Genomic DNA, 288,358 nt, shown 5'->3' with positions numbered 1-288,358 from the left:
TCTGGTGGCATACTTTTGTGTCAAATGGAATAGTCTCAGATGGAATTTTTGTGAATCTGAGTGCTTTTGAGTTCATTTAGTTCATTTGTATTCTTTGAATCCATAGCGTCAAGTTATAAATTTAATTATGTACTGTGTGAAAAAGTACTTTTTCTTGGTTTTTTGTTTTTTTTTTTGCTTTAAACCTATTCTTTTATTTTATGCCTTATTTTACTTTATTGTGAGAAATAATTTTCTCACTGATCACATAGCTTTCTGTTGAAGAATTGTGCTTCCCTTACTCGAAAACTGTTCTATCTGAAAAACAGTTCCATTTTGTTTTCCTTCTCTGTCTGATATGGTTCTCCTGTTTTCCTTTTATTTCAAAGGAAACAAACCAAACTGTTGACAGTTATGGTATACTGCAAATTGATGTAGTTGTATTTATTTTCTTCACTTCCTAATAATTTCTAACATTCTCTTACTTTTTGACTGGCTGAATTAAAGCCAACATTTTTCATAGAGCTATTCACAATGACTTTAAGACCTTTCTAATGTCCTAAGAGGTCATTTACTACACTACAGTGTATATATAGTTGGCTGTAACCTCCAACTGTGTCGCTATTATTTTGTATGTGTTCACATTGAATGCTATCTATCATTTTGCTTCCAATCACTTAGTATTAATGAATTTCCCATCTTTATCTTGTATTTTTCCTATCTTTTTTTAGCTATCTTAAGTAGTGAGTACTATCTTGCATTCCCTTTTCTGGGGCTATTGTGATCAAGGTATACAGCAGAGGACAATGGACACATCTTGAAGGGAATTTGAAAAGTTATTTTGTATTCTTGAATCTTTTTACTGTCATTTACCATTTTTTTCTTTATCTCATGATAGCTTAATTTGATTTGTTTATTAATTTTTAAATAACTTAGGAACTCCTGAAAATTTAACTGCATTTTAACCCTTTTCAACGTTTTTGACACTTTCAAAGTATAATATATTTGGGAAGAATTCGTATTATCTATGTATTTCAGTATTGTTTTTTAACTTATCCTATGAAATTGTCCCAACAGAAATCAGTTTTTTGGTCTGCAGTTTCTCAGGATCTGCTAGAAGCTTTCTAAAATACTAACACCCATGTGCTGTTTTTTGTTGCTGTGGTAATGAGGCCATTTTAAAAGAGAGAGTGTACCACACAGTAATTAAGAAGTTTCATGATCAAGTTTTTCCAGATTCTTCAAGGATATTGTCTGCTCCTGGCAATTTGATACTGTCAATATTTTCATTTTCAGCTAATGTTTAAGTCTCGTATGTGTCCTCTACCTCATCTTCTGTTTCTTTCTCTGTATAGAAGAATTCTGGTGAGAGATCCTGCGTAAGCTCATCTGTAGGGAACAGTAGTGCAACAAGTTCTGTTAACTCCTCTGCAGTGACCTTATGACTGCGTGTTAGATCATTTCTTCCTAGACCTCTTCCTTGAATGCTGAGAGAGTTTTTTGGGTTGTCAACATTATGACTTAAATAGAAAAAAAAATATTTCTTGAGGTTATGATGAACAGTTTGTTATGAAAATGCATGGCAGACGTGTGCTGTATATTTGTTTGTCTGGATTGTTTCCTAGTAAAGAAAGGAGTAAGGAAAATTTTCTTTTTGCTATGCATATGGATTTAACAGCACTGGAAAGAGAGCAAAGAGGGATGACGTTTCCCTGCTGCCTTTCTAAAGCACCCAAACAGTACATAGCAGAATGTTGTGTGAATCATTATGCTTTCAACATTTCCCACCCTGGGCCATTGACACCAGCGTGGCCTTCACACCATATATGCACTTGGAGCACATCTGTATGGAAGAGATACTTGAGCTAGTACTGAAAACTGCAGCTGACTGCTGCTGGCAGTGTTCAGTCTGACCAGATCAGGGAGCTGCTGTGGCTCTGATGTTCTGTGGCTGCTCAGGTGTCCCTCCTTGTTCCTCTCCTGTGTTGGAGCTGCCTGTGCCTGCCCAGCCCCCCTTGGCAAAGACCTGTCCTTTAAGGCAAAAATGGGAACCATTGTGCTTTGTCATATACTTGTCAATGGTTTGTTGTGGATTGATGTGGAAGGGTTCCCTTATTCTCTGTTATTCAGTTCAGGTAGAAAGGGATTTATTGCATATTAATAAATTCTTAGTAGATTGTAAAGTCTTAGTAATATTTGAAAAAATTGTTTTAGGCACCATAACCTACCTAAACTCTTGATCTTTTTTTTGGTTTTGTAAGCATTCTTTGTTTGTCATGGATTGAAATTGGAAAACCTCTCCCCCCCCCCCCAATAATTTAATTGGTAACATTGCACCTTAATAAAAGTGAACCTATTAATGAAAACTTAGATTTGTTTTTCATGATCATTGCAATCAACACTTTAAAAATAGTCATTATTATTTGGATAGTGGAAGTTGTTAGTTCCTTTGTATTCCAAACAGTTATACTTTGCAAAATAAGAGGACCCACCAAGGATAAAACTTAAAAAGTAATTTTGATTAATGAGTTTAGAATGCATTCTATTTTAAACCATTTTTTTAGTATTCATTCCTTGATTTCATCCGTGTTTTTCCAAACAAAGGAGTAAGTCAAATAGCTCATGCAAAATCCTCATTTCATGCCTGTGGAATTTGCTGTACTTAAAAGTGTTTGGGTTCCCAGCTTGACAGATAGCAGAACATTTCAACCTGCTATTTCTTGGCACAGAGCCACTCACTGCATTTTGTAATTACTATAATTGGACAACATCAGTATCCTCTAGGGATATTATCCTCTGCTTATTTAATTATTTCTAGTCTTCTGGGAAGATTCTTCAGATAAATACATTGCAAAACCCATGTCTTGCTTCTATAAAGTTTTATTTTGGAAACCTTGTGAAGAAAATATAGTCTTCTATGGGTGCTTTAAAAAAAATTCAGATTAGAATATTTATTTGGTTCATAGAGTGGAAAAGTATATATTTATTCTTTTTGTTGGTATAATATCTCTGAAGGTGTTAGTTTCAAAACCTTGATAGTGATGTGTTGAATATAATTCCTTTCAAAACCATGACTGCCTTGTGACTTCTATGGGACTTTATATTTTGGAAAGCTTAAAGATTTGCCACTCCATTTCAGTAAGTTCAGGAACACTTCAGAAGAAGAAAATTAAGTAATTTGAGACCGTAAATATTTCTCATTTAGATTTTTTATAATTTTTCTGCTGGCAAATTCCTGCTATATTGAAATAGAAACCATTAAACTTTGGATCATTTGAACCCGCTAGTGGATAGAGCTCTAGAATGGATGATAGTACAATGTTATTTATTGCATTGTAGTGACTCAGTAGGGAGTAAAATAATTTTTTTTGCTATTTTGCGATGCTTTTAGATTCTATGATTTGTTTTAAGTCTGGAAGTAGCAGTTTCTCTATATGTCTCTATCAGCTCCCAGCTGAGATTTTTTTGTCATATCCATTGTTCTTAGGAAAATTGAAACAGCATTAGGAAATGTGAAGGAAGACCTTTTAGTGGATGCACAAGTTTTGGTGAATTTTTATGTTCTGAAGCGCCCTGTTAAATTTCCTAGACCTTTCTGACAAAATTTTGATCTCTCCATTTAGTGTGTCTTATCCATCTTGCCAAAACTCTTCAGGGATGCTTGGTTAAAAACAATTCCTGTTCCTTCTTGAGCAGAGGACTTTGGTTTGTGGAATTCCTTAAGTGGCTGAAGAGCGCGTTGGGTGCCAAGAACAGAGCAGCTCTATTCAGAGTGAACCTGCCTGCTTTCCCTCTAGTTTTCCACTTTTCTGCTCCACTTCAAAGATTGGTGGAAGTGCTTCAGCTCCTTTGCCTCTGCTCAAAGGCTACTGACACTGCATCAAAGAACACAGTGACGTTGACTTATCCTCTTATTCTCTCTGGCAGTTTTAGCAAAGGATTGTGCAGTGTGAAGTGGCCAAGAAAAGAAGTGGATAAGTCCATGGTATGACTTTTATTGATGTAATGCCAACAACAACTAGGCAACTCCAAGTAAAGAAACTGAAAGTGGAAAGTAGCAGAAAGGCTCACTGTCTCAAAGTTTAAGGAAGCCTTCCCAAAATAAAATAATTAGCAACACAGGACAGACACTGTTCATCTTTTATTTTTGCTGTCAGAGAATTTCTTCAACCCCCATATCAAAAAAGCTCATGGAATATTAATCGGTAACAGCAGAATCAAAGCTTAAATACAAAATGTAAACTGAACACAGAAATCGTCAATGAGATTTATAAAAGTAACTCCACGTAGTCTGTCATCTTCATGACATCTGCCTTGGAATCTCCCTTAACTTCTCACTTTATTGAAATGCTACATATGAATTTATGCTGTTATCTGTAAATATAATCATCAACCTTAATTTTGGCATAAGTAGAATGACTATCATAGAAAAAAGTGTGATTCATTAAGAAGACTATTTTCCGTCCTTATAGAGAAGGACAAATTTCACTTTATTATGAAACAAGAAAAGTTTCTTAAAATGAGGTTGTTAAATTCAGAATTTGGCTGCCTGATAGATATTACAATATATTTGTCCTGAATTCCCTGTTAGATTTTCAAATGATCAGGTATTCCTTTAATACATTTTCAACTCTCTTTTTTATATTTTATTTGAACATATTTCTGGCAGTAGTGCCAAGTCACATATGATCAATGGATGCTCTCTGGCAGCAAGTTCAATTCACTAATGTCAAATCACAGTGGTCATCTTTTAAAAGCATTTACTGTGACACATATTTGAGATACCGCAGCTAATTCCTGTTCAAAGCCCAGGAAATTCTGTAGCATCTCTAAACTGCTGTATGAAAGCAATCGGTTACAGCGAGTTTATCCTGGTAATCACTACCAGAATTTGAGGTAAGGACTTGTTCTCTGGTCAGTTTGTGATTAGCTATAAATATTTATGAATACTATTTGTGATGAATGTGTGTAATTCATAATTTGACAATGGATAAACTAGAGAAATCAAGATCAGCTTTTATGCTGTCGATTCTCTTCCATTCCTTTTAGAATATAGAAGTGAATAGATGATTTTTAGTCATGTTGTAATAGAAAGTCTTAATGCATTGCTTTTAAGAAGTAGCAAAGTAAATGCACTGTTTCAGAACACCTTGGAAAGCTGAATATTCCAGCAAGGTTTTTTTAACATGCTTAGAGTACACACAGAATTAAATGTGATTAGTCATGTCTGCTGGTTCCTATTCCTGGTTTTACTTTTTGAACACAAAAAGCTCAAACACATGAAGCTGTAATAGGGACATAGTTCTAAATATTGGTGCAATTTTTTCAGTGTTTGGGAACAATATTTTTGGCCTTCTACTGCTTTCCTGTTTCCAGGCAAAAGCCACAGTTTTCCTGCTTTTTACTCTTTTCCAAAAGAGTAGCTGAAACCTCAAGGTCTATTCAGGGATCTCTGCCCGGTTTAAAGCTTTATAAACTCCAGTCTGCCACATGGTAGCATGGAGGTTCCTTACCATTTCTTTTCTACATAGGAAGTAGTTCTGCAGCAGAAAATGGATGTCTAACTTTATTGGCAGAGAAAAGTTGGGCAATTTTAGCTATTCTCTTTCTTTGTCCTTAAAGGATATATCAGTACTAGTTAGTATTGTTGGTTTTGTATTTTCAAGGGGAGTTTCCTGGTGTTTCCATGCTCCTGAGTTTTTATGGTTGCTGCTGTATATGGGACCTCAGTCTAGAGGGAGGACACATTCTTTTTTCAAACTCAAATGACTGAAAAAGGTAAACATCTCAGTTGAGTGCAAGTTACTTACTTTTCAGATGTGTTCATTATCACTAGTTTCCATGGACTTCTTCAGCAGCTTCGTACTGATGAAAATGCCTCACCTAAGCATGACTGAAAGACCAGCAGATGAAAACTGCCAATGTCTGTTTATTAAGAAGAGATCATGTTAAACCAATCTATTTTACTTTTTTAATGACCCAATAATTAACCAGAATAGTGTATCAGAAGGAATTAGTATCAATTAGTAATTAAATGTCATGTTTTGACTCTGGAAAGTTCTTGACACTCTCTTCCCCTGACATTTTTGTGACAGAAATTGAGCAGAAGCTCCCTATTAAATAGGCAGAAGATTGAAGGTGTTGATGCTGTTGGAGCCCATTCATTTTTGGTTAAGCACTTGGGTTTTGACATGAAACACATGAAAACTGCAATATATCTGCATACATAATATATATAATGTGGGCACAGCATGGTGTTGTTTCAGGGAACATGATCAAAATTAGAACCTGAAAAATAGAAGTCATGACCTGGAATCAACATGGTGAAGTTTAACTGCAAGATATGGAATAAGGAAGAAATCAAACAGGTAACATAAAAGGGATAAAATGTAGAGATAAAACTACAATTAGAAGAGTTGCACTGAATTTAAAAATAATATGAGGAAGGAATCTTTGAAAGGAGACTTCTGTGTGTGAAACTGATGAGACCTTGCCTGAAATGCAATGTCTATTTATGGTAATTTTTTAAGAATGGTGTAGCCATTCTAGAGAGAATGAAAGAGATTAATGAGATTGATTATAAAGACAGAATATGTGCTTTATGAAATGATTGAAGGAATGAAGCAGCTGAATTTCATTAATCTTGGAAATAAATAAAGGTTGTTAGAGGAAAGAGAGTGATTTCCTTTTTCTTGGCAATAAAACATCAGCTAGCATTGTAGGGCAGGAGATTTACATTGCATACCAAGGAAATCCTCTTTACTCTTACAGTGATAAAACTCCAGAAGAAAATTACACTAAATATTATTCTGAAAATACTGTTACTAATTTTAATTTATAAAAATGTGGATAATACACGTATATTTGGCTCAGTGGAAGAGTCTAGACAGACTACAGTCAGGATCAGTCTCCTGAAGTCATTTTCAACTGTACCTCTGTCATTCTGTGCTGATGCCATGCAGGTGATTTCTAGTTCTTAACTGTATTTCTGGCATATTTGCTCATGGCATTTCTGATTCTATGTTTCATTTTTCCTTTTTTTCCTTCTCAGTGTCATTAGTCTTAAAGAATACAGTGGATTCTTTTAAAGAGTAAATAAATACCCATACTGTACTGTGGTATTTACTTTCCCACTCTTTCCCTATATTTAGAATGTATACAGCAATGAGGTATTTATCCTATGCCATGGTAAATGTTTACTTTCAGTGGTGCCCACTGTACTTACTTTTCCATCTTTACTGAGCTTAAATTTTAGCACTTCTTTAATTTCAGTATAGTCCAATTCCATATGATTATTTCTGCCTTCCAACATATGTGAACATCTCTCTCCAATTAAAACGTTATCACTGGGGGTTTTTTATTAATATTATTTTTAATGGAAAATGGTTTTTGAGCTCCTGGACTTTGCAGTTCTGTTGCAACACCATTTGGTGTAATTGGTGGACTCGTATGCTGGTGCAGCTTGGGTGAGAATGCGCTCTTTTGATTTAACACTTGCACAACACAAATGGTGGTATTCATCTCAACAAGCTTTTGCTGTCTGTGCTGTAAATGTCTGCGTTTGAGCCGGTCTCCTTATAATTAGTAGAGAAAAATGAGAATTGTCAACACACAGTTTATCTCGGTTAAAGGTGGGTAGCTAAAGTTATCTCCCTCTATAGATGCTTATTGGTCTGTGTAACTGCAAAGATAATTTGGATGATTATCTCAGATGTAGGTATCTGATTTAAGACTGTTTAAATTCAGGGGAGGTTAATCCCACCCCATGTAATTCATTTGGCTCTTGATGAATTTTAGTTTAAGCTTTGGTAACCTTAACAAAACATCGGTTCCGGACTCCATAAGCAAGCAGAACGTTGGTTTCAGTCTACGTGCTACTTGAACCCCGTGTTTACAGTTTAAATACCCCAATTTTTAGTCCAGTCTGTGAAGTTAAACTAGCAGTAGTTGTGGCTTATTTTAATGTCATCTGTTGTAAACTAGAAGCAGTCAGAAGATCCATATTGTATGTAACATCATATCACTGCTGCAAAACGTAACCTCCTGGGGTAGAGATACAGTTGGCAGCTGGAGGCAGTAACTGCTTCTATGGTTCAGTTTAACCTGCCACCTGAGTTTTAGCTTCAGCCAGTGTGGTGTATTAGAACATTTGTGAAACGCTGATAGTGGCATATCTGTGTGAGTGTCTTTGATTGTGCACTAGGTTTTAACAGGATTCTGATGAAAGTAATGGTTGTGTTGGCGAGTGTTGTGGTGCAATTGGAACACATTTGTAGAGTAAAAGAATTGATGCTGAGAACCTGACATTCTTGGTGTCTGCATTTCAGGGGTGCTTGTTTTGAGCTAGTTCTTTCTGTGTGGACTGAATACCCATGAACAGCTGCAAAGTGCGCTCCTGGAGCACAACTACTGGCATTTTATTTGGAAAGAATCCAGTTTGTACTTCAGGAGTGCTCTGTTGTACACAATAATTTGGAATGATCAGGATTTTAATTTCAAAAGCACATGGCTCATCCAAATTTTAAAAAAGAAAACCTGCAAAACTAATCCACTTTGAATTCAGTCATGGTGATATTGCAACCCAGCCTAAATGATCAGGTTCATTTTCTGAATGCTGGTGTCACGAAAAAGAATATTTTAGATAGTAGATCTGTGTGAACTCTAAGAAATGCAGTAAAAATAGCATTAATAATCATGATAATCAGATGATACAAAAGTTGTTTTCCAAAGCTGAAACAGGAAGACACTGAAAAAGTATACGACCCTTGTGAGACTGTAAGGCTACAGTATGCAGAGCTGAAAGTTTTCTTCTCTTACTGTAAAATAGATACTTACAGGAGCTGGTAAGTTTAGTTCCTGCTCTACATAGTGGGTCAAATATAAGTTTGAAATAAATAGGAGTTTTATTGTGTAGGTATAATGCTTTGGATAGCAGAAGCATCTGAGATATGGACCACACAATCTTGTCAGTGGTAGGCTCTTCAGAGTAGATGATGAAATCAAGCCTAGAGCAGTAGTGAGCCTTGAACTGAGTGGTTTTGTGTGTGAATGAATTATACCATCACAACAATGATACATTAAAAGTTAATGTAGACCATATTTGTCACACAGGAGTAGACAAGTATAAAAGGGAAGTGGTTATGTCAGTAACTTTCTACAGAGAAAGATAAGTCTCTTTGGATCTTTAAAGAGGTAAGATAATGGGATCAAGTTTTCACAGACTGAAATTTCACATTTTGATGGGTGATTACTTGTTATTTCCTGTAGCTTTGGTGAACAATTATTTATGTATGCAGATGGCTAGAAAGCACTGAAGTAAAGGCTATCTTGAAAGTTTTACTCAGGGAAAATGTAGTTTATGAGCCAGAAAGCTGTATTTGTCATGATAACTCAGTATTCAATAGTACCATGAAAGAAACTATGGCCCGGACAGATTGAGGAGCACAAAATGATACAGCATATACCATTTTCTTAGACTTTTCTTGTATTGATTTGCAACTGTCTTGCTCTCTTTTTTCATCAAAGCAGAGAAGTACAACATGAATTTCTTAAGTTAGGTGCTATTGTGAGCTTGCTCTACATGAGAGGGAGGGAAAGAGAGGTACATAGCTTGGTAGCTACAACCACTTTGACATCATGATCACTGATGAACAAGGGGAAAAAAACCCTCTGTAGTTCCTTCCTGTTTCTGCAATAGCGGGGTGTCTTCCCATTGCTAGGTAACATCTTTTGGTCTTTATAATTGACATCAGTGAGTGGTCTTCTCTTGAAAGTAAAAGCGAGATTTGGAAAGTGGAAGGACATTTTTCAATTTAAGACATACTAGCAACTCCTTTTAGCAATAGCTTCAAGCAGGTTTATGTTGCTGAACAGTTTGTGATATTTTCAGTGTCTGCCTATTTCAGCGTAGAAAGCCAACCCTGATGAGGATTCCTTATATAAGAGGTAGAGCTCATGTAGTTTTCCAACTACATGAGGAGCACTTTTTCTTGATAAACAGGTTGAATTACCTTGCATGTAGTACCAAACAATTGCCAGTCAAAATGCTTGTCAGACCTGGGAATCAACTGCCTAGTTGCACTTCCATCTTCTTGTGCTGCCATTACTACCCTGTATTTACCAAAGGAATCTGATAGTGCAAAGACATTGAAACCTGGTCATGTACAGACCTACATTTCAAAAGATCATAGTAACCCTTTTTATGAAAACAAGCAGCTTTCTGTATTTTTAAGTAACGGTTTTTGAAGATTTAATTCATCCTTTATCAAACAGAAGGATCCTTGCCTATAGCTATGCAGAGATTTCTTTTAAACTTTACTATTTGTTTCAAAGAGTTGTTTTAGAAGTGCCTGTGGTATAAATCTGTGAAGTACCAACTGCTGCTGAGTATTGTGGAAGAACCTTCTGAATTAAGCTTAAAGCTTTGCAATTAGGTCAGCTCAGTATATAGTAGCCAGACTTGAATATCACTATTAACATTGTGATTAAAGTATGAGAAATGCTTACTTTTGGTAGGATGTAAAATAGCTGTGTTGCTGTGACTCTTCATATTCTTCCATTTTTATTCTAGCTTCTTTTAAAGTGCCAAGCATTTTGACATTTTAAAGTTCACTAATTAATTTTTATATTTGTTTAAAGTTCTTCATTGTGTAACTTGCTCTGAATGAAGATTTTTACATGTTTTTTGTAAACCTTTCCTTATACATTTGCTTTCCTCCATTTATCTCTTTTCTTCCCTGCTTTAAGGAGGAAGGAAACACTGGGAGAACAAAAACCTTTTGAATTTTATGAAATGACACATAGGTGTTTAATCTTTCTTTGTATATGGAGATGCTTTCATTGTTTGAAGCCAAAAGCCATCATGTAAGTGAAACAAGGGAATGCTATTAAAAACACAAGAATAACACTTTTATTCCAGTAAAGAGATATGTTTTAAATACTTGTGCAGATTATTTTACATGTTTGTTTCTTTTAGCCTGCTATGTGAGCAAGCACAGAATGAAAATGTAAATGCATTACATTTAATGCTCATCTGACAGGATTGGTATGAAAAACCTTAAAATAAACAGTCTCTTAATCCTTAGAATTAAGATACGCAGTTTTTCTTCATATAACTTCAATTAGAATAATAAATTTAGGGGGGAAATTTACATCTCCTGTTTTAATTACTGAAAGAGAAGGACAAAATTCAAGGTGGCATCACTAATATAAAGCAGCTTCTTCCTGTTCTTGATCCCATCCCTGAAGCAATGATTAGGGCACGTTAACAAAGAAGTAGAAAATCTTTCAAATTGTTTAAGTTCCAACTACATGTAACTGTAGAAGTGACCTTGAAAAATACCTTTAAGCTATTCTTCTCTACATTAGCTGTGATATGAGATTTCAGGCTGACACATTTCTTGTACAAGTTTTTAATTTGTTTTCAGAAATTTCGTACATGTTCATAATGTTATTAACACCCGTGTACAATTTTTGCATCACTGGACTAGTCAGATATAAATTTAAGATAAAGTTTTTCGAGTAATTGCTTCAGGGATTAGGATATCAGTTACAGAATCAGAAAACTGGTAAAGTTGGAAGGGACCGCAGAGTGTCATTTGGTTCAATCTCCCTGCTTAAGCAGGATCATCCCCACTGATAAATAAGTTAAACAATACTGGGCCCATTATTAATCCTTTGGAGGACACCACTAATGACAGAACTCCAACTAGACCCCGTACCACTGATTACAACTGTCTGGGATCTGCTGTTCAGCGAGTTCTCAATTCACCTCACTGTCCACTCATCCAACCCACACTTTTTGGGTTTGCATACAAGGATATTGTAAGAGACAGTGTTAAAAGCCTTGCTGAAATCAAGGCTTTTATCCAGGGCTGTGCCCTCAGCCATCCAGGTAGTTGTTTCATCACAGAAGGCAATCAAGTTGGTCAAGCGAGATTTACCTTTAGTGAATCCATGCTGACTACTCCTACTCACCACCTTGTCATCCATGTGGCTAGAGATGGCTTTGAGAATGGAGCACTCCATTGCCTTTCCAGCTATTGAGGTGAGGCTGACCATTCTGTAGTTCCTTGGGTCCTCCTTGCACTTTCGGAAGACTTGAGGTGACATTTGCTTTCTTCCAGTCCTCAGGCACCTCTCCTGGTCTCCATGACCTCTCAAAGATGATTGTGAGCAACCTCACTATGGTGTGTGCCAGGTCTCTCAGCACTTGTGGATGCATCCCATCAGGGCACATTGAGTTCTGGATGTCAGGTTTGCCTAGGTGTTCTCTAACTCAATCCTGCTTAACAAAGGGAAAGTCTTCCTTCCAACATTCCTGGATCAGAAATTCCTGAGGGCTGGTCTTGTCAGTGAAGTCCAATGCAAAGGCAGTATTCAGTAACTCTGCCTTCTCTGCATACTCTGTTACCAGGGTCCCCCTCCATTTAGTAATAGGCCTACATTATCCTTTGTTTTCCTTTTGCTACTGATGTATTTGAAGAAGCCCTTCTTGTTGTCCTTCACATCCTTGGCCAGATTCAATTGCAGACAGGCCTTGGCCTTGTCTCATTTCTGCTTACTCTGACAACATCTCTAAATTCATTCCAAGTGGCCTGACCCTGCTTCCATCTCCTGTGTATTTCTTGGCTATGCTTGAGTATTGACAGGAGTTCTTTGTTCATGAATGCAGGTCTCTTTCCCCTTTGCCTGATTTCTTGCTCGTTGGGATTCATCGGTCTTGAGCCTGAAGGAACTGATCCTTGAATATCAAGGATATTAAAAATCATTAGAGTGATCCTGGAGATTGAGAAGGTCCTGGACACCCAAGTAACTGTGACATCTAAACTCTTCTACCTTTTTTGTTTTCTGTGGCTGTAGGTGGTTAGCGATATTTTATTCCCACTTTTTCTTTAAAGGCTCTGGTAATCATGAAAGTGACTTGAATCTCTATCTAGAAAGTTCTTTTGAATTGGGACATTGTTCCAGAATGTTTCATAAATTTGATGTACCTTTGCAGAGGTTTTGTTTTAGTTCTAACTTCTGTGACAGACACTTCAGGAAGTGGTGGCTTTGATGACAAAATGAATACTGCACTTAAAGAGATGTTTCCTATGTGCAATTTACACTTGACAGATTTTTTATGTAATGCTTTTGATATTTACTCCATCACATCTCAAAACAATTCTGAAATGATTAAAATCAGAAAGAAATTAAGCTATATCTTGGTAATCATAAATGAGGCTGCTTCGAGGAAAGTGCGTTATGATGAGGCTCACCTCACCATAAATTGTAGGACAAATTTAAACTCTATAACCTAAGAAGAATTAGGGTGATTGCATTGTGATAAACCTTAAGCTATGACCTGAATTAAGCGTGCCAATTCCTACCTGAAATAATCTTGCATGTATAACCCCATTCATGAAGAAAGTGGAGTTGGTTCTTTGGCTCATACACCAACCTTTTCTGGAGTCGGGAATGACTGTGTAATGGACAGAAATATCCAAACACCTCAAACTCCTCATTGCTGATATTGTCTCCTGCACTATGCTTTCTGTGAAGAGCTTAAGACTGTCTGCTCAGGCGTGAATATTTCTTTGCTGCAGCTAAGATTGTGGCCTAGAAACTGGGAAGTCTGCTTATCTCTGGCTAGGCAAGCGGGGTAAAGGGAGTAAAGACAGTATTTTATACTGTGGATGAAGGCAGAGAAACAGTTAAAGAAGACGGAACTTTCTTTAAAGACCATATCCAATTTCAACAGCACTTGGAGCGTGGGTGTTCATCTGTCAGGAGGATTAACGGTGAATTTAAGTTTTTCATCAAAAAGCTATTCTTGCAGAGTTCTGGATGGCTCTGTCATGCATAGCTATCATCACTCTTTAAAAGAAAATTTTGTTAAAGATAACTACTTCAGTAACTTGAAGAATTGATTCAAGCAGCTCAAATTGATTGGCTAGCTCTAATCTTAAAAAAAAAATCATTATTTCAGTTAAAATAGCTGCATAAAATATTTTTAAACTTATGTGGTGAAAAAATGGAACAGTAGAGCTTCTAGCCATGGCTTCTGTTTTAAGAGTCAAAAATGTGAGGAAATGCTTTACAAGAGAATATATAGTGGTCTTCTGAAGCTCATCAGAGCTATAAGAAATTGTAGCTAGCCTTTGAAGTGGGAAGTTCTAAAATTGAGCAGGTGCCCAAATTTTGATCTACTGTAGTGGGTTGACCCCGGCCAGATACCAGGTACCCACTAAAGCCACTCTCTCACCCTCCCTCTGCAACTAGACATAGGAGAGAGAAAAAAAAACAGCTAAGGATTCATGAGTAAAGAGCTTGGAGAGGTCAGTGATTGATTACCCTCACGAGCAAAGCAAGACTCGAAATGGGGATAATACCTATATTTATTACTAACAGGATAAGAGCCAAAGAGTGAGAAATAAAACAGTCTTAAAAAACATCTTCCCCTCCCCTCCTTCCTTTCTTGTTCTCCCTCCTCCCCCCAATGGTGCAGGAGGACGGGGAATGGGGGTTGCGGTCAGTTGTTGTTTCTGCCACTGCTCAGGGAGAGGAGTCCTTCCCCTGCTCCCGTGGGGTCCCTCCCATGGGAGACAGTCCTTGATGGACCTCTCCAGTGTGAGTCCATCCCTCGGGCAGCAGTTCTTCCCAAACTGCTGTCCCATGGGTCACTCCTCCATGGAGTGCAGTCCTTCATGAATGAGCTGTACTGATGTGGGTCCCCCACAGGGGCCACAAGTCCTACCTGGGAAAAACCTGCTCCAGCGAGGGCTTCTGTCTCCATGGGCCGCAGGTCTCTGGCAGGACCCTGCTCTAAACTGGGCCTCCCACGGGTTCACAGCCTCGTTCATGCATCAACCTGCTCCAGCATGGGCTTCTCCATGGGCTGCAGTTGGGTCTCTGCACCCCGATGGTCCTCCATGGGCTGCAGGGGCACAGCTGCTCCACCATGGTCTGCACCACGGGCTGCAGGGCCTCAACTCTGGCGTCTGGAGCACCTCCTGCTCCTCCTTCTGCGCTGACCTTGGTGTCTACGTCGTTATTCCCATGTTCTCACTCCGCTCTTCCCTGGCTGGAATTTCTTCTATGCAACAGTCTTCTGTTCTTAAATATGTTATCACAGAGGTGTTACTGTTACTTCTAATTGGCTCGGCCCAATCCTGGAGCCAGCTGGCGTTGGCTCCACAGGACAGCTTCTAGCAGCTTCTAACAGAAGCCACCCCTGTAGCCCCCCTGCTACCAAAACCCAACCACAGAAACCCACTGCATTCCACTCCTCACCGCTGTGAATCACATATTTAAGAATTTTAAATTTCACATTCATCACACAGCCTTCCCTTACATAAACAAAAGAAATAACAACCTACCAAAACAGAATATAACGAAAATTCCCCCCGCCAAAAATTAAAATAACATCACCAATCATCAAACTTAAGTGAACAATTTACGCAAAATCCACCCCTTGAAAAATTCCCCACAATCATTTCATTCTCGAACAGTATTCAATACTTGTTTTGCTCGTTACCTCTCCCAATTACTATCCTTATCTCAAAATCCTCATGACTTCCCCGTACAGGCCACCAAAAAGCCTGTAGGTGTTACGATCTGAGTCCTTGTCTCAGCCAGAGTGTCCTCCATTACGGTTTGGGTTCCGGCTTCCACTACAGTCTTCTGAGAGTATTGAACTGTGGCTCGATAAGCACAGGCCAGGCCAGGGCAAGAAACTGTTGGTTTTGATTGGGGTAGGCAAGGCACCCTTCCATGAGGTGATGTGTCAGTTTGCTAGGGTTGAATACCCATCAGGTGTGAAGTCCCGGGTAATGGGAGGTGTCAAACACCCTAGGAATCCTTCCACACTCCCTGCCACCCAGGAACTGGGTCCCTCAGGACATATAGCAATATATTATCACCTAAAGTTTGTTTTCTCCTACACCAAGATAACACCACATTCCACAAACTCCATAATGTTCTGACAATATTGGTTAGTAGCAGTAACATTGCTAAACAGCTCACATAAGGATTAGCAAGGAGCATGGGTGACTTCATTATAAAGCCATTTGTATCAGTCAGGAAGGGGGGGAAGGTTGTATTCCTCCATCAGTCTCAAATAGTTCCCCAGAAGACAACTCCCCCAGCACAGAAAGGCCATTAGTACAAAAGCAAGGTGCAGAACCATTGTTTATATTAGTATGTTCCTGAAACTAGCAAAGTAAAGCTATAAGCCATGCAATGCAATGCAATGTGTATATATATATATATAAAACTGCCTTTGTCGTGCCCCACAACTGGGCACCAAAAAGGACTGTGGTGGGTTGACCTTGGCTGAACACCAGGTGCCTACCCAGCCGCTCTATCCCTCCCCTTCCCAGCCAGACAGGGTAGAGAGTAAGGTGGGAAAAGAAAACAACACAAATCGTGGGTTGCGATAAGGCAGTTTATGCAAAAAAGAAAGCAAAAGCAGCGTATACACACACAAAGCAGAAGCCAGCAGTTAATCTCTACTTCCCATAAACAGCGATGGTCGGCCGCTTCTCTGAGAAGCAGGGCTCCAGCACACGTAACGGTTGTCAGCAGGCAGCCATCAGAGACTGTGAGTGCCTCCAGTCCTGCTCCTTGCCTCAGGTTTTATATCTGGGTTGATGTCCTATGGTATGGAATATCCCCTTGGTCAGTGTGGGTCAGCTGGCCTACTTGTATCTCCTCCCAGGATCTCGCCCTCGATTGAAGAAGGAATGTTACAGTGCTGTGCTCAGCAGTAGCCAAAACATGGGTGTGTTATCAACACTCCTCTAGCTACCAATGCAGAGCACGGCACTGTGAGGGCTACTATGGGGAAATAAATTCCGGCTCAGCCAGACCCACCACATCTATCATAAGTCTAATTTACTCTAAATTTGCATTTCAGAGTCTAGTTGGTAAAACCATTCTTAACGGCAATTATTTGGGAAATATGTTAACTTTATGACTTGTTCATATTCAGAGCTAAATCTACATATTATAAGATTTTGAACTGACTTCATGTCATACAATATATGCGACAAAAACAAACTGTAGTGGCTTTTGTTTTAAAATTTTATGATCTTGTGATTTCATGATAGAATGATGAAGCAATGGTACTACAATCTATAAGAACAAAATATGTATATAGAGGAAGTATGTTAACCTTCCTGTTTTTTTACAATGGGTGCAGAAGGGAGAAGAACTATTTATGATAGTGTGACAACAAAAGGGAAGAGGAAAAGATTTATACAAACTGTCATATAAAATTTTGTGATTTAAGATTAGCATATTTCCTTATGAAGATTAAAGAATGCTGGAGTTTATGATATCAAAGTACTGGCCCAGAAGGGTGAATAGAAAATTCCTACTGTTTTCTAAAATTAATGGGCTTTGTATCCAAAGGTGGATTAAAAGATTTGTTCTGTCATTATTATACTGTTTGAGTAATTCTGTCAAAATAAATATTGCATTTTGGGAGTCAAAATGTACTCTGTAAATTTCTTACTTGCTGATGATTACCAGCTAGTTGAGGGAGGTGATTGTCCTGCTCTGCTCTGTGCTGTTGTGGCCTCACCTTGAATATTGAGTGCAGTTTTGGTCACTGCAATATAAGAAACATACTGAGCTATTGGAGAGTGTCCAAAGGAGGGCAACAAAGATGGGGAAGGGTCTCAAGGGGAAGATGTACGAGGAGCGACTGAGGTCACTTGGTCTGTTCATCCTGGAGAAGAGGAGACTGAGGGGAGACCTCATGGCAGCTACAACTTCCTCGAGAGGGGAAGAGGAGGGGCAGGCACTGATCTCTTCTCTGTGGTGACCCGTGACCGGATCTGAGGGAATGGCCTGAAGTTGTGTCAGGGGAGGTTTAGGTTGGATATTAGAAAAAGGTTCTTCAGCCAGAGGGTGGTTGAGTGCTGGAACAGGGAAGTGGTCACAGCACCAGGCCTGACAGAGTTCAAGAAGCATTTGGATGATACTCTGGGGCACCTGGTGTGACTCTTGGGGATGGTCCTGTGTAGGGCTGGGACTTGAACTCAGTGATCCTTGTGGATCTCTTCCAACTCGGCATATTCTGTGATTCTGTGTGATTGTATGATAATAATAAGACAGAATGGAATGCAATACATTGGAGACCTCTGAAGAAGAGAAGCAAGAACAGATATTCTACGATTAAATTGAGTGATATAATGATGGTCTTATATAACCAAGGACATATTTGTTTTTAATGGGTAATCTGATTAATAACATGAAAACTACATGTCAAAATCAATAGAAAACTAAATTTTAGCATGTGGAATTTGTCTGTTATATTTGTGTAATCTTTGGCTGTGTTAAGGAGCTTTCTGCCTTTCATCTGTGCCAAAAATTTGTAGACATGATCTCCAGTGGCTGCATGGGAATTTGGATCTGGAAATATTGAATTATTGTTATTTAGATAGCATAGTCTCAATCTATGAAACTTAATCTGAATTTATGATGAAATACTTGAGGTTCTTTCCCCAGGAAATACTATAGTTTCCTAACCTGAGCATTGGTATCAGAGAGACAGGTATCTGGAAACTGTTTCTGCAGGTCTCAGGAGATTCAAAAAGTCAAGCAGCATTATGGATACTTTGTGCAAGAGGGATGGATCACTTTGAGCAAACCCCAGATTAGTGCAGTAAAACTATGCATACAGAGTATGGTATGATTTTTTTGATTTGCCTTTCAGCTACAAGCCTATTCTTCCATGTCTCTTAAAGAATTAAAAATAAGGATAAACAATAGTGATACACAGTAATTCATGATCTTTTTTTTTGACTTGTCCTAAGCATGCCTCATGAATGTCTCCTTTTTTGCCAACCTAGTGATAAAATCAATGAATGACAACCTTACTCTAGTTTTCATAATTTGTGTTTGAATTGTGTATTATTTCAACAAAAGCTCGTTATAGAAAAGGAAGAGAAAATCGCATTCATTTCACATGAACTGTTGGTTTAGAGGAAATAAAGCTTTGTTTGAAAGCATGTTGGGTAATACCCTTTTGGCTAAGAAAAGTGCCCATAAGTAAAAAGAAATCTCAAGATAGAAAAAGCACTTAATTTAGCTTGGAAAGTTGAACTAAGCCTTTCAATTTCGTATTTGTGCTTTATTCACTGCAGCATGGCTGCACATGGTTTCTAAAGGGAATGCTGCAATGGGATTAAAACTTTTTTTTTCTCGTGGTGAAAACATTTTTCTTTCTTACGTAACACAAACGGAACATGTAATTTTCAAGTCTCACTTTTTTCTTCAGTCTTCTGCCTCAGTAAAAGAAACTTCAAAAATGGACAACCTTCTTTTTTTATTTTTTATGGAATGAGATACACACCAAGGATTTCTAAGAAGATTTCCCTTTCTTTTCTTTCAAATTTCAGACATGGGATACAGAACTGGAGAGATCTGCAGAGTCATGGGCTGAAACCTGTCTGTGGGAGCATGGACCAGCAAACCTTCTTCCATCAATTGGACAGAATTTGGGGGCACATTGGGGAAGGTAGTTTAAGATACTGTTTTATGCAATATATGAAGTTTTTTAAAATTTAACAAAATTGGATTATTACTTAAAGGAAAAATGATAGAAGCTACAACTTTTGAATGATCTAGTACGCTGCTACTGGCTTTCATAGGTACAGACCTCCAACATTTCATGTCCAAGCATGGTATGATGAAGTGAGAGATTTCACGTATCCCTATCCTCATGAATGCAATCCATATTGTCCATACAGATGCTCTGGTCCTGTTTGTACACATTACACACAGGTATGTAGATGTGTTTGTTTTTTATCATCTGTGGAAAAGAGTGGTTGAGACCTCCAGTTATGTTACTGTATGATACTTAGAGCATACTAAACTTTCAGTATATGCCATAACACAAAAGCCCTAAAAGGGCTTGTTTAGACTCCATGGTTAAAAGCACTGGGTATTAGTAACAGAGTAGGGTTGCCATACAAATCTTTAGACTTCATGCTCATAAATATCACTTCCTTATCAGGACTAAGGAAAAAGCTCACCAACACCAGTGTAGCACTGTGTTGCTGCTCACTGCACTTCGCATAATCCGGCCTCTGTGCTGGTATGCTGATAGTCCTTTCTGTAATAAGCTGAAGAAACAGCTAATTTAAGAAAAAAGAAATATTTTCTTAGGTGAGTTCCTCAGATCAAAGAATATATTTTAAGATATTACTTTAATTTCAGCATGTTTTTAAAATTGCATAAAACTAATTTATTGCTTACTTCTGAAATTTGTTTATCTAGCCTGAATTTTGGCAGAGGGGAGCCAGTCCTGTTTTCAGCGAATGGGAAATATATGATTTTCAGATTATACTACAGTCCACATAAAATTTGTGATACAATATTTGAAAACCTAAAAATGATTAATTTTTAAACATTTATTTTCTCTTTAGTAGCATAATTTACAATTGTATCTAATTTTAAAACAGAATTACCTCCATATTCTTATTTACCATTTCTCTAAATATAATTACACTTACGATTACATGTGAGATCAATACATATATAGTGTTTTTGTGGTATCCTGTTGGATCTACAGATTTGGCTTACCTTGAATTAATACAATTTCAACACCTGTCATATTTGTCTAATTTGAAGATTCCAGCCTTTGTCACTCTGATTATTTTGAGATCTGCAATGAAAGGTGAATAAGGAGCACAGCCACCTTTGACGGCAATGACATGAAAGCATATTCATTTAAAATCCATTACTTGGGTCTATTTGGTGTATGAGTTTTGGTTTTTTTAAGTTTTATCCTTTATCTTACTTCCTTTTACTGCTGAAAGATATCTGTTCTCTCAGTCCAACCAATCCAAACCCCTCTGGGTCTTTAGGTTGTACTGAGAACTCCAGGGCACAGGAGTATAACTTCTAACTCATAATCATCTATAAATTGTAATTCCAAGAACCAGTTCTTCAGATCATGTTTTGTAAATGTTTTGCTACACTTTCAAATATATGCTTAGACCATTTATATGTATAAAATGAGAGCTGCATTTTTTGTGTCAAGGTAAAGCTTTTCTTTCTATTAAGGGTATAACCAAATGGCCTTTGGACAGTTGTAATTAGGTCACTTCAACCCATTTATAACAGAGGGGAATATATCACTTCTGTTATTTGAGTTTTATATATTGAAGTTTGGAGATAGTTATGATTTTAAGTTTATCAGCTTTGGTTTCACGTTTTTCTCTTTCATTTTCCATAGGTTGTTTGGGCTACAAGTAGCAGAATTGGTTGTGCAATTAATTTGTGTCATAACATGAACATCTGGGGACAGATTTGGCCAAAAGCAGTCTATCTTGTATGCAATTATTCTCCTAAGTAAGTAGATTGATACCCAGAAATATCTTGGGGGGGCAAGATACTTTAAATAATCTGAAAGGAGATCAGTCTGGATTTTCTATCATTTGTACTGTTACTTTGTTCCCAAGGCAGGCTTTGGCTGCCCAAATACTCCTGTGATTTTTCTAAGTCCTTCAGTTTTCTGGTCCGTGTTTTAGTATACAGCATCAGAGATCTTTGTTGTAGTGTGATATTTGTATCTCCCCACTGTGACTTTAAGGAATGTGTAACAGGAAGCTCATGGTTAAGATCAACTTTTATAGGATATTCCATCTAGGAGAGTGGAGCCTGTTCTCATGTGATGGAGGAACTTAGTCTTACAGCGCTATGCCAATCTGAAAAGATCTTACAGCAATTTACATCAGTTCTTCAGCTTTTTTCTTCATGGACTTTTCAACTATGTCCTATGTATTTGGTATAGAATCATAGAATCATTTGGATTGGAAAAGACCTTTAAGGTCACTGACTCCAACTGTTAACCTAAAACTGCCAAGTTCACCTCTAAAAGATGTCCCTAAGTGCCACATCTACATGTCTTTTAAATACCTCCAGGGATGCTGATTCCACCACTTCCCTGGGCAGCCTGTTCCAGTCCTTGACAGCCCTTTCAGTGAAGAAATGTTTCCTAATATCCAGTATAAACCTCCCCTAGAGCAACTTGAGATCATTTCCTCTCATCCTATTGCTTTTTACTTGGGAATATCAGAACAAAGTTACAGTCTATGTATCTGCTGGTTTTCATTATTTATTTGTTGACATACTAAATGCTGTTTAATGTTAATACATTTATTTATTAAGGTATTTTTTGCTATTTTTTTTTCTTTTTGTGTAAAGGGGTAATTGGTGGGGTCATGCTCCTTATAAACCTGGTCGCCCTTGTTCTGCATGTCCCCCTAGTTTTGGAGGAGGTTGTAGAGAAAATCTTTGTTACAGAGGTAAGTACTATTTCAGCATTACAACTATAAATGGGAATAGAAATGTAACCTTTCCTTTTTGATTTCTTTCCTCATTATACCTTAACATAGTGGAATAGTATATATTATGCAAATACCCAAAGACCTGGTAGGGCCCTTCTTTACTATGATGAATGAGATCATGTAGTTATGGTATGTGAGGCTGAGCCTCATCAGAGTGGACTGTACTGAACTCCTGCTGATAAGTGCTGATTCAGGGCTTTTAGTGCCCAGGGATGGAGACTGTCACTGTGTGCTATTTATGCCTTTCTGTAATTACAGTGGAAGTCTATGCAGTCATTTGTTTATAGGGAAACATTATCTCAATGACATAGTCATGTGCTATATGAAAAATCAAGAACAAAACTAGAAGACATTAAAAATTAAAATGTAGGCTAGGATGATTATTAACTTCTTAAAATTTTTGGAATGCTATTCATATTTTATAGCATTGAAACACAACATATTATGAAACTGCTACTTCTTTTTGCTTTACTCTGTGTATGAGTAATTTAGCAATTTTTCTTAATAACTTTTGAGATCTCATATGGACCATGTGAAAGTGCATAAATGTGCCCAAATACCTTCCTTATAGTTCTTGTCTAAGTAAGAAATGTACATTCAGTTATAAGTATTTCAAAATTATTTTCATTGTGTAGGAATAGAAGGGCCTCATTTTCAGGCGTATTTTATTATGAAATAAGCTTCTTTAATTCCATATCATCTGTGAATTTGGTAAAACTCATGTATAACACAGATCATCTTTGTTCTATTGGTTTTCTGATGGCATAAAGGTACTAAAACAGGAGCATTTTCACGCTTAAATTGTCCTGCATGTGCTAGAAAAAAAAAATCTTTGCTCAGTATCACAAACATACTTGAGATGTTTTTATTAATCTTGTGTTCTTTATCTTATGAAATAGTGAGAAGTCTTTCTTGCTTTCATTTTTCCACCATTTTGTGAGAACAAAGTCATTTTACTGAAACACAGTGAGGGATTTACATTCCACACTGATTTTTTTTTTTCTGAGAGATTATTTTTTTTGCCCATTTTCTGAAACAGAGGATTCAGAAAGACCTTATTCTCCCCATGAACCAGAAGAGGAAACCAACGAGATTGAACGTCAACGATCCAAAGCCCAGGATGCAACAGTGCAAAGCCGGCCAAGAACGCATTCACCTTCGGCCTCCACAGGCACTGATGACAGTGAGAAAAATGAAGTAATAAGCACGCAGCAAATGTGTAAGGACTTTACCTGATTTGCAAGTGGTCAACAAAATTAAATTGTATAGTATGAAATTCACTGCAGTGAATTTGCTTTTTGCTTGTTTTAGCTCAGATTGTCTCATGTGAAGTAAGGCTAAGAGATCAGTGCAAAGGAACAACTTGCAATAGGTATGGTAAATTTTACGGTTGTCATTTTGAGATTATTCTGAAAGGCTGTATTTGTACATGAGCTGGAATATTTTCCCTTTTTGTAATCCCAGGATTTAAGACCAAGTTGTATTTTATTGTCTTAGGTATGAATGTCCTGCTGGCTGTTTGGATAGCAAAGCCAAAGTTATTGGAAGTGTACATTATGAAATGGTAAATAAATATTTTTAAATTAGATTTTGTACCAGTAGAGTGTTTAATGAAATGTCTTTTCTGTTGGAATACTAGTTAAAATCATATTAAGAATGCATTTTGAGTATATCAACATTCACCAGAAATAAAAGCTAACACCAAATGTTTAAGATAGCATCAGATGACCTAAATTTGCATCTGCTATTCTGCATGTACTGTCCAAATATGCTTCATACTTACACATACACAGAAGTAGAATTTTTATGTCCACTTGTTTGAATGTAAATATGTGAAGGTGCGATTAAAGGAAAAGTACAGCAATTTGTGGGTACACTTGTATAAATTGTTTCAATAAGGTAGGCCTACTTGTGAAACCTTAACGCTAGCTGAAAGTATAGCATTTACTCTGTAGGTCTGGAAAACAATATAAGAAATAACAACTACTGTGAACAAGTATAATGTAAATAAGAACAGTTTATCTCTGAGTAAGGCAAAGTGCTGTTTTATTTGTATGAAATAATACCTACATAGACCATGCCAAACCTAATAGACTCTCTACCAAGGTTTTAATGACACATTGTAATTGAAACCTTATTATTGTCTGACATGAAACTGCTTTTCTTGCTCTGTTTTTCAGCAATCCAGTATTTGTAAAGCTGCCATACATTATGGCATCCTAGACAATGAAGGTGGTTGGGTTGATGTCACTAGGCAAGGGAGGAAAAACTACTTTATCAAGTCTTATAGAAATGGCATTCAGTCAATTGGGTAAGTTTTCTTAAAATATATGGAAAGGTTTTCACATGTTTATTTGTAGTTCCTACAAGATATATCACAGTAAAATATTTTTCTCATACTTTTTGTCATAAAGAATATGAAAATGCTGTAGAAAGGCACATGGATATGGAGTTATTGTATCCATTCTGAAACTTTAGCCAGTGTTTAATGGTGGACAGAAAAGTGACACAATTATGATGTGAAAGAAGGCAGATTGTTTTACACATTTTGAACAAAGCTAGTATTATTTCCAAAGTTGGACCATGGACAGAGCAATCTATGACAGTTAAGAAAGCAATAGTCTTACAAGGTTTTTTCTGTAAGTGACCCTCTTGTATATATGAAGAATATGAACCAAGTAGAAAATACACCTCTTCCTATATGTTTGATGATTTCATCAGACTTCCACAATTTCTGAGAAATTTTCTGGGAAAATCCAGAAAAGCAGTGCACAGAAGGGGAGAATACTTGCTGTTTCTTATGTAATTATCCAGTGATAGGAAAACATCAGTATTAGCATATTTGAATCTAAGATACTATTAATATTTGCAAATTACACTTCAATATATATAGTAATGTATTCTTCAGAGCTGTACATTTCTGTCCTTATTTTTGTCTATAGTTAGTATATATGTAATAGTAGTATGTGTGGAACAGTTAATGTAGGAGTGACATTGAACTGAAAGAAAATAGAATTTTGCTGAGTGACGTATTTGGCTCAGGTGTAAACCCAAGGGTAAGGAGATAGGTGGTCATCAGAGACTGTACGTACACTCTGTGCTGTGCACCTGTGATAGTTTCTCTTTTCAACAGATAAGTCTAATCCGGCATAGAGAAGAACACTTACCTGTGTCATGGGTTTAACCTGTAGCTGGGTTTTAGTAGTGGGGGGAGCTATAGGGTGGCTTCTGTTAGAAGCTGCTAGAAGCTTTCACTGTCCTATGAGAAGCCAATGGTAGTCAGTCCTATGAGAAGCCAATAGTAGACTAAATTTAATGACCTATAATTTGGTCTACCTGGGTAGCACTTAAGGCATTGATATCAATCTGTTTCTTTGGATCATCTGATGACCTGACTGTGGTTTCAGTTACCCACCTAAAAATGAAGATACAGACAAATATTTCTTTTTTTACTTGCTTTGAGACAATGAGACAAGTAACTCTGGATTATACCAATCCTAACATATTAGGAGCAAGTCTAAGAGTAGATAAACTGTAAAACAATCTTTTAAACTAGAAGCAATTGATTTTCCATCAGTTGAAATCTCTGCGTTTCTATGCCATATGAGACAAAACTGTATGAGTGTCCAGCCTACCCGAGCGTATTTAGCACCTAACCTTTGAGAATCAGAACTCAGAGCAAGGTATTAACACTTGGTTTTGTTGGCTATGGGATAAATAAAGATTATTTACTAAAGTTTCAAACCTTCCAAAGGCCCATCGATAAGGCAGGGGATACCTTGCAGCTACCTGACTCTTACCAGTGTCTCTATATGGAGCCTTGCATAAACTACATATCCATTCAATGAATAGATGACATAAAGTGGATCTCACCTCTATTGTGTGTTGCAAACCAGAATAGGGAATACAGAAAAGGGACTGTCAGTGCAGCATACAGCAAACTTCCTAATCTTCAGCTCCTCTGATTTCTAGTCAGGATTGCTAATAACGATGTTTTTTCAGCTGTTGGATTTTCTTAGTATAGGATGCTGTTCTCAATATCTCAACAACAAATAATCAACAAAAGAGTACAGTGAACTATACCCCCATCAGTGTTTGCAATGCTAGGGCAACAGAAGTATGAACTACCTCAGTGAAAACAGTGTGAAATTGATGGGCCATACAACTAAATAAACCAATGCAGGCAAACAGTGGAGTCCCCAGGAGAAATTTGTTCCAAAGGGGAACAGGGAATCATTTCCTTGGTTTGTTTTTTTTAAATAATAAATAGCTTTATGGGTGCCAAAAGCATCATCAGTTTCTGTGTTACAGATGAAAAATATCAGAATCAAAGGTGTATCCAAGGAGTAAAAGAGGAAAACAGAATATAAGAGGAGTAAAATAGAAATGCTCATCAATTTGGAATGAAACAACATAATCTATATACCTGACTTTTTATAACAACAGGAAACGAATGCATCTGGGTACCATATAATTACTGAGAAAAAATGACTGTTACATTTTATACTGGGTTTTCAGTGATACTGTTGATAACAGATGACACAAGATCCAAAAATAAAATTTAATTAAATGTTTCAGAAAGTCTGTGAGGAGAAACTCTTTTCACAGTTGGAGTTGTTTATAGGAATGAATCTTGAGCAGAAAGTGAATGATCTCTTCTGGTAGATGAATGCTTCTGAGCAACCACATGCTACATTTTGAGGGACAAATATATTGCATGGTTTGTTCCTAGCAGACTACTCTCTTAGCAAATTAAACTACTGAAAGAGTTTAACATGCATTCTTTTTTTTTCAGATGGATTCAGTGGGAGTACAAAATAAATGTGTCATTGCAATAAATAGATTCACAACTGGGCGGGGGGGGGTGCAGTGAGTAAGAACTGATTTGGGACAGTGTCTTAATTTCTATATTCTCTAATAAAAATACTTCTGGCTAGAAGAAATCACTGAAATATATTATTTACTGACAATTTCTATTATTTCTTCTTCAGAAAATACCAGTCAGCTAATTCCTTCACTGTCTCTAAAGTAACAGGTTAGTATAAATTTCTTATAAACTCAGTACTACTTTATGATTTTTCTAAATAGCACATATTTATTTGTTTCTGTTTTACTTTCTTCAGTTCAGGCTATTACCTGTGAAACAACAGTGGAACAACTCTGTCCATTTCAAAAACCAGCCTCACACTGTCCAAGGTAAAATTATTAAAATTTTATTAGTTTAAAGTGCTGCCGATATTTCTGTCAGTTCCTAATTATCCTAAGTTGTCATTGATCAAAGATGTCAACAGTAGCTGTGAAAATGAAGTCAGAAATGTTTAACTGATATTTAAATTTTTGGTCTCAGTAGAAAGCCAGGTAAGTAAAGATGATCTGCAGATTTTTTCAATGAGAGAATCTCTTTTTCTTTTGCCCATGAGGATCCTGTTGCTAATCTTAGTGAAATTGTTAGGCTAAAGACTGTGAATAATTCTTCATTATCCAGTATTATTTCTATGCACCTTGGGCAAAGTACACTTTATTTCAATTTATTTTATCTGTAAAACAGATACAATAGAAGGATACAATACAGATATTTATTGCAGAACTTACCGATTTGTTTGGGAGTTCTGTAGGAAGAGGATTGAAAAAAAAAGTTGAAATATATATGGTTAAATTAAGGTATGGTCTGCAGGTCAGTAAACAGCTTTAAATATTTGTGCCATTTCTTTGAAGACCATGTTTTAACTCTTCGAAAGAAGCTGTGCTGCAATATTTTGATGAACGAATTTGGTAACAGTTCTTAAAACCATAGATGAGTCAAAGGTAAATACACTGTAGCATGATTTACCACAAACTAAGCTGGAGATATCCACAGGATTACTTTCATAGCAATCCTACAGCCAATTCAGGAAGCAAGTACAAAGCCAGAACTGCTAGAAAAACATCCCTTCATGTAGCACTTGGGTCCATGGACTTGTTTGGTGTTTGGCTATGGCTCCTGGCTCTCTAGCTGGAAGATGTGGAGAACTAAACTAAGGAGTGGAACACAGGAATGGATAGATACAATTTCATACTTGTATATTTTTCTTTTTTTATTCATTATTAAAAGCTAAAATTAGCTTCATTAAGAGAAAAATAGGGTCTGTCTTAAGGAAAATTAAAAAGTAAAAATAAGGTTAAAAATAGTTTAATTCTGATACATCAACTTAAGGAACTTCACAACAGCAGTGATTCATTCAAGATTCTGTGCATGCTCTTAATTTTGAAAATATAGTCTCAGGAAATACAAGCAGTAATCAGCTATGGCATTGATTACACAAGTTTACTTTTCCCTTTTGTACCCTAATCATAAATCATCAGCTCTTCAACAGCCCTCCTTTGAGATTTTGCTTCCTTCTAACAAAAGTAGCTTTCTTAACTGCTTTAATTACCCATCTGGTAAGACTCTAGCGTGCCTAGGTGATGTGACGTGCCAAACATCCATGGAACCTGGATAGCATCCTAGAGAAAAACACTTGCCCAGGGCTGCCCCGTGTAGAGGCCAAAGTGTTTAGGGCATGACCCATTTTTTAAATTAAATAGTTCAGAGTAGACATTGAGTTGACTGTCAGTTCTTGCTTGTAGCATATCACAATTAACAAATAAGATGCTTGACACCTTCTGTACTACAGTAAGCTTCCCATATGATTTTCATGTGCATTTTGAAACTATAGCAGCCATGAATCACTGAGAAAGTTTTCCTCAAAGGTCAACAAAATGCAGTTAATAAAGATGGTCTTTGTTTTTGTAGCCTTCTGATCTCCTAGAATCAGGTAGGAATCTCATTACTTTACGAAGTTTTTCATTTTAGCTATGGATGCCAGTGCTCACCTTCATTATAAGTTGCTAGATTGGCTTACATCACCAGGTCATCAGCATCAAAGCAGATCCTCACTCAGATCTGCCTCTTCTGTGAAGGTATTTGACTGTACAGTTTGTAAAGGATGCTGTAGAATCAGATAAATTATAGAAGAGTGAACAGTCTCTTCTCACTGGCTTTTCTACTAGCCTTACGTATGTTGGACAAGAACACCATCTGCTTATCAAAAGGGAAGAAGGCCAGACTTGTTAAAGTATAATTTTAAGCACTTCATTATGAACCTCAACTTACATCAGCAATGCTTTTCACCTGTATGGTCAAAGCCTCAAAAACTGACAGCATTTTAAGAGCAGTATAGACCCATATATACGCATTACAAACTTGATTTATACTCAATAATGCTGACAATGAACATGATATAGTAATCCTCTGATACTCATTCCTGACTGTGTGTGGTTTGTTTTTGATCTTTCAGGGTGTATTGTCCTCACAACTGTATGCAGGCAAATCCACACTACGCTCGTGTCATTGGTACACGAATTTATTGTGATGTAAGTATAGGGATTTACATTACATTATATAATGAAATATAAAATCCTATGAAAAGTTATAAGGTAAAGATAACAAGATAGAGCATAGATACAGTTTTCCTGCATATGCTTATTTTTCACACAGTCTTTTCTAAGTTCTTTTTCAGAGACTCCCATTTAAGTTAGCAGTACTCAGCTGCTGAAGATATGGAAAGTTATTTGAAAACCCATTATAGACTTCAGTAGTCTCTGGACCCAAATTTTCAGGTTTTTAATGAAAATTCCCATTGATTTGTTCAATATTAGCAGTGTATACTCATTTAAACCCCTGCACTTTAGATCCTGATGCACCCATAACTTCTGTCGGATAATACTAACAAAAAAAACTACTCTTAAAATAAATGTCCACGGTCTCATTATTTTGGATATTTCTTATTTGCATGGATAGCAAAATATTTGCAGCAGATTTTTAATATGTTTGTGTAAAGTATCTCACATTGTCATATTTTAACATTTTTTTGTCATTCTGTTTCCTAATCAAGTTTTTTTCCCTACAACATGTTGAGTTCTCAGGTGGGTAGAAAGAATGAAAAGAGGGCTCTATTTTATGCCCCTCCTTTGTCATCTCTCTATGGAGAACCCAGGATGTAGTGGCAGAGAAAGCAGATCACATTTTTACCACTTTTAACTAAAAATGTAGTCTCTGCAATTATATTTTAACTATCTTATAGCTGTCATAAGGAATAGTATGGCAACCAGCTGGGTCAGATTTTCACTACTTTCCAGTACTTTTAAATGTGTGAAAATAATGTGCGAATATTTGGTCATCATTATTTTGAAACTAAGTAATGTCCATTAGATTACCTGAGTATCTTGTCCTGAAAAACTCTTGTCCATAAGCAGCGTCACAGATGTGAGTAGTACTTCTAATTTAAGAAGGATTTGTGCACTGGATCCTTAATGTGTGTGAGAGAGGCAGTGAAAACAGATTCAATGCAAGTCCATTTTGTGGAAGATGATTTTCTTTCAGTTCTGTGGTTGCAATCAAAGGCTACAGCCAAAGTTTCCCAGTAAGTTAGAAAAGACTTTGTTGTAGGAGAAAGAAGACATACTTTTGTTTGACTTAGACAGGAGAACATCCCAGAATATGTATTTTCTTTGTCTGGAGAAGCCCCAGGTGACTTTAATTAGTCTTATAGAGTTATACTTTAAAATTTATTTTAGATGTACTATTTCATTATTCATCTCCATTGTATAGAAATGTGTGCAGCCATAGTGCTTTTAGGAAAAAATGGACATAAATACAGGTAAGAAACCAGAGATGGAAGTCTTCTTATCAACTTCAAATGCTGTCAGGGTAGATAATTACACTGAAGGTGCTATGTTAGATTATGTTTATAGTAGTTTCTAGTACATACAGTATAGTGGTAAAGGAGATAAATAGACATCTGCAGGACAGAGTTCATTTGACTTTTTTGGAATGTCTACCTTACTATGAGATGAATTGCCAAATAGAGATGTCTATTCTTCTCCATTTCCTACAGAAGGGTCCTGGGGCATCTAGCTCAAATGTAGAAGGATGTATTTGTACAGGTGTTCCCATTGATGATATCAGTATTATACGGTTTTCTACAATGTTCTTTTTTTGCTAACATTTATTTTAAAACTAAGATACTTTTTTATTGATATTTTCACTAATACAGTTGGGTATTATATGCATTACAATATATTACTGAACTAGCTTCAGGTGAAGTATTTCTAGAGAATAACCTGTTTAATAAGTGTGCCCTCTTTTACAGTTTTTCATGTATTCACAGAGAGATTTCTTCACAGATAGAGAGAATTCATTCGCCCACTTGTCATAGCAAATGTATTTGAAATTGCAGTCCATGATCTACTTGGTTGATTCCACAAAATAGATGGGGTTTTTGTGAAGTTCATGCAAATTCATAAATATGTATGTGGATGTATGCATATATGCACGACTGTTTATTTGCCTTACTGCTTAGACCTCTTGCATTGAATAAAGGAACAGGATTTTGCAAAGATAGTAAAAAAAAAAAGCAAATAACATTAATGGATGTCACTAATGCAAAAAGATACATTTACAAAATCATTTTTATAGTATTGAGAATCTAGTTAAACCTTTCCTTTTCTGGCTTTGGTCTGATCAGACATTTATTCTTAAACTCATTTCATACTTTATGGTGACTTCTTTTCCTCTCTATTCCTGAGAAGATTTGTTCTCTGGTTTATCAGTAGTGCCCCACAGAATTTTTACCCTTTTTTTTTTCTTTTTCATTTTAGCCTTTAGCCTCTTCGTCTGTAACTCCCACAGTATCAGTAAATAAGGGATGGCTATAGTAGTAACAGTAAGGCATGTGTTGGTGTTCAGGATATAACAAAAGTCTTGAAACCTTGGGAGGAGGAAAAGTACAAAGTAGTTTAATTGGCGTCCCTCATGGCATGTTCACAGCCAGCAGTGTGGAAAAAAACCCTAAAGCATCTTTGCAAAAGATAGTTTTCATAAACAATGTCAGATCTTTACTCCTTTAAATATTGTAACATTAAAAGACAAACTACATAACAGTGAAAACGGCGAGTCCTGTGCTTGGAATGAGAGTAGGAAAATCATTGCTATTTTAAATTCCTGATTTTATATACAATTGAGATTGCAAAATAGCTACGGTAAAGATTTAAATTACACTAGTTATAACTGGAAGAAATACAAGTTTTGTTTAAATAGTGGTTTGTTTGACCAGCTATTGATATTTATATTGGCTAAGTTTTTTAAGGTTGCTTGTGGAGAGATCTATTGCATTGAAGACTTTTTCCACAAAAAAACTTGTCTCTAAGTGGAGATTTACTGTAGCTGGACCTGCACTTTGCTGTGCTATGTGTTGAAGATTGGGGCCTACCATCTGGAGTATCTAAGAAGTTTCATTCTTCTAGCAATTTTTAAAATGCTGAAAGAGTATTAGAGGACTGCAAGTTTAAATCAATTATTTAAATTAACGTTATCAAGATTGTCACTGAGGAATCCTTCTGTGGGTATTATTTATGCTTCGTAGGTTCATGAGAGGAATGTGTGACCAGAGAATGTAGGTTTCAAGCAGATATAAGTGCTGGTAACTTCACAGAGAATTTTCATTGAGTCATAGAATACCAGGTTGGAAGAGACCCTAAGGATCATCTGCTCCAACCTTTCTTGACAAAACGTGGTTTAGACAAAGTGGCCTAGGATCTTGTCTTAAAAGTGTCCAATGCTGGGGAATCCACCAATTCCGTGGGAAGATTATTCCAAAGGTTGATTGTTGTCATTATGAAAAATTTTCATTTTGTGTGCAATTGAAATCTCCACAAGAGTAGCTTGTACCCATCACTCCTCATTTTTTCCATGTGACTTATGTAAAAAGGGAGCCACCCTTTAAATACTAAAACATGATGATGAGGTCTCCCCTAAGCCTTCTTTTCTCAAGGCTGAACAAACCCAGTTCTCACAGCTTTTCCTTATATGACAGCCTCCCCAGTCCTTTAGTTGTCTTTGTGGCTCTTCTCTGGACCTTTCCAACCTTTCCACATCTCTTTTATAGCAGGAACAACAACTGATGTGGCCTGACAAGCACTGAGTAGAGTGGGATAATGATTTCTTTATCTCTCCTGGTGGTGCCCTTGCTGATGCAACCCAGCATCCTGTTGGGTATCTCTTGTTTCTCTTTGCTGCAGTGGCACACTGTTTACTCATACTGAACTTGTGGTTCACCAGGACCCCCAGGTCCTTTTCCTCAGAGCTGCTCCCCAGCTGGGTTGATCCCTGCATGTGCTGCACTCCTGGATTATGTATATGCACTCCAGGTGCAAGACCTTGTCTTTGTTGAACTTCATAAGGTTCTTGTTAGTCCACTCTTCAAGCCTATCCAAGTCTTCTGCAGGGTTGCTCTATTCTCTGAAGTGTCCGCTTTCCCATTTAGTTTGGTATCATTGGCAAACTTCATCAGGTAGACTTGATCCTATCATTGAGTTCACTTATGAAGATATTAACAGCGTTTGGGCCAGTATCAATCCCCAGGGGCCCCACTTGTGACAGGTTACCACACTGAAAAGAAGCTATTTGCCACCACTCTGGGTGCCACCTGTCAGCCAGTTCCCCACCACTGCACAGACCCATTGCTAGACCATATCACTGTTTCTCCATGAGGAGGGTGGGAAACCATATCAAAAGTCTTGGAGGAATCAGCTAGACAATTCCCCCTCTGTTGTTGAATTGAAGGCTGATAGGTTCTTTCATTTTGAAAGACTGAAGAATTCAAACATGTTCCTGATCTTTGAACTGAAATAGCTTGAAAGAAATTATTTTGGCGTCATACTGAAGAGGATCTTTGAAGAGACAGTGTCTTTATTCCTATAAATTGACCTAATTCTTATGAAACTGATTTAAATACTGTAAGATCAATAAAATTAGTCATGCAATAATTATTTTATGTTTCCTAAACTTGGTTTAAATGTTATTTGTTTTCTTCTAAACAATTACAAAATAAAAGGATGAAAACTAATCTTTCCCGCATTGTTTCGTAGGTATCCAGTATCTGCAGAGCAGCACTACACGCTGGTGTGGTCCGCAACCAGGGCGGTTATGTTGATGTTATGCCAGTAGACAAAAGAAAGGTGTATGTTGCTTCCTTTCAAAATGGAATATATTCAGAAAGGTACAGAGCCCGTTTTTAAAGATTACACTTTACCTTTTGCCTCCATGAGATTTACAAAGTCTTGCATTGTGTCTGTTTGTATCTAGGGCAGTGCTAGAAACCAAGCAAATAGGCCAAAATTGGTGATTTACAGAGCTTGTGTAACAGCTGTGGTGACTTTGGAGAAGCTGTGGTGGCAGAGCTGCCTGCCTCCTCTAAGCTCTTAAAACATTACTCTGAAAAGCTGTGTATGAAATAAAACCTCTTATTTGCTTTGCTGGTTCTGTTGCAGCTAACACAATATTTGATAAGAAAATTGCCTTTACTTTCTTAGGGAGGTTTTAAAAATTAACATTGATGATGCAGGTTCATTGGTTCCTGATGAACTGTTCATTAGTGATTTACATGGTATTGAACCAGTGATCCTGAATCATAAATAATATTTACAAACATTAAAATTCATGACCATTGAAACATAGTTTTAATTTCTTTTTTTTTTAATAGTTTGTTGTTAACAGTGTTTTTCTGAAAGACCTGGAGAAGCTGTGAAAGTTCATTTGGTTGTATTCAGTGTATTTTTGCATTATATGATGATAACACATGGCTGCATGTTGCAGATTAATTTTAATCTCTGACAGAGTTCTCCAGGTTCTGAAGGAAGAAAGAGAAAGTACCTTAAAAAAAAATTGTACTACTCTTTTTGTCCTGTAAAGCCACTCTTTTATTCCTGTAAAGCTAAGAATGATTGTTTCCTAGACAGGCTATAGTCTTTCAAAAAACTTTTTGCAGGGAAAAGATCTCCAAAAGTTTCTGTAGAGAACTCGGAAATAGGGAGATACAGGGTATTTTTTTTCTTATTTTTAATTGAGGGTAGAGGAATGTCTTCTCTCTTTCCCTCAAACTTTTCAACAAATCAGGAAGTTTGTAAAATACAGATTTTCTTTGCTTAGTAGATGACTTATTTTACTCATTTTTTGACTTTCTCCATGACCATCTACTTCCTTTAGTAAGGGTGCTTCTATCTCACTGAGTAGAGATGCAACCAGGAAGAGTTTTGCAAAATTAATAATTGTTTATAATTTATATATAATATACATATTATATACTATGTATAAATGTAAATTTTAAAAGTATGTATAGATATACATATATTTATGCATAAACCATCTTGGTAAAGTTTGGAAGGTTAGCATTTTGGAAAACAGTCCCCTGCAAGTTTTCTGTGAAGCAGAAGATGATGGATTATAATGCTGTTGCAACCAGCCTGCTTGCTTGCTTTCACCTCCATTTCCCTTTCCTTCCCAAATATGCCTCAGACAGGGTTTGCTAAAGAGAAAACAGTGGGACCATTAAATATGATGTACTAGTTCAGTTTATAAGACAAAGATATTTATTCTAACAAAATTTCATTGCAGTTGGATATTTTTTGTTTAATTTCCTTTGAAGCCAGATATTTATCCATTCAGAAAGCATTGTCATTGGATTTGTTAGACATTAGTTCTTTATAGAAATCTATTCTTCATCATATAAGCTAGTAACAAATAAGGGAACTCCTGGGTCTGCAAATTCTCTCCAAGTGTAGTTGTTAGAAAAGTGAGTGTAAGATGGAGGCTTTCTCTTTCTTCTGAAAAATTTTTAGAATTTTGCTTCAGTAGAGCTTTATTCCTTAAACCAGGATCCCTCATCACAAAGGATTACTTGTTTTTTTTTAATGTTATTTTTGATATTTAGGTAGTTTTTATTTGTAGCAGTTTTAAAAAATCTTGGATAGTTAAAGTTAGGAGTTGTTACAAGAACTGCTGCAGGATCTTAGAATTAACAATTCACAATTCAAAAACGTTGTCATTGGAGTGTTGCAGTCTTAAAAATAACATAATTGATGTATTTATGTTTCAGTTTACAGAATCCTCCAGGAAGCAAGGCATTCAGAGTATTTGCTGTTGTTTGAATCTAGCAAGTAAAATGTAAAACAGGCAAGTGAAACCAGAGCACTTGGAAAAGAGTAATACAGGCCGTTTCTTATAATTCCTAGAATTTGTATAAAGCTGTAACATTATTGTACAGAAGATGTATACTGCTTTCCACCAAAAAGTTTAAATTACATATATATCTTAATGAAAAAAAATCTGTAAAAATAAACATGGGAGAAAAATTCATTTGAAAATCTATAATGATATATAACACTACTTTGAATCCTGTGTTAAATATTGCTATATTTTCTTAGCAGTTACTCTTATACAGTTAATTCAAAGCTCCTAAATGTTCTTTGTTTTCCTCATCTGAATATATTATTGTATGGTGCTTTATATATGCCACTAACAGTAACCTTTAAACTATATCATAGGGAGGCCTGAGTTTTTATTTTCAATGTACAGAAAAGAAGCCATCCCAATATTCTGATAAAATAAATCATACCTTAAAGTAAAATAAAAACATATATAACTTTTTGATGATTTACAGTAGCATTAGCCACGCAAGCATAGAAGAGCTAGATTGTTCTCAATTTCACACTACTCATAAGAAGTCCAAATACCTGTTTTGAAATAAAATGGAAGATATAAAATATGGGAAGCCCTGGGTCACATTAGCATGTTTTCCTCTAAAAAAATATTTCTAAGAGACATTCATCTCTATTATTTCTTAAATAGGTTGATAAAATATTTATTGGATGCTGCTAAGCTCTTTAATTCAAATAAGCAATTCATTATGGCCCAATCTTTCACAAATATTCCACTGTCTTGGGATGGTTGAGTGAGAGACAGACATATATAATATTGAAGGATCTGATAAAATTTTTATATTGAGAAGTGTAGTAACCTGAAATTAAGGAATAAGCCTGCAGTTCTGCATTGCAGTTCTGCACATCCACATATATATTTTTGCCATGTCACTCCTTCAATTTACTTAAATTGGTGTCAGAAAAAATGTAGACTTGTACACATACATAAAAATTTGCAAGCTTGAGGCCTTTAGTTTTACATGTTGTCAATATACTATACATTGATATGAGGGTAAATGTTCAAAAAAACCAAAGAAAATAGTAACAAAGGCTAACCTTGCTCCCCGTGACCTGGCAAATATTCCTGCAGGCCAGGAAGTATAGTGGTATGAAGCCCAATGACAATTATGTCATTTGTTGCTTCACCATTTAAAAAAATTCATTTATGGTGAACAGCTTGGTGGATTAATTTTACCATATTATGGTATATAAAGAACATGTAGTGGTGTTACTATGTTTCTTTCTATGAAAAGTGTATTGGTGCTTTAAGACTGAAAAGCTGTTAAACCTTATTTTTGGTGTATTTTGTTTCTGTTTTTGAATTTCACTGCAACTTGTAAACTTATTCATACTCTTCATATTTCAGAATACGATATTCTGCCTTCTCTTTTGCTACATGTACTACCTCATGTAGTTAGGCAAGCTTTGTTAGGTTTTTTAATCTGTTTTGAATAAAAATAATTTACATTTTAAGACTAACTTTGACAGCTTTTATTTTTTAATTGTTTGTCCTGAATCAAGAGAAAAAACAGCCACCCTAAATGTACTTATTTTTCTTTTTTTTTTTTCCTGACCTAAACATTGCAAGTGTAGGACCAAGCAGCAGACATAGTCTGAGGTTCTAAAAGATGTAAAGGCAATTTAGACACAAAACTTTCACTAATTGCATCAGAAGTTTTGCGGATAAATCTTCTGCTCATTTTTTCAAGTTTTGACAAGGGTCAAATTGATGAGGGAGACAAAGAGTCTTTTATGTATAACCCCTTTTTCTTTGTGCAAGTGGTGGCCATTGAAAGAAGCTTTTATATAAATTTTGCAATACTGGCATTAACCATTTTTCAGGATTGAAACCAAAGTGCAATTAGACTGTGACTGTGCTGGATCTCCAAGTCAGTCAAAAGCTTGAGACAGACTTGCACCATCTTTTCTTAAAAGCACCAAAGCAGTAACACAGAAAAGTCTTGCAGTTGGGGTTATCAGAACATAAAATGCAGTAAGGCCACCTCTGAAGTTGAGGACACACAGAACTACTGAGGGAGACATTAAAAACAAAATGTTTTGACTGCAAATAGTGTCCCTTTCCACACAGGTGGTACGTTTCCTTGCAACCTGGCCTTGCCAGTCAGCAGCTCTCCGTGTTCCCTGTCTGGCCTGTGATCCCCAGCAGTTGCCTCAGAACCCCATGGGCAGCCTGTGGGGTGCTGCAGAGCCTGGGCAGTGAGGTAGCTCCCTGCCCTGCGGAATAGGCAGCGGGGTCATCCCTTCCTGTGGGCAGTGCAGAGCCTGCGGTAAGGAAAAGAACAAGACAGTCACACCTTTAGCCATAACCACAACTTCTTCACTTTGGGTGGATGGGTGAATGGAGTCCTATGTGGAAACACTGTTGCCACTCCAAATTTCTGCCTTTTTCCTCCATTTGTTCCTTGTCCCTTTTTTTGTTCTATGTATCTTTGCTTCCTTTTCTCTCTTATCTGTAAAATCCAACCTACATTTGCTGTGCAAGGGGGCAGGGGTGGACCCTTGGGGCAATAACAGTAAAGTCAGAGCTTGGTGGGAGGAGAAGGGGGGCTACTTCTAGCATATGTGGATAGTTACACTGTGACCGGATCTACTAACCAATACAGTGACAAGAAGAAAGGGAGGTGAGTAACTCTTTCTCTTCACGTCTTCTGTGGCACAATTTTTTGGAGTTCTGTTGCTTTTCTACATGCGGTGACTATCCTAATGCAAATATTCCAGCTACTGCTGGCTTTTTGAGAAATTTTCTTCTGTATTTACTGTAAGTAATAAGTCAATGAGTAGTCATTTCCAGACAGTTGTAGAGTGGGAGCTGCAGACTGGTATTTCTGTCTGCACCAAAAGCAACTGTATGCTGGATGGTTACAGCTGATTCATAGAAAGCCCAAAGGAGTAACTTGCAGTATCAGAAAACTTCTTTAGCCTAATGAAAAAAACATAGAAGAAGATCAACTTTTAAATTCTGCAGAATTGTTTGGTTAATTGAGCAGTTACAAAATTGTGTTCTCAACTCGAAATTAAAGAAAGGGATAATCAATACAAGAGTAAAGCTTAATTAATACTATTCATAATATTTAGCTTGCCTCCCAGGAAAGACCTAGAAGTAGCTGACAAGAATTAATACAACTGATACATAATAAAAAGCTGTTTTATTACATTGCTATTTGCCAGTTATAATTTTGAAAGGGCTAAAATACCAAGGAGTTGCTTGTAATTATTTGGAGAGGAGTCAAAAGTTTGTCAAGCATAGATCACTTGCCTGGTGAGATTTTAAGTAAGGACCAATTGAGGCATTCCCCTGCTATGCTGCATCCCTTCCAGCTGAAGTAGCTAATTTCATAATTAAAGTGTTAGTGTTAGTGTGGAAGAAAGTGGTCAAACTCAGATAATCCTTTAACAGTTGTTCACTATTTTGATAGCTGTGTGAGGATACTTTAGTTTTAGGGAACTTGGGACCCACCTTCATGTCAACAGGCAGTTCATAGTACTAGCTGGACATAAACTAAGGAAACTAGGAAACATTTCCTAGACTTTGTGGATGCTGAGGAATTTTAAAGAGTTCACAGACGTCCTTGTGTCTGATTTCTCCATAGGGGACAGTCTGATCTAGAAATTATACATAAAGTACTTTTGGAACCAAGCCTGAAGCACGGATTGGGATAACCTGTTTGTGAGTTTACAGGATTTTAACTGAAGAAATAGTCAGTTTCAAGTTTTATGTAAATGTCAGTCAGCGGATTCTCGGGGGATTTGAAAAAGGGAAAGTAACATCAGCTTTTTTGTGTGTGTATTGATAAGTATGTTCAGGAAAATGCACAGGCCTTTATGGCAGAGATGTAACCAAGTTACTCGCATAAACAGTATCTTCTGTGTGGCAATTACTTTTGAAGTATGTTTTGAATTTGGCTTAAAAGTCAGATAACCCAGCTTCCTGTGAATACACAAGGGAAGGTTTATTTCCTGCAATTTCTGTAGTCATACAAAGGGTAAGATTTAGAAACATAAATATTTGGAAGTTACAAAGATTATTCATACAGTGCAATATTCTGTTTGGAAATGTATATAAATACTGTATGAAATACTGTACTGTCAGACTTCTATGACTTAAGGCTTTTTATAGCATCTGTGGAACTCTAGGGAGTTATACAAGGAATGAAAAGCCTGAAGATTTTTGTTTCATTCATTGTATAACATGTATCTTACAGAGCTTTAGATATACAAATGACAGCACACTTTAGTATTTAAAAAATTACATATGATTTTATAAAAATATACATTTTGCATATGGTAAAAGAAACCATCCTATCAGCCCTAGCCTATTTGCTGTCAGGAATAAATGATGGCAATAGTATTTTATGTATGGTCATTACTTATATTTTTATTGTTAATAAAGGAGAAGTCATTGTTGTGACTAGTGAAAATACAATAAAATGTGATTCCTGCTCCATGTTAACATAGGGTGATAATGTGATACCTGAAGTTTGCCATCAGCTGTTCAGTGATCTGTGTTAAATTTCTTGTTCCTCTTAGCCTGTTTGCTAAGAGACAGATGCCTATGTCGTAAGACCATCATACTGTTTTGGAAAAAATACTAATAATAAGTGTTAAATATTCAGAAGCCAGCAAAGCCCCCTGGTCAGACCAACTTGATATAATAAGGCACAGGAAAATATGAGAGACTGAAGGAGGAAAGTACAGAACGTGCAACTGAAACATTCAGTCAGGATGCTCCGTGTCTTACTATCTGCATTGATTCCTGCAATAATTACCCCAGTTATTCAATTCAGTATCTGTCCCCAGTGCTGAATCCAATACTGGTTTTGTCTTTACTGACAATGTCCAAAGGCTAGCAGCAAAGCTGTTGGTTAAGAACTGAGATACTCAGGCCAAACAACACTATGTCTTTTAATAGGCACACAAAAGACTTCAGTTGCCAATAGCAGTAACTCATGGGCTTTTAAATTTCCAAATTTCATTTAAAGTATAAGCATTATAACAATATTAGTAATAATCTCCTTGAACTTTATTTAACATGAAGTCTGCTTAATATGTTTAAAAAACTTTATTTGATGTGTTTTCAGTTATTTCTGAATTAATGATTTTATATGACAATATCCTTATTTGGAATATCATCTTAGAATACATATAAGAACTTGCATTAATTTTGCAAGCTCAGAGACTCATAGGACTTTGTAGTAATGCTGATTATTTTTAGGATGCTCAAGAGACAGAAATTGCTATGAGGTAGTAAGTCTTCCAAACTTAACCTACACAGCTTGAAAAACAAGTACTTCAGTTGCTTAATTATTCACTTAGGCTTGTTTATATGCAATGTAAATATCAAGCTGACTCTGACTTCTTATAAATTGCTGCTACTGTACGTCCCAAAGATAAATTGGAAACAGTTGCTAAATAAATCTCCCTGTAGTCAGTACAATCTTCATTCCATATTTATCTATTGAAATCCATCTGTTTCTTGTTGGTGGTGGATGGTTTTTTTTCCTACTGAAAGATCATGTCTTCTGAATAAGTATTTCTTTTATTGTGTCAGAACAACTCCCAAGACCTTTGGGGCTGCAGGCTTCACTAAGCACAGAAACAGAGCAATCATTTTATGCAAAAGGACTTAGTCTCAGATTTTGGATTTAGCTCAGTTCAGTACACAAAGAAGTGTATTGTATGAGTTGATTTAGTGCTTACTATACTGGAGGTGATAGTCCTACTCCAGCACAGCTATAAAACTGAGCCAGGGAATAGTTCTGTGAAATGCTCAGAACTCCTCTCTTTTAACCAGTAAAAATTATGGGATAAATTAGATCAGTTTACATTTTTAAATAAAAGGAATAGCTAGACAGATGTATTTGGTGGCTTATTGATTCAAATGTGCCCTTCTGCCACTGAGTGAGGGTTTATGCGTGTTATACCAAACATGTTCAATGATGTGCAGATTGTGCAGAAGCAGTGATTTTTTTTTGGGGTTGGCAGTGATGTTAAAAGGATTGGTATTTGGATGCTTCTGCTCCAGCATCTTTTAAAGCAGTTTTCAGTAAATTACAAGACAATTGTTTTGTAATATGTAAAGATCTGTCCTAGAAATAAGAAAGTCACACCTTGACTGAAATGCACGGTTGCATCTAATATACAATAAAAATACTGTTCTTTGATTTAGGACTTCTTTTCTGCTAATGCTTCAATTCAATTTGTAGTTTTCATTATAATTCCTGGAGAAGTACAATCCAATCAAAACACCTAAAGGTACTTGAGGAAAACAACCATCTCTACCATGATCTCTCAGAAGACATTCAGCTCTTATTTATCTCGCATCAATACAGCACCTAAACAGTAACTCAGTACCACTCCTATAATAATTGCAGTCTATGACTACCCAAAAGGCTGAGATTCCAGCCTAGCTTCTTATTTAACATTAGTCAGAAGCATAGACAAAGGAATTTAACAAGAAAGGTGAGACAAATTTGCAGGTAAAAGCTAGAATAGCTGAGTTCTCAGAGAATATGAAAAATGCCTCTTAAGGAAAGCAGGCCACTTTGATGTATTAGGACATGAACCTATGTGCCTGTATCACATGATTAATGAGTAGAACTGGTAAATGCTGCTACAAAACAAAGAATAAATCTTAATAAAGATTGATCTCAATACTTTTAAGATGTTTACTATCCCAAACATGTAACCTTTAAGTAACATTTCAAAGCTCATTGTTTTTCCTTGGTTTGTAAAATTAAGCAAATGCAGAGGTCAGTCGGGCTGAGAATGAGAATTTTTCTGTAGTTTAACTGGTAGGAGGGTAAGGTATACCGATACACAAAAATCTGATGCAAATTTTAACGTTCATTCACAAGCATCCAAACTCTCTGTAACAGTTTTCCAGTAGGTTTTAGTCGTTCTGCTAACAAATCACTTAAACAGATGTCCATTTGAGTTACATTTACCTGTTTTGTAGGACTTGGAGAAGAAACATGCAATTGATTTTAGAAAATGTGTGTCTGAAGTTATATAGTGACAGCTGTAAGGTGAAATAAGAAATATTCCTCATTGTATTTCAGAAACACATCTTTATGCTTTGAAACTGCTTATAACACAGTGCTACAGCTCTCAGCATTCTGTAGTGAAGTATGGTGGGATTTGTGCCTTTAAGAACTGCTCTGAGAATCTGGTCAATCTATTCGGAAGGTCAAATTAATCAGAAAAGTGTTCACTAAGACGGGATGAAGGGTGCTTCGTTTTATAATTTTGCTATAGCAAGTTTCCCAAATTGCTTAGATGAGTTAGCAAGAACATCTTAATGTCTTCTAAACTGAACAATCATCAAATTTTTCTTAATTTCTAAAGCTAGATATTTAAATTTGTACATATAAAGGTGCCAAGTCAGAATTTTATTTTGAATTATTTACAATAATGTAAAGCTGAATTTATATTCCTGTAGTCTGTTCAGCTCTAAGCTCTTCTCTTTGCTTGTTCTTCAAATCTGTAGTTCACTGTGTATCTCTATCAGTTCATTGGTCAGCAATACAGCAGTGTGTTAGGAGTGAAAAGCCAGAAAATATGCATTGGTAAAAAGTTACAAAAGGTGTAATAATTCATGGGTTATCCTCACAGTGCAAGGAAAGTAATCTACTCATGAGGAATGCAGTCTGTGTCTCCCAAAAACCAATGTAAAGGAAATAGCTTCTTTCAACCTACTGGTATGTAGGTTGAAAGACTTGTTATTCAGTAAAACTTCTGGGGTTGACCCTGGAGTTACAAAAAGTATCTGCACAGTTGAAGTTGCTATCTAACTCTCATAATTCATGGTTAGTGACAGAAGTGACTGTGAAATAGAGGCAGTGTCTCTCCTCCCACCTAACCCAGCTGCTTTGTGTCTCAGCAAGAGCATAAATGCTTCTTTTCCTTCCTAGTCAAAGGTGGGAGTTACAAAGGAAAAGAAAATCTTGAGAGGATATCTGTGGTGATACTGTTCTGCACAGCAGGGCTGGAGGGATGGCAGACTCCTTACAGGGCTCTGTCACTGGAAATGCTCATGGGAAATCACAGAGAGAGGAAGGAGAAAGGGAGGGAGTCCTACTGTACCATGAGCATGTACAAGGAAGCATGATAAAAAGGGCATCTTCGGTGCTGTAATAATGCTGCCAATAGACAGTTTTTGTGCACTAGGAAATTTAGCAAACAGTATTATGAAACAATCTAGTTGTTTGTTGCTAAATATAATGCTGCAAATTCGATAAATAAGATCTTGGGTTATCTTTTCAGTTAAACTGGTGTAAGTCATTTAACAGAATAATCACACCAATATCTGTGATGCTCCTAAAAAACTGGAGTAAGGATAACTTTTCCTAATTATATTAATACAGTTGTTAAAAATTTATGAAATGATTATAAAATTTTAGCCATGTCAGTGTTTCAAATATTCTTAGTGGAAGAAGAGCCAGCCTTGCCTGTTCTGAATAATGTTTTATGTTGATACTAGGTGCTTTAATATGAAAAGACCTTTAAAAAAAGGTAGCTAATCCATTTCACTGGGACATTCAAGTATAGTGTGATCATTGAATCACAGAATAGGTGGGGTGGGAGGGTAGTCCTGGATGTTGTATGGTTCAACACCCCCTGCACAAGCAGGGACACCTAGAGCTGATGGCCCAGAACCATGTCTAGACAGTTTTTGACAACCTCCAAGAATGGAGACACCACAACCTCTCTGGGCAACTTGTGCCAGTGCTCGGTCATCCTCACAGTAAAAATGTGGTTCCTGATATTCAGAGGGAACCTCCTGTGTTTCAGTGTGTGCCCATTGACTCTGATCCTGCCACTGTGCACCACTGAAAAGAACCTGTCCTATTTGCACCCTCCCTTCAGGTATTTATAGACATTGACAAGATCCTTCTGAACCTTCTCTTCTCCAGGCTGAACAGTCACAGCTTTCTTAGCCTTTCCTTATAGGAGAGATGCTTTAGTGCCTTAATCACCTTTATGGCCTCTTGTTGGACTCTCTAGTGTGTCTATGTCTCTCTATACTAAGGAGCCCAGAACTGAACTCAGCATTCCAAGTGGTCTCACCGGGGCTGAGTAGAGGGGCAGGATCACCTTCCTCTACCTGCTGGCAACACTCCTCCTGATGCAGCCCAGGACACCATTGATGATCTTTGCCACAAGGTCACATTGCTCGTTCATGTCCAACTTGGTGTTCACCAGGGCCCCCAGGTTCTTTTCTTCCAACTGGGTGTCCTTCAGCATATATTGGTGCACAGAGTTGTTCCACTTCAATTGCAGGACTTTGCACTCAACCTTGTTGAACTTGATGGGTTTCCTGTCAGCCCATTTCTCCAGTGTGTTGAGGCTGGATGAAAGCATGACCTTCTGGCACCTTAGCCACTCTTCCCAGTTGTGTGTCATTAGCAAACTTGCTGAGGGTGTGCTCTCCCCCTTCATCCAGGTAATTAATGAGGATGTTAAGCAGGCTTGAACCCAATACAAACACCTGGAGAACACTGCTAGTAACTGGGCTCCAAGTAGACTTTGTGCCACTGATCATAACTCTCTGGATGCCATTATTCTTCCAGTTTTTAATCTACCTCACTGTCTGCTCATCAAGGCCATAATTCACTAAGCTTATCTGTGAGGATCTTAAGGGAGACAGTGTTGATCTATTGACAGAAAATATCCTCTTTATGCCTTGCCTCTAGTGCTTTTTACTAGTCTGCAATTAATCTGCTCAAGTAGTGGCTGCGGGATCAGGAAATTTAATGCCAGTATTAGTAGGGATTAGTTGATGCTTTTCATTCTTTAGGTGGGGGCAGTCTACAGCCACTGACAAGCACTACTCTTGATGTTACATATACATATATGTATATTTATATATATGCATATTCTGTAATTCTCTAATATATATATTAATATATACATATTTTCATACTCTCCGTAAGAAAACTCCTTTCATTTGTCATATGACTCTTCAAGCTGAATGTATGTCTGTGGCCTTCAACTAGCTCCAAACAGTGTCCCAAATTTCCACTGTCAGGAGCCCAAAATAACCTCAGAACATGTCCTTTACAGAATGGGGCAGTCTGCTGAAAGTGATGGCCAGTTTTGCTATTTCAGATGGCTGTTACTCAGTCTTGTAGTTACTGGCAGACATGTTCAAACATTGTCTCAGAATGTTCATGCCTATTTGCATCAGCTAAAGGCTCAACTCAGAAAGTGGGAAGCATAAAAATATAATGAGATAAAACTCTGCAAAAAGCAAGTGCTTTTTCTACATTAGATCCATAAACTAAAGAGAGATATTTGAGTGTGATGAATGACTTGATGTAAGAAAAATGTTCTTTGATTTCTATGGAACAGCTCTATATGGAACAGAGGAAGTGAAGCACTCTCGGTTAGAAACATTTGAAGAAGTGGCATGAATTATAGAACATTCAAAACAATGCGAGATTATTTCAGAGGAAAAAAACACTAACCAAGAGGTGTACAGATTATTCAAAATACTTCTCTTGGCAGCAGATAATTTGCATCTCTGTCACATAAGAATTAGTGACTCTCATTTTACTTCACGCAGCCTGAGTAGAAGTGTTTATAATATCAGACCTTGCTCTTTTCCCTCCACTTCACACATTCTCTCAACAATCTTGTCCCCATATATCTTTTTGGGGTGCTGTGCTATGATCCGGTTGGGTATATCCCTCTGGATGCCACCTTTTTTACACAGCAAGCCAATTAATCTTGGTACCCTTCCTTCTCTGAATAACAATAGTAACTAAGACACAGGAAGATCTTCCAAGCAGTGTATGGCCAAAGGAATGGAACAGGCAGGAGAATGGTCTCATTGCAAGAAGCCTTTCTGCCCAAGATAAGCCTTGAGCTTGGCATTCCCTTCCTTCTCTTGTGTGGACTGGTCTCAAACTTGGCATGCCAAGTTTGGAGATAAGTTACAGTTTTTTTGGCTTTCAGACAATCTCTGTACTTGACACAGCTGACAGCTCCCTTGATCTCTCTCTGCCAGGGCATAAATGTCTTGGCATAATTAACAGGGTTTATTGGTTTAAAGGACACAGCTTTGTAAAAAAGATCTGTTTAATTTACTGTCATGTGGAAGAAGCAACTCCCTGTGATGGCCCATTGTCCCAGCTGCCTTTGAGATGCATAGCTGAAACTTTTCTAGCCCTGAAGCTTTTGCTTCATTTTCCACTTTGGCAAACAATATTACTCAAGAAAAATAACACCAACATTTTTTCACAGAGATTTTTAAAAGCTCAAGCCAGATTTTCAGCTGGTGTCGATCAGGCCAGCTATCTTGACTTCAAGAAAATTTGCTAATTTACACAGGCTGATGATATAATCTACATTCTTCAAAACCAAACAGATAATAAACATTGGCAAAGCTTCTTAAAAGGACATCTAAATTGGTTTCATAGTCTGTCACCTCCATAAACTTATACAACAGAGCATGCATGATTTCCCATTCCCCGGCTCATTTCCTGGTCAAGAACACAAAATGTTAATGCAGGAAGCAAACAAGACTCTCTTGAAGTTGATGGCATTTTAGAAAAATCTACTGCTGTTGAAATAAACGTTTCATAAATACCTGGTTATACAATGGAGCATATCTCTTCCATCATGAAGATTTCAGGAAATAAATCAGGGGAGAATTGGATTTGCTGCATGGATGGGACAGAAATTCTAGCTTGCAACGCAAAGTAATTTTACTGTCAATAATTTCCTTTGACTGAGAAGGAGAAGCTCTTTTGGCAACCCCTGCAGAGCCCCCAGCACACAAACTATTTATGCAAGCTGAACGCAGAGCCAGAATTAAACCTAAGCGCAGGAAAAGTAATGGGTAATGTGAAAAGCCAGCTGTTTACAGCAGTGTCATGCAAACTAATAGATACCTTTTTTTATAGACATAGGTGATTCATAGTGAGTCAGTTCTAGATTATGTTTTGCCTAGCCCCAGAAGTGTCCGAAATCCCATGGGAATGCTATCATTTTTTCCTCTGCATCTAGCGAATATTTATGGGGACTGAACAAGAACCTCTTTTAATAAGTTGTATGGATTTATTCTCTGCTATTATTTGGTGGAATATAGATTTAATCCTATGATTATGTATGCCATAGCAGAACTCAAACCTCTCCTTGTTAGCATTGCTTCAGGAACACTCAGGGGTCAAAATATAGACACCTCTTTTTTTTATTAATCAGGACAAAAATTCGGTGATGCAAAGGGTCCAAAGTGAACCTTAATTAAGTAACAATATTGGGTTTTTATGAAATAGCTATACGTGTAGGTACTCATATGTGTTTGTTGGTATATAACCTGTACATTTAGGGATAAATTTTCTGAAAAAATCTGATTTCTGGGCTTCTGAAAGTTAGAAACTTTCCTTTTTTTACCGCTAACTGAACCAAAACAGGCTGCACCAAGCAGGTATGGAAGCCATACAGCCGACATAAAGCAAGGTGAAAGCAAACCTTTCAAGTCTGAGAAGCAAACATGAAGTTTATGATACTTTTACCTAATTTATGACCCAGTTTCTCTGTATTTGGGGCATGGCCAAAAATTTGACTCATGCATTTTTTTATCTTGAAAAATCCCTGTACTTTGCTATTAACATAATCCTCCCCCCCATTGTCTAATGTTTTATTTCTTTTTTCATTTATTGTTCAAACTTTCACAATACTACCATAATGAAATTAAAGATCGCCTTTAATACCAAAAATATACATCCATATTAACCCACTGAACTCTTCTGATTCCACTGGTGGTAGTCTCTCCAGGAAATTGTCTCATGTTCCTTAGCTATGGCCTCCTTGCCCTTTAAAAAAGAGTCTAATTAAACTGATTTGGATTTCTTTTCTTGTTTATTTTGCTGGGGTTGTTTTGGGTTTGTTTGTTTGCTTTGATCTTGGTTTTCCCTCGAATGCTTTCCATCACATCCTTTTAAATAATTCCCGGGATTCTTCCTTCCAAAATTTAGTAAACTATATAGTTTCAATTTCCTGTGGATTGATTTACTGATGATAAAGTCCCTCAGTGGACATATGGAATAGGATAACGTTTTCTTTTTCTGACTACCTTTCCCTTACTGCATTTGAAGAGTGGTTAAAAACTTACCTTTTTGCTGACTACTGGGAAGAGAAATGGAAATTAGTATCAAGACTGCGAAATATCAAATATATCTCTTTTTATGCCTTTTTTTCCTCTCTTTTTGACTGGAGCAACTTGGGAGAATGAGTTAATTAAAGTAGTTTTCTTAAAGGGGTTTTGAGTTGAATAGTGGACTCAGTGAGATTGAAGTCTCCAACATAGTAGGAATATAAAGCAGAAAATCTAACACTACATTTACACTGAATTTCTTGTGGCTGGGTCAGCCAAGGCTTGTGATGAAATTTGCCAGTTGTCTATACTATTTACCTGCAAGGAACCCTTTTGAAACAGCTCTGGCTTGTATTTCCTGGGGCAATACTCAGCATGAATCTGGAAGCAGAATTCAAGACTCTTTCAGTTACTCTGGCTGGTCAGTCCTCCCCCATGTATCCCAGCCCTTTTTGTGTTGTTATCATAGGACTAATATCAGCCAGGCAAAATAGTCTGAGAAAAGGAAGGGAGTTGTTCTCATATTTCTGCCCTCTGTCATGTTGCCTGTTTCTACAAAATGCCCTGCAAAGACAAGTGGGATTTATAGGGAGCCTGAGCTTAGACTTTTAGACTGCCAAAAGACAATGCAGTTCTGAACAGACGGATGGGTACAGTGTGGATGCAGCCTATTGATGTATGTCATGAATCATAATGACGTAGATAACTGTGACGTGGCAGACTGGGAGTTAAGTTTCTTTCATGATGCTGATCCTATTTGTACAAGCAATACTCAAAACTGATTGTTTTCATTTAGCAGTTCTCACAAATTCCATCCTTTGATTGCTGTTACCTGGCAGTTACCTTAAAATTTTACTTCCTAGGGTCATATGAACTTTAAAAATTCAGAGGTCATTTAATTTAAAAAGTCCTGACAAGAAATTACAACTAAGATCTGCCCTTTTGTATATGTATAAAGGATAAAAATCTAACAGAAGTTAAAGATCAATCTGCCCATTGAGGGTCTAATTTTTCTTTTCTTACACTGATGTGTTTCAACAGAATGCTGATTTTCACAGGAGTGAATAGGGTAAATTAGGTTCCTAGACAATTATGATTTTTTTTTGGTTGACTTTCTTTTTCTTATTGATGATGGAAATAAGTATAAGAAACACCCCTATATTTCACATTGGTATGAGAGAAGTCTTGTGGGACCCTAGATAGAGCAGAGCCATAGTGCACATTTTGAGCAATAAGACAACTGACAGAAAGTTCGCAATCTAGGATTTTAAAATAAACTAGCTATATTAAAAAAAAAAAAAGGGCAACAACAAATAGGTGTGGAGCTTTCTAATAGATATAAGTATCCCTTTCAGGAATCCCTTTCAGTTTGCTTTTGGTGTGTAGCTGTGTGAACATTTCCAACATTGTCATGCAAGTATATATTTTAATAATTGTTCATCTCCTAGAGACAAAAATTGTCCCACCTGAGAAACAAATCACTTTTGAAATAGAATTTGCTTATTTTCTTTTCCGTTGCTGACTATATTGGCATGCCAACATTTGGTTTTTCTAAAATATCATCACTCACACAGTCTTTTGTCTGTGTCTTATTGTTTAACACCCTCAATATTTGGAGGCTCCTGAAGGGGTAGTTTAAATTGCATATGATTATTTCTATCCCCACAGGCAGAGTTTCCTTTTTATTTGAATGTATAAGCAATCCAATTTAATTTTGATTTTGTTGTTGCCAGACTCAGAGAAAATAAAATCTAAACTATAAAATTTGTATACATAGCAGAAGCAACCTTATTAATGTGGGAGGTAAAAGCAAATAGGCATATTTGAATGTAGGCAAAATCATTTGTCAAAACAGTAAGATGAATCACTAATAATGTTTAGGGAGCGGGAAGTATGCTTTCCTTTATAATAAACTCTATAAAAACATTAAATTTTATACAGAAGAAAAATAAATCTACAGTTGCTGTATAAACTACTAGTTGCTATTGAAAAAAAAAGTTATTGAAATCAAAATAGCCATTTGATTGGAACTTGTCTGGGCAAAGTTTTATGGGCTACAACAATACATTTATCTTAGTATATTTGAATTACTAATATCCTAATATAATTCTCCCACCCTTATCTGAGATAAGATTCCTGGTTTTGACATAATTCAAATTACCTTCAATAATTTTAAAAACAATACCTTTAAAGAAATTTGGACAGGAATTGTCCATCAGGTGTGCCATTTGAAGACATACCTTCTCTTATACGAGCATAACTCTTCCAGTTAGAAAAGATATCCTGCACTGGTGGTGGATCACACGTCTGTCACTGGTATTCACCAGCCCCTTCTATCAGATCAGGTGGAGTTTATCAACATCTGGACTTAGGCTTTTTGCCACCCTGTGACCCAGAATGCCCCTAGACCCAGGGGGCTGGGGACAGCAGGGCCTCCCTGGGGCAGCAGAGCAGGGCCTGGAAACTCAGTCAGGAGCAGGACAACTGGAAAACAGAGGGACAGCCCTACGCCCAGGCATTAGGCACCTCCCCAGGGATGGTGATGGACTGAGACCACTCCGGGACATGCAATTACTTATGGGAATGTAAAGATGTTAAGTATTCAACTGGGCTGTTCTTCAGGAGAAGAAGTTACTGTCAATGTCATGTTCAGCTAGCAGGAGAGATTTTATTTTTTAATGCTTGTTGAATCCTCCCTCAATGTAAAGTTTTTCTTTTTAGTGAAGTTGCTCAAAAAATTATTTGTCCTTTATGTTCTGGCCATTAAAACGAAATAAAACAATTCCCTCTAATAATGATGAAACTTCAGTAAATAAATAAAACGAACTATGAAATGACACTGAAGTAACTTGGAGACAGATTAAACACTATACTAGTAGTTTTTCTTTTCCCCCCTTTGGTGCTTTATCGCTATACACATCCAAGGTTGGAGAGCACACATTGCATAGGCATCCAGTTGTGTTCAGTTCTATTGCTCTGCACTTTTTAACAAGCCAGCTACTAAAAAATCATTGAAATTGCTGTCAGATCCATAGCCCTTTACAGACATGGGCCTGTACAATAAGCATTTAACATGATCTTTTGGAAAGAAAAGTCAATAATATTGTCACATACATTCATTTAGTTATAGTAGGGTTGGCTATCACTTGTGAAACACGTAATTAAGAACCATTTTTCAGTGGTAAGTTTCCTTGCAGCCTGGGAAATAGGAAGAATACTTACTGATTACTGTGTTTAGTGCCTGTTTCAGATAACTTTTAGAGACAAATGCCAAGCACACAATATCTGTTAGTAAGAGCTCTTTGTGATACAAGTAGTTGTGATGAACAGGTTTCTTATTTAATGGACAAGATCTTCAGAATTAGTTAACAGTATAGCAGTTACTGTATTTAGTTCAAATATGTTTGTGTGGTCTGGGGTGGCTAAATTGGGCCTTTAAACAGTGATGTGAATACTTGAGGTGGGGGCAGTTGTGGGGAGTTGATTCTCCTGAAAGGTTTTAGTGGTGAGTTCACACTGGTTAATGGAAATGCATCAGCTGAGAAGCTGATTCTTGCTTTTGAGCAAGACATTGACACCAGTTTTAACTCTTAAAAGCAAGATACAGAATCTTACATTTTCTAAAGGAAATTTTGAAAATTAGGTATTTGAATCCATACTTTGGCAACTGAATGACTAAACATTCACAGCTGTTGAGCACTGGGAGTTCTTTGTGTATATAAATTTTGATGAGAATCTGAATAAAGAGTAAGTAAATCTAAATAAACATTTATTTTTCTTTGAATTTTGTAATTTATTTTTTGTTTTGTGTTTGCCATGCTTAACCCCAATAGGCAGCTAACACAGCTGCTCACTCACTCCCCTCCAGTGGAATGAGAGACTCAGAGGGGCAAAAGTGAGACAACTCAAGGGTTGAGGTAAAGACAGTTTAATAGGGAAAGCAGAAGCTGCACACGCAAGCAAAGTGAAACAAAGAATTCATTTGTCACTTCCCAGGGGCAGGCAGGTGTTCAGTCGTTTCCAGGAAAGCAAGGTTCCATCATATGTAACAGTGGCTTGGGAAGGCAAATGCCAAAAGTCTGAATGTCTCCCCTTTCCTCTCTCTTCCTCCAGTTTTTATTGCTGAGTGTGATGTCATATGATATGGAATATACCTTTGGTCACTTGGGGTCAGCTGTCCTGGCTGCATTTCTCCCCAGATTTCTCTGCAACCCCAGCCTACTTGCAGAGGAGCAGACTGAGAGGCAGAAAAACCTGGATACTGTGTGAGAATTGCTCAGCAATAACTAAAACATCAGCAATAACTAAAACATCACTGTGTTATCAACACTATTTTCATCACAAATCTAAAATGTAAGTTGGTAGAAGCTACTATGAAGAAGTGTAGCTCTATCCCAGCCAAAACCAGTACATTCTCCATCCCTTATTCCATACTATTTACGTGATGTTTAGGTCCCAAGCTATCCAATACATCCTTATTTAATCACCTTCCCCCTTCTCATCCTTTGATATATATATACAGATATCATCCCCTAGTCAATGGATCACTGTGAAATGTCTGTAAAGTGTCCATAAAATGTCCATTGATAGTGTTTTTTTACTCCATGACTTTGGGCTCCATCAGGTGTGGGGATCACTCAGGACAGGAGAGGTGGTGTGCGGCACTGAAGTTATTGGGCAACAAAGCAAGCTCAGGTCAGGTCACTGCTACTCTTCCACTGCTTTTTGTGAGGCACATTCTCCATTGGTGCCTACTATATTCTGGCCACCCAACTAGTAGGCATTAAAATTTCACAAAACCAAAATTCCTGCCCAGGAGACAGTAATACTTGACCACAATAGATATCTCTATCCATGCAAAAAGGACAAGTATTTATTCTTAATCTCTAAGACCTCTTTTTCACAGTTAGTTATAGAGTTGATTGTAGAATTATGGCTCTCCAGAACCAGAATGAATTGTTTAGACAATGTATTATGATAATTTGAGTTTTTATAAAAGGAATGTGCACAAAGGACATACCTATATTGGTGACAGACTGCAGAGAAGGGTTATTTGTGAATTTGAATATAAATTTGCCTTATATCTCCCTTGGAGTCTTACTGTATACACTGAATTGTAGTACTGGTGCTCTGAACGCTCACCCTCTCACGGAACTAAAGTTGAAGCCATCTACCCAGGTCCTCTCTAGAATGCTCTGCTTGCAATGTGTACATAAAGTTTTTCAGCAATTTTCTCATTATTGACACATGATGTGAAATAGAACTAGCAACTGACATAAGCTTCCTTGCTGGAAAAAATGCGATGTAAGCATTTGGTCCTGAAACCATAGCAGATCACAGGAAATCAAACCTGTTGTCTTGCACCAGTTGGAAGGGGAGACATCCAAAGAGTACCAATGGGGAATTTCTCTTCTGTCATTCATCATTCATCATCATCATGGCTAGGCTTCGCGAACGAAGATTTGGGAAGGCTCTATCCACAGTTGCTACAGGCACACTGGTGGCTTATGAGGCCAATACGTGACAGACATATCCGATTGCAAAAGGCATAGCAGAAAGACTCCTTAGATGGTGTATTCTGCAATACACGGTTCTTTCTGTGTTGCCTTTTCTCCTCAAGAGTGATCCTGCGTGTGTTCTCAAAGGAGACAGCTGCGTTACAGATGGTGTGTCTCCAGGCCTCCCGATTTGAGGCCAGAGTAGACCAGTTATGGTGATCAATATGGCCAAGGCTGAGATGTTGTTTCAGGGAGTCCTTGTATCTCTCTTCGGGGCTCCTCTCATGCGGCAGCCGGTGGCAAGTTCACCGTAAAGCAAGATCTTAGGGAGGCGGTGGTCCTTCATCCTTGAGACGTGCCCTGCCCATCGCAGCTGTGTTCTCATCAACATGGCTTCTATACTTGTGACTGCTGCTTGCTCTAGAACAGATGTGTTGGTCACATAATCTGACCAGTGGATGTTTAGGATTGTGCGGAGGCAGCGTTGATGGAAGCGTTCTAGGAGACGCAGGTGGTGGCGGTAGATGACCCATGATTCGGAGCCATATAAGAGAGTCGACAACACTATGGCTCTGTAAACACTGATCTTGGTGCTTTTCTTCAAGTGTTTATTACGCCATACTCTTTTGTGGAGTTTTCCGAAAGCACTATATGCCTTTACTAACCTGTTGTCTGTCTCTCCGTCGATCTTACCATCTGAGGAGATGAGGCTACCGAGGTAATTAAACTGCTGGACTGATTTGAGCTCTGATTGGCCAATGGTGATGTGGGGATGATGGGGGACTTCCTGAGGTGCAGGTTGATAGAGAACTTCTGTCTTCTTTAAACTGACTTCCAGTCCAAAGAGCTCAGCAGTGTCTGCAAAGCAGGATGTTAAACACTGCAGAGCTGCTTCTGTGTGGGCGACAAGGGCGGCGTCATCAGCATAAAGCAGCTCCCGGACAAGATGGTTTAAGGTCTTGGTGTGGGCCTTCAGTCGCCTTAGATTAAATAGACTTCCATCAGTACGGTATCGAATGTAGATACCGTCCTGATCATCGAGGTCTGCCGTGGCCCTTTGCAGCATCATGCTAAAGAAGATGGTGAATAGGGTAGGAGCGAGAACGCAGCCTTGTTTCACACCATTCTTAATTAAAAAGGGCTCAGAAAGTGCATTGCCATATCTGACTTGGCCGTGCTGATCCTCATGGAGTGAGATGATCATTTTAAGGAACTTGGGGGGACAACCTAAACGTTCCAAAATCTGCCACAGACCTTTCCTGCTCACAGTATCAAAAGCCTTGGTGAGGTCAACAAAGGTTACATAGAGACCTTTGTTCTGTTCCCTACACTTCTCTTGCAGTTGTCTGAGGACAAATACCATGTCTGTGGTGCTCCTGTTGGCTCTGAAACCACACTGACTTTCAGGAAGGATTCCTTCTGCTATAGTGGGTATTAGTCTGTTCAAGAGTATTCTTGCCAGGATTTTGCCAGCAATGGGGAATTTCTCTTCTGTCATTCATCATTCATATTTGCATCCATATTTGCATTCCTTGCTTGAAGACTTTCAATAACTTTCAATAAGTTATATGTCCAAGGTTGAATTGATCATGGTAAAATGCTCCATCATATTGGCTTGCTATACTACAACCAAATGACCACTTGCAAAGATGAAATCAATTTCTAAATTACATTACCAACCAACAAGCAAGACAGAAATAAAGCTCAAGATCAAAGGAGAGTATGCTCAAATTATTTGTATTTCAGTGGGAAATTCTTTCTAACCTGGTAAAAGAGGACTCTGTCTCAGTTTCCCATTTCTGCATCTTTGCAAGGTAAAACAGAATCCAGAAAAGTCAATGTCAGGTATAAAGGCTTTAGGATTTGGAAAACTCCAGTTATTGTGAATGCTGCTACATATAAAGCATTGAAGAATACAGAAGGTACATTGCACTCATCCTCTGCTTCCTATACTTGTTGAAGTACTTTTAATCAGGTTTAAAGAACATCATATTTGCATGTTTGTCTGTAAATCTGACAAACTTTCTTTTAGAAAGGGAAAGACACTTCCAAAGCACACCAAAACAAAATGCTACTGCAAAAACTCCACCTCTCTCCCTGGGGAGAATCTCATAGAATCAACAAGGTTGGAAAAGATTTCTAAGATCATCGAGTCCAAACTTTAATGAAAGAACAAATTATACAAAACAGATGTTAGTCATAGCAGATGTTAATTGTATCACTTAATGCACAACTGGAAGTTACTCAGATACAGTGTGCAGGGCATCATAATAGCATCTACTTGAAACAGAATAAAAATAAAGGAATTAATAAGGTAGAATTCACATTTCTTAGATGCATGCAGGAGAAGACAGTAGAATTGTTTATTTTGGGGAGGTTGTGCAATTTTATTCAGAAACCACCCTTGAACACTAACCATCATTGTTTATGACTCACACTTTGCTAGGTAATTTTTAATAGCCTCGTTCTTGTCTTGTCAACAGCTTCATTTAGTAGCTGCCTCATTACTTTTCAAATTACAAGAGAAAGTAATTCAATTTAATGAAAACTAGTAGCACTTTGAAGTCAATATTGATGTAAAGCTGCGGGGGAAAAGTAACTAAATTAAATAAAAGCAGCAGTTTCTAAGTTAAGCTTTACAGCATCTATGCAGTTAAATTGTGTTATGCCTATGGTAAATGTAAAATCAAAGATGTTTTTCAAGTACACACCTGGATGCCAGATCTGAAATAGAAAAGTTCTTAACAAGGCACAGCAGTACTGGGTTTTCTGGGTGAAGATTCTAGATGGGATTTAGTTCATCTGTAAAATTCATATCTTATAATAATATAATTGTTAGTACTAAAGGCCAAAGTTGCCTCTGGGTGAAATTCACCCCTGTTTAGACACCAAGCGTAAAGACTGCATTGCTTGCACTACTGGACTTAATAAGCAATGCAATAATCTGTGGTCCTTTTATTGTCCCTTGAACAAAGATGAGCAGTGTTAGCAGAATTCACTTCATTGCAGTTATTGAACAATTTTATTGGAGAGGACAATCAAACTGTGAAACTTTGCCTCTTGCCCTTTTTATAATAATGAAGTATATACTAAAAGACCATTGAAATTTTATTCATTCTGTAAGAGGAATGAAAGGACTGTTATACAAATCTCCCTTCATGAAACTACTTTGCCCCTTCATGTGCTGTGGCTAAGGTTAAAAGGTATAACAAATATTATGATTCAATGCCCAACACTGGACAATTTTACAAAAGCAGTCTTCCATACTGTTTTATGTATTTGTTTGACTATGATCAAACTGATTCTAGTGTAGGAAAGAAAAGTTATAAGAAATGTATTTTTAAAACCTATTTATTTAAGCACCCTCTGTGAGTCATGTTAGTCTGCATACATCACAACATAAATCCTTACCTAGTTATTGCTTGCATGCCTGCTTATATGCTTTTATATAAACATTTCAAAACATTTTTTCTTATTTGGTGATGGGAGGCAGGAAGGAATCCTTCAGCTCATGTCATTATTTCATTTGCCTGTTTCTGGGATTTTTATACCATCTGTTCCCTTGGAGAGTGCCTTTGCCTCTTATTTTATACTGCTGGTAAAGACTGATAAGCTCTGTTCCTAAACCATAGAAGTTATTTTAAATGAGTGTGTGGCAAAATCCATTTATCTTTAGATTTTTGCATGAAATTCACCCTTATCTACAAAGGTGGGAGTATCCAAAGCCACTTACATTGTATTATCAGTTTTCAGATGGGGCTTAAGTATTTCTTTGCTCTTAGACTAATTTGGTACACTGATGAATGTTGATATAATTTTAAATAATCATTTCCTTTTGATTATCTACACCCTCATTTAAAATTCTCTCTAATGATGGATAATAATATTGACCTAAATTTCATTATTAAGTAGCTTTATGTGAGGGATATTTATATAGTGAACTGTTCACAGTTTTTACCATGTAATTAAAAAAATTCTCTAAATAAAAGAATGTGTTTAAGAATCTGATGTATGATGTGGATGTTGTTATTGTCATCTTAGAACTGTCTCCACATATACCTAATAGAGAATTAATTTGGAGAACTGCAGTTCATCATGAACTTTTTTTAACAAGTTCTAGTTTCTCTTTTAGTTACTTTAAAATAGGGGTTTTTTTATTAATCAGGGCACAAAATAATTAAAAACAAAACCCACAAGCCCAGCAGTTGTAGCAAACCATTCTGATATTATGTTTGTAAACATGCTCAATAACCCAGTAATAGAAATAATTATTACGCCTGTTTAGACTTTTGCATTCAGTTAGCCATATGGCAATTTATTCATCTTTACATAGCTGACCTGAGACTTGTATTCATTTGATTTAGCTTCACAGTTCCAAAAGTATGCAATTTCTGTTGTCCAAAAAGATGTATATTTTATTTCTTTAGATACTCAGAGAAAGTACATGGGGTAAAAACCAAACAACTTAATCTGGCGAAATCTAGATGCATTGAAGAATGTTGTACATGCATGGAAACAACTGATAAGGCAATTGAACCCTACAAACTGCACATGCACTTTCTTAGAACTCTTTACTAACTTATGAATATGAAACTTCAAGATACATATAGGTAAGATGTAGAGCTACGTTCAAATATTACAGGTTTATCTAGTGTTTAAAACCTCCTTTAAAATTGTCAGTTGCCAATTTCCTCTGACAGAAAATAGACATTTTCAGTCAATCAAATGATCTATATTAGTCACTTGCATATATCCTCATCCGTGGAAGCATTCAAGGCCAGGCTGGATGGGGCTTTGAACAGTCTGGTCTAGTAGAAGGTGTCCCTGCCCATGGCAGTGAGGGTTGGAGCTAGATGATCTTTTAGGTCCCTATGTCTCTAAATGCTTTCTAATATACCTAGCCCATACCTTTAAGAGCATCCTTTAGAAGAACTGTTTGGGTATTTTGCCTCTTATTCTTCTTTTCTACAGCCAGCAGAAGACAATGTCTATGTACTGCTCATCATTTATATAGGAAACATACCACACAGAATCAATAACTTCAAAAATTTAAAAACCCAATACTCATTAAGTGGAATTTAGCTTTTTTAAGAGTCAATTCGGCTGTGTGTTTGTGCTTAGGGTGGAAAGACACAACAGGAAGCAAAAAGAAGGAATATGTCAGTGACTTCACATGTGAAAAATTGCTCGGTGTTCCTAAATCTGAATTTCCTCAAAATGTCCCACATTACTTTGTGTGTGATACTTTTAAAAATATCTAGCAAGTATACTTCACTTAAGTATTTTAATAATCATACCTGAGAATATGAGTAATGCTACCCAGTCTTCTTTTGTTTTGACAACTTTAAGACATCTCAAAATATTCTGCAAATTAGATTATTAGCAAATTGTTCATATTACAGTGTGACACAGGAGGAAAGTAGTGCAATTAGAGCTAGAGCTACATTTCCTGACTCCCAGTCTTTTATGCTATTCTCCAAAGCTTGGCTACTTTTACATGCTAGTGTGAGGCTTGATACCTCTTGCTAGTCACATTTGATTGTCATATTGCCCACTCAGCAATACCAGAAAAGTGTCATGGTAGCAAAAGGTTTCCTTTCAATCCATCCTTTTCCTATATTTAATCCATCTGAAAATATTAAATTCTTTATTTGTAGCCAACGATGTTGGAGAATTCTGTTAAAATTTTTTAAAGAATTTTTTTCAAGTAATTCCTTTAAAAGTTATTTATGTTTTCCAGCATAAATTACCCTCTTTAACTTTTTTAATACCTCGGGTGCCATTTTTCTGTAGAGTTAAAGTAACTTAGCTGATTATTTTCAATGGATTTGCTTACTTAATTCCCCATGGAAGGTGTGGCAAAGGCACGTAATTGAGAGACACAAATTTCTCCCACTTCCTTGCTTGATCCAGCAGGAGAGTAGTTCAGGCAAAAATTTTCCTGAATGGGTGATCTGCCAAATGTTTCCTCTCTTCAGAAGAATGTGTTGGCAAATCTTAGCTTATTCCATCCAAATATGTTCCTGCTTGTTTTGCTTCATAGAAATATGTCCCATTTTTCATGAAAAGGTGTATGACATGTCCCACAAGACAGTGTTCTACACTCTACCCAGCGTGTTACCGATAAGAATTTTTTCTGGATTTTACATGAAAACATAGTAGTTGGAGTTTGTTCTCTGCTATGCTTTCAGAGGACAGTTACATACCACATTTCCCTCAGTCTGCCCACCAGCTCCCTTCCCCCAAAATACTGTCTTTTTGAAATCTGGCTCATTAAACAGTTTCTATTCATATCCCAGACCCACAAACAAGCTTTTCTGACATAAAGGTTAGTTGCATTTAATTCTGGTTGAAGGAACTGGAATCAAACAGATTTGAGAGGCATATAGGACAGGGACAGCTTCCTAAAGCTGACATACCTCTGTCAAAGACTTAGCATCTGATGCCATCTGGAATTACCCAGGAAAGTTAAGATATAAGCCTTAACCTTGTGCATTTATTCTCATACTAACAGAGGTGTCAGTTACTAACAAGCACCCTGTATGAGAGTTTAGTAAATTTCAGGACTAGAATACTCTGTATTATTCTCTAAATTTCAAATTCAAAATAGGAATCTTTGTTAGTTCTTTCTTACTTATTTTTACACATCCTAATGAAAACCGTTTCATAAGCAGCAGCAGAATCAAAAGCCAGTAAAATGAAAAAGGTTTTCATCAGTGAATCAAGCAGCATAGTTGTACAATAGAGCATTTAAAAGCTGTCCATTGACCCTTCTATTCAGTAAGGTCTTCGTTGGTAGAAGGAAAGTTAGTCTGGATGATATTTAAAATAATTTGAATTTTTACTTTTCTCTCAGCTGATCAGGTTTGGGAATTAGGTGACTTAACTGCAGACTGCCTCTGCTTTTCACATCTATATATTCAGGGAGAATAAATGATTGTGCCGTTTGAAAGCACTGTTTGTCTTCTTCAGTCATCTGGCAAATCCCCTTCTAAACTGAGCTGATATGGTGGCTTCAGTCTATCCCATTGTCTGCATTTTTCCATTCAGGATCTCCTCTAATTTATGACACAATTTAATAATCAGTCTCTGTTATGAACAATATCTTACTGTGTGCTGCCAACTGTACACAAGGTCTTATGCAAGCTGTGTGCTGTTATCGCTACACAACCAGATGCCTTCCACTAGTCATTCCATTCTCATTCAGGAAATAATCATCAATAGTAAAAACTTGCAATTTTTAGACCAGAAGACTACCAATGGCTTTTTCTGCTTAATTTCTTCATCACTTTATCTGGCCAGATATATGAAAGTGTTTAACTACACAACAATGGTGGACTAAAACAGCATACTCCATCAGGTTTAGGAGGGCATGATTCCTTACGCCACCAAGGATCTTGTGCTTATACTTAAAGTGTTTAGGACTTCCAACTTCGAAAAATAGGGTCAAACACAGCACTTCTACAATTTAAAGAAATTGCTAAATTTAGTAAAGTTATGACAGTTTACATCGTATGAATATATTGCCTAATTTGTCTCATTAGAAGGATCAGAGCACATCTAGGTCAGTGTTGCTTCCTGCCATATTGGGCCCCTAATTTTGCTAACCTGAGGTCAAAATATTGTACAAGATAATGGACTGAGGTTTTAAATAATTTTCAAGTAAATATTAATCAAAAAATTCCCAAAGCTGGGGACTAAGCCAAAGCTAGGAACTGAATTATACTTGTTGAAAAAAAAAAATATGGATGCTTTCTTCAGAAAAATGTATTTTGTGTTTAATGATTACAAATTGTTTTTATACCCAGACCTGTCCAGTTGGATTTGAGGAGCTAGAAGAAGCAGAGCATTTGCTATCTTCAGTAAAAAAGAAGCCATGAAGCTGCAATTGGATTCTGTATAATTTTGTTTGTCCTTACTTTGTGAAGAACTACCTCATCTCTGTCCTTATAATAATTATGTATCGGATTAAATTAAACTCACACAAACTTAGATGTCTATATGTAGACTTCTGCATATATGCCACGACCCACTACAGGAAATAGGGAACTCATCAATATGTTTAATAAAGCCACAAAAGGCATGTAGTTCACCCCAAGTGCACACTTGCTGGCTTGTTCCCAAGGAGTGAAATCTTTCACTTTTTTTTTCACAATTCTGTACTATTCTGTACTATTGCCAGCTTCTATGGAAAAACCTGCCTGGAGCTTTTAGATGATTTAGGCTTTCTGAAGTGGCATAAACAAACATAATAGGATAAGTTTCTAGCATAAAGTATCTGAATATTTATTTTTTAAAATACCAGAATAACAATATGTTAATATCACTGTTTGGTATCTTCTAGTTTTGAAAGCTCGAACCTAAGAAAATTTCGTCTAAGCCTTCCTTATGCTTTCTTTCACTGATTGATTCATTATTCTATATAACACAAAGAACTTACCTGGAGCTTTCACCAAGATACAATTCTACAGAGTGCCTGTTGAATTTGCATTTAACAAATCATCCTGACAGCAACCTAGTTAAGACATGATGCAATGACATACGCGCTTTAATTCAGATATTCTGTCATTTAGCTACTTCTCTGAAGATTGGATCTGCTGCTAATGCATCTAGGGCCCTCTGAAGATAGTCTAGGATTTATATTTAAAAAAAACCCAAACCCTAGTGGATTATAGTATTTCTAAACAAGATATCTGGCTAGGGACACCAGCATAGCTTTTCACCGAAATGATTTTAAACTTGCTCTTTGTAAAAAATTAAGACATTCAACAATTTTGACCAAGGATTTCTATCAATCTCAGCTTCACCCTTCATGCTCTATCGTTCAAACAATCCAAATTTTAGCTAAAAATACAATAAATAGAATGTGGATTTTGTATTAGTAATTTGGTAGTTGACTTGTGTCATACTGCCTTATATTAACCTTCACAGCCTTCATAGATTAACCATATAGATTAAGTATATGAAGAAGCTTTTCTGTTACCATTTTATAGGGATGGCATTCAGGGTGTTGTGATGTACTTCCACTAGAATATCCAGTTGGCATTTGGGAATATTTCATATTCTCATATTTGCTGAAAGCCAGGTTTGCTGGCTTTCAGCAAACCTACACTAATGTCTTTCCGGGACTATTATCTCTCTTCAATAAATGGGATGAAATGGTTATTTTCAATTGCGTTTGAGCAGTTATAGTGAAATATTACAATTCCTTGTAGCATGTCCCAAGTCTAGGTAGGTTTGCAAGAGAATAGGAATTAAGCTGAAACAGATACATTTTTAGTCAGTTCCTTTGAACTACCCAAAAAAGGCAGACATCCTGAATGAAATTCCAGCATTACAAATAGATAGCATCTAATCATTAATTCAATGAGTGAGTTAGGTGTGTTACTGTCTGGAGCTCATCTGTGAAAAGAGTTTGTGTGTTGCTGGAAGCTTTGTTTTGTAACCTGTGATGTAGTGCCAGGTCTTGGCAGGGAAGTGTGGCCCTGATGCAGGCATGCTAATGTGTTTGTATACCTATGAGAGCAGATAGTCCCAGACAGAGACAGCTCTAACTGTGAATACATTTTAATAAGGGTTTATTTCATATTAACTCTGGTCAGTGACTTCAGCAATGAGAAGTATGTGTGTAATTCAATGTCCATTCTTGATTGTTTTGTCTTCATTTAAATAAATAAATAAAATGCTTGCTGAAGTTTATAAATCTACTTAAATCAAAAAGACATAAATGTACTTTTTTCTGGTTTGTAAATAAAAAAGTAAACTAAATGAGAGAAACACACACACGATCTAAGTCTGAGCATCACAGTTTGTTTTCCATCACTTCAGAGAATAATCACTGTCCTTGGAAAGAAATAAGAGATCATATTAATATGCATTATATATTCTATTTCCAGTTCAGTTCCTCTAAATATTAATTATTGTTCACTGCGTATCAGGAAGCATTGCTAAGGAATTAAGTATTTCTACTGTAAGAAGCTGCTAAGGACTAGTTTCTTGAAAGTATTTTTATGAGTAGTTCTTAGATAAGTGTTTAACATCTATTGTTTCAGTTGGAAATAGGAACCGTATGTAGATATTAGACACCTAAACATCACTGAGATTGAATGCCTTGTCCAATTTATCTAGCAAGCTCATTGCAGATTCTGGACATGTATTTTATTCCTAGCATGTGAGTTAATCACTACAACTTCTTTCCACACCAAATACTGAAAAACAGCTGCATGTAAAAAAATCACATGCATCCCTAGAGTATATGATGTATATACATCATACTTTCTCATAGATATTTCAAGAGGATCGTTTTCAAATAGATTTTCCATTCCATTTAAAAATTTTTCTTACAGTCCAGATCCTGTCCCAGAAAACTGCTGCCAGAATGATTTTCTGGTATAAATAAATTAATGATAATTTACCAGAACACACAAGAAATTTCATTTTTCTAGAATCATTTAGGAGCAGAATTTGGGATGTGTTGTGTGTGTAGCAATGAAGAGCCCTGAGGCAATCAAGGGGGTGGGAACCCCAACACTGCAACTCTGAAAGAGAAAAAAGTGTCTTGCTTAGAGAAGACTTTGTGGACCCAGTAAGAACAGAGGGAGCTGAAGCAGAAACATTCCCTAAGCTGCAGAGACCAATTTTTAGTAGCTTGACACCCAACCACACTCTTTCAGTGTGGTGTTAATTAGCAACTCACTTAAGTAACAATGCACATGCTAGAAGCATTACATCATCTGAACTTGTCACTGGCTGTTGAGCAAATAGCTGTGAGGACCGGATACTATTGCATTACAATTTCTTTGAGTCTTTTCATAAAATCCCAAGCATGGATTTAACAGGGGAACTAATGTGGTTTTGCCCCTTCTCCCCTTCCACCTTACCTCCTTTCCTCATTAAGAACACTATTCTAGCATACATTGTGTATTAAGTGATGAGGGAAGTGGTAGCATCTAACTCTGCATACAAATATCAAATTCTTTCCCATTTTTCTTGAAACTAATTAAAGACTCCCACTGAAGCAAATGGGAGTTACATAAGAATTTTACACTCTGAAAGAGCAATTATTCTAGACAATGAGCAATCATAAAATTATCAGTTCAGCAGTGTTTATGCACATACTTGCCTTTAAGCAAGGGCATAAATACATTTCATTTTGTAATCCATTTAAGCATGTACTTTACTTTTAAGACACAGACTTCAGCATAACCTTTAGGTTCAAGGTGCTTTGCCACAAAGGACATAAATGAGTTTGTCTCCTGCAGACTTTCAAAAGTGTTCCTGCTTCAGAGAAAATCTATTGAAACAAAAATGTAAATGAAGCCTTTAGAATAGCTTTGTTTACTCTGTTAAATTGTTCATCATATGAACGTGATCTACTAGGTTTGATAGGAAGCTGAATATGATCTCAGGGTGGTGTAGCCTGCCTTTTTTATTTTCTTTGTTTTTTTTTGTTTAATCTCATGTGAAACTCTCCTTACATTTGTTCTATCAATAGAGAAGTTTCCAGCTTCATACTGAGAAATCAAGAAGGCTCATCTAGCATTTAACAGTGACAAAATTGGGAAAACTTTCTTTGAAAAGTACTATTTAAAAAGCTGTGAGAGAAAAAGCACCACACCTGATGTCTGTGAAACATAAAGTGCTATGATAGAGTTACTCAAAACTCTGCAAGGGAAAGCAATTTTCTGGGAAGTCTACAGTGTAATGATGATGATGTGAGGAGTCCATGGGCCTGCTTATGCTTTTTTTGTTCATTTGTGTTCAGAATTCCCATCTGTGTTGGTACTTGGTTAAGAAGTGAAATGTAACTCTGCAAAGAGATTCAGGTAAGTGTGCAAAAATAGTTAGGAAGTTGATAACAAACTGACTCTAGTATTGAATCAGGAATGCTTCAGTGTGGAACTTTCTCACAATAAAAAAGGTTTGAAATATGAGGTCTGCATTGGTAGACATCTAAGCCTGTAGACAAATAGACATCAGACCTGTAAAGAGAGGAAGATAGTCTCATAATTAATTGTCTTTTAGGACCTAATTTAGGACTTTTTTACTCTGAACTGACAGCTCTGACAAGATCAATGCAGTGAAGAAAAGACCTTGACTGTTAGAAAGTAACATTTTTATATTGATTCAGAAATATTTTTGCAAGAAGTTCGCAACTTAATTGCTTGAACCCCCAAAACTCTTTCGAATAACTACCCAAAAACTGTTTTAGAATTTTATAATTTTTGTTTGTTTCTTTCATTCATTTCCTCAAGCTATAAAAACTTAAATAATTTATTGTGTAAAAAAGCAGTCAAAATATGTTTTTTCTCTGTAATTCTTGGCTGATCTGAATAAAACTCAGAAACTTCAAATGAACCAGTCTACTGCTATGGCTCAGATGGTGTATTTTTTCCAAACAGCAATTTTCAAGCTCTTATAACTTTCTGAAAAGGTTATTCTTTGGGTTGAAATTCATCATGTTTATTTCAATATGAAGCCATTTCAGAAAGCATTCAGCATAATATCAGGTGGATGCATATTATCACATTTGAATCTCATATTGCACATTGGAACAATTTACTCCATGCATTTATATCAATTTGCAATCAAGCAAGTTATTTAGGTTTTTTTCGCCCGCCTTGCTGGATTTATCTCTTTTTTAACATTTTAATATTGCACACCCTCAAAAGAAAGACAGAACGTTTTTCCATTTTATGTGCAATTACTCACCACAATTTTTAACAGCAAAGGAATTTTGTGCAAATAATATGTTAATGCAACATTAGTCATGAGATTTGTTGAGAACTTAACAGCATAAGTCAGAAACTTATCAACCAAATTATGACTCCCAGAGCAATGTTAAGTTAGCATATTATGCATATATGTGAGACATAAATAAAAGAAGGTACAGTTTATAGAGATATGAAGTGCTACATATAAACAAGATGATTACTTATTTAAAATTAGAGATCCTGATGTGTCTATAACATCTTGCATTAGTTACAGCTTCTTTGGGAACTGTAACATTGAAATTTGTGCTTTCTGTCTGATTACTTTCTCATGGCAGTGCACATAATGCGGACTATCGCCAAGATAGATTATATACTACAAGCTTCTCTGAAAATACTTTTTGATGGTTTAATCAGTTCGTGGATGATAGAAAATAATTTTCTTTGGGAAATGTTCTGACTGATGTTTATGGATATATTACAATAATTAAAAATTCTGCAAGATTCAGAGAAGAAATTTGAACCTTCAATAATTCACTTCATTCCTAGGATCTCAGTTCCCACATATGCCTGCTCACTGTTTTTGATCAAAATCGTGATAACAACCACTGCTAGTTGTGAAAGAAAAGTAAATTGGCAAATTTCCTGACAGTCTAAAGCATTTCGGGCTCTATATGTCACAGTGAAGCTTGTGATTAACTCTGGAGCTCTCTCCATTGAGAAATGATCTTTCTTAAGTGCACTTTCAATTTACAGCTCAGTATAAGCCACATTGCTATGATGATGTCAAGAATTAAGTACTAAATATATTTTAAATAGTAATAGTAAAAATGTTCTTATTGTGCACAATTAAAGAAACCAACCAACAAAGGTAAAAAGATAGAAGCTTTTTATTTTTCTTCTATATCTACTATCTTACTTCTGAAATATTGTTGATTAAATTATCTTTCATAACATTGGTTTCTTGATTATTTATTTGTTGTGTAAGTAATTCCTAATCAAAAAATTAGAAGATATGAGACCTATAGTGGAGAGGACAATTTGTTCCAAAAAGTAGAAATAATTTATTTGCTTTAAATAAGTCTATAAATGCAGTGGTCTTTGGGGAATAATTGGGAAACTCTGTTTATCCAGGTGATACTTGGTTGCTTAGGACAATGTAGCAATAACACATAGAAGATGGACAGTTTTACTATTTCTTCCTTAGGTGGATTACTTGAATGGCACTGGACAGGACTCGTGCCTGTTTTTACTGCTGTTTTTTATTCTCATCATTCAGTTTAGCATCAAAAACAGGCCTGAAGGAAAAGTCATTTAACCCATCCAGTTTCTGTGTTTTAAATATTTAGTAAGTGTCCAACCAACATTTCTTGGCTCGCTCCAATAGCACGAAACATCCCCTAGAGCTTTTGATCCGTTTACTTAAGTAAATCTGGGTTTGACTGCTTAGCCACCATGGTTAGATAAAACACTTTAATTGTGTGACCATAGATTATTTTGAATGTAACTTCCATATAAAAAAAGTAAGTGGGACTCTGACTATGAAAACTATAAAAAATCAAATTGTAATAGAAAAAATACTTAGAGTAAGACTTTTTTTATGGTAATTTGTATTAACCAATAGTAAGGTTTAATAAAAATAAATTGTAACTGAATAAATTGTAACTGAAAACACACCTACAGGACATTTTCAGCCTATATTTCTCTTCACAGTTTTCTCAACCATTGTCTGCAGGAGATGACTTTTTAAATTATAGATGGGGCTTAAAATATGTTAGCTATGGATTTACAGTTTGATGACACGAAATTCTGAAGAGAAAGTGAAAACATGCTTACCGTCGTTCTGAATGTTAGTGAAGAAAAAGTGGAAAAAATAAGGTTATAAAAGAAAAAGCAGTATCAAGGGTGTATTTCTTCTGTCTTTGAAACCATGTAAATGGTTTTTTATAAATGTGTTTAATTTCTTTATCTTTACCTATGATTTACCCATTCATTCTTGTTTACATTATATATTTCCAATCATCGGTATGACTTTTTTTTCCCAGTTTTGTTCTATATTATCCTGTTTGTTGGTGACTACTTCCAAATAGTTAGTTATTTGAGCTAAACCTTTCAAAACCGTTGGAGAATTGCAATGTAATCCCTTTCTGTCTTAAACATAGCTGATCTAGGTAGAAAATAGAATTCAGATGCTCACTGCTGCGTAGTCAGGCTCAGATGCAACCATCAAGAGCTGAAGAGGTTAATTCTACACAGTGCACTTTTTTTTTTAAATTACATTATGGTTATGGTAGGGAGTTACTACTGATCCCTTAACCATCATTCACTTGCACAAGAAGTGCACCAGCAGCTTCAGTTAGGCTAAAGTTCAGAGTGGATTTTTTTATCCAAGCAAAAAACTTGATAGATTTTGTTGTTAGATTTTGGCCCACAGTGAGGAAGTTGCCATGAGATTGCTTTTAGTTATTATTTCCATTGCATATTTGCAATATAACATTAATCCCAAAATTTCAGCAATTTTGGGGATTTTGCTGATCTTTGGCAGTATTTTAAAAATGGACAGAACCCTCTAACAATAGCATGAGTCCTTGTCTAGTCCATATTCCATATTCTATAAGGTAGGATAGATTACTCAATCAGAAACATTATTTTCTGATAGAGATATGTCAATATTCCTAATATTCCTGACCCATTTTTTTCTGTGCTAGGTCTTCCCATCTCCTTGAGGTTTTGGGGTTTTTTTGTGTACTATCCAATCTCTCCTGTTAAATTATATCTATTACCTTTTATTTCCAATGAACATGGAAAATAATTACTTCCTTTCCTCTCTGTGGTGGCCACATTTTATTTATAGATATTTCTTATGTCTGTCCTATGCCTTTCACTATTTAGCTATATCTTTGTCAATTTATGGTATTTTCTAGACAACTTACCATTCTTTTAGATCTTCTCTGCTGGTACTTCAAACTGAACTCCACTTTGAGGCTCTTCTCTCTGGTGACTACTTCTTAAATTTAATCATGTAGATTAAATTTCTAAAATAAATTATTTTTTGTAGAGTTTAGATAATAAATTTGTCACAATGGCTATAGTACTGATGTCTCACATTCAGTGAGCAGTCCTTCCAAAACCCCTTCTGGGCACTGACTAGCTAGTTGTTTCTCATTGTACATTTATTCAGCTGATTATTCCAACATAGAGCATTGAACCGAATCCTGTTTTTTAAAAGCCACTTCTGCTGAGACAACTTTGAATTCAAATCCTGCCTTGCTAAATGTTTGTGGGTCGTTCCTCCATGGCATTTTTTGTAAATTGAACAAATATGCTCTCTATTTCATCATCTATGTCCCTAATGGAAAATAGACCACAGCTAGAACAGGCAACTGTGAAATGATTCTGAATAGATCCCTCTAGTTTGATAGTAAAGTAGCAATAAATGAGAAGCTCCAAATATAACACTGGTTGCTGACTTACAGGTACATTATAAACTAAAAGATTCAGATAAGCTTGAATTTGAACTTAACATGGTACCTCTTAAGAAACTGCTATTATAAAGTTTTTTATTTTCCTTTAACCGATTAATTTATACTTTAAGAAGAAAAAGGTTGCATGTCTGGAAATGCATTCCTAACGTAACACAAGTAAACTCATATCTGCTTTGCTCACAGTACTTGCACATTACTATCAGAAAAGTAGCATTTTATAGTTATTTTGCAATGAAGTAAATGAGTGTCAAATGGCACCATTCTGCAGACAGTGAAGTTCATGGAATACAACAGAGGGTTTTTGCTAATACCAATTTTATTTATGCTGGTCAACTTGCATGTAATCTCAAAATATTTTTGTTTATTTTTTGAGTCTTAAATGGCAAAATTTATGTTCCTAAACTACTTTATGCATATTTGCAAAATTTACTAATGAACTCTGCAAGGGTTATGTGTGTTTACAGTAAGGTCATTTTGTAGGTAAACATGCATAAACATAGAAGTAAAATAGTAAGTAGATGTCAAATGTGCCAAAATTTTGTTGTCTTATTTATATAGCAAGGTTATATGCTTCTAGGCATAGTCACTTTATAATAGAGCTTTAAACACTCTTTCACTTCTAAGTACAGGAAAATTATTTGAGTTTGGAAGGAAGATTAAAGCATGTAGTAATGAAGACTCTTGCTGCTTCATTTCTGGGCTATTCTTTCATATCTGTCCGAAAACATTCACAGCATTATTTCAAGTTGTTATTTAAGCTATATAGAAAACACTAAATGGTGACTTTTCAAGAGGCTCTAAGCCTATTTCTCTTTTCTTGATCAGTCATTTGTAAGTTGAGAAATTTATTACCTACTTATAGGTAAGAAATTATATAGGCTTAGCTGACTTTAATTTCTCTTTTCTGTATTGTCTGGCCTTCAATGAACAAATCATCACATTTTTAAAAACCTTCTGATGATGCTAACAGTCAATACTACTGGCTGAACTCAAAAGAATGTGATATTCTTAGGCCAAGGTTTTTGGTTTTGAGCCAGAAACTGTTTGAAAACATTCCAAGAAATCAGAAATATCAGACACTTAAAAATCCCATATCTCAAATAGGAAACAAGTTACAGCAGATCACATTAAAAAAACTTCTCAGAAACTGCCATTCTCTTAGAAAAACTAGAAGACTTTGAATATAAAAATCAGACATATAACGGGACAGTAGTATTAAATGTAGACAGGAAGACATTGATACCCTTCCATATGTAGATATTTTACTTGCTGCACTTCCGTTGAAAAAATAAAGCCCCCTGGATTCATACCACATACACATATTTTTTCCTTTATGAGTCCACATCCTGGGCTTGATAGGCCAAAACTGCCACTGAAATCAGAACTGGATCCAAGACCTTTCTTTCTTTTTGGCAAACACATACAAACCTACATATTCCCAGTTATGTATATATTCCTCTTTATTATAAGAATCCCCTATTCTCTTAAGTATGATGTCTTACTGATGTAAAGTGGGTTAATTGACATAAATAGATGGGACATGTCACCACATGATGCGTCACTGTGGACATAGGAACAGATGTGCTGTTCAAAAATCCATGGTTAAAATGTCTGTAATATATGATTAAAGAAATATTTATTTTTCAAAAGTAAAAGATTTACTCCCCACAAAAATGTTGCTCTGGTAAAGTTCATGCTTTTCAGTACTTTATGCTTTTAATAACTATGGTGAATATTGTACCACAAAGCTCCCATTAATTAAATTGTATTGGGATCAAGGCAGTAACTTTCAAAAAATTAAAGCCACCAAGATATATTTCAGACATCTATGTAATCATTTGAGCCTTGTAGCAGCCTTTATTTAGGAAAATCTGTCTTCAATGATAAGGCAAACTGAACAAAAGTCGTGGAATGGAGTTTAACTGGTACACTTAGATTTCCTAGGAAACTTTAGTGCTTTCTAAAATGAAAAAAATATCTGTGTGTTTTCAGCAAGTAAATCTTTTTGCAGGATCTAGAAAGTATAAAACAAAGGGGTTTTCACACCAATTTTCTTTAATACTCCAAAGCAATATTATTTCATCCATTGACTTTGCAATTGAAAAAAATTTTTACTGTTGAAGAGTGATGGAGTTATAGAGTCTAATCTTTTGAGTTAGTGATAATAAATGGATGACTGCCATGAATTTTATAGACAATGAAACTCATGCTTAGTAAGAAAAAATGCAATCCTTGTTTATAGATATGTATTTTCTTTATTACTCATAAGTAGTAGTGTTACTTAAATATGTTTAAAGATGGAGCAAATAGTGGCTTATCTAATTACAGTGTCTTTTGAAAGCAGGTGAAAGGATGAAGTTAGAAGAGGAAGGAAGCTGAAAAACAAAACCAGAGATTTCTTCTTCTTTTTTTTTTTTTTTTTTTTCAGGAAGAAGAATATTGAGCAGGCCCTAAGATCCCCAGGTGACTATCAAGAAAGTTATTGGTTTTTATTGAAGGCTATTAATATCTTACTTTCTGTTCTTGTTGCTGCTTTGCACATCAAAATATGGATACTTGGTTTCTGACAATAGGAGTGAAGAGATGTGACCAAGCAATGCTGGCAAATATTATGTTCCAAGTTTGACAAGATCCAATGTAAAAACTAGTTATTGAGATTTATGATTCAGAGTGCTATGCCCTAGCAATGCTGGAAACAAAAAGAGTTTTCATGTCCTTTGCCACAATGCTTGTTAAGTCCTGAACAATGGAATAGTCTTGCTTGGCAGACAGAATTAGACAATCTGAGTTGTCTTCGCTCAGGAATGAAATTGAATATTTCTTGCTGTGAAGAGTTTTCCATTTACTCCATTGTTCAGACTGCATTGATTCAGACAAATTGATTGTCTCTGTGGTAACAGATCCATGCCAAGGGATGACAAAAGTTAAGTCATCTGTGACTAGGATTCAGTCAGTTTTTAACACTGAAATTCTGGAGGCACTCAGATGAACTTCTGGACGCATCATAACTACTGAAGTAAAAAGGATATACACTGAATTTCTTTGTAGTACTGGCTACGAAATGGGATTAATATTCTTTTTGTAATTTAGAATTTTTGTCATATGGCTTTAATTTATGAGACCATATGCAGAATAATTCCTGGATATGGATTTTCTCTTCTAGATCTAAACTTTTTATTTACACATAGCAAGATATTAGTCAAATGACCGTAAACTTTGTACTTAGTCAAGATATTCTACAAAGGCCATCTTTGAAGTCATTACCTCCATAGATCTGCATTATAAAACATTGACCAGTGAGGCTCAATCCACTTTTAACCAAAAGTTTAATGTAATTTTCGTTCACAGTCTGTTTTGTTTGTTCTGTGTTTTCTTGAAAATATACTTTATTTAGTGATAGTTATGTGAATATATTGTAAAACAAACAATAAATGTGTTTCATAGCATAAGTTTGTTTACAAACAATTTAGGTTGCCTAGATGTGAATTTTGTTTATAAGCACACCCTATATATCTTTCCCTTGAGGAAGCAGGTCTGGGGTTAGTGAGTATAAGCTTTCAGTGGGCGTATTTTTCTTAGTCACCTTCTGTGGATCACTTGTGGGCCAGGGGATTTCCCCAGGAACCCTAAGTTATAGTTTTGACACCACTTATTTTAGAAACTAAGGGGTTGAGCCATCCAATTATTTTGAAAGAAGACTTTGAGAGGATGGCATTAGTTTTCTGGTCAAAGGACATCATATCTTTCCTTAGGAAGAAAGAGAACGAAGGACAGCACTGACTGGAAATTCTTGTTATGCACAGAAATATTGAACATTAACATAAAACTTTTATTATTTTTCTGAGCTTGAGCACTGATGATTTATCTTTAGATTTTCTTTTTTGTTTGTTTTATGTTTTAACCAATAGAATAATTCTTCCTTCTTTGACCAGACAAAAAGAAAATGTAACTCAAAATACAGAAAAACATGGAAATTATGTTAAATCTTGAAATCTAAAAGCAGAAAACAACTGGAGTTCCAAGAAAAAAACATAAAAATGGGAGAAAATCACACATGTAAACCTCAGGCCAATAATTTAAAATGTCGTTTTCCCCGCTACCCCCACGTAACATATTTTGCAGAATTGCCACTTTTTTCTTTTACAGCCAAAGTTACATTTTGGGTGTGTATAAAATGTTCTTTACATTATTGTGTTTGTTGACTTGCTAGCCTCCTGTGTGTAAATGTGTGATTTCTTTGTCATTTCCCAGACAACATTCTGACATATTGAGAACCAGAAGTTGTTTACAGACCATTTGAGAAAGAGTATGCTGGAAGAATTTTAAAAATAAAATTAGTTATCTGTTCCAATGACCCTTCTCTCTGTGTTGACACAGAGCTAAATAAAGAAACAAACAGTCCAGTATATTCTGGCAGTATCTCTTTTTCTGAGTTCGTTCTCGCTCCTGTAGAGGCTGAGCAGTAGATTTTGGGGAAGACAGCAATACAGGTTAACTAAAAACTTTTTCTGATCCTTTGTTAATTAAAATAATTACATTACGTGTGTGGAGAAAGTTAAGATTGTGCTAAGGATTAAATTGTTTCAGATGTAAAGGAGACTTCATCCATAAGCTTAAAAATACCATGCAAAGTGAATTGTTCAGAAGTCTACAGTTCCTTTATTTGATGTGAAAAAGAATAGAACTTGAAAGATGTTGTTTCTCTGCTGAACATTGAACAAAGATCACCTGCCAATATGGGTAATATTCTAAAAGTGCCTAGAAAATGATGGGGTTGAGCATGTGGCCACTTTTGCACCTTTTTCTGGTACTTCAGTTTATATGTTACTGAAACGGTTATAACAGATACAGAAAAGAGTAGCAGCTACCACATGACAATTTTGGTTACTCTACCAAGGTTCTGAACAACCTGTTTAACTTTCAGAAAAACAGATAACTTATCTAAAAGAAAACACCTCAGGTACAGATAGAAGTAAACATATAGCTGTAATCAGGTTACATAAAAGTTCATGTGCAATTCAGAAGTTAAGCTTCTAAGTTAAACAATCAAAAGATGACATTAGGAAATGAAACTGTTTTATAACCTTGACTTTGTGATATAATGTTTCAAAGCAGCCTTATACAGCCTTTGCTTTGCTTCAGAGAGAAATTTGACCCTGTTCAGTAAAAAAATGTTCTTTAACCCATCTGTTTCAAGGCCCATAGACATTACAATGCAAACTTGTGTGTGATTTTTTTTCCTTCAAGATGCCAGAATAAAATGGACCTGTCTCTTCCTATATGGACCATTAAGATAATGCTGTCAGCATCCTCAAGATGGAGTTTTTATCTTCAACTACTCCTTAAATGAATGCCTGTTCCTGGGCAACTCAAACTCTGCTGACCTCTTTAAGCCTTTGTTCAGATTATAATCAGTAAATTCATTCATTCAGCAAAAATAGCATGTGACATACCAGAATAATTACAATTAACCAATGCAGCATTAATTTGGATTATCTAAGACTAGAATGCTGATTGAAGGATCAATCTCTGGTGGGGGAATTATCATCGAATAAGTATGAAGCATAGTTGAATAATGAAAAAGTAAAGGAAATTACAGTTAACTAATGAACACTAGATGAACAGAAAAATACCTTCGGTATGTGAGAGAGTAAATAATTCACTTGGTAAAATGGATGTTTAGGAGTGTCTGAATATTTCTAAACGCAAATACTATCCTGCCTGGGCCTTGTTAGAATATCTTGTTTCTAAAGCAATTATTTACCTCATCCCTTCTTTAAAATATTTTTCAGTTTATTTATACTGCATTCTAGCTACTAATATCTGTTGTCTTTATTTAGTCTGACAATATTCTTTATTACCAAATCCCTGAAAGAATTGTGGAGAGGAAATTTATCATGGGAACAACTTTAATTTTGGCAATTTGATATTAAAATACTCTTTTCCTGTTAGAAGATTTGGTACAACAGGTACAAGATATTCTCCTGTGCTTGGTGAAGGTGGCAACTGTGGGATAGTAAGTTCATATTTTCCAACAGTCTATGGAAAAAAAGCCATTGTATACAATAATAATACTTGATCCTTTTTGCATATATTGAGTTGCTGACATTTCTGTCTGTGTAAATGCTCTCTTCTCAAGATCACAATTTAAAAAGTAAACCTCAACTTGTCTCAGAAGTTCATGTGGTTTCCACATTAAAAAAACATGCCACTTTGGCTTTAGGTCACTCCTCTGTTCAGCAATAGTTTATTTTACTTTTGAGTTTATAATGCTAAGAATTCATCATGGAAAAGAAATTTTGCTCAAGTCATTACCATCAGTTTTTTAATATAGTTAGTGCTGACTCCTGTTAACTGTGCTTTGCTTATTTATGCTTATGAACTGCCTGTAAGTATTCTTAGCAGTCCTTTGAGTTACAAAAACCAATTAAACCAAGTCACCTGAAGCTGCACTTAAAAGTTTTACTTAAAAGGGAGATTCATCTCTTCTCAAGCAAAGAAATACATCACAAATGATGCCGTTGCATTCTATGGGTCAAGACAAGGACAGCTATTGTGGGTGTAGGCAGATACATATCTTCTTTGAGACATAGAGATGTGCCCTCTGGGACTATTTCTTGTGATGGACAGAGATGGTGAATGACTAGTAGAGATTATCAGTTGTTGTCCCCACTGAAGCACAGCTACTAAGGTATGTATTTACCAGGCATCAGAGTACTACTTGAATGAGCTGTATTCAGGGTCAAATGTCTGGGGCAGATTGAAGACCATACCATGAAACATTCGTGTTTTGTGACCTAGTCTATAGAAGAAAACAAATCCATAAAGAATTTGCATGAGACAGAAAACTGTTGTATGTATGTATATAGTTCCAGGTACATAGCTTACACTTACTTAGCTGCCTAGCAGCCAAAAGCAGCAAGTTTGGAATTAAAGAGCAGGAGAAACTACAAGAGACTGACTACTTGAGAAATACTTTTCAAATTAAAGGTTCAAATAAGTTTGAATTATATAAACACTTGTAAAGGAGATTTTCTTCAATTTGACTGTTGAATGCTGCCAGGCCCTTGCTTGTGAAGTCCTAGTCCTGACTCCTTGTAGTAACCAAGGAAGGGTAGCACTTTCAGGAAAAAAAAAAGTAATTGACATTTACTTGATTACGGGTATCCATCTGGTACAGGCTATGTGCCCTCAACACTCAATCTCTGTTTTTTTATGGTTTCAAAGTGCTATAACCATGAACCAAGTTCTCACCAGTAGTGCTATCCCTTTGCAGGGGTGCAGTGCTGAGGAAGCTGGAGAATGCAGCAAGTCTATCTTTAGATTGACATCATAGGTGAGGGCCTCTTACTTTCAAAGCTGAATTATTTGAAATGCCATGAAAATAGGTAAAATTAAGATTGTTTAAGTCCTTGAAAGTAGTGCTTATTGACAGTTTAAATGAAGACAACATGTGTGGTGCACCTCTTCAGTGCTGAATCAGCTTTTATCAGTTTTTATTTAAAAAAACACACATGGTGCCAGTTACTTGAGACAGACGTCATTGGGGTCTTTAGTTTAGTAGGGTACAAATATATCATAAAATTAAAATTCAGTGCTCTGTTTATTTCTGCTGTTCATGAAGCTGTCAATAAACTCACAACAACATGGTCTCTCTAGTAATGTTCCAACGTCAGCTGCTCCTGTGGCCAACTTTAACCTACTGTGAATGGGTTTCATTTAGTTTCCCTATCCTCTGTATACAGTAGGCTGACTATCCAGGAACCATATTTTATTTTCAGCTTCAGTTTCTTTTCCACTGAAAATAAAAAACAAAAATGTATTCATTCCTCTGAGTTCTAGTCTTAGCATGCTTTAAAATAATATAACATTTTGCATTTATATAATATCAACCAGAGGGCTTTGCAGGATATAATACAGAGGTACCTCTTTACACCTCTCAGAAGAACAGCCAGTAAATTGAAAATGAAGAACTGTTTAACTGGGCACAGTAATCCTATACAATAGTTCCACTCATTGCATCTCACACTGAAGGGAATATGAAGTCTTAAAACAAATGAGTCGTATGGAAAAATACTGTATCCTAGGGGGGAGCTAAATCTACAGGGCTATGAATAAAGGGCAAGTGCTGTGGTGTCAACACACACAATATACTTCAGGCCCATACCTCAGTCCTTCCCTGTGACCCTCATTCCTGTTGGCTTCCTCCTTTAACTAAGTATCATTTAGGCATTTCTTTTTTTTTTTTTTTTTTTTTTTTTTTTTTCTGGGACTGTTTTTTTCAACTTTACACAGCCAGGTCTGTGTAGCCTGTTTTATGTAGGGGTGGTTCCTGCCTCCTAACTCTCCCTTTAAGCTAGTAAGAATTAATATTTACGTAATACATTCCCTTCCTTATAGTTTTAAGAGAGCTATGTTCTCATAGCAGATCTCGTGCCTCAGATTATGAAAAATAAATACTGAATTAGAACAATAGTTTGAGGGAGCTGAGGTACAAAATAGAGCAGAAACTTTTTCACTATAAAACCTGTCTCAAGTGGCAGCAACAAATAGCAGGCTCTGACGTATAAATATACATAATACATGGAAAATAACATCAATCTCTAGTATAGAGGTGTACAACTCCCATGTTTTGTCATGGATTTGCCTTAGTTCTTTCATGACTGTTATATCTTTTCAACACAAACAACTGTGAACTTCAGCTTGTGCCCACACCTTGCAATGCGATCCTAAACAGCAGAAGGTCTTCTTACTGTCGATGGGAATTGTTTTATAAAGGAAAGAAACAGTAAATACTCTGTGATCTCTAGTTTGCACAGACTCTGGTATCCACCTTTTCTTTTCCCTTTTCCCCAAATTTGACTACTAATTTAGACTGTGGGGAGGGACTTAAGATAAGGCTGGTACTCTATTATCCTAGGAGAAGAATGTATCCACAAGTGTGAAAAGACCGGAATGCTGATGACTCAGACAATCCAGGCATTGAGGGTGTGCATACCTACCACCTCGGGCTATGGGCTGGGTATTGGTTTTTTGTCCTTACACAAATGACTCATCTGTGATAACTCCCTTCAGGAGTTATTGTCCCATCAGGACAATTCACACACATGGCCTGAAGATATTTATCTCTGCTGATGGCCATAATGGATCCACCTGTGCTGACATAACAGGCATCCATAAACAACTTAGAAGGTGTCAAAGACTCTTGAAATGACTCGTGATCCAGTGTTAATCATCCAATGAAGAACTCCCTGCCCCAGAGGAGGTACCAGAGGCCTTCCCACCTACCCTGAGCATAATAAAAGACCACACTCGGACTTTACCCAACAGACTGAGGATCTCCTCCCCTCACTCCATGGGACTGCTACCACCACCTTGATGGATCAGGACTACAACCACCATTGGAGTTGCAGTGACCAGGTCTCATCTCTGGATCCAAGCTATATGCACATAATTGGGTATTGTCATTTGATTGTTTATTGTTTGATTGTTGATATGGTGGCTAAGAACTACAGCAAGATCCCATAGGCAAAACCCATCCTTATTTCCTATTGATGTGAGATAGATGACAACAATAATATGTGTTTCATTAAAATAAAGTTTGACATAAAGGGCTCAATTTAAAATTCCTTTCATTGCATTAAAAAGTCCTGTCTGGAGATTTTGTTCAAAACAAATAGGACTGGCTTCACATAGAAGCAAGGATTGTCTGCAGCAGTTTAGATCTATAAATATTTTTGGGTTCCTTCTGTTCAGTAAACATAATCTATTGATGTTACCTTTTATGAGAGGGAGGTGGAAGAAAAGTGCAGCATGTTTGGATGCAACCTAAAAAGTAAGCTGAGAAAAAGTTCTGTCAAAATCTCTGATGGAAACTGATAAACCAAAACAACATTAAAATATTTTCCCCAGTATTTTCATTAAAATTTGTATACCTAACTTTCAAAATGAAATTTATGTGGTAAAAATGTTGGAAATTTGATTTTTTAACCTTTGATTCCAGGAAGAAATCAAAGTGTATTCTACCACTCATTTTTCTGTGAAAAAGATCACTGTCCTTTCCAGACCCTTTCTATAGGATATTAAACAACAGCATATCATGGTGATAAACTGTGTTTACCAAGCCAGCTTGCAGGCATTTTTGGGAATGGCCATGGCTAAAAATATGAATGGCACATCAAGTATTCTGGGATGACAACATAAGGAATGTGTCTGAGTTCTTGCAGACTTTTCTTTTTGCTTTCTTCCAATTGACTCACTAAAAAAAATTTTATATGTAGAAATATTTGACATTTGGCAGCTGAATTTCCTCATGCCTTTTTCTTCTTTCACAAAATATTTTGTCCTTCATCTCTGATAGATAGTTTTCATTTTAATTCCTAGTGTTAACTTAATTCTTTACACCAGGAAATAGTAAATCAGTTTTGATGGCCTTTTTTCCTTTGTTCATTTTGAATGATTTTAGAACAGTGGCCTGGTAAGGACAAATGCCAGTTCTGTCACTTTGGTATATTTTCATTTTTATCTGACTCATTCTTCTGCATTTTTATTCAGTTATTTCTATTAATTTTATGGAAAAATAGGAAAAGGCAATTAAGTTTTATAATGTATTTATTTGTCTATATTTTAACTTTAAAAAACTTCTGTAAAATATCTCAGTTACGAAAATCTCATCTCATTATAGAAAGCTCCTTTATTTTGAGCTGCATTTCCATAATTTGTAATAAGAAATTCTTAGGTAGAAAGGCACTGAGAGAGCTTCAGCTGAGTCTTTGGAAACACATCTTGTGACTTCAGATTTGATTCTTTACAGGATGCCTAATGGCTGTTGCTGGAGATAAAGTTAAAAAAAAGAAGATAAAATTCTTTGTAACGCTTTGTAATACTTTGAAGGTTAATGCCAAAGTTCTGTTAAATTCTTTTCTGTATTTCCTATTGGCATATCTGAAATTAAATGTTCATGTATAGAAGGGAGGGATAAAGAAGTTTGCAACAGGAACAGTGGGTTGGACATGTGATATTGGGACAACAAAAACTTATGCAAAGTTCTGGAGTGCAGATAAATTGAAATACAAATGAAACTTAAAATTAGATTTATATATATATATATACTAGGATATATGTAAAAGATTGGCTATCCTGAAGTGTTGAGTATTTTAACTTCATCTATAAATTTAATTCTTGGAAAAGGTTGCCCACCCTTAAATTCTAGTCATAAATTAAAATTCAAAATCATTGCTTAGAAGAAGAAATGGACTCCATAGTCTTGCTTCTCAAATGAATGCCCCACTCACTATGGGACCAGGGTTATTTAATATCTTTGTTAATAACATAGACAAAGGGATTGAGTGCACTCTCAGCAAATTTGCAGATGACACCAAGCAGAGTGGGAATGTTGATCTCCTGAAGGGTAGGATGCCATCCAGAGGGACTTGAACACAGGATCTGAGGTGTGACCTCACCAGTGCCAAGTAGAAGGGATGTTCACTTCCCTAGTCCTGCTGGCCATACTATTTCTGATCCAATGGCCAGGATGCCATTGGCCTTCTTGGCCACACTGCAAGCTCCTGTTCAGCCAGCTGTTGACCAGCAACCCCAGGTCCTTTTTCACTGGGCAGCTTTTTAGTCACTCTTCCTCCAGCCCACAGCACTGCCTGGTAGTGAGTGTTGTAACCCATCAGCAGGGCTTGGCACTTGGCCTTTTTGTACCTCATACAATTGGCCTTGGCCCATCAATCCAGCCTGTCCAGATTCTTCTGCAGAGCTTTCCTACCCTCCAGCAGATTGACAGTCCCACTCAACTTGATGTCATCTGCAAACTGACTGAGGGTGCCCTCAATCCCCTTGTCCACACCATTGGGAAGACATTAAAGAGAACTGGCCTCAGTACTCCAGGGAACACCAGCTGTGACCAGCCAATTGGATGTAACTCATTTCAGTACCTCTTTTTGGGCTCCGTTGTCCAGACAACTTTTACCCAGTCAAAGATATATCTGGTTTACAGGAGTCCCTTAGAATTATTTGGAAATACTCACATAGAATGAAGTAATCAGAACACTGTGTCATAAAAATATCCCATGTAGGTTTCTGTTGCAAAATGAAAACTGAAAATAATGTCATGGATCTTTTATAATGAAGTTTAAGTCTATCTCTTTTAAAGATAAAGCCACCCCATTATTCTGCTAAAGCTTTCTGCTTTCTTTGGTGTCATGTCACCATTATCCTGTAGGAAAGTCTTCCATTGTCAGATGAGATTACAATATTCATATGTGCTGGCTATCACTGTAATAGTTGTGTCTGTAGCGCAGAAAATGAGAAAGGGAATATAAAGTACAAAAAAATTGATGAATCAATCAGTCCATAATTACAGAGAGCTCAATGCAGAAGCTTTGATCTTTTTAAGACCTCCTTGGCAGTCTTAATCATGTTCTCATCAACAAATTGAAAGTTCTTTGAAAGGGTGAATGTCATGGTGCTACATAATCAACATGACTTTAATTTTTCAATTTATATTACTCTACCTAGGTCCTACTTAACTGTGCAACAGCAGAAGGCTAATCAAGTAAACCCAACTCCGCAACAAAAGTCAACAGTAGCAGAAATGTCAAAAGAGATATCTGAAAAATAAAAATGAGAAAAGCATATACAAAAAGTTATAACAGCCAAATTTTTGTTTTCTGTTCTAGGTTCGTGAAGATTCCCAAAATCATAAACACTGAGACACGAAGGGTGTAAGCCAAGCAACTTTATTCTATTACTTGTTATAGCAATTAACACATGCTGACCCCCGGATTTCTGAAAAACCTCTGAGCAGGAGAATGATATGGAGCCCCTCCGTGGGAGGGGCAGGTAGGCAATGCACCTTCAGGGCATCCCCTGGGTCAAAGCAGTGTGCATCTCATCCTCCTCACCCAGCCAACCCAGAACATCCTCTTATATCCCCCTCACAGGAGTGGAATTTTCCAGTTGTGACATCGACTCATGTGTGGCCAGTGTATGAACCAAGACCACAATGGCTTATGATACCAACTCCGTGCCAACAATGGCTCTGTTGTTTCTTCTTCTAAAGGTCAAGTTCCCACCAGTTAACCTAATCTAGTGTTCATCTTTCCAAGGTTCAGTTCTTGTCCTAATCTAGTGTTCTTCTTTCCAAGGTTCAGTTCCCAACAGTGAAACTATACAATATTTTCCCATGCCACATCGACGAGCACAACCACAGACCAACAATGGCAGGGCCTCAGACACAGGTCAGGTCCCTAATGGGGGATACCTTTTCCAAATTATATTTTCTGATTCATCGTACTGCGGTGTTTTTTAATGCTGTAGTGATAATTATTGCTTCTGAATGTTGGGGTAGGGAGAAGAGAGATGTAAAAGATGGTGGAAAAATAGTCATGAGTCCTGATACTTGGGGAAAGATGGGGAAAGGAATTCAGGAAAATTATATCCCTTCCCTTTCACTCCCTTCCCCTTCCTTCCTATCCCTTCTCTTCCCTACCTTTCCCTGAAAATCATTTGTCTTTCCCTGCTGCTTCATAATGCCTTCCCCTAGTATCTTAATGCCAACTCCCAGTATTTTCTTTTTTTTTTTCCTATTCTAAAAGCTTTATATAGAAGAACAAAGATATTTCAAACAAAGGGAAGGATTTCATGCTCTAAGAGATAAGTCTTCTGTGATATGTGTATTTTTCAATCAATATTCAGCATTTTCTTACCCTCTGCCTGCCAGGTGGTCTTTCTTTTCTAACCTGTTTAATCATGTATGACAGTTTATTAGATGAATACTTTTGCCTTTCCAGTGAGGTGCTCTGACTTCATATTTCAATCTTCATCTCTCTTGTAAGCTCTCTCCAGTGATTGATTAAAACAGATATATATTTATGGCCTACATAAATGATAACTTATTATAACATTCTAAAGTATCTCAGGCATGAAAACCAAGGGTGAAATTCTGGCCTCACAACAGCAAAACTCTTATCATTTCTAAGGGGCTGACATTTCACCCCAAGGATGAAGAAAAATTATTTATGGTGGCACAGGGGAATATAACTATGAATAATTTTATGAAATTAAGATGGAATAAATTCCTATCAGTGAGATATATTATGTTGGGAATCAGTATATCAAGGGAAGTAATGGAAGATCTATAGATTCAGACATTTTAAACTAGCTTTGCAGAAGGACTAGATAGTAATGCAGTGAGAAGCTTACTTAATGAATTGCTTAATAAATTCAAACTCTCTTATAGTTCAAAAGAGCGCTTATTGCTGCCTGCTTATCCAATTTCTGTAATTTTTCTTATAAAATAAAACTCTTAGTCTGCCTGATACATTTTTGTACCCATCTGTTTGGAATTAAGAGATCAGGCTGAATCCTATTGAGAGAAAGGTTTAGGTGTTCAGATACTCAAGAGTTACTACAGATGTTGTGGAAAAAGGCAGCTAGATAGAATAAGACAGGTCCAATTAATAGCCATCATAAAAACTTAATAAAACCTGAGAGAATCCATACAGCAGAGAGATTCTGGTAGCCAAGTTTCGTTCATTCACAGTTTTGGGTTTTTTGTTGTTGGTTTTGTTGTTTTGTTTTTTTTTTTTATTCCTTTGTGTTGCTAAATGCCTTAAGGACATAGTAAAAAAAAAAAAGAAGCATTTCAAGAATACAAATTCAGGGTCATTCATTTAAGCTTGCAAACAAGAATTTTTGTTGTAAACCAGGGTCTTCTCCATTAGAAACATATAAGAGAAGAAAGGCTCAGATGGGTCAGATGATATGACTATGAAAGATCATTGGGGTGTAGAAGGATACATTATTTACCTTGGTTTTAGTAGATAAACTTCTACCCATCTCTTGTCATAAAATGCCAAAAAACTATCAAAGTTTTGTGGAGTCTGTGAAGGTCAGATCTCACTCAGACCTGTCAGAACTGAACAGCTCTTATGAATTATCAAAACCTACTTCCAGTCTGGTATTTTTTTTCCAGTGCTAGTCCTATACTAGACAGAGCAATTAAAACTAAATCTGCATTTTGCCATTACATTTTCAGTGGTTTAGTATCATATTGAATGGCTTTTGGGCAGTAAACATGGGGCTGAATAGAAGTAATTTCGTGTTTCAAATTAAATGCATTATTCTTCTGAAAATACCTCAGAAGAGCGAATTCTCCTTATATATCTCTCACAAAGGCTTTTGGCCTGCAGAAATTTAGGTTTGCTTTGTACTGCCAAATATGTATTTATATATCAGAGGAGTGTGGGGGTAAAATCAACCAAATGAATGAAAAGTGTAGAAAAATTTGCTAAGAAACAGGACGGTTTACTATTCACTTCTCCATGAAGTAAATGTGTCCTTTCATGGACAGAGGCCAGTAGCTGAAGCCATCTCTGTTTCTCATTTCTTTCCCTGATTTCTCAAGAAGTGGAATTCAGACTTATCTTTTCTGTATACTTACAGCCACTGATGAAACACTGCCATGAAAAGGTAAGTATTCTTGTATTATGTGAGATATTACCAGAAAAGACAGGCACACCACTGAAATTCCTTCAGTGAGTTTTTGATCTGGCTCCTAAAAAATAATAAATGAAATTTTTACAATTATCTCTTTGTAATTCTCATGAATCAGTGCTATTACCAGAAAAGAGCAGTCCTAGGGCTTAGTGTTAGGGCAGTTCTCTGCCTTACCTAGTAGCATAGCCTAGGAAGCAGGAAATGAAAGCAGAAAATGGAAGCTTCCCAAAAAAGAAAGGAATATTTTTTTCACATCTGTGGAACAATTTGTGACAGAATACTACTTTTAGATTTGTAAAGTGACTAGACAAATGTATGGAAGAGAAATCTGCTGATGCCTTCTACATTCCCAGATACCTCTTGGCTTCAAAAATATTACATTAAGGCTCAACAACATTCTGTGGCATCACTAGCTTCTCCTTGTCCTGCTCATACTCTCCTCTGGGCTTCTGTTACTGCTCTGTATCAGAGACAGGATGCCGAACTCAGTGTATGCATCTGACTTCTAACAATCCTTGCAAATGTATTTATGTTCTTCCTTTCCTCCTTTGTCATCTCCCCAGTAATACTGCTGAAGTTGTGCTTTATAATTATCTTAACATCTGCATGAACACATAATGAAACATTGTCCAAGAACACTGTAACACCTCTTCAGGAAAAAAAAAAGAATAAATAGAACATCAGACAACCGTTGCCCTCATTTTGGTTGGTTTGTTGCGTCTTGTAGTTTCTCCAGGTTGACCTTTTGGCATGTATGTTTGTCATGATCTTAATACTAAAAGTCAATGGAGTAGGTTCAACTTCCAGTCTGCAGTATGCCTGTTCTCCTTAATGACTCCCACTGTTTGAGCATATCTTTGAAGTGTAAGACTTGCACTATAGAATTTGCAGACTCAACATCAAGAACATACTGTGGAGTATTTCCTATTTCAATATTTCTTTGTTGAAAATTATGTCTGGCATGCATACAATCTAGACAAAGGCTGAGAATGGAAGAGGAGGAAGGAAATTATAAAGTAACCAATGCTTGAAAAATCTGCAGAAGTCTGGAATTTTTGTACCACACATAGAAAATATGAGATATGTGTTCCTTCACTTCATTGCTGTATTGGTACCTCTGACTGCAATAACCACAGAAACCTCAGAAAATAAATGGCAAGTCTAGAATTTCTATGAATAAACTTTGGAAAAAAAGAAAAACAAAACTGTGGAGATATGTGTGTGTGTGTGCGAGCATATAGTCATGTTGGAAAGATCTTTTGACCTTAAAGTAGGTTTTTTTTACTAGATTATGTGTCCCTTGCCATAGAGGTATGTAATTAAAACTTTAATTGAAAGACAATCTTTGTGAAAACTGATATTTCCCCTACAGAGTGACTATCCTGAGACTGCGGGCTTATTCAAGAGTTTTAAATTCCATATGAGGAATATTTTACTTTGACCTACTTGAGAATAATTTCCCTCTTTTACTATATTTCGCATAAAACAGGCACTACTATCAGTTTTTTTAAATTTGCAAAACTGATTTCAGAATTTCTGTTTTAATAAACTATCAATTCACTAAACCTTTATTATTATTACTACTACTACACTAGTGGCTATTGCCTTTGTCTTGCTTATCCCAAGGAAAATGTATGTGGGGAGGAAAGATTTCTGCTTGTTTGGGGACTGAAGGATTTTGCTTCTGTTATTAAAAAGTCCTTTATAGACAGCTGTAAATGTACACATCATTTTACAAATGTGGTATAAGATACATTCCTTGCTCTGAAGTGCTTATAGGCTCTAAGACAGGAAAAAGATAAATGGAGACCAGACCCAGGAAAACAATTTATTCAGTGTAATGTGAGGAATAAAAATGAGGTAAATAGGAAAGGAAATTTTTTAAAAGAACTGTTCCTTGTTGAAAGCCAGATCATACGGAAGAAGGAGATGATGATAAGGATTTGGAAACCAACTCAGTGCCCAATCTCAGTGACACGTACTTCCGTCTGAGCAAAAGGGAAAATAAAAATGGAAACAGGAAAAGGAGAGAGGAGTATAAAGCAAAAGGCCTTTAAAGAACACAGGTTCAGTTAGTGGGAATGGCCGACCTTGGGAGTTTGGTCATGGTCGTTTTATGTTGCCTTGTGTCCATGACAACAACACATAGGGTTGTTTTTTTCTTTTTTTTTTTTTTTTTTTTTTTTTTTTTTTTTTGATATTATCTAGGCAAGTGTGAAATTTTTTTCCAGATGGACAATTGAAATTAGGGTGAAAGTGTTCCTTAAAATGTCAGTATTGCTTATTGCTTTACTACCCAATTTATTTCAATCAGTGTGATTTAATTTTTCCAAAAGACACATAGTCATCACTTTAATCATGAATGTGTATGTTGTTGCTGGCTCTGCATTTAAAACCCACTTCTGGAACTACTCTTCAACAAGGCTGAAGCCAAAACATCAGGGTGCAACCTTTACCTCTTCAATCCAAAGACACATGCTAGCAGATCTTCTAATCCTTGTTCCTGTCAGTCGGTCTCTGTGTTTGGGTCCAGAATAATAATGAGCCCTAAAGGATGAAACATACCAAGAATAATTTATTTTCTCAGTGGAATTCTTTGGCTCAATTCTGGTGACATCTTACTCCAAAAATGCCTTGTGCTCTTTCTGGAGTCCCCACAGAGGGACTCCATGAGCTGTGTCCACATGTGGCACTCAGCTGTGACTGTGCTGCAGAGCTGTCTGTCCAACCCCAGCACCCAGCAGTACTCTGAGCATGCTGAGCTGTCTGCTATCATTGCTACCCAAGCGTTACTGAGCACATCACATATCAGATAGCTAAGAATGGGCCCCTTATATAGTCCACAAAGTAGCGCTGGCACTTTGTCAGGTGCTGAGAGTTGGCCTCTGGAGGAACACAGCTCCTTCCATGGAGTATGACTGGAGCAGAGGCTCCCTTGTCTAGGTACATATCTGAAATGCAGATAGCCTGTTGGCAGGAATATCCTGCTGCTGTGTGAAACAGTCAGACTTATTGTGGCTTTCTCTTCTGTCTGTTTCTAATAACTTGATGTGTAATTAATAAGATGTTATTACTACACTTATTAGTGCTATTACAGTTTCATGAACTTATGAATGAGATATTTACTGACAGTGTAGAAGATTTAACATTCCTACATGCCTAATCTGCTAGAAAATGTTAGATTTAAGCAGAAAAATGTGCTTATTCATGTAGCTGGAACATAAGAAGGGTATTTGAAATATAAGTCTAGACGTTTTTGCAAACTGTTAAAGAAATGTACAAGCAAAAATATTGACTTTGGAATGCAAATGGTCTTTGAAGAAAGCTAACCTGGAAATTATCTCAAGGAACAAAACTGCAATCTGCCACCACAAATACCAATTACTATTTTTTTAACCCATTCAAGTAATGCTTTTTAGCTGTGGTACAATGTTAAGAATGGTAATCAGGAAAGGAATGCTTATAACTTGCTTTCCTATTTAAACTGATATTCAAGAAACTCTGTTTTCCCTTTCATTTTTGGAAGTAATAGTTACACACAATGTCCAAAACCATATTCCAGTTTTATTTTTCTGACTCACAACTTATCATATAAAATAAGAACCTGAACAAAATCTATGAGCTTCCATCACTGATTTTGAATATTTAAGTCCCCTGAATTAAGCTTTTCTCATTTTGTAAAAATGCTACTGCAAAAGATAACAATATTCCCATTTACTTTCTTTCCCATATTCTTATTCTAGTTTAATTTTTCAGATATCAAAAGCAATTGTTTTTCTAAGCAGACAAACTGAGAAACACAGGTTGTTAATTTTATGGGAGTTAATAATAAAGTAATATACAATTTCCAAGTACAGAACCTCTGAGGTGTTTTCTTCCCTGGCGTTTGATTTGTGTTTTTAAATTATCTTTGCCCAGCAAAACTAAATTCTAAAATAAAGAGAAACAATTTTTTAAAATAGATAGACATGTACTGTTTAACCTGGATGTATTTCTCACTAGCAAGTAAATACTATTATAAATAATTACTGTTTACATAGCTGACTACAAAATGAAAACAAACCAACTCCTGCAAAACTGGCTGGGACATTAGTTACAGAGCGATCACCATGACTTGAAAACACATAGAGTCTGTTTTTTCTCAAAACAATTGGCTTTGAATTAACTTTTACTCTTTGTCTCCACTATCAGCTAATACAGCACGGAATTTCTGTAGGTTTTTTTTTTAGCTTTTAGCAAAACAAAATACCTTCAAAGACAGTATCTTAATGCTTGCAGCATTTGCAGGGTCTTCATACAAATTGCTGGGTTGCACAAACTAAGTCACAAACAAACTGGATTTTATTACTGGCAAATTGGTGGAACTATGTTCTCAGAAGTGACTGTAAAAATAAACATTGTAGCCATCCCATCAAGGATGCAGTAGACTTTCTTCAAATCTAATTCTGATGCCGAGACTATTCGAATTGTCTGAAAGATTCAGTTGCTAAAGAGTTACAGGCTGTGCTGCACTAGCATTATTCGATCTCTTATCCAGAGACCAATTCTGGGCACACCCAGGCCAAACTGCAGAACACAATGAAACACACGCCAGCGATTTGTATGCACATGTGTTTGCATTAAGGTAATCATTCCTGAGTAATAAACGGTACATTGAGGTTAAGACTAGCCCAGATGATGAATTTGCCTGCACACAGGGCCCTTCAATACATCCAGAAATCACCCTGGTATATATTCTAAGCACTGAAGGATCTGAGTCAAGTTTCACTTTTTGTATAACAGTCACAGGGGAGATAAATCTGCAAAGACCTGCCTCCTTACTGTCTGTGATAGGCATAAAAATCACACATCACTGATATTTTAACTTTGGAAGAAACTGGAGCAAAAGAGTGACTCTAAAGCAATCACAGTCACATTGAACTATATACACAGGAATAGGACAGTAGCTAGTTAGGCAACCCTTGGGAAAGAATATCCCTTTCCAGTATGTGTAGCTATCATCTGTAGCCATGATTGTAAAAGCTTATAAACACCAGTGATTTGATAAATTGTAACAGCAAATCAAATCATAGATGTTTTCAAATCATGTAGTTGAGTAGTGATTATTAGAAGAACAACATTATTTTGCCTACAGTATCCTGAGCTGCATTAGGAAGACCATTGAAAGCAAGTGGAGAGAAATGATCCCGGGATTCTTCTCTGAATTGGTGAGGCCACACCCAGAGTACTGTGTCCAGTTCTGGGCTCTGCAATACAAGGGAGACATGGACATACTGGAGAAAGTTCAGAGCTGAGGCACGAACATGACCAACGTGCTGGAGGTTCTTTTATAAAATGAGAGGCTGAGGGAACTGAGACTGTTTAGCTAGGAGAAAAGGCTGAGGGGGGATATTATCAGTGCATATACCTGACAGGAGGGTGAAAAGAAGGTGAAGTCAGTGATGCCCAGTATACCAGGACAAGAGGCAGTGGGCACACACTGAAACAGAAAATTCCACCCGAGTGTAGGAAAAAGCTTTTTACTCTAAAGTGGTTGAAAACTACCATAAGTTTCCCAGAGAGATTGTGGAATATCCATCCTTGGATGGATATCCTTGGAGATATAATCTGGGCATGGTTCTGTAGATTCTGGAACTGGAATCATCTGGATATATCTGTAGGAATAAATGGTAAGCTTCAGATAGCACTGCTTGGCACTATAGTTAATAAGTACAGGATGCTCTTTTTCTATTCTATTAAAATGTTAATATCTCTAGGAGACCAGTCACATTCAAACTACCCATTACTAATGGTCTTGACCCATACAGACCCTTACCTTTGTTGTAAATTGCTTAGGAGATTGCCAGTTGGCTTAGATCAGGAGTGGATATAAAGACATAACTGTTCTAATAATTTCACAACAGAGGCAATAGGAATAAAGGGCTCTACAAACAAAAAGAAGATGATTTTTTTAATAAATATTTTGATTGAGGAGTTTAAGTCCTTGAAGTCAATATAATATAAACGTTAAGCTCTCTGTTCCTATCTTTGTGAAGAAGTGCGTCAGAAGAAGTCCATTTCTTGCTTGTTGAATACCCAGAGATCCTTGGAATCAAGATACCCACAGGAGAACTTAAATGAGAGATTCATGCCTGCAGATATCATTGGTTAGCTTTAATGTTCTGTAAAGAATTTCTTCACTGGATTCACTAGTCTTTGGTGTCACCTTAATGTCTTCACTGAATCAGAACTGTCCCAGGATAAAAGAAAAAAATATCCTCTTTTAGTAGGAAAGTACTAAGATTGTCGTTGCTTTTTACATCAGACAAGCTTTTCTTTTTCATACAAAGACTCAATAGTTGCCATAGGAAGGAAGAAAATCTGGGAATAACTCCAACACACAAAATCTTTCAAGGATATAAAATGTGAACTGAGATACAGATACCATATCAAAGTGAAATACCTGCTGAAATAACAAAGCAGAATTTCCCCCCAGTTTTCTGAAGGCAGGCCCAGTAGAGTTTACAAAGGGTTTTCAGCTACGTACTAGAGACCCAAAGATGATCATGGAAAAATGTATATCAGAGAGTATAAAAAGTATGACTCTTGAATAACCAAAAGATTTAAATAATACAATATTTATCAGCAAATCTAGATCAATAATTCTTACATTTTCTGAAACTCAGTCCACAGTCAGCCCTCTACATCTGCTGTTGAATGTGCAGTGACACATGACTCTAATTAAGACCTAGTGGGAAAAACTACTTGTCTTTCTCCCATCCTAGAGAGGAAAGAAAATTCCTGCTCTCATTGTGATGAACACAGGGAGGAATGGCCTGTAGTTATGAAACATAATGGAAACATCAGAAACACAATGCTAAGATATTCGTGTGGGCTACCTCAGATGAACACAAGGCTACTGAGATCTGTGACTGTAGTTTGAGCCTTGGTGTCATATAGATTTGATAGGCTGCAAGAAATCCCCAGATATTGTTCCTACCCAGAATTAGCTCAAAATCAACTTCTAAGCTACCATTCTTCATCATACACTTTATATCCTCTGGGCTTCAAAGGAGGTTCATCAAAGTTTAGAAAGGGGAATGGGTCAAATACTCAGCAAATGTGAGTAATATGTGAGCTGCATATGACACTTAGAGCAGGGAATTCGAGCTTATTCCAAGTAAAATCTTAAATTAAAAAAAAGCTTTAAATTTGGTTCATGTAAAGCAGAAATGAAACATACTGAAGATGGAAATCATCATATTTTAGAGGCCTGTGCTGCAGGCGCTGTATTTCTAGCAGATTTTAAGTTTACAGTTTAGTTTTCATAGGCTTTTTAATAGCAACACAGAGAGTTTAACATTTAAATTAGCTTAAGCAGGAGGAAACCACAGTTGAATCTAAAACTGCATATTGAGCACTGCTGTAAGTATTGCATTTGAAATCTTTATGTGTGAATATATTCTGACAGTTCCTGTTCTAGATATAGAAGAAAAAAAATCTACATAAAGTGAAATTCAGTGGCTAAAATCTGTTTTTCAAATTATCCATATTAGTATAATACTTGTATTGATTGCATTTAAGATATATTTGTTCCGAATGAAAAGCCATATCCTCCAACAGATTTCTGTTACATTTCATGCTTTGTGATTTAAAATAATTTGTCAGCATAAAGTATAAGAGTATTTGTTCCATGCATTTTTTCTATTATTTATCCTTTATAAAAGAAAAAAAAAAATGGAAGGAAGCAAAACATTGCAGCATTGTCTCTTGTTCTAGGTGTAAGCAAGCCATTTTGCCATGTAAGTTCTATTTCGAAATTTTACAGTACTAAATTTTTTTCTCAAGTGATGACACACATCACACTACTTGATTAATCAAGCTTTCACTGATTCATATGCTCTGGTTTTAGTCTAACTGAAATAAGCAGTTACTCTAAGTTTTTACCAGGCAAGAATTGGATCCACTTTTTCCTAAGGATAAAGTCTCAGCAGTTCTTTTTCCATTGTTTTCCAGGCCAGTCACAGTCATTTGAAGGAAAACAAAACCCAAACAACTTCCCTCCCCACTTCCATGCAGATCACATCAGCTGGACCTGAGTTGTGAACTACAGAGTTGGTAATTCAGGGGTGTTTGGACTAAGTTAAGAGGATGCAAGGCTTTGCAATAAATAATGTCTTTGAAGAGTATGGGAAAACTGACACCTAATTTAAATCCTATTGGAAACAGTGAGACAGGTGAGATTTCGACAAAGTTTTTCTTTAAGTGGTAGAAATACTGGCATCCCCTGCTGTCTGAAGAAATGAAGACCATTATGAGAAAGCCCGAGCTTTGCTGTGCATTTTGTGTTTTGTTTAAGCACAGAGCCAGTTTTCCTTCTGTCATCCAGCATAATTTTTCCCAAGTTCTTTTGGAATTCAGATCTCCATTACTTTACTATATCCTTAGAAAACTCTGTGCTGAGGATTTTGCAAACACATCCAGGCTGTGTCTAGAAAGGCACCTAATGTGGATGGGAAATTGCCTTTGGAAAGGCAATTAACAGGAGGAGACTAATACTCTCCATTATAAAGACCACTTCTATTTTTCATTTAATTAATTTCTTTTAATAAATGATGTTTTTTAAAGAAAAATTCTTTTCCAGAAAATGGCCAAGGTGATGATGTAATATTTTCCTGGTATGGTTACTGGCTTAACAGAACCAGAGTTTAGGAAGTTGTGGGTAGTGAGAACTACTCTGCCATTGTTACGCAATGCTTGTCAAACATGAAAGATCTCCCTCTTTCTAAAACCTGCTATCTATTAACGAATGACATCAAATGAATGGCATAAAAAATGATGAATGATGTGATGTGCAGTAATCTGTTAAATCTGCTAAAACTGTGGGATTTTTAGTTATCTCATTAGTGTTGTGATTGAAGAGTTGAAAACACTAAACCTCAAAAAGCAAGTTTTCATGAACAGACTGACTTAGCTTACAGGAAATTCAGCCTGATTTTGAGGCAGCTTATAGAAGACATCTTTAGAATATTATTCTTCCAAACAAGCAGTAAGAGCATTTATCAGGTTCTTTTTGCGAATCTCAAAGTGTGCTTCCAAATACCCTGTGCAAAATTGGTTTTGAGAGACTATTTAAGAATTACTTGAAAATTATGTTCATCTAATAAGAGCTATCAGAGTATTGACTTACTGGGAATTGTCTGCATTAACTGTAATTTTTAGAGTTGTCTATTCACTGCTGGATGCAACACTCTATAAACTACAGTCAGTGCAGTTCCATATGAATTGCTTTATCTATCTGACACAATGCAATACTACACAGTAGTGAAGGCTCAGGTGCTAGAAGCACTGAGCACAGACTAATGAGTGTTCTGCCTTTGGTCCCTGGGGGCTTCCTTTGCTATCTTTTCATTTTCCTGAACAGACGTAAATTTGGTTCAAGTCTCCTACACACTCACGTAAAAAAAAGAAATTCAAAGAAATGGAGAACCACCACCTGTGTGCTACATATGATGTAGAGCCCCCAGACCACAGCCATGTTGTTTCAAATTGTTTGTGTGCACAAAAGTTTTTAAAGGAATCATGTACAGGACTGTGAAAAAAAAAAGAGTTGAAAAATGGGCACAGCATGGTCTTGATTTTAGACTGTGAATTAGTGAGAAATTAATAGGAGATTCATTCAATAATAGATTGTGATTTGTTTATGTTTGAAAACATTAACATTATTGTGACAATAACAGATCTTTCATAGGTATTGGATTATAATGAAAAGTCAATTATAATTTTGAAAAAAACCCCTACATTATAGGGCATATATCATAGACTGTGTTTATTTTGTAGTTTCACACTAGTTTTATAATTAATTTGGAGGGATGTATTTAATATCACCTTGCAAACAGATAAACAAAGAGGTAGCATAATAATGAATAATAAAATGTAGAGAAAAATTTATTCCAGTTCTGAATGGTGAGTCAAAAGTCAGGCATTAAAGTATCATAACCTTTTAAACTTAAATATATTTTAACAGGCTTTAACATGTTTGAGGATGCAAAGTCAACAATGAGGAATTATACATGAACTGAAAATTTAAGTTACAGATATTTTTGTGCTGATTTTGGTAGTCTTTTGTCTCTGGAGAGATCCTGAGGAACTGCACTCTGGCTCATATGGTGTCATTAGTTGAAAAAGAGCCTGGGGGTAGAGAAAAAATACAGACTGCTTAGTTGAGGAGAAAAATCTTTAAAATATTTCATTGTATTAAGTAGAAAAATACATCAGAGGAAACAATAAAGTCAAAATATTTAGTATGTAATAAACAGTGAAAGCAGTATTACAAAACTGAAATTCTATTTTTGCAATAGGCAAGGCAAATATTATTGACAAAACAGGCAACACTTAAATATACAGAAAGCACCTGATATAGTGTAGCACCAGAGATCAGTTTTAAAAAGCACTGTAAAAACAAAAGTTATCTCATTGAAAGGTAGATTGGTTAAAGGACAATAACCATAAGTGTTCAGCTTTTTTCCTAATATTGAACGATGCTAAGTCTTTTTTTTTTAAGACCTAGGACTTTAATATTAGGCAGACAGAAATAGAAAGACAGAACTTTAATAGAAAGAAATGATGGGATGGAAGTGGGACCAGACAGGTAAAGGTAATGCAGAAAGAGTCAAACATTTTTCAGATCACGACTGAAAATTAGAAATTACGATGATTGCCATTACTGTAATTTCAATAATAATTGTTCTATTCTTTAGTCAAGGTGGAGCTCTTTTCAAGACACGAGGTGATGTTAAAACATAGCAAACACTGGTAGTCCAGAGGCAGAATGGCTAAGGCTGCATGGAGAGCTCTGTGCATGCTATGAATTTACCTGTAACACTGGTGTAGCGGGGAAGGATGCTGAAACTGAAACCATACACAGTTGAAAGTTCGACACAAACAATATCTATTACCAAGAGGTGGCCAACAAAATGAAAAACCCGAGGAGAGGAAGGAGGAGAAAAATAAGCTCTCAGTACTCCTCCAGTCACCCAGGTGTTGCTTATGAAGTTATCTTACTGACCCAGAATGCCTAGAATTACCCATAGCAGAAGCTGCATTCTCAGTGTCGGCAGGCTCACAAGATAGCACGCGTCCCTGCAAAAGGCAGTGTTGTCCTTCGATGTGAAGGTTGCGTCCCCCAGCATGAGCTATCTGCTTTTTATACAATTTACCGGTGACATCTACCTGGGCAGGTGTGGCCAGTACCCCCCAGCTAGAGGCCTTCGGTCTCTCCCCCTGTTATGTAAGTGGTGCCCCTTCTGTGCATGTGTGTGTATACAGCGGATTAGTGGGATGGGGGAGACCTCCAGGCCTTAGGCTGCTAGCCCCATTACCTGCGAGGTGAATGCCCTTCCCCCTGCCCCCCCAGCACGTGGCCCGTGACCCTGCAAGGAGCACACAGACCACCAGGGAGGGACGGACAAAAGAGGAAGTTTATTGTGGGGAAGGGGTTTATAAAGCTTTTAGGAGGGTCAAAGGGGAACCAATCCCAAGTTCAGGGTCACAAAAAAAACCAATCAGGTAAGGGGTCAACAGCCAATAAGAAGGGGTTAACAAGGACCAGTGAGAAACACCTCAGGACACCTTCCCAGGACACCTTGTATGAGAGACAAGTCCCTCACAGGGGGTGTCGGGAAGAAGGAGCAACGACCTTGCAGAAAATGCAAAAAGCCATTTTGAAACATGTTTAAACCACATTAAAAACTTCTGTTTCTATAACATTTGAGCTGTTTTCTTCTTTTTCTTCACTAGTCCATCTCTGACAGGACTTTTTCCATCCTGCATATGGCAAATCCGTTGCCACATGTGTACCTTGCAATTTACCCGCGCTTGTGTGCTATAGCTCAGGGAGTATTTCCTAAATGAATCCGGGGGTGCATTTCATCACCCTCCTCTTCATTTTCTTCTTCAAATGCCCTTGGAGGGCCATCAGCCAATAGTAAGATACCAATTAAGTACAGTTTATACAAGATGCTCCCTTCAAGGACGAAGTTCTGGTTTATCAGTGCTTGTTTTCTCATAACTTGGCAGGAAAAGAATAAATTTTCACAAGTGGCTGGGCCAACCAAAGACCAAAAAAATAGCAGCATCTAATTAAGCATGAATACAACTGGGGAACAGCTGAACTAAAAGCCAGGTTCCACCTCTCATATTTCCCATACTTTTCTCCATCTAGAAGGAGATTCTTATGGTACATTTTTGACATTGTTGCCTTTGCCACATGCAATAAAAGGATCTTATGCTGCAGAGAGAAGGATTATTTTTTTAAGTTACAGTGTTATGAAAACGTGGATATTTAAATAGGGGGCAACAGTGCTAAAAGACTGAAGCAAATGTGCAGGAAAATTGAGGTGGATCAGAATATGTTCTTAACTACAAATATTTGGAGTAAATTACAACACACTCGAAATTACTCTGATTTATGCAGAAAGTTGCTTCAGACTCTGACATCCTAAAACCAAAACTACAGGTTGGTCCCTACCTCTTTTCAAGTGCACACTAGCTATTGTGAAGAAAATTAACCACCCCAGCCAAATCCAGTACAATTATTCTGAATGAACTCATTTGTCAGCTGGAGTGGTAATTGTCCATTCTCAAAAAATTAAAATACCACCTATTACAGTTGCATCTCATTTTAAAGGCAATTTCAAAATGGCTATGCCTGACCCTTCTACTCAGCCTAATGGAAATAAACTCCACTTTCAGTTACTTGTAATTTGGCATTCTCAACTGATGAATTTGCATAGGGAGTTTCTGGCAGGAGATTTTAATATCATAAATAGAAACACGTTTTGCTTCCATTAAAAGTTTGTTGGACATCTTTCCTCCTTGACCAGTTTTCTTTCATTTACTGTGAAAAGACCTTCCTCAATATGCTTTTAAGTGTTTCTTATCTCTGTAAAATATGATGCCTGGAACTTTTACTAAAATTACTGTTCCTATCAGAGCCCCTTTCTTTCCTGTTGCAGTTATGTTATAAAGTAGCCTTGGTTACAACAGTTTTTGTTGCCCACATGTCCTTCTCGGGTTAAGGGCAAAGCACATCGATAGCAAAACCCTAATTAATCTGATTAAAGAAGATGTTTTTCGTCCTCAATGGCATCAAACCAAAAAGACCTCAACACACTGAAGTATGAGGAATCAGATAATCTCTTTTTTGCAATACAGAAGGAAGAATATATCTTCTATATATAGCACACTATATCAGGTGCTTTCTGTATATTTAAGTATTGCCTGTTTCATCAATGATATTTTCCTTGCTTATTGCAAAAATAGAATTTCAATTTTCTAATATTGCTTTCACTTTTTATTACCTGCTAAATATTTTTACTTAAATGCTTCCTCTGATTTATTTGTCTCCTTGATACAATATTTCAAAGATTTAATACATAAAAAGCAGTTCTACTATGAGGGACTTTTAATTAATCTAATCTGTAAAAGGGCAGTAAATGTGAAATGGGAATAGGTGCAACACACATTTACCAAAAGTAGGCCATACCAAGTCAGCTGTATGGCTCTCTTTGATGAAAATCCAAGACAGTGTAGATAGCCTAAGCTATCTGGACTTCACATAAACTATTCAAAGGGAAACAATTAAATTAGAGAAATTTGGGATTAGTGAGAAAACTGTAAAAATTACTTTAAATCATCAATAAAGTGCATCTGAAAAGGTCGGATCTAGTACTAAGGTACTACCAAACTATTTTCAGTAGAGTGGGAGAATATGAATGTCAGTATACAACACATAAGATACAGACATCGAGAGTTCTGATCACTGACATTCAAAAAGACGAGCTTGAGTTTAAGTAGGTGCAGAGATGAAATGCATAATCAGGATTATGCAGTGCCTCTGCCTGCAGTAGGAAAGAAATAAACAAAGAAGTGGACAAAAAAAAACATTCCAGAAAATAACTTTTACCTATTCAGGTACAGTAAATTCAAAGACAGTATGTGGACAGTCACATAAAAAGATTCCATGTTTGAGAGAAATGGCAGCATGAGTGGATTCCCAGATCATTGCAAGAAACTTTGTCCTGTTGTCAGACCTTGTTGGGTTACTGATCCATAACCAAAAGAAACACATTCTGCATCAGAATGTAGAACAAGACCATCTCTTTAGCTGAAATATTTGGTGGCACTGGTAGGTGACACTGAGCTTCCCATGACAGAATCATACATCAAGTTTGGATGGCTCAAGTTGAAGCAATAAAGATAAATAGGCTCTCTGCTCCTAATGGTTGTTAGCTCCAGTCAGACTAAACTATACCTGTCACTGAATTATTACCATCTCTGCCCTGAAGCTGAAAGATAGACATTTAATGGTGATTATTGCAGGGAGACATATTATTATTAGGCTATTGAGCAGAATGCTAAATCTATCATTCAAAGTGTTTCTTAGCTATCAAAGACCCTTATGGAGTGAACTGTTGAATGTTATCTACCACTATGGGAGCTGTGAATAAACTTGTTATTAAAAAAAAAAGTAGAAACTTCCTATGTTCTGCACATTAACTTCAATATCTGTGGACATCAGTTTACTCTAGAGTAAAATGACATGATACTTGGAGGCATTATCAGAGAAGACCTCTGAAAACAGTAAGAGAAACTCTCTTGTAACTCAGATCTTACCTCACACCTTCATGTGCATTGGACATGGTTCTTAGTCCTGGTCCTTGAAGGAAGAACTTGTCATGTCTAAGGGTTCCTGATCAAGCACATGTTCTGTCAAGCAAAGTTTCTTCAATGCTTCCTACAGCAAACCTGAATACATTTTTCTATTTTAAACCTGAATATAGTCTATTCACTTATCATTTCAAGGGTAGCACAAGAGGCATTATTTTCTAGTACATTATTTTAAATTGCCAGAATAGCTACTACCACAGTATTTATCACTTTTCTCCTTCCAAAACATTATTAGCTCGTATTGCTTCTGAGGTTAAATTTAGAGGCTTTATATGCTGTATATATGTCCAGGAACATGGACATAGCACCATAAATAATTCTTGTTGTGTATTTTTACCTAAGATTGCCTCGTTTTCTTAACTATTCACTTACATTTGTATTTCCAGGACAAATAAAGCAAGTGAAATGGTTATAACATGAAGTAAGTACAAGATGGCTTTTTAAAGGTACTTAGATATTATTAGGTAAAATGGACTAAGGAGCTGAAGAAGGATTCATTAGAAGGCATTGAATAGCACTTGATAGCATGTGATGTGATCTATCCCCTAGATATTTGAGCCTTGAACAAATGTCTATTGAGCACAGCTTGCAGACTTCCAACCAGTCATTGGGCCTTAACACAGACAAGAGGACTTGAGAAGCACTTGTAGAATTTTTTTCACACATCTTCTCAATCCCCAGAAATGACAGATATATTGGTGTCGAATGGCTTGAGAATGAGCCTTCACCAGCTGAAGGGTGGGCCACCATAGCTTGACTTGAAAGAGTCCTGAACACTACAGGCTGTAGAGGCCTTTAGTTTTGTACATTTTCCTATTTTTCCACCTTTCACTTCTATTTTGATAAACAGTTATTTATTCTGAAGAAGAATAATAATTTTTTGTTAAGAGCCTCACAAAGCCCACTCCTGCTCTAGTTAGAGCAGAAGGGCTGCTGGCATTGATAGTAATTGTCAGCAATATTGGATAGCTCCATTACAATTTTTGTCCTGTCTTTTGTGATTATGGATATACTATTAGTTTTCTTTCAATAGTGTGATAGATATGTACATTTATAATAGTATTGGTTCAGCATTGAGTTCTTAATCAGTTTGTTTCTTTTGCATGCCTTCTAAGGGTACTTTTTATTTATTTGCCTCTATAGCTGTTCCTCAAGATGAGCTACAGTGCACGCATATCCAGAAGGAACCTTATTCACACAGCAGTTGTCTACTGCTTTGTATTAATGATGTTCCAACTATTGCTGCTAGCTGTAATGTTCAGCAAAATTCAAAATATCATCCAGAAGACATAAAAGATTAAAACTGGAAGCCTGTAGATCTTCTAAAAAATGGATTAATAGATACTGAATTTATTCACACCAGGCAGTATTAATTAAATAATTAAAATAATAGAAATAAACAGTTGTTGCCTGAGGAAGCTTTAGCAAAACCCACTATGCTTTAGAAAGCACTTAGGCATTCAGACCAGGCAGCTTACTGCCTCCAAAAGACCAAGTTTTGGAGGATAGCTGGCATTTAGATAGTTGACAGTGTAATTTACATTAGGAGTAAAGTGGAATTTTATGCACAATAAATCATCTTATAAAAAATTCGTAGGTGCAAGAAATCTGCATTAGATAGGGAGGGGAGGTGATTAAGGTTGCAGGCAAGCTGCCTGCAGGGTTTGCCATGAAAATAACAATTCATGATTGTTATTTTCATGAAAATAACAATCTCAGGAAGAGTCAGAAAACCACACAGCTCTAAGGTACAGTGCAGTCATATCTGCTAAATGTATACTTCCTCCTGTCACCAAGGAAGGTGGGCCATTGACTGTGGAAAAAAAAAGCCTGTGGCAGCTTTTATCCTGCTGTGTCCTCTCTCTCTCTCTGGAAACACATTAATCACATGTTTTATTCCTATGCTCTGGATTTCTAGTAGTGAAACAGTGGAAGAAAGAAGATGCAGAAGGAGAAAGAAAAAGCTGAGATCACCAGCTATGCTATATTGTGTAGAGCTGCAAAATGATTTTAGGATACTGATAATTCCTCAAGGGGGAAAAATACCCATTTCATTTAAGCTCTAAGGTCACTTTAAATCCAGAGGACTTGAATACTTTCTTTAGCAACAGAAGAAATTTAGGTTCTGTCTTACACAGTGTGTTATTGTCTGATGGGATAGTGGGTGTCTAAAATCTTGAATTCTTAGATTTATTGTCTTACAAAAGGATACTGAATATGAATTCAGAAAATGTAGGTGTGTTGGTATATATATGTGTACATATATTTTTATAATATATATCTTTCTCTTTTAATATATATTTATGGTTGTATCCAAAATCTTCATTTGCAAAGCCTAGCCATGAAAAAATATGACCCTCTGGCTTTGTTTTATGATTTATAGACTGCAAAGAAGCAAAACTAACTTTTTTTAAGAGGAGAACTGTATTATATAGAGTTTATGAGGTTGTAGCACTGTTTACAAAGTGAGGCCTCTGCTCTTGAGTGATTTGGTCCATAATGTGATGGATAAAAGAGGCTAGAATTTAGGTTGCAAGGTAAAAACAGGTTTATTAATGCTAACAAGCAAAAGCGGCTAGCCGGGCGACCGGGGGAAACCCTTGCTCCGCCACAGTCCGCAAAATGGGGAACCGAAACAGCAGCAATTATAACCCTCGTTGGTCCCACCCCCCTAAGTCATGTCCATAGTCCATTGGTGAGACTTTCGCGGGCTATCCTCTGTCTGGTTCCTCTTTCGCGGGCTAGTCTGAGGTTGGCTCCTCCGTTCGCGGGTCTTTGCCGTTGCTGAGGGGCTTCCACCAATAATATCAAAGTCTTTAGTCTTTATGTGGCCGTGGTCCTGGAATTTTCCATCGGTAGATGTCATCTAATCATAGGACTCCTCGTGGCTTGCCCTCCATATTAGTTCCTATTAATATGCTTATAACAAACATCTTTAAAATACCAAATCATTCTGCGTTGTGTTAACAAACTCGTGGTTAGAGATTTTGCAATTAGTTCACTTATGACTCTCAACAATGTGGTTAGTAGAATACAATAACATCATTAACCCTTTTGAACAGCAAATTTTCCTAGTTTTACTTATAACACATAAGAAGCACATTACTATGGCAGCAGATCAGTTTTGTGGTGTTTTATGTATTCATAGTGGGCAATGTTGTTTACAAATATGAAAAAGATCACCTAGACAGCTAAGAGGGTCAAGACACATAACTCAGAAAAGTATTTGTTGTCCCAGATATCTCCCATCCTGACAGATACTATATTTAAAATCAGGTAATCATTGTGCATTTCCTTTATCAACACTTTCTTTTCTTGAAAACCTAGCTATAGGTGGTTAAATCACAAATCAGAATGAATAAAGGAGTGATAAACACTTAAAAGAAAAATTCCTTTTGTCCCTTTCCACTTTCTCAGAGTTAGGCTACAAGGACAATGCAAGATTCAATAGCTGAATAGGATGTTAAAAGGATGCATAAAGAAAGGAAGGGTGAGAAACTATAGCCCTTAGGAGTCTGATCTCTGGAATTCTACAAAATTTCATATCTAGAAACAGATTTATACAAGCTAAGTCTCAGACATTGTTGGTAACCTGCTAACAACCACTGCACTTTGGAAGAGAATAAATGACCCAGCACATGTCTAAGTTATGGGAATTTTTTAATTCTGGTCTCTTAAGTTGAAAAAACTAATTTATGTGTTGAAGTTCTTTCAATTTTCATATCTATAAAATGAGAGTACTGGTTGGAACTGCGGGGCCCTATGTAAGTGTATATAAAGGCTAATGTGACACTGTTCAATGATGACCCCACTTCTCATCTTTCAACACCAGTAGCTAGTTATGGAAAAGCAGTACTGTGCTGCTGCATTAAAGCTGCAATGTACTGTATAAACATTAGGGGGATGTGAAGTCTTGAAACAAATTCTAACTGTTCTGCTGCTGAATTTTACTTGTAAAGGGACATGATTTTTTTCTTTCAAGGATCTTTTTTATGATGTTTACTGTGTGTAAGATATTGTGATGGTTTCACTCTAGACCTTCCTGGAGACCAGCTTGTAATCAGGAAGGAACTAGGAAAGTGATCACGGAAGTATTCCATGCTATTCCTTTACGTAACTTGAGGTATAAATAAAGCCAGCAGGAGGGACCTCGTGCTCTTCCTTTCCGGTGAGGTTCGAGAACGGTGGGTCCCTGTCTCGGTCTGGCTTATCTGGAGCTGAGGCCTACAGTGACTGCTGTTATCTGCCACACGTGAGGGGAGAGTGCTGGGCCGTGTCCAGCCGTCCTGCTTGTTCAAAGGGAAGTGGTGAGATTTTGCTACTTTACCTTCAGTTGGCTGGTTGACTTGTTTGGTCTTTGTCCCTTTTTGTCCTTTTCCCTTCTCCCTCCCCGTCTTCCCTTTTTGGGGAGCTGTTTGGGATTTCTGGAGTTGTGGTGTATAGTATTCTCATTGTATATATCTGTCTCATATGTAAAATATATATATATTTTTGCTATAGCTTTGGCTACTTAAGTCGTTTCTTTTTTTCCTCTTCCCTCTCTGGGAAGCAGGTCCTTGTTGTCGAGTTTCGGGGACTTGGCAGGAAGCCAGCTTGAAACTTGCACAGATATGCATGTTTTATTTGAGAAATGTAATTTTCAGTGTATTTTGGCATTCCTTTGAGAAAGTAGAATATTTTGAATTGGAAAAGTAGCAACAGATTATCTACCCACAAAGACCTTGGAACATTCAGCTGAGCATTGAGGGCACTATTTCATAAGGTGTTAAGTAGCACAAAGATTTTGGAAGATTTTTTTCTGCCAAGCAACCCATCTAACCATAATGAAGTCCCACTCTTTGGTGGGACAGAGTAAGTTTTGTAATGCTTGTGTAATACAGACTTACTGCATGCAAGAATATGCTTATATTTGGTAGTTACCTTAGTGCTGAGTCTTAGTGTCTTCTTTCCAATTCTCAGCAACTTGAAAAATTATAAAGTTGTTTCAAAGTATCTCTGCCTGAACTACATTTAGAAAATAATTCCACAAGATGCTGAGGAGGTAAATTTGCCCCCATAAATCTGAGTTCTGTGGATGCCCTGGATTCTAGCAGGCACTGAAAGGTATTGTCTAAATCCATAGGGGTGCTTCTAATCTCTGCCCAAAGGTAACACTGAAGGATTGGGATTTTTTTAACCTGTATTCAGCAACAAAGAATAAACCAGTGTACCTGTAAAATTTGTGTTGAAAATCTTACATGTCAGTATCTAGAAATAATTTTTTTTTGTGCTTCTTGAAAATAACCTTTTTTAATTCTTTCAACCTGACCTGTCAATCCTAACGTCAGTCATACTTCCTGCTTCTTAGTGCCAAAATCCACTGCTCTTGTGTTGTTTGGCTTGTGGTCAGCTTTCACAAGCAGAAATCTGATGTGAAGTAAATGATCAGTGTTTATTGTAAGAAGTCTCCTACTTTTATTCCAGATAGCTATAGCATTGCAGGGGGTTGACAGGCAAGTTCATTAATCCCAGAACCTTTGCAGTTTTTTCTTGCACATGATGCCACCTCTAAGTATAACACCAGATTTGGCATGAGAAATACAGGACTGTTCCAGTTTCAATACTTCTAAACTTCTCTGACCACTCAAATATCCAAGAAGTGCTGATGTATGACATATCCATCAACAACACCTACTATGTGAGAATTAAATGCATTGTACAAGAAAACATCAGCTGCAGCCTTGTGTGTCTTGTTTAACTGCAGCTCAGGTTGCTTTTATTCTGTAAATCTTGTTTCAAAACACACTTTTAAAGCCAAAGTATGCAAACAAATGTAGTTTAAGGGGCCTCACTCATGGATTTGGGGCTTTCTTTTTTTCTGACTTTATCTTTTCTGCGAGATACATGTTAAACCAGCATGAAATTAAATTAATGTTTTGTCCAATTTTGGCTTTCAAAAGTTTTTTTTTTGTTGTTTGTTTGGTTTTTTGTTTTGGTTTTTTGTTTTTGTAGTTTGTTTATTTGTTTGTTTTGCTTTGGGGGTTATTTTTGTGGGTATTTGTTTGGTTTTTTTCCTTCCTGAACTGTAACTGTCAAGTTACTCCCTCTTCAGAACAGAAAATTGTACGTGGCCAAACCTAAGTCTTCAGGATATAGCTTTAATTGACATAAATGTGCACAATAAAAACATTTTTAGTTAGTTTGAATAAATAAATACAATGTTATGTTCTTAACTGGATTTAGTTTGGGGTTTTTTTCATAAACATAAAAATTTTATTTTCTGATCTTCTAATAATTACTGTGGTAATATACCTGAACTATTTTGTGACATTTTTTTTTTTTTTTTTAATTTTCTAATAGTTTTTAAAGTAACCACAATACTTTCACTAGAATCTCTGTATGTTATATCTGAAGTCAAATTTCTGGAACTATGGTTAAACAGCTTGATTAAGCAAGCAACAAGTTTTCAGAAAACAAGTACGGAACTAATGTTCAGTGAAAGGTTTTGACAGCTCTGAAAATTTTAAATAGAGTGAATTGACTTTATAAACAGAGACTTTTTTGAATAAGGACATTGCGATATGACAAGCATATGCAATTTCTCCATATCTTTCATGTTTTGCATTAATTTATGAATACAATTAGAGAAAGTTTTGAAATGTTAAAGAATGTTGAAAACTTCACTTTGCTTTATTGAAAAAGGTTTTATTTTCATACTGACAACACTTCTCATTCCATCCTGTGCTGTTAATTACAATTAAGTTTTTAAAGGGTCTTCTAGGAATGAGCAGATAAATATCATGAACAATTCTTTCCTTGTATTCATCTTAAAATATGCTTTCCAGATGATTTATACTGTGCAACTGAGAACTTTGTTGAACTAAATTATTTTTCATTTAATATATATAAACTCTGTTATGAAGTTCTAAAAGGTGCCAGCAGCTCTACTGCTTCAAGAAACTCAAGTAGAGTAGATTTTAATCAGAGAAAGAGTCAGAAATGTTCTTCCAAAGTCATATACTAAGCAGTTCAGAAAGTAAAGCATTTATACAAGACAATCCTCCTAGTGCACAAGATATGATAGCAAACTATGCTTTCTGGAAATACAGACTTAGTTTTCACATTTAGTCATTGAAAAAGAATATTTTATGAGCTAAATATAAAGAAAAATAAAGAAATAGTGTCCTGTTGTATGTGGAGCACCGTTCTTGTAGTTTTTCTTTACATCCCTTCATTTATATTATGCTCTAAGGACCTTATTTTGAAAAATAGTATATTTTCATTTCAAAATGAATATGTTGAAAATGTGAATTAAATGACCACGTAAAATTATATTTCAAAGTGATTATTTCAGTTAAGCTGAACCTATTTTACTACCTTGTAAAAAATAAGTGAACTTAATAACCCTTCTCAGCCTGACAACTCACTATAAGAATTTTCTTCTTTAAACAGTGACGAAGAGGTGAAAAAAGATGTGCCTGCACTGTACAGCAAAAGAATGTCCTTTTATTTGGAAATTAGATCAAGTGAAAATCTATGCTACTATAACAATACTACTTTCAACACACAACCTTGGATATCTCAGAGCAGTTCTTCAGTGTCAACATGCACTCTATAGTCTCTACAGATACTGTCTATCTATTCCTAGTCTTTCAACATCTCCTAAGATGTCCTAACTCCATTAAATTCTGTAAGCAGGAAGATTAATTGACTACAGAGGATCCTACATCTCCTCTGTGAGTGTCATTCTGTTAAACAAAAACATTGAAAAACCTCACTCACCATTCTGACAAATCAATTAAAATGGGATCTCTGTCAGCCTGTGTTGACAGATTTATCCATGCAGATTAATGAACTTGGAATTCAGCAATTCAAAGTGATCAAGCTTTGTATAGTCATAAGGTCTCGATTCAGACAACTCAAATGTATTCCTGAAATTTATACTGAAATTTAATGATTACAGTGGAACATCGAACTGAATTCTCTAAGGGAAAAATATACTGCAAAAGACACAAGATATGCAAGACGATGAATGCTCTTGGTAAGTGTAGCTGATAATATATTTTCACTTGTAGGAAACATTTAATATAAAATTTACTATATATAATCAATGAAGTGAGAATTAAATAGGTTAGATAGTCAATTTCAAAAAATAATTTCCAATAATAAATCATCATTGTATGAGAACTGTTGTGAGTGGACTTCCACAGAGGTCTGATCCTGGTTTTTTTGCTATATCATGTAGTCTTACCAGTGACTTGTAAAATTTGAAAAGAATTCAAAACCTGTTACAACAATAAATAGGATAAAAAACAATTACAGGGAAGGATGTATCTCTGTATGGTGCTATCATATAGATAGCAGATGTATGTGTGATATATTACATACATCTCTCATATCTCATGTATCTGCTATGTATGCTGCATAAAGCTTGGGGTAAAGGCATTCCCTCCTTTGGTTTCTTCATATGTTAGAAAAACTGTTTATATGATCATCCTTTTAGTGCACAATTACTGGTGTCTGTGTACTGTCCTGAAATGGTATGGGTACCTAGGTACCTAGTTTGCCCCTAGTTGCATACACAGAAAGAGTAAACTAATACTGACAACATTCATATTCATGAAAGTAAGACTAAACTTGTAAGAACAATTCACACTCCTTGTAAAGTCATCCAGGGTGTATTTTAGGTTTGAAAAGTAGTGAAAGTACTCTTAGTAAATGTTGAATAATTGTTTGAATGTGAGTTTCCAGTCGTAAACTTGGAAGAATCAGATTATGAGTGTGTAAGTAGGGAAATGCTGAGTATCAGAAAATAGAGGTCATTATATACTATTTAAATTATCTCAGTTGTGTTGTATGGAAACCTTTTGTTCTGATGTTCAGACTTAGGGAACAATGGAGAAAAACTGACAAAGATTCAGGACAGTCAAAAAATATATAAAGGTCTAGAAGTTTTAGCTTACAGAAGAATTCTAAAGATTTGTGAATAAATGGAGGAGTATCTCAATTCTACCTGGAAGAACTGGCATTCTGATAATAGCACTTTAATATAGTGAATAAGCTGCTGGTTGGGACAAACTAGATAATCTGAGGTTACAATTAGTAGCACATATTTTACAGGAAAACAGTATCAGACATTAGGATAAGTTAGTGAAGAATACAAAAAATTGATGTCTTTAAACACCAAGGGTGTGATGCGTGAGCTACTGAAAATGTAGTTGGTTGTAAGTGGGATATCAGATTTTATAATCATGGTTTCTTCCTGTTCTAGAGTGAATGAACACCCCATATTTGTTTACATTTTGACCCTTGGCCTTCTACATAACATCCATGAGCATAAAAATCATAATGTTAAAGAACAGGTTGTCTTTCTTGAGGTGCACAGGTTGTTTTCCATTAATGCATCACATTTTATCTTTGGATTTTAAATTTCAAGTTATATTAATCTGTGGCAATTGTGAAAGAAACTTAACACCTGCCTTCATCTTTAAAAATTTGGTCTATATCTCAGAGGGACAATGATCAGTCAGAGAAACAGTCCAGGCAGCAGTTTGGAGATGAGGAAGAGGATTTTTTTTCCCAAGCATTACATGGAGCTCACAGGGAATAAACACCTGTGTGCATTACATTACAGTATATCAATTTTCAGTGGAAATTGTTCTGGGAAAGGGATAGAATAATATCTCAATGAGTACAAATATATCTCTAGATGCTTCCCAGTGCAGTTTTCTTTTTTCTGTAGAAGTACTTTCCATGACAACAGAATCTTCTATGACAAAATTTCAATTTTTAGCTAAAAATATTTGGAAAAAACGATTGTATTTCATGTAGTTTTGACTTGGATTTCATCGCATCACTTTTCCTGTGGAGGTACAAACAGTCAAACAAAAAGAAGCCTTGTGAGAAAAAGATTTGAATACCCCAACCTTATCTCAATCAATAAAGGTGCTCACAAATTATTAGAGGAAATCCGTCTCAAAAGTCTGTAGACATTTATCATGAAAGGTCTTAACACCAGCAAAAGAATCAGCAAAAGGAGTTAAAAGTGGCTTATGGTTATGTAACAGATATGTCACGGGTATTTTTTTCTGATTGGATGATTATTATGCTTCTGTTTAGGTTGTTGCTGGAGATAGTCTTGAAAGAAAAGTTCTAATTTTTTCTCTTAATAGTATTGTTTGCATAAAAGATCACAGAAAGCTGATAGACAATTGGAATTAACAAAAAGAGGAAAGAAAGAGAAACTGGATGTTTCTTTGAAAATTATTCCAAACATATTTTAAAAGAGAAGTTTACCTAAGATGTTCATTCATGGACCTTTATTTCCGTATTCATAATTCATATGAAGAGTAGTAGTAACAGAAAGGAAATAGCTGCTAGTCCAATAACAATCTGACAATTAAAACAATCCATAGAAACAATCAGATGAGTTTGATAGTTTCCAATAGATATATGCACTGATTAGAATATGGTGACAATTAGCATGAGACACAAAAAAACCCACATGCTTCACATTAGCAAGTCTATTCTTATTGACGACATTACAAAGAAGGGAATTAAGGGATGTCAAGCTATATGAGACATCCACAGCAGTATATCAGAGAATGCTACAGAGACCATCAGATTTATATCTTACCACTTAATGGGTCTTTTCACTGTGAAAGAGAAACTCTGCTCTTCTTTTGCAAATATTTTTAAGGGAAATACTAAGATTGGTAAGAATGAAATGTGAACAGAAATGCCTGTGTGTTTAAAGACTAGAGCAGTAGAAAAGAGTTAAAAGAAATGGCTTGCATTTATCACAGAAAACACCATCCCCGGGTCATTACTTCCAGGATATTCTTCCCAGTAGTAAAAGTGAGGAATGTGTAGCTTGCATGAAGGCAAAAACACCTACATGCTGATAAGACATGGATGACTTATCGATGGAAGTCCTGCATCCATACACAAGGAGCATGGCAACAAGACTGCAACGTATCACACAGAGCAATTCTTTTCCTGTTAGCCCACCAGAAAAGGAGATTGTGACATGCACAGCAAAAAAAGAAAAGAAAAATAGAGGCAGCAAAATGAATAGATTTTTTAGGGCTGAAATAGACAATAGTCAGAGGACCTCCCTGTTAAGTCTAAAATTGGTCTGTATTTGTTCATCAAAAAGGACCCCAGAAATGTGGTGAGGCCTGATAGCCAGTGTTCCTGGTCTCCTGTTTTGCACAAATCATCCTGTCCAGATCACTGGATACATGGCACCATGGTCCTAGTGAGTGTGTATGTGTGTGAGAGGGCATGAATTATATGAAAAAAAGACTGCAAGAGGGTAAAATCTTGGCAATTTGAGTCAGTAAAAATCTTGTCGATCTTGTAAATAAGTGTCACCTCCCCCTTTCATAATTTCTCTCACTTAATTTTGCTTGAACTGGATTGAGAATTTGTCTGGTGTTCTTTTCAACTACTCCAGGAGACAGCCTATGCCAGGAAATATGGGTAGTGTGATAACCTTAGTTGCACTTAAAATGAAAGGAAGAAGTTCATAGACATTGTTTTGTTGCTGTTTGAAGAATCCTACCAGATTCTGCTCAATAAGGGTTAAACAAGGCCCTTCTAAAATGGCAATTATGCAAAGTTCTGCCAAGAGTAATTTTGGATAACTTCTCTGAGACTGCAGTCGTCACATGGAGGAAGAAGATACTCCAGAATTCAAACCCCAAGAGCATTAGAGTTACAACCATGGTTGCACTGCACTAAATTAACACAAGTGTAGAGGAGACCTCAGAAAACTGAGACTTCAAGCTGGGGAAGTAGACAGAGAGATGAAAAATTAACTGAGAAAAACTGAAAACAGGAGACTGGTAGTAGCTGAATGAGAAGTCTGTGGCAGGGACCATGTGCAGCTGAGGGAACCTGAGGGAACAACAAAAGGAGAATGAATAGTGTGGCATGGAAGGAGAGAAAAGAATGAGACAGGATAACTAAGACTTCTGGAAGAAGACTAAAACTAAAGTAGACAGTAGAAATAGAATGGCTGGCTGCTCAAGGAGGCTGCATTTGAGAGAGAAAAAGAGTGAAGGTGAAAACTGGGAAGCGAATGAGGAAAAGATGGATTTTTATTTTTGGTTGCAATATCACAATAGAATCATAGAATGGCTTGGGTTGGGAGGGATCTTAAAGATCGTCTAGTTCCAACCTCACTGTCATGGGCAGGGATACCTTTCACTAGACCACTAGACCATAGGAAAGAAGTACTCTTATAAAAGCAGTAGTAAATAAATAGTAAAGATATCAGTAGGAGTATTCTGTGGTGGGTTGACCTTGGCTGGTTGCCATATGTCCACACAGCTAATCTTTCATGCCCTCTCCTCAACAGGACTTGGGGAGAAAATGGATGAAAAGGTTTGTGGGCCAATAAAATGGCAGGAAATGACTAACCAACTAACGTTGTAGGCAAAACAGACTCAAATTGGTGAATAATAATTTAATTTAGTGCAAACTGAAATACATTTGGATAATGAGAAGAAAATACAAATTAAAGCAACACCTTTTCCTCAACCTTTCTACCCATGCTGAATTTCATTCCTTCATTCATGTCTCTTCTCCCTGCGTCTCTCCATGGCATACTGTGGGTGGGGAATGGAGGATTACAGTCTGTGCATAACAGTTCCTTTCTGATGCTCCTTCCTCCTCACATTTATCTCCTGCTCCAAGGTGGGTCCTCTCCATGGACTGCTGTCCTTCAGAATAAACCTGCTCTGTTGTGGGATCCTCCAGAGGCCTCAGTTCCTTCGAGGAACATCCAGCTCCTCCAGTACGGGATTCTCCAGTGGCTGCCCTGCGTATATTTGTTCCAGTGTGATCCTCTTCACAGGCTGGACAGGAATTTCTGCTCCACCAGAGTCTCTTCCACAGGCTGCAGGGGAATACTAGCTTTGATGCCTGGAGCACCTCTTTCCCTTCCTCCTTCTCTGACCTTGGTGTTCGTAAGCTTGTTTCTCAGAGTTTTTTTTTCTCATTCTTCTTAGTGCTATGTGGTGTTTTGTCCTGTCTTAATTTTGTTTTCCCAAATATGCCACCAGCTTGACTGATGGACTCAGCTATGTCCTGCAGTGGCTTCACTGAAAATACCTGTGTTCAGCATGGGGTAGCACCAGGCTCTTCTCATAGGATCTACCCCTGCAACCCCTCTGCAGCCAACACTTTGCCATGGTCATCCAATACATATACGTGTCTTGAGAAGCACATTTCAAAACCAGATAACATCTAGACACTCCTATAGTCTATCTGGACTTCAGCAAAGCCTTTGACACCGTCTTCCATGGCATTCTCCAGAAAAGCTGGCAGCCCGCGACTTGGACAGGGGCACTCTCTGCTGGGTTAGGAACTGGCTGGAGGGCTGAGCCCAGAGAGTGGTGGGGAACGGTGCTGCATCCAGTTGGCGACCAGTCACTAGTGGTGTCCCCCAGGGATCAGTGTTGGGCTCAGTTCTATTTAATATCTTTGTTCATGATTTGTATGAGGGGATTGAGTCCATCATCAGCAAATTTGCAGATGATACTAAGCTGGGGGGGACTGTCGATCTGCTGGAAGGCAGGAACACTCTGCAGAGGGACCTGGACAAGTTGGAGAGATGGTCTGATTCCAATAGGATGAGGTTCAACAAGGCCAAGTGCCGAGTCCTGCACTTTGGCCACAACAACCTCATGCAGCGCTACAGGCTGGGCACAGAGTGGCTGGAGAGCAGCCAGGCAGAAAGGGACCTGGGAGTTTGGATTGACAGGAAGCTGAACATGAGCCAGCAGTGTGCCCAGGTGGCCAAGAGGGCCAATGGCATCCTGGCCTGGATCAGGAACAGTGTGGCCAACAGGACCAGGGAAGTGATTCTTCCCCTGTACTCAGTGCTGGTGAGGCTGCACCTTGAGTACTGTGTCCAGTTCTGGGTCCCTCAGTTCAGGAAGGATATTGAGGTGCTGGAGCAGGTCCAGAGAAGAGCAATGAGGCTGGTGAAGGGACTGGAGCCCAAGTCCTATGAGGAGAGGCTGAGGGAGCTGGGGTTGTTTAGCCTGGAGAAGAGGAGGCTCAGGGGAGACCTCATCCCCCTCTACAACTACCTGAAAGGAGGTTGTAGCCAGGTGGGTGTTGGTCTCTTCTCCGACGCAACCAGCAGTAGGACAAGAGGGCATGATCTTAAGCTCTACCAGGGATGGCTTAGGTTGGATATTAGGAAGAAATTTTTTACAGAGAGAGTAATCAGACATTGGAATGGGCTGCCCAGGGAGGTGGTGGATTCACCGTCCCTGGAGGTTTTTAAGATGAGACTGGATGTGGCACTTAGTGCCATGGTCTAGTAACCATGGTGGTGTTGGGTCAAGGGTTGGACTTGATGATCTCAGAGGTCTTTTCCAACCCAGTTGATTCTATGATTCTATTATCATCATGAATATTGTCCCAATAAGCTCACTAGTGCATCTAAATTTACCTACTGGCTTAAAACTCAGGGCATGTCATAATCCTAGTACCAGTGCAACCCAGTTTGGAGCAGGGCTGGAGCCCAGTCAATCTCACTTCCAACACAGTCACCTGGAGGACCTTCTCTTGGAAACCAGAATATGGAGAAGGAGGGAACAAGGGAAAGGAAGAGCTGCAGAAACCTTATCTTTTGACCAAGTTTGAAGCAGTTGAGGATATACATGGTGAGAATATATGTTAAATGTGCTCCTCTTTTACTTACTGCTGTTGCAGTTCTTAATTTCTTTGCAAAGCAGTTGCACAGTGAGTGGTAAATACAATCACCCTTTTAAATAAGTAAATATATATTTTAACCTTAAAAATGTTTTCACTCTCATTGCAACATATACATTTAATATAACCAGTCAGACTTATAACATAGACTGTGTACCTTTCATGGGAATTTAACTAGTTGGATTTGATCATCCTTTTACCTTTCTTAGATACTTATGTCAGATCATGAGAGGTATGCTGGCAAATTCATTCACTGATGAAGTAAGTTAGTTTTCCCAGAATTAAGAAGAAATCACAATCCTACATATACTAAATTGCTAGCATAGTCTTCATATTCCAAGAAATCCATTCTTGCATCAGTAAATATGTTTGTATATTTACCCTAAAAACAAAAGGCCAACACATTCTGAAAAAAGAAAGTGTGACTTTTTTTGCATAGAGCTTTTTACATGGAAAGATATTTCCACTTAATTTCTTCATGCTACTAAGATAAAAAGATTTCCTTCTACTGCAAAAAAAAGAGATCTCACATATCTGGCTTCCAGTGTTAACAGTATTATCAGCATGATCAGTATCCTCTTTGGATGAGATTAAAATCTCATAAATTGGTTTAGTTCTGCATACACAATAGTTTAGTTTTCCTGAATTCACTGTATTATTTTCCTCAAAACCCTTTCATCCAAACATGTTCTCATAATTTACACTAATTATATCCATTTTGCTCTAATGCCAACTATATGGACAATACATGCTGGGGGCTGCTCAGCTGAAAGGCAGCTGAACCAGCCAGAGAGTAGGGGAATCCACAAAGCAGGTAAGGGGACCTGATGTCCAGGTGGGGGTGTCAGGACAGCAGAGGGTCTGTGCCAGTACTCAGGACACTTGCAAATATGTGTGTGCTTGTGAACCTAGAGAGTGTTGTGTATGTGCCTACACTAGTGAATGCCTGTCTCTACCATCTGAAGAGAAGCAAAGGGACTTGACTGCTTGTGCTAGTATTTTATATGGGCTCTGTATGTGCATGCTATTGGAGGAAGATCTGGTAAGCAGTAATTTAGGGTGAACATTTAACTTTATAGACAGCTAGATTTTTGAGCTTTGCAGAATAACCATCCTGGGTTTCCAGAAAAACAACCCATCTTTCAAGGCAGAGGTTTATTTAAAATTATATGATCTATCCACACAAAACCATAAGCACTAAGCTGATTGCCCTGTTGATCAATAGTTCCTTCAGTTGTGTTGCCTTTCTGTTTGTGGGATCACAGGATTATTTTCTAGCAGGATCGTTCTTACTGAAGTTCAGCAGAAGATCTCAGTTTGTGCTTCCTGTTAAACTTCTTGAATATTGGCAAGTATCACTCTCGATTGTTCATCCTCTGTGCTAATTTTGGTAAAACATGATTATACCTACATTCAACAACCAAACAACTGAAGTCAAGCAACGTAAAAAGAATGCATGTATTCTATTTCTGATTTCAGGTACATACAGAAAAAAAGAAAAAAAAATCCATCTCCTTTTTATATGGAGGTAATTTTTTGATGGACATTTATGCCAGAAAGGGCAAAACTTGCCCCTGTGGAAGTGACTTCATTTTAAAACAAAGGAACTAATTTTCTTAGTGAATAGAGGAGGAAACAAAACTCAGCAATTTGGGACCACAATGTCTTGGGCAGAACAACTGAGAAAAAGCAGTGGGCAGGCTGTACAGACCTGACTTTTACAAGTAGGGATGATTTTTCTGGAGTTCTGTCAAGGGAATTATAGCTGTGAATTGCAACCTTTGTTACAAACCAGAATAAATTCCACTTGTTAAAATCAAGTGAGCATTACACAGAGTTAAGCAATATTAAGTAGACAACCTATTGACAAAAACAAATTAGACTCAGAAAAAACATTTGTTAAATATAAATTAGGGGCTCTCTGAAACAGCCTCCATAAAATATGGGGAAATCTGCCTCTGCAGGCATAATGGGAAACAAAGGACATACATCACACATGGCAAAATAATTATGAAATGCAACTTTATCACATGTGGCCAATGTTTCCAATTATTTCTGTAAAGTAAAGCCATTTTTTTCTATTAATGATGTTGCAGATAACTCACTCAGAGGATCATTATTGGTAGAAGAACTCTCCATCTCTTTAATGAGGAGCTCACGGATCTTGAAATGATACTGAAGTAATTATAAGATTGACTCAAAAATGGGAGTGAAAGCTTCCACGGAGACAAACACCAAACTAATATGGAATTGAAGAGTTCCCTAGAGAGTGAACAAATGTAGGATGGTCTAAATATGCTTTCACTTCTTGCTGAATATTTAATTGTAGGTATATGTTGATAAAGTGTTGTGAGTTTCTTCATTGGAAAGCACATTAGTTTCTCACCCATGAGAGAAAATTAAGAGCAAGTACAAATATGTGGGGAGAAGTGAAAAGGCTTGCATTTGACAGCAAGATAATAAAAAGAGTGCATTTCATTTGTTTATTGCAATTTACAAAGGTTATCTGTTAAAATAGAAGAATCTCAGTTAAGAGACATGTCAGCATACCTTCTGTAATTTGGAATGCTTTCAGATCAGTAGAATAATTTACAGTGACAACCTATTGTTTTAATTAGTTTACACTCCTGTGTCCTGGAGCGAGTTTCTAATAGTCTAAGGTACAGAGCAACAGATGAAGCCATGTCAAAGGTTTCACATGAATGTTGCTTTCACTTCTGATATTCATGTCTAAAAAAAAAAAAAGGAAGGGAACCAGAAGATAGTCAATGAAATTCATGAAAATGTTGAAAAGAGTGGTACTTAATTTATTCAGGAATTACATGAGAGAACAGAAAATATGACAGTAATGTACCATCAATTCAGACATATCAGTAAACAAACATGCACATAAGTGTGTTTGAAAGACAGACTGCAACTTCACTTCTAACTATGGGTATATAAACATGCAGTAGACATAAAACAATTTCCCAACTCAGTTTGAGATCACATCATAAGTAATATTTCTCGACCCAATTAAAGATCATGTTGTACGCATGGGAGCATACCTAACCTTTGCTAATCTAAGCGTCTTCACCCTTTTCTGCCATCACACCCAGCATCAGCCTTGCTGCATCTTACTGCTCTAGGAAATGGTATTATCATGTTAAGGATGTAAGCTTAGAAACTTTTTATATAATGCAATTACAATCTAAGTGAGAAAAAAATGACATTGGACTACCTTCTTGTTTTGTATAATAAAGAGAAGCAAACCCTGCCTATTTCCTAATGTAAAATTTTAGCAATATCAGAGCTTCTGAGATGACCTAAGTTCCATTCACATAAACTGCCCACATAATGTAGAGCTCTCATAGTGTAACACTGAATCAGAGCTATAATATTACACTGCTGGAATTAAATGAAGTGAATATCCATTCCTTTTTATGAGAATACTGCAAGTGTTAGGTTTGGAAGGTTAAGTTTGAAATAGTCTGCTGGTAAGTGATACTGCAATGACTAGACTTTCTGGTCAATGAAGCAGGACAGCAATAGTTCTTCAATCAAGAATTTGCAAGCCAGGCAATGCATGCAAGAGCAAAGATAAGTATACAGGCTCATTGTATGTGACCTCTTGGTAGCCCTAAGATGCAGTGTTGAACAATGCACAGCTTGGGCCTAATTTACTGGGAATATTACTACAAGTCAAAATAGTGTCAAGAGAAAGCTGAGGTGTCTGGTCCTTTATAATAAAGACTGCTCTTATAAATCAGTGATAGTATCAAACATCTTATACTGTCATGAATTTAAAAAATGCAATAAAAAGTTTGCTTGAAAGAGTTAATGAGGGAATTCAAGAGCAATAAAAGATCACAAGACTAGCCATTTAGCCCAGCCAAAGAAAATGGTGGTAAATTGTAACCAGGTGTTTTTATTTCCTCATTCACAAAGTATTGCAAACTCAGCACTCTGTACTAGAAAGTGCAAGATGCAGACTCACATACACAGAACATTCATTGGATTCACCTAGCCCTTACAAAACTTCAGACTTCCCAGATTAATTTAATCAGTTGCAATTACTGTGTGTCCCAAGCCATACCAAGGAAGTTGTGGGAAAAACTCACCAAGCCACTCTCCATCATTTATCATTGGTCCTGGTTAACAGGGGAGGTCACAGAAGTCTGGAGGTTGTCCAGTGTGACACCCATTTACAAGAAGCGTCAGAAAGATGATCCAGGGAACTAGAGGCCTGTGAGCCTGACCTCAGTGCCAGGAAGGTTACGGAACAGATCACCTTGAGTGTGATTGCATGACACGTACAGGACAACCAGACTGGGTAATGTGCTACAGTATCAATTCTAAAACTCCGCTCTAGGATTTTTAAATGGTTTCTGATATAAGATTAGAAGTATAGAAGGATTTCAAAACAGAGTTGATAAGCATTTCTTTTAGATAAGCTGCAAGAGTCTACAAAATCTGAGCTTTAAAATGTTCTTAGATAATGCTTCTCCTTATTTGGAAATTGCACTGAAGATCCTTTGTTTTCTTTTTCAGCATGGTGGGTATTTTCTTTCCTATTTAACTGCTTAGAAGTTAAATAACATTCACATTTAAAAAAACTTTTACTCCCATCTTGGTAACACCACCTTGTTGTCTGCTGGTAATCTGGATGCATGTAGGATGTAAGTCTCCTATACATCCTGAGTCATATTTGATGCCCTGGCAAATGTATGGCATCCCGGTAAACATCAGAAACCTGTGTTATGAACAGTGGTTTCTACTAAAATCTGGTAGCATCTGATTGTAACGGAACACCTACAGTTTCATCCAGTCAGGTCCTCACAGCCCATGGAGATATATAGACAAATAACCATGTGTTAAGGGTGAAATGACTTCCCAGGGCTCCATACAGTCATCTGTACAATAGGTGCCTACTGATTTCTTCAAAGCTCTAAGTTTTCCAAGATACCTTCATAAGTCTGACAGATATGATATGGTATAGAATACCATATCTGGTATCTATACTGTTCTAGAGCACTAACTAGATACCATGGCATCCTGCAACATCTCACATGGCACTAGAAAGCTATGAATAAGCAACTGAATCAAGCCTTTAATTACTGTATGTCAGTGGGGTATTTAACTGAGCTGCTCAGGCCTGTCAAGAGAGAATTGTTTTGGCCATGTTCAGATGCACATCTGTAAATGGGAACTTAAAAGAAAAGAAAAAAAAGGATCCCTGAACAGACAAGAGATATCAACTGGGAAGCAGTTCAAGTGAAAGAATATTTCATTCATCCTTAATTTGCTTTTCAAGTTTTTATGAGATCTGATTCTTTAGACCAAGAAGAAGAATTCATCTTGACATATGCATTGGCTCTACAGAAAGGCATTGGCAGTTTTGCACTGTTAGGCTGCTAGAAATTTGGCTTCCATTTGGCTTCCTCCTGTCAAAAGAACGTGGTTCTGTGCACATTAAAGAAAAGATCAAGAAAGAAGAAGAAATTTATTGGGAAACTAAAGAGTGATTCAGTCAAAATACCTTTTTGAAGTAAATATTGAAACTACAAATTTGTGTAATCTGCCCTAATATGAATACAGCACTGGTATGAAACAAGCTGATTAAATTCATATACTCAGTTTAACACCCGTCAAATTGTAACAACTTTTAGTCATTAACCCAGAATTAAAAACGTTTGACACTGGGTAAAAGATATCCATTCAGAAAGCCATGAGTTACCCAGGACTTGGAAGAAAAAATAGGGGTTTTTGTACACAATAAAAAAGTGATATTTGGGCATATTGCAGTCCAGCCTCTTATCTTTTTAAATTTCTTTTCCTTATTTAACCTTCAACTTGGGGGAAAAAATGTAATTTTCTTATCATATATAAGCAAAACAGTTCCACATACATAAAGATTGCTTGCATTCTGACACAAAATAATTAAAGAAAAGAATTCCACAATCTTAAGTAAAGTCTGCCATATGTTCCTTCACACAGCATCTGTCTTCTCAAACTAAGGACACTTTAGTTAGGAATCCTGAATGCTTCAGAATTAGCATTTTATAATTTAAGATTACAAATTATCTTGTTTTTGTTCTCTTTGCATTGCTTATCTGAGAGTTATAAATAATAGAAGAGGCATTTCTATAACTTTTTGAAAATAGATGACTTTATATAGAAAATGATCTTGAAACGAACTCTTAATCAATGAAATCAACTGGTTTTTTTGTTTTGTTTTATTTTGTTTTGTTTGATTTGGCCAAATTTTTCAAGCGTCTTGAGCAGCATTTGTGCATTATAAAAGAACAGTTTTAACAATGATATCCACAGAAGTGCCACTGCAATTTCCTTCACAGGATCACATTATTTGCAGCCTAGATGGTGTTGAATTTCTTCCATGAAGTATCTTCCTTTTAGAGAAGCTTAGGTTTCTGTTGGATGTCTCTAAAAATAAGGAATGTCAGGAAGGGACAAAATATTATTCTGAAAAGATGATTTTGGAACATCGATGGGCTGTTTGCACATTTCTTGTTTGCAATTCTGTGCAGCACTTAGTGAAGGCATACATCTATTTTATGATATTATATGTATTGTAACAATTTTTTATTGAAATGGGAAATTACTCAAATAAAATTGTGATTGTGAAGCACCACAATTTGACCACTAAACTTTTAAATTGCAGAACCCACTTTTTGCTTCTTTTTGTTGAAACTTCATCTGTCAAGACTGTATGTAGTTACATACATACGAATACAAAGATTGTGGTTTGTAGCATTAGTCAGAAGCATAAGGAGATCGCAACCTCTCTCTCTTTCTCAGTCCTTCCAGATAATCCCTGTCTTATCAAATAAAATATAAATCTCTATGGTAAAGTATATAAAACAAGACCTGTGGGGCGTAATAAACATTCTTACTATAAGCAAGTCATTCTACAGTTTTGCACTGACGGTTTTCTTTGTGTCCTCCTCTTAAGCATCCATCTCACAAAGCTGTCAGAGGCAAACTGCAGGACTAGACATTTCTTGTTACTGTACACCATCTGTTGAAAAACAAAGTACTCCACATAACTACTCTTGTAGTTTTGAATAATTTCTTGTCCATTTTGAATAAACAATCACCAAAGTTTGACAGGGTATATTGTGACTCCTTGTTTACTGATGAGAAAACTGAAATATTTTTTGATATTCAAAGAGCCACGGTCAGCTTCAGATAATAGTACGGATACCAAAATTTTAAGCAAACACTTAGACTGAATTAAAAGCAAATTTCATGCTTTTTCTATTCTACTACAAGTATTTAGATCCTAATAACTAGCTCAAATTTCTGTGTTCCTATCATTCCATCTTGATAGCTCTAGAAGAGAGAAGAAAATTCTTACATTTAAATACCATGAAAACCTGGATTTTATATGAGTGCTGATTTTTTTGAGAAATGGAATAGCAAAGAAGAAGCAGCAATACCAGTATTCAAAATAAATATAAAATCCTTGTTTACTATATGTCTTGATATCTTTGATCCTAATGAGACTTAAAAATAGTCAGATAGACATAAATCAAACATGTTTCTGAAAAGCAATACTAATTTGGTTCTTTTTTTCCCAATGATTAAAATAATAATGAGCTGCATTTTAATATTTTTTAATTCCCAAGGCAAAATTTACAGTAGGATGCATATATTAAGATACGAATAGGCTTTCATTTATGCAGAGCACTAACAACAAGTCCTGAAAGTAAAATTTTATTATACAGGAACTCTAGATATTAAAGGCTGGAACCAAAAATTAAATAGAAGGATGATAAGTTCTGCAAGAAGCTGAACAGTATAAACTACCCTGATTAAAACAGAGCACATAATTAAACTTCGTGGTGGTCTGGAGTTCTTCAAGTAAGATTCAATTAAAAAAAAATCTCTGAGTATTTACACACCTTCAAAAGATCAGTCTGCAAAAATACAGACCTTTGTCTGTATGTTGTAACTACTGACTGGACTGACTTCCTCAGGTCTATAGTGCTGTTGCACATACCCAGGGGTGCTATGCTTAATTACATTTTGGAGTTTGGTTTCAGAAATCTGTTGGTTTTATGCCTTCGTTTACTGACTAACATGATATTACACAATATATGCTTTTTTGGTTCCTCTCCTCTATACTTCTGGTTCCTGGGAAGTGATTCCCAAACCAGCAACTTATCTCTCTCTTTTTTCTTTTCTTTTCTCAAAAGACATAATATTTAATAAACATAATTCTTGATTGTTATGTGATAGAAACTCATCTGCACACCCAGAAAGGAGCGCAGAGACGCAAAATCATCTGTAGAGCTCAAGCAATCCCTTGCCCTGAATGGCAAGTCACATGAGCTATCATTTCATCACAGGCCTATCTTCACAAACCCAAATAAGCAGAGGGACAATGTAGCAGGCCGGGAACCCAAATTAAGGCTTCAGAGGAAGAGACATCCTGTCTGAGTCCCTCCCAGTTGTGTCCCAAAAGAGACCCAATGCCAGTGTAGAGGTGTGAACCCATAAAGACGAGTCAGGGAAAGATGAGCAGTGGGAGCAACTGAGCAGATTGTATTTAAGCTCAGTTGATGGGGGGATACACACAGGTATGTACTAGCAGACCTCCATCCTGCTCAGGCTGAGAGGGGAAAATGATGCTCTGTGAGAGCTCAGAGTTTCTTTCTCTGTGTACCTGGCTGCGTATATGTGCATTCATGCAGTGTATGTGTGTGCTGTCTGTGTGTGGCCTTAGTTTTGGAGCAGGGATCATGGAGCTGCAGCAGACTTGCCACTGCTTGGCTGCTAGATTCTGCCCTATTCACTAACACAAGTATTTGGAATTGACCTATACTTTTATAATACTCTATCACTAATCCTTTGAGAGGCTTGTACTATCATTTGGATTTGGTCATCACTGTTGAAATCTCTCAACAGCAACAAAGTCTGCTCTCCTAGTCCTTGACTTGCTCTGCTGTTTAACTCGGCTTCTCTCACACAGAATAGAAACCTCTATGTCCCTTGTATCCTCCTTTTCTGGAAGCTGAAGCAGATGTTTGATGCTCTGGCACACCATTTTGGTTGTGATCACAGCCAGTTGAGGCAAAAATATAAAATTATATGTAAAATGACAGAGTAGGGTGGAGGAGAAGGGAATAACTAGTGCAATGGTCTATTTTTCTTATTGGTGAACTAAAAGGCCTGAGCAAAGCTTCTTTCCAAGACTAAAGAAAAATTAACTCCTCCTGTATGGAAAATAACCACAAAAATACTGCATTTAATTAGTGTGTGGGAACTCTTTATGGTGAATATGTTGAGAAGGAATGAAAATTTTCCTCACCATGCTGCAAGCAATTCTTCTGTTTCAATTTTTATAATTAATTGTGACTGAAATTATGTGTTTTATAAGCCCCAGCTTTATTTTATTGGTTGTTACTACGACCCTCTGTGAGTGGATTTCTTTCATGGTAAAGGATACATTTTCTGCCTTGCTGGAGTTCTATTTCAGCTTTCAGGTGTCCTTGCCATATTGCATTATTTATTCAAGAGAAAATGATTAATATTTTCCCTTGAAGAGTTTTAAATAACTTGCTAAAAGTTGAATTATTTTCTTTCTTTCCATTTGTATTTTTGGCTTAATATTGCTCTTTGTAAATACTTTATTCCATAGAGGTTTCTCTATGATAAACTGAAATTTAATTTTCGTATACACTCTTCCATTCAACCATCACCTTAGGAATTCACATTTATATCGCCTATATTGTTATATATTCATTTCCAGGCTTTCTCTTTTCTCTTGAGCCCAATTACCACTGAAAGAAAATATATCTGCTAGGAAGTGGGGCTTTTTGAAAGTGTCCTGTCAGCTACATGGAGAGGGGCCAACCCATTGAAGGTTTTATATATATTCAAATAAATACACGTGTATTTGTATATGTATTTGTGTATCTGTATGTAAAAGGAAAGTAGGAGGGTGTAGAAGAGTGAAAGCAGGAATTAGTTAAGATAAATGACAGGAAATCATGTGCATGTTTGTGTGGGAGGAAGAGAATGAGTATGGGTGGGGGGGCAGGAAGAGGATAATATTTCAGCCTTTGGTTCTGAAAGTTTCTCCTGAGCAAGCAGAAGTTCTTTCTCTTGCTATCAGCAAGGATCTGAGTACTTACAAAGTGCAGACCTGGTCTGACAGATCGGGAAAGAAATCGTATACTTAATTAATTAAATGATGTTAATGCAGGGGAGAAAGGTCCTTTTATCTTGACTCATAAATCTAGCTCTTTCCTCATCTGTGCAAAGCAGCTACTTTCAGGAGGTCCCTCAACTGGACTTGCTACTTGCATCTCATGTTACCTTTCCCTCACTAAAGCTGGAGTTAGGAATATGAAGGTTCCCAGTGTAAAGCATAGTTTCCTAATGTACAGTACCAATGTTAGAAATAAATGTTTGTTTACATAGCAGCATGAGAATTTTAATATATACAAAGCATTCTACAAAACCCTCATACTTAGGAGGGTTTTATACCTACATTATACCTCAGCAAAATTATCCAAGGACTACTACTCTTTATGATAGAATGAGCATTTTATGTTGAAATATTAATACCTGTCATGGTTTGAGATTCCCAAAATTCTAATTCCCTAGTCCTAGCCCCCTGTCACATCTCAATCCAATGTAAGATGGGTTTTTTTCCAGACAAAACACACCAGACTCCAAATGGGAGAAAGGGAATATATTACAATGACTGTACAAATAAATATTATAATACATTATACACACGATCACAACTATCTCTACCATGACATAAGTATTTACAATGGATCAGATCTCTTCTCCCCTCCAAATAAAAGTCCAGGAGGGAAGAAGGACAGATCCCTTCCAGTCTCTAAGCAGAAGTATCTTCTACAGCAGCAATCTGTCCTCTCCACATGCAGCAGCTGATAGCTGGATTTCTGCCAGCACTCACAAGGGAGGCCTCCAAGCCTCTCTCGGCCCCTTGACACAGGTAAAGGGGTCTTCCGTGGGCTATGTCACCCCAGACAAAGGTCGTTCCACCACGGTCATATTACAAAGTACAGGGGGTCTTCGTGACAGTCTGGTATCTTCAGGGAATTCAGATTCCCCTTTGCAGAGCTCCTGTGCTCTGCCTCAGGCTGCCACCTTGGCAGCAGTGGCGAGGGGGGGAAAGGTCACCCCCCCCCCCCGCATTCCTCTCCGTCCCTGTCCAGCTTCCCAGGACGCTCTGAGCTTCTCAGCTCCTCTCTCTCTCTAGTGCTGCATGTCCAAGACTCTTCTCCTTAATAGGAGTCCATGTCCCTCCTCTCCCGGAGGTCTCAAAGGAGTTCGGGGGGCCTGGTTCAGTTCTTACCCCCAAAACTCTGTAGCTCTGCTGCTGACTCTCTCTCTCTCTTTCCAGGAGTTCCCTCCTGCTTGGCTGTAATGTCTCTGCTGCTTCGTCTTATCTCTTCTGGCTCTGTGCCACTGTTTCTCCGGTCAGTGCCGGCTCCCGCTACTCCTGCTGCTACCCATGGTGGAGAAAACATCTCCCAGCATAACTACAGTCACCTAGCCCAGCTTTATGCTGTTCCAGGTCCCTGCAGCTACCCCCAGCTGGGGCCGGGGGGGGCCAGAGCCCTCCAAGGGGCTCCGAGCCCCTTCCTCGTGGTCTTGTAACATGGCTGCTTCTTCTTCAACAACAACCAAACTACAACTCTTCTCTTCCGTTTGCTTGTGGTATGTTTATATTTCGCAGGAGCACCCATTGGACAAAACTTCAAAACTTCCAGGGGTCACCACCCCTTGGGGGTTACCACTTTTTCTTAGCTTCAGGGGGAAAACTTGGTTCAAACTACTACAATACCATACCACATTTTGTGCTCTGGGCAGAAGTTCACTCAACTATCAACATTTTTCCTTTGCCTTCTTGCTAAGCAAATGGAATTTGGAACACTTTTGAAAGAAAACAATGCTACGGGTCAGGTTTTTAAGACAAAACAAAGGATAGAAAACTTAAGACTATGCATTTTCTTAGCAGTTTTAGCATTATACATGCACCTTAAACTGAGGAATAAAAGTTGTCGCTGTACAGGGATAGACATAAGAGACAGAGAGATTTAAGCTACTCTGAGAATTATAATTAAATTCTCCAAGGATTACAAAACAGCATATACAATTGTAGCAATTTTACTATATGAATATAGAATTTTTTTTTAATAGATTCCAGTCAAATAACACATCAAGCTGAGGATGTGACAGTGAGCTGTTCAAGGTACAAGTATTGCTATGTGGTAAATTGTCAAGACCTAAAATGTGTAAGTGAACCCTCAGTATGGACGAAAGCCCACGTTGAGCTGAGATGCTGGAAGAGCAAATAAGCTTGTGATTATAAGTTTACTGAGAGCAGTGTCAACTAGAAGACTCTCTTTAGCGGTGTGTTCTTCATCAGTAGTCATTTGTCCTTGGTATTTCACAATCATTCCTAATGCTATGCCAAGGCCCCAGAGAGGTAAGAATATGCTATTCTCACTCTAGCTAAAGCAAGCTGTCCAGCATTACTCAAAGCTCCTACAGTGAAGGCAGAAATTTGTTGTATTTCTGAATCCAGTCTTAGGGCATAAACACTGAAAGGAATTTTGCAACCATATGTAATGCAACATAAACTACCATTGAAAAATATTGTTAAGATACTGTCCTTTGCCCATAGGCGGTCATAGTTGTCATAGCTGCAAGTCAGCTGAGAGGCCAGTTACAAAGTTTTCACGGTAACAGCTTTGTGAATGTGCAGTTGTACAGCATGTAGATGCAGCAGCTTCTTATGAAAGCTCCTGTACTTTGGTGGAGCTTCTTTGTCTAACCCACATTGTATTTCTCCATACAGAACCAGATAGGAACCCAATTATACACTATGCATAATGTGTATAATATTGAATACTTGCAGAATATTTTTAGTTCTTCTTGCACACATGAATTTTTTAAATAGTTTTCAGAGCAGCATGGGTTGGAGAGGTACTCCGATCTCAGTAAAAAAGACATATGCTTTGGCCATAACTGAGCTCACATAGTGGTTTTTAAATGAAAGTTGGTATCTTGGCATCAAGAAGTTTATATATGAGGTAATGAAAACACACTACAGAATAGGGTCTAAACTAATAATCAATTAATTCATTGTAGTAAAAAAAAAAGAAATGAAAGAAAGAAAAATTTCAAAGTTCAAGGGTTCAATCCTGCAGCCTTCTCAAAGAACCTATCCCTGAGTCACAGCTTTGGGACAAACTATTCAGAATAAATGCTGTCTGAGTGGTTATATGGCAGTATATATTTGGTAGAGAGAAGAATACTTGTACCTTACAAAAATGCTTACATTTCAGAGAAGGAACAATGATTCCCTAGTGACACATCTGGAGTATTTTGTCCAGTTCTGGGGTCCTCAGTACAAGAATGACATGGAGAGACTGGAGTGGGTCCAGTGAAGGGCAACAAAGATAATTAATGGACTGGAGCATCTCTCTTATGAGAGGATAGGCTGAGAGAGCTGGACTTGTTCAGCCTTAAGAAGAAATGACTGAGAGGGGACTTCATCACTGTCAGTAAGCATCCGAAAGGAAGAGTGCCAAGAGGATGGAGCCAGGCTCTTCTCAGTGGTACCAAGCAATAGGACAAGAGGCAGTGGGCAGAAACTGATGCACAGGAAGTTCCACCTGAACTTGCAGATTTAAAATGAGTTTAAGCACCCGTAGTTCTTTCAGCAATTTCCTACATTAAAACTGGTAAGCTTTAAACGAGCTTTTAGGAAATGGCTCCTCAGACTGTTAAATGGCTATACTTTGGACAGCCAACAAATTGCTTCACTTTGTGAGCACAACTCTCCACAGTTGTAGGTAGCTTGTATTCAATAACGTCCTCAAGCAAAACAAACAGGCAAAATGAGTTATTTCCTAAGCAAATAAATGGTTTGAGTATATCTCCTTATTCTGACCTCATTTGTGGTTATTTGCTGCATAATGAAATTTCCTATCAAAAATAGTTTTGTTTTCACACAGTGAAAAATGGGAAGATCACTTCTCCCAAGTGAGAGACTTCCAGTTTGAGTTCAAAGTCAACATAGACCTTGGAATGACCCAGGTGAAACAGCAATTGAGCTTAATGTTTGAGTTTTACCTCACCCAGTCGTAACCACTGGCCCTCCACTCTCTCTTTTTGCTTCAAAGTGAATCAAGGAAGAGATAGAAGCAATCTCTGGTATTAAGGAACAATAATTACAAGGAATCTATTGAAAAGTGTAACAATTCAAAAGCTATGATTTATGAAATTTGCAGGAAGTACAAATGTTAGGAGGGAGTTTGTGATGATAAAGGAGGCTGTGGAAGGGTGAAGATATCAGATAGTACCTTCCAGTTGTTCCTCAATAGCAGAATGATAAAAGCTGCTGTGGCTCTTTGGCAATGTGGGAATGACACCAGATCCCTTCTGACCACAAAAGCAAGTCAGACACGAGCACAGTGGAAACAGTGGGTTTATTCCTCTGTTCCAAAATGCAGGACTGTCAAACACAGACTCCCAAACAACCCTATGATTTGATTTATGACACCTTATGTTCTATTACCCCCTCCCAGAATTTCTGTTTTTAACACACTCATTCTTTCCTACATAAACAGCCACCCCAATTGCTTTTTCGTCATTGGTCCTAGTTGTGAGACAGCTGTTCGGCTTTTCTGATACTTTCTCCATACGAAAAGTCCCTGCAAAGTCCCTGTTATTCCCTCTAAATTCTCTGTAAAGTTTGTTTGTACCTGACATGACTTCTCTTAATAACCTGTACAATCCATCTATTCTTTATGATGTTATAAGTAACTTTTTTAGTGCCTCACACTGTTGATCGTTACACACAGCAGTTTTCCCATGTCAAGCCCAGTAGTTTCTCACATCCTGCTCAGCTGGCTTAGCCTTAGGTCAGGATCTGGTCAGTGACCTATTCATCTGCCCCCAGCCTTAACACATGGGCTCGAAATGATTTTATAAATCCACATTCCCCAGAAAAACTTGAAAGAAAAAAGCATTTTTTTTTGAAGAGTGGACTTCAGCACTTTCTATTGGCTGAGCTCTCAGGCACAAAGTGCGTCGCTTTAAATGCATATGGTTCTGGTACCTTTTGTGGACAAAGATAATTCTTCTGTACTGAATACATTTGCTTAGTTAACTTCATGAAACTGTTTTTACCAATTACAAACACATTTTTCATAAGGTAATACCAAAGGGTAAGAAGTGAAAAAGTAGAAGTGTAGATTTGGGAAGCAGCACAACTTGAAAGACACCATGAAGAGCAAATAGTGAAAGATGGCCCTATGGATACAAGAGAAAGGACTTTTCTGTCCCACTCTGCCCTCACTCCCTGCCCCCTCCCCCTCCCCCAGCCTCTTCCCTGCCATTCCACATGGACCCTGTAAAGTTTTACCAATTTTTTATCAAATCAAAGTTTGTGCCTTCAGTTCCAAACCTGAATATGCAATGTGTGTTTCTGAAAGAGTAATAGGCCAAAGAAAATATGAGGTCACGACATTTGGTATGGAGAATAGTGGGAACAAATTATCTGAATCAGTTAAAACCTGTTGTAAAAAGGAAGAGGGATACAGCCAGGGTGAAATCAGCCTTACCTTTGAGTAACAAACAGCTACTAATATGCATTTAAAGAACAAACAGTACACACACATAAAAAGAATCCCATTTGCAACGTTCCTCAGTAAGGGAATTACAAACTCAGGAACTTAGATGGGGAAATAGTTAGGGAGATTTATAAATTTGTTGGTTGTTATCTGACCCTGAAATTTCAAAAAAATTCCCAAGCTGCTTCTCAGTAACACTGTGTGGGTAAGGATTAAATTATACATATAATTCACTGCCCAATAAAAAACTTGGCTGAGATAGAGATCTTGAAAATCCCTTTTTGCTCTGACTGACAGTTTTCTTTATAATAATGAACCATTTATCTTCAAGTAATTGAAACAGGAAGCTGGTGAAATAGTGTCCTTTTGTTCTGCTAGATCATCTCAACTAGCACTTAAATGTGATTTTACTCACTTGGATCACAATATCAAACTTCAAATACGGTTCCCCAACCAGCCTTCAGCTATGCAGAACACTTTGAGAGCCAAAGTTTAACCTGGATAGAGCTTTGGACTTAAGGTAAGAAATGTAAATAGATTTTACAAGTCTTAAATTTGTTAGAAAATGTACTACCTGAGTGCATGTTAAACACATTCAAAGCGTCTTGAGAGACTAAAACAGAGGACATATGCAGAATTGTCATTATACATATTCTTAGTCTGTCTCCCATTTTTAAGTCATAAGGAAGTGAAATAATTTCATAGACAAACATACTCATAGCCCAGATGCAGATTTTTTAAGGTTTGACATAAACTGAAGATAAGGTATCTTTATGAAGGGAGGTTGGGAGATACTCTGTATTTACTCCAGTAGTCTGAAAGTAGTTCTGAAGAGGAAAAAGGAAGGAAGGATAGGGCAGCAAAGGAAAACACTCTCAAAATGATTTCTTAAAATATGCTCTGTTCAGAAAGAGTTGAATAAAATGGGGTCCTTTGATGATCATAGTAGCCAAAGAGAACTACAGAAAAATTGATCTGCAAAAGACTTTGTGAGGTCACCAATTCCATTTTCCCTTCAAGCATTTAAGCCTAGAAATGAAGAAAATACTCAGACTGAATTAACAAATTGGGTTCTGTTGCTGTAGGAACATAGATATATTTGTGAATACATTTTGGACTTTCTCATTTGGGATCAATGAGGTACTACTACTGCTATGAACAACAGGCTAAGGAACACAGGGTTTTAGTGAAGTTGTTATTTATTGGTTTATTAACTGTGTCATATTAAGGCTTTATCAGTAACTAGTCCCTACTTAAGTGCTATAGAATCCATTTTGCAGTTAAAGTTATAAGATACTGGTAAACTCTTCCCCCACACCTCCTGAGAAGGTGGTAAGCAGGATGGGCACTGTGGAGCAAAATGTTTCACGCTCTAAGCAAAGTCAGCAGGTCGAGGCAGGTGTTTCTGCCTCTCTACTCCACTCTCATGAAACCCCATTTCAAGAGCTGCATCCAGCTCTGGGGTCCCCAGCACCGGAAGGACATCAACCTGTTAGAGGAGGAGCATCAAGGAGGTTAAGGGGATGGAGCACCTCTCCTACAAGTAAAGGCTGAAAGAACTGGGTTTATTCAGCCTGGAAAAGAGAAGGTTTCAGGGTGACTTAATTGCAGCCTTCCGATACTTAAAGGGGACATATGAAAAAGAGGGAGACGCTTTCTACAAGGCCATGTGGTGACAAAGAGCAATGAAAGAAGCTAGGTTTAGATAAGATATTATCAAGAAATTCTTTTTTGTATGGGTGTTGAGGCACTGGAACAGGTTGTCCAGAGAACCTGTGAATGTCCCATTCCTGGAGATGTTCAAGGCCGGGTTGGATGGTGCTCTGAGAAACATGATCTAGTGGAAGGTGTTCCTGCCCTTAGCAGATGGGTGTAAACTAAATGATCTTTAGGGTCCTTTCCAGCCCAAACAACTCTATGATTTTATAATTCTATGATTCCATAATTCCATGATCTAACCTTAATGTGACAGTAGATAATCCACGTGGGAGGGTGGATGTTTTGCTACATTTGTTCTCTACATCCTCATCTAGGTAGAGATCAAACTTCAACCTGTCTTCTACCCATCAAAATATTATTGTGAAATTTATAGAAACTTCATATGGGATTTACTTCAAGGTTAGAAACCTTAGATGCTTATAGAAAAATGTCTACATGTGAACTTTTTCCAAGCTTCCATGTTTATCTGTGGACATGCCAGAATTGAATAAACTGCCCATACACATGTATCAAGTGTTATTTTATATATCAAATGGACGCCAGCTGCCTCAGTAAAAAAAAAAACACTGTAAGACATTTTTAGGTCATCAAGCATATCTACTGAAGTAATGCAATATCCTAGTAAGTGTCACTAGGCACTTATGCATGGACAACTTACTACACTGAAATCTCTACCACTCTCACAAATTTAGTCTGACTTGCTACAGATTTAAAATACCTATTGGCTAACAAGATAAACACACACACATACAATTACAGGTAGCAAATCCCCTAGGGGAGCGTGCTGAAAAATAAATGCATAGTTAATGGAAGCATGAGTTTCTTGAAATTGTAAAACAATTAGTCAAGAACAAGGTTGTTAAACAGGCTTTTCGGTTCATATGTATCTGTTGCATAATAACTTTTAAGAACAGATCCTTTCAAAGTAATTTCCAGCAAAAGATGACAGTCCATTCCTGTAACCTGATGGTGGTAGGGGAAGAGCATGGGGGAAAGTTTATATGACTGTAAAAGTCAAGAGTAATATCTGTTTATTAGTTTTTGGTAGGTTTGCGGAGTGCGCAGGAGAAGTGCATTAGTATATTTATGTAAGGCTGTCGGGGCAGGCAACCTGAGAATCCTGCAGTGATGGAGAGCTTTTCTAGAAACAGCTATTAGGGTGAGGGGCAAAGTGCAGGAACTTTGGTCACAAAAAGAAATAGTGGACATGTTTTAATACGTGAATATATTTCTGAAAGACATGACACTTTATGTAGACTATTATTGACTTTAAGGGGGAAAAATCTTTTTTTGAGATCTGTGTGGGTTCCCTCAAATTCAAAAAGAGATGCAGTTTTCAAAGTTATAATACCTTATTATGATCAGGGTAGATTTTCACTAACAATTATGTAAAACTCAAGACATAACTATTTGCAATGAAAAGACATGAAACCAGATCAGAGGGTAGAAAGTTATGAAGGCTGAGTTGAAATGAGCATGCACAGCCTATAGTCTTTCTCAGGGAGGCAAGTGTAGCTGTGGGCACTGCCAATAGAATTCCCTCTCCTGTACAGTGGCGTAAGATTGTTTGTGTCAATCTATTCAGGAGTGCAGACATTTACTGTGTCACAAATGAAACAGCCACGATTTTAGCTTTCTCTTCTAAGTGTGGTCTAGTGGGTAAAACAGTGGACTGCTATTGTACTAACTTGCTTTCTAGTACAAAGCACAGAGCAAATTGTGTTCCCACTTCATGTTTTAGCATGGTAATCTCAAAGCATTTTTAGACAAAGGAAAAATAGCAAAATATTAGAGAATATAATTTTTATTTTCACTAACTCTTAACTGACCCCTTTCTATGTAAAATCAATACCTGATACTTGAAAATAAGGTTCTCCACAGCATGTACTGATGACCATATCATCCTTCCGATTTGTGTATATGTTAAACACTGCACTGGAGAAAACTTTTATTCCTTTGTGCTGCTTTGGTAAGAGTCAAGTCTTATTTAGTTTTTCCATTTTTCTTCTCTGTGCCAGTGTCAGCAGAAACACTGAAACCCTCCTGGCTGATCAACATGTTTATTTAACTTGTTTCCAAATACTTTTTTTTTTTAAATAGAAAATTAACACAAAGTAAAGGAAAACAGAATACAAGTTACTGCATCTGCCTCAAGTTATTACTGGAAAAAAGGTTACTGTGGCATAAATTACTATTTTTCCTTCACTGCAAAGAGATTCACTTTGTGCCCATATGTTTTTGAGCTCAAGCAAGTAACTAAAATCTTTTTGCTTTAAAGTTTAATTGATACAAAAAATAGCACAGCAGCATTAGAAACTGACATCTGTGCTGAAGTTGAATCCACAAATACATAAAATTATGAAAACACATTAGTTTTCTGATTTTCTGAAAAAAGTTGAATGATGAAAAACCTGATAATTGGATCTCAAAATGGATGGAACTGGGTAAAAGGGGTACAAAGAGTCCACAGTGCTGTGTTTACTTTAAACCATCCTCCACAACTGCCATGAGAAATAGAACTTGAACCTAGTGACATTACTCATACACTCAAAATTAAGGGAGCATATGGAGTCTGGAACAATAGTTTATTTAGGAGAATTTTTTGGAAGTGAGACGAAATCTACCATCTAAGAGAATGAATGTTGCAACTGAATATTACGAGGCTCTTGGCTGTAGTTCTTGACATTAACCTAACTATGAGGCACAGAGGAAGAAATAGTGAGAAGTCAGTATAGGTCATGGAGGTGTGACTCCCTTCTTAAACAGAGCAGGAGGACCAGCACAAGCTGCCTGTTCTGGGAGGAGAACAGCGGCCTGACAAAACTACTCATAGAAGGATTTTGACACTTCTAAAAAAAATGCAAGGCTTAAACTGTAAACCTGCAGGCTTCCCAGGTTAAGACGGAGGCTATAGCTAAAAGCAAGCTCTTTTTACTTCTTTTTAGTGTTTTGGATTTTTGGTTGTGTTTTGGTTTTTTTTCGGTTGATAATTTAGATTTGATAGAAACACTCAATTGTGCATCCTAAGTTTAAATTAATGAAATTTAAGGAGATGTCACTCTCTAAAATAGTGCTGTATCTATGAAAACAATTTGAAAGAGGACTTTAGGTCCTCTCCCAGAACTTTGAAAATATTAAATATGTTTGTAATGAAGGCAGTTCTTTACTGCAAAGAGGTGTGCAATGCATGTAGATAGCAATAAACTGAAGGATGCAGGCATGTAAGAAAGGAATACTACAGCACTGAGTGTTTAATCCTAAATCAAAGCAATGACGTACTATATCTTTCTGAAGTTTCACTGATTTTCGTGAATGAAAAAGAAGTCTTTTCTTTAAGTTAATTTTTTTTGGGGTTTGTTGGCTGGTTACATCTGCACTGTTGTCCAGTTCGTCCCTGGAATTTACGCCAAAAGGGAATCTAGGAACTGCAATTCCTGGCCAAACCCTCACTGTATCACAATAACACACAACATTAAGCTAGCTCCTACAATATTTGGCACTTCTACCCAAAATTACAACATGATGTCAAGAATTGTAACACAGGGAAAAAAACTAGCCAATACAAACACTGGGTATGAAAAAAATGCAAGATTGCACTGTACGTTGTGTCAACCTAACATGTAGAATCACAGAATATCCTGTGTTGGAAATGACCCATAAGGATCACAACTTGAACTGAATCTCGCCACCTCTGTGAAGGATAACAAAAAGTCCTTCTACAGATACATCAATAGCAAAAGGAGGGGCAAAGGAAACCTTCACTCTTTACTGGACATGGGCAGGAATATAGTTATCAAAGATGAGGAAAAGGCTGGAGTATTTAACACCTTCTTTGTCTCAGTTTTCAACAGTAAGACAGGTTGTCCTGAGGACAGCTGGCTTCTGGGGCTTGTAGAAAGAGATAAGAATCTGAACAGCCCCCCTGTAATCCAGAAGGAAACAGTTACTGACCTACTGAGCTGCTTGGATCCCCACAAGTCTATGGGACCAGATGGGATCCACCCAAGGGTGATGAGGGAGCTGGCAGAAGAGCTCACCAAGCCTCTCTTCATCATCTACCAACAGTCCTGGCTCACTGGGGAGGTCCCAGATGATTGGAAGTTGGCAAATGTCACGTCAATCCACAAAAAGGGCCAGAAGGAGGACCTGGGAAACTACAGGCCCGTCAGTCTGACCTCAGTGCCTGGCAAGGTTATGGAGCAGATCATCCTCAGTGCAATCACACAACACCTACAGGATGGACAAGGTATCAGACCCAGCCAGCACGGGTTTAGGAAGGGCAGGTCCTGTCTGACCAACCTGATCTCCTTTTATGATGAGCTGACCCGCCTGGTGGATGAGGGGAAGGCTGTGGATTTAGTCTACCTGGACTTCAGCAAAGCCTTTGACACTGTCTCCCACAGCATACCCCTGAAAATGCTGGCAGCCCACAGCTTGGACAGGGGCCCTCTGTGCTGGGTTAGGAACTGGTTGGAGGGCCGGGCCCAGAGAGTGGTGGTGAACGGTGCTGGGTCCAGTTGGCAGCCAGTCACTAGTGGTGTCCCCCAGGGATCAGTGTTGGGCTCAGTTCTGTTTAATATATTTATTGATGACTTAGATGAGGGGATTGAGTCCATCATCAGCAAATTTGCAGATGACTCTAAGCTGGGGGGGACTGTCGATCTGCTGGAAGGCAGGAACACTCTTCAGAGGGACCTGGACAGGCTGTAGAGTTGGGCTGATTCCAACGGGATGAGGTTCAACAAGGCCAAGGGTCAGGTCCTGCACTTTGGCCACAACAACCTCATGCAGCGCTACAGGCTGGGCACAGAGTGGCTGGAGAGCAGCCAGACAGAGAGGGACCTGGGAGTTTGGATTGACAAGAAGCTGAATATGACCCAGCAGCATGCCCAGGTGGCCAAGAAGGCCAATGGCATCCTGGCCTGGATCAGGAACAGTGTGGCCAGCAGGACCAGGGAAGTGATTCTTCCCCTGTACTCAGCGCTGGTGAGGCCACACCTTGAGTGCTGTGTCCAGTTCTGGGTCCCTCAGTTCAGGAAGGATATTGAGGTGCTGGAGCAGGTCCAGAGAAGAGCAATGAGGTTGGTGAAGGGACTGGAGCCCAAGTCCTATGAGGAGAGGCTGAGGGAGCTGGGGTTGTTCAGCCTGGAGAAGAGGAGGCTCAGGGGAGACCTCATCCCTCTCTACAACTCCCTGAAAGGAGGTTGTAGCCAGGTGGGGGTTGGTCTCTTTTCCCAGGCAACTATCAGCAAGACAAGAGGGTATGGTCTCAAGTTGTGCCAGGGGAAGTTTAGGTTAGATATTCAAAAGAATTCCTTTACAGAGAGGGTCATCAGACATTGGAACGGGCTGCCCAGGGAAGTAGTGGATTCTCCATCCCTGGAGATTTTTAAAAAGAGACTGGATGTGGCACTTAATGCCACGGTCTAGTAACCGCAGCGGTAGTGGATCAAGAGTTGGACTTGATGATCTCTGAGGTCCCTTCCAACCCAGCCGATTCTATGATTATATGATCATTGATGTCCAGACCTGCACAGGACAGATTGAGGAGTTAGTTACACTACGTGCCTGAGAGCATTGTCCAGACACTTCTTGAACTCTGTCAGGTTTGGTGCTGTGACCACTTCCCTGAGGAGCCTGTTCCAGTGCCCAAACTCCCGTTGGATGAGGAACCTTTTCCTATTATCCAACCTAAATCTCCCCTGACACAACTTCGGGTCATTCCCTTCTGCCCTGTCACTGGTCATGAGAGAGGAGATCGGTGCCTACCACTCACTCCTCCTCATGAGAAGTATCCAAATGTGGAAGCCTCCAAATGAGGATGTATCCAAAATGTGATTTCATTCCTTTTAAAAAAGAAAGGATAGAAAATGTATCCGATCTTCCATAATACTTTACAATTAGTATGGCTTAATTTTCTTCATTTACTGAAGAAGTTGACCATGTTGCTGCTACTCTCCTGTTGATCCTAGTAGCTCTGGCAGCTATTAACAGAAGAAGAACTCTTTCATTCTAGAGATGTGGGTCATTGTTTCATCTGAGCCACAAGGATTAATGCAATAAAAAGAATGGACTCTCGCAATATTTTTAAAGCCTTTTCCCTTTTCAGCAATCAGTGGAGCACATCTGAAATTGGAAGAACCAGTTCATGCTTCCTGTCTGGCTATAAAAATGGGTGTCATCCTACTGCTTACTTTTGATGTAAGTGCATATATTATTTAAGGAACCTTTAAAACCAGCACACATTCTAGAAAATGGTCAGTTTTTCTTTTCTTTGGCATGACTGGACTAAATACTTAGAATATTTATTAACATCTTTTTACCCGTTTAATATCAGAAGAAATCTCTTACAAGTCAGAAAAAAAGTGTGCAAGAGCAGAACTGAATCCCACGTTAATCCAGCAGTAGTCCAACTACCAATGGGATTCCAGCATGCAGTTAAGATTCTCCATCAGACTAAAATTTATTTGGGTTCAGCACACTAAAATCATGAGTCAAGTTAGGATTTTTTTTAATACCGCCTGATTTTTTCTGTGTCCTTTTCACTGACTGATAGTTTCTTCCTGCAGCTGAATGAGTGCCTTGGCTACAAAACATTCAACAAAGAAAGAGAACGTCTGTAGTAAGCTTCCAGGCACTGAAATATTTGGGTGGGGATAAGTCAATTGTACATCTGAGCAAGTAATTTCTGCCCTGGCATAGGAATTTGACTTCCTTTGAACACTGAAAGGAGCTATATGACTTTTAATCTGGACTGAACCTTAAAGAGCTGATGATGACTACTGGAAAACCTTACAAAACCTTAGATAGAAACAATTCTCCTTTTGTATTATTATCTCTTCAAATGTGTCATTAAACAGAACAGTTCAATCTAAAATGTATAACACAGAGTTTTTCCAGTCAGAGAAGTAAAATATTAGGTCCTTTAAATGAGGCATATGTAAACCCTGGGTAGGAAGTTATCATTTTCATTTTTGTATAGGCTTCCAAAAGGTCTTTCCTTGCAGATTAAACCAGCAGTAAATGAGATTTGCAGCACAGAAATATAGTTTCATTGCTTCAAATCCCTCTCATTTTGTCCCAATACCTACAAAAGCTTGGCAGCTTAAGCACTGAAAGTATTGTCTGCAAGGATGACTAATATCTATCCTGTTGTTTCGTTGTTCACCTTCTTTGTTTTTAATAGCTCCATTTTTTCATATTTAGACCATAAAATCTTGGGCCAAAGGTTTTAATTCCATTGTATGTTTGTCTTGATCTAGGCATCTGAAGCTCTATTGAAACAAAAAAAAAAAAATCACAATTCAAGTGTGCAATAACCAGAAGCAGAATTTCAAAATTTTCACTGAACAAAAGGTAGAATTGATTTGCTTCCAATATGTTGTGAACTTGCTGACTTTTGTCATTGTCTAAGCTCTACGTGCAAACTTTTTATTTTAATTCTGTACATCTAAACATTAGAGCTGCCTTTAGAGGCAGAGGACTAGGGTAGAAACCTAATGAGTTGTGCTCTATATTTTTCTCTCTTGTGGTGAGGTCCTTATTTAGTCAGATAAGAGGAAGTTATAAAAATTATATGGTCAATGAATGTGACACTTGTTTTTGAGTCATATTATCTGATTATGCTAGTGCACGGATCCCTTTCTTATTTCCTCCCTAAATGCAGATGAGTATTGTTTAAACCCTGGCTCTTTTCCCGTTGTGAAACCCGGGAACCGTTTGTGAAACCCTTTTCCCGTTTGGGAACCTGCCATAAAAAAATGCCTGTGTGGTACACATATATTCCTTAAAAGGTTTGAATAAAAATTCATTAAAGGAGTTGCACACAGACCTCCACCCATATGAATTAAATGGTGGGAGATAGGCATAAAAGGTGGGGTTTAGTATTATGCCTCTGCTTCTTTAAAAAGACTCCAAAGATACTTTTACATTTGAATTTCCCCCCACGGGAAGACACTACTTTAATTTCTTTAAAGGCAATCCTTAAATTTTCCCACTTTAAACTTGAGTAGTAATCTCATTATCTGACTTGCCACAGAATTTCTTCCCCAGAATTGCAGATACAGTGTTAGGTTAAAGTAGTTCTGAAAAATTTTGGAAGGAAATTAACAGCTAACATACCCATGGATTTTAAATGTTGAAAAAATTATGAGCATTGAGTGTATTGGCATTTAGCATGAGGCCTCATATGGTAATTCATTGCAAGACTGATGTCTAATGCATATCTTTAAGTTCATTGCCTATTGTACTAAGATAGAAAAAATTATTCCTGTGGCAGTTGTAGAAGTGTAGAGCTTTGCATATATGGCACTGTCTACATAACAGGGTCATTTCAGCAATCCAGTTTTGAAAATGTTTGCCTTAGCCAATAGATAGGTTATGGAAATAAGTGCATTATGAGCTATTAAGTGAGTGTAATTTGGAAAGAAGGAAAGCAATAACATTGCAGTACATTTTCATATAAAGATGTAGAACAATATACTACATTGTACAACACAATATAGTATTGTTTGAAAAATACTGTGTGGTCAGATAACTCAGGAGAACATGTTGCCTAGACATGCTGGATTATTCACAGGATCTAAACTCTGGCATTTACATTAGAGTTTAACTCTCTGAACTTGAAATTCCTTGGTATGGAATACATACGAATACAGATGGCCCTAATACTGTAACATAGTACAGTATGTTGGAATGAGTGATTTAGCAAAGTTAGCAAACATATTCTTTCAATTATATGGAAACTTGAAAAAAAAAATAAAAAAAAAGTTGCAAAGTATTTGACCTCTATTGAATTACATGATTGATATTCTTGCATAAATATATTTCAAAATTTGGGGCCCACTCAAGCAGAAAATATCCATGACCTTCCAGGTCACTCAAATCCTGCTGGCTGCAGAGGAAGCCAAGAGTGTGGGAGGAGAGAAAGAAAGAATGTTAATGGTTAGAGGCTGTATGGCTCTTCTTGAAGGGTACTCTGTTGAATTGCAGCCCTGGTTTTTGTTTGATACAAAGGGAAACACAAAAGTCTTAGATCAGGCAAATGCCTTTTCTTTTTCTGTTCCTCATCTGTCATAACCAAATAGTGGCTTTAAAATGATTTTTAGCCAAGTTGTTCAGAAGGTTGACCACCTTCCATTGGGCTGTTTGCTGGAGCATGGTTAGAGAGTGCAGACAATTATGAAACCCTGTCTTGGCGACGGATCTTCACGCTTTCCATTCTAAGAACATATGGAGTTATATTTAGCTCATTGCCACTACTAAACTTCTAACTGAAGCATTTCTGATTTCAGATTGGAAAAGAATACTACATACACCTAGTCTGACTAATACAGGCCATGCAACTGCATCCCCATGATTCCCCCACCAAGCCTATCCCAATGCTTGGCAGCAGCATTGTTAAGCATTCACCTCAAGAACATGTCCTCTTCTTACACTTAATTTAAATCATTCTCCTGAAAAGAAGTGAATGCCTAGCGGTCAAGTTGGAGAAGTCACATAAAAAAAAAAAAAAGTAGATGTTTATATTTATGAAGATATTCAGCAAAGTTTACAGGAAAAAATATTGCCGATTTTACTGAATACTCTGTAACAAGTACAGAGGACAGGTGGCATGTTATAAAACAGATGTTTCGTAGTAACTAATTGGATGAGTCAAATTAGTCTATTTAATTATTTAGGGTCTGGTTCAGGAAAGGAAATATCTTTGTTTTCTGCATATACAGACTTGGAGAAGCAAATAATCACTTTTCTGTGAACCTTATGCAGTGTGGAAGCCCATCACTTTGAAAAGACTATATTTGTATTACAGATATAAGCCATCTGCGACTACATCTGAAGAAGTGGTTCAAATTATATTAAATAACTACAGTCTCATTAGCAATTTCTAGATATATTATGGAAGAGATTTATTCAGAGATCTTCCCATTGGTTATAGGTATAATCATCACATGGCAGCAGCTGCTGAAGAATAAAGCTATGTGGTTTAGAGTCTGCTATTCTGTTAGTAGGTCTCAATTTTGACAATTTTTGTTCAGAGAGTAAGCTAAGAAAAATAGGTCAAGTGGAAACTGGAAACACCAGAAATCTCACAACAAAGACTGTTCTTATAAAAGCTTCATCCAAAACAAACTTTGGAGTTTTCAGATTTGCCCATAGATATCCTTTCACTATGATAAGAATAATTTCTTATGACTAATCTGACTATTATCCCTGTTGTTCAGTGCTACACTTACAGTAGTCACAAGTAATTTACAATACAAATAAAAGGACTACAGGTCAAAGTGACTCAGGGTCGCACATAGCCACATGCAAAACTTTTACACGCATTAGCTGTTCCAGCTGAAGACGTTATGAGTTCTGGCTCCCTGTTTCTGTCCACCACTTGAAGGTTACTGCCCTCACTTCTCCGCCAGAAGGTAGGAACTTTTCTCTTTAACACACTTATGGCAAAGTTGGCCAGGTGAACTCAAGTGACCTTTTGCAGCTGGCTTTGCCAGAAGTGGATTAGTGACCAATATGAAGCCATCTGCCAGCAGAGCTTCAGGGTCATTAACTTCCAACAGAAGACCAGTGCTGTCTATGACTATGACTCTTTGTGAAGCTAATTTCTACCCATGGAGTGAGAAGACAGTCCAATAATAGACTTGATGAAATAAGAGATTAACAAATAAATGAGGGAGTGAGAACAGGCAAATTGCTAAGTGAGAGTGAGAGTGGGCAAAGTCTCTCATACTATTTCTGAATATTGTTCAGATAGCCTGTTTCTATCTAAAAGAGAAAAACTGTATATCAACAGAAAGCCAACACCCAGATATCAGTAAACACATTTAAATTTTCTTTCCAACTCTTCTTTTCTTCAAAATAAAACTTTTCACTGTATCCTACCATATTTGTAAACTTATCCTATACTAAAGAGATACAGACTGAAGTGGTCTTCCACTGACTCGGTGTCATCTGCAGTTATTCCACTCTGAAGCCCAGCTTCATCTCAATTTGGAAAATTGATTAACTTCAAATGTTATGTATGTATGGTCCTATAAGAAAATACGATGCAGGAAGACAACCAAGTAGCACAGCACTTCCAGTTTTTCAGCCCAATGGGTGAACCTGTGATGGTCATTCAAAAGGACTTGTGGTATAAAATTGTGTAGAGTTGCCTCTAGAGGGAAGGGAAATAGAAACAAATTCAGGTTGTTTAAGTAAGAGTGGTATATTACTTGGGACTGGATTCAGCAGTGTGAGAACTGACCTGAGGAGGTAGCAGTTAATTATATGCAAGAAGGAGAATTTAAAATTATATTTAAAGCACTGTAAAATAACTCCACTTCTTGTTATTCTCGGTGATACTAGTTCTGCTTATTGGCAGAGACTGTCTTTGTTAGAGGTGTAGGAACATGCTCTTCTTCACTCAAGACGGTGTTTATAGGTAAACTTTATTGTTCGTATAATAATACCAGCACTGTCTTTCTGGCTGTTATGAGCAAGCTGACACCTGATCACATAATAAGAGCGTGGAAGGTGTCACTCAGTGGTCTCTGGAGCAGGACGTATTCTGATGCTGGGGGCGTGAGATGAAAATATGTTAGAGATATAAGCATGGAAAAAATGTCAGACCCAAAGCTCTAGAGAGATAAGCATCGCATTTTTCTGATCTAACATAACTTTCAAAAGAATAATCTATCGCAGGAAAACAAATAAATAATTTTCCTGGGAATGCTTCTGCTGCATTTATTTTTGAGCAAATTGGATACCTCTTTCTTTCATTAAAAAAAAAAAAAAGCATAATGACAAGACAAGAAAAACAGGATCTGTATCTAAGTTTTAGAAGAAGACATATAGCATACTAGTGTGTGTCTGTTCAGCACTATCTAGATTGTTCAAGTTGGGAGATAAGAAGAAACTTAAACCACTGATATGAAAGGAATTTCAAGAGGATTAAATATTTTAAAAGCTATAAAATAAGGCAAAAGTGAAGTAATTCAATAGTTTAAATATAAGAACTATTTTATTACTGATTAACTGAGAGTTAAAGATACCCCAACATATTTTTTGCCTTTTAAATGCTTTACACCTTTCACTTGGTCTAGTGAAAGGTGTTCCTGCCCATGGCAGGTGGCTTGGAACTAGATGATCTTTAAGGTCCCTTCTAACCCAAACCATTATATGATTCTATGATATTGAGACCAGCCTTGAACTGATCTAACCATAGGTAAAAGACAGTAATAGGAAAACTGACGACCAGCATCTCAATAGAAATACCACGGACCTAAACAGGGATCTGTAGAGCTGTGAGCAAATTGTTACACCTTGCATTAAACAGATGAGATCTTAAGTCTTGGCTTGTGAACAACTCATGTAATCTCTGAACTGATGGAGAAAGGACCCGTCACACATCACTTCACACCTAAATGACATATACTTGGTGACTATATTTGAAGTGATCGTTTAAACCACTGTACTCTCTATAGTAAATAGTCTCAAATAGAAGATGTGTTGGCATTAATTCTCATGAATGCAGCCCTCTAGTACCATTAATCACCATTAACCACCATAGATTTATCAGTGCTTGACTGCGAGACAGACTTGGTCACTCTGGCACAAAACTGATACATCACCATTTACTTGTCTTTCCAAAAAGTGACTGCTTAGTTTTTGTTGACCTTGATTTTGTAAACGTAACACATTTCTCTCTGCATTCCAAAACCCAGTCCGGTGTTCAGTTTTCACGGAGCATGGTGGCTGTGGACAGTTAATAGAAGGTCTAATATGGCAAGACTTGGATGTTATCATGACATAGATCCATATTTCATTAAAATTATAGAAAAATATTCCAAACCCAGGAGGATTTTTCTTGATCCTATTGTTATTTTTAAGATTGAATTTGTGGTACCATGCAGTTGCTGACCAAACCTTCCTAAATTATACCATTAACATATAATAATTTAAAAAATCCCACACTGATAACTTTGCCTCACTAAACCACATGTTTGTGTAAAGTGTACCTGATTCTAATGCATTCTAATTGTAATTCTATATTACAATACTGCAATATATAACTCAATTCTTTTGAAAGTTTCTGCAATGCAATTTTTAAAGTGTTTCTATGAAGACTGCATCAGTATATCTTGGGAGATAGCACACCTTGGGACACAGTACTCATTATAGAATCTGTATCACATAACTCCTGTGTACAGTAGCACTGCAACTTTTTACCTTCAGCAACTAAAAAACCTAAACTATTGAAAATCACCTGGAATTTCATCACAGTAAAAAGGTTCATAGCCACTTTTTATGGATAAAAAAGTTAACACACACTTATAGGCTTTGAGATAGATTTTTCTTGGCCTTCATTGGCTGCAAGAATATAAACAAAAAAGAATCTCACATTTTCTATTTGTATGTCTTCAATTTCACCTGAATGAAACTGGTGACTTAGATTAGTAACAGTATATGGCAAAGTTTTGGGTAGTTTCCCTGACAACTTTATTGCTTAGTGAACACAAATTAGATTCAGTATGGCTCTCTTGGATTTGGTATGTTTTTTGATAAAAGCCTGTGTGCTAATCTGCCAAGAAAACATGGAGCATATGTTGGTTTGTCCAGGAAATTATATACTCAGAGCTTGATCCATGTCACCTCACTGTTTCTATTTCTATGTGATTGCTGAGGTCTCAGAAAAGATTTTCCTATATTATCTTAGTCTAAGGCTGGTGCAAAATCATTTTTCATCCTAACCTAATTGGCAGTAATTGATGTCAAGAATCTGAGATGGTAAATTTCATGCTTCTAATGGGGAAAAATAATCCTTCCAGTATGTTTTCTGGTCTCATGAGCCTATTGCAATGTGTGGCATTCTACTATTCAATGAGGTAAAGTATGATAATATCCTTGTTCCATTTGCACTCTTGGGAAGCCTGTGGGTCATGACCACAATGTATGTTTGGCCTAGACCCAAGTCCATGACCCTATCTTGAAAAACCTCTGCTCCTTATGTCTGTGTCTCTAAATACTAGAGGTTTGCTCCTTCCATGTCTACACAGTTTAAGAAACAGCCTCAGGCTACTGAGTTCTCAGATTGCTACAGGTTTCATGCATTGGATCAGTCTGTCCAGGGAAACAGGTGAGTCACCATTGTTGGAGGTATTTAAAGACAAGTAGATGTGGCACTTTAGGGACAGGGTTTAGCGGTGAATTTGGCAGTGCTAGATTAATGGTTGGACTTGATTAACTTGAACCTAAATGATTCTACGACTCTATATCCTACTTATCAGACAAGAATGCCTTCACTGAGTTGCAAAGTACATGTTGGTTATTGCAGCCATAGAAGCTCTGCCTGGCACTGAGCTGCTCCTTTATATTTCACCCGAAACTTAACTGTCATGAACAAGGTCTCAGGGTTACTGCTGGCCCATTTCAATGCAATAACAACCAGGTGCCGTTTGGCAAGTTAGCTGATGTAAACCAGTTCCACTGATTATGGAACAAGGGCTGCTTTTCCACAGCCATGATGCCAGTTAAGGATTTATTACATTTCTGCTCCTCGACCCTTTATTTCCTCATGGTTTTTCACCTGTCGCCTACTGCACAGTCTGTTAGAAGGCATTTTGGTTCACCCAGCGGAGCTGGTTGTTCACCGACCTTTTTAATACTGCTTCAAGCTGTGATCACAGAAAACAGTATAACTCATTCACGGGAGATTGGCAAGAGGCTCATGGTTTGGTTAGGGTACAAGTTTGAAGACTTAGGCCCACTGAAAAGAAGAAACACAGTATAAAAATCAAGAAATATTAGAACAAGTTTTGAAATTTGACCTTCTACTTTGTATGTCAAGATACTTTGTAATGAATATGAATTTCTTGAATAAAGCATTCAAAAATAATTGGAATTTGCTGCGTATATTTCTACATTACTTTATGTGAGTGACACAGATTTGGCTTCCCAAGTCTGGCTATGGAATTTCACCACCATCACAATTCACTTGACTGGAAACTGGGTGGCTTCATTCCATGATTTTGACAACGTAAAGCCCAAATTCATTATTTTTGAAGTTACAGGTGCACAGGACTTATAAACTACTATGTAACCAAGAATAACATGCCTTGTGGGACTGGACATTCTGACTGCTCAGACAAGATATACCATGTGGGTCATAAGACAAGATGGATTCCTAGGTCAAGTGGAAGATTTCAGCAAGAAAGTGTCTTTAACCCCACGACAAGCCAACCTTTATATCCTCCTTCCTAGGCATGACATTTAGAGTGCAGTTTTCTTCAGGTGCCTTAAAGCTTGTACGTATGATTGAAACATAAAGCATTTCCAATGTTGAGCTTGGATAGCTCTGAATGCCAGTGCATAGTTTGATGGCAGGGTCTACTGAAAGAAGAGAAAAAAGACCATAAATAAAGAGAATTATACACCATAATACTCCTCATTGCACACTCTTTATCTCCAATACCTCTAGAACTTTAATTAGTAAATATCCAGAAGCTGGCATTAATCATTCAGTGTGTTGATTGGTTGTCCATATAACACTCAGACATACGAGGTATACCGAGGTAAGCGATTCAGACTGCATAGCATCACAAAATTTTTACCATTGCATAAGCCAATGGAATATTTCAAAGTAATTTAGGGTTCACTTTAATCTTTTTGACAGCATTCATCATATTATTTAACTAAATAATGGTAACAAAGTCACTGTTTAATCACCACAGAATTGCATTGCATCTTGTTCCAGAGCAAAGATTTAAGTATATAAGATAGGAGGCTTATTCCTAACTTTTGGACAAAAATCTGTTGCTGTTTTTCAACACTATCCAAAAGTTTTAAACAGTTCAAGGCATCTCAAGAGTGGTGATCAGTATGTCTATGTTTCCTAGAGTTGATTGAAACATATTCAGTGAAACTGGAATTTGCTGAAACATACTATTATATCAAAGTTAAAAATATTTCAGTAAAGTTCATGACTTTTGAAAGCAATCATACTGGGAGGGGAGAAATGACGTGATAAATTCTCCAGCACTGTAAGTGTTGGGAAACCAGGCATAAGGGGGATTTGAACTAGAATCTTTGGACAGTGTCCCAGCCATCACCTCCCTTCGTAATAATGAAGTAGGAATTTATGTGTCAGTTTGAAAGGTGATGATTTGATACCATTCCAGTGATAGAAAATGCATTGAAAAGCTTTTGTTTTTATGCCAGTGTACAACAGAATACATTCGAGTTTCACAGAAGGTTGTCACAAAATAGAACCACTGTTCTTTGGTCAAGTCCCATATTTTAACACATTTGTTTTGTTCATTGGAAAACTGGCATAATAATTTTAAAAGGTAAAGCAATATGCCAGTGACTGAGAAAAAGCATGGGGATAAACCTACGTACAAGGGTAATGGTGAGGTTCAGGAGCGATGAAGATTTTTATTTGCAAAGTCCTGGATGTAGGATATTATGCTCCATAGGTACAGTTCCCTGAGTAAGCAACAAACCTGCACTACAAGGGGTTTAGTCCATTTCCACAGAGACTGCTGATAAATGCATAGCTTTCTACTAATTTAGTTGTTTGTAAATCTTTTGCTGCAGGGTCTATTCTCTACCAGTGCTATTCATTCTCCCACACAGTGTGATACTTTTGCATGAGAGGCTCTTTTGTTTCTCTCATCTTTGCTTTCTCCCACCTATACAAGCCTTTGCTTTAGAAAACAGTATCTATTAGTTTCATCCCAGCACAACAGAATTGAGTTTTACTAGGTCAGTAACTTCTGGTGAGTAAAGGTACAGGGCCAACTCATAGGAAAAAAAACCAAATAAACAAACCAAGCTTACCATAGCAAAAGAAATTATGCCAGTTATGTGTACTAGATGGTACAGGTCATCTTCAGTGGAATTTCTCGGGCAACCTCAAATTTCCATCTTCACCCAAAATTCCAAAAAACACAAGGGGAAAGGTTTTCTGTGCTGTTATTATTATCTTTGGTTGCTTTTAGAATTCCACACAGAAATGTCTTTTCTCCCTTGGACAGTGAATAATTTTCATGGCTGCTCTCTGAGGTGACCTCTGGATGAACACACACTCCTGCACTCCCCTTTTCAGTAACAACTGAGTTATGATCATCCTGATCACCTGGCAATGATGTTGCACTTCTTTCAAAACTTTAGTGCGGTCTTATGAGGTTTGAATTTGAAAGTTTTGAAGATTTTTGGAAATAATTTACTTGAAATTTAAGCTGCAAAAAAAAGTGTGGATGCAGTGTACTTCATGCAGGACGTATGTGGTGGGAGGAAACTTATTTGCTGTGAACAGCAATATTTTACAAAAAAAAAAAAGAAAGAGAAAGAAGAAAAACACCAAAAATAATTAAGGTAGCACAAGAAAATTTTAAAGCTGTCTTTCTCTAGTTCAACTTCTTTTTCAAAGCAGCAAAACACTTGCTACTGCTCAGGATTTCATTCTTTCCCCTGTGTGGTTCATGTGGGTAGGAAAACTGAGTGCTTTCAATAAAGCCACTCCTGAACAAATGTGCTTTTACCTCTGGTGAGATGAGCTCAACAAATCAGCAGAGGACAAACAACTCAAGTCTTCCCCAGTCAACCATTTCTATGTGATTTTCACTGAAAAAAATCAGTGAAAATACTGAAAATTCATTCTGGTTTTATTAGAAGTGTTAATCTTAGAAACAGTACATATAGAGTTTTTAAAATTTGTCTGCTATATAATCAATGCTTTGTTTTTGTTTTGTATGTGCTTTGTGTAGATGCTGGGATCTCTAAGGCAAGAAATCCTCCTCATGCATACCAGGATCCGTGCTCGGATGTGATTGGCTTCACCAAGGGAAAATCCTGACCAACCGAGTATCTTTCTATGATGGAATAACTACAGTAGTGGATAAAGGAAAAGCTATAAGATGTCATTTATCTGGACTTCTGTAAAGTCTTTCGCAGATGACATCCAGCTGAGTGGTGCTGTTGACACACTGGAAGGATGGGATACCATCAGAGGGACCTGGACAAACTCAAGGAATGGGCTCACTGGAATCTCATGAGGTTTAACAAGACCAAGTTCAAGGTGCTGCACTTGGGTCTGGGCAACTCCTGGTATCAATACAGGCTGGGAGATGAACAGATCAAGAACAGCCCTGCTGAGAAGGACATTGGGGATGCTGGTGGATGAGAGGCTGGACATCAGGTGGCAATTTGTGCTTGCAGCCTAGAAAGCCACTTGTGTCCTGGGGTGCATCAAAAGCAGTGTGGGCAGCGGGTTAAGGAAGATAATTCTGCCTCTCTACTCTGTCCTGGTAAGACCCCACCTGAAGTACTGCTTTCAGCCCTGGTGTTCCCAGTACGGGAAGGACATTGACCTTTCGGAGCAAGTCTGGAGGAGGCCACCAAGTTGATCAGGGGGATGAAGCACCTCTCCTATGAGGAAAGGCTGAGAAAATTGGGTTTGTTCAGCCTGGAAAAGAGAAGGCTTCAGGGTGACCTAATTGCAGCCTTCTAGTACTTACAGAGAACTGACAAAAAAGAGGGAGAGAGATTTTTTATAAGGGTATGTAGTGATAGGCCAGGGGGACATGGGTTCAAATTGAAAGACAGTAGGTTTAGATTAGATATTATGAAAAAATTTTTTACTGTGAGGTTGGTGAATCACTGGAATAAGGAAGCTGTGTATGCCCCGCCCCTGGAGGTGCTCAAGGCCAGGTTGGATGGGGCTCTGAGCAATCTGGTCTAGCAGAAGATATGCCTGCCCATGGCAGGGAGGTTGGAACTAGATGATCTCTAAGGTCCCTTCCAACTCAAACCATTCTATAATTCTATGATTTTATTATGTTAAGGGAAAAATGACTCCTAAGGCAACCTGTAGAGTTATATATATATATGTAGTATAAGTAAGGTGTAGAATGTCTGTTCAGAGTTCATCTTTTCATAATTGTGGCAAACTGCCACTAGAGCGAGCAGGTACAGTTCTATGCAAACACAGGCAACTGACCTATAGTGTAGAGGATGACCTTTCCTGTCAGGAAACTGACCTATAGTGTAGAGAGTTTCCTTTCAAAGTGAAGTAGTTTACCAGTCTCTTCACTAAAACTTCATGACAAATGTCTGGTGTTACATTTTTCCCCCTTTGCTTTCCTTCGTGGAATAGCTCTTTATTTGAGATACAATTGCTTATTTCCTATTTTATCTAACATTCTTCCTGCAATTAGTATTAATGTCTTTGAAACAGCTTCTGTGTTCTGGTGAAAGTACATGGGGTTCTTATAGCTGATTAATGTTTCCTATGGTGGCAATGAGGGCAGTGAGCTATAGCTCACTGGATAATTAAAGAAAATTTGAGAGAAACAAAGAGAAATATTCATTTCCAGTGTTAGCTGAAATATATATTACACATGGAAGAAAAAAATTATCAATGTTCAGAGCTACAATAGCACTAATGGACTGGATAGAAAATAAACAGAATTGATAATGAGAACCTCATTATTTCATTTTACTTCTAGGTTTGTTCTTCTAGGCACCAATAATACAAGTGTTTTAGTGAAGTTTACCTTCTACACTTTCTCTGAAATAAGGGTATCATTCTATAGCAAAAATCCAGAGTTGATGTCAGTATCTCCAGAAAAAGTTAAAAAGTAAAAGGAGCAGGCTTTAGAAAAAACTATTTGAAAGAATTTAAGGGTATTATCAAAGGAAATTCAGAAATAAGGCTGGTTTCCTCCATGTTTTCACTGTATTTTCACTAAAGCATTTATGTGTTTAATACTAAAGGGTTAAGTGAAGCCCTGACAGAAAAACTGCTAAAGCAATCTCTTGCATATGCAGTATGGCTTATTTCTGCACTCAAACCCTTCTCAAAGTTGCAGCAAAGGAGGGGATACAAGGGCACACGTGCATTGGTCTAGTTCCAGGAGAGAGCTCATGTTATGATTTACTGCAAGACCAAATTTTTACTAGACTGCTAGAATCATCTGTGCACATATTATAGTAGCATCTATACTTCCTGTCATACCAATCAAATACTTTACAGATGTCTGTGTATAATTTTTATTAAGAAATTGTGAATAATACTTTTGTTGAGATTACACTGTCATTGAATGACAATATGTAAAATAGGCGTGAGAGTGTTACCCCACCTCATGTCAAAGCCTTGATTTAGCAAAGAAGTCAGTGACACTTTCCAGGTACTTAAAATGCAGAAGTTTTTTGTCCAAGGCTAGATGAACAGGAAAATGGTTTGTTTAGTTGAAAAATACTGATGAAAACCCAGCAAAATTAGGTTTTGCTTTCATCACTTCCAGAATTTATGAATCTAAAAATCTGAATTCTTTAACAAAACTGATGTATAAGAAATACGTTGGTTCTAATAAACTCTATGAAAAAATTCAATTGATTCTAAGTTTCTTTCAGCAACTTCCATGAAGAGGCAGTTAAGGCTCTGTAGTACAGAAAATCCAGAACCTAGGCATGAATTTGCTAGACTTTGCTAACAAGACTGTAGTGATATCTGTGGTAAGTATTTCAGTGCACTGCCATGTAAGCAGATGTTACTGAACGGTGTCTAAACATAATCATTGCAGTGGCTTTCGGTCTTGAAGTACTTGTTTCCAACTCCTTGTACAACTTCAAAAAGTCATCCGGACAATTCCCAGCTGCCCAGCTGACTTCATGTAAACTTACTACACAGACTTCATGTAAACTTACTACACACTGTCTTCTTTTTACTGCCATCTTTATGTCCTCTTCATGATCACTTTCTGATTTGGCCTTAAAACTGATCTTACCTCCCAGAAACCTTGTATTACCAACAAGAAAAAGAAAAATAACAAATAATACAAAAGTATTATGTATGATTTCCAGTTTTTTAAATTTTATCTCTTGACTTTAATACATGATGAAACCTTCTAACGGACATGGTTACACCCAGAGCTGCACATAAGTGTATTATGTGTAAACTTCTAAGGGAAGTAGATTCATGACTGGCTTCTTCATTGCCATAGACTTTGTATCTTCCTTTTCATGTGTAAAATGGGTTAAAAATTGTATGAGTCTAAAGTGGGCAAAACCTTTTTACTCTAATGCATTTGTATTTTATGTTCCTTTTGGACAAGCATAAGGAAGCAAAGAATAGAGCACTCAGTTAAAGGTGGCACTCATTCTCTGCCCTGTGCCAATTTATTCTCATTATAGAAAGCCTCCAGGAGAGGAAATATTATGTGCCATGTAGAGAAATATGTAGAGAGGGCACCTTATATAAAGAAATGAGTATCAGACTCATCTTTAACTGTTCTCTGGTTGACTATAGAAACTGCCTTCACGACCCTGATGCTGATATGTATTTTCTATGTATGTTATTATCAGTCAGAAGAAAGATAATGCTGAGTACTCTGAGGTACTAGAATTACCGTCTGAGCATTTCACACGGATTTTGTTGCTATTTGTTTTTATTCTGAATTTCCTGTTCAATTTAGTGCTTTGGCATCTTAGTACATTGAACCCTGGGGTGCCTCCAGGCTATATCCTTAGCCCATTCTGCACAAGAAATTAAATGAAACGAAGAAAATGATTGCTCTCAGCCAGCTTGCGCTATCTGGGAAATGGGATTTCCACCACCCCGCTGGTATGAAAGATGAAAACAAAAGGTTGACCAATATGAAAGCTAAAGCTTGAATATATTTTCACCTCAACTCTTTTTGTGGAACAAAATGTTCTTTTAGAATTTCTTCTACATATTGACTTATCTGAGTAAACAGGCCCTAGTTAATAATGCAGAACACATGGTCCTGTTTTGATAAGCACATCCCCAGGGATTTATGCCATTCAGTTTGAACAGAGCTACTAGTCATAGATTTTTGTACCAAAACCTGGGCAGCTCTCATGTTAATTTATGGTCAACAAAGACTTTTTGAATCCTTTGCTAATCATTATTAAAATGAAATGTGAAGTACAGTGATTTTAAGGACTATATGAGGTCTACCCTAATAGATAATATTTAAAGCTGTCGTTCAGGTTTGGGGATTGAAATAAGAAAGTCAGAACAATGCTCTGGATCTCACTTGGGTAAAAGGGCAGAGTGCACTGCGTTCGTTTCAATTTCATACTTCTTAGTACCAAGATATGTATCAGGAAGTCTTAACCTGGAGATGGGAGTTGCAATTTCTTTGAAAACAGAAGGAAATGTTAGTTATACACTTCTGGGCCGGTTAAAATGTGGACATAAGGGGTGTGGCTGCCATAAAATAGCCCAGTGATATTTAAAATGCAGTAACATGCAGTAACTAGCAAAATGGGTTGTAGCTAATACAGCCTATTACAAGATTCTTCCTGAAATCATCCAAGATTTCACAGTTGATAGACAATGCACCTGATTCAGTGCCACTGCGTTATTGCAAATCATTGTCTTAGAAATGTGACTAAAGGGCGTTTATTTTTCACATGAACAGGAAACTTCTAGTAGAAAATGTTAGAGGTGAAGCATTTGAAGTCAAAGAAATATTCACATTGCTCTTGCTAGAACTGAAAACTCTTAAAGAAAGCACATTTACTGTATCACAAACCATCAACAAACTACTACATGTTCCAATACAAACTGTGTTTTATTGCTGTGAGCTTTTGTCTAAGTGACACTGAGCACGATAAAGATACAAATCCCTCTAGCTCAACTCCTGGTTATGAGAATAACTCTTTTCTTTCTTTCTGATAAATGGGAAGCAAAAAACATGAGCTGGTGATGAAATGGAATGAATAGTAGAAGGAAAGGTGTCAATTTAAAAATAAAAATAAAAGTGAGACCATGTGGAGAGCGGCAACAGCAATAATTATTTGTATAACAGAGCTTATCTATCTTGCTGTGCAGGAATATGAGGTTTCAGAATGTTTCTGTTAAAAGAGAAAGTCTCTCATAATTCTCACTATAATGGTCACTGCTGCAAAAAAAAAAATTATTTTGGTTCATATATTCCTGTTTGGTTTTTTTTCGAAATATTATTTACTATTCTTATTTATTTTCCCTTCCTCATAATGATTAATAATGTTCTTTAAAGAAAAGATCCATGGAAATCAGTGACTAAATCCTAATACACTTGCTTGAGCTCACCTGGGAAAATAAGTTGCAAATCAACATCAGAAAAAATATCAGAATTCTAGTTAATCTTCAGGTTTTCATTTCTTGCAAGCGTTTTGCACAGTCCCTCTCTTTTTTCTCAGCAATAAAATTGAAACAGCTTTGTTTTGTAATTTGGGGGTATGATTAGTTCATCTAAGCTCTGACAGCACAAATGCATTTTCAATCTGCAGATCATTTTCTAGGAGAAAAATTAGAATCTATTCATAATCTGCAGTTTTTACAACTGTACTGATTTAGAAGCAATTTGGGTGTAATATATATAATATTACTTCTGTTGGCAAAAATAAATAAATTCTTATTATTGTAATATTAGCAGTAACCAAAAAAGTTTAAAATTATGCTAAGGATATTTCAGTTGAAGAATTCAAAGTTTCACACTAACCCTGTAATTCCTGTTTCACAGCAGTTTTAATAAACAGTTTTCTTCCTTATGCTGTGCTCTTCTGTACCTACTGTGAGAGACAATAGACATCTGGGACTGAAATGAACACTAAGCTGCAGGTCAGCTTGTATATGCTGATTCTTAGGATTATAACAAGAACTATTGCTGAATTTCAGATTGAAATACCCACTGAGATCTCATAAAGAACTATTTAAAGCCTCCACAATAACTTTGCAACAAAAAGGTCAAATAAGAATTGCAAGCAGAGAAGCTGCTGGAGATCAGCAACGAGATTGAAAGTAAGGAAACTGAAACAAGCCAAAGACAACAAACGTGTTATCAGCCTCCCATCTACTCTGAGAGATTTGATAACAACTTTGAAGGTCCTCTGGCAAGCATGTAACTCTCCCCCTTAACCTCTATAGGTTGTCTACGTTTAGATGATTAAAGCAAGTATTCTGCAAAGAAAATATATTTGCTGTTGGTTTTGGTAGTCAAAATTATTATTAATTGATAACGTGTCGCATTTCATAGACTCTGCTCACAGAAGCACCTCAAAAACAGGCTAAACACCTACACCTTTAAGGAAGCAAGCAGCCTCCTTACTTCATTCACCTGCCTGCTACTAAGGTGTGATGCACCGAGCCACACATTGCTGTGTTGTCTCTGTGCAGGTGCTGCACTGTCTCTTTCCAGAGAAGCTGCTAATTTCATTCAGTGGTAGCTGAGATGTGACACAGATTCAAAGATGTGCAATGCCATACAATAAAGACTAAATGGTCTTTGTGAACTCTGTTCAAAGAAAGCAAGAAGTTACTGTGAGGTATTAGAGTGGTATATAACGCCATGGTGCCAAGATGAGGCAGCCCTCCCTTTTTAGAATGATGCAATGGTGCACTCATTCCCTATGAAGATACAAGCTTTCGTTATGAGCAATGCAAGCTTTGCTCTAGCTAAGTTTTCAACTAAGATCTGCCAGAGCTAGGAAGACCTGAAATCATACTTCCTGAACAAAAGCAAAAAATTAATCTGGACTTCTGAGCTATTATTGCCATATTTCATAGCTCATGCTTACACGCAGACAGTGAATTTAGTTTTAGCTAAAGCCATAGAGTAGAATTGGATTTTCTTTTAGTAATTTTAATTCCCTTAGTGAACTAATTTAATATGTATTTGTGAGGCTTCCTTCTATCCTGTCCAGAATATCTGTATGTGGATGACCATATTGCTCTAACTTAATATGCAAATCACATGGGGCCATAGGGGGCCATAGGGAAACAGATAAATCATGATGTTTCTTAAAATAAGCAATATAATAAGCAATTTCATTTTGATTTTATTCAGGATGTAGTGTGGAGTGTTAGCAGTAGTTTTAATAACTCACTGATTAGGGGATCAAATGTTTTTCTTTGATTTTCCATTACGAAAACTTGCAAAAGTTTCAAGGGAGGGAAAATTTTTTGCAGCGCATGTAAAAGCTTAAACAGTAAAGCCCCTTTCAAAAGCAATTGCTGCTGATGCAATTTTACCAGAATCCAGTAGGCTATGCTCATGCTCTGATTTTCCAGCTGAGACGCACCTGGTCATCATTCTCTCTCCATGCAAACAGAGGGGCCGCTTCGTTTCACAGGTTCAGATAATTCTGTACAGCTTGTTTCCACAATGTGAAATTGTTCCAGAGAACACATTTAATAACATTTATTTTTAACACAAATTCCCAACATCCAATTTTCTAGAGACAGTGACTGGAAAATACTGTGCCCTAACTGAGTGTTATAATAGACATAATTACTGCTGGGATACTAAAAGCAAGCTGGCTTTCTCACTTCCATTTGTCCAAGAAAGCAAATTCTCCTTGGTTAAGATAGTTGTCTCTCAGCTTTATCACCTCAGTGACAGGCTCTCCTCATTTCAGCTGGTGTTTGTTAGAGTAGGTAGGATTTTCAAAGAACAGAAGCCTTGTGAGCCAGCACAGAACATAATTTATACCTCAGTGTCATTTCCTGAATAAATCTTAATCAATTTTACTGTAAGATCATCTGCACATGGGATTGTTCAGGAAAATTAAGATGATTAAGCTAAGGATCTTACTTCCGTATGCACGTGCTTAAACAACGTAAATATCATGGGGATGTATTCAAGTGTGAAGCAACTAGAAGCTGGAGTGGTCTAAGGACAGTCTACTCCCCAGTGCATGCATCTGTGTAGTTTTAATACTCTTTAATTGACTTCACAATGCCAAGCAATTTATGCTAATTTTCCTTATTGTTTCCTTACTTCCCTTACTGTCCTTAATGGTAAGAAGCTCAGACTTATACTCACTAATGGCTCTGTGGAATCTCCTTGGGAACTTTTTATTCTTCTGCAGTAAGCTTTCATTTAAGAGGTAACCTAAAGGAGGAATCAATTCTTACATGCTTCTCTGAAAGAGCATTTGATTGGATTTCTACCTGAAGGTTTTACTGCTTTCAGACATGGGAAAGAATTTTGGTACTTCATGCTTGAAGAGTTTATGGGAAAATATATGGAATAATACAAACATGGCTGGTTTTGTGATGGGATAGTGGGCTGAGGTGGTCTTGCAGCCTTACTTTCAACCACTGCTAATTGTCTTATTCAACAATGAAAGGAAATAGAGTAAAAGCTGAAGTCTCCTCCAGTCCTTGCAGGACTTCTGCCTTGGAGTAACAATACAAAATACACAAATGATTTTCTAGTGGTGTGATGCAAAATATAAAACTATGCCTGCATTTCTATCGCAGAATTGGTAATGCCAGTGCTGGTTGCTGCCCTGAAGGTCTCTACACAGACAGGTTTAGCTCTGCATGCCACTGCTCAGCACCTCTGCTTTCTGATTCTCAGAGACAGGACAACATGTTTGATGTCAGAGAATAAGGGATTGAAGATAAGCTGTATTTACTCATCCTTTTCCCTCTCTCCTCTCATCTCTCCCCTCTATAAGAGGTAAGAATAGAGTTTTTCTGTGTGCGAGGTTAATGACTGAAGGGCAGAGGGGTTGCAGGGGATTTCATATGCTAACAGATGAAGGAGACAGGAGACCCGGTGTCACCTTGTCTTTGACACTCACCTCCCAAGCAGCTCCCGGATCTCCTGTACAATTAGACCACTTGCACAGTAGGGACAAAAAAGTTTAGTGTTACCAAGTTTTGGCATGGGTACTGTGTAGGATTGAAATGGCACTCCCTATCATTTATATCAAAGAAAGGAAATGGGAAGGGTGCACAGTTCCTGATAGATGCAGGTTGAGGGGAATGGGCAGTGAAGGAGGTGAGGTAAGACAAAGCTGAGTCAGCACAGAGACGAGCCCCATCTGGCACTGGTAAAGATTAAGTCATAAAGAGGTTTGTCCAGATTCAAGGAAAGTGTGAGGGAAAAGAGACTGCCCTTCACACAATGGTCTCCTGTTGGGGCAGCAAAGCTAAGCTCTGCAAAAGGGCAAACCAGCGGTGTATGCTTTCTCACATCATGAGATGACTGCACATAAGTTGCCTTTGAGATTCTGGGGAGCTATTCACTTATTACTCCTTAAAGGATAGAAAGGAGTTCTGCCAGCATGCGCAGCACTGCTTGCCACAAGATTTAGGCTAAGCTAAACTGTGTTTATATCTCAGAGGGGGACAGATCTTTGACATGGGGAGGAATTCCAACCTGTCTCGCTCCAGGGAGTTGAGACACTCCAAAAACATTACATCACCTCTCTGGGTTGCAGACTGCTAGAAGTACTGCATTGTCTTTGTGATGTATCAGGATGCAGATTTATATTTAATGCATAATTTCAGGGGAAGAACAACGCTAAGCAAATAAAGAATACTGCACGAACTGAAGCGTTCACAGCTGAGCCAGGAGCTGCTTGAAAGGTCCTCAGTATAAACCAGCAACATGGCTCAATCAGTACCTTTCCAGGCAATACTATCTAACCACTGGGTAAAAGGTTTCAATAACAGAGCACTGGCAAAGTATATTGACTGTTTGTCATTGCACCAAGATGTGCACCAAGATGACTTCAGTAAAAGCTGTGCTCATATCAGAACAAGCCACAAAATGCCGAGGAAATCAATAGGTCATTTTACACACCTTTAGAGCCAGCAGTATTATGAGAGTCACACTGAACTGCTGGTTATTAACCCTGCACAATTAAAAACTCACTTGAGTTCAGCACTTTTGGTGCACCAAGGGAGGTAAACGTAACCCAAGGAAATAAGTTTATAGCAATTTAAGGATTTGTAGTTGTTCTACTTGTCTGAAGCTGATTCTTCTGAAAGGTAGACAGAGAAAAAGCAGCCTCAGAAACTATCGTTAGGTTGTTTATCATGAAAGTTGTAAAAAAAATTTACAATATCCTATCCTTATTTAATTATATCATATGTCATAATATTTAGGGACCAGTAAAACCTAAAGGATTCACAGTCAAATAAGGCTACGCTATAGGACATGAGAAAGAAGATGTTGATGACAAAAATCTTAAAAATCTAAACCTCACTGCTGTCTGTCAGTTTTACAGAGGGGAATGAGTTCCACAGTGCTGGACTGGAAAAGCTACAAACTCCCTCACTCCTCATTCCGTGTAACATACCTGTACAATTTCTTTTGAGAATCTGTCATACTCAGTAGGTAGAAATGCTAGGGATACATTGTGACATTCAGCTCTGTATAACTTTCTCATTCAGTAGACTTATTTTCTACTCATTGTCAACCAATAAAACAAATTGCAATAAACTACCCCTCTCTGGCTGGAACCTAAGAGGAATTAGAGCTATGACTATGAACAGCTGGAAGAACCAAACTTGGGCCCAAAAAGAGCAAATTGATAGGCATAGGAAAACATTTTGGACAAGTAACCACACTGTAATAAAATTTTTGCTTGAGGGACAGCTGCTCTCATTTCTTAAGATGGCAGGTAGCCTCAGCATGGTTCTGGACACCATATGACAAAAAACATCATAAAAGTCTTCTTTCATTTATGACCAGCCATGAGATTGGACCTTCTCCTGGCAGAATCTGACCTGGCCACAGTTATTAAAACGTCTGTGGCTTGGTTTGCAATGAACTGAATTTGAATGCACTGTGCTGAAGTATGCTTGTTGACCCTTCTTATGAAAAATATTATATAATTTTGATCATCATTTTCTTTTTTTTCTGTACCTGTTCCAGTTCTACTATATTTTTCTTCCAATGGGAAGACTAGAATTATACCTGTTATTCAAGATGTGAGTTCCCCATGGATTTGTAAAATGTTTCAATAATGTTCTCTGCTTTATTGTCTATTTCTTCTCTAACAATTTGCAACACTTGATTTGCTTCTTCACAGCTTCTGAGCACCGAACTGATGTTTTCCTAGAAATATCTGTTATAACCACAAGGTCTCTTTCATAAATGGTAACAATCAGTGCAGAGCATATCAAAGGAATTCTTTATTTCAGTGAACTAAAGCTTTTATTCCATATCTTTGCGTGTTGGGAACAGCTGGACTGGTGATACTCATTTTTAAATTCCATTTTTTAAGTGAAAATATCTTATGTTTTGATTTAGTGGAAACAAACAAGATTTCCATCTACCTTTAAAAAACATTAACAATCTTTCATGGTGTAAATGTAAAATAATGAAAGTATGCAAGATGTGCAAATGCAGTTTCTACTCCATTGAGTGGCTGCATTTCAGAACAGTAGACACAAGGACAGTGAATTTCCAAACACCCACAAAAAAATCTAAGTGTATAGGTTGGATGGGTCATAAGAACCATCCAGCCTTTCCATGTCAGCTTGCTGTTCATTGTGAAGCCTCCATTATAAAAAAAAGAAGTAGAAGAAGAAATAGAATTTTAGTAGATTAACTCTTAACATCTACCAATGACCGGCTCTTTAGAAGTAAAAAACCACCATAACTTGAAGAATCTCTAAACAAAACCTCTGACTTCCGCACCACAAAACTTTCCTGAAGGAAGAGAGGCCATCTCATTAACTCCTCAAAAGTAGGTTTTGCTCCTACTTTCAGCACTCTATTCAGAGAAAGTGTCATTAATCAGCTTTCCATTAATATGGGTGGCTGTATCTTGGCAGCAACATTCAAATTACTCAGGGTTTACAATTTAGAAATATCCTCACCACTACATTGAATGGTGATTTATCATTACTGCTAGGAGATGTTAATTAGAGCAGAACTACAGGCCTCACAATTTAATCATATTTTAATGGTTTTTTAAGTCCTATGAAAAATATTTCCAAAAAAATATTTGGTGACAGACTGATGTAATTGAATTGATGCCTTGGTTTTTCAAACTTTGAAGGGTTGCCAGTTACAAGCAATGTTTCAAAATCAAATCTCATTTTATAGCACTCTGTACTGTAATTATGGATGAATAATGGAAATCAATACAAAGGCAGGAATAGAAGCTGTAGAAAATTATTCTGGTTAAATCATTCATTAGTATAATCTGCTATGTGGAATGTAAAGATGAGCAACAGCTAAGACTTCTTTTGCCTATATTTTCTTAAAAGAAAACCTTTAATAAAGCTGCAACCAGAAATGTATTTTCATAACTGTGACCTGAGATACTGTATTTCTTTAAGTACATATCAATTTCAAACCCACGTCTGCTCGGCAGGATGAATAAGGCTCTCCTAATAAATCATCCATCCTTTCCACTCATGCATGAAATCAGTGTAACATGCATGATAAAAGATAACAGATTATTGCACCAAATCAAAAAAGAATAGCATATACCTATATTTTTCAGGAAATATGTTCAAGTAGGATTGTCATCTCTGATTAACTCTTCTGCTTCGTGCTTGATGCTTAAAGTTTTATGGAATAAAATTCAGTTTGAGTAAAAGAAAAGACTGAGCTGTGTTAACATGTCATTTGCTCGACATCATAGCTAGCATAAAGTGTCATGGTTGCCAGGTTGTTTGACTACCAAATTCTGAAAATTAAAAAGGGAATAAAAGGGAAAAAAAAAAAAACAAAAATACTAAACTGGTTTAAAAGCATAAGAAAGGAAAGAGAAACACATTTTAAACTATTTTTGCTAATTACACAGCGGTCGCTGCGTCATTTAATGTATTTGCAATCCATGGCACTGCGCTGACACCTAGTGGTATTCGTTGGGCTGCAGTGGGACCCTTGGGTGGACCGCCACGTGCTGGTTGTGTCCCCAGGAAACCAGCATCATCTTCATCTCTACGAAATCTGCTTCAAAAACTGCATGAAACGCTCTTGGAATGGATGTGTTCACCACCTTCAGCCACACGGTTGTCTGGCTTCATGCAGAATATGAGGATGCATTTTCATATTGAGGAAAACTCAACTGGAAGAGAAAATGGGAAAGCTCACATGGAGCAGTGCAGCAATGAAGAAGGGACTACAAGCCAGTAAGGAAGCCCATCAACAGAACTCAAAATGTTCTCATTCAGCTGGCCAATTATTCATGCACACAGAGCAAATAGCCTGAGCTTATCACTGTACAACAAAACCCAGCCTCTCTCTGCTGTCACTATACCACCATCCAAAGTTGTGTCTAAAGAAATTGAGGGAAAACTGTTGACCCAACTGACATATATCTCATTTAGCCTGAAATCTCCCTCAGATACTTCACTGTGGCTGATGCAAATAAATTACAACTCTTCAGTTTTACCAGGCTGCCGTACATTTATACAGTGAAATGTATCCGCAGGTGTAAATCTGGAGCTTTTAGTGACAGGTGCATTACATTCAGCATTTCACTATATTGAAAATTTAATAGTGCCAGTCTTTACTAAGTTTCAAATATTGAAAAGATTATTGTAAATTCTCTAACCTGTTTTCTTCTTTTCATTAAGCCTTGTCTAGAGAATCAATTACTTGGTGTTTTCTGACATGACTTACTGGTTGAATAGCATTTGGTGAAATTGATTAAGTATGGATTATGGATGAAATCATAAATTCACCCAGTGAATTTGAAGGGTATTTTGCCTTTGAGTGAAAGAGGATCCAACCTGAGCTTTAATTTAGTTACCTGACAGAAGTAATTTAATGATGTTTTTTCAAATACTGTTCAATAAAAATACAGAGGGCTGATTCTGTTTTCATTAATTATTACATATTCATTGAATCCCATGGAAGTACTGCATTACATATGCTGGTACAGTTGAGATCAGAAACAACTCTCCTTGATAAGAGCAACCAGAAGACAGACGATCTGTTTAGAAAATTAGGTTTGGAGAAAGTTGTTTAAATATCATTATTGTTTGTAGACCTACATCTTTCTACAATGAACTCCACAATTACAGTAACATTCCCTATATGTTATTCAGAAAACTATATAAGCTCATCATGCAGCTCCTGTTCAGACAGGACATTATTAAGCAGACCTCCCTGGCAGCATACGTGAAGGTTGTTAAGCCTGTGGTACTATTAGGGATGTTGAGGAAGAAAAAGGGATTTATAGGAGCATTGTACCTCTGAATCAAATCTGTGTGGATATATGTCATCTCTTCTGAGGGCTTCTGAATACATTCAGTAATTTCAGCCATTTTTTTAAAAGGACTGAATTGCCAAAACCATTAATTTCAAATCAGTCTTCCGAAAATTAGAAGATTTTAGAGCTTCCTCCTGCCTCTCCCCAAGGGAGATACTGGTATACTTCTGCCCTGCTGGAGCCTGCCTGGGAAATTACCAGGGCTGGCACCATGCAGGTTGGCCAGCAAAATGTTGCCATGATGCAATCAGGTGTGTGAGGAGAGACGCAGTCAGAGCAGAGAGTCTGAGGAACCTGTGAGAATAGAGGTGAAGCTGGTTGGAGTTGGCTGCAGGAAAAGTTCAAAGGCCCAGGGGAAAAGATCTGTAATGCTTTTTGGTTGTCCCTACAGGTTTTATAAGGCCTGTTCATTTTTAGAGAAACTCTTTCTGTTTGTAACTTCAATCTTTTGCGCCACAAAAAAAGAAAAAAAAAAGGGTTTGGTCCACATTGTAAGGTTTGCATGTTAAGAAATGCAAGTCATGTAATTGTCAGGGCCCAGCACAGTCAACTTCTCATGGTTTAATGAAGAAGAAATGACTACTGGATAGACTTGGGGTAGATATCTTGCTCTCACTCTAACTGGAAAATACCCACAGATTTAAATGTCTTAGGATCCTGTCTTTCATAGAAAAGCTTCAGATGCTGAAATATTTACTACACTATATTAAGTTCAGTGCTCAAATAGCTTATGTAAAACAATAGGTGTTTTACTGAGAAATGGATCATATCAGCATCCACTGAGAAAAGGATCTCTGTAACAAGATAGTCTTTTAGGGTTGATCAAATGTACTACTTGATGGCTTAAGGTAATGGGAGTACAGTACTTATAGAAATACTTTTAAAATATGCAATGCCACAAAAAGTTTGGGGGTGGTTCATTCTTTTAAAATAAAGAAAAATTTTCTAGCAGTAAATATGTTAAAAAATTATTTCTAACTATTGGAAGGATATAAAAGAAATAACAGGGAGAATGTGGTTTTGGGCTAACAAACAAGCCACATCTTATAAGAAATAATAAGGTATAAAGTGAAAGATTTTAATGTTAAATAAGAGCCCTTCCTAAGCTCTCTTCTATTCTACTTTGTGCTTGGGACAGATTCAATAAAGATGTGGTAGGAAAACAAAAGTGAAGAAAACATTTTTCTTTTGGTTTGTCAATGCTGAAAATGTTCACACCTATATTTTTAGCAGTTTGAACAATTTTAATAGCATCTGACTGTGAATGAATTTACAGATTTCTAGAACACATTTTTATAACTAAACGACCTGTTTGAATAATTCTCGGTTTTACAACTGGTGGTCTCCTCTTCCTTTTTTTTTGTCCTCCAGGTAAATTTAGCGTTGTTAATAAAAAAGTTACAGCTGTCACTTAAACAGAGAAGGGACAATTAAAAATAACTATGTTTTTCTTTGATGATTTCTCTTTTGTTAGTGGTGTCTTCAGAAGTGCATGAGGTGACTCACCTTCTCCCAACTTCTTTTGACTAACCTTTGCAATATCTTTTAAAACACCAAAGAAGCAAATATATTGCTTTGTTCATGTACAATACCAACTTAACACTTGCTGAGATCAGTTGAAAAACTCAGCATTGTATCTACTGAGACAGACCAGCTCACAGATTTTTCTGAGATGTGCAGAGGTGTACAGAGATGATACAAAGATAGATCAAGGTCATTTCTGGAATAATAACTTTATATACTGTCCTGGCATATTTTACTACTGAAAGTACTTTTAGATTACATGTAAAATAGCAGTCCTGAAGGCCCTAATATCACTCCAAACACCCTAATACTTTTTTCCTAGCTAAACTAATTTTGTAAATCCATTATTATGCTCTACTAACATACCTCCTACTGCAGATTGGGGGAAAATTGCTATAATTTGTTCAGACAAGCAGGCCGAAGGCCAGATCTGGAAGCTGTTCTTCTGCAGACAGGGTACAGCCCAGACTGTTCTGATTTCAACTGAATATACTGGGGGTCAGCTACTGTTGCTCTAAGGTTTTGCATTTGATGGGGTTTTTTGAAGGGGATGTTTGTGAATTTTTTGCATATCAACTTTCCTTTTTGTCCCTTTTTTAACCACTGACTTAGATCTTTGGCTGAAAGTATTGGAGTGAATACACAGACTAACAATGATACTCATTATTCTGTTAAAATCAAGATTTCTGATGGTATGGAGATTCCTCATTTTCAATCCATTTTCTTTATGTTATCTGATAAATTCTGTGAATATCTGTCTCAAACTGTCATTAACCGGCGCTCAGTTGGACTCCTGCTATGTTCTGTGTATTTTTCTCCCAGCAAAACACTCTGGCCATTGTGCAAGGGGCACTGCCATCCAAATATGTCATATCTCTGCAGACAGTCCATGCCAAAATGATTTTAAGTTATACTTCAACTGAAGAATAAGAGTCTGGATTTTCTTTCAGCAATCTGGTTCCTACAACTGAAAACCAGTTAGTTTTTTTTTTTTTTGTGACAACAAGCTGCGGAAACAGTCCCTCATATGTTTCTACAAATATCTGAATCTTCAAGTTATTCTGCTTTGACTCTTCTTCTAACCTTATGGTGCTCACTCTGCAGCAGTACCCTAGGATGTGGGTTTGCTGGTAGGAATGCTAACCAAAACAGGTAATTTACAATACACAGTCACAGGTACTGACGAGTCTGATATATGGAGAGTACTAAAAAACATCTGATGTGCTGATTTTCAATAGTAATTGGCTCACAAGGTACAAATCAAATGCAGACAAGTACTTTCCTTCCACCGAGGTTCCTAATTGATATTCAGAAATGTTTAGTATATCTATTAATTCTTGCTCCCAGTATTAAGTACAGAGAACATTTGAAATCTTGATCACGTTTTTATATATATATCAATGAAAATCATCTCTTTAAGAGTAAGTCAGTTATTTACATTCCTGAATAGTTATTTAGGTTCCTGAGTTCCTTTAAATGTTTCACTTTGCAGCCTATGTACTTAAGCAGGATGTATCTGGAGAACTCCAAAGAACTATTCAGGAATTAAGAGTAAAGACTATTCAGAATATTTGAGTGAATGTTCTATAAGGGACAATAAAAACTTTAAAAAGTCAAATAAAATTCTAGATAAAATTATTGAGCTGGGTCTATGAAAAAGTTAATAGCACATTGTGACAATGCAGTTCTTAGCCAGTGATATAATGCTGGGTTTTTGTGCCAGGCCTTTTATACTGATATTTATATTAAATGGACACAAATATTTGTGGTTCTGTGGCTCTAGCAACATTTTTTTCCAGTCTCTTCAAGTTCACGCTGTCTCAGACACATGACTCAGAACTTCTGGCATGTAGAAATCTGCCCAAGTGCCTTCCAGGAGCTTTGGTCTCCTTCCATAGAGTGACTCCACAGGAATGGGTGTTCCTCTCCCCTGTCCTTAACCACATTTGAAGACATCTTTACATAACTTCATTCAAAACCTGAAAAAGAAGCTCAGATTGTTCCTGGGCTTCCTGTAGGAGCAAGTTTGCCCTTTTCATCTCTATATTTAACTTAAATATTTGTGGAGCAAAAAATAAATCCTGAGTATTTTTACTCTGTTTTCTGGAAATTTAGAATATTAGGTTTACATTTTCCTTGATTTTCTCTTCTTTTTCTTATGACTTGAGGTAGCTGGGACTATTTCATCTGGCTATGCTGCTTGGTTGGAAACAACCAGTTGGTGGCTGGTCTCAAGTGGTGTTCCCCAGGGCTCAGTACTGGGGCCAGTCCTGTTTAATATCTTTATGAATGATCCGGACAAGGGGATCAAGGGCACACTCAGTCAGTTTGCAGATAACACTAGGTTGGGTGAGTATGTTGATCTGCTGGTGGGTAGGAAGGCTCTAAAGACGGATCTGGACCGGTTGGGTCCATGGGCTGAGGCCATTTGTATGAGATCCAATAAGGCCAAGTGCCTGGTCCTGCACTTAAATCACAACAACTCCATGTACTGCCACAGACTGGGGATCAGTGGCTAGGAAGCTGCCCATTAGAAAAAGACCTGGGTGTGCTGGTCAACAGCTGGCTGAACACGAGCCAGCAGCGTGCCCAGGTGGCCAAGAAGGCCAGTGGCATCCTGGCCTGGATCAGCAATAGTGTGGCCAGCAGGATCAGGGCAGTGATCATCCCTTGTACTTGGCATAGATGAGGCCACTCCTCAAATTCTGTGTTCAGTTTTAGGCCTCTCACTACAAGAAAGACATGGCACTGGAGCATGTCCAGAGGTCAACGGAGCTGGTGAGAGATCTGGAGCACAAGCCTTATGACGAGCAGTTGAGGGAGCTGGAGTTGTTCAGTTTGAAGAAAAAGGGGCTCAGGGAAGGTCAGGGAAGGTCTAGATTTGACATTAGGAAACATTTCTTCATGGAAATGGTTGTCAAGCATTGGAACAGGATGCCCAGGGAAGCGGTGGAGTCATCATCCCTGGAGGTATTTAAAAGATGTGCAGATGTGGCACTTAGGGACATGGTTTAGTGTGGATTTAGTAGTGCTGGTTTAATGGTTGGACTTGATGATCTTGGACGTCTTTTCCAACCTAAACATTTCCATGACTCTATGGTTCTAAAATATTTTCAGAAAAATGTGAAAACTCGTTGTTGTAACAAGATTCGAGAAAAAATAAAATAAAATTGGGTTGTTTTGGTTTTTTTTTCATTCCCTGAAAGAAACCACCAGTTTCAATTTTACTGAAATGATGTCTTCAGTGTAGTTTTTGAATATTTTAGAGAGAATATATTTCACCAAAATGCTTTCCTTTTTCATTCTAACCCAAAATGAAATTTAAAAACTGGAAGATTATGTAGAAAACTGAAAATACACTTTTGATCTAACTCAGGAAGAGACAAAATGCAAGAAGACTCATCACACGCGGTTTTAATGCCTTTTCTTTTTTAGTGGTTTTTTTTTTTTACTTATTATTATGCTTGATTAATCATCTAATATAATAAGTAAAACTTGTCTGTAAAACCAAAAATATTTTCTCTTATTTTCTGCATGGGAAAATCAAGTAGGAAAAACTGAATACAGAATTTGCATAAAGGAGCTCACTAGTGCTGCTTGCTTCATATTTGGGATGCTCTGTGTTCTCTTAAGATCTGTAGTTCTGAGGCCTTTTCAAAAGGCTGACCTGAATTACTAACTCCAACTTTAACAGCAAGGGAGAAATAGTGGATCTTTTGAAGTTAATAGCCAAACTTTCAAGGTTTTCAAGGGAGCTAGTTTTTCATCACAAATCCATCTAATGTAATAAAATCTAGATCATCTAATCCCTAGTCCTGGAATTTAAGCACTGGACTTCCTTTTTACGCTTACCACTGAATAGTTTAGAATTGTAAAGAGAATATATTTTCCCCTATTGATGTAACATCTCAGGAATTGTCAAATCTAGGTGGTCCTACCACCCCTAAGAGAACTGAAATTTTTTAATGGAAATTGGAGCATAGATGAATGAGCTAACAGCAGGGTTCAATTTTAATGACAGCAACAAGGAATTCTGTAATTAAGCACATTAAGGCAGAACAACCTCTTTGAATTTCAGAATATCTCTAGTTCATGCTCTAACATCCGTTTTTCTTACACTGCTTTAATCTGCATCCTCCCTTCAGGCATCTTACACTAAGGGCTTGACAGACTTCTAGCTGACAGTAGCTGGCATCCTTTTAATTGACAAGGGAGACCACTGTTGAAAGAGATAGGGAAGAGCATTCTCTCTTCCCTCAGGGTCTAAATGCTCTGCTTTTGCAGAACTCCTGCAGGACCTGCTAGCTACAAATTCAACCTGAAAACACAGGTTTTGCAGAATCCAAGAATAGCCCACCTGAGCTTCTCATATGCTCTAGACTCTTTTACTCTGGATTTAGCCCAGTGTCCCAAGGGGAAGAGGTTTGGTATTTTATTCATCATGGGTCTGTTATTTTAGCAGAAAGTGAAATAATTCTATTTTCACGAAACAATTAAGCATATATTTATGCCCCACTGAAAGCCCTTGCAAATGAGGGTTTATCTAAAACTTCTTGTGTATATAGTTATGAGATGTAAGAACATATCCATATTTTTAGCTGCATCAGGCCCATTGAATGCACCCTTGATAAACATAAACATGATACAGAAAAGTGTTTGTATTGCTCATAAGCAATAAGAAAATATTTTATGCCCCATTATACCAAATGTATTCACAAATTTGTTATGCAGTTGTGTTGCCTTTCTTTGACTAACTTCTACCATATGCATAAAAACTGTTTAGACTGCACGCTTCTGGGTTAGGAACTTTACCTTCCTGTTAGTATTTAATGCATCTGGTGCCACGTAAGTAAGAGCAGTGTTTTTAATCACTTGTTCCTCCATTTTTATGATCTCAGTTATTTCACTCTGTTGTCTATGATTTATCATTCTTGATTGTATTTAGCTTGTTGAATAGCCATCACCTGGTGATCTGCTCAGATTAATAGTATGGATGCTTTCCAAAGCAGACTGTTTGATGTCTGTTGTCAATGTGCTACATTTTTTGTGATCTGTTTTCATAACCAATATTCATGGTTAGGTGCTGCTTACTGAAACATCACACATGGAGTTCAAGAAAGACTGAACTCCAACTTGTCAGGACTATTGTAATGATGGCAAAATGATTATGATTAAAGCTAAAATGATATTTCCACTCCTGCAGCCAGTGTTCCTGATTTTATTATTTGAGCCTTCCAAAGAATGAAAATGGATTATCCAGATGATTTTTTTTCCCTTTCTTTTTCCCTAACAAAAATCCCCAACAAACCCAATGCTCTAGTTCCATTAATCTATTCTTTCTTTGCTTCTAAAACAAACCACCTTCTGTGGATAAAATTCTAGACAAACTAATGTGGTCAAAAATGCAAACTGATAAAGACGTAAGACATACATTAAGCCTTGTTATTAACAGACTTTAGAAAATAGAAGCCTTGCTAAGATTTCTGAAGCTGTTAATGGCATTGATATTTCTCATTATTGGTTCAGTTCTGTATCCTATTTGCTAATCATTTTAAATTCCAATACCTCCCTCAATTCAGTGTGGGCATTGAGCTCATTACAGATTAAAAATGTAAACCAGAGAAACTTTTGGAACAGCAGTAATTATTACTACTTACAATCATTGTACTTCCTTGTTACTTCTTTGCTGTACCTGTTGGTTTTGTTTGCTGAAAATAAAAAAGCAGACCATGTGTTGAAAAAACTTCACATTTTTCATCAGACAGATATGCTCTAGGATACTGTATTCCATTAGGAATTGGAAGCCTTAGGCTTAATACTGGAGAAAAATACACAGAGTGTAGTGACAAAAACGAAATAAATGTTACAAATCACTTTCAAGATGAGATGCACCTACCAAAGAAGAACCTCCTCAAAGGGAAGTGGTCTCCTCTAGCAGCTTATTCCCGGGATCTTAACCTGGACCCTGCAGTGTCCAGCACTCGCCTGACACACTGTCCCCAGCAGAGGACTCCCCAGCACCAACAGACGCTCGGCACTGCATCCCCCCCAACTACCTGCCGCCAGGACAATATTTGTTTCCTCAACCTGCAGGAAGCTGAATACATAGATAAACCACACTATTTTGCACACCTCTGTTTTGAAGAGCTGTCCAGGATAAGTAATGTCGGCTGGTGTTGTGAGAGTCTCTAATTATTTTTTTGCTCAGAAACCACATGCAAACTAGTTGGCCCTTGCTGTCTCTTGTCATCTGATGTTACAAAGCAATCTACACTGTCTGTGAGCTTCAGAACACATACTGACAAAAGAAGTAGTTTCCCTGGTAACAAGGACCATATGAAAGCTCTCAGAACATATCCTCCCCAGGAGTTAATTTGTTTCAGATGGGAAAGGTGATTACTTATAAGAAAAAAGGGAAAACAGCTGAGCTATTTAAAGATGAAATAGTAAAGAGTAAGCAGTGTTATTTGTTCCACTTACACTGTTTTCGTTCATATGCACATGATATAAATGTTTATATATATAGAAATATATACATTTTGGTATGAACTATCATTGCATAAGTGCTAATACAAGTGCGTAATAGACTTGGCAGTAAAGAACTTCTCTGAGGTCTTCATTACAGCACAAAAAGTGAAAAATCATTTATCAAATGCAAATTTGAATATTTCACAAAGATACCAAGGATACAGAAAGATGAAAACACTACAGGACACATGAATACAGGTCTAGCCAAAAGATTACGATATGCAATACAGTGGGATTGTCAAAAGTAAAGAAATAAAAAGCAGAATAAATAGTGGCAGCAGTCTCAATAACATTCAAAAAGAAAGCTGTGCATGTCAGTATAATGCTCACATGCAGATAACTCTTTCAGGAAAAGTAAACTCTTTTTCCTCTAGCATAACCAGAAGCATTATTGATCTAATGGTCTTCCAAATGTGCAGAGTGGGTTACTAAAGATTTATGTCTCACTAGGCTTTTCAAACAAATGCTGTGTGACTGTGATTGAAAAGGAAAATTGCTTGCGCATTTGTGAGCTGGAGGGCAAATGGTGTCCACAACTGGGCATGGTAGAGGCAAGGAATGTTGCACAAGTCATGTTGTTAAATGTGATAAGTACAATGAACACTTAGGATGAGCACTGGTTCAAGAGTAGGTATTTTTTCAACTGCTTATTCATTATATCCAGAGATCCTTTGTTGTAACATTTCAGTGAATAAGGTTCCTCTATGCTTTATAAAGACCCATCTCTTTGAATAAAAAAGTAAAATGAAAGGCCAAGACATTGCTGGAAAGTGGAGCAGCAAATAATTCAAATATCTTTAAGCTGAGAACTATGACTACCCAGATGAGATTATTGAAACCAAAGGGTTTTATTTGTTGGAACTTCAGAGTTTTTCATCAGCTTGGGTTTTTATGTAGGGTTTGTTCTTTTTGGTTGTTGTAGTTGTTGTTTGGAGGATTTTTTGATTCGCTTGTTAGTGGGTTTTAGGGGGTTTTTTTTGTTTCCTGGTTGGTTGATTTTTTTTTTTTGTTTAGTTTTTACAGACCTGTGGGGAAAAGCAGTGCAAAAATTACAGGTTTGTCTTGTCCTTCATAGAACGCTAAAACTTTCTCTGTCTGAGAAAGTTACAAATAAGCAGTTAATAATAATGGACATATTTCAAACCATTTTATTGGGTTAAAAAAGCCTAACACGACAGTGTCTCTTTAACATCTCTGTTCCCAAAAGAGAAGACATGAGTTAACTGTTCCTACAATTTAGCTATATATTTAAAATTTATATAAAGGAATTCCTATAAATTGTACTTTCTGCTGTGTGCCACACCTCAAATTATCTGGAAACCTGAGCTGAGCTCTGGCAGGAGTCTGTGGTTTTCATGCTGTAGAGTTCTGCTTTCGCACAATATATGTATTCCAGAATTTCCTCTTGCTCTCAAAGTGTTTCTGGTTACAAATCAAGACAGTCCTTTTGGTTTTAAAAGATGTGACTCGGAGTAAAACTTTGAGGAATGTCTTCTCTCAATTTTAAAAGTGATTTAGGCACACTACCCAGAGACAGACTGGGTCACCAAAAGATTTCCAAAGTGTCTGAGAAGCTAAATATTCTTGCTATATGTACCCATACTCGAGATGAACTGTTCTATAATCTAACTCTCCTAGATCCCAAAGTGAGTGATGAGATGTTGTAGTATAGGAATGGTATTTCCCAATTCAGTGTTTCCACTGAAACACTCCAAACCATGTGCCACTCGCTCACTCCCCCCTCACCCTCCTCTTCCCCTCTGCAGCAGGATGAAGAGGAGAATTGGCTGCACAGAAAGGTAAAGATCACAGGTTGAGGTAAGAACAATTTACTGGAAACAGCAATTAAATAAGTAATGAACTGCAACAGCAACAATATTAATAACAGGGTGTAGGAGAGAGGCAAATGATTCACTCTCAAGTGTTCACCACACAGAGCTCAACAATACCCAACTACTCATCACAAAGCCCAACCAGAAGGGACCCCTTTCCCCATTCCCCCCATCCCCTGCCCATGATGTGAGATGGTATAGAATAACCTCGTGGTCCTAGCTATGCCCCTCCTGGCTACTGCAGAAATTAACCCTGTCCTGGCAGAACCAGAACTTGAGATTTCTTAAACCTTTCCATCAGCTTTTCTGTCAGACTTTCTATCTGCTCATACACTGGTGATGTATCAATGACCTGTGACTGGATTTGTTTTCATATGAACCACTTTAGGTCCTTTAAAAGTTTAAAACATTTCTTTCTTTTTTCCCCTTTTCTTTACAGCACAACCCCTATAATACTACATAGTACAAGTATTTAGAAAGTGTATTGGCTAATGTACATGAAACAAGAAACCTGATTTCTGTCCCCTTCTCAGAGTCTTTCTTACTACTAAAAGTCCTTGAATTCTCTCAGGTTTTTTCTAGGGAAGATAAAATCTCCCACATGTTTATCTTCCCACTTTAGAGTCTTTGCCACTACTAAGAGTCTGTGGACTGAGGAGCCCAGCCTCTTTCAAGGAAGATAAAATCATATTGTCATTTTACTGCTGTGCTTTCTTTTTCTGAAGGGCTGCCCCCTTATAGAAATGAACTCTCTCTCCTAAAATAATTTGTGACACATTTTTCATTTCTGTTCTTTGCCTGGTAATTTCCATTCCATAGCTGCCTTCTCTCTCTCACCCATTACTTTTGGATAAAGAGTCATTAAAAGTCAAGGATGCAATTAGTAGCAACCTCATTGCCCTGCCAGTTATCATGAAGGAACTCCTTCCTGTCATCTTTGAGCTTTTATTTTTGCTGTAAAGTAGAGGTTCTAAAATATAGATGACAACATCATAAAGGAAGATGACAAATAAAAAAAGTAAAAATTAAAAATAAATGACTGCCACTATTAGCATGGAAATATCTTTTGCTCTCACACTAAATATTAATTATTCTTGTTGCTTTTGAGGATTTTTTCTGTCCTAAATAGATGTCTTTGGGGATTTTCATATAGTCCAAAGAGAACTGAGACATAGTATTGAATTAAAAAGTTAATTCATACTCTGATATGAAGTAATGAAACCTCATTGTAAAGAAAATCCTCTATGTTAACATCTAAGCATAGCTTTTCTTTTCTCCAAAATCGATTCAAGATGCATTTTATCCAATTTTTCCATGGGGCAGAACAAGAATATATGCCATTAGAATAGCTGTTGATGCCATAAAGCCATCAAATAAAGAACATAATTTCAAACTAAACAGTGGAATCCTGTCACAAACTAAACACTCCATCTGGTGCCATTTAACTGAAATAACTTCTTCAAGGCACCACTCCCATGAAACATACAAACTTCAAACAACATTATTTTACTACAAATGTGGGCTGTAAAACTCGATAGAAAAAAAGGAAACCATAAAGTCCTCAAGTTCCCTCTGAGCCTGAGCTAGAATCCAGATCTTCCTGAATTAAGTCACTTTCAACATGTTGCAACAGAGTGAGTGTCCCAGTAGATTTAGGTTTTATTTTCATAATTCATTCTCAGCTTGGCTGGGAACAAAGTAGCCACCTCCACATTTTTGGCAAGAAAACTTTCTTTACTGGAATAAAGGTTCACCTCTTCAATAGAGTGTTTGGCAAGAGACCAGGAAAAAAATAATATCTGATTTCCCTTACACTTGACTTCCTTTTTTTTTTTTTATTTTCAGGCTTTATAAAGAACTCTCTCTTCCTCCTTTCAAATCCTCCAGTCCAGCTATAATTGCTTTGTTAGCCCCTTTTTGATCCACTCACATACCAAGTATTTTATATCTGCTTTACAAATATTGTATTTTTAATGACACCAAAACCTGTAAGGTTTGGAAGTAATTTTTTTTGCCTCAACTTCCCAGTTTACTAGAATCATAAATTCTTTTACTCCCAGGAAGATTATTACGCCAACATCATAAACCTGCATTTTATTTTTCAGCATAACAATGAGTTTTCTTTTCTTTTACAAGACTTTAAAAATTCATCAAAAGCCTCTGCTCAGTATATAACTCTTGTGCCTACAATGTCTCTTCCTTGAGTATTTTTCTATTCTAATTATGTATCAATGCTGTAGACCTTCTCTTCCCACTAACCAAATTTAACCTCACCACAGCCAGCATGATACTCCTTCCATAGTAGACTCCCACATATTTATTAGTATTATAAAGAAACGGGAAGGGATTGCTACAATAATTCAGCCTTCATAAACTAAAAATGACTGCTGTTTCTGCACTAACCTGAAAGAAAGCACGAGAGATTTTTGGTGCTAGTTCATAACTGTAAAAATTATTCTGTGCAAATGCATTTTTACACCAGTCTGAGCAAAAATGAGAAATGCCTAACTACTCAGATAGCAAAACTCACAGCTTTAGAACATGGGATCTCTGTAGACTTCCACAGAACGCTACAAACATACTGCCACCTACAATGAATTTCCCCTGACACAGATCATCTGCCTCATTTCCCTTTGAAATAGAAACTGCACAAAAAAACTAACAGAAATTCTCTGGCTTAGGAGACTAAACTAGAGAATTAATGGTCTATTTGGAGCTTGAAAGAAGCCATGTTTTACCTGAAAGTCGTGAAAGAGAGTGGACTTGAAGAGGAAGAATTTATGTCCTGTGCTGGAAAACTACATGCTTTGAACCCAAATGAGAACAAAGAGCTACAGCTTTCACAGTGGTCTGTTATCCATGACATTAAAGTTAGGGATGATTAACAAAAGTGCATCTATTGAATATGGTACAGAGCAGTGTAAAAATTTAAGCAAATCTAACAACAGCAACAAATAAAAAAAAACTTTTGAGAAAGTTGCAACAAACCGAACAGAGAGTTTTACATTACATTACTGTTCTCAACTTTATCCCATACAACCTATAATAGAGAAGAGTAAATTTGTTATTAGACAACTCCATGGTGCTACAGGGGAATTACAGATAATAAAAAACTAATAGAAATTTTAATAGTGGTGACGTACCAAGGCCAATTTTAAAATGCTTATAACTGTATTTTAAATTCCATAGTACTTGTAGGGATATATATAAGGTTTTAACAGAATGAGATGCTGAGGGAAGCTCTCAAGGGTTCCTGGAAGCAACTTGTTAAAATTCTGTCACCAAATTGAAGGGAAATTGAGATTAATTTTAAAGCCTCTAATGCAATTCCTACTTTCTCCGGGTAGAAAAAACCATCCCCACTAGAAATGATTGGACCCCAGTAGTCATGAAAACAACTAACAAAGAGTAATTTATTTTACTTTTGGAATGCACAGCACTAGTCCCAATTACATTATCAAAAATGTCTTGGGGATAATATAACCAAGGCACCTACAAGGTCTTTATGTACACCCTTGTTCAATTACACGAGCTGAAGCTTATGCAGTTGTGTCACTAGAATGCATATGTTTTTATTTCCTTGGTTGAAGGAAGACTTGTGGGGTTTGTTTGTTTATTTTAAAGCATAAACATATCAATAGATTTTCTGATATGGCTTTCTTCTTGAAGCATGATGATGTAACTTTAACAGAAGCTATATGAGAAAATGTATGTTGGTGCCTGATAGATGCAGAATTAAAAGAATTAATGCATTACAGCATTATCTCCTGGATGCATCTGAATATGCATTGTTTTGCAGATGATCTTAAAGACTTTGCGACTGACTTGGAAACAATTTTGTGCTTTCACTCCATTTTACTCTGTACACTATTATGCCTTTTACCTGTATGGAGCTCTTGTGTGAAAATTTAGACTCTATGCCTGTAAACACAGGCACTTAAGCAGTTGAATAGTCCCCACTGCTTTCGGGGGGACCACTCATGTATCTGAAGTGAAGCACTCACATCTGCATTTGCAAGAAAGCCATTTAATGAAAGTACCATGGTCAGTGTGGATTAGCATTATAAATTAATTTCTGTTCCAGAGAAGAGGCTGCATCCTACCTCTTCCATAGCAGTGGTATGTTTACTTGCTCTTTTTTCTCAGCAGACATGTAATCCTAGCTATTGACAGACCTCATACACCATTCTAAACCTTAGAAATCACTGTGGCTTTTGCAGGTTATGTCAATAGGAATACGATAGTGGAGGATTCATATTTTTCCAACACAATTTTTCAGTATCTTTTGCTTTGAGCTAAGGCAAAGTGTGAACATTGAAAAAAAAATTAAAGCATAAGCAAGAAAGAATAGTTTAGAAGAATACACTACTAAGCCAAGATCAATAAAATACCTTTCATAGATGATATTCTAATAAGAATTTCTAATAAGAAATTTTAAATATTTACTCTTAGTATAAGACTTTAAAAGTGTACCCTGAAGTTACTCATCACCCAGTGTTTATATTTTTAAGTTCCCCTGCATATTGTGAGAAATTTCAAAGGCCAGTATATCAGAGGAAAATAAATATTCATCTTGAAACTGTAGAAATCTATGTACCCTTAGCCACTGAAACTGTTTTTGTAAAATTAGGTAGCCAAACCCCAAACTGTTTATTCACCTATGGCATTCTAAAAGTATTTCCGAATGTAGCACTAGTATGCCTTTTTTACAGGCAAAGGACACAATATATTATTTACAACAGAGGTAAGACAATCTGTTTGAGTAAATACTTTAACATTAAGCTATGTTTTTTCTCTGTAAGAAATATACAGATGTGTTTCACATAGAATTTCAGTGGTGGCTTATTCCAATACTCACACATTGTGATGGAACTCTGTAATGTGATTCAAGTATTTTTCATGAAGATGTAGTAAATATTCAGATTTTTCAGCGGTTATCCAGGAATTGTTGAATCCAGGAATTGTTGAGGAAGAAGAGAACTGCTTACCAAGCACATCTTGCACTGCCATCCTGTCACGTAAGAAAAGCAGCCTTTTGTCTTGCATGCAGCAAGCTCCAACAGAAACTCCATGACATCCAGAACAAGTGGTGGATCAATCTAGCTGAAAAAACTCAATTATGCGCAGATACAGGTGATCACAGAGGATTCTATGAGGCCTTGAAAACAGCATACGGGCCTACATACCAGGTCCAAAGCCCTTTACTCAGTGCTGATGGTCAAACGCTTCTGACAGATAAAACCTCCATTCTGAACCAATAGTCTGAACACTTTCAGACTCTTTTCAGTACCAACCGTGTAGTCCAAGACTCAGCAATTCAGTCCACCACACAGCAACCGGTGAAGTAGGAACTGGATATTGCCCCCACTTTAGGAGAAACCCTTAAGGCCATATAGCAGGTGAAAATTGGCAAGGCAACTGGGGTTGACAGAATTTCACCTGAAGTCTGGAAACATGGGGGCCTTGTACTCCATGCTAAATTTCACAAGTTTGTGGTGTGATGTTGGGAACTAGATGAACTACCATCAGACCTTCGAGATGCAGTCATCATCACCTTGTATAAGAAGAAAGGAGTTAAATCAGACTGCTCAAATTACTGTGGTATTACTCTGCTCTACATTGCTGGCAAAATCCTGGCAAGAATAGTTTTGAGCAGACTAATACCCGCCATAGCAGCAGGAATTCCACCTGAAAGCCAATGTGGTTTCAGAGCCAACAGGAGTACCACAAACAAGGTGTTTGTTCTCAGACAACTGCAAGAGAAGTGTAGGGAACAGAACAAAGGTCTCTATGTAACCTTTGTTGATCTCTTCAAGGCTTTCGATACAGTGAGCAGAAAAGGTCTATGGCAGCTTTTGGAACGCTTAGGTTGTCCCCCCAGGTTCCTTAAAATGATCATCTCACTCCATGAGGATCAGCATGGCCAAGTCAGATATGGCAATGCACTTTCTGAGCCCTTTTTAATAACCAAAAGTGTGAAACAAGGCTGCGTTCTTGCACCCTTTTCACAATCTCTTTTAGTATGATGCTCCAAAGGGCCACGGCAGACCTCGATGATCAGGATGGTATCTACATTTGATATCATACTGATGGAAGCCTTTTCAACCTAAGGCGACTGAAGGCCCACACCAAGACCTTAAATCATCTTGTCCGGGAGCTGCTTTATGCTGATGACGCCGCCCTCGTTGCCCACACAGAAGCAGCTCTGCAGTGTTTAACATCCTGCTTTGCAGACACTGCTGAGCTCTTTGGGCTGGAAGTCAGCTTAAAGAAGACAGAAGTTCTCTATCAACCTGTACCTCAGGAAGTCTTCCATCATCCCCACATCACCATTGGTGAATCAGAGCTCAAATCAGTCCAGTAGTTTAATTACCTCGGTAGCCTCATCTCCTTGGATGGTAAGATCGACGGAGAGATAGACAACAGGTTAGTAAAGGAATATAGTGCTTTCGGAAAACTCCACAAAAGAGTATGGAGTAATAAACACTTGAAGAAAAGTACCAAGATCAGTGTTTACAGAGCCATTGTGCTGTCCACTCTGTTACACGGATCCAAATCATGGGTCATCTACTGCCACCACCTGCGTCTCCTAGAACGCTTCCATCAACACTGCCTCCAAACAATCCTACACATCCACTGGTCAGATTACGTGACTAATATGTTTGTTCTAGAACAAGCAGCTGTCACAAGTATAGAGGCCATGCTGATGAGAACACAGCTGCGTTGGGCAGGACACGTCTCCAGGATGAAGGACCACCGCCTCCCTAAGGTCTTGCTTTATGGTGAACTTACCACTGGCTGCCGCAAGAGAGGAGCCCCAAAGAGAAGATACAAGGACTCCCTGAAACAACATCTCAGCCTTGGCCATATTGATCATCATAACTGGTCTACTCTGGCCTCCAGTCGGGAAGTCTGGAGACACACCATCTTTAACGTTGATGCTTTCTTTTGAGAAAGCACGCAGGATCACTCTTGAGGAGAAAAGACAACACAGAAAGAATCATGTCTTGCAGAATAAAGCACCTAAGGAGTCTTTCTGCTGTGCCTTTTGCAACCGGACATGTCTATCTTGTATTGGCCTTTTTAGCCACCAGCGTGCTTGCGACAAACGTGGGTAGAGCCCTTCCCAAATCTTCGTTCGCGAAGCCCAGCCATGATGAGTAAATATTCAGATTTTTCAGCTGTACCCACCTTGAATATCAATAACAATCTGGCTTTTGGCTTTAATAGCAGTAAATCAATGACATATTACAGCTTATACAAATGAACATACAGTAGCTGAGAAAACAGGAGCTTAGTCTGAATACTCTGTCAGTCTGAATGCTGTCTCCTTACCTGTCTACATTAAAATACCTTTTTAAGTACATGACTGCATAGTACTGTTTTTATTAGCTAACTAATAAGACAACAGACAATACATTTTTTGAGAACTGTTACCTTTAGGTTGAGTAAAAGCATGAACAATTTCAGTTCAAAAGGCAAATTAATGAAAATAATAGAATACTTCTATCAGGGTTATATCTTTGTCTCACCACAATTAGAGATTGAGTACATTTAACTGATCGTATTGTGGTACTAGCACTGCCTGATACATATATAACATATGAGCAATGTAAAATTATTTCATTTTTCCAATTAAATTGAACAACTGTATATAAAACAGGAGTTTCCAAAGCCTGAATCTAAGTTTATGTCCATTAAAATCAGTAAGATCTGTGCAATAGTTAGATTTAACTTGAAAAATATTATACACTTTTGACTATCCCACCTTTAATTCTGCAAATATTTTAATTGCACAGCTAGTGCATTGTATTTCAATCAACCTACATTTTGTTAAACTCTAGCCATGCTCCAAAGCATTGGCAAAATTAATGTGTAGGAGGGAATGAACTTTTTGTTCAATTATACAACTGATAACACTGTGCCATACATTACCACAATACATCTCTGTTTCTCTGGGTTTAAAGAACGTTAAACTATGTTAAAATAGAGTTCAGATGTTCACCATATGTAAAAAAAACCTTCAAAGTAAATGATGTAGGGCAATGGTCAGTCCTAAAGAGAGCACAATCTGTAAACATCACTTGGACAGACCAAGTTTTAATTTTACAGATTAAAGAAGCTGTGACAACAGAAACACAAGACTGGGTTTTGTGCCAGTTCTCCATAGGCTTCAAAATCATCATATGAAACACTATATTCTTGAAGCCATTTTTCTGACTTTCAGAGGGATCTTTGTCATTAGTTTCATAATGCAAGTCATAAATACAGCTGATGCACATGATCTGTAATGTGCAATTCCACCTTTCACCAACATCTTTGTATATCTTCACATTTTTCTCCAAAACAGGCAAAACCCTCAATCCTTCAAAGAAAATTTCACATATGCAAAACAGTCAAATGTCAGACCTATATAGATGGTTTTAACAGTAGTTAATAAACATTATTATATATTTGGTACAAGCTACAGATAAGTGCAGCATTTTAATGAGCATTTATGACCAGTGGTATTAGCTGGCATCTATGATCACATCAAGAAACGTGGTTTATGGCATGAGATGTATGGCATAAGCATGCTGTTTCCAGACACAAAAGTAAACTATTGGTGAAACGGTGCCTCAGAGCTAATAAATGACAATTAGCTCAACCTCAAATCTTAATCAGAAAAATGAAAATCAACTAATCAGAGGAAGATCCTACTGCTATCCCAGCATCCTGCAGTTTCAAACTCTTTGAAAGTGTATGGGCATATCAAATACATGCATACATGCATTTATACATCTATGGAAAATATGGAAAGCCAGGGTGTGACATTCCTAAAGAAATACAGCAAAGCTGTTATAAGTCCTTTGATGTTGCTTGGCCAGGAAAACATGCCTGTTTCATCGTATTATAACTGAGATAATTTCTTTAGTCTGAGAATTTACGGCTGTCCTGCAGTTGGAGTTGTCCAAGAACTAGAGAGTAGCCTCTAAAATTGGGGTTGCAAATCCTGTGTATGGATGGAACTGCAGAATTTTAGAACTAATGTCACTCTTCATTACATTTAAAATTTATATCTTCAATTGACATGTATTCTTATAATTAGTCCTTTGACAAATCACAACCCTGACAAAAGAATTGAGAAACCAAAGGTGAGCTACTCCGGACTTGAAATTTGGCAAAATACTGCTAAGATCACCCTTAGGAAGATGTGAGGTGATGTTACTCCATGCAGCCCCAAGCGACCACTGAGAGATGTATTATTTTCACTTTAGGCTATCTCCTTTTTTTCTGCAGACTGAATTGTAAAGATGAAAACAGTATAGTTTAAGGACAAAGGTTCAACTTGAACATCCAGTTTCCCTGTGGGTTTCAGTGAAATAGCTTTTGTGATCTTGTGTCTAAAAATGAATTGAATGTAACACAGCAGGCAGTGGGTAACACAATACTGACATTCAAAAACAATTAGAGTGGCCCCAGCTTTATTAATAACTAGGGAATATTCTGTTTTCTAAAACAGATGCTTTAGTTATACCACAGAAATTTAATACAAAGCAGTTGTTATCGAATCAAGGCATATAGTTCATAATGGTGCGAATTATTGATCATTTTCTTGATTTAATTTGCTTTATTTGATCATTCACCCATAGCCTTTCAGAGGCTATATTAATTATTTAAGCCTAAGATACGTGATAATAGCTAATTACTCAATAATACAAGTCACAGAAACAGAACTTTTGATGGGAAGAGTACATTTTATCCCACGTACCAAAGTGAGAAATGAATTTAAACTAGGGGTTTAAACTTGGAGGTACACGATTTCACAGACCACTGAAACTTTATGTAATGGAAATTCATTAGAAGAAATAAACAAAATAAGAAAAAATTGCTTCTCATTTTCTTACATATTGCTTAAGCAAGACTGCGGTTGGAAGTTGGAATTCCTGTCATGTTTCCCCAGATACATTCTGCAAATATATTCTTACTTCAATAAAAGAACGTTTCACCCACTAACATATCCACAATTACATTCTATCCTGCTGTCATGCTTCTTTAGATAAGTTGGTATTTTCAAGAGACAATCAAAATATTTTGGTAGGTTTTCTAGCAGTTAATTTAAAATGTAGCTCAGTCTATGCAGATCTTTTACTTGCACTAGACCTGTGTCACTCTCCTCAATGATTCTCTTTCTTGGCTTTTTTTGTCTTTCACATCAAGCAGAAACTTCTGTCCTTGGCCTTCAACTGGTCCTTCTTTATTATCCCATTGTGGCCTGTCTCAGCCTCTGGGCTATTTTATCATAGCTTCTGTGTACCTGATTCTCCTGGAATCAACCCCATGTGCTATTTATATTAAATAAAATAACTTTTTAAAATTAAATTTTTCTGTCCACTAATGCTAACTAATTTCAACAAAGACACTGTCTGCTCAAGTGGAAACACAGCAACATTTTGGGGTGGGTCTGTCTGATCTACGTATTTAGACTGTAAAATCCTCATGGCAGGAGCTATGTCTCCATCTCTTCCTGGTTCTGTGAAGCAGCACAATGTTGGCACCTAGCAAATTTGTAATGAGAATAATAAGCTGTGTTTTGCCAGGCATGATCTAATGGTGTCCTTTCTATGTTATGTGGCAAGTATCAGAGACAAAAGGTACTTTTTTCTTAAGTGAGGATGGTTTCTAAGAAATATTCACATTTTAAATGGTAAAAAAATGTCATTTTTTTTTTTTTTTTTCATTTAACCAAACTTCTTTTTCAGACTAAAGCTGTTTAAACAATACAGCTGACCTGATTCTCACCTCAGATAACTGGCAAAAGAGGCACTTTCAAATCCAGGACTTCAAAGTTTTCCAGAAAATTCTCACAAGGATTGCCATTCACATTTATAGGTAAATCAGACCATTAAAAAGGACACAAATGAGCTCTAAACATAGAGAATTCAGAACTTAAAGTTAAAATAGTGATAATTAAATCATTATAATAATAGTAAAATTATTCCTCCTTGATTATCTGGCTTTGCACCCTTTGACTGTCTTGGACTGTTCAAGATAATAAAGTTGAGTACATCCATACGTATTTGGAAAACTTAGGCCTAATTTTATGTTCTGTTTTACAGCAGAGGGTTCATTTTTTTCAGTGTTGAGACATCTTTTTCGCTCCCAGAATCCAAACTCTATGTGTAAATAAATGTTAAAAAGTATTAATTATTTTCCCTAATTCAGTATTAATATGTGATATAATCCAAACCTCTAAAAGTCTGTCCTGAAAAATATTCCACATATCAATGCTGGAGGCACACAATACCTGAGGAAAGGCTGCTCATCAAGTGTTCTTGCTTTACGTTTGACAGTGATGCTTTGCTGGTTCCCTCTGCCCCTCCACGGCACTTGGAAATCCGCCACACAGCAAAGCTCACCCTGCCCTGCCCGCCAGAGAATCCACACCATGGGGTGTGTGCTGGGAGAATCTGCATGTGTATGAGAACACTTGATAGAAGAGGTTATATGGCCAATAGCAAAAGCAGGGAAAAAATGAAATGCTACTTTGTTTGGCCAAGAATTTTGTCAGCCTTCATATCAATTGTACCACCTTTTGTACTATTTGTAGGGAGCTAATGACAGCTGCCATTGATACATTTGTACACAACTGCACGTAAATTAGTATTAGGTAAATATTTTAAGAATAAAGACATGGGGACTGTCATGACAAATAACAGTTTCACTCTTGCCTTTTAAAAATTGCTAGGTCAGTGAAACAGCATGTTAAAAATCCCTTTCTAAATATTTTATGTTATTGCTTCAGAAGATCATAATAATCATAAAAAGCCTAGAGCTACCAACCACCATTATCATCTCAGCATTGCAGCAAGTTTCACAATAACGGATTTAATAAAACCAAGTCTGTCAGAAGTATTTTTAAGGAAAGCATTGGCCAGGCATGCGTTTTCAGGTAACACTTCCCATCCACATATAAACTGTTCCTTCATCATGAAAGGATTTTTTATACAGCTAGCTATTTGTATACATTTTAGCTTTCATACATATGTATGTATGTGTATATATTACAAATTTTAAACATAACCTGAGACACATTTCTTCCTATCGAGGAAGGCACATATTTTATATCAGAAGCAGTGAAGTATTCAATAAAACATTCGAATAAGTGAGCCTTGGCTCACTCACAAATATGTGAAGGATGAGCCTGATCTTGGAAATTTTGCAAAGCTTACTGAAGGCACTAAAAAAATCTTCCATTCATTTTTCAGTGTGGTTTTTGAAAGGCTTTTCACCATTCAAGCATGGTGTCCTTAGACCTATAATGAAATAATTATGGTGCTTTGGATTTTGCTCTGAATTAGTCAATGAGAAGTGAAGAAGTCAGAAGAGAAAATTATTCAGAATGGTTAACTGAACACTGATGTGATTTTTTTTTTAATATTTATCTCCAGAACTGTATACCCCTACTTATAAACTCTCCCAATAAATTCCAATGTCAGGATCTGATTATGAATAATAAGTTCATCCAATGGATTTTGGATTGAGCCCAGAAGTCAAATCAATAGTTGGAGCAGTCATAAACACGCAACGGATCTTTTTTTTAGTTACCAGTGATCTTGCACATCAACTGAAATTATGATTAATGACAATTTCTTATACTAATATGTTGAATACCTGTCTATAAAGCACCCACATTACAATGGCTTACTTGAACACTTACCTGGACTTTTAACTGTTTCAGAGATAATGGGGTTGCACATAAGCTAGTGACCAACTATCTTCTGGCTGAATTCTTCAAGGGCAAAAGGAGCAAAAGGAGCCAGTGTTACAACTGGAAAGAACAGCAAGTGTCCGTGGTCAGTGTTTATAAAGAAAATAAGCAAGCATGCAAAACTGTAGGGCACTGCTCCCTGCTGCTCCTGGCCCTGGTCACTTGGGCTCTTCCACAGAAGTCCCTGCAGATCCCTTTATGCTGGACAGAAAAATAAATTATGCCGAAATTCCTGAGAATGTCCTTTGTGAATGTCGTGTTGGCTGGTTTCTCTGGTTCACCAAACCACCAGTTAACCTCTGACAACCAACTCAAGAACCCAAAAGGGGGGCGAGGGGTAAAATTATTTGGGCTGTCGTGCACAGACTGAACCAATCAGCCTCCTGTCCTGTCCTCAAAGTGTATAAACATCTTTAAAACTGAAGTTGTACTATCCTGTGCCTGAACACTTTGAAAAGGGGGCAGGGTTTACACAGAGAAAAAGAGTGAGCTTCCAAATGGAAATATTTCATTTTTGCAAGCATTATTAATTTCAATGGGAATCTTACATAAGTGGAGTTAGATCAGGCCTCAAATTAGGCAAATGATATAATAAGAAATGGCAGCAGAAAATGAATGTAGACAACAGAAAGAAAAGCCTACAGAAAAAATGAGTGGAGAAAGCTATATTAGAAGAGCACAATTTGAGAAGCATAAATTTTTTAAAAATTTATATTCATTAAGAACAGATTAAAAATGGACAAAAGACTGTTAAATGGAAGTTCTGATAAGAGATCTGATGTCGTAAGAGGTTGAGTGACTCCCAAAAGGAAAATGACCTCTCATTAGTAGGAGGCAACACAAGCAGAGAGAAAAAAATGAAAGGGCTAAGGGCTAGACGACAGAACATGAATCACAAAAAAAAAAAAAAAAGAAGAAAAAAAAAGGGAGTAACAGAAAGGAGGGATGAAAGCAAGACTGTGATGACTTGAACTCTGGGTATGACAGGGAGCTGCTAGGTTGCCTCCCAAGGGGAGAAGATGGGCATCCATTGCAGTGCAAATGAATTATAGGAAAGTGGTTTGCATAAGAGGAAGAGACAAATACATAGATGAAGATAAAAAGGAAATTTTAGGGATACTTTATTTAGAAATTTAATGATTCTAAATGTAGCTCAAAATTTTGCACACAATATGCAATTTTTTTCTCAGATGTTTCTACATAAACTAAGTTTATCACAAAACTAGTTTCTGTCAAAATATTTTTCTCAATGTTGCTTAAGTAGAGACTTTTTTCATACTTTAAAATATAAAAATAAAAATGAAGGTTGTCTAAGCAAGAGGAATTTCAGGAACTACAAGATATCTCAAAAAATGAAAGATTTTATGAAGACAAAAGTTTATAAAATAATAAATCCAGAAAACAGCAACTATTTTGTAACTTTAAAAATAAATGAAAATTTCTCTAATTACAATGAATTGTTTTTCTAAAGAAAGCCTTCCTTTAAAAAATAATCAAATCAAAGAAACTAGTCTCTCCTTTGTGTCTTTATAAATGTAAGGTAAATATGAGTTCCTTATATTGCTAGCTTTAAGAATACTACATCAGCTAACAATTCACCTTATTAATTTGAAATTAATTTTATAATTCAGGAAAGTCAAGTGTTTGTCTACAATTTTAAAAACAGGAATGTACATCATGGTTGGAATGTAATTTATGAGCACTGAATCAAGAAGTTATCACTGTCATGGACTTTCCCCTTCTGTGAAGTAGGGCTAGGTTATTTTGGTGTCCTTTCTCCAGCTCTGCTACTCAAATTGCAAGTTCCTTGATGAAGGGAGTCTATCTTGCTATTTTTCTGTGGAGTGCCAGGCAGAATGAGAATTTAGCCTCACCTGGATCTTCTAAAATAAAAATTATTGAAAAGAAAACCATGAAGATTATGTTCAAAGCTGTCCACAAATACCATATTCAAAAGAGCTGTGAATGGCAAATATTAACTCAGTGTATTCCAGATAAATCATAATAAATCCATTGACCTGTGTAACATTAGGATCAAAAAAAAACCACAATCCCATAGTAAGACATAAGGATCTATTTTTTCTTCACTGTCATAGTCTGGAATCATTCCTAATCTTAAATCATAAACTTACTGTTGTTACATTTTTAGATGTTAGCCACCTCAGCATATTTTTAACATAATTATGAGTCGTGATATTGGTATTTGAACATGCAGTATATGTGTATAATTGCAATCTATACCTCAGAGCTCATTTTTCAGCTACTAAATTGAACTACAAACCTCTCTGGTATTGTTTATGGAAAATTCCATATGTTTTTAGGACTTTTGACCTAGATTACTTCAGATTTTCCAAACAAGAATTTCCCAGGCTTTACCAAGAGACTTGTTAGGGGAAAAAAAACACAGGAAACAACAACAACAACAAAATTTCACTTTGGGTTTTTGTTTGTTTGTTTGGGGCTTTTTGTTTCTTTTTCTGAAGTTAAATACCTCACAATACAGAGAAAAAAAAATTTCTGACAAAATATTGCTACTGTACCAGACAGTCATCTGTAAGGTGATAGGTGTCAGTATCCTTTTGTTCTAAAAGTAACATATGAACTCAAATAAACAACAACTTATGATGAGGAAGTTATTGATAAATAAGCTGAGCTATATGAATAATTTTATATAGACATGGCAGTAAAGAAGTGCAATGACAAAGAAGACCTAATAGTTTATAGAACTTGTTTTCTTCATCTTGCTGCAATCTTCAAAATTATTTTTCTGTGAAGGACAAATACAAAGATAAAACAGGGTCACAATATAAGAAATGCATATTAATTTATAATGGTTTCAGTTGATGGTAACAGCAGGACTTAGAGCCTTGTGAATTATCAAAAGGGGTTGGCTTTTCTGCTGAATATGTGCATGAATAAGCAGTGGTACAAAGCTGAAGAAAAATCTGGAAGTGTCTTTAAAGTCTTACTTGACCTTATGACGGCATGTCAGCAAATTAAATTTAGCTAATGCTGCTCCCAAGAGCTCTAATTATGGCTCATATGTATATTCTGCAATTCATTAAAAAAATGCATTATAACAGCCTTACTGTATACTAATTTGCATGCACATCAAAATAGAATCTGTACAACCAGAATCTGCAGAATGGCTTTAATTCTTCTGAAGCATTTAGATGTTTCATAAATACTCGTAACTATTATTCTTTGTTGAAATGCATTTCTTGAACTGTCTGAGCAAGGATAATTTACATTTGTTTTTGGAAGTGGCCAGCACAGATAACTGGTCTGCTCAAGAACATCTACTAACATGAAATATAATTCTTTAAAGAAAATATCTGAACCAACTGCCCTGGGTGTGACATCTATGGAGGACAACGAGAATACAGTAATGAGAATGGCTTATGCTTGCTATTCCTCATTCACACTGAAAACTTGTCATAAAAATGGATTACCTGCAGTTCTGTACTATTTGCAATTCTTATTGTGGTAATAAGACATTAGAAGTTTAATGTTTAATATATCCCATGAAATACAAATAGCATATATAGATGTGAAGATACCAAAATATTTGCTACCTCAACTTGTTACCTTTTACTGTGTTTATATTCTAGGCTGACAAATCAACATCACTTGTGATGCTGTCTACTGTTTCAGGCTTCTGGGAATAACATTACATGCTTGCAAGGACCACAGACATCTTCCTGGACAAATGAAAAAAAGCCCTATTGAAGGTGATAGGTCAACCATCTTGATTTGTTGACAATCTCCAGACCTTGCTGGACACCTTACCCAGCTGATGCTGGTGGTGTGTTGTATTAGTGGCCTAGCTGCACTTCTCTTTTATTAACTCCAGAGGAAAACCTGAAGCTGCTGAGTGTTTCTTGTAATGTGATGTCAGTTCCTGGCTTCCAGTGACCACAAGGAGACCCTCAGCAACTTGTCAAGACAACTTTGTATTTGGCTCATTTAGTAATGGGAGTTCAGTATTCAAGATTGAACTCAATCAAATCAGGAATTTGAGGATACAAAACAAAAACATTCAAAAGAGATGCTGCATATCACATCTCAGTTGCATATTACATCTTAACTTGCATGGCATTAGAGTTGACTGGCCATACCTTAATCAGATACTCCAAAGCTGATGGAAAGGACCAAATAAATGAGTTGGAAAGCCATCTCTCTCTCTCTCTCTCTCTCTCTCTCTTTCAGTGTACCTTACCAAGGTTTGCAAATTAGGGTGCTATGGCTTCTCTCACCATTAGTGCATTGCCTAGGAATGCTCCAGTAAAGACAGTTCTGTTTATGGACTGACACTGCATTTACTTGAAAGACTGTTGAATTAACATTAGTAGGAGTAGGACAGCCTGTAGCCATCAACACCTACATTTTGTGTGTGTTCAAAATGAGTTTTCTGAGCTCCTCAGTTCAAGCGTAACTTGACAACTTTAAAAAAAAAAAAGAGTAAGATAAGACATAAGAGTAAGGCCAAAAGGAGTCAGACCAAAAGGAGCTTTTCTGCGGCAGTTAAACAAAAGCAATGTAAATTTATGCTAACATTAGAAAATGTGCCACAACATTATCCGATAGAACCATTGCCCCAATGTAGGAGTGTGTGTAATCCTTCTAAAAATGTCATTAGAAGAGAATTTGTCCCTCCAAACTGCAGTTACATTTACAGTAGAATATTTGTCTAGGCTGTTTGCTGAAATACGTCTGATTCCTCAGTAAAGAGAGAAAAGACAAGGAGCTCTAGCCTATATTTACCATGGCACACACTCAAGATAAGCCTTAAAATTACTTTTTGGTGTCCAAACAGTGTGGTTTCCCCATCAAAAGGTTATTTGTTATAAAAGAGCTTTATTTGGCAAAACACTGAGAACATTCACTTTTTAATTAGAGCAGCAAACTTCTGATGCCAGAGTTATGGCATTTTATAATGCTTCTTTTCCTGATTATAAAAGAAACAAGTGCAGCAGAACCTATTTCATCCCCTGGGAATTCCCTGTAGGTCAGTTACACTTTGAAAAATAAACTAGAAATTGTAACACTGAGTACACTTTCCTAACATCATGAGGAATCTTTTAAAATGTGTGGAGTTTAGCTCCTGATGGTTTTTTCTTTGTTTAATCTCATAGTAATTTTAAACAGAAATTTTAAAAATGCGTTTCAATAATTTCTTTTCCTTATATATTCACATCCTCATTTTTAACTCCGTTTTGATTTTTATTTGGATTGTATTTGCATTTAATGTTATTAGTTAAGTGCAAGTGGGTCAAATGTCAGTGTAGTGTCTTTTTTTCTTTTTCCTTGAAGGAATGGGACCTTTGATTTTACTGGATATTTTAATAATTCTTGCTGCTCCCAACAGGATATTCTGCTGAGTGATTGCAAGGTAAAACTAATTCAGATCTCTTCAAAATAATACATTATCAAATGACATAGTTGACATTTTAAAAAACCTACAAGATTAAACTAGATTTATTGTTTCTCAAAAAAAATGAGGTGTGACTACCTTCAGTTTTTAGGCACAGCCAATTACAATTTACTTGTCATTTCATGTGATAAGACCCAGTAAGCCCATTAATTAAAACAGCCACAGAGCATCTGCAGCACTTTTGAATGAGTGCAAGGTCAAAACAGTCTTTATGGATCAGTATTTTTGTGCGAAGGTCGAGGGACTCATTACCTGCCCCAGAGTCCTCTGTAGCTCGAGTTTGCTCTCTCAGAGTGGGATTAGATGCGATGGTCGCTGTCCAGACTGCGTTTATTTTTACATATCGAGGGTAATGGAAGTTCTGCTTTAAACATCACTATGCCTGATAGTGTTAACATTTTGCAAGCCATGTAGGCGAGGTTTCTTTGTAATGTTTCAATGTTTGATTGTCTCATCTATCTAAAAACTGCCATAGATCACTGCAGGCTGGGCTGCTAGGGAAGATTTGTTTGCCAGGAAGCAGCATGGTTAAGAGCTAGAGGGCCTTCATATTGAGGCTAGAGAATTTCTTCTGGAAAAAAATATGGTTAAACTACCGAAAGTCTGTTTTGTTTTGCAGTATGAAAAAAAAAGCCACTGAAGTTGCTTGAAATTAATTTTGGGTAACATAAAAGAAATTTAAAGACAAAATTGTACGAAAAACCTTTAATAATAATGTTCTAGAATGACTGAAGTAGAAATAAATTTAAAGAAGGTTTTTAAAATAATAGGATGGATTGATTGTTTCCCATGGAATCATCCATCATGCCTAAGCAGTTTGGATTATCAAACTGAGAATGAGTTTTGGAAGATACATGAAAACATCTATTTGAGAAGAGATAATAAAATTAACCAAGGCAGTTTGCAAAGGAATAAACCCAAAACAATAATGTAAGGGGAAAATAAATCTAAGTATTCTTCAGCTGATGAGAGTTTTAAGATTCTCTGATCAAGAAAGATGTGTAATTGAGTTCTTCATCAAACCTTAAAAATGGAAATATAATATTCTTATACCACTTTTTAGGTCTTCATTGGAGTAACATCTTGAATAGTATGGTCACTGTGAACAGGTTCCAGAAGTACTAGAAAAACTAGAAAGAAAATATAATCAGAAAGATCGACCAGCTTAATAGAAACTACATAAACCAGGCATCTTCAGCTGGGAAAAGACAGTTGAGGGTGTGATAGAGGTCCATAAAATGAACGATGACTAAATCTTTTACAGACAAAGAAGAAGTAGCATGCGAACAAATTATTTTAAGAACAAAAGGAAATGCTTGCATAAAGAAAATAATTTAACTATGGAACTAAATACCATAAATGCTAAGGAGTCGAAAATTATAAAAGGCTTCAAAAAAAGGACCAGACCACTTTCACAAAGGATAGGTCCATTAGTAACTAATAAGTGTGATGGCCTATATCCACTCCCTGTGACAGTTAGTGATATGACAGACAGCAAAGCAAATGTTACAACAAAAAATGCAGAGATCATCCCCTGCAGTATGTTTCCCACTCCCTTTCTTCAAATCGGTTCTTATGAGCATTATGACATTTTCAGAAATGCTCTAAACAGCCATGACTTTCTGTAAAGTCTCTTTCTTCTCCACAGCAGGACTTGCAGTCTACACCTGAGACATTTAGCCTGTTCCCTCCTGGTGAGCTGACATGCTGTCATATTATTCTTGTTCAGTTCTAACTCCTGGTCACAGAAAATATTTCCTTTGCCCTGTGAGAGAGCTTTTTTGCCATTTAATTTGCTTTGACAACAACAGCATGGTTAGGGGAAGAATGACCTAGGAGAAAAGAATCTTACCTTCAGCTGGACAGAATACCATCCTTCCAACAAGGAGATCAACAGAATGATGGAGCAAGGCCCTTTGCTGCGATGCATGACTGGAGCGTGACAGATAATTGGGCACAAGCTGAACCAAGACAGCCGCAGACAGGGTAGAAGGAAAAAAATCATCACCTTGTGGGCAGTCAAGGTATAAAGCAGGTTGCCCCATGAGGTTGTGCAGTCTCCATCTCTGGGGGTTTTCAAGGCTCAAATGGTTAAAACTCTAATCTGATGTCACAACTGACCCTGCTCTGAGCAAGACCGAACTAGAGATCTCCTGAGGTTCCTTGCAGCCTGAATCTTCTAGGATCCTATGTTTGGTACTATCATTAATTTGATCCACACATATATAATGCATAACAATTAATGTAATCAAGACGGGAAACACACAAGATTGAAAGCCAGCACACAGTTTGAGTACTCAGTTTGTTGCTTGTTGGGCATACTTCAGAATAAGTAGGTGGCCCAGGAAAGTGTTCAATTGTAGACGGTTTCGAAGATGTAAAGGATGAAAAAAGTAAATAATTGGGGAGGAAATGGCAAAACTAGTAGGGCAAGAGATAGTGTGATGCTAGTGCAGTCCTTTTCCTCTAGTGTTCCTCCTACTCTGAAGGATAGTTTCACTATGGCTCAATTATGGATGTTTTAGCCTGTGAATGACTGATGAGGAAGTTCTGAAACTCTGGAGATCTCAAAGGAAGAATGCATGCATCTGAAGATACAGGGAAAAATTAGGTAGAGTTTGTTTATTATGGTATAAATAGTCTTTAATTTGGCATAATTAATAATTTATAAATATAAATTCAGTAAAAATAATGAAGTCAGTTTCCCTTTACTTCTAAAGGTCATAGCAGAAAGGTCTGTGGGAGGGTATTTCAAGAAGGAAGTGTTATGAAAAACTTACTTCCTAGAAAACATCATGGAGGGATTGATAGGATAAGACAGGTTTATGATGTAGGGTCTTTTCAGTCCATGTGTCAGTAGACCATGAGCTTCTCAGTCTTGGTCATAGAACCTTCCATGATACAAAAATTTTCTATGCTGTTTTTTAGATCTCTTCGGGAATGTAAAGGGATTTTGCATCAAAATCTTCTCAGTAGGTAAGACAGTGGAAATTGTCAGTCAAAACAGCTTTCATGTTCTATGAAGATCCTGTTAGGAAACTGGGAACTCAGCATTGTCTGCGACAGACAGCTTATATGCGAATGTAAAAGAGCTACTTTGACATAGCAGACTCCTTGCAAGCAGTGGAACAAGGTCTGCATCAGTGTTTTCTGTTTCAGAGAGGATACAACATCATGTTCTGTGTACCCATGACTGAGGATAGTGGTGCTCATGTTTCTTAGTACAATCTCTTTTTCTTAAACAGAATTATTTGCTCCAAAAGCACCATACTATGAATATTTTATAAGGGCCCTGAACGAAGTATGTTCAAGCACTCTAGTGCATGCTATTGCAGGAGATGGACACTTTAAAAGCTCTCATTCCCATCCCCTTTGTCTCCCACTACTTTTTCCCACACGATGTCTCAGTGTGTCATATCAGTTATGCCAACAGAATTGTTCATGAGGCTACAGTGTGAAGTGGGTCAAGAAAATTATTTAGATTAAAAATCGTGTTCCAAAACCTGTCTGACAGGACGGAGATGGAATTTTATTGCAAATGCTTGAATAACTGGCAAACTGTATACCAATTCCTTTCCAACACTGCTTTGTTCCTTGTTTTGTATCTACAAACTTCCTACTAGAAATGTCTAGGTATGAGTTTACATTGATATACGGTCACAGTCTGCTGGACCTTAGTTTGCCGCAGACATTACTAAAAAAGTTGATTATTTTTATCTTGAGAAAAGCTGGAATTTCTAGCTTTAAATGCCTATAGCTGACAAATTCATAACCTCTAAAATACATCAAGATAAACTTCTATATTTTTTAAGCTGAATACTACAAACAGCAACAGACCATAAAATAAACTGACTAATTTTAAGGTTAAATATTAAACCAGGAAATATAATCTGGATGTAGAGATTTTCCATACTGACATGATAAAATATAACTCCCCACAGAAAAGAAAAAAAGGTCTTTTTTATTGTATATGGTATTCTACAGTCTTTGGATGTATAAAAGATGACAGTATATTGTCATTCAGTGTTTGTAGTAACTAGCTGGCAATATGCAATTAAAACCAAATAATAATCTGGCCAGCTCTGCCAGGATACCTCTCTGGGACAACAGTGCACACTACGGTGTATAGATTCAGATGGCTCTTAGACAGTGAAGCCAGAAAATCTTATTTACTTCTGAGATTTTAATGCACACAGTTAATAATCAATAAAGCAGACAGTATAGTAAGGTCTCAGAGCTAGTTTGAGAGTTAATTTGATAAAGCCTGAGTATTTAACTGGAAAATCAAGTCAAATTATACCTCAAACATTTCAGAATATCAAGTACATTAGTTTATATGAGAGTTTAGACACACATTAAGCAAAAAGAAGCTTCCTAACCTCTTTACTAATACAATAGTTATGGCTGGATCCTCTCAGGTTGTATAATCACATGAATAAGGGTTTGCCACACTGGTTTGTTCAAATCTGTTACCATCAGTTCAGGCAACACTGAGGCACATGATTTTTCTTATTTAAGTAAAACTTGATTTCCTCAGAATCGTTTACCATTTAATATCATCTTTTTACAGCAAAGTCCCACATACAAACACAGAAGGCAGTGAGGTAGTATATATATTGTTCTGTATCAGCTTGCACTAGAACAATATAAAACAAACTGGGATGGACTTCTAAAGCAAGAAATTTATTTCCCTGCCTTCACACAGCAGTGTGGAAACCCATACCTTTCTGCTTTTTATATGGGAGATGTTTGTTTAGTTATATCTCAGTTTTTAACCTATATCAGCTTTGAATTTTCAACAGGCATCATCATTAATGAAGTCATTTAATGTTTATTAGAAATACCTATAAAATGTTTTGTGTGTCTGATGATTTTCAGCTATGCATTTATAACATAGATAATTAATAATAGTGGAACATTTTTGGAGTCTTTCAGCTAGGATAGGATAATAAATCTGTCACAATGCATCCTGAAATAGAATATGAAACATATGGTGAGATACTAAAAAAAGAGGCAAAAAAAAAAAAAGATGTCAGCGACCACAAAAACATTGATTTCCTGATGTTTCAGAAAACTCAGCTGGGATAGAAGGCTTTTACTTCAGGATAAGCATATACACAATACTACCACCAAGCACTATGTGCACTACAGAATAGTGAAACAGGTAAACTGCAAGCTCAGGAAATCTGCCTAAGTAATCCATTTCATAGAATTAAATATGACTGTGCTTATAACCCGTGACCTCCAGGAGGGAAGCACCTGCAAGACATTCCAAGTAGAATCAGTGGCTACAACACTGAGTTTATGAAACCACTCTACCACAATGTCAGTGATTTGAAAAGCCACCAGTGTACACAAACCATGAAGATATCACCCACGATGAAGAAAAAGTATGTCCATGGGTCTCACCAGAAAAAGAATGCCTGGTTATTTTGATCCCAACCAAGGAATATTTTATGTTAGCACCCGGAAATCAGGCTATAATTTTACTTTATGTTGTGTGTTGTTCTAAGCACAATCTGTTTACTACAAGGCTCTATTCAACAATTTACTACAAAGGCAGCACCAAAAGCTGGCATTTCTGTCAATTGACACAGTCTGATTACTAGGTAAGTGGAAGATGCAGACTGAGAAAATTTTAGGAATATCACCAAAACCCATATTTTGACTCTTAATCCTTCTGAAGGCTTGTGTTAGGCTTCATTTCTTTCCTGTGGATCACCAGAAAGAGGAATCTGACCCAAATAGGAACTTGCTGGTGAGGATGGTAGCAAGACATTGCAAAGGTCACCAACTCTGCAAAGTCAGCATAACCTTCCACCTATCGATTCTGCAAGTCAAGAAACTCACAAGCTACTGCAAGTAAATCCAAATCCTATAAATATCAGGAACATGAGGGTTCTAATAAATAATTCCTGTCAAAGTCAAGTCTATAAAAAACTTACTAAAACATGTCAAACTGTCAAACACTCTTTATATTTTCAGTCCCATTTTCAGTACAGGAGATAAAACAAGGACTTGCTGATATTAACCTACAGAAGGCTGCTGGACATACTGGTGCCTTTCCAAAGGTCCTTAAGAATTTTGGAACAAAAGGAAGGATGTGGTAAATTTCTTTACAAATACTCATCTCTCTGGCAAGCTACCCAAAGAATATACAGTTGGAAAATTTATGATCCTGGAAGCAAGCAAGCTCTAGAAGTCACTGTATTTGACTGTATAGTGCCTGTCACAGCTTGTTAGAGGGCTTCCTCCTCAAACAACATAAAACAGTCTTGGAAACAGCTGTCCTAATAGAGTAAATCAGAGATCAGATTTAGTAACAATAGCTCTGGTAAGGTACTAGCATAGTCCACTTTCACTGAATATAACTGCTGAAATAAATTCAAGCACAGTTGCACTACTTATGTTCAACTGTCAAGTTTCGCAAGGAGGAATGTCTGGCAGTTAAACTTATGTCTCTGTTTTCAAACATCCTTAACTTGCACACAACTCTTACACTGTTGGATACCATGCCCAGCAGTAGAAAATCTGCATGCTTAATCAAATTTCTGAATAAAGGACTTCCCCAAGAGCCACTACCTCTCAATCACCAATACTTTATCTAGAGTCTCCTACACGTTAAAGTCTGAAAATGACTTTGTAGTGCAGTTGAGTTTGGTGCCTGCTCTGAGATCAGAAGCATAAATGTAGGCTTAAAGACCAACTTCATAGTCTAGAAGACATAACTTCATAACTTCAGCTTTCTCCCAGACAGGCAGAAAATTGTAGACAGTTAAAAAAGGTAGGAACTGGTAGGAAGCCATAAAAAACCTCAAAACGTCTTTCAGGAAAACAAATTAAATTGCTCGATCACAAAATAATTCACATTGGAAGGGACTTCAGGAGACCATCTAGGCCAGCCTCCTGCTGTAAACAGTGTCAGCATGGAACAAGGACCAGGTTAGAGTTACCGGCTGAAGTGTTTTGGAATCGGACTGAAAGCTGCTCACAGCTGCCAAATGCATCTTGAGAACAAGCAAAATACAAGAGCCCAGACATACCCATTAGAAAGTAATGGGAACTACCTGAGGCAGCACTGTATGTGCCCTGAAGATTTTAAAACAAGGATTTGTCCTATCTACAGCAGAGAACTCTGCTCATCTGTTTGATATAAGAGCCCTCATATGTAGTTGATCCTCCCTGAAATAAATAGCTCTTTCAGAGTAATAAGCAGTGCATTAAACTCAAATCCAATTCCTTGGCTTTCAATACTATTGAGCACCCAAATATTAAACATGAAGCAGCTGCACTGTAAGAGTGCCAGAAATTTATGGTCAATAAAGATCTGCCACTCGAGGTTAACATAAATGAGAAACAAGCAATGTGCCTAAAATCCAGAAAATTGTTTTAAATATGCGTCTCAAATCTTTGGGCAGAACTTAAAGATCTCACATCTTAATGGTATTTCATATAGGTATCCAGCAGTATCCTAAGTAAGAAAAGAATTTTTAATCTCACGTAATAATGCCAGAATTTACCTTACTTTGCCAATAAATATCTATCTAAATTTATTTGCAGTAGAAAGTCACAAAAAGTGTATATATCTTGCATAAGCAAGGATAAACTTTTGAAAACAATTTCAGAGAACTTAATAATTCTCATTATTAAACAATTCTGGATTGTGCAGTGATGTAGGGAATATCAAAGAAATTCAATAGGTTCCAGAATCTACAGTAGGTTTTCAATTAATAAATAGTGGGGTTTTTTTAATGCTCATTGTAAGAGAGAAAGGGAATGTCAATACATAATTCTAGAGACAGCTGTTATTTTATAACTTATTGTGTATTTCAAAACTATATATAAGGCTTTTTTTTAGTAATTTCTGCATTTAATTTCAGTGAGCAATGAATCTACTGTTTTCATAAAGGTTCTCCCTTACTCTTAAAATGAACCAAAAACATATGCTGGAAAATTTCTATCATTTCTATCAGTGATAATGAAAGCGTGGAACGAAAAAAATAATGTGTAAAAACTTTATTCAACTTGTGGAAGTCAAAGGCCCTGCTAAAAATTAAAATCAAAAGAACTAGTGTTCTAATTTGTTACCAGGAATTTAGGGACCATTTTGTCTTTCCAATGAAAGAATACTGTAATACTTCCACAGAAATGTGAGAATAATGATTTTCATCAAATCCTTTGCAATGATTCAAGTTTTAAAAATAAATCTGAAGAATTTACAATTGGTGAAAAAAAAAAGGTGTGCATTGCAAAAAGGATAAAGCAAACCTCATCCCAGAGTTATGTGTGAGGATGATGAACTCTTTTCTTTAATGTAACTTTTTTTCTCAAAGTTGCCTATGCTTTGGGAAGGCAAATTGTCCATAATATGCATATCTTCTTCTAGATGGAAAGCTACAAAATGCCTCTTAATTTAGGGGTTATCAATAAATAGGTTTGTGAACATTCACCCATATCATGTAGCAATCTTCCTTCGTGAAAATAAGCTATGTTACAACACCAGAATGTACCTTGAAATGTTGCTTTGGAATTATTATCAGAGAATTTCTTTTCTTCATAAAGAGATATTTTTAAAAATTATTTTTACTACATCTCATATAGAACAGTGTGTAGTTATCAGGTACATTACACAATTGTGTATTTCTGATCTTGACGCAATCAGTCTAACGTGGGCTAAATTTTCCCGAAAAATTTCCTAATGTGATATTATTTATAGCCATCAAGAACACCACAGGGGCTTTTTCGTAATTAAGTTTTAACACGGCAAGAATAAAAAGGCCAGATGGCCATCTAGTGCTCACTGTGAGAAAGGCAAGTGATCAAAAAGCCCTATTTGACAGTGATTTCGCAAATCTCCTTTAACAGTGAAAACGTTTTCAGTCAGAGTGCACACTATTTCTGCAAAGCTGAAACCTAAAATTCTGGCTTCAACACTGAAAAACATAGTAAACCGGCTCATTTCCCTGCTTTGATTATATCCTTGTGTCTAGACTTTCACAACATGCTCAGCAGTATGGAGCAGCTAGAATTTTCAGACTCTCTCAGGTGTTGCATGATTACATTGAATTTTGGTAGCTGTCAAGTGCCTAACTCCATTTGGTTATGTAAATAATACCAGCTGATATGCTGATACCTCATAGAATCTTAGAATGGTTTGGGTTGGAAAGGACTTTAAAGACCATGTAGTACCAACCCCACAGCCACAGGCAGGGACACCTTCTGCTAGACCAGCTTCCCTGGGAAACCTCTTCCAGTGCCTCATCACCCTTAAAACAGTAAAGAATTTCTTCCTAATAACTTATGTAAACCTATCCTCCCTCAGCCTAAAGACATTCTCCCTTTTCCTAACACTGAATGGTCCTGTAAAAAGTCCCTCTCCAGCCTTCTTGTAGGCTCCCTTCAGATACTAGAAAAGCCAAATAAAGACTTCTTGCCTTCTCATATGCACAGGTCTCTGAAGCCTGTGACTACACCCAGGCTGCTCTGCAGGAGGGTTATGCTGAGCAGCCATGCAGATCTCTGCCATGCAAATGCAACAGACGCACCCTGCAATGCGGGGTCCAAGAATGCGTGGCAAGTCTCAGGTCTGGTCTTGCTCTGAGGATGGATTCATAACCATAGCAAAAAAAGACAAAGGCAGATGTAATAGGATTCTTCAGCTGCAGTATGACCTGGTTCTGAACCAGAGCAAGTATTTACAGAAGATCTGTAAGTCAAAGCATGCTTATGGCTGTTAGTACGTGTCAGGGTGGAGATATGACAAACAATTGTTACAGTTACATGGTAATGTTTGCCTGTACACTCTGTAATGTATTCAGTGCAAAAAATTCACATTCCACCACAAAGAGAAACTGTTTTGGTTCCCTCCAAGGCAAGAAGAATCTTACTATTATTGACCTTACAACATTATTATTAACTTATTATTAACTTTCTTATTAACTCATTTGTGCTCATACATATTTATCATACTAGTTGCCCTTCACAGAAATGGAGAAATTATCATAGACTCATAGAATATGTTAGGTTGGAAGAGACCTCTGGAGGTCATCTCTTTCAACTCCCACGACCAGCTGAAAAGAAGGGAGAAGCTTCTGATACCAGAGTACTGACAACATAACTCAAAAACTCAGGCTGAATCTCTTTTGCAAAATGACAACATTTTTAATGCACTTTCTACTTCAGTGTGCTCTGCCCATCACTGTGTGGTTCCATATAGAAAACAATGGTACTGACCAAAATCCTTCAGGAAAATTGACAATCCTTCCTGGGAACAGAAATCTTTCATGAAAGCTATTTCTAATGCATCTGAAGATGACACAACTAAACACCTCATCAGTACATGTTCATTAGGAATGGCCCTTTTGTGCATAGTGAATTTTAATTAACACTACCTTTGTCCCTGCAGGGGGTACTGCCAACGACAGCTGAGTTCACTAGCTTGCTGCCACCGGGTAAACACCATGATGTCTGCCACCGACATGGATCTCCTCTGCTCTCACATATATGGGTTCTTGTCCTACCTCTGCCTCATTTGTTAATTATGGCCACCGAGAATTATGCCATCAAGCTTTATTTGAAGGTACTTCTAGCATAAAGAAGGAAGAAATTAAGTGACATTATAGCTAATGAGGCACCACCTGAGCCCTATAGCAATTTCTACAGGCATATGGGATCTGGTGGGCTATTCAAGAATGTAGAAGAAATATCTGAGGTGATTTAATTCATTAAATAATTCCCTAGGTTCTCACTAAGTACTACACATACACAGGTCACAGTGTTCTTTTCCTTTTTCCAGTGTACAATTAATGAGATGGCACACTGAGGAGCGGTTGGATTTAAATGCGAGAAGAGATGCCACATATGCAAATGTCCTGAAGGAAGCACAGATGGGCATTCCACAGGAAAAACATCACTGTAACCTTGCACTACAGCATTTTCCAATCTAAGTAACTGCATTTACCCCAGATGAGAGAATATTATACTAATACAAAAGGGAAATCTTTTAAAAACTACCACTATCTCAGGGGCTCAAAACATATCTTCCAACACTATTTAGTGAATGATATGTCTAAGTCCCTGCAACATTTAAAAAAATTCCATCATACTATCCTCCAAATCTTTACTCCTGTCACATTTCAAAAGACCAGATTCAGTCCTAAGACAGCTGAAAAGAACAGGTCACTGTAAAGAAAATAGTAGGACTTGATTATGATAAGAATACCACAAAGATTTTAACTATGTGTAGTATATCTAAAATACCCTCTAGCTCTTGTCACTTCAATATCTGGATAAGGGATGGTGTAGAAAGCATAGATGACATTGTGGCTCATTCCAGACTAATGTCTTCGGTTCCCTCCCCATAAAGCCATAGGAAAAGAGGTAGGACTGTTGACGCATGTTTTACCCAGATCCCTTAGTACAGACGTAGTCCAAGGGCCTAAACTTGCTCCTGCTAAATACTGTATCAGTTGTACCTTTTTTTTTTTTCCAAAAAGACTGAGATGAGAGACAAAACACCTCACCTTCCCCATAAAAACAGAGGACAATGTTCATGATAAGACTCTTTGGGACAGAAAGCACAAGACAAGCTCTTTTCTGGGTGCAACTACATCACTGACTAATGGAGGACAAAGGGGAATTTGTTTTTTGCAGTCTGCTATGGCCCTAGGACCTAGGCACATCTCATGTGTATTGGCAGCCAAGCTCATGCCAGTTGCTGGTCCTATGTGTGTCCATACATCTAAACTAAAAAGGCAATACAATGAAGATCTCTGTACCAACACCCCAAAGTGCCTTGCTGCTGTCGCCAAAATTACGTGCACATGTAAAGGGCAAACTCCTGGTGTTTCTCATGGCCACATTGCAATTGTGGCAGAGAGGATGGTGACCTGCCAGGACACTGAGAAGAAAGCTGCTTTGAATTTGTCCTCACTGCACTAATGTGTGTCTATATGAAACCAAGTCCAGAAGAAGACAAATTCTCACACAAACAGGAACCCCTCCAATGCACCAGATAGCTACAGTAGATGCAGCTCTGGTTCTCCTATACTCCTCCTCTGTACTTTGATGAGAATAGCTCCATGTCAACATAGAAATACAGTAGTACACATATAAAGAGATACATCAGAGACAGGGTCCATTTTCACTGCTCTTCAGAGGTTTCACTGCAGCTACATTCAAGGAAAGAAAGACCCTTCAGCCATTAAAGGGTGAATCCTGGCATGGTCTTACCTCAGCTTCATATCTGACTCCTTTCCTTATTCCTAGTGTATCAGAACAGTTCATAATCTCTGTATGTGTGTTTGTACCCTACACACTGCTTTGAGGTATTTCCATATTTTCACAGAATCGTAGAATGGTTTGGGTTGGAAGTCACCTTAAAGATCATGGACAGCTTCCACTAGACTGTGTTGCTGAAAGCCCCACCTAACCTGCCCTGGAACATTTTCAGGGCATTTTCCTTGTAGGCAGGAGGGAGAGAGGTACAGAGACACTCCTCTCTTTGGTTGAGACCGATGGCAAAGGGGATGAGTGAAAATCTTTGCAGTCACAAGGCCCAGAGTACCAATACCTTTCAGACTTCTGGCAAATACACACAGAGTTGATTAGTACTATAGTATGGTGTGAAATTCATATATGAAAATATACTTGTTAGAGTAAGGAAATATCTTCCACTTGCCTGTTTGACGAATTTTCTTCATTTTCCCCAGTTAAGCATAAAGCTTTCAAAATCTTACTACAAGCTTGACAGAAGATTATTACATCGGATTTAACTTCCTTAGCTGTTTCAAGGATTTCCTGATGCATTTTGAACAGCTATTAGATGCCATTTTGCAAATGAAGCAGCGTAGGGGATAGGAGACAGGACCTACACTAGAGTGTCTGTGATGGCCATCTACCTTCTGTCAATACTGATTACAGTCACGTGTCGTTGCGCATTGAAAATGAATTGGAACTCCAACTCTGCTTGTTAACTGACAGCAACTGCATCAGAAACTACCCTGACAACTGACATCTAAGTTGTGATGCCTCAATGAAATGGGTGAAAGAAGAAGTACCAGACTCCATTCTTATCCTTCTGGGACAGGGTTGTATCACTAGATAATTCATTGAATTACATACTATCCATAGTCAATGACCAAATAAGGAACTTCACTTTACAGGATTGTCAATCTATCACCTTTCAGGAGTGCTAAGTTCACTTAAAAAAATTACCTTTAGCAGAAAAGGATGTTATTGCTTTTACTGAGGTCACTGAAAGGGTAAGATCCTTCTCAGTGATGCTAATGTGAAGGTACAGGGGTGACATGAGTTAATTGCACAGTTACCACTCTATTATTGATTTATACTCTCCTGACATTTACAGAGAAATAAAATAGAGTTTACGTTTTACACAGTCTCACAAAACACAAGCCACATAAACTACTGTAGAGAGCTGGAATTCAAATTGTTAAAATTGTTACATGTAAAGGAATGAAACTGAGAAAAGGTGTAATTTCTCTCTCTTTCCTTCCGTAAAGCATTAAAACTATAATTAGGGATTTTGAATTAGAGAAAATTAATTCATCTACTGAAACGGTTTACTCTTCCCATATGCATATACAAATGTGTATAGCCTCTGTGACTAGCACAATTGTTGTAATTAAGGCCCACAAGACACCTGCATAAATGTATTTCAGTTATACATTTTACATATATTCAAGTGTCAAAAATAAGATGGAACACGAATAGAATTTGAATCCTGGCAATAACGCTACAGCATACAAAGCTTTTTTTTCCCTTGACAGAGCTTCTTTTACCAGCCTAATCAGTCTGATAACTCAGTTTGGTCACTTTTGTCCACTTACAAGTCAGGATAAGAGACTTTTTGGAAGCAAGATTTGTTAAGAAGCTTCATCTGGTATTTTCTTCAGTCCCAGAATCACAGAATCACAGAACATGCCAAGTTGGAAGTCTGAGATACTGGATTAAAATCTCACTGGATTATTTTATCATGGGATCAGAATCAACCAACTCATGTGTGTGTTGGGGGGGGAGCCAGGTTGGAGTCCATGGTGAGGCCTGCAGCCTCATGGCAGTCTCCTGTGGGTTCACGGAAGACACATGGCAGGGCTGCCAACCAACAGACCTGCCTGGTTGCCTGCCCACACCACACCCCCTGGGGCCTCAGACTGGTTGCACCACCCCACACTGTGGCCTGGAGGGCACTGGGTGATCAGCGCCGGACGTCCAGCCGGGGGAAGGGGTGGACACGTGGCCAGACCACATAAATACAGCAGTACATGGGCTCCATCTTGCCTTTTCTCTAGGGACCTGCCATCACCATGTGAAGCTCTGGACTTCCATAGGACTCTTCAGTGGTAGCTATGTCATTCTTTTATTCTAATCTCTTTATTTACTCCTTCTTTTTTCTCTTAATGTCTTTCTTTATTCTTTTCTTTATTCTGTCCTTAATTTCTTTTGGGTAACTTAAAGATGATGGGTTGTATTTTACTAAGTTGTAAGTTAGTGTTGCCTTAGGTTGAAAAGGCTTCCATCAGTACGGTATCGACTGAAGGCCCACACCAAGACCTTAAACCATCTTGTCCGGGAGCTGCTTTATGCTGATGACGCCGCCCTTATCACCCACACAGAAGCAGCTCTGCAGTGTTTAACATCCTGCTTTGCAGACGCTGCTGAGCTCTTTGGGCTGGAAGTCAGCTTAAAAAGGACAGAAGTTCTCTATCAACCTGTACCTCAGGAAGTCTTCCATCATCCCCATATCACCATTGGTGAATCAGAGCTCAAATCAGTCCAGCAGTTTAATTACCTCGGTAGCCTCATCTCCTCGGATGGTAAGATTTACAGGGAGATAGACAACAGGTTAGCAAAGGCATACAGTGCTTTTGGAAAACTCCATAAAAGAGTTTGGCATAATAAACACTTGAAGAAAAGCACCAAGATCAGTGTTTACAGAGCCATAGTGCTGTCTGCTCTCTTATATGGTTCCGAATCATGGGTCATCTACCACCACCACCTGCGACTCCTAGAACGCTTCCATCAACGCTGCCTCCGAACAATCCTAAACATCCACTGGTCAGATTATGTGACTAATACATCTGTTCTAGAACAAGCAGCTATCACAAGTATTGAGGCCATGTTACTGAGAACACAGCTGTGTTGGGCAGGGCACATCTCCAGGATGAAGGACCACCGCCTCCCTAAGGTCTTGCTTTATGGTGAACTTGCCACTGGCTGCCACAAGAGAGGAGCCCCGAAGAGAAGATACAAGGATTCCCTGAAACAACATCTCAGCCTTGGCCATATTGATCAACATAACTGGTCTACTCTGGCCTCCAATTGGGAGGCCTGGAGACACACCATCTATAACGCTGCTGCTTCCTTTGAGAACGCACGCAGGATCACTCTCGAGGAGAAAAGACAGTGCAGAAAGAATCATGTCTTGCAGAATATACCACCTAAGGAGTTTTTCTGCTGTGCCTTTTGCAATCAGATATGTCTATCTTGTATTGACCTCATTAGCCACCAGCGTGCTTGTAACAAACGTGGATAGAGCCTTCCCAAATCTTCGTTCACAAAGCCTAGTCATGAAGTTAGTGTGTGCTGGGTAATTCAGTGAAATAATTGGTTGTATGTTACCCCTTTTAACTTCAGCCAAAATGCCTATTTTCTCACTAAATTAAAAGAAATTTCTGGAGAAACATATGTAGCGTGTTCTCTCTGTGTGACCTCAAGGTATTAAGTACCAAAGGCTTTGCAAAAAATTAAATTTTGGAGCCTTAAATATAAGTAAAATGCCTGGGTGGCATGTGGCTTGACCTGTGGTCTTATAGGAAGGAACTCACAAGAATCATCGAGTTCAACTCCTGGTGCTGCACAGGGCCATCCAGTCATAGGCTCATTTAAGTTTGAGGTTTCTGAATAACCTTCCCTGTTTCATACAAGACTTTATGATGAATGGTATCAGGAATAGATGCTTCCAAAGAAAAGAAAGTCTGAAATTCCCTTCATTGTACACATTTCCAGCCCTGAGGCTCCAACACAGTAACAGAAGATGAATCTGGTGCACACCAATAGTTCAGATGCAACACAGGCCCTGGTTCCAGTGCACATGGTTTGCATCAAGCACCTGAAAAATGTCTTAGGTCTACTTACATATATGCTCTGTATACTGAATTCCTATGCTAGACCTGTGGAGCATGCTGCTTCATCTTCAGGGAGTCTGAGGCCTCTTTCTTTTATTATGTGAGTCTGGCCTTCTCCCCAGAACTTCTATTTCTCCCAACATGAGGAATATCCATTACACTAGGTACATGAATAAATAAATGGAACACAGAGAGCCTAGAAATTTGGCAAAATATCACGCAGTAAGTCTACTGAGAAAGCAGAGGAAGTAGTACATCTAAACAAATGTATAAATATGTATACAGATCATCCCTCAAAGACAAATCAGCTGTTCTGTGATGATAGTAGCATAGACAATAGAGAAGCAGTTGTTTCCCAAGGACTTCTTCCTCAGAGAATTCAATGTATGCCATACTGGGGAGAGAATTTCTTTTCCATGTAATCTTTTCCAGCATGTTTATTTTGGTTTACATCTTTTGTATTGAAGAGGCAAACCAATAACTCTCAAAACAGCTATTTTTTTAATGAGTTTGATGCATTTCATTTCTTCTAACCAACACAGAATCTCGACTTAAATGTTTTTTTCTTTCCTTTTCTCAGGGAAAGGTGGATACTCTCAAATTCACTCATTTTAGCATGCTATCAAAGTACACATATAAACTTTCTGGGAAAAAAAATAGTCTAAGTACTTCGCTAAAACATCCTACTGCCAGGCTGGCAAAAACATGCATCGATCTTACCCATTCCTTGAAAGAAAATGCCTGCTTGTACAATTTGGTATGAGAAAACACTGAAAGTTAACAGTATTAACTTATATAGTGTGATACGATTTATGGAGTGTGGTTATTTTTATGGTGACCCCAGCATATTTCCTGAGGTTTGTTACTAAACTTTACAAATTATTTAATAGATAAATATATTGTTTCTTAGCAACCTTTAGTGATGTTTGATTTTACACTTTCTTTATTAAGCTTTTAGTTTTATGCAAAATATTTAAATAAATAGCAACTTAAGGTTCATCACCTAGAATATAAGAATGCCCATACTGAGATTAGCCTCTAGGTTAGACTTAAGGAAGGTGGTATTGTATCATGTGAGTCCCACTGAAAATGTAAATGTGGAGTTTTAGATCTATAGCTATCTTAAATAGCAGTGTTAAAACAAAAATGACATTCTTCTCTATTTTTATTACCTTAGAAATAAAAATTGACGTATTATTAATATAATTATGAACATGTGTGTTGAATGCTGCTGTGCTCTGTACAGAGTATGAAGAATATACATGAATCACAGCTCCACCTGGGATCTTTGTAGCTTCTGTAGTTATGTGAGCACATAAAAGTCTGAGATACATATAAAGGCCTGCCCCTTCCAGATCTGGTAACTTCAGGACTTGAAGATAGACAGAGGTCCCCCCTCTCGGGGATGAATAAAGTTATAGAATTGTTTGGGTTGGAATGAACCTTAAAGATCATCTAGTTCTTATACCTTCAACACGTCCAGCACTGTAGTCAATGCAGAATACAGCCACTCACCTTCCACCGCAAGCTGCCAGTCCCCCTTTGGATGGGTATTTTGAACATTATATGCCCCCTCAGATCTCCTATCGTAACTGCATGTCTAGTACTATTAGAATCATCTAAGAGGAAACAACCTAACATAATTTTTGAGTTGTTTTGACATGATTGGTGGAAGATCTAAGAAATTGGCAGCTTTCAGCTAGGGAGTGGTCAACCTAGGAAGAAGTGCTCAGAGCAAGGATGGGACTGCCTGGGCCCTTCAGCACTTCCCTGGCTCCGGCCCTTCAGCCTCAGCTCCTGTGGCCTACACTTGGGCCGCCTTCTGCATTAAACACCTGAGCCATGTGTTTTTGAGCCAACTACATTGAATCGGTTAAAGTGTAACCAGTTTAACTGAAACCATCCGGGAGGAGCTGGCAGGATCTTCCTAAAGCAGTGCTTTTCAGCTGGTGATCTGTGAATCACTGTGGTTTGTGCGGACTGAGGAGAACGTTAGGGGTGACTAAGAAAAGAAAATAAAACTAAGAATACTGCCGTAAGTCTGTAACTCACTGAAGAGAATAGGTGGTGATCTGTAAAGGAAATAAGTTAAAAAAACCTTTATTTTAAACTATTTAACACCCAAAATAGGCTCCAAAACTATTCTGTAGTTTTTTTAATTCAGTGCAGAGCACAATAGATTTGAGAATGTTATAAAATTATCTGGTAAACTGTAAGATTTAGGCAAAGTTGAATTGTCTCATCTTCTCTGCATCTATGTAAGCATAAAAATAACCCAGACAGACCACTTTGTTTTAACCATCGTTATTAACCCAGACAAATGGAATTTCTTAAATGGCTCATCAGACTTCTGTGGTGCTTTTTACTTGCATAGCATGACTGAAAACAGAAGTTTTCATCAGTTGATGTCATGGAGATTGAATTATTCCCAACTCTCAGCAGATGATGGCTTCCAGTATGAATTACTCGCTTACCAGTAAAAGATCATTTTCTTTTACCTTGCCTACATTTTGAATTCAATCTTCCCTAACTGAATCAACAAATTAGAACTACTTCGTGTACAAATTACGTATCAGATGCACACTCATCCTGTTAACCTCTGCTCTAGCCAGTGTCATTTTTGCTGTGTTCTCGTATCAGTATTGCTTAAATCTCTTTCAACAGCAATATTCTATGCTTACCTATACTACAGTTTCAAGGTATGTCCAAAGACCTTTATCTTCTGGAAACCTAAGTCGACCACCATATACTCAAAACACAGAGGGAGAAGTCTTCACTTCAGTAAGGATCATTTAAGAATAGCCCATGTTGGACAGAGCGTGTAGACTAGCAGACACGTATCCATACCGAAATTGTCAGGCATATAAATTCTTTTGATCATTTTTATAGATAAGCATAAAGTATATTCTAAACCACATTACAAGCATCAAATAATGATAGAAGAATGCACTTCATGTGCATAGACCAAGAAACAAATCCTTAGAAAACTAATCTGATATTAAATTTTTTTCTTTCATCTTTTGTTCGTGCATGCATCTCTTGGCTGTATTTTGGGAGGAAAAGAAGCCAATCTCAATTTGCACAGAGCATATCATGAACATGACCCAGGTTAGGCAACAAGATCAAAACTGTATCTACAAATACGCAATTTCTGTCTTCATCTGGGGAGTAATTTTCATTATATTTGTTCTCATTACATGAGTGTAGCATTTGTGCTTCCAAGTCTTTATTCCTGCTTTAAGCCTGGCAGGACTTTTAATCAGAAAAACAAACATAGTGAACATGATTCGTGCTTCGACATATTCACTATGGTTGTGTTAATGACAACGTCCTAGACGATGTGGGCTCCACGCCCTCTATTTGCAAGACCAGAGCATGTGCTTTTTTCCGGGGAAGGAATTGCTAGAATCACTGACACGAGTCCAGTGGAACAAACAGGATGGAGACTCTTGCTCTTACACCCTTATTTAACAATCTCTTTGTGGGGTGAAAGGGTCAAGGGCGTGGGGGGCGGGGAGGGTTGGGACACGGGGATGAACGAAGCATTGAGACAGCGTGAAACCTTTAGGCTGCCGATCCTTTACTTTCCCCCTGTGGAACGCGGGACGCCTCGCGTGTGACACTAGGGACACGCTGGCAGGATTCTGCTCATTTTCTCGCTTAAAGGCAGCCACTACCGGCTGGGGCCGGGGCCGTAGCTCCTCCCTGGCTGCCGCTGCGGGCACCCCGCGGTTGTGTTGCGGCGCGGCCTCCCCGTGCCCTGTGGCGGCGGCGGCGGGGGCGCCGCTAGGGGGCACGGCTGGGTCTCGCACGGCGCCCGCCGCCCGCTCCACCTGCGGCCCGGCCCGGCCCGGCCCGGCCCGGCCCGGCGCCCTCGCAACGCCGCAGCCCCCCGGCCCGGTCAGGAAAAAGCACCCCTCGCCTCCCTCCTCCCTCCGCTGCTAATGAGGGGAACGGCCAGGGGAGGGGGGCGCAAATGATCTTAAAAGAGAGGCAGAAAATGACCGCGGGCGGCCGCCACGAGGCGGGTTTTGTTCGGCCGCTCTGGCAGTAAACTCATGTAATCTGCAGTCATTAGCATAATCTTCAAAGATCTTTAGGGGGATAATCTTTAAAATGCCTGAGGTGCTCGCTTATGAGGCTCCTAAATAGGATATCGTCGTAGCACCGGCGATGCCCTTTGAGGTGTCTTTCCTGGGACACGAGGGGTTCCTCTCCGCCTTCTGCTGCGGCGGACAATAATGTGATCTCCGCCTGGATGGGGGTCAGGAGAGCACTGCGGCGCTGAACCTCAGACCTGCTCTCTGGAGGGCTTTTAATTTACGAGGGAGAAAGGCATGTATTTTACCTCGAAGTTTACTTTTCGTCAAGGGTAATTATCTCACTTGCATTTGAACTCTTCGGGGGACTAGAATGAGTTTCCAAGCATTCGATTCCCCCGCCTTAAATCTATAGCTCTTTTGTGTGAACATCCAGAGCTCTGGAAATGAACAACCCAACCCGCGGTTTGCAGAAATGTTCATTGCACTGAAGGGCGTGTTCGGAGAACACAAACAGCACCCACAGATAGTTGCCAAGGGCACCTAATACATCTTTGCATTACGCCTTGAACCAGCCTGCCCGTATCTCCGAGTTTTTATTGCACGGATCATAAATGATTGTAAAGTCTGCAAATCTTTCATGAAACCCTGGCAATTAATAGTTTAGCCAGGGAACCTCTGTTAGAAAACAGAGTCTCTAATACAGCCCCTGAAATCGGTTCATAGCCGCGTGCTGCTAGCGTAATCTGACGATTCACAGTTATAATGTTTATAGCTTTTCTTTTTCTTTTGAACAATGCACTTTTTCTCTCACTGTTTTTCGAGGCAACAAAACGCAGAAACTTTAATTAGTACCAGAATTTCAGGTGCTCTCTGATCAGGAGGAAGGGGAACTTGAACACCTGGTGCCAGTACCTGCAAAATTAGACCGCGTTTCCCATTTATTGTTTCAGGTAACCACATAAAACTATCTGTTTCTTTAAACTAGTTTGGTCCTGATCGTTTCCTGTATTGCGCTTTTAAAGTCGAGAGTAGCCTGTGACCCTAAGTGACTGTACTTCCCGGCAGCCGTTTAGATGGTTTTTGAAGGCACGTTGGGGTCCTTTATCAATTATTCGTGATAACAAAGGACGGGCGCTTGCCTGAAGATGGGAAAGTTTTTCAAGAGAAGCTCCTGCGAGGAGAGAAGTGCCCAATTCCCCATAAATGATTTACGAAGGATGGATCAGTAACAGTGAAAAAGCAGCCCAGAGAGGGAGAGAGGGCACACAAACAGTTGCTTCACCCGCGGGTTAATGATACAGGAATGAAGCGAGCGGAGACCGGGCGGGTTGCCGCGATGGGCAGCCGCCCGTTTCCAACCCCAGCCCCTGCCCCGGCGCCCGCAGAGGCAGCTCCGCCAGCTCCCCTTGTTTTCTCCCCAAATAAAATGCCTGGCGAGGGGTTGACAAACGCTGCTGGGAGCAGATCGGGAAGGGCAGACCCTCGCAGATGTTGCCTGGGGGAGAGTGCCTGGCTGCCCGCCCGGGGCGCGGGTCGCCGGCCCCGCTGGGACAAGGGGGCTGAGCCGGCGGCCGCACCCGCCGGGCAGCCGCCCAGCAGGTGTCTGCGGCCACAGCCAGAGGCAGCCAAGTGATTAGAGGGGCTTCTGCAAATTGGCACGGAGACTATACTGTCCGGGGCTTCCTCTTTGAGGTCAACGCCTGGAAATATTCGTTATCTCCTCTGTAAAAGGCTACGTGGATTTCCTTCCGTCCGTTTCCCAGCACCGTCTCCCAGCCCTGCTCCCTGGGGTGTATCGGAGAGAGAGGTGGTGAGCAAAAGGGGCATCTCCTGCCGCTGATGGCCCAGCTGGTGCTTTCAGGGATCCCGGGCAGAGGGTCCCCGCCACTGCCCTAATGTCTTGGTGCTCCATCCTCAACAGAGGGGGGGATGATTGGAATCACCCCGGAGGGAAACGGGAAGGGCTCCCGGCCAAGGGCGCCGGGGCAGCTTACGGATACTGCGGCTCTTTGGGCGGTCGCATCGTTTCATCGTGGAGGTGACACGTGAAAATGCTGCTTCAGAGGTAGCACTCGCGGCGAGATGACCGTCAAGAGACTCTATGCTGCCCCCCACTCTTCCTCAAAAACGTTGTTGATAACTAAAAGAGGCAACCACTTCATAAAAAGCATTTACGGAGACGCTGAAGTCGAAATGAAAACCACTAGTTACATTAAGGTTAAATCAAACGTGGCCTGATGTGATGAGAAATACGCGCGAATATTCCCCTCACAGGAAAAAAATTCCATTTACTCTTCTGCAAGCTATTTGCTTTAGGCACGAAGCAGTACCTTTCCCGCAGAAAGAATAATAATAACCTTTGTATACGCTGAAGGGATTGGAATCAAAATGTCCTGACGCCCCCTCCATCAAAACTACCTGCATCCAGATGCAAGTGTAGAAATACAGTGGCTACAGATGACCGCATGGCTTGAACGTGTTAACTTTATTCGAATTAAAACAGCAAAGAAACTCCAACAGATCCTCGTTATTCATCTAAGAAAACTGGTTATTAGCTCCCGGCATATGGCCGAGATTCTTAGAAAAGAGGTAAAAAACAACCCTCCCGTAAGTGACAGTCACTTCTTAAGCCGGCTGTTTGTGCCTGCGGATTGCTCTGAGGCGCGCTGGAGCCAGCAGCAGTAACGTTTATTTCATTGTCAGTGCTGCCCTTGCCTGCAGTATTTTATCTGCGGCAGGAGATGGGCAAGAACACCTCAGGAACAAGTCTTCCTCGGCCACTTTTATTGGCCTTTTAAAAACCGCCTTTGAAATTACACCGGAGGGCTTTAGATGTATTTACACCTTCCTTGTGGCTATCTGAGCAATTATTTCCAGTGATTATTAGTGTTTCGTAATGGGGGGGAATTGTCAAGGAAAATTCTCCTTGTTCCGTCCAAGGGACAATCGAAAGCCCCTAGAAATTAGATCCAGAGTTTTGACGGGCAAACTCTGGAAATGAGGAATTGGCCATCTTAACGAGATCCAACAGCATGGCAAGGTACCACCGGTAAGAAAGCAGAGGAAACCCGCTGATCTCCTCGCTGGGGAAACCAATCAATCACCGGCCGCTTTCAGAGACTGGAGGAAGAGAACATTTTTCATATTTTTTTTTCCCAACCTCCTTCCTGTGTAGAGCCCGTGCAGTCCCTCTCCCGTGAGAGCGTCGTTAAATCACTGCCACGGGTGTGCGGGTCCAGGAGTCAGGCGCGTTCACGCGCCCACGGCGAGGCAGTCGCTTCCTACGGGGACTTTTATCACTCTTATATGGGAACTTCTGCCAAATATCCTCCCTTTAAGCCGCCGAGGAGGCCCCTCCGGATAATATTTGGAGTGGCAAGACGTTGCCTTGAATTCTTTCCCTTCTTCCTGATGCCTCCGTGGGAGTGAGCCAGTGGTATCATAGGCAAGGCGTTAATTATTGCTTCGAGACAGTGAATGTTTAATATCTGAAAACAATGGCAATTATTATGTTATAAACACTTCCTTGTGTCACGACCTTCCCGGCGCTAAGGGGCCGGCAAAGTGTCTCTAGCGCAGGGAACACCGAGTTTGCAGTGGAACCCCCATATTTGGTCCCACTTCTTTACATAGCTAGGCACCGAACTAATGAGGGGGGGCTTCTTTTCCCTCGTGGCAGTTTCAGTGGAGCAAAGAGAGCGATACCGGGAGGGGAACACCTGAGGTTTGGGCGCCCGCAAATCTGTGGCTGCCAAGCACCGTGGGGTGCTGAGGACCGCGACTGGGGGGATGCGGGGACGGCCCTGCGGACGGAGCTCGCCGTTCGCTCGGGCCCTGCAGGGCGCCCGGAGTTGCCTCCCGAGGCAGAGCAGGGCGGCCCGGGGGATATTTCCACGCCCTTGGCACAGAAGCAGCGGCAGCGTGGCGGGGTACGGCCAGGGGAGCAGGGCACCGGCCCCTCCCCGTCCCGGCGGCCGGGGGCGCTGCCGCGGAGCCAGCCGGAGGCACCAGGGCCGGGGGGCAAACCCCGCCGCAACCCCCGCGGGGCCGGGCCGGGCCGGGCCGTGCGGGGAGCGCCGGGCCCGCCCGCCGGCGGGGCGCGGGCGGCGCAGGGCCAGTGGCTGGCGGCGGCGGCGGCAGCAGCTTTCAGTTTTCATTGAGGCCGCTGGTTACTGTTTAACGTCCCCACCCACGTTTCAGTTTGTTTAGTAAATCGATCTGATGCTGGGGCTGAGGCTGCTGCCCTGTCGCCATTGAGCAAAGTTAATTCCCCCACACACAAACTCTCTCTCCTCCTCCTTTCCCGCTTCAGCATATGGTGAGGACGGTGTCACCGCACCAAACAAGTCGCGCAGCCCAGCGCCGGGACGTCCGCGGGGAGCCGGGGGGTGCGGGGGAGGCAGGAGGCCCGGGGGATGCCGCCGCCCTGAGCTGCGACCGCGCCGCCGGAGGCCGAGGGACGGGGCGGCCCCGCCGGTAAGTTCCCGGGGGCCGGCGGCCGCCCGGTGACACAGCCCCACGCCGCCCGCGGGGCGGACGTGCCCGGCGGGGAGAGCTGGTGGCCAAGCGCACAGCAGCCAGTTTGGGGGGATTTTATTTTATACGTTCCTTTTCATTTATTTATTTATTTATTTATTTATTTTAAATTCGCCTGGTCACGTGTCCCTGTTGTCGGCGCCCGGGGCGCTGCGGGGCAAGGCACCGCACACGGCGCAGCCCGGGCCCCGGGGCGGGGTGTGTGTGCGTGTCCGTGTGTGCGTGTCCGTGTGTCGTGTCCGTGTCCCGGCCTCCAGGGTCTGGCGCAGCCCAGCGCCGACCCTGCTGCCCCTGCCCCGCCACCGGCCGCATGGCTGCCTGGCGCTGTGCTGGCATTTGTGATTCCCCAGTAGCCGAAGTCACTGCTTTGCGCCGGGCTTAGGAGCATTTCCTAAAGGCTTTTTTGGTTTTGCCTCTCTTATTGATTTCTCCGCCCCCGCCCTCATGGTCACCTGTGCAGCAGATGGGTTTGTTATTGCAGGGCTGTGCTAATAGTAGCACTTGGCCAGGGCTGGACACTTTGGTAGAGAAAACCAAAAATACTTTAAGGAAAAGTAATTCAAAGAGAAAAATTCGAACATGAAACAAGAAAACTAATACGAGGGTAAGTTTTGAAGACAGGTCCAGCTTTTACAGTGCTGCAGGTGCACTGCTTACAGCATACTTACAGGGTACTTTTAATGAAAGCCAACTTCTAGCTCTTGGACCTCTGAGTTGAACATATGTTCCCGTACACTGCAATGGGAGATACAGTCAAGCATTTTGAAAAGCAGACAGTAGGTTGCAATTATACTAAAATTTAAAGCAACTTTTAAAGTGACAGTGAATCATATTCCATAGTAAACTATGACTGTGTTAAATTGGACCTTCCCTTGTGTAGGCCTTTTCTTGAACAGTGCTGCACATGCACAATTTATCAAAATACTGTGATTTCTCATCCATATTACAAAGATAGTGAAGAAATTTAAAGTAGCATCTTTGTTAATTGGTGCCGAGTTTGTTAAAATTGAGTTAGTAAGACTTAGTATGCTGCACAACTTTCAAAACTCTTGCGTCTCTGGTGCGACTCTTTTTCTGAAGAAAACTATGAAGTGTTATGTTATTTCCCTTATTCCCTAAGAAGTTCTTACATCTTATGTAGGAGACATATTAAATGTATCTATGCAGGTGGTTTTCATGTATTCTGAATGCTGTTCTGGGGATTTGTTTTCCTCTTTCCTTCTTATAGTCATATGATAAGAGGAAAGGAGAGAAAATGTTTAGTGGTAGTTTCAGCCTCTGAAGCATTGTGAAAAAAAAAAAAAATTAAAAGTGTTATTTTCATTGTCCAGTACCCTGTCCCTCTCTCTCTTACCGAAGGTCACCAGGCTGCCGAAGTCTCACTTCATACATATGTTTTAAAAACACCCAACAACCAGGTGTAGGACAGGATCAGGATGCTGTTATTTTGTTTACGGAGTTACCTTTGATTTTAACAGCTAACATATTTGGACTCATTTCCCAGAATACAACCTTTGTGTTTCCTTAACATAAAATGTAACTTTCTTTGCCTCATATAACCAGAGGAATATCTCTATTCCAAAATTTTTGTACTTAGTTGCAGTAGTGTAAAACAAGCAATGCGGAGGTCCAGTATACATACTCTTAGGCAGTGTATTGGGAGCAGCTTTGGGTGACATGGAGTTACCACTTCCTTCTATCCTGCCTCCCCACCGTGGAAGAATCCATGAGGTGAAGTGAGAAAAATGGGTTTCCTTTGGCCTGGCTATAATGACCAGTTCCTTGGATGGCCAAGTGATGTTTGCTGCTAATTTGTGCATATAGTTAAATCATTTCTGGGCCAATTTCTTAACAGAAGTGCTCTAGTATAAATACATCTTTGCTGCTGCTTTTCCTCAAGATACAGCCTACTAATGCTTGATCAAGTTTGAATACCTGAATCAAATCCTGTTTGATTCTACAGAGTTTGCCAAAACCGTACAGTAGTGCGCGAACAGAACTCAGTCCCTGTGCTTGACATTGCTGCTGTTTCAAACTTTGTGGCAGTATTTATATCATGGGCATATGGACTCAATACTACATGAGGTTGCCCATCTGTTAACCTTTGGCAGAAAAATGGGGTCTAGCATGTCATCAGTGTTATCTGCAAGTCTGCGTCATGTAAGTTAATTTCCACTGGCTACAAGAAACAAAACATTACTTAAAATAATATTAATTCTTCTTAGCAGGTCATTAATTAAAAGAAGCTTCCTGAAAAAAATTCAAAACTAGTAATGTGGTAACCCATGTGATGGAAAAAAAATCAACTTTTTCTTTGTTCGGGAATTGAGTCTATTATAACAAACAAATTCATGACAGATTTAAGATTGCATTGTTGGTATAGGGGGGTTCTGAGTTGAGCAGATTGTGCTTTTGCATCCGTGAGGTAGCAGGGGCAACGCGCTTCATATATTAATTGATAAACAGACTCTTTCAATATGGGGATCTCGTTACCTCACTTTTCAGTGATTTCAAAGACCCGTTTCTTACTTGTAAGCTTTGAAATATTATCTGATTTATTTGGTTTTGGGTTTTTTTCATGTAATGAAGATGTGTAGCTCTTCAGAAGTCTTCAATTTCTGTGTTTAAAAATTAATATTAAACTTGAAAATTAGTTTGATTTGCCTACGTTGTGTCAGGTAGATAGGAGGTATGTCATATTAGATTATTCTGGTAATGTAGATTGGTAACATAGACTGCTTTAGAATATAAATAAAGGTTTTATTTTTATGGTAAAAAACCTGTTGTGTGTGGTAATATATTCTGTAATAAAATTTAATTTCTCAATGAAAGTATCAGTGCAACATAAAAGAATGTAAGGTTGAAGAAAGGCAAAGCTCTTAGGTTTTAATGGACCTTAATGAATGATGCATTATATATCATGATGAGAAAATATGGAAAATGCTTTTCAAACAGATTAAGATGTTTGAATGTCTTGCAACAGCTTTGATTGAATCAAATATTTTTCATTTCAAATTCTCAATTTTAAAACAGCACACTCTAAAAATCAGGTCAGAATGCTGTGTGTAATGTCAGAACTGAGATCTATCAAACTGAAAGGCTCCAACAACATTTTCAAACCTTTCTCAATTGTCAATTTAAGTTAATTGAAAATGAAAGGTCTCGCTTTCAGGATTGGGCCATTTAAATAGAAGCCTGCTGCTTTCATTTTGTAGAAGGGCAATCTCCCTCCACATACGTGTTTTTAAAAGGTTCATTCATAATTCTCTCTTCACACTTCTATTGGAAATGACAGAATTCATTATTTTGAGTTCTTGAACTATTTTTCTGCAACTTGGGTGATGAATTGTATGAGATCTAGTTCATAACGTGGCACGGCAACCCACAAGATTTAAAATTCTCAAGGCTCGATTTGTCTCTCTCTGGCACTCTGCTGGCCCAGGCAAGGGAAGCTTCTGTGTGCATCTGCTGCCTCTTATAGAGCAGGAGATTGGGATTTTTTTATTTAATACTGATCAAGAAAAAAACTCGCACCCTTGCTTGGTAATTCACTAGAGGTATCCAGGCAACAAGGACATACATTACAGTCAGCAGTATACAAGGTGAGAATTTTCCTTGCCTGCTGTTTATCTGGGAATACAACTGCAATAGACCTATACAAACAGCACTGTTTCCACTGCCTATTTCTTGCATGTAGTTTGCCTGTAGACTTCTGTTTTTTTATTTATATTTAGCACTCTGATGGAAAAGGATTTCTTGATGTGTATCTATTCCTGCTCAAATACAGGAATTCGGCTCAGGTGGGGGAGCAGAACAGAGCCTCCATGAAATGACAAATGCAACTCAGCTTGCAATTGATGGTACATCTGTGGCCATGCTGCAATGAGAATCCTGTTTTTGAGGGTCATTTTTGTATGAGGTTGCTAGGCTACACCAGCCTGGGTTGTATTTGGCTGAGACAGTAGAGATGTTCACCAGCTACTTGCTAACTAAAATAAACCTCACTGGCAGAAAGTTAGGGTGATTGAGTTGCCCTTTGTTAAATAAAACATTTTTTCATTAACTGCCAACATGTATCAATGCTGGGCACTGAGTGGGACCAGTTCATACTCTCAGAGCTGGTCCAGATGTTTGAAGATTTCTCACTGTAGCAAGCATTTTGCCTCATGTGTCTCTGTGCCTCCCACAGCACACTCCCTTTCTTTCTTCCTTCCTTCCTTCCTCCTTTCTTTCCTTCCTTCCTCCCTTCCTCCCTTCCTTCCTTTTTCTTTCTTTCATTCTTTTTCTTTCTCTCTCTCTCTTTCTTTCTTCTTTCCTTCCTTCTTTCTTTCTTTCGTGGATGGCTATGATGATAGAGATGATTCTTATTGAGACCACCTGTTTTAGAATCACAGCCTAAAGTGTCTTGCAGACAGTCCTATGCCCTTCAGGATAATAATGTTCATTCCTTTTGCAAGGAAATGCCAGACTGACATTATCTTAGCTGACGAAATTGCCTCAGTAAAGGTCTAGATGCTACTCAGAGAAGTGAAATGGGTGACCATGCTGTGACTGCACGTTAATACACACTCCCTGTCCTCTCTCGGCCCCTAACAGGTGTAGTCAGGTGTTAGCTTGTACTTCCTGTTTTAGTTCCAAGGATAAAATTGTGATTTTGGAAATTGGTAGGATTTTTTTTCACCAAGTGGATAAATACTTCACCTGATTATTACTGCTTACTCCCAAATACTAAACAAGTTGAAAACAGTCTTTTCCGCTGGACTGTTTGGTAGCACACAGTGACCCAATTAGGTGGGATAGAGATCCCATACATTGGCTGCATGTGGAGTTTCGTATGGTTTCTGGGCAGTTACCCTTTGATTCATATTTCTTTTGTCCTCACAAAAATGGAAGTAGGCTTGCAAAGGAGAAAGTAATGCACCACTTTTACTGTTGCTTCTGATTTTGGTAGTAGATACTATCTACATAATAGGTATGTATTATTTAATATTGTTCTTGCCTTTCATGAGAACAGTGATAGTCCTGACTTTCATGTCCAAATCCAAAGCATTTTCAAAATATTTACATTTTTAAAGAGGCTATAATGTCTTCCGAGCCTCTTATTTCTCATGCTTGACGCTCATGCTTTAGAATGTCTTAAACTGTATTCCTGTTTATAACTTTCTTTTTTGTCTTTTTATCTATCTGAGATTCAGTGATTCTTTTTGTATTAATATTGAACATGCAATTTTAATGAGACTTAGAGGCAATGCTTTTTAATTTATTTCAGTTTTGAAGAGCCAGAACTTACCCCGACATAAGTTTAAGGCAGAACTTTAGATTTGATCATAGTAATATGAATAGTTTTGCCTATGATCATAAGTGGGAAAAAATGCAAAGAAAAGCACTGATTTAATATGAGATTTATATTGCTATGCCTAATTTCAGAATCTTCTAGATAAATTATAGGGATACAAACTAGTCCCTTTAAAAGTCTGGTGCTGACACCCAAGCTTGCATGGAAAACCACATCATTATATCAAAGATGAAACACTATCTGCAAAAACAAAAATAAAAGGAAGCTTCCGCTGGAAGTTCCCCGAAGAGCAAAAGGTAGCCTCAGGATTAGCAGAAAGAAGTTTTAGTTCTAAAAATTCAGAATTCCAAAATTCATTAAGTTGATTTCAGGTGTATTAGGCTAGGGTTGTGAGTGGGGTTTTTTCTTTGTTTGTTGATTATGGCTTTTTGTCTTTTAAAGTAAGCCAAGATGAAAAGAAATTATCTCAAATAAAGAAGTACTTTACCGGGTCTGTATCTCCTTAACTACTGTTACATAGTATTGAGAGCAAAACATAAGAAGGATGAACCAAAGCCGCTGTACCCAGGAATTTACAATCTGTACTACTTTTAAAAATGTAGGTGCATTCTGTAGTTCAGAGAACACAGTCTGGTTTGAGCTTTTGGATTAATTTAAGGTTCATCTCCTCAGCCGGATTTTTCAGGCTTCATTCAGATGCCCTTGTTTGCACGTAAGAGCCAAGAGAGACAGTGCGGGTTCACAGATGCAGGCTGATGCATTTTGCTTCCATTCTAAGACTCAGCTGAAAAAAATAAGGCAGCATGAGGCATTAGCACCTCTTGCTCTACTTAATCTCCCACCTGTCCTAAAGGTCATTGTCTCCATAACAGAGGTGCTAGGATTAATACATATGCTTGTCCCCAGTCAAGATAGTTGTTTAGTTGGCCAAATACAGGGATGTGCGCGTTGGTCGAGTGGATGTTGAAGTTCTGTGGCTGAAGTCTGCGTATGTGCCTGCCTCTGTTGTCCTCATCGAAAAGAAGTCAACAAAATCAGTAATTTCTTTTCTTGCTAAGAAGAGTGAGCTGACTAGTAGGTATTTAATGGTAAGGACGTATATAATGGTAGGGATATTTGTTTGCTTAAAAATTTACAGAGGGCAACTCATTTCTCATATCTAACATCTCGTTGGTTAGAGGTAAATAGAAGAAGCAACTCCACTAATGTAATCTTTCCAGTAGCAAGTCCATAGAAATCTTTTTAATAATGAAGTAAAACTTGGAAACTTTCAATTAATAGGCTTATATTTCAAGGGCAAGGAAATGTTAAGCAGTTTGCACTCTCTAGATGAGAGAGGGATTGAAATTTTAACAGAAATTTTACCATGAGTTTTGATAGAACTTAATGTGGAGTTTTTGTCTTATTTTAATCCAGTAGGTCAAGTAATTTATTTCGCAAGATGAATTTGAAGCTGAAAGAGGGTAAAAAATGAAAGACGTTTTCAATGATAATTCTCAAGATTCTATGGTACCAGAGAGTGTAAAGGATTATTCTGAAATTAATATACATGTATGAACTGCAAAAACCTTGGCAGGTAGAAAATGAGCACAGCTTTGAATGGCCTGAAGAAAATATCTGTGGGATTGCAGCAAATTTGTAACCCTTTATGACTGGTCTTCTTATGCATCTAGTAGCTTTGAATTTGTAAGTCGGATCTCTTGCTTTCTGTAAAAGGATGAAAAGCGGCATTGTGAGCAGTTCAAGCAAACAAAGTGCTTGTTAAACCTCAGCCATGTAGTGAAGGTCATGAAGAAAAAACTCTCTTAGTACATAAGTATTTTATTAGCTGGACAAAGTAGCATACTTAAAAAGTTGTCGAGAAGCTGCTGTTTAGAACATAATGGCCTATCAGACACAGAAAGACAGCATGCTTTCAGAAGTTCCTATGAAAACAGCTTCTTTGTCTGCTTTTTCTGGTAATATTAGGAGGTCAAAGTAATAGATTTTTTTTTTCCAGTTTAAGCACTCTGCTCTACCTCAAACCAGTACAATTGGAAGCAGAAACTTTGGGGAACCCTGGCATCAACCCACTAATGGTTTAAAAACCAGGAACATGGATTATGTGGTGCACTTCTCCCCAAAGGATACATCTGTCCACCAAAGTGCAACTTGTAATCCTGGAAAATCAAAGATACTCAATTATTCTTAACTAGGTAAAGAATTCAACATGTCCTATAATCCTTGATAAGTCAAGATATATTTTTTTCTGACCCTAGAGTAGAACTGTAACAGGAGCTTGTGTATGTACAAGGATATTTTCTTGCTGGGAATGCTGGGAGCTATTTATAGTGTATTTCTTTACGTTTTTAGGTACAGCGTTTGGAGATATATATTTTCTATATCGGCAAATCATACAACTCTGCAAGTTGCTTGTCTTCTTGTCCTGATAAAAAACATGTAATGTTCTTATTAGTATGTGACATAGTTAGATTCCTGTTGAAAATCAATAATCTTCCCATAAAGCAAGTCTTACATCCTTTCTTAAATTCATTTAGAATCATTTTGTATGCCTCATTAGCCTTGTAATTTAGGAAAGAATAAAAGAAAAAGAAAACCAACCAGCCACCTAATATTAAACAGTGTATGTAATTTAATTTTTCCAACCAAAGGGGATGTTTATGACACTAAATATATCTACTAGTCTATAAATACCTGTGTTTATAGTTGAACAGAGCAGTGGTTCTCAAACCGCTCCATCAGACACTTAATGGTAATACACAGTGTGCTGTAGGTAGTATTATGCCACTGCTACCTTTTTTCTTTCTTTCATCTGCTACAGTGCTGTCATGGAAACTAAATGTACCACATTGAATGAATTCCTAAAATTCCTAAAATTCCATTATTAGAAAGTGAATGGTCAATGTGAATAAATACAGAAATTGTTTTAAAGACAGGCCCTAGACTTAAGCACAGTTGACATTTAAAGCAAAAGGTATTAAATTCCTGAAAGACACCATACAATACAGAAGAATATTGTTGACTTCTATATAAAACTTTCAGGGAGTGTATCTGAAGTTCCTTGAGCAGATTATGGTGCGAGAAAGATTCAGTAGCTTTTATACATAGTTAGCAACCTTTAATGACACCAAATCTTTGAAGTTCCTTGTAATGACCCCTTGGAAATTACACCAAATGAAATAAATGGGACGGGGTTGATGATGACCTACAGAAAAAAACCCCAAAGGCATTATTTGAGTTAGGAAATACATTGAATGTCATGTGTAATGAATATGTCAAAAAATAACATTCACCATTTATAAGTACAGTGACACCTACTTTATCGAGTGGTAAAATGTGCAGTAATACTAAAGCAAATGCAGCTGCAATAGACATAGTTTTAAGAAGAAAATGAAAAGCGTTTAACAGCTGCTTTATTAAACAATTCTTATTTTTTATAAAGTAGATATACTTTATATATTTATATTTATTTCCAATCTGCAGTCAGTGTTCAGGAATTTTGAATTAAGCAAACTCTTTATCTTAAGTTTATCTTTTAACAAGAGTCTCCACCAAAATAAAGGGAAAAACAATAAAGTTTTCAATAGTTTGTTAGGTTTTTTAAGTAGTTTTTTTTTGTTTAATAGATTCTTAAAATAATATTTAAAATAAAATTGGAATAAATGATTGAGTAGTCCAAGTCTTGACCAACACGTTTTTTCAGTTTCTAGGAATTTCACTTGGAAAACACCTTGGAATGACGTCCCACATGTGAGAACCTTATTGTAGACTGTTACTTAAATAAAAAATTAACATTTAGCAGCTACGTTAAGCAACAGAATTGGTTGTAATGAAGGAAAGAATCCCACACATTTTAAATTTCCTAAGCAGTTTCTTCATGCCCGTTGATGCCTGTTGATTGAGCCTGAATGCCTGTTCTGTTAATTTCAAACTTTCTACGTGTGTCTCTAAAGAAGAACAACTATGCATATTTTTATTTAAGAAAATTGTAGATTTTTTAACCTCTGTGAAGTTGAAGCTTGACTTTTCTCGCTATATGTTTTTCCCCTTTTTAGTACAGCTATGCAATTCCATCAGAATTACCTCGCTGTAACTGAATGAAATGTGAGAAAGTTATTTATAGACATTAGCATTAATAATTAAAAATAGGATGCAAAGATTTTTTTTCTGAATAAGGTCTGATTATATATGCCTTGGGGTTTTGTGTGTGTGTGTTTGGGAGTTTATTTGGCTTTTTTTTCTCTTTTTCTTGTCTTTTGAGTAGCTTACCAGCTTTTGCTAAAGATACAAGTTGTCAGGGTATTAAATGTAGCCTTGTTGGTGGACAGTCGCAGCATGAAAAAATGTGGCATAGCATCTTCTTCTTGCATTACTGTAGATTTCTTACAAGCAAATTCTTTGGAGAGAGAGGAGGTTAATCTTGGAGGAAATTTATTCTTGTTATGGTAACTTTTTCTTGGGTGAGAAGCAGGAACATCATTCTGTGTGTTACGGGCACGGATCATAGTCTGTACATCTGTAGTATGGGAGAGCTTGGCTTTAGGGCAGAAAGAGATGTAGCTGAATTGAAAACAGATGAAAATCAAGAGGAGGAATTCGGTAAAGATGTGTATAGGATGTATTTTCAAGAGCTTTGTTCTCCCATCTCAGGTTTGGAAGGGATGAAGTGAAGTGACTGGCCTCCAGCACCTGGAGTTGCTATGGCTAGGAAGATCACAGTTCAGACATCAGTCATAACAACTACTGAAGATGGTTGGACTTTTAGGTGGAAGTCTCTTTGAAAAAGGGCAGGTCTGCAAAACTTTCCATTGCTAGGTCTGGGATTCTGAGTAAGGTGTTGTTCACAAAGTATTTGGAGAAAAAGAGCACATTCTAGCTGTGTACCAAGGAAATTTTTATATACAGAGAATGTTTTGGGAATCAGCAGGCTGTTTGCAACCAGATGAGATACAGGGGGAGAAAAAACGGATTGATGCTGAAATTATGAAATATGGAAACAGTTGAGAAAGAGCAGAAAGAAGAGGTAAATAATGAAAGAAATGCTTTGTTTTGGCACATCTCGGGCTTTGGTGTTTCAAGCCACAAGGAAGCATAGAACTCACTTGAACAGCAGGGGCAAAGGAGACGGAGCCCTGTTAGTAAGTTTTAAAGTGTCTAGAAATAAGCATCACTGGAACTGCTTTGATGGTTGAGATTATAAGTGACTGATGACCTCAAGTTCAATGCTTAGGACATAGTAAGGTGATGACCTGGGAGAGAAGACAGAGGGCTCAGAACTGACCCTTGCAATAGTCCTTAAGGGAAAGATTCTCTGCTTAGATAAAAGCAAGACATTGAGGTATGAAAAATCATCATTTTCCAGACAAAGTAGTAGCACTAGATTTAGGTTACAAAGACAGTGAGAGAGCTGAGGAATTAGAGAAATGCGTATGCATTACAAGGTCCGTATACATATGCACGTTAGAGGCTCGCTTTTAATATATTGCAGCTTGTCAAGTTCGTTAATGTCTCGTTCTATACCCTATGCACTCTTACGGAATCACATCAGAGTAAACCTGATAAGAAGGAGGTACTACCCAGAAAAGTCAGAAAAAATGCTAGCAATTTTTCACTGCAGCCTAACATTTGAAAAGCTGAAGCTGAAAAAGTGAAAAATAGCTTTATTAATAACATTTCCTATTTGCAGCTGAATAAAGAATTTTAAATACAACTTTCCAACAAAATTAAACGATTTTAATAGTCACAGAGATTTTAGGAACATTGGTATCAATATGCTAATATTAGTACGTTACTGTTATCATGTGGCACGTGCGAATATTTGCATCAGTTCTGCACACTATTTTGGAATTCTCTGCTGACCAAACTTCAGTTAATTGAGTTACACCAATTTAAAAAATCACTGTGATAGAAGGTAAAATGAATTTGATAATTTTCATTAAACATATTTTCATTGTGTGAAACTATTTTCTTAATTCAGTGCTAACTCCCTTTGCATTTTGTTCCATTGAGACAATTTTATGGGCTTGCCTAGTTTGTACCTCAGCAGTGGAACAGTATGAATGCAAACAATTGCTTATTCTTCATTGCAAAAATTTCTTACAGCCACTATATGACAAAGTATTTTCTAACTGTAGAGAATCTTAATTTATCCTTTGCTCAGTCCTTTTAACGTTAACTCACAGTTTACGTATAAATATCTGCTACATAAATGCTTTATTTTTGGTGTTTTCCAGATATTTGTTCAAAGGAAAAGCTTCATAATCCAGTCCTGTGAGTTACAGCTATTACAACTTACTTGGAGAAGCTTTAGCAGGTGGTACTCTATACAAAGCTATTAAATTCATATCAACAGAAGAAAAATGCATAGAGAGTTGAAGGCAGAAATTGCAAAGCTTTTAAGAGGCAGTATAAGAAAATGCAATAAGTGTCCTAAATTCTGAAACAAAAAGAAATTTGTTCGTAAGAGTTTTTTCAACTCTGAGATCCTCTGCAGCGCAGTTTTTTGTGCGAAGGTATAGCCGACGTAAAGGTTTTTCTTGCCTTCCTGGTCACTCAAGCTGTTAAATGGCTGAGAGAAAACTCAGATGAGCACGAAGGATTTCTTGGTGTTGCTATTACAGAAAATAATTACTATTTACAGTAATCATAGTTTAGCAGAAGTAATTCCACCAGATATGTGACAATCTGTGTCCCCAGTTAACTGAACGATAAAATTTCAGCTGTTTGTATTTCATCTGAAAATCACTTAAGATCAAGAAGCGTATTTCAGCCAAATCTGTGATTAACATTGACACTCCAGTGTGCCTGAAAGGAGGTCTTGTTTTTATTAACACTTTCTCATTTGGCAACGAGAGAGGTGATAGCACCTTCCCGTGGTTCAGGTTTACTTGATGAAGCAAAATAACTCACGGACCTTGTGAGAATGGGACCCCTAGGATTGGTTGTGGTCCACTTTCTCATTTGTGATTTTCTCTTTTTCATTTTGTTTGAGATTGAATTTGAGAGAGAGCTTTGTTCCGGACAGTAGTTTATGGCAGTGGGCTGAAGAGATGAGATTTCACTGAATCATAGAACGAATACACAAAGAGAAAATATGTGAAAATTGAAATGACAAGGTAGAGTAGCTTGGTTGTTGAGGTAGATAAAAATAACTAGGTTCTCAGGGAAATGAGGTGGGGATTTTTTTCCTGAACTAGATTTAGTTTGAACAAGAACAGTTGAGATGGAAAACCTAGACACTATAAAAACTTGATAGAAGCAACAAAAAAAATTTCATCCTGCTTTTTCTTGTAACTTTGTCTTGAAGTATCTGTAATAGTGTGATTTCAAAGAAAGCAAACTAGAGTCCAGCTATTGTCAATATAATGCTAAAAGACTAATAAATGGATTTGATTAGAGTGGATTTCTTTTTACTTTATTTACTATAACCAGGAAAATCTGTGTGTTCTGCCAGTTGTTTTTTTGTTTTGTTTTTAAATCTATAATAATAGTATATTTATTTTACTTCCTTTGGAACCATTGTGGCAAGTTGTGACTGATCTAAGATGTGAAATACACCTTTGTGAACAGAGGAATAAAGCTGGCTTGATGCAATCATGCTGTGGCATGACAGAGATGTGCTGGTTTGAGTTAGAAAAACCAAGAGAGCTATCAGGGTTCTCCAATTTTCAAAAAAGTATCCCCTCCTCTGTCATGTGGCTGGAAGAGAGAGAATTCTTTTTTCCTTTGATTAATAAGGAGTTAATTTCAGTACAGCTTCTTGTTTTACAAAGAACAAACTGTTTTACAAAGGCTCAGGGAGAAAGCAGCCAGCAGTAGCCTTGGTGGCTCACAGAGGAGTTTGCTGCACCCTAGGGAATGTGGAGCTTTGTCTCGAGCGGAACAAGCCAGGGCTAAACCCCAAGCAGGAGAGTGTTTCCGACCTTTTTATGTTGTTGCTTTTAGTACCTGAAAAAAAAATTCATTACAGTCAAATCTCATTGACTTTGAACTTTCAAGGACTGTAATCAATTTGTCAGGATTTGCCAATTTGCTAAGGTTTTCTGGAGAAATGTGGATTTTCATATTTGTTTGTTTGCTTTTCAGTTTCTATGTTACTTCCACTAGATCCCCATGCAGTATTGCATACAACTACCCTAGATAATTTTTTTTCACTCTACCAAAATTCTTACTCGGGCACAAAATAGCCACATTCTTATCCTAGCGCTTTCAGCTACCAATTACTTCACCAGTGAAGAATGCTTAACATAGTGTGACTGCACTGAGCTCTTACTTCTCCTGCATGAGCAAATACTGACACTTTACACTGCGGTTTCACTCTTGTGTTTTGCTGCTGCATAAGTCTTATGCTTCCAGTTGCCTCAATTTACAAGTTTCTATGGAGCTGTGGAAAAATATATGATGGGAAAGTTTAAAAGTCAGTAGCTTTATTTGATGATTTCTAACACCCTACAGCTGAGGTTCAGAACAGACCCCCAAACTGATCTGCACCATTGCTGTTTTTCGTATATTACATTGATGCTTGTTGGCCTCACGAGGCTCAATGCCTTTTGCTACCATAATAAAAAGGTAGCCTTTGCTCTAGGATCTTTAGAACTTGCTAAAGTATTATCAGGAAAGTTAATATTTCTACTGTAGGCCTAGCTTACACAGCCTTACACTTCTTTATTTTCCAAAATAAATCAAATTGGACTACTTTTTCACAGGTGCAGTTTTCTGTCAAAGTCATGTTCGATTTTGAAAACCAGTTTACTCAATTCACTTTTTTTTCAGAATGACAATTTAAAAAGGAGGGAGAACTATTAACTTTTTGAAAGTATTTTAATTTGTTGTTGTTGTTGTTGGATTTTTTGTCAACATTCCACACTTTGTATGTGTGTGTGTGTGTGTGTGGAACTTAGGTGGAAGTGATTTTAAGTCCTCTAGGGACAACTAGTTATTTGTTAAGCAACCAAGTGGGACTACCAAGTTCTTTCCTTAAAAACCATGAAGTTAGTTAGTCTCCACAGTAAGAACAAAAGGGCGATTGAGCATACTTCATATGAGTGAGAAGAATGATTGTTGTTAAGAGATAAGTTGACTAGGGTAATACTTTCATTACGTTCACATACTCATTCTTATGCAGTATAAACAGCATAGTTACAAACAGCTCTAGTACCTTCCCTAAGTCTTCCTGTCCTTAGGAGAACACTGCTGCAGTTCAGGTTGCTCTTAGGAGGCTGAAAGCAACTGCCATGGTACTTTCAAAGACAGCGCATGGGATCCTTGGGAGGTACTGGTGAAGGACCATGACATTCACAGTAAAACTACTCTTGGTTTCATCCAAGATAGCTGGTAATAAGCTAGACTGGAATGGTATTTTCAAGCATCCACCATCACCACAATTTTGTATCAACTATTTTTGATTAAGTACCTCCTGTTGTGTTTGACAGTTAAACCTTGTGAAAGTAAAATGTTACTGTTGGTTCAATTACAAATGTGTCCAATATTTTAACTTAATTTTCTGTGTATATGTATATATACATGTATACATACATAGACATGTATTTTGTGGGGTGAATATATATATATGTATATATATGTATATATATGTGATATATTTCAGTAGGATTCTCACATTTCAGTAGGGTTGAAAATGTGGTGGTCATTGTCCAGTAATGGAGGAAGATAACAGCCCTTGCCCACAAAACATTTGATGAACGTTTTAAACTGACATAAAAAATTGTTTTCTACAGTTAGCTGGTCTTCATTCTTATCAAAACTGTGGGGTTTTCCAATGTCAGGACACTTGGTGGGTGGATACTTCTCAGAAGAATAAAAGACTTATCAGTGTTTGCTTAGGATCTATTACATTCTCAGCCATAAAAGTAGCTATGCTGTCTATAGCACTCATAAATCTTCACCTAGTCAAGGCTACTGTCTCTCTTGTCATGCAAGTTTGTGTTTTAAAAAATGAGCATAAACGTTCTTCATTTAAAATGAGCATTGAGTAATTATAATCTAAAAATACCTAATTTCTTCGTTGCTGGTTTTGAAAAGTTCCATAATTCAGTTTGCAAAATTGTCTGAATTGCTGATCAGCGCTGCAACTAAAATCTCTTTATCCTTACAAGGCAAGCATATTCTCAGGCACATTCTCACCAGAGGGCACTGTTACACATGCTCTTCCAGATCATTTTCTTCTGGTGAAAATAATGTCTGGTCTTGGGGAAAAATGGTGAGTTGGTGTTAGACTTTGATGCACACTTTTTATAGGGGAGCTGTTGCTAATAAGGTAGTTTGACCTGTTTTGGTCTCTTTATCTAGTTAAGCTACATTTTCCTTTTGAGAAGTGGCCATTGCTACCGAAGATGACATTTCATTTCTGTAGACGGTCCATCTTTATGTGTGTGAATTAACTACACTATTTCAAACTCCATGTAATTCATAAAAACTGATTCTAAACAGCCCTGAATCTTTAGATTTCCACTGAAACAGTAGCAGAAGGGCAAAGGCATTTGTCTTGTTTCTGTGGATTTTCATTGAAGATAATGGACAGGTAATATGAAGTAAAACCAGTATTTTAACTTTAGATAATTTTTATATCTGCTGTTTATTAATTAAAAGCGTATACTCAGGCAGTATGATTACACAAAGAATCTTTGCATGTACACAGTTACACAAATTTATATTTTTATTAGGTGAAGAAAGACAGTTGAGAAAATAATGGTAAAGTTTATGCTTCAGGTAATATTTTGTTGTGGAAATAGGCTAGTTTTGCCAGATCTCTTAAGAAAAATCTTATTCCAATGTATTTTCTCCCTGTTTATGTGTCAGCTGATATTAATATTTTTAATAGGAAAAGGTGTTTCAAGTTCCCTACTATCTATTTGGGGGTTTGCATGTGTATTTTTACTTCACTTTGCATTGGTAATTTCCAAACCATCCTTAAACATTAAAACTTATTTTATTTTATATATTTTGTATTGTATATTGTATATATATATATATATATAGTATATATATATATATAGTGTATATATATATATATATTGTATATATTTTATACATTTTATATACACCTTATAAAAATGGACCTTCTTCAGCAAATGTGTGCTATTGACTGTGCTCCAGCATCTATTATTTGTGAATTTCCATGGCTGGCTGATCACAGAGCAGATTTTTTTGATTTTTCGTGAGCCCATTATCACTGGTCTGTTTGGCAGTGGCTGCAGTGAGCAAGCTGCCATCGAGAGCTCAAGGTGTCTGGGTGACCGGCAGTGAGGTGGTTCCTGTGGTGGCATTGCAGCCATGTGCAGAGTGTCAGGAGATGGGGAACCAGAATGCTTTTTCCTCTACTTCAGATGTTTTTTGTCTCACCTCTTTAACTTTTCTCCAGTAAGTTCTTGCAGATAGTATTGGTAAAACTGGCATTACTTTCATGCTGTTCACAAGTAGGAAGGTATTTGAAGGTATTCTTATTTCAACTGTCTTGTTACAATTCATATTTACTAATCTGTTTCACTATTCTGTGTCTATCACCTTGTGCCCCTGCATCAAAGGACCATGGAAAATAGTAAATACTACGCCCTTTTTCTGTTTTGGTTTGGTTTGGTTTTTTGTAGTTTATTTTGTACGAAGGGTTGCAGATTAAATTTGCGGAACTATAGTCTGAAAAAGAAGTCTAATAAAAAGAATTTTTGCAGGGAGATGCACACTGCGTAAGGTTGCAGCTCTTCAAGGAACCTCTAGGTACAGGGATAAAGCTATGTTATTGACAGAGGTGTGCCTCAGTGGACATCCTTGTGCTGTGTGCTCCCTGTGTCCTGGTCTCTGATTGTCTTGTCTTGAGAGAGCAAGCAAATACCACAGCTCCTCTCCTGCTAACGGGGTTAATGAGAAGGAAGCAAGGGTGCCAGTGCCCTTCCAGACCTCATCCCAGTGCAATATGTAGCAAAACTGGGGTATGTCAGGTTCAGGACCTTTCAGTGCTTTCTGGTTGTGGTTTTAGACGTTGTCAGTGTATAGTTAATGTTCCAAGAAGCCTTTGGCAAATTTCCTCAGAAAAGCATGTTAAGAAGCAAAGCTATCAGGGGTTAATATGGAGGATTTTTCCTGGATTAATGATTGTTTAATAGAAAACAAAGAGCAGGGCTAGGATTAGGTTTAAGTTCAGCTTCATAATGAAAGGAAGTTGCTAAGTAAGTCACACATAGACTTGTCCAGATAAGCAGATATTCAAGGGGCTTCTGTTGTTCAATATATCCATCAGAACTTATTGAGAGGAGTTGATTCATGAGGTTGCAAAGTTTGTAGTTACTGCAGATCTACTGCCACAGCGTACATCTAATGTGTATCCATATCTTAAGTATTGGATATGGACTTGGTAACCCACTTAAAAAGTTGAAAGAGAGCTTGCAAAGCCCTTACACCTCATTTTAGTGTCAGTCAAGATGGCAACCATCCCAGTGGTATTGGAGAGGTTTCTATAACTGTTTCCTTAGCTTTGGGTAAGAACCAGGGTACCAAGGAGCACTGACACTTTAGTTCTTTTCTTCACAATATCTGCACTGGAAATCATAATAAATGAGATGTGTTAAAACAGTCAAACAACACTGAGTTCACTGGACTTCTAAGAATGTCACTTTCTTTTCTATTAAGTGTTTTGTAATTTCTCCTGTTTTTCTTCAAGCCCCTTTAATTATACTTAGTGCAACGTTGATGCAGTGCACTTAAATTGCTTATCAGTGAGATTTGCTAAAGTAAGGCACACATTAATTGTAGGCCATTATCTGTCAACTCATCTAGAATTTCATGGAGAAATAAGTGCTATGTTTAATGTGTTTTCTCAATTGCTACTGGCTGTGTTGTCTTAGTATATCAAAATATGACTGGTAGTAGAGTCAAATGCAGTTTAGGTACATGGAAACCAGTTTGGGAGGAAAAATGTTTTTAATTAATAGTTGATAATATTTTAAATTATTTCAGTTATTTCAATTAATTTAGAGGTAATTAAATTAAGATTTATAATGCATTTATTTTAGAGTTGCTAGTTGCATACAGTGCCCATGAAATTCACATCCGTGGAGAAGAAACAAGCAGAAAAACAAACTTGGGCTCTTTTTTCAGGATATGCCTACTACAAAAAAGGCATTTTCAGGTTGTGTAATTGATGTTTTTACTTCTCAATACTTAGTTTTATAAAAGAGATTCCATTTTCACTTGAAATTCAGCCCTAAGAACTGCCCACGAGCATTTATGATTGCCTTAATCATTTGCAGTCAACTGCCAGCTGATGAGCTCAAGACAAAAAAAAAAACCCAAACGGTTCTAGCAAATACAAACTCTTATCATCCTACTACTCTAGGGAACACTTAGAACTGGGGTCAGATTTTCGTGCATCAGAAGGTGCACTTAGATGTCTAGTGAAACACATTCTACCTATCTTACATGATGTCTGCCATGTCATCTTGTCTGCTGACAAAAAGGAAGAGTGATCAAAACCATCATAAGTAGTTGTGGTTGCTAGTTCACTTTCCTTTTGAGAATGGTGGTACAGTTGCTCTGTGTGTGTGTGTGTAAGAGAGGTTTGGTTTGGAGAAGTTGCTGCACAAGATACCTACTCTTATTCAGCCATTTCTAAATGCCAGTGATCCTGTTCTTCCTTCCCTCTTTCATTCTTTCAGTTGAGAATATTTTTCAGCATGCTGGTTCCCAAGAGGATGAGGCCAGCCATTGTGAAGAACCATGGGTTCTCTAACCATATCTTCATCTTAGGGTACCTGAATACTTCTGAAAAATCGCTGCAGCTCCTTTTAGTGGGGATACTTGATCTTTTGTTGATTTGTTTTGTTGATACTTCTTATTTCAGTTTGTCCACTGATATTTTGTTGAGAAAATGAATTGTAAGCAGGTTTATGATCTCTTTGTTCACTACAGAGTGTGAACTTTGTTCAAACTACAGTGTTTGAAACTTGTGGGAACAGAATGTTCTCTGTGAAAAGAACATTGGCAGACTGGTGTATCTCACTGTTTCTTCTTGTTTCTGTTTGCTTCATCATCTCATCTCATCTCAAATCTCATCTCAAATCTCATCTCATCTCATTTAATTTCCTGGAGACTAGATCCTGCTTTGCTCAATGTTTTCTATACCATGTCTTCCAATAATTAACAGACGGTTTCCACTAAAATTAATGGAGGCCTATAAACACATTAGTGAATATTTTTGTAGCATAAAACAGTTGCAGAGTTTCCATTTTATGGCATAAAACAACTGAAAAAAAATGTTTTCCTGGTCTGACTAAAATTTGATTATCTTTTATCAGACTTGCAATCCAACCAACATCTGAAGATCATCCTCAGACTCAAGCGAGCTTCTGTTTCTGGATTTATGTTTATTTCTAGGTTTGAATTTGTCTTTTTTAGTTCTACTTTTTCCTATGAGTTCTAGTTAGCTTTCTTCATTGGCTTGTTAGAAGAAGTATGCTGAATGACATTTTTTAAGACCAAAAGGGATTGTGTCCTTTATCCCTTAGTACTATCTGGGAGACAGCGCGCGTTGCTATTGTTTGAGACGTAGTGCTGCTTTGTAATAATTTGCAAAAATTATTTTGTTTGTGGATTTGGTTACCAAGTGGTATACTTTATGACTGCATTCAGTTAAATATTGGAAGTTTATTGTGTGATCGTATTTGTTTAGCTTAATGTCGATATGTTGGAAAATTAAGACCAGTGGCTTGATAAAGCACTGACCTACTAACACTTCTCGTAGAATTATTACCACTTGCTTTTACATACTTCTTATGAGCAATGGTTTCAGCAATGAACTTGTCAGAGTGAGATGTAAAAGTCGGTGTTCATTAACTCAGGAAAATAAAAGCCTAATAAGATTGAAAAGGGTAAGGAGAAAGAGGACTGACATGAAAGGGTAACAGAATGAAAAATTTCAGGGACTTGAGCGACCTGTAAGGTGAGACATGATTAATCTCACCCAGAGGTTGTAAAAAAGATGGTTGATCATTCTGCTCCTCACTGGTCACAAGTTCCCAAAGAGAAAAAAGATTAATCTTGACTGACTGGGCAGGTGGAAGGCACTGTACTGCAACTCTGGACCTAAAATTCAGTTGGGTAGAGAAGAAGCAAAGAATTGGCAGAAATGGGTGTACATATGAACCTGGGTTCAGTGTTGCATCTAACTATTGTTAAAGGTAGAAAAAATTTTATTTTATTTATTTTGCTAAAGTTTTAAAGGACTTTCTCAAAAGTTTAATTGAGAATTTTTCATATTTGGATAAATTAACATTGTCTTCATTATGAGAACTAGCTCGTTCCCTCTTTTCTAATTTTTCGGTGTGATTGTTTATAGGTGCTTTTTCAGAAATTCTATGTATATTAATCAAATTTTTGACTTAGCCTAGTAGTTATCATTCTTGTCAGGTCTTTCTGATAACGTTACTGTAATGACTAAAGAACTAGTATGGTGAACATTTACAAAATTCTGAAAGTTTTCTTCAAATTCCACACTTAAATCTGCTATGTTTGTATAAATGCATATTTTTCAACTTTTTAAGTTATCAGTACATTTCCTTAGAGATAATGGGATTACATTTAAACAGGACTCTATCATAAAATTATCCCTAAGCCAAACTGCACGTGAAGCAGGCTTTTCTAGCTTTCTGTATACACAAAAGCATGCTATATATATGTGTTGAAAATAAAATTGTAATATAAATCTGTAGACATTATTTTTTCTATATATTTTGTTAATTACTCCATTAATCCAGATATATTGGTATTGATTTTCATTCTGGAAACGAAAATTGTAAGTATTAATGTGACTATATTTGCTTATCCAGGACCTCAGTGCCAGCTTTTGCTATTAAGATTAGGTAAAGTACATCTTGGCTACATTTTAACTATGAGTTCTTACAATAGTTTAAACTTGTAAGTAAACACACCACAGTGTATATATAGGCAGTGTAATTCTTTTTTAAAAGGTCATCTGTGCAAGTCAGATACAAATCATTTTTTTTTTGTTGCCAGTCGTCTTGTTGCTACTATTTATGTTATGAAAGTTCTATTTAAATATATTAAAAATGTTTTCATTTTTTTATTGCTGGATAATTCAGACCCCATTATTAACACTGTTTTCTTATTTATTTTTAGCTTCTTTATTCATAAATGTCTTCTCAGTTTAGGGAGGCATTAAGTTGACAAAAAGCTGCATATGTTTTTCCAGCCCTCTTCCAATTGCCTAACACTTTGTCAAGAGTGTAAAATTATGTATAAGAGAGTAAAATATGGATTAAACAAGATTCAATCATCTTGAAAGGGGCACTGTTTTGTTTTGGTTCTTTCCCATTATTTTCTCTTTTTTTTTTCCCTCCATGTGTCCATGTTTTGTTTTCCCCTTCTTTTAAGCAAAATGATGTGATTTATCATAGTGCTTTACTTTGAATCCTAGCTCACTGAAATAATTCAACACATAGCTCTTTTTTATTGTGCTTTTATTCAGCAAGCCATTTTTTTGCACAATAGCATACTGTTTGGACACTTGAAAATTCAAATGAAAAGGGGAATTTTTACCCCAGAGTAGTTTTGGACCAGCTTTTCTATGTAGATGATGCAATTTGTAGAATGTTGCCGAGCGGTATACATTCTCTATATATTGTATGCACTTGCTTGTGCAAACAAAAATTGTTGCATGTTTTGCTTACAGTATTAATGCAGCATATCGCATGTTATGTGAGTCTAATCGTTCTGAGTAGTTGTTACTGGAAGCTGGGCTTCCACATTTGTGCAGCTCATTCCAGTTTGAAAGATGACAGATTCCCAGAGCTCATAGTAGAGAAACAAACCACTGCTGAAATCTGTAGTAAAAGCAATCTGTCTGACAAAAGGCTAACCAGAAGAGTGAATATCTGGAGAAGATGGAGAGAGCAAGAGAGGAACAACCAAGGCAACAGATGTATCATACAGCAGGGGAAATGCAATTTAACCCCTCTCCCCAATTACTTTAAAGAAATATCCAAGCCTCTTCTTTAGACTAAAAAGGAAGGGATTCAAAGACCAGTCCTGTTCAAATTGTCATAAGAAATGTATAACTTCACTTACAGGCACTTTATAAACATCTGTTATGAATGTTTTAAAGAAGAAAAAATAAAATTGTCTTTTGACCATGACTGTAATTGTGACTGTGACCAATCACTGGACTGTGATTGGTCCCCAGATTGTTTTGGTAGATTGTTATTGGCCATTTTTAAATCACAGTGGTTTCTTCTGAAGGACAAACACATGTTCTTGGTCTCTGTTAGCAATAATGAGATAAAATTGCACTTTTCTGTGTTATTCAGAAGTCAGTGTAGATTTTTAGTGTCTCCTTATGGGAATGACATTTTTTAAAGCTTATTAGAAAATAATATAAATAGTGAAGTAAAGACAGAAGAAACTCTACTCAATAGATAACTATAGCTCTTTAAATTGAAAAGATGCGGTATTTTAAAGGAATGGATTTTAAATTGACATAGAAACGATTCTAAACCTAATCAAAATATGCTGTAATTGGTACAACTTTAATTTGATTCTTGTTAAGTACTTTGAGGAAAATCCAATTTGCCATTAGATTCACAAGTATATAGTTAGATTTTTAAATACCTTTCTTACCACTAAGCATATATCTATAGTCCAATAACAACAGCCACGAAACACCATTTGATGTTTCCAGCTAATTTGGACAGTGCATTAAAAGGCTAAGGCACGCATTACACATTTTAACACAGCCTCAGTGCAGCTATGCAAATTTCTCATTGCATCTAAGTCATATCCGAGTAGATTTGGGCTGAATTTTCAAAGCTTTCTGTTTTGTTTTGTTTTGCTTTTTCCCATAAAACTGATCTTTCTTTCAGGGAGGTTTTTTTTCTTGCACAGTTCATGTGAAGCAGGCTTTAAACATTGGGCATAAGTCTGAGAGTAATGATAACTACGGATTTGAGGCAGAGGAGAATTAGTAGCACTCCTGGTATCAGTGGGTGCGAAGGTCTCTGTTATTAAGGACCACAACTAAATAAACATACTGCGATATGATTGCTTTATTGCTTTTTGCTCATTTTATGTCATTTTATTGCCATACTTATGACTATAGAATTAGGTGTGTAAGGGAGTTCTGAAAATGTAGCTCTAAAAGAGTTATATAGAAAAGTGTGTGCTTCCCATAGAGATTCCAACTTCTCCTCATCATGGATGATGGAGAGACTAATTTACCTTGCATAGATAAGTGAGGGTAGGGAGAAAGGCACAGAGGGACTTAAAGAACAGATACATTTCTAGGCTTCATCCTCATTTTAGTACCCCTGCTGATTTCTGTGTGCCTTTATAGTGGCCCCAGTGGAAGAGGCTGTGTCATTTCAAGTAGTGCGTTTTTCTTCCACTGTTAGCCAAATGGTATATTTCTGATCCAGGGCCTATGCATGAAAGTATGCAGATGAGAATTAATTTTATATATGTTTAACTATTGTATAAAATACTGTAATTTTTGATATTGCCAGAATCAATCTGGCATACTGGTGTAACTGTATCACTTATGAGAACAGAAAGTACTAGTGGGCTAATAATTTTACTGCTTCCTATTTTGCATGCACTGCAGTTTACAAGATCAATAAAGAATGTAGTACCTCAGCAGACTTACAATTTAGACTGTAAGAATCTCTGTTCTTGACTAAAGTCCTGTTCTGTCTAAATAAAGGCAGTTAGTTTCATCCCTGGTGTTTAGAAGTGATTTTCTGTGTTTCTTTCAAGGGAACGAACGATGTATGACCCATAAGGTTTCTAGTAATGTAAAAAGCAAAGCAAAGAATGCTGTCTTAGCTGAAGCAGGTGGATATTTTTGAAATACAAAAACCTAAAAATTACATGCTTTTCTTTGGATCCTGATAGCATGAAGTTATATCTGGGATGCAGAAAATAAATGGTCTTTCAGAACTTTATGAGTGACTCATGTATATTTTATTTGTATTTAGGAGTTGCTTTTAAAGTTACAGACTACACATGTATAAGAATGTATAGAATTAATAGGTAACATTGAAATAAATATACATAAACCAATAAATAGATAGTGACTGCCTAGCTAAAGCTTAGCATTTGGAAGTGCAGTTCACCCAAGACAAGTAGCAAGGCTTCAAGAGCTCTAAAGTTAAAAACCTCAAGGCTACTGCAAAATGCCCCTTTGTTTCTTTCATGCCTTCATCCTTTTTGAAACTCTCTCTCAAATTAAAATTGTTTTTCTTTCAGGCTTTTCAACTACAAATCCTGTTTTACTGTGTGGTTTGCTCAGTACCTAAACATTAGTCATCCAAAGAGCAGGGGATTTTTTATTCATATACTTCTCTGTCAACAGAACTGCAGTTTTAAAAACCATTTTGTCTCCTATTCCATATGTAATCCCTCCAGATAGTATTTCAAGACACTGTATAAATTCTATGCTTTTTTGTTCTACAAGTGGAAGAAAATCTGGCATCAGCGTTGTCTGATGACTTAAGCATTTTCTTTAATCTTCAGAAATGCCTTTGTACCTTGAGTGAAAATACTGTATTCTCAACCTTTATAATCCAAATAAGAATTTTATTTAGGAGCACAGTTGGTTTGCATTGCAGGTAGCTTAGCATTTATTTTACTCTTACTGGCTGCAGGTATTACCTAGAGATGAGGATGGAAACACAGCCTGGGAAATCAGCCTTTCCTCATCTATGTATGGAGAACCGAAGCTTCTGTGCTCTGCAGTTTTCTTTTCTGAGTGTAATTAATTTTGCTACATGCTTCACTAATCTCCTTGCTTGCTAAAGACTGTATCATTGGCTGTCCTGTTTCAACATACCATTCACTCAGAAATTGATGATTGTTTGGAGATGCATCAGTTGTAAAGATCATGTGCTTCTGAAAGCCATATAAATACCCAAGAAATCGGAGAAGCTGGCGGTAGGTTGATGGAACCAAAACCCCCAATATTTTGCTAAATGATATTATTTTCTCCACCCAAGACTCTCTGTGCTCCTCATCAGGCAGGTGTTCCCTCCTGATTTTTTATTACTTTCTCCAGTACAGATTTTCCAATATCCTTCTGGGAAAAGTTGAACAGAAGACCTATGAACCACTAGTTGCTTCTTTCTTTTTTAAATTGGTATGCTTTAATGAGTTAATTAAGGACTTTGCGACTCCAGCATGTATTGACCTTAAAGACCTTGTCCTTGAAAGGTGCTGATTTTTTCTACTGCTTTCATTACACGTTGAATGGTCAGGTATTCTTCAGTTCTGGACCTTAAATATACATGACTTCAAAAAATATTTTTCTCCTTTCCACTTTTTAAGTGAATTATACCTTGAGCGTTTTCCTCTGTCCCCCAGTGAGCTCCATGATTTTTGTTCCTTTCTACTTGGCAGCAACCCACATGTTTTGAATTCAGTCCCGCTTGGTTCATCACAATGACTTTTTGCACATTTTTCATGTTTATTAACACTACTTTTGCTCAATTTGTGCAAACATCCTTTGGACTTGTTACAATTTGATTTTCTGTCAAGAATAGTTCCAAAGAAGAGAAAATGATGGGCAGAGGAAGTGATGGTGGTGTATATCTTATTTACAATTCTAATAACAGCTTTGTGAATTTGAACACATTAGTAAAGAGCACTTCACTCAAGTGCACATTACTGAAGAACTTACTAAACATGCCTAAGAATAATGCTATTCCAATCTTGGCAAATTAGATGGATAACATAATTTGCAGCAGCTGTTAATTATGTATCAGCTGCAATCACAGCATAATTCTATTAATTGCTTATCACACTGAGGTTAACTTTCTGTCATTTATATTTATTTAATTTGTAATTATAATAATACACTTGATATTATCCATTGACTACTTTTTAAAAAATAGTCACAATATTCAGCGAACATAAGACAAGAAGAGATCTCTGGAGTCACCAGTTTGGCTGACATTGCCAACCTGCATAATACCTTCATAAATTTGTCTTTGTATCTTAAAATCAGTTAGGTTCCTTAGCTATCCAAATGGAGGAGGCTTGTTGCAGTGCCTTAACCCTGACATGTTTAGAAGCTTTCCACTTCCCAGCCCCAAATTTATACCTTTGCTCTTATGGCAACATTGTTATATTTTCTAAATAATTTTTCCCCCTATATAGCTTGATTTATTTGTAGAATAAACTCTCTCTCCCTCTTCTCTGAGATGGGCAAACGAACTCCTTTTAGTCTTCTTCAGTAAGATCCACATTTTCGTGCCCTGAACGTGGCTGGCAAGCCATTAGTGCTCCTAATTCCAGCTGTAATGGCAGCTTTTAACTCCGCTCCTTGTGCGCATGGAAGCAGAAATGCCATTCACTGTCACATGAATGACAGATAGGAGGAGGTGTAGAAGAGTTCTACTGTCTCTAGGAAATGTATCCAGAAGTACTGATGGAAGTGATTGACTGGCTTCTTATTCTGGCTAAATGAACAGGTATGGCAGTGTTTTAATTAAAACTGTTTGAGACAGCTAAGTCAGTCTTTTCAAACCAAGTCCATCATGGTAATTTAATTTATGTATACACATAACATACAGGGAATGCTATAGTAATTTAGCCTGGGGAGGCTAGAAAGGTGTTGTGATTCTTAGTGAATAAAAATTGGATTGAGAATTGTGACACTGGGGAACAAGCGGAGAACAATCCTGTATTGGGGAGAGAATTAGAGGACTGGCTGGGAAAAAACTTTGCTGTGAAGAACGAAAGGGTCTTGGTAGCGAGCAAGCAGAGCATGAGCCAGAGGACCAACAGCATCCTGGGCTGTATTAGCGGGAGCAAGGGAAATTATTATTTCCTTTTACTCAGCACTTGTTAGATGGCATCTAAAATGTTCCGTTCCATTCAGTTTTGTCATCTCCCTGTTCACCCGCGCCCTTCTTTCTTTGAGGAAATAAATGGATCAACTGGAGCAAGTTCACTGGAGGGCCACCAAGATGGTCAGAGGCTGGAGCACCTGCCCAGCTGGGGAGAAGCTAATGACCAGAGTTGTTTCAGCCTAGAGATGGCTTGGGGGAGGGACCCTCACAACAGCCTCTGATACCTCAAGGCTGTTTGTGAAAAGATGGACTTTCACTGTGGTGCAGGTAGGAGGACAGGACACTATGGATGTAAGTTGAAACAAAAAAAATACAGACTGGATGAAAAGAGAAAAACCTCCCACTCTGAGGACTAGGGGAGACCAGGTCCAGTAAAGGAACAGAGTGCCCAGAGTGGTTAGGCAGTCTCTATCCTTCAAAGCATTTCAAGATATGAACTGGTTAAAACTCTTAGTAACCTGGTGTGACCTACATTGAGGAGAAAGTTGAACTCAATGATCTCCTGAGATCCTTGAATAAAGGATTAAGAATGTATTCAGGATTCCTCATGTCCATAGTAGTATTTCATACAACTACTCCTTTTGGACTCATAAAACTTATTAAGGAGTGTTACACAAATGCCCAGTCTTTTAGTTCACTCCGGTTGCTGTTTTTTCTTGACTGAGTTTTATATTCATATTCCCTTCAGGAATTAACATTAGGAATAATATTTTGTACTTATTGTTTCTTTTTCTTTTTCCTTTTTATTTCTCTTTTTCCTTTTCTTTTTCTTCCTTCTTCTCTTCAAAACAATACAGCACAGCTACAATATTACTTTAGTCATTTTAATTCTCTTCAGTCTTGGAAATTAGCAAAGAACCCAGTGTCCTGTTTCACCTTTGAGTCTTCTGTTTGTTTTTCTCTTCTAAATAATGAAAAATGTGAGTTCATTTATGTAAAATAAAACTACTTATGGAAAAGACTGTATCTTCATGTCTTTTTAGTATTCAATGATTCTGAACACTTTGGGGTTCCAAAGCAATTATTTCTGCCACACTTCCTAGGAATGGTTGGATTTCAGGTTTGGTTTTCAACTGTTCCTTCCAAGATAATAGTAGACAACAATGCTGTCGTTTTGGTTCTTTTTTTTCCCCCAAGAACACTATGCAGATCAAATGAGACAAGTCACATCAGTCTTTAATTAGAAAATATTTGTCGTGTTTCCTATCCCTAACATTTATTATGTGTAAAAAAAAAGTGTAACAAAGAAGTTTCAGTGTTTGAGTTGTACTTACTCAAAAGCCCAGGCAAACCCAAATTTTACCAAGAAGTCTCATCTTTATTAGACCAAGCAGGACTTTCACTTCAAACAGCCAACACTGATATTCTTTTTGGTTCAGCTGTTCTGCAGTCGGTCACTACAGTTGCTAGACTCTGACTCTACACGTTACATCACCTTAGAAGAAAATCATGTTACCCCCATTTTTCCACTCCACTGCAGATTCTGAGTTTTCAGATGGCTTATTTGTTCTATGTGTAATAAAACTTTAACATAGGTGGTTAGAATACGCCCAGTAGTGACCTTTCCATCACCTAAGTGAAGTCGTCTTTGTTTCCTTGCACATCATTGCTAGTGACTCATCCTTCCTGATTCTTAAACAAATTGTTCTTTTTGATTTGGATATTCTTTTCTTCTGCTTCTTTTTGAAGTCGAAAGACTAAATTTTCACAGAAAGTTACTTTCGCCATTCTCACAAATCAGATAGGTGTATTTAAATACTAATGTATTTTAAATGCCGATATATTTACAGAACTCACCAAAAGTGGACTGTCACCTTAGATATTTTCTCATGTATCTAGTTAAAGCAATGTTATCTGAAAAATTAATCAATTTTAGGTATTATCAGGGCATTTAATCAGTAGACAGTACAGTTCACAGCTGCTTTTGCTCCTTAATCAGATGAAAAGATGCATATCTTTTTTTTTTTTTTTAAAAGATTGCATTGTTTAAAAAAAACACCAAAACTTTGGAGTGCAACAACTTTTATGTGTCTCCTGAGATAAATGTAACAGATCTGTTGTGATTTCTCCTTTTTATTAATGTGGAGTGCAGCTTCGATAAGGCAGCTTAGCTTCCGGTGACTCTGTATACTCTGTGTGGTAAGTGCCTCACAGTTCAAGCCCAGGAGCTGCACTTGAATAGTGTCGCAGCAAGGTGGGGAAATGATCTGTCTCTTCCACATATCCTGTATTTCTAGTTGCCCAGGCTAGAGAAGGTATCAGCTAGGAAATGAGCCTGGATGCTTGGTGCATCTTCTGAAGGAAATTATAAATGAGTCCTGTTCTCTGGTCACAGGGATCTTGGCTACCCATGCACAAACCAGAGCTGCAGGCAAGACCATGCAGGACAACTATCCCACATTTAGGTACACTAACTTACTTGCTTTGTCACTGTCTATTATGAGGAATATTCTTCATCTAGCTTATTTTTGGGTTATATTACATATATCTCTATTTTCAAATGCAGCAATACCCGAGTCTGATTCTGTTAATCCTCATTTGGTATAGTGTGTTATTTTATGAATTCACACATGGCCATTTTTTTAAGTTGACTGACTCTCTTCTTGAAGCTCACGTCCTCTGAAATGTATTTTAAGTTGGTGCAAACATTCATTATTGACCTAGGGGATAAAAATATTATGAATTTGTTTTAAAATGAGGTAAAGGATGTTTTTTTCTGGTATTTATAAGCTGTAGCAGTTGTTCTATATCATATATTTTCAGTTTTGAGAAAGTGCTCCAGTGGAGAGTGCGGGAGGTGGGTGTCCATCCAGGGTCTCCACCTTCAGTACTCTTCTCAGATTTTGGGGAGTCATTTGCATAAATTCACCTCACCTAACTCTAGGTGTTTGTTGCATTTGTTTGAGCACTTGGTTAGACAACCAGGGGGAAGAAATGGTTGTTTTGAGAGGTGATTCAGTGCAACCTACTGTTGAAGACAGGTTTGAAGAATCTGGTTAGATGTACCTGTTTATGATCATTGTGTACAAAGGGAGTTTAGTTTGTATGCAGGTGACTGTATAGTAGACACGTGGATTCAAGTGTCATAAACACTGCCTTTAGTTGTCCTTTGCCTCATTTCTCTGTTCATTAAAAGGGGAAGATAGTTTATCCCTCTCTCACAGATAGGGAAATAATGTTACTGATTGCAAAGCTCTCAGTTAAAATGAGGGAGCCTAACTACTTAAATACATTAAAAACAAGGAATACGGCCACATGAATATTGTTGATGTCCAGAAAAACAATCCAGACCCAGCTGTTATCTATAACATTGAAGGTAGACTTGATCATGTAACCTACATTATTGCAGCTACACATAATTTTTCAAATTGCATCTTGATGATTTGCATTGCATTTTTACTCATATCTGCACCTATGTCTATTTATCAGTTTCTTCTTACTTACTCTAAAGATGGGGACTAATTACAACCTTGCAGGACCACTTCCATCCTATTTTCTATGCCAGTGAATTTTTCGCTGCTCAGCTTGATCGGTGTTTTGGCTTTGCTAGTTAGAGAGATATAGCCTACCTTCTTTTTCTAATATTTATCATCAGCTTTTAAAAGGGACTTCTACTGATTTTGAGCTTATTAAATCACTGTTTAAAAACTGTTGGGAGCAGATATATTTGTATTTCTTTGAAGTTACAGTGTGCAATGTTTATTTCCTTCTTGGGAACACACTTAGTGTGTTAAAACCAAAGAGATTACAACTGGCCAATTGAAGAGCGAATCTGTATATGTACAGCAAAGCACAAACTTAAACTCCTTCTTGAGAGGATTCTGCTTTGTGCTCACTGTATTTACTGTGCTTAGAATGTAGATGCCTCTGCCCATAAAGATATCAGGTGTCCAGGACCTCTCTGATTCTTAGGATAGCCCTGTTTGTATTTTCAAGGATATACTATTGTCAGTTTATGTCTGCTGAAACCAATAATGACATTCTCTTAAGAAATGTAATATAATTATTTTAAGAAAAAGAGAACAATTCATGGAGACCTTAGAGCAGCTTTCCAGTACTTAAAGGGGGTCTACAAGAAAGATGGAGAGGAATTTTTTTTACAAGGATGTAGACTGATAGAACAAGGGGAGTGGCTTTAAGCCAAAAGACAGTGGGTTTAGATTAGATGCTAGGAAGAAATTCTTTATGGTGTGGGTGGTGAGACACTGGAACAAGTTCCCAGAGAAAAAAGTCGTGGATGCCCCATCCCTGGAAGTGTTCAAGGCTAGGCTAGATGAGACTTTGAACAACCTGGTCTAGTGGAAGGTATCCCTGCCCATGGCAGAGGAGTTGGAACTAGACAATCCTTAAGGTCCTTCCCAAACCATTCTATGATTTTATGAAAATCAGGGTATTTTACATGCATGCCTTCCCAGGCTGTGAATTGTTCTAAAAACTTGATATTTATTTGATGCATAAAATCAAGCTATTTTGGTACTTTAAGGAGATGATCCAAAATACGATTGAAACAGATTATATGCCTTTATACTTTCATATTATTCCTTTGTTCAGATAGTATTTTGAATTTTTTGTTCCTTTGTCATACTTTCAGTTTAAACTGGTAGTCTTTAATATGCTCTAAACCTTTCATTAACTGATTTTTGTAACAATAAAAATGAGAGAAGTTGTTAAGCTCAGCATAACCAAGACACTACTTGGAAGAGTTAAGTCAAGTGTGTTGACACAACGTTCTTTCTGTGGGAATGTGATGAGTCAGTTTATGCTCTAGTTAAAAATTTTAATTTTAGACAGAGTAACTGAAAATAATGGCACTTGTCTGTTATTTAATTAGCCTTTTACGTGGGACCAAGAGTTACATAGTCACTAGCATGGGCAGAAGTGTACTGAGTTTGTTTTAAAGCATTATGTAGAATACATAACTCATTCAGCAGAGGATAGAATATAGAAATTAGAGGACTTGCGATTAATTGATCACACAGAAAAGAAAGATTCTAGGCAAGCTGAAAAAACAGAATCCAAAACAAACCTTGCCTTGATACTGGTTAACCTTTTTTTGAACTCTTTTATTGTGTATGACAAAGGCAAGTGTGTTTATCTGTGAAAAAAAAAATCTCATTATATGGTATTTCTCAAGATAGCTGTGGATAAATTGTAAGTCAAATTTATCTAACTGGCTATATAAAGCATTTTTTCATGAACAAGTTTGCATAAAACCTGCCAAGAACGCTTATTAAGAAATTACTAATCACTTGGGGATGACTGAACAGGAGTGCTTAGTCTTACTTATCAATATCTTGATGGTTTGGTTTTATCTTATGCCTGAACTCTTTCCTCTTTTCTTCTCATTTCATTCTGCTATCCAGGACAACTCTCTGATTAACTTTCTTGTGTGTAGCAGAAAAAAATAAGTTGCCTGATTTAAGCAAATAATTAACAAGTGTCTCTAGTCCCTTAACTGTAACTCAGCAAATCTCACCACAAAATTCTATGCTACAAAAATCCTTTAAAGCCTCTAAACTGTCAACACTTCATGGCTATTGTGAGTTTTCAAGAATAAAATAGAAATATTAAGTACTAAATAGTAATTCACATACCTAAGAGCAAACCTGATCTGTTGCTATGCAAAAAGCAAAAGTATCCTATTTTTTATCCTTCCTCCCTATAAATATGCACAATTTTCTAATGGTGCCTGCTAAGCTCAGATAGGGTTAGCAAATTTACTGTAAATCTGGACACAAAACAGGCACGGGAATGGATTGAACTGGCGAAATACTGATTTACTATTAGCTCCTGGGGAGAATCTGCACATGGACAATACAATGTCAAGAATTACTAAGATCCAGTATGCAGGAGGAAGAGCTTCCCCCTGTCAATTCAAGAGGCATATCTAGCTGTCACAAAAAACCTGACAATAAATTCCTATGTGTACATACTTATATACATACATATGTATACATAAAACAAGATTTTAAATCTGCATAATATTTGATATTTACATATGTTGCAGTCTACTGTGGACATCCTTCTGGAATGGCTAGATAAAGAAATGTAACTACTCTGTGTACTCAGTATTTACCACCTAACTGTTGTACGTAGCATACTGTGTTCTGACTGAATAGAAACTATTAGAATACACTAGACTAGACTAGATTAGAATAGTATAGACTATTTCAGTTGAAAGGGATTTACACTGACCATCTAGTCCAACTGCCTGACCAATTCATGGCTGATCAAATTAAAGCCTTGATGGACATTGTCCAAATGCGTCTTTAACACTGGCAGGCTTGGGGTACTGACCACCTCTCCGGGAAACCTGTTCCAGTGTTTGACCACACTCTTGGTAAAGGAATGCTTCCTAATGTCCAGTCTAAACCTCCCCTGATGTAGCTTTGAACCATTCCCACTTAGCCTATCACTGGGTATAAGGGAGAAGAGATCAGATGCACCTCTCTCCCTCTCCGCTTCCTGTTCTCAGGAAGCTGTAGAGAGCAGTGAGGTCACCCCTCAGCCTTCTTTTTTGAATGACTGTTATCAAGCTTCCACTTCACCATTAGCCATCCCTTAGAAATGTGCTTCTTCAACAGGCACCATCGTGGCCTTGACTCTTCCAACACTCAGACACAATGTTCTCCATCAGGGCAGTTGTACAGCTGGTTCTTGACATTTAGTGGTGGTTCTTATGCGATGGTTCGTGTTTGACCTTTTGGCTACAAGGTGGCTTTTCCTTGACTATTTCCTACTCTTCAGCAGTGGCATTATTCAGTGAAAGGCTGTCCTATGCTAAGTTGAAGGCTGAGCAATCTAAGAAGAAAGTTATTAGCTGCTGGCATACAGTTATAGATGTAATCCAGCTCACCTTAGTTGAAGAAATTCTCTGCAACATGAGAGTAATAAAGAAGTGAAATAATAACAGTAGCAAAAATTGTCTTGAATGTGGTAGGTAATCAAGAGCTGGAGAGTGCAGCTGCAGAACAACCAAGCACAGGTACACCACGGGTTTCACTAAACCATTGGCAAACAGTAGCACAGGGCAGCTGCAAAATGAAGAAGATATGTGCAGATTGTGGGTGAATAGAATATGAGAATCGTCCTCAAAACACCTTTCTGTCAAATAGAGAGTACAACTAAGGGTTTGCGAACTGGAATGTGTCTTGTACTTTGTGAGATGCTACCCAGGTCACTCACTGATGTATGTGTGAATGTGTAAGTGATAAATAAAATCAGATAAACCAGATAGCTTTGTTTACCTTGACCTTAAGTAGTGGATGTAACGTCTTCTCTTTGCATATGACACCATTGTATTACTGTTGCTATCCTAGTAACCTATCCCCTCAATGACATTGTGATATATAAAGTGAATAAATAAATCATTTACCCTTTTAGAATAAGATGGAGAGAATTATATTTGGAATAGGGAGGGAGAATCTGAAAGCAGGCTATATCCTCAGTGAGTGTAAATTATCTTCGGAATTATCCTGCAGCAACAATTTTTTCAGGCTCAAAATATTTTAGAGCCTTCATATTCCTTTGATATTTCCCCTCAAGTACTGACAGGGCAAAGACTGAGGTGTATGCAAGATTAAAATTGCACTTCATAGAATTTGGAGTATTGGATCTGTTAGCTTTGAAGCTCTGATGTAGACTACTTATTGACATCTTTGTAACTATTTTGGGATTATTCAAGCTTGAAAAATGTGCTTTATGGTGGGTCCATAGTGTTTGACAAGTCAGAAGCCAGGCATGTTCTTCGTTGTCTATGTTTGTTCACATTCATGACTGTTGAAGTTGTAGCCAGTTGTTCTGAAAGACAAATCATTTTTGAAGTCAAAAACATAAAGACAATTCAGATGTCACAATAATTGTCTGTTCCCTGTTATGCCAAAATGAAAAAGACTAAAACCAACCCTCATCATAACATATTAAAATTATATATGCTGTATGATAGAGTGGAACTCAACATAATGAATGACCAATTTAAATGAAAAATTCAATATTTGCAAGAATCTCCATTTTACAGAAAGCCTGGGGTGGTCTAAGTGTCTAAAAATGTGTGTAATGAAAACAGGCTTAGCCTAGATTTCCCACAAAGATCTGTAGTTAGGTTTCACCTGGCATGATTTGTTGAAACTAGTCTTACCCATTGCCTAATAAGTGTGCTGTGAAAACCTGTTATTCAATTCTGGTACTGGCTTTACTTTTCTGGTGTTTTATTTAACCACTATATTTTTTAGGACAAAGTAAAAAAGAAAGATGCAAGATGAAAAGGCACAGAAGCATCTAAATGCCATAAATTAACTCATTAAATCTAATAGTTGGTGCTGAGTTTGAGAAGTGAGTGTGAGATGATGCCTTTGGTCACCTTAGTGGGAGCAGTTGTTGTGCTATGCATTTACTCTCATGATTCACAAATTGTTCTAAAAAATCTTTTAACATTAACCAGCTCAAAAGCAACTTTGTCCTTGTTTGGCTATGAACTTTTTGGAGGGGGGGAAGGGTATGACAACTTTAAAAGACTTGCTGTAGCATTTTAGAGTTGTAGAAGACTTGTAGCCATGTTTCCATCATGTTACTTAGGTCTTCAGCACAAAAGGCTATTTCTTTTCCAAGCAACTTGGGAATACACATTTAAACTTCAATACACAGTTGTGCTTTATCACTGATTTTTAGATCTGATCCAGCTCTAACATTTTTATTTATTTAAAAAACAAAAACCCAGAAATCTCTGTCAGATAAAGCAATACCACAGTGTTGCAAATCTTTCCATGGCAAACACGTCATAATTTTATATGTTTTAGAATACAAGCAAACATTTCCGAGTCATTACTCATGGACCATTTATGAAATACTTGGGGTTGGGTGTCAGCAGGACTGATGTGATGGTGACTGTCAGTGTTCTCCCTGGCACTGAGGGCGTGTTACAGGAGAGGGAAGCTCAATCTCTGGTATTACGAGGGTGTGTATCTTTGTAAGCCAAAGATGAGATTGCCCACAAGTGTGCTGAAATTTGCACACTGCTTCTTGTGTAGCAAGCTTTTGGTAAATAAAGTCTCTGACTTGGAGATCTTTGTCCAATTTTTCTGTAGTAAGGAGACATTCTGGCTCAATTGATATGGTTTCATTAGGGTTGGTTAGTACAGACTCCCCGCGTACCCTGTCCCACGTGTACCAGCAGATAAGAGGGGAAACAGATCAAAATGTGTGTTTTATCAACATGCTGGATAAATATGTCAGGTTATTGACAAAAATAGGATGTCTTCCAAGTATGTGCACCACAACTCGCTATACTTGCAAACTAGGAAATACTGTGAAGATGTGTTCCTTACTCAGAATACATGGGAAACAAAAACCCTTTAAATTGAGGCTTTATTCTGGGGATCTACATTGCTTACTAAGCTGGAAAGAAAAAAGGACATATTGCTCCTTAAAAAAAAAAAAAAAGAAGAAACCCCAAACTGTTTCAGTAGTGATAGTAGTTTGAGATTTGTTTTCATTTTCAGGAAGAGTTTTATGGAAATAACCTTGCTTTTATTAGCTTGTGCTCTATTTTATGCCACAGTCAGAAAGAATGATTACATTTAATATAGAGAGCTGGACAATTAACAGAGTTAATAGTCTTAAAGATAAGATAGGAATGCTTTCTGTATGTGATCCTGAGGTCATCAGATTTAAAGAAAAAAAGCAACAAAACCATATGAACAAAACCATTATTGTGTAGCTTTCTCTTTCTTCACAATTATTGCAAAATTTATTTTGAGAAATCATTTTGTACTCAAATTTACATTATCTCAAGGAAGTGTCTCTCAGTTTGACTAATTACACAGTTTTAAAACTTTTTCTTACCTTAGGCTGATACTTCTTGGCTGTCAGTAGTAGATGACTTGACTTAGAACATCTCATACTACAAACTGCAGTGTCATTCAGAATTTGAAAAACAGCTCAGGTGTACAGTATGAAAAGAAATCTGCTGAAGTGGGGATCTGAATACTAGTGAACATTGTAAAACTTGGACTGACATAGGACCAAAAGCTGTTCATCATTAGGTTCTTTCATCAACTGCTCTAATTCCAGGACTGCATTCTAATCCACCTAAGGCTGAAAGAAAACATATTAATATTTTACCGTAGTGATTTAGTGTACATTAATTGTTCATGATGTACTTCATGATGCTAAAAATCCCCCAGAAAGCAGATTTTTATGAGTGCAAGATTTGACTGTAAGAAGTTTCCTTAGCAAAACATGAAAAAAATAGTATAAAGAATGTCTTTCCTACAGCGTACATTTTTCCATATTAAAAAATCAATTGAAATGAGTTTTTATATGACAGAAGTATGAAGGGTCAATTCATTCCCTCTCTTTAGCAGTCACTAAGGGACCTGTTTTGGCAGCGCTGAAGAAGTTCTACTAACAGCAGAGGGAATAGCAGGATTTGATCATGTCATACATGATATCTTCCATCTTCCATTCATTCCCTTACTTTAAATTAACTTATATGCCAGACTGTTTTCAGGACTGGAGTTTTGAAATAAAAATATGCATGAGATGTGTTTGTAAGCATACAGTTTTGGTATTAAAAAGCTAGAGATTATTTATAGAAAATCTTATTAAAAATATACACTAAAGAAACAAAAGATAATTCTAGTTAACATGTAAACCTTTTTATATTTTGTTAATCAGCATGTTAATGCAATGAATATTTTGTCATGTAACCAGTAATTAGTATTGTAGCAAATACTATACAAATAGAACAGATTGTTGTAGCAAATACAACAAATTCTGCTTCAGAAGAAACTTTTCAAACCGAGCCATCAGGTAATATGAAACTATTCCATCTCATGAAGAAACTACAGTGATTTCCTAAACAAATATTGACTGTCAGCAAATAGCTTTTCATCAATCTTAATTTAATATGCTTCTTTAAGAAAAAGTGTTAGGTATGGTTAAAAACAGTGAAACCTTGTACACTTCTAGTACTGTGCAATGATACTTTCTGAGTAAATTTTTTTCCGTGATTGGAGGCATAAAATATTCTAATATTTCAGTCGTATCCTTAAATATCTTAAAAAAATTCCCATTTTTTGTACTATTTGTCTTCTGTCATGTATAGGAAATATTTGTAGTCACATTGGTTGTTAACAAACACACTATTCTTGTGAAGGCAGAACATTTTAGGTTTGCCCTTTTTAAGCAGTAACTTCTACAGTTTTTTTGATATCTCATTAAATATTACAATGAATGAATGGTTTAAAGGAAATGGAGCAGCAGCAGGGTGAGAAGGAAAGCTCCTGTGGAGACCCTCCAAAATCTGCAGAGAATTTGTGCAAGCAGTAACACAATTGTAAATAGGCTTTGGTTTAGGGATAGCTCTGTGATTTATACAAGAATCCCATTGTCATAATTATGTCACTAGACTCTGCTGGAGTCAGGAGGAGAACTGACCTGAGACTGCATCTGTGTGTCCACAAGGAGAAAGGATGATTTGTGCCTCTCAGGTAACTGTGGGCACGTGGAAATTAGAAGGATGAATCTTGAAAGGCTTGTTTCTAGGTCTTTTCCTGTAAATTTTCCTTTTTCATTGGTAGCCTGTCTGTCATGAATTGCGTTTTTGTTTTTTTTTTTTTAAATCAAGGAGTTCTTTTATTATGTCCTTTTACAGCTATTTTTACTGAACAACAACTGCAGACATTCTTTTCCATTCAAATAAGCATTTCAATGCTGTATGTACAGTTACTGGCTCTCGTTAATTAGATATAACCTGGGAAGTTTTCCCATATGTGTAATCTTTAATGTAACTGTTTTTCAGAAGTATAAAGGGTAGTTTTCTGTAAAGAATTTATTGAGAAATAATAACATCTGAAATTCTGCTATCAAACATTTAAAAACACCAGATTAGCAAGTGAAATTCAGCTGTTCAGCTCTATATTTGGCACAGATTCAAGCAGCTTTACAGGAGGGTTTTTAACTAGGTTTGTACACACCATGTCTACCAACTGATGAACTGTGGACCTCCCCAGAGATTCTTCTTTACAGAGAAGGTGAATAATATTTTTTTTTCCCTTGTGCATCTAGATGGTACTTGAAAACACCATGCTGCCATCACATTTTATATGAAGAAGGGTTAGAGCAGGAAGCCACTGTCTGAGAGTGTGCAGGGTCCAGTGCCTAGAGCCATTGCAGCAGCACAGTGTGTGATGGAGGGGATTTATGAGCTGGCCTTGCTGCAGGCCTTGTGTGGCTTGAGGCCTTGCTTAAGGGTGCCTACACAGCCAGCTCATCACTGCTGTGAAAGAATGTTAACAGCTGTAAAAGTAGGAGGTTTTACAGCTATCTTTTAAAATATGAGGTTGGATGATTTGGGTATAGTTTTGAGATAGTCCATCATCATATCACATTTCCTTATTGTTCTGAAGAGAGCAAAATGGCGTAGGAACCTACAGTCTCTGCGTAGAACAACCAGAGCAGTTTGTTTAGAACTGTTTGTTCCACACATTGACAACAAAATATGTAGCAGGGCATAAGAGACAGGAAGCTTCCTGCACGTCCTTGGGTTCACGCAAGAACTGGAACCAATACAGCTCCTGATAAGGTTATTCCATAAAGCATTCCAAGATTATCAGAAGGGTTGCACTGTATCATAAAAGGAAAAAAAATACCCAGGTGAAATACAGCATGCAGAAGCAGTTTTACAGCTCCTCCCCTTGCTGCACGTAAGTGGTACAGTTATAGTTAACTTTGGATTATCAATCACTGTGAAACAGAATGGGAAGGTTGTACATTTGAGCAGCCTTTTCACTGGTTTTGCATTCAATGATGAGGCTCTCAGAACCAATACTGGACATGGAAATGGCAAACTACAGTGAAGTTTTAGATCCGACGTATACGGCACTGGAGTTCGAAACTATGCAGATTCTGTATAATGGCAATGGTGAGTTCTCCTCCGTGAGGCAAAATCAAGCCAGTTAATAGAAAAGGTGAAGTTTAGTAATGCTATAAGGTGCTAGTTAAATGTGTAATTAATGGAGCATTTGGGGGTTGTTTTCAAACTACAAATCTGCTCTTTTACACTTCATCGCTAACTTTAAGTTAGTAACATTATAATTCTTTAAGGAAAATAAAAGAGAGGTTATATGTAATAAAGTAGATGAACTGTACTGTCACCAGTCAGTTAATCAAAAGAAGAAAATGGTGAATTCAGCAGTTGTTTTATTTACTGTACAACAAATGAATAACTAGTACTGACAGTTTGGACATGGAAGTATGTTTCGTATATAACTTTCAGAAGGAAAGGACAAAATTGTCCAGAGGTTTGTGAAAAAAATTAGCTACTGTTTCTTGATGCCTAGTTTCTAATTGTTAGACTAATATTTTATTTACATTTTATTTACTTAAGTGTTAATCTAGCCTTCCTAGGTAAGTGTATATATGAACTAGAGTGATTTAAAAAAAAAAATCACGTTGGCTTTATAGAGGCTGATGTTTAGCTGAGAAAAACTATTTGCATTTAGCTAATGTAGCACTTCAACTTTAGGTAGAATTTTTAATTGCAGTTTTTGAGAAGTTGTACCAATAATTTATGCTTGAAATAGGAAGCACACCATTTCATTCTGCCATCATTGAATACTGACCAAAAAAAAGAAAAAGAAATGTCAGTGAATTGAAGTGAAGAAAAGTATTAGGCAAGTTAAACTACTCAAAAATAGCCTTCCAGATCTTATAATAAAAAAGTTGGTCTATCGTATCGTAAAGTATATGTCTTTTTAAAAGGCAGAACTGATATCTAATCATTTGCAGGAAAATTATTTAGCACCTGCATTTCCACATATTTCTGCCATATAGAACCTAATTAAGTTTTTGTTGTTGGGCTTGAAGTTTTATCTGAATTTCTGATGTTACGTTACGGCAACCTTAGTAAACAGAAAGGTAGATTAGGTTATTGATTTAGGAAGGAAAAACAGACCTTTATGCCCTAAGTGATTTTGGAGCTATCAAGAATGATTATATAACTTTTAGATGATTTCTCTGTTTTTTTTTTCTAATATGGGTGATTTCATTGGTCATTCATGTTTTTGCTGAGTAGCACCCTTTTGGATCTGTTAATGTTAAATAAAATGGGAAAGCAGATTAGGGAGGTTGTACTTGGTTGCATTATGTGTTGGTGATAGAGCTGGTTAAATTATTCACTGTAAGTGATTAGCTTGATAGTTATTAATTATAAGGTGTAGTCTTTTTCTGTTTAGAGTTTGAGTTTAGCTTAAGTATTTTCTTATAGAATTTATTAAAACATTGTCTTGTTACAGTGCTAGTCTGGAACTGAAAGCTGCCTCTTATGAACCTTCCTATGTATCTTTTCTAGTTGTCTAAATTAATTAGGAACATTCAGAAGAGTTTAACAAGCCACGTTCAGGGAGATTTTTCAGTTCTGTTGAAATCAAAGAACTTTTCAACATTAGGTCAATTTCCCAGATATTTTGTTTCAGAATAATAGCTAGGAAAATAAGTATGTTCTCATATATATATACGCACAACTTATGTGGCTGTAAAATATTTCATCATTACATTTAAATATTGTATTATTAATTATTCTACTGTATCATGCAACATTACAGAACTCCAAAAGAACGGTTTTGTATTTTTCTAGAGTAATTTTATAACCCATTTATGAAAATAATTTTCCAGTCATGACAAGCCTAATTTTAAAATAAAATTTTTACAGAACTGAATTCTTACTTTTAAGATTTCATTTTATTTAATCGATTTTTAATATAATTCCTATCAATTACAGCTCTGTAAAGCAAATCAATACAAAAAGGTTGTTTCTTTGTCTGAAGAACTCAGTTTAAATTGTAAACTGCAGGACACAATGAAAATTTTATATTTGTGTTGCACATTTCAGTTGGATCTATACAATAGGAATAATATTATGTATCATTGTTAACAGTTTTACTGTTCAACCTGTTTGCTGTTCATGAGCTCATGACTTTTGAATCCATGTTTGAATAACTAATTAATGTGGCACAGTTTCCTCTCCTGGACAAAACAGCTACAAATGCTTAGGCCTATTTCAAACAGTTTTCCTTTCATTTAAATCAGAAACAAAACAGAAAAAGCTATTTTGCTTTTTGTTTCTTTCAACATGTCTGAATAAATATGTGTGTTTTGATTTCAGGTGAATTTCTTCAGTAGCATTTACCAGATTCAGTGACTAATTGTTAATCAGACAGCTAATATTCTCTGTGCAGCAATATTGTCTGCAATGTTCCTGTCAAAAATATCTTCAAGGAAATAAGACTTAGTCCTCTTAGCATGCCTTTTGTTTTCTTTTTTTTTTTTAATTAAATATTGTGCAAAGCCTTTTGTTTATTTGTTTGTTTGTTTGTTTAATGTCCTAAACCTTTGTATGAGTTGCCAGTTATTGCCAGCTCATATGAGAAGTGATACATGAGAGTTATTGCTGTTTTATACCAAAGTTCCTCTTCATGTCAGTAGGAATATTTATGTAATTATACATGCAAAATTAGACTTTAATTTTTAATCCTTCAGTTGGAAAGAGTTTAGAATACAATTATTTGTTGTTATGAACTTTATTAATTCTGTTAACATCTCTATCACTTTGAAAGTGTTCATATGAGTAAGAGCCAGATGTAATTAGATAGGTCGTGCTATATAAATCTTAAGTGTCAACTAAAAGAGAAAAAACCAGAAGACGCCTCCATTTAGGTACAGCTTGTTCATGTGCTGGTTGGTGGAAGTCTTGTCCATAACTATGTATTATTGTTCTTCCCTCTTGTCAGACAATTCAGGAGAAGCTGTCAACATGAATGCTGCTGACAATGGGGTCAGTAGTCTCTGTGCAATATGTGGAGACCGAGCGACTGGAAAACATTACGGTGCTTCCAGCTGTGATGGATGCAAGGGGTTTTTTAGACGCAGCATAAGGAAAAACCACGTCTACTCGTGCAGGTATTTCAAAAGTTCATCTAGAGGCACTAAAATAATGAGTTTAAGCAAAAATTATATTCAGACTTTTTCAGAACTTTGTCAGGGTATTTCAAGCTTTTTCTTAAGGGATGCTACCTGATATTATACATTTCAGGTACTATATTCCAGATGTCAGTTGATATTATTTATCTTTTATTTAAGATTATGAAGGTCATCTCCTGAAAAAAAAAAAAGGAAAAATGAAAACTGCTTATATTTTCACTTCAATATGAAAATCGTATATCTTAACTGTTTTCTAAGAATTATTTTCTTAGGAAATTAGCTTCTGAATAGAAAGTCTAAGATTTATGAGTTTTGTTTTAAGGGCTGTGCAAACATATCTGCACATATTCCAGGTTTATGTGACACACTTCTCTTTTGATCAGACATTTCCCCCCTGTCAGTCTGATCTGCTAATTTCCAAATGGTGACCTAATTATCACACTGCAGGTCTGTGCATCATGTTTGACAAATCACTCTTGTGCATGCACAGGATCATAAACAGTGAGTTTTAAGCTGTACACAGAACACATGGAAAACTCTGTGAGTTTAGACATCACTGAAGACGTCTATTGGGTTTTCGTGGCAAGGTTTTAGTAGCAAGAAGGCTACAAGAGTGGATTCTGTGAGAAGCTCTTGGAAGCATCCCCTGTGTCTGGTGAAGCCAATACCAGCTGGCTCCAGGATGACCAAAGATGAGCCCATCAGCAGTGGTGGTGGTGCCTCTGGGATAACATATTTAAGAAGGAAAAATAATTATTGTGCTGAAGCAAATTGCAGCCAGAGAAGAGTGAAGTGAGAATATGTGAAAGGAATGACTCAGTAGACACCAAGCTCAGTGGAGAAGGAGAGGGAGGAGGTGCTCCAGGCACTGGAGCAGAGATTCCCCTGCAGCCCGTGATGAAGACCATGGTGAGGCAGCTGTGCCCCTGCAGCCCATGGAAGTGCACAAGGGAACGGATATCTACCTGCAGCCCGTGGAGAACTCCCTGCTGGAGAATATGGATGCCCGAAAGAAAGTTATGATGAGGTTGGGAAGACCACACAGAAGCATGTTCCTGGCAGGACCTGTGACCCCACAGAGAAAGGAGCTCATGGTGGAGCAGGTTTACTGGCAGGACTTGTGACCCCATGGGGGACCCATGCCGGAGCAACCTCCTTCCTGAAGGACTGCACACTGTGGAAAGGAAAGCATGTTTTCTGCACCCAGGAAACATGCTGGAGCAGTTCATGAAGAACTGCAGCTACAATCAGAGAAGTTTGTGGACAACTGTCTCTGTTGGGAGGGACCTTATGCTGGAGCAGGGGAAGAGTGTGAGGAGTCTTCTCCTTGAGGAGGAAGGAACAGCAGAGACAACATATGATGAACTGACCACATCTCCCGTCCCCTGTCTCCTTGGGCCACCTCGTGGGGCACAAGGAGGAGAAAACCTTTTGTAAAAACGGCTTTTTAGTAGAAACATTTGTTACAGTCTTCCTTGATTGCATAATACTCTTAAAAGGAAATCTCTCCCTTATAGTCATAGCACAGTGATATAGCACAGACATACCCCTAAAGTGGTGTGGCAAAAGCTGACATAAGTGATTTCAGGAAGAGCTCTGCAAAAGATAGGTCTGTTTATCTAACAAACACATGCAGATCAAAAAAAAAGGCAGACCTAAACAGGGAGAGGGGAAGAGGGCTCATATGCATTCCCTTTAGGCACACCTGTAGATGTACATAAAAGTCTGGATAAGCCTTCCTGCAGTGTCATGCTCTGTGTGTTTCCTCATGTCTTTGTTTCATTGTGTTGGCAGAAAATGTTCCTCTCATTTCCTCTTTAGGTTACCACTTGTAATGATACAACACATAGTTTGTTCATTGGTATCTCCGTAGGGAGTAAAGGTTGCCAGCTGAGGGTAATGGTTTAACAGCTGAGGGGCTCCTCAATGCCAGCAACATTTGGCATTTTCCTTGATTGGCCTTTCCATTTACTTTTTGTAGCTTTTCTTCTTTTGTTTTGCCACTGCCATTTGATGAAGCCAGTTACTGACATACCTTACAAATCAGTTGAGGTGTAAATGATGCACCTGAGTCTGAAATTTTCCACACTTACTAATACCAATGCATATTTGTGCCTAGGCGCACACATATATTCCTGGAAATGGAGCACCTCTCAAAACTGATTAATAAAGAAAAATAATCCAAACAACTGAAGAAAGAAGTCTGGTTATAGACATTATTCTGACAGGCCAGATTATTTGGTTTTCTTCTTTGTAATCAGAGTGCTGCTTTATTAATGCTATATACATTTCCCTTTTCTTGTCTCTGGTAGATTCAACCGACAATGTATCGTTGACAAGGACAAAAGGAATCAATGCAGATATTGTCGTTTAAAAAAGTGTTTCCGAGCAGGAATGAAAAAAGAAGGTAATGGAGTCATTTACTATTTGATATACAAAGAAAAAAATTATGAGTGAGTTTTAAAATATAATAAAAATTCTAAAAAACTCCAATAGAATAATTCAGTGGAAAGTCTGCTATAATGCCTTCGTGATGGAGAAATGCTTTTATATTGAGGTAAAATATACATCTTCTAATTTTCAGGTGGGTAAGCAGTTCTAGCATTTTGATCATAAGCAAGTCCATGGATTCAAAGTGAATTTGCAACTGTTCAATCCATGAATCCTGGCACCAAAATTCATTGATTTCTATATATTGAACCATATGCTGGAAAAGTTCAAACTGTGAGATTTTAGTTTTAATTTTTCATGAAATCTCTATCTGGCATTTTTTTTCTACCCTGAGTAATGACAGTGCTAATTTATCGGTTCTTCCATTAAATTTAAATGTAAGAAACATTTAAGCCAGAGGAAGGACTGTGAAGTTGAGTGAAATAATAGTGGTGAGAAGACTAGTGGTAGCTGTCAGTGGAGTCTCCACATTAATTAAAAAAAAATTCTAATTTCTTTAAGGCTTAAAATGGGAAAAATGTTACTTGTGCATCTCACTGACAGGGGTGAGAAATGTGAGTCACAGTGATCCTCCTGTGGAAGTGGAAGGACCAGATGACCACAGGAGCAGAGCGATAGGGAAAGAAGGGCGGTGGTAATATCAGAGGAGTATTGTTGTTGGGGCTGTTGCTTCACTGGCAGTTATGATGTAGAAGCAAAAGATGTCCTGATCTGTTTCAAATGCGCAATTAAAAGTGGTTCGTCACAACTTTGCTACCTTTTTTGTTTGGAGCATGGTGTATCTGCCTGAAGGCCAGTCTGAAATGTGAGTGCTCAGTTCTCCTCTACAGTAACAAGGCTATCATTCTTTTAGTCTTGACATAGCTTTCCTAAGATAAAGCAAACTGTTTCTTTAGGCTCTTAAGTATCTATACTGTAGTACTGCTTTGCTAGTGATCACGTTATTGATATGAGATAAAATAGATTTTTCTTTTTGAAGCTGGATGGGGATATTCTAAACAGTGTTACACAGTGTATGAATGAAATAGGTTTGCTAGCTCTTATGGATCTCCTTTAACAAACTTTAGCCTTTGGAATTTGAGTCATTAAAATCGGTAACATATTGTATATATATTATCAATCTGGTGTGAAGAAAGGGGGAGACCTGTGTGTCCACAGCTGCCCTAAAACTTTTGCAAAAAGCAGAGCTTTACAGACTTTCAGAACCTGGAATTAAAGAAATTTATCTCAGAAGGGACATCTGGAATTCATCTAGTTCAGATCCCCATTTAAAGCAAGGCTAGTGTCTAGGTTCAGTCAGGTTGCTTGGGACTCTGTCCAGACAGATTTACACAGTCCCTGAGAGGGGAGATGTGACAGTCTCTCTTGGCAAGTTCTTTCAGTGCTTGACCAGCCTCACTGGGAAGAGTTTTTAATTTCTAACTAATTGGAATACGTCTTACTGCAATTAGTGTCCATTGTCTCTTGTCCTTTCACTATGGATTTGAAAAGAATCTGGCTCCATTTTCTGTACAGAAATGAAGACCCCCACCTCCATGTTGGTCCTCTCTTTTCCACGTAGGCTCTGCTTCACCTTGTGCACTTTGTGGGTTCCATCTCCATAGTCCTCCTCCGGACACTGCCTAGTTTGCCAGAATCTTTCATGTGCTGAGGATCCCAAAACAGAGAAATGGTCATTTCCTTTAAGATGCTAATGCAGCCCAGTGCGTGACATAAAACTTTCAACCTAATTTACACTGTTCTGCCCTACTTTGGTCCCACTACCTCTAAAACTTTCATTTTTTCATTGCATCCAAGCCATGTTTATTCGAGGCTTCCAAGTGCTAAAATAATTCAAAACACTGAACTGCTTGTGTGTTTTTACATACCTTTTCACATGGTCGGAGCATGTTTCATAGTGTAAGTGTAGCATAGTCTCTATGATTGTTTCTCCTCTTGTTCCTAGCAAATCTTTCTTTTCTGCAAGACAAAGGTAAGAAAGGCTTCAGTTGGTGAAAGCTGTACAAGGCCTCTTTAAGCAAATATTCCACCTTCCTCATGTAATCTCTGTTTAAGGCAATTTTAGCCTGAACTGGTGGAAAGGCTTTAGCCAGACAGACAGTCTAGTCTAATAATCCAAAATTATGTATAAGTAGGAGAAAATTGAAGCATCCACCTATGGTTCTCAGTGTGCTCCACCAGTGACTTTCACTACTGATTGTCAGAATACCTTACTATTTTTGCAATACTAATCAGTGCTGACATTATTTTAATTATCTATGTAGCACTTGAGATGCTGAAATTCAGTGGATGTTTTGGCATTCTTTTACAAGAGGTTATGGGTTTTGTCTCCTGTCTACATGAACATATAGCACTTTGTGTTTATCACCACACAAAACTTCTTACTGTGACCTTAATAAAAGACCCATCAGTGAGTGTCCTTGCAAAAAGTTAGTACACCTCTGGAATAAACTATGTGCATTGTTCAGATAAACTCTGAAACTATTCTGTGCATAAAATATTTTATTTTTTTTTATTGAAGCCTCTCTTACTGCTCCTAAATTCTATAATGCAGATTGTTTCCCATAAAATAGCAAACTTATCTTTGGAAATAAAACTGCTATTCTTAAAAAATTATGAGATTCCTTGTGCAATAAAAAGATTTTGATCAGCATAATTCTTTTTTTTCCCCTTTTCTTTTTTCCTTGACCTAACCTTGGACATGATTTCGGTTTTAGAAATATCTGACTGATAGTTTTATTTTTTCTTTTTCCTTCAGTTCAAAAGTACGCCCTGTTGCTTCATAAGTCTTGCGTACGCAAGACAAAACTTACTGTCCTGAAACTTTTTAACTGAGTTAATATTCCATAAACTGGCAAGGAATGTAATGTCACTGAGGAGGAGCATGAGATTTAAATTTCAAAATTATCTTAGTGTTAGGTTAAGTCCATGATTTATTCCTCTTTCAGAATTTCCCACAGCAGAGCAGGAGGATGGCTTTCATACTTCCTCTGACTGAGATATTTTTTCAGTGGTGGTGCTGTATCTCTTAACCTGTTTGACAGTTTGGAGATGTCCATTTCTGCCACTATGATAAAAACTAGTTTACTTATTAAATTGGTTGAAATAACAAAATTAGAACATGTCTCAGGTTCAAAGGAAGAAAGAGGTTTTATAGTAATAAAGCCACTGAAAAAAGTGATGATAATTCAGTATCTATCTATAATTAGTTATACATAATTTTTGCAGGCAAGTAGTATACAGATAGAGACCATAAACATGTATTGTCATTCTTCCTCATTACTCAGAGCTAAAAGCAGATCATCCTCTTTGAATGTCAGACCTTTCAGTTCTTACAGTTATCTTCTGAAATACGGTAAACTTTTGAAATTATACTGTGTGTCAGCTTTTACAAGTCAGTAAATGAGATGATTATTCTTTTCCAGCTGTACAAAATGAACGGGACAGGATAAGTACAAGAAGAAACACCTTTGATGGCTGCAACATTCCTTCTATTAGCACATTGTCACAAGCTGAGACACTCTCCCGTCAGGTACTGAGATATTCCACAAAATTATTTAGTAACTTTCACTGATTTTACTAAAACTAAATACTTTTCAGTTTTTTATTGCATTGAATATAATTATTGAGATTACTTTCTTTTACTTCCAAAATGCACCCAGCTTCCTGTTCCCAGTGAAAGAATCAGTAATAGAATACATTCTTGAAGCAAAGTCAATAAAAAAAATTCTACTTTGTCCAGGACAATATGTCTTAGGCACCTTTCTTAATAAAGCTTTATGGTTCTTACTGCTTTTAAATCAGTTGCTGTCTTAGGCAGCTTGTGGCATCTATCTATCCTTGAAGCTGGCTTTCCCATGAAGTATTAGTGAAAAAATTGTCCAAAGCCATTACATTCAAAGGGGTGTGGACACTCATTTCTTTACATTCTTTTGAAAATCCAGTTTTTAATATCCTTAGACATTATAAGTAAGGCAAACAGAAATGTTCCAACTGCGGAGTCTGTTCACATCTTGCTTTTGAATTTTCTTTGTCTCATCTGAACTTCATTTTCTCTTTTTCTTTTTTTTTCCTATCCAATCAATTGCTGCATGGAACAGTCTCTAGTCCTTTTCTGCAGCTCAGATAAATCATGATCATTGATTCTGCATTCTTGCACCTCTTACTAACTTGCTTAGAATTTAACTGCCACCTTTATGATTTCATGCTGACTGATTTATACATCCCCAAATGTTTTGTAATCTCATCCTTTATCAGCATCTCTCTTAGGCTGGAACTGTCTGTAAAGAATTGATGCAGGAATTACTGGGTGATATGTCTTTGGCACATATTGCATGTCTGGGCAGACTAGATGGTCATAATGGACCTTCCTACCTTTCATACCTATACACTATGAAAAATATAGCTATTTTTACCTCCTTAGTAATTTTTTGAAGTTGCTTATTGTGCTTTTTTGTATTACTCTGTTAATCATTTCCGACTGGTATATGCAATTCAAGAATAAGAACTGTCTTAAACAGAATCACATCCTCAGCTGTTTATGGCACAAAGTTCTTTTCAAACAGTAGATTCCTGGCCTAAAACATCTCCTTGTGTACATGTGTAGATTTATTCTACGTACTATTTGGTAGGACAGAATTAGTTCCACTATGTCAAGCATATATGAAGATACAATCTTGACCTCAAAGTCCAAGAGACTACATTAACATGGTGGAAAAGTCAAGTCTTAGAAGTACTTGTTTTTCTCTCAATCAAATAGGCCTGTAAGATGAGTTCAGTCCTGAGGAGAGACTTGGAGGAGGAGGTAGTGTCCCAAGTCATTATCCAAGTCCTTCAGCTGTGAAATGAGGAAGAGGGTGGCATTCATCTCTTTTGAAATTTTCATATTAAATAGAGCAAATTAATTACTTTGTTCCTGAAGATCCCTTACAGGGGGAAATTGTCCAAGTGCAATTTTTCACCTACAGACTCAAGAGAGGCTTCCAGGATTATGTAGATATGAAAGGGACATGCTCGACTCCCATAGGCATAAAGCCATCTGTCCCTGAAGGTTTTCAGGACAATTGGGATATAGTGTTAAATTGTCATGTTCATCAAGTCATTAACAGGTACAAGTTCCACTGGGAAGGGTTTCATCTCAATATAAGAAAGAAATTTTTATGGGGAGAATAAACAATTACTGGAGCAACCTTTTCAGGGATGTGGTGGAGTCCTCATCCCTGAGGAACTAGATGAGTCCCTCATCTAGGCTTACTTTCCCACAAAAGATTGGATGAAATCATCTTTCAAGGTCCTTCCTAACCCACACTGGTCTATGATTCTATGAAGTCAGTGACTACTGTGTTGCACCCCAAAAATGAGAGGAAGGTTAAATCAATAGAAAAAAGGAAATGGGAAAGTCCATATCTTCATATCCTTGTGAAGAGATGGAATCTTAATAATGAACTCCATGGGAGAGTCGTCCTGTGAGTCCCCAGCAGAAGTTCAGCAAGTAATTTTGGCATGTAGTTTATAGTTTTTTATAATTTTTTTAAATTTTTTTAATAATTTTTTTAAAATTTATAAATTTTTAATTTATAAAGATGCACAGGTTTGATTAAAAGATATTAAAGGAAAGACAACGTATTAACTTCATGAGTTGGTATGTCTAACAGTTAAACAATCTGCCTCTTCTTTACGTTCTTGTATTATCTCCTAGTTGGTGCATGGTGGTATCTTTCTCAGGTATGACCTGCTATCAGAAGTCTCTTCTTTGTACTTTTGAGTCTTGATCAAGATCTCTTCTACTCTTCTGGAAAAACAGTGAAATGTGTTGAGTTTCTTTACTCTCTTTCTCTGCTGAAGGTTTTCTAGACTGAATCACTGATAACTCTCACCTGAATGATATTCAGTATTTTCAACTTTGTTTTTGTAGAAGAGATGCCAGAAATGGACTCATGATTATAGCGTGGATTTCTCAAATGCTCTATCTACAGAGAAACAATACCTCTAACCTTTTTCCTTCATGATAGCCTTTGAATTATGTGTCTGAGGAGGTTTTCACCTGTCTAGGTGCTCTAATTTCCCTGAGAACTGATGTTCAGCTGGTTAACTGACATTAATATCTAAACCATTTTCGGTGTTTTACACTACTCAATTATGTAGGAAGCACTGAGCTTTAGTTCAGAAGTGCAACTCCTTTTGACTACCCAAGGATAATGGGATTTCACTGCAGATCCCACTGTGGGTTTTAACATGGATATATGGATGAAGGGGAAGTGATAGGAGGTCAACCTAAATAGCTTCCACCATCCTGAAGTATGTACAGGTATGCTATTGGAAGATCAAACATTTAATTTTTTTTCCTGAGGAAGATAATCACACTATAGCATTTCCTGAGTATGCTTCTAGTAATAAAACATAAAGGGAAAGTCAATTTCATATGTCTATTACAGTGGTGGGATTTTGGGTTTGTAGTGGAGGGATCTTTTTCTTTTTCTTTTTCTTTTTCTTTTTCTTTTTCTTTTTCTTTTTCTTTTTCTTTTTCTTTTTCTTTTTCTTTTTCTTTTTCTTTTTCTTTTTCTTTTCCTTTTCCTTTTCTTTTTCTTTTTCTTTTTCTTTTTCTTTTCTATTTCCTTTTCCTTTTCCTTTTCCTTTTCCTTTTCCTTTTCCTTTTCCTTTTCCTTTTCCGTTTCCTTTTCCGTTTCCTTTTTCTTTTTTTCTTTTCCTTTTTCTTTTTTCTTTTTTATTTTTTCCTTTCTTTTTCTTTCTTTTTTTCTCTTTCTCTTTCACTTTCTTTTTCTCTTTCTCTTTCTCTTTCTTTCTCTTTCTCTTTTTCTTTCTCTTTTTATTCTTTCCTTTTTCTTTTTTTTAACCTTTTCTGTTTTCTCTTTTCTTTTTCTTCCCTGCTATGATAGCAGCTATAAACTGACCTTACCTTCTCAGACTTGGCTTTATCTTAAGTTGTCTTTCCTGCCTGGCTTAAGAGCAAGCCTGGTTTTGTTCCTTTTCTTGAAAAGTCATTAAGAATTTCAGGATTTGGCTCAGTGATTATGTAAAACTGTCCCAGCTTCAGGCCCAGAAAGATATTGCTCTCTTCCTATTTCACAGAACACTGTTCACTGCAGGTGGTCTAATGCACACTCATATCCTTTACATTTCCTCTGCAATGTCTCAGGCCTCTGCCTATACTGCTGCTTCATCATTGCAAACTGTTCTCCTCCAGGCACTAAAACCCCCCTGTTTTACCTTCTAAAGTTAATGATACTTATCTTTTCACTAGAAGAATATGCTACCCCTTTATCACTCTCTTTCTCTGCCCTTAATATTACTGCATGCCCCTATGAGCTCTTCTTTTTTTCTGAAATGAAGTAAATGTCAACCCTTTTAAAGGAAAAAAAAAAAAGAAACCACCTCCCCTCTATGAATGATAAGGTCTCTGGTATATTTAAAAATAGCATTTTGGAATGAGAAGGTATTGTATCATGATATGAATAATTAAATACTGCAATACACACTGGTAATAATGAGAAATAAAAATTTATAATTTATGTGCAGACTAATGGTCCATGTGGTCCAGGAGTTTCTCAAGAGTATCCGTGCTTACTGCTGTGATATTTTCTTAAATATTCTGTTAACCAGTGAAAATGCAGCTACATGAAATTTAACATGGTGAATTTTTTTCTCTCGTAATGGCCAGATCTCAATGTCCAGTCCTGGTTCTAGCACTGATATAAACGTTAAGAAAATTGCTGGTATTAGTGATGTCTGTGAATCTATGAAGCAACAACTTCTGGTCCTGGTGGAATGGGCTAAATATATTCCAGGCTTCTGTGAATTACCACTGGATGACCAGGTATAAGAGGACACCAAAGAGAAAACTTTAATTATACTGTTCTGTTACTCCTGTAATCTTTGAATGTCATGATTTTTTTGTTCTGATCAAATAGATCTGAATGCTAGACCCACATCTTTTCTTTTTTTTTTTAAGTTTTGAAATAAAACCACCACATAAAAGATATTAACAAAAAGAAGCAGCAAAACAGCATGTCTCTAAGCATTTTGTTCTTTCTGTAGTCTTTTGGAAGCAGAACTTTTTTCTGACCTTGATAAGTATTTATTTCATGTTCACCTTTCATTATAATATGGCAGCATGTTAATTAGAAGCAGGGTTTCTCTACTTGAAAAAAATAAAAGCCGTTAGAATCTTGAACAAATTCCAAACGTACTGGTATCAATCCATAGCACATAATCTTTCATATATTACAATGTACTAAAATTATATTGTATATAATGAATGTGAGGAAAAAAGCATCAAGCCTTGAAAATTTACAAGGGTTTTTATGACAGAGGTCTGATCTATCATCACATCTATAATATATCCTAATATATCACCCACTTTCAGAGTAAGTTGTGTTGGCACACCCAGAACCAATATTCCCACATTGTGGTGAGCAGTTCTTTCACCAGCGGCCTGGGTAGGAGGTTAATTGGTTGCTTGAGATCTCTCAACTCTAGTCCACCAAAATCTGATACATCTTGAAAATCACTCTGTGACTGCAATTGTGTAAATCCTCCTTTTTGTCTCTTCAGTCTCTCAGTTTTTAACAAAATCCTGCAAGAAGTGTTAGATTCATCCCTGGTTTTGATACTCAAACTGAGTCATTCCCTCTTATATTCTTCCTCAGGGATATGAACATGTTTCAGGCCGCAGGAGACCCCCTGAAATAGGAGTTTAATGATATCTTTGCAGACCCACAGAGTATGATATATGTGCACAAGCTCAACATACTGGAATAAGTTAAAACTCTGTTCGTGTGAAAGAAGGAGAACTTTAAGTGCATTGGTTACACAAGGGCAACAAAAGAAAAAAATATTACTGCTTTTACTGTTAAGATGGCATGAAAGAAAAGGGAAGGTATAAGACGTCATTAAAAAGTTTCCGTCTGCATTTAAAAAAATAAATTATCATCTTAGAAGGACAGGCTGAAAACATCCTTACAGTGATTGAAGAGTACATGTTGGGAAAAACTCCTGAACCTTAAGTAGCTTAGAAAAAGAGGGACAAAGATATTGAGAGAGAAAGCAAATACCACTTTTTCATTTGTGATAGCAAATTTCTAAGGAGCATTTTGCATTTAGTAATGAAATAAAACATCTGGTTTTGAACAAATTATTCCTGATCTGGGAGTCAGCCTGATTTCCAAACCACAAAGGAGGCCAGAGCAGCTAAGTTAACTAACTGAGAACAAAAAAAGTCTTAACAGATGAGTGTGCCTAGGTACTGTTTACTCATAAAGTATTGGCTTGGATTAGAATTACTTACCAAGAGACGAGTTCCTTGAGGAAATAGAGACCATTGCTGAAGTTTCAAGAAGACATTAAAACCAAAGGAAAGTAAATAGATGACAAAGAGTAAACAAATAAGCACGAGTGCCTTCCCAGTATGAACCAGGATTCTTCTTTGTTGACAGTAGTGACTGTTTTAGCATATCTGCTTTGTTGTGGAAAAAGCTCTTTTAAGTACCACATAAATTTTTGGTTCAAGTTGAGAGAAATGAAACACTGATAGTGCCAAATTCACTGTAGCAGTTCATTCCAGCCCACTGGAGTCTTTAGTGTCAACTTAAAATGATAGAGAAAACTTTGCCAGGGAATACACACTAGTAAATAAAAGTAGATAGTGTATTTATTGATAAGTATTTTGCAGAGCCTAATGTTTGAAATCTGGACCGAATGCTAAAAGTGACAGAGAATGACGATTTAATTATAGAGTGCTGTTTTTATGGTGTTAAGATTTTTATATTAAAATCTTAATTGTCTTAAATGTGTACCTAATACACGGTAATATGCAACCTCTTTTCTTTTGCTCTTATTGGAACTTACTGCTTTATCATTTATTGAGTCTGATGTTCTTTTCATGAGGTTGCCCTGCTAAGAGCACATGCTGGGGAACACCTGTTGCTTGGAGCAGCGAAACGGTCCATGGCGTATAAGGACATTTTACTTTTAGGTAAATATTGGTTTTGTTTTACTTATTAATGATGATGTACATTAGCAACCATGTAATCACTTAAGTGAGACAACTGTTCTGGCACAATCAAAGCAATGCATTCTCTGAATGTTAAATAGCTATTAATGACGTAATGTCACATGCCTGTTACAGCAAAAGCAGATGGATAGGTGAGCTAATATTGGATGCTACAAACCAAAACTTAAAGGAGTTCCTGACAATTGTCTCCTTACATTAGCATCCTTTCTACACCTTTATCCCTTAAAAAAACCAGAAGAAAACAACAAAAAGCCCCATCATAAATCCCCCTTTGTTTAAGAGAGCAGCAGCCAGCCTGTTTTCACATGTACTAATTTCAGTTTTCATGAGAACCATTTATCTGGAGCTTTCTCAAGAGTCCTTCAGACACAGTCAGAGAAGAATCTACTGGCTAGAATATCGGATAGCCTGTTCCCTTCAACTCACTTTCCCAAGAGCCCTCTCACTGCTGCCTTGACAGTCACCACATGGCCATCATGTAAACAGCTCACCTGCTGTCCCTGACATGTGGCAGATGGGTGCATCCATGGCACGGTGAGGAGTCATGCCTGCAGAAGCATATTCTTGGTCACTTGAAAGGGCTCCTGCACTGGGTTATGTAAAGAGAACATAGCTGTTAGGGAAAAAGACATTGTTGCGTGGTGGAAGCATGTCTTATCTTAGTTCGTGCAACAGAGAGGCTCAGTTACCAGATGGAGTGTGTGCCTGTGTGAATAGGGACTTGATGAGGCATTTGTTAGCATTGTTTGAAACAGGGCTCTGCCACTCTGAAGTGTAATCTGCCGAACATTAAACATGTGCAGCATTTGGGCTGTTTTATGAGAAAGTGTGTAGGTCATCTTGGACAGGATTTTTGATGTGAGGCAAGACTATATGGAATATGGACTCAAACTAGTCTCTTCACTGGTGGTATGGAACAAGGACATTTTTAATACTTGTTCTCCTCCCTCTTTGGGACAGCCTTTTCACAACTCTAAATTATCTTGAATTTATTTTTACACCTGTTATAACATTAAAAGGACAAGAAGGGCTTGGTCTGGAGGTATTTCACCACCAATCCTTTCAAGATAAAAGCTATACAAATGGCTTTCTTAATGTAGTTCTTTCTCTAGATGCTGTTTTACTGACAAACTTAAATAAAAAAAGAAATATTTGCAGTTTTATTGGGATTAGTAGGTAATAAGGTAAAAAATGAAAAAGTAATAAACAGAAAATTATATTCAGTGTCATGAGCATCAGCATATGTATGAAAAGAAGAATGATTTGAGGCTTTAAGGTTTATTTCTGGTACTTGGTATCTGTAAAGTTTCTGAGTCATTTTGGCATGGATCCCTTGTGACATAATCATCAGCTTTTCTTTCAAAAACTGCTTTGGTAGCTTTCGAAAGCTCTGTGACTTTGCCAGTGTTCTCCAGGAGGTGAATTAAGATGCAATGGTGCAGACTTCTCCAAAATGGAAATTTAAAATGAAAGAAACAGGGAAAATTGTTTCTATACTGAAAATTTTATGATGCTGCTAAATTTTATCAGGAGTAAGAGGAGCACCTATTAGAAAAAGAAGCATTCCCCTTCTCCTATGTATTGACAAATCTTTCATTCAGCTTACGATGTATTATTTTAATTGGGGAAGAAGACATTTTAAGATCAATTCACTATTATATTTATCTGTTATGTAAAGATAAAGGTCTTCTTGCTCCATACTTGTGCATTCAAACATGAACCTCAGTCCTGTGGACTAATCAGGAACTGTACATGTTGGCATATTTACATGTACAGATTTTTTACTGGGTGACAGCTATAATTTGCACATGTACTCTGTTTGGAAAGAACACTTTTGTATAATGCAAAGGAGAGTTATTACTTAAAAAAATTATTAACCTGAAATGTGCTTTTGAGAATGGGCTGCATCTCGTGTGTTACATCAAAATCTTTATATTAATCCACATGTTGGTATTCTTTTTCTCTAAGGCAACAATTACATAATCCATCGCAACAGTACTGAAGTAGAGATCTGCCGAGTGGCAAATCGCATTCTGGATGAATTAGTTCGACCCTTCCAGGAAATTCAAATAGACGACAATGAGTACGCTTGCTTGAAAGCAATTGTGTTTTTTGATCCAGGTATTTTTACAAAAAAATCTCTCAGAATTTTTTACACATGGAAGAATTACTGGAAGTAATTTTTGTTAATGTAGAATCTGTTCATGAATGGAAAAGGATCAAATGAAAAATATAAGTAAGATGCTCCTTCCAAATCATAATCTGCCTTGACTTTAAATTTTTGTGATTTTTTAAGATGCAAAAGGCCTGAGTAACCCAATGAAGATTAAGAATATGCGGTTCCAAGTCCAAATCAGTTTAGAGGATTATATTAATGACCGTCAGTACGACTCCAGAGGAAGATTTGGAGAACTACTTCTTCTACTGCCTACACTCCAGAGCATCACTTGGCAAATGATTGAGCAAATACAATTGGTTAAACTATTTGGAATTGTTAAAATTGACAGTTTGCTTCAGGAGATGTTACTAGGAGGTAAACTAACAATTTGCTAAATATACTGTGTTGTATTATGTTGAATTTAGCATGCTGGGATCTTGAGGGATTCGTGATGTAATCAACCATGCTGACTCACTGTCTGAGCTTTGGGTCGTGTAATTGTTAGCTAAAGCTTTCTTGTCTTGGCAGTTCATCTTGTTAACTTAGTGTTACGACAGACTGTGCCGTGCACTTCTCAGTCACTGCTGGGTCGTCCTACAATTCCCTTCGCAGATGAAAGAATCCTTACAAATATTTCATGAAATCCACTGTTATTGCAGTCAAAACAGTGAAAATAAACACAGTGCTTAATATGGTTGAAGTCTGGTATAATTGTTTAATGAATACCCAGAGGCAATTATTCAAATTGCCAATCAAAATATTTGCTCTGTGGAAATGTAATTACTGAAGTATTAGTTGCTGGCAACAACATGCTCTTTTGAATTGATATATGCACATGTTATTTTTGCAGGTACTTCTAATGATGCCAGTCATCTGCATCACCCAATGCATCCTCACTTAGCCCAAGATCCATTAACTGGCCAAACAATCCTCATAAGTTCAATGTCTGCTCCTGTACATACAGAACAGATTTGTAAGTAATTGCAAGTTAGCCTTCTGTCATAAGATTTCACTGTTTCATTTAAAAATATTAATTAGAGTGGTGGCCTGTCAGTGCTCATAGAGTTATTTCATCATCATTCTTAAATTAAAATAATTGTGCATTAAAAATGTATGTAGATAAATGGTGTTAAATAAGAGACTTTGACCTGAATTTAATCTAATTTTAAAAATTCAGCACCATTCTGATATATAATTGTTTTTACATGCACAATTTTTAATAAACTAAAAATTCAGATAATTAAAATATCCTATTTCCCTAACATGTCAAATGTAACCAAACTCCCTTTTATTGCAGTAGTATACATATGCAGAGTAGGCCAGACTATAAATTCTTTCTGTGTTCTTTTTCAGCAACTCCAGAAACTCCATTACCTTCCCCTCCTCAAGGCTCTGGGCAAGAATACAAAATGTCTGCAAATCAGGCTTCAGTCATTGCACAGCAGTCTATTTTGAAACAAAAACCATTGTGATGATGTTTCTGTCTCTGTCTTAATCCATCCTTCCTTCCTTCCTTCCCTCCTTCCTTCCTTCCTTCCTTTTTATGTACTAGATAAATTGGTAGGACACTTGCACATTTAAAATCTCAGGTTGATAAACGAAATTATTTCCTCAGCAGCCACTGCTGTGGGTGTTCCTTTAAACACCTCATGATCTGAAAAGTTCTGACTGCCACATACAACTGTAACTGTGGACACTGAAGTCTGACAAATATGTATAGAGGTTGATATCATTTTTAGATCTTATAACTGCACAGATTCATGTTTTTATTTCCTGTTTTAGTTGTTGTCTTAATATTATTGTTTTAGATGTGTATATATATTTTTTTTTTGTGACAGAACTGGTTAGTGCTTGTTTAGCTGTGAATTGTCGAGAAGAAAAAGTGGGTTAATCAGGCAAAAGCCAAAGTTCCACTAATAGTAAACCAGTAGGCTACCAAAAAAGCACATGAATTAAAAAAAAAAGGACAGAAATGCACAACTCGTTTAAAAAAATATTGATTTGAAAGGACCATCTCTTTCAAGTAAAATTTCAACACAAGTGTTGAATCCTTCCTGATCATCTGTTTGTATGAGTCAGAGGGCCTGTCGTGGGTGAATATGCTTGAGGGCTTTTTAAAATCTGTATAGACAGTAATGTCTATATCAGTCAATTGGATAGTGCCAAAGCATTTACATTGCTAAATAGTTAAAACAAGGACTGGTATGCTTTTTGGTCAGGACTAACTAGTACTCTCCCCAAAAATTTATGGGCACACTTTGGGAATTAGGCCAGTCTATGGACACTTTTCACCAGGTGCTTTGGATACAGCCCCCCTCTTTAGGGGGCAGAGAGGAATACAGACAGACTGTGCCATTTGACCTCAGGAGTGGAGTATAGACTTTGTGCTGTTTGATTTACTTGTGTAAGTGTAGCCATTGGGTTTATTTACCTAACTGGCTGGTGAACGCATGTTTCAGCAATCACTAAACTTCACCTACAGAGATGTTGTAGTTAATGTAGCAGCTCTGTCTGGAAAGGTATGGCTAACTAATTGAAGCAGCAAATGTGCCTGAGTTCAGCTCCAGGTGTTCCTAGTTTGAGCCATGGTATTTCAAGCCAGAAGACAGCCAGCCCACAAAGTATTCATCCTCTCAATTTTTAAGAGTTTTCAGAAGCTTGGGATGAATCAATTTTCTGTGATGAACTCCTGCCTCCTCTTCCTCCCATTACAGTTTGGGAGGATCCAACATTGACTAAGTTTTGTGTCTGAAGTCTATAACAACTCATCTGGATTTGGACCCTCTGTGGATTTGCACAAAGTGGACCATGTGACACATGCTCACTTGGGCATGTATACTCAGTTACAGTTTGTGAAAATAATCTAATATATTAAGTGATATGTTGTTCCTACAATACTGACATCATAAGAAAATTACCACTTTGCACATTTTATTTATTCCAGACAGCATTGATTTTTCTTTAGTACTTTAAAGTAGACTTTCTTCTCAGAAGATATGTAAGAGAGAAATGGATGAAAAAGATATAATAAAATATTGCAGTTTGCTGAACTATTGCAAAGAGAAAATAGTCAGAGTCAGAAATTCTGAGTCAGAATTTCTGCAAGGTGAGATGTTGATCATCCTGAACAACACCTTCACTAATCACAACATCCAAAGATGGTGTAGTTACACCTCTGGCTTGTAAAAGTTGCTCAAACAATCTGCAATGATTCTTCAAATACATTTTTGTAGGCAGGAAATGCAACACATTAAATGCTGAGCTAACCTGAACATTCAAAAGGCTTTAATGAGAATACACTACTGCCAGGTAGATGCTGTGTTTCTTGTTATTTTAAAGTAGTTGCTTTTGTAAAGTCCATGCAGTGGCTCTTAACATTTGCCTTTTGCTTTATAGATGGTTTTTCTTTTTGCTGTTTACTGTTTGTTTTTTTATCAAGACATTGCTCTTTTTACAAGTTCCTTTTAGCGTGAGTTTTTATGACAGAATAAGGTTCTGAAGTTTTGCCATTAACTTTAGGGGTATCCAGAATGTGCTATTTTTACAAGTTCACCACCAACACTTTATGGTGAAACACAGAGGTAAAGCATGTGTGAGAGATACTGAGCAGCCCAAAAGTTTACTGATTGGGCTCACTTTTGTGTACTTGTCATAGAAAGAGTGTTGGACTCAAGGTGGATCTACATGAATTTAATGGGTCAGATTAATGAAGTTAGTTGCATAAGCGTGGCAGTATTGGTCTGACTAAAAACATTTAACTGGAAATAAAAAGTAGTCCCCAAGTTGGCTACCTCTGCCTTATATAAGAGATATGCATAATAGCTTAATGGATTTATTTTTCACACTGTACTTTAGATATCAAGTGTACAATAAAATATTTTCACACACTGCCAAAATGTACTGGAGGAAAGATATACTTTAGTGTTTTGTCTGACAAAACATTGTTATCTATTTTGTATGATATATTACATTTTGGAATAAGAACACCACTGTAATTTATTGGGAAAAGCTGATTTATTTTATAAATGTAACATTATTTTTTTAAACTTAATTATGAAAAATCAGAAATGATTAGCGTTGTTAAATATTAAATTATAATGAGGTGTAACTTTATAAGTTTGAACTCTGATACCAAGTTTTTGTGTTGAGCATTTGGAATTGAAATGGTTGCTGAAAATATTTCAAATGGACTGTTTTTCATCAAAGCTTAATAAAGAAAAATGAATGATCCAAATGACACATTTGCCTTTTGGTAAATTTTTTTGCTATTTACTTAAACAATGAGAATGCTTTATATTGCTTACATTATGAATAAGTATATAACTAACATACTTCCATCTCTACAGTATTCACAGCATCACAGAATGGCTGAGGTTGGAAGAGACCTCTGGAGGACATGTAATCCAACCCCCCTGCTCAAGCAGGATATTGAAATCATATGAAAGAATATGATGGCAACGCTGTAGTTGATTCTGCTGTAACATAGCAAAGTATACATAGGTATGGTTTTCAGTTTTTAGTTCTGACTCAGAAAAGAACTGAAGCACATGTTTAATTCCATCTATGTTTAAAATGAACCATATGTTCAACAGCCTTTCTTTTTTCTGGACAGGGATAAGTTAACAAATCACTGCCTTTCATTGCTCTAGTGTATTATTATTTAGGCAAATCTACGTGTAGTTATTTATTTTCTAGACAAAGACTTTGATAACTTTAGAAACACTGTTTACAATATATTTTTTTAGATAACCAGTGTCTCCTCAGCCATGGACATTATGTTTAGTTGCATGTCTCTTTGAGTAGATTTTGAATAGAGTTGTGGTTGGAGGTTGTTTTCAATTGGGTGGTGGTAGTAACACAGTGTTTTGGGCTGCTTGCTTTTGCCCCCATACGCTCTACTGTGGAGTGCAGAGCTGCAGGGCAAAGCTGCCACGGGAGGAAGAGGAGATTCCATTTATTGAATGCTGGAGGTCTTCAGGTCCCTCTGAGGAACTTGTGTCAGTGGCTGATTACCCTAGATGAAGGAAACATTTACTCATGAATGCTGGGTGGGGTCTAGGATGTTTATGACTTTAGGGAACAGAAGACATTTTTTTTTTCAGCCTACAATGGAGAAAATATGGAAAACCCCCTACACTTCTAATGCTATGAAGCGCTGACAGACTCTTCTTCAAGGATTGCTGTAAATCAGCTTTACAGGCAGCTCCAATAGGCAAATCAGGAGTGTATATCTTACAGACAGATGAACTAGCTTTCAGTTATAATCACTGTCCAGAATTTCTCCCAACTAAAGAATTCTGAGAGTGAGCAAAGAGATTTACTGAGCTCCAGGAATCTTCTGCAACAGAAAATTTAACCTTCTCAGAATGTAAGAAAACCTTTTATAGCTCTTGGTTATATTTGTATACTTGGCAGGTCTGTTTTTACCTCAAGGATGTCTGTCAGTCTGTGACAGACTAACATTTTATATGTCTTTCCACAGACTATTTCTAGTTGCACACCTCGAACATTTGGGCTACTTATGCTAAAGCATATATTAAGTAAATATTTAAGTCCACATTTTAGGTAAGTCTTTCAAAACTCTTCTGTATCGGTTTGCAATTAATTTTTACATTTTTCATATTGGCCCTGATATAGAGCCATTAGCTTTATTGTTTCCTTTTATTCTCCCTAGGAAAAAATTAGAAATGGAAAAAAAAATGTTTATCCCCAAATTTAAAGTCATGATGCAATTGTGCTTCCCTGTCTTCTGTTGTTTTTGTAATATAAAAAAAATAGATAACATCATCAAGGCTAGCATCAGTCACTGCTTACTTCTGGTTCCTGATTGTCCTGTGGCAAATCCAAATATTTTCATGAATTGGAAAGTCTAATAAAATAAAAAGCCCTCTATGAAGTCAAAAGCTAAATTTCATTGCAGGGAGGATTAAAGGTGCTCAGTTTCAGGAATATATTTTCAAAAATTCATTTCATAAAAATTAAAATGAATGCCTGATTTTTAAACAAAATGCTAAATATTTCTATTAAAGGGTAAGAAACTTTAAGATATAATGAAATATACAGATTTTTATATAAAGACAGAGAAAGGGAACTTTCATTTTGTGTCACAACATATAATAATTTCTTTTTGAATACCAACATATCTAAATAGTTTCTAAACAGGACAGGTAAAATGTCATCAGGACAGGGGAGCAAGCACATTATGCCTAAAAATGTCCTTATGACAATGATCTCTATTCCTTAGTGTTGTGGTGGAGCTGTGATTGCTACTGACCTTATCTGGTAGTTCATCTGAGTCAAGTGTCAGTCAGAGATGCCACATCAGCTCTAGATTTACTGGTGGTCTGGAGAAGGTTGTCACCTCACTAACAGCAACACCTGCTCCAAGTCACATCGTGGCGGTACACACTCGCACCAGTACAGAGCTCTTAATTACCCAAAGATTTTGAGCCTGAGACCGCTTTTTCTTTTTGCAACGGTGAATGTCACTGATGTCTAACATGACGAGGTGAACAGCAGCAAGTGTTGAAGATTTTTCTTTAGCCAGTCTGATCAAGGCGTAGTTTCATCTAAAGCTTAGCACTGTGCTCTGAGATTAGAGAAGAAAGCCTAGAAATCCACAGTTTCAAAATGTCTTTGTCTTTGATCTGAATAGCATTGGCTGGTCTCTTTGAGTCTGATTAAAGGAAGAGTTGAACAGTTGAGAACCTCACTGATTAGGCTCAGTGGCATTGTGGGGTTTGGCCTCCCCCATAACCTCTTTTGCCAGTTTGTTAGTGGGTTGACTAAACAGAGCAGTTGCTGTTTCAATTGTAGAATACTAAATGTCTTCAAGGAAACATAGTCATAAAGATGGCATGGGCAGATGTCTCTGGAAGTGTAATTACCTTAAGAAGTTAAAGGGGATAGTGATTGGTTAGAGAAAAATATTTTTACAGAGTACATAATAAGGTGTACTTCAGGCTTTCAAGGCAATTCAGTGAAAGGAGGAAAGAAAAGAAGACATGCAAAATTGCCTAACGCTGTTGATTCCATGAAGAGATTATGAAAACCTCTACATTGGAGGTAGAAGATTAGACAGCTTTGCTCAATATAGTTTGGTTTGCGGTTCAACATATCACTTGTAGATTACAAACTTCATACTCAGTTGGAACAGATGATTAATTTACAATTTTTATTAAGCAGTTCACGAAACATATTCCAGCAGCCTAACATGCCTTCAAGTGCCCAGTAACAGCTTGTTGGCTCTTCACAGGGCTGCTGTACAGGGAGGCCTGGGCACATTCTGCATCACTGCTCTGGGACCCTTCCTCTAGGTGTTGTTTGAACACATCCTTAATCAAGGGGCAGTAACGCCATGGGAATGAAACAGTGCCCTTCATGTAGCTCATGACAGTGCTTAATATCAAGAATCCCCTTTTATCATCGTGTCTTGTTGCATGTGACACAGCTGAACTTTCCAGTTGCATCACCTGCACTACATGTGCAGATGTCCTGACTACTTTTCTTGGAGCAACTCTGCAAGTTCCCCCACTCAGGGAATGCTGCAAGACATTTAGCACCCAGATGATGCTTTGATGCCAGCAGTCACCTTACAAAGTGACCTTGGTAGCAGCTGACCCATTTTGCTGTGTCATGATCTGTTTCATGCTTCTGATAGACCAAATGAGATGAGATAATCATAGAATCATAGAATCATAGAAGAGATTGGGTTGGAAAAGACCTCCAAGATCATCAAGTCCAACCCCTGATCCAACTCCAGTTACTATATCATGGCACTAAGGGCCACATCCAATCTGTTTTTAAAAACCTCCAGGGATGGTGAATCCACCACCTCTCTGGGTAGGCCGTTCCAATGCCTGATAACCCTCTCTGTAAAGAATTTCTTCCTAACATCTAACCTAAACCTCCCCTGGCAGAGCTTGAGCCTATGTCTCCTTGTCCTATTGTTGGTTGCCTGGGAGAAGAGACCAACCCCCGCCTTGGTCAAGTTTTTAGATGAGTGCAGAGTCAATATTTCACTTTGATACAACTTCGGAGGAAAAAAAGGGTGTTGAATCTGGGGATGTTCTCATCTGTCACCTTCACAACAGCCACCTGATATGCAGAGTGCTTGTGTCACCTATTAAAATGGCCCCTATTTCTTGTCTTCTTCAAATAAAAAAGGTAAAGCATTGGGTTACAACTGCTCTCTAGCTAAAAGTATGACAAATTCATAGAAACACAATTTTGAGATCATATGCAACTTTTTTAGTCTATGCATTTTGCTGCTTAAATGGAATGGTGCAGCTTATGTTACATTTTGATCAGCAAGCATTTTTTTTCTCCCCTGTTTTTTTGACCCCTCTCACAATTGAATGAATTTTCATGAATATGACTGCCCAACAAAGCATCCCGTTTTTCAGATGCCTGCCTTTTGTAATTTAAATAATACAAGAATATGAACATAGAGATTTTAAATTAAGAGGCAAAGGCAATCTCACCAAAAGAGTTTATTCAATATATTTCCAACATCATCTATTTCAAGATATAATTAAGATTACCATGGCCCAAGTCTAATTTGCTGTGGTTTCCAAAAAGTGGAGCAGATAGCAATTGTAATAGAGGACAAGAATTTTCTATATAAAATTTTTCATTGTCATATTAGATTTTTTAATGAGCATTAGTCTTGATCAGAAATGTAATAAAACAGAACAATATTCTAAAATATGCAGACAGATGTATTATAAAATAACAAACTTTATATATTTAATTTATGTACTGTGAAGTACACTTTTCTTTTGCAACATGAACATTAATATCCATTTTTTATCTCAACACCAAAATCGCTATTTAACTGTAGCATGATCTGTCCTCTATTTTCATGTGGGCTTTCTAGCATGTTGATTAAAATTGCATTGTGTGATTAAATACATAGAGGCAGATATTCCATCCCTGTGACACTGTGCCTCTTCAGAGATTGACAGCCTGAGGTGCTGCTCATTAACCAACAGATAATTTGAAAATGAAAAGAGGGATGGAGTCTTTCTGGAGGGCAGGAGAGAAATCCACATCTCCCTAATCATGAGGAAGACACTGTTGGAGCTTTCAGCTTTTGACTTACGAAGGAGACACCTGCTTAAGGAGAAATTTGCACTTTGAAGATAGGGGTAATAGTGGGAAAAAAATCCCTTAAAAATGTGGTGCTGTTAGTCTCAAGGGTACCCCGTTAGAGAGGATAGATTGAAGAAGGCTTGGTGAGCACAGAAGGGCAGTCAGCCAAGGAACTAACACAGCACTGTTGCCTTTTGCAATGCCTCAGCTTCTGGAGGTGTATCAATATGTGAAAGTGGATCTTTATTTTGTCATGGTCAGAGTAAGCTTCAAGGCACCATAGTTAACAGAGCACCTCCTCAAACAATGAAACTTACACGCAGAAAAATAAGATGGAATATTATTTTGATTTGGAAATAATTTAGCTTATTGATTTTTTATACTAGTCAATCTTTCTGGTATTTTGAGTGCTCCTTTCAGATTTTAAATGCTTGGAATTGACCATACTATATCAGATGTCATCCTCATGTTCTGCTTAGCAGGGGGGAGTGGGAGAAGTGAATGAAGATATTAAAAAGTCAATGAAAACCCAAACAGTGGGAACTCTCAGATCCAAAGAATATAGCTTCATCAGCGCACTACATAGATTGATGGGATCTACTTCAACTAAAGCATATGAATAGAACTATTTGCTCAAATTACTGTCTTCAACCCTAATAATATTGTTTGCTGGTGATAAAGGTTCTTTAGTGTAATAACTATTAATTGCATTGCCCTGTTCTCTCCCTCACCTGAATCTTATCTTTCCCAGAGTAAGTGTCCTTATTTATATACTGCTTAATTTATTTTGAATCCTGTGCCTGAGAATCCTTGAACCCATCAAGCTTACATCACTTGTGTTGTCACACTGCCAGCCCCATTTCATGTGAACTCAGGCTGAATTTCCTGGAGCAATGCCCCCCCCCCCCCTCCACACTAGAATATCTAGAAAGGGAAACAGCAGCAGATTTAGAAGGCTACAGAGCATCTTGTCATTTCTCTTACTTGCTGCTGCTGAACTCACTACCTACTGTGTGTGACCTCTGAGCATGTTAGTGGCTGCAGGGTAGTTCCTCACGTCACCGGGAGACGTACAGTGAGACGAAGATCTATGTGCTGCCACTCATTTTCTCTGTGAAAGCCACATCTGGGTTGTTATAGGGAGTGTTTGGAAGAATGCAAGCAACACAGTTGTTTCATCCTATTCTTTTGTTTAAGAAACACAAATGTGTGAGTCATCCTTTCGCTCTTTGTACTTCATTTCATTCATAAATACTGATGTTGATGTATTAGTAAAAATACAACATTTAGACCAGATCTTAGCTGATGCATTTCACTTTCTCTATCACACAGCTTATCATTTTTGGCCATGTTTATCTTCTAAGACCACTCAATTTTATTGCAAGGTAGTTTAAGATTTTAATCTAAGTTTATGATGTGACTGTGGGAGAATAATGAGGTATACTAGTATTTCCATAAATGAGGCATCATTGCAGTCAGAGTGTGTGCTACAATGCTTTAAAGCAGCTCATCTCTGAAGTTCTATAATTTGGGTGCAATGTGTATTGCAGCTTAATCCCCAGTACGCACAAGCCAATTCACCAATTTAAACCTTATTATTTCCTGTCACTTTGTTTTAAAGTACAGCCAGCGCAGGGCCAAAGCTGTGAAGCTGTGCCCATTGTCCACTGTCAGTTGTTTTATATATGGAGAGTTATTTGTTGACCTTTGAAGTAGGATGTCAAGCTCCTTTAATATTCTTTCATTTCATATGATGAGGAATACAACTGAGAGTGCTTGGTCAGTCCCACGTGACTCCTGTCCTCCATGGGAATGAGGCTAAGTGGCACAAGTGACCCCTAATGTAAGGGAGCAGCTGAGTGCCTGCCTAGCATGTCTATAGGGCTACATCACCCAGTAACTGAAAGGGAGTTACTTTCTGCTTTTTTTTTCTGTGGAATAAAGGTAGCTCAGCCTCCACTAAAGCTGCTACTACATTGGAATGATTCTTATCCATGTGCTAAGCATTTTGCTTCTTTATATGACAAATATTGCAGTGCAATATTATTATGCAATACAGTGTGATTATAGTATTATTGGACAGAAAATTTTACTACAGGCCATAGCAAGTGTGTAGAAAGATAACACACAGGTACCTCCAAAATGCCAAGCAGTGGAAGGATTGTAGGAAAATTTATTTCCAAAGTTGAGAACAATAGACTTTAAGAACATTAACCTTAATGGCATTTCAAACACTGGGCCTAGGGAAAGACACAACCCTTTATTGTGCTCAGGGTTTTATCATGCCCGGCACCCCCTCTGTGGGGGTTTTCAAAGGTATCTGAAGGGCTTATCTTTTTCTCATAATGGGGAGACTTTCTCTGGAATGCAGGAGGAGAAAACATATAAAACTGTCTCTGGGAAAGGTGCCTCTTCCAGACAGGAAAGTCTTCCTAAGCGAAATAAGCCCTCATCTCCTTGTAATAAATCTTCTGGAAGGTTCTTCTACCCTTACAGCAAGCTTGCCTTAGAGTTTGATCACACTCTGTTACATGAGTAAGCAAACTTGAGGAAAGATAGGAGGGGTCCTTTCTGTTCATACAGAAATTGGGAATATCTGGGTATCACTCATTAATATAATCTAGTGTATAAAAGTAAGCACCTCCCTTCAGAGCATAAAGTAGAGCTCTTCAGGCTAAGATGTTTGAGATACAATCTAAAAAAGCCCACTTAGCACTCTGACCCAATCCAACAGATCACTTAAGGAATGCTTAACTTCGGAGTCATGGCTGACTTCATTGGAGGTGCTTAAAGGCTAGGGCACTCCGACATGCTGTGCTGTGTAGGGACAGGCAGTGTGCCACTGTGTGCCACCCTGTGGAACAGAAAATACTGCAGTGCTGAAGCCTGTCATACATTGCTGCTTCAGCCACAGTATTTTAAAAAACTCACCCATTTTCAGCAGAATGGATGTTCTCTCCTATCCACAGAAAACAATGTAAGAAGACAAGTGTAGACTGAGCTAAGTGTCCTCTATGAATTGCAAAGGCTCCCCCACCTCCTCATCATTTTGAATACAAAATTAATCACAGATGGAAATTTCTGACTTTTATCCCTGTACACTGGTTTTGAAGGGAGCATGCAGCTCTTTCCATCCACACCTGGGGGTGCTGGTCAACAGGTGGCAGTGTGCCCAGGTGGCCAAGAAGGCCAGTGGTATCCTGGCTTGTGTCAGAAAGAATGTGGCCAACAGAACCGGGGCAGTGATTGTCCCCATGCA

General features: G+C 37.4%; 2 protein-coding genes and 1 long non-coding RNA gene across 10 annotated transcripts in view; 2 read left to right on the top strand and 1 right to left on the bottom strand.

Annotated features, from left to right (window-relative positions):
* CRISPLD1 (cysteine rich secretory protein LCCL domain containing 1) overlaps nucleotides 1-83,891 on the top strand; it is an 88,328-nt gene extending 4,437 nt beyond the window's left edge. For 2 of the 6 annotated variants that reach the window (XM_027732711.2, XM_027732712.2), the window contains 13 exons: nucleotides 19,368-19,486; nucleotides 19,620-19,752; nucleotides 21,209-21,324; nucleotides 22,180-22,280; nucleotides 23,362-23,541; nucleotides 23,634-23,694; nucleotides 23,820-23,886; nucleotides 24,503-24,633; nucleotides 27,314-27,357; nucleotides 27,446-27,518; nucleotides 29,639-29,714; nucleotides 34,269-34,399; nucleotides 36,275-37,856. In XM_027732711.2, coding sequence (XP_027588512.2) covers nucleotides 19,368-19,486; nucleotides 19,620-19,752; nucleotides 21,209-21,324; nucleotides 22,180-22,280; nucleotides 23,362-23,541; nucleotides 23,634-23,694; nucleotides 23,820-23,886; nucleotides 24,503-24,633; nucleotides 27,314-27,357; nucleotides 27,446-27,518; nucleotides 29,639-29,714; nucleotides 34,269-34,399; nucleotides 36,275-36,326 — 1,284 coding nt within the window. In that variant the 3' untranslated portion in view covers nucleotides 36,327-37,856. Of the gene's footprint in view, nucleotides 1-19,367; nucleotides 19,487-19,619; nucleotides 19,753-21,208; nucleotides 21,325-22,179; nucleotides 22,281-23,361; nucleotides 23,542-23,633; nucleotides 23,695-23,819; nucleotides 23,887-24,502; nucleotides 24,634-27,313; nucleotides 27,358-27,445; nucleotides 27,519-29,638; nucleotides 29,715-34,268; nucleotides 34,400-36,274; nucleotides 37,857-73,531; nucleotides 73,585-73,618; nucleotides 75,154-83,876 lie in introns of those variants that run through there. The other 4 variants (XM_039379148.1, XM_039379146.1, XM_039379147.1 and 1 more) reach the window with 4 other exon arrangements.
* Nucleotides 83,892-164,014: 80,123 nt separating this feature from the next.
* Nucleotides 164,015-211,460, bottom strand: LOC120322818. Its single transcript, XR_005562744.1, has 3 exons — nucleotides 211,167-211,460; nucleotides 172,619-172,669; nucleotides 164,015-164,288 (listed from the first exon to the last, which is right to left on the bottom strand). It is a non-coding gene; the product is annotated as an uncharacterized LOC120322818 (long non-coding RNA).
* Nucleotides 211,461-217,874: 6,414 nt separating this feature from the next.
* Nucleotides 217,875-280,243, top strand: HNF4G (hepatocyte nuclear factor 4 gamma). Of its 3 annotated transcripts, none has more exons than XM_027732709.2 (10): nucleotides 217,875-218,170; nucleotides 261,178-261,346; nucleotides 263,680-263,774; nucleotides 267,244-267,350; nucleotides 271,497-271,652; nucleotides 273,722-273,809; nucleotides 275,817-275,969; nucleotides 276,145-276,381; nucleotides 276,857-276,979; nucleotides 277,360-280,243. In XM_027732709.2, the coding sequence occupies exons 2-10, from the start codon at nucleotides 261,201-261,203 to the stop codon at nucleotides 277,476-277,478; spliced, it is 1,224 nt and encodes a 407-aa protein (XP_027588510.1). In that variant the 5' UTR covers nucleotides 217,875-218,170; nucleotides 261,178-261,200; the 3' UTR covers nucleotides 277,479-280,243. The 3 variants fall into 3 exon arrangements, with proteins under 3 accessions (XP_027588510.1, XP_039235079.1, XP_027588509.1); XM_039379145.1 differs by lacking the exon at nucleotides 217,875-218,170 and adding an exon at nucleotides 229,775-229,796; XM_027732708.2 differs by lacking the exon at nucleotides 217,875-218,170 and adding an exon at nucleotides 258,135-258,311.
* The last annotated feature ends 8,115 nt before the right edge of the window (nucleotides 280,244-288,358 follow it).

Source organism: Pipra filicauda, unplaced genomic scaffold (assembly GCF_003945595.2).
Source record: "Pipra filicauda isolate LSUMZ 115617 unplaced genomic scaffold, ASM394559v2 scaffold157_size4220110_pilon, whole genome shotgun sequence".
Classification (NCBI taxonomy): domain Eukaryota; kingdom Metazoa; phylum Chordata; class Aves; order Passeriformes; family Pipridae; genus Pipra; species Pipra filicauda.
The sequence above is the reverse complement of the archived record's forward strand: the minus strand, read 5'-3'. Positions and strand labels throughout refer to the sequence as shown.

What these genes read in the sequence shown, in the direction of transcription:
- HNF4G (XM_027732708.2), top strand. Translation starts at nt 258,194, where the DNA reads ATGATGAGGCTCTCAGAACCAATACTGGACATGGAAATGGCAAACTAC. An exon ending in AACCACGTCTACTCGTGCAG is followed by an intron (nt 261,347 to 263,679) that starts GTATTTCAAAAG and finishes TGTCTCTGGTAG; the next exon opens with ATTCAACCGACAATGTATCG. An exon ending in AATTGTGTTTTTTGATCCAG is followed by an intron (nt 275,970 to 276,144) that starts GTATTTTTACAA and finishes TGATTTTTTAAG; the next exon opens with ATGCAAAAGGCCTGAGTAAC.